Source organism: Homalodisca vitripennis, chromosome 8, assembly GCF_021130785.1.
Source record: "Homalodisca vitripennis isolate AUS2020 chromosome 8, UT_GWSS_2.1, whole genome shotgun sequence".
Taxonomy (NCBI): Eukaryota; Metazoa; Arthropoda; class Insecta; order Hemiptera; family Cicadellidae; genus Homalodisca; species Homalodisca vitripennis.
The window spans coordinates 15,768,285-16,056,642 of record NC_060214.1 but is presented as its reverse complement, the minus strand read 5'-3'; the positions used below and the strand labels follow the sequence as shown (position 1 = coordinate 16,056,642).

General features: G+C 35.5%; 9 protein-coding genes across 9 annotated transcripts; 5 read left to right on the top strand and 4 right to left on the bottom strand.

Annotated features, from left to right (window-relative positions):
* The first annotated feature begins 78,560 nt into the window (after window positions 1-78,560).
* LOC124368034 (beta-glucuronidase) lies at window positions 78,561-155,888 on the top strand. The gene is made up of 14 exons (XM_046825307.1): window positions 78,561-78,718; window positions 85,654-86,149; window positions 135,972-136,196; window positions 136,523-136,705; window positions 138,048-138,214; window positions 140,247-140,389; window positions 141,551-141,771; window positions 143,913-144,059; window positions 145,673-145,845; window positions 146,407-146,550; window positions 149,856-149,940; window positions 153,227-153,403; window positions 154,289-154,427; window positions 154,846-155,888. The coding sequence occupies exons 1-14, from the start codon at window positions 78,561-78,563 to the stop codon at window positions 155,025-155,027; spliced, it is 2,640 nt and encodes an 879-aa protein (XP_046681263.1). The 3' UTR covers window positions 155,028-155,888.
* A 1,472-nt stretch (window positions 155,889-157,360) lies between these two features.
* LOC124367357 (mediator of RNA polymerase II transcription subunit 8-like) lies at window positions 157,361-158,444 on the bottom strand. The gene has a single exon (XM_046824109.1). It carries the CDS (start codon window positions 158,442-158,444, stop codon window positions 157,683-157,685), a length of 762 nt encoding a protein of 253 aa, XP_046680065.1. The 3' UTR covers window positions 157,361-157,682.
* Window positions 158,445-158,499: 55 nt separating this feature from the next.
* On the bottom strand, window positions 158,500-166,632 carry LOC124367358 (zinc finger HIT domain-containing protein 3). The gene is made up of 3 exons (XM_046824110.1): window positions 166,388-166,632; window positions 159,403-159,545; window positions 158,500-158,678 (listed from the first exon to the last, which is right to left on the bottom strand). Exons 1-3 carry the CDS (start codon window positions 166,453-166,455, stop codon window positions 158,500-158,502), a joined length of 390 nt encoding a protein of 129 aa, XP_046680066.1. The 5' UTR covers window positions 166,456-166,632.
* A 5,314-nt stretch (window positions 166,633-171,946) lies between these two features.
* On the top strand, window positions 171,947-190,636 carry LOC124367356 (vesicular glutamate transporter 2-like). Its single transcript, XM_046824108.1, has 9 exons — window positions 171,947-172,038; window positions 174,429-174,559; window positions 176,601-176,831; window positions 178,123-178,210; window positions 181,332-181,555; window positions 182,524-182,673; window positions 186,228-186,360; window positions 187,428-187,666; window positions 190,381-190,636. Exons 1-9 carry the CDS (start codon window positions 171,969-171,971, stop codon window positions 190,567-190,569), a joined length of 1,455 nt encoding a protein of 484 aa, XP_046680064.1. The 5' UTR covers window positions 171,947-171,968; the 3' UTR covers window positions 190,570-190,636.
* Window positions 190,637-194,986: 4,350 nt separating this feature from the next.
* On the top strand, window positions 194,987-208,064 carry LOC124368033 (putative inorganic phosphate cotransporter). The gene is made up of 7 exons (XM_046825305.1): window positions 194,987-195,022; window positions 197,463-197,693; window positions 199,793-199,907; window positions 203,570-203,793; window positions 205,141-205,290; window positions 206,474-206,606; window positions 207,817-208,064. The coding sequence occupies exons 1-7, from the start codon at window positions 194,987-194,989 to the stop codon at window positions 208,062-208,064; spliced, it is 1,137 nt and encodes a 378-aa protein (XP_046681261.1).
* Window positions 208,065-232,010: 23,946 nt separating this feature from the next.
* LOC124368032 (putative inorganic phosphate cotransporter) lies at window positions 232,011-239,266 on the top strand. The gene is made up of 6 exons (XM_046825304.1): window positions 232,011-232,074; window positions 233,219-233,349; window positions 234,110-234,340; window positions 235,323-235,410; window positions 236,246-236,469; window positions 239,096-239,266. Exons 1-6 carry the CDS (start codon window positions 232,011-232,013, stop codon window positions 239,264-239,266), a joined length of 909 nt encoding a protein of 302 aa, XP_046681260.1.
* An 11,679-nt stretch (window positions 239,267-250,945) lies between these two features.
* LOC124367104 (putative inorganic phosphate cotransporter) lies at window positions 250,946-269,785 on the bottom strand. Its single transcript, XM_046823759.1, has 9 exons — window positions 269,693-269,785; window positions 262,977-263,107; window positions 261,906-262,136; window positions 260,879-260,966; window positions 259,807-260,030; window positions 258,661-258,810; window positions 252,737-252,869; window positions 251,572-251,810; window positions 250,946-251,239 (listed from the first exon to the last, which is right to left on the bottom strand). Exons 1-9 carry the CDS (start codon window positions 269,757-269,759, stop codon window positions 251,036-251,038), a joined length of 1,467 nt encoding a protein of 488 aa, XP_046679715.1. The 5' UTR covers window positions 269,760-269,785; the 3' UTR covers window positions 250,946-251,035.
* A 1,876-nt stretch (window positions 269,786-271,661) lies between these two features.
* LOC124368031 (putative inorganic phosphate cotransporter) lies at window positions 271,662-280,825 on the bottom strand. Its single transcript, XM_046825303.1, has 3 exons — window positions 280,801-280,825; window positions 273,992-274,230; window positions 271,662-271,850 (listed from the first exon to the last, which is right to left on the bottom strand). The coding sequence occupies exons 1-3, from the start codon at window positions 280,823-280,825 to the stop codon at window positions 271,662-271,664; spliced, it is 453 nt and encodes a 150-aa protein (XP_046681259.1).
* LOC124368030 lies at window positions 278,967-287,432 on the top strand. The gene is made up of 6 exons (XM_046825302.1): window positions 278,967-279,118; window positions 281,423-281,538; window positions 282,117-282,252; window positions 283,443-283,528; window positions 285,506-285,662; window positions 287,203-287,432. The coding sequence occupies exons 2-6, from the start codon at window positions 281,461-281,463 to the stop codon at window positions 287,430-287,432; spliced, it is 687 nt and encodes a 228-aa protein (XP_046681258.1). The 5' UTR covers window positions 278,967-279,118; window positions 281,423-281,460.
* Window positions 287,433-288,358: the final 926 nt, after the last annotated feature.

Genomic DNA, 288,358 nt, shown 5'->3' with positions numbered 1-288,358 from the left:
CCAGGCAGTTAAAAGGGCATTAGATTGGTTTGAGGCTAATAAACTTATGGTAAACAACAGCAAAACTGAAAAAATCATTTTCTCTTTGAATCACACAATATATAAAGACATTAAGCCTGTAAAGCTTTTGGGAATGTATCTAGATAGTAGGTTAAGCTGGGATTATCACATTGAAGAACTGTGTAAAAAACTGGCAAGGGTAACCTATCTTTTGAGAAGGTTAAAAAACTGTATATCAAGAAATATGCTAATTATGGCCTACTATGCATTTTTTCAATCTCATTTGCGTTATGGCATAACCCTATGGGGTAACTCTTGTAATTCCGAAAAAGTTTTTGTATGGCAAAAAAAAGCCCTTAGGATAATAAAAAATGTTCAACCTAGGGCGTCGTGTGTAGAAAGTTTTAAAGAACTAGAAGTAATGACCCTTTATAATTTATATATATATTGCTGTTTAATTAGTGTTAAAGAGAGTCTTGAGTTGTTTAAAGTACGGCAGGAAGTACATAGATATCCAACTAGATCAAATTATTTTTTAGAATTGCCTCAAATAAAATTAGAGAAAACCAATAGAAGTCACATTAAAATGAAACTTAAATTTTTTAACAAATTACCTGAAAAGGCATGGACTGTACCCCTGCAAAGTTTTAAAAAAATAACAGAAAGGTGGTTTAAACAAAATGTTTTTTATTCAGTGAATGATTTTTTGAACTGTGATATTAGTAGCCTAAGATTTTAAATTATTTATTCATTTATTTATGATATTTTTAACTGTGTGTAGATTCAACTTTTAAACCTTACATTAACTTTAGTAAATAATTTATGTACTTAGTTTATATTATTTATTGACTGTCATATTTATTCAATTGACTTACATGAAAAATATGTGCCTAATATGTATTTTTTAAGATTTATATGCTATGATCATTGTAGATAATTAGCTATGACTTTGTCAATTGCATTTCTATGGATTGCCTAACGACAATAAAAACCTTGAATCTTGAAACAGTTCGTGACAAAAACGCCCACACAAAAAGATCTATAATTATTGTGCTCTATTCTTTGGTCACGTGCAAGCCTTCATAGGGATTAAATTCTTATTAAGGTATATGAACATTGAAAGGAACGATTCGTTGAAACGTTGTATAGTTCTTTTGTCAGAAGCAGGTTAGAGTACTGTTCTGTAGTTTTGGATCCATCTATAATTGGCAGATTTTCAGCACTTGAACAAGTCCAAACCAAAATTCCTTCGATATTTATATTACAAGCAATTTAACTTTCCTTGTGACCGAGACCTTTCAAGCTATTCTTAGACGATTTTTTTCATTTGATACATTTACATCCGAAGGAGCAAATCTGTTCTTACGTTTTATTTACAACATTATTCATGGTAAATTGCGTTCTACTAAGTCAAATCCAGTTGTTTGTTCCTAAAAACAACTTGCGTCCATCAATAGTTTTTTTGTCCCCAGATGTAACACAGTCCAACACTATAATTCTTCATGTTTAAAGCCTTAAGACTTTTAAATTTATTTAAGCAGGAGATAGATGTTTTCAATAACATAGTTGGTGAGTTCAAATCCCAAATTGACAAAGATTGTTGAGTAATATATCAAGCAAACAATTCAATTTTGTATTGTTACAAAAATTATTCTTGTTTAGTTAGGTATACCAAGTGTCCGAACTTGTACAGAGCATCATTTTAATTTATTAATATTTTCTTAGCCTAATATTATCGTTTAAAGTTTTTTCCCTTTGTACTGAAATTTATAGTATTTGGTTTAGTTTTCTAAAATGTCAAAAAAGCTATAAGGATATTGCGTCTGTGGCTATTGTATATATAATTTAAATTAATTAATAAATAATTTCTGATTTAAAAGATTCACCAAAACTTTATTGTTTGTTAGATAAAATACTGGATAAAAAGAGTATATTGTTGTGGTTTGATGATAAAAATGAACAAGAATGGAGATAAGATGCGGTACTACCAGTCATATGGTCAACGACGTCAATTTATGGACTAATTTCATTTGCGCAGAGGAATTTTCCCGAGAGGAAGCTGCGAATTATGCTTATGACTTAGTCAACAGAGATATTGGTTAGATGCTGGAGGAGATAAGATCTCCGACCATTATCCATCAAGAGCCTTCAGGAAGATTCACTTTGGCTTGTTGTTACTTTGTCCAGCAGGAGTAGATCCTATGCTGGGTTCATCAAAAACTAGTGGCACACTACGCACCCCAGTGAAAGTCCAGGGCTTAGGAGTAGTTCGTCATCACGATCAGTAAATGCAGAGGTAGATAGTTGAAGTGGGTGATGATCACTGTTTTAAAATGCTTAGATCCTGTTCATGTTCTGCCACGGGCATTGAGCAGTGGGTCTTCCCGTTTTTGTAATTAGAAATAGATACAATTACCTTACAGCCCTCCAGGGTCTATTATTCATGGGATCTCGGAAGCAACCCAAAATCTGACCTGATCATCTAACCCCAAAATCAACTCAAAACCCTGATTAAATGGATGGAGGCTTTTGATGACTCACAACACAATGACCTATCCGGCTATTGGCCTTGGATGTTGAATACTCGTGGTATGAGAAGAATGGCTCTCTTGCATTGTGTAGACATCCGTGTATCATTCTGGTTAACCAGGACACAACTGCCAGAGAAATCTTAGTTACGGGTATGGGTACTCTATTAGCCGTGTTCTAAAATGAATTAACCAAAGATTCCACTAGTTTTCCATATTGATTTGCCAAACTCCTAGATCAGCATTGAATTTTTAACAATGTCAATTATGTTTTCCAACCAGCAGGGTATGGAGGTGAAGCAAAGAAGTTCCAGAATTTTAATCGAGAATCAGCATATATAATCAGATTGATACTTAAATGGTTTAGGTTTCACGTTAAACTGAAGAACCCTTAATTTCTCAGGTCAGTGGGATTTTAATTAATTACTTTATCTAAGGATCATTCACCATTAGGCATTAGAAGACTAAAGGAGCCTATCATTCATTCTGTTCATATGTAATCCTATAATTCTCATAGAAAAACTTTAAGCGTTCAAAAAGTTTTAAAATCCCTGTAATTTATTTTAATTTACACCAAACCCTCGCAAGCAGTACAAGCCTCACAAGCGTGGTAGGGGGCGGGGGGAGGCGAGCCCACCCTGGACAAAATTAGAGACTATTAGTGCCTAATAAAGTCAGTTGATTAGGGCCCCTAATGTATGAGAGAAGGGTGCTCGCTTCTGTCAGCTGATAAAACAGTGTGCGCTTGTACCGGTTAAAGTAAATCTTTTTCCGGAAACGTCAATCTTTTCATCGTCACTTTTTGTCGCTTCAGTAACTCATGCTTTTTTAGTTTCTTAACACTTTCTCCAAAGTTAATCCCGATGACCATTCAATTTCGGAACCATTTCTGACGTTTTTTATCCTAAGTATTGTGATGAAATACCCAACACAAATTATATAACCATCTGAGAGGCCGTTATGAGCACAAAGACTTCATTAACTGTTGATGAAATCAATTACTAAGTCAATTAGATCAAGTAATGTGACTTCATTGATCAGAGCTCAATTAAGAAACAATTGTAATGTTCGGAGCTGTCTGAAAACCGCGTCATACAATTGTCTCCACTAAATACGTTTATTCATCTCCTTAAGGAAGATTTCATAGATATCTTCAGACATATGCCAAGGAAGAGGCGGGACTTGAATATTGTGATATAACGAAAAAAAGAAGATGGATAGGTTGTAAGGCAATGGCCTTAGGAATTAGAAGAGGAATTTAATAAAGGATAATTATGTTTTTATAAGGTAAAGGAGTACATGGACGAAGTGTAAGAGATTACGGAAGAGGTATACAAAAGGAACTATGAACCGAAAAGAAGTAGGGATGTATGGCAAAAATGCGTAGAAGAGGCATGGTTGTGCAAGGAACAGAAAAAAAACGAATTTTTACACAGTTTAGAAGGTATAAAAGAGACATTATCCTTTACGAAGGTAAACATGGCCACACAATGTTTTTTTTTTTTCAATTGAATTTCTATACAAATGAACTTTTTGTTAATGTTGTTATACCTTCTATTACAAAAATCTAATGTTATTAATAATACAGCTAGATATCTAAAACATATCAATTCGATTAGGCTTTAAAAGGTGTAACAATAAATCATTATGACCACGAAGTGGAATCTGTACACTTTGTACCAAATAGGATAGATGTAACACTAGAAGAGTAGAACAGAGAATGTTAATTCCCACATTCTAGTATCTTTATTGAGTGATAAGTTGAACATTGAATTTTAAGGACCGCCAGCAATGGTTTGGTAGAACAGCTACTATCCTGTAACAATATCCTTCTTGCCTCGTAGGGTAAAATATCTTACAACTTAGGTTTAAATCAAAAGAGGAAATTTAAAGTTCTGCGAGCAATGATTAACGACAACGACTACTATGTCACTATTCCTTCTTGCCTCGTAGGAATAAAATTCTTACAACTTAGGTTTAAATCAAAAGAGGAAATTTTTAAAGTTCTGCGAGCAAAGATTAACGACAACGACACTATGTCACTATTCTTCTTGCCTCGTAGGGTAAAATATCTTACAACTTAGGGTTTAAATCAAAAGAGGAAATTTAAAGTTCTGCGAGCAATGATTAACGACAACGACACTATGTCACTATTCTTCTTGCCTCGTAGGGTAAAATATCTTACAACTTAGGTTTAAATCAAAAGAGGAAATTTAAAGTTCTGCGAGCAATGATTAACGACAACGAAAACTATGTCACTATTCTTCTTGCCTCGTAGGGTAAAATATCTTACAACTTAGGTTTAAATCAAAAGAGGAAATTTAAAGTTCTGCGAGCAATGATTAACGACAACGACACTATGTCACTATTCTTCTTGCTCGTAGGATAAAAATATCTTACAACTTAGGTTTAAATCAAAAGAGGAAATTTAAAGTTCTGCGAGCAATGATTAACGACAACGACACTATGTCATATTCCTTCTTGCCTCGTAGGATAAAATATCTTACAACTTAGGTTTAAATCAAAAGAGGGAAATTTAAAGTTCTGCGAGCAAAGATTAACGACAACGAAACTATGTCACTATTCTTCTTGCCTCGTAGGGTAAAATAATCTTACAACTTAGGTTTAAATCAAAAGAGGAAATTTAAAGTTCTGCGAGCAAAGATTAACGACAACGAACACTATGTCACTATTCTTCTTGCCTCGTAGGGTAAAATATCTTACAACTTAGGTTTAAATCAAAAGAGGAAATTTAAAGTTCTGCGAGCAAAGATTAACGACAACGACACTATGTCACTATTCTTCTTGCCTCGTAGGATAAAATATCTTACAACTTAGGTTTAAATCAAAAAGAGGAAATTTAAAGTTCTGCGAGCAATGATTAACGACAACGAAACACTATGTCTACTATTCTTCTTGCCTCGTAGGATAAAATATCTTACAAACTTAGGTTTAAATCAAAAGAGGAAATTTTAAAGTTTTCTGCGAGCAAAGATTAACGACAACGACACTATGTCACTGTCCTTCTTGCCCTCGTAGGATAAAAATATCTTACAACTTAGGTTTAAATCAAAAGAGGAAATTTAAAGTTCTGCGAGCAAAAGATTAACGACAACGACACTATGTCACTATTTTTCTTGCCTCGTAGGGTAAAATATCTTACAACTTAGGTTTAAATCAAAAGAGGAAATTTAAAGTTCTGCGAGCAAAGATTAACGACAACGACACTATGTCACTATTCTTCTTGCCTCGTAGGGTAAAATTATCTTACAACTTAGGTTTAAATCAAAAGAGGAAATTTAAAGTTCTGCGAGCAATGATTAACGACAACGACACTATGTCACTATTCTTCTTGCCTCGTAGGGTAAAATATCTTACAACTTAGGTTTAAATCAAAAGAGGAAATTTAAAGTTCTGCGAGCAATGATTAACGACAACGACACTATGTCACTGTCCTTCTTGCCTCGTAGGGTAAAATATCTTACAACTTAGGTTTAAATCAAAAGAGGAAATTTAAAGTTCTGCGAGCAAAGATTAACGACAACGACACTATGTCACTATTCCTTCTTGCCTCGTAGGGTAAAATATCTTACAACTTAGGTTTAAATCAAAAGAGGAAATTTAAAGTTCTGCGAGCAAAGATTAACGACAACGACACTATGTCACTATTCCTTCTTGCCTCGTAGGGTAAAAATATCTTACAACTTAGGTTTAAATCAAAAGAGGAAATTTAAAGTTCTGCGTGCAAAGATTAACGACAACGACACTATGTCACTATTCTTCTTTGCCTCGTAGGATAAAAATATCTTACAACTTAGGTTTAAATCAAAAGAGGAAAATTTAAAGTTCTGCGAGCAAAGATTAACGACAACGACACTATGTCACTATTCTTCTTGCCTCGTAGGGTAAAATATCTTACAACTTAGGTTTAAATCAAAAGAGGAAATTTAAAGTTCTGCGAGCAAAGATTAACGACAACGACACTATGTCACTATTCTTCTTGCCTCGTAGGGTAAAATATCTTACAACTTAGGTTTAAATCAAAAGAGGAAATTTAAAGTTCTGCGAGCAAAGATTAACGACAACGACACTATGTCACTGTCCTTCTTGCCTCGTAGGGTAAAATATCTTACAACTTAGGTTTAAATCAAAAGAGGAAATTTAAAGTTCTGCGAGCAAAGATTAACGACAACGACACTATGTCACTGTCCTTCTTGCCTCGTAGGGTAAAATATCTTACAACTTAGGTTTAAATCAAAAGAGGAAATTTAAAGTTCTGCGAGCAAAGATTAACGACAACGACACTATGTCACTGTCCTTCTTGCCTCGTAGGGTAAAATATCTTACAACTTAGGTTTAAATCAAAAGAGGAAATTTAAAGTTCTGCGAGCAAAGATTAACGACAACGACACTATGTCACTGTCCTTCTTGCCTCGTAGGGTAAAATATCTTACAACTTAGGTTTAAATCAAAAGAGGAAATTTAAAGTTCTGCGAGCAAAGATTAACGACAACGACACTATGTCACTATTCTTCTTGCCTAGTGGGGTGATAATTTATGTATATCATTACTACCGCATTTAAGCTTTAACCCAAATTCAAGATTTAGAGCACACTTAGGTACTTCTTACTACTAAGTAGTGATAAGCTTGTAGCTCTACCTGTACGTAGTAGGCCTACTGTGTTGACGCTCTGTTCTTGGCCCTGGGCCAGGCGCCCCCTGCAGGGCAATGAGCACTATTATAGCTGTCTAGACTAGACCTACACTGGACTTGGGCAGGCTTACTGTGTCACCACAGTAACATCAGCATAACACATTAAATCCGTTGATTTCATCCTCTTTAGGTTAGTTCTTTTTGAAAATCCACAAATTATAATGCTCTCATAAAATTATTACCACAACGTTATTATGTATATGAAAAAATGAGTCAAAAAGTTCATGTGAACATAGTGTGTCTACCGACCCATCTTGCACGTTTCTTATCTTTGTGTGTCTTTGCTATAAACATCATAACTGTGCATATAAGGACCTTATTGTATAACGATTACTACAAGTATTTTATTTGTAAAAATAAAGGATTTGGCCAGTTTTTAAGTCGTGTGGTTTTTTACTAATGATTTATTTGGATGAGGAATTCCACGACAGTGATAGTTTGGTTACAAGCCGACTGTGGCATAACTAGGTTGGATACAAGCCGACTGTGGAAAAAAACATCTTGACTGCATTCCAATAAAAACTTGCACATAATTCATGTTATGTCCTTACTTTTGGTCATATTTAAACGACGTAATGTATCATAATAGTAGGAGATGTCTTGTTTTAAAGATTTGATTAGTACACATAAACCGGTTTTAGTAAATTAGGTTTGAGTGGTATTTATTGCAATCGAGATTAACGGAGATTTTGCCAGAAAGTGATATTTTTGTGTACTGATTTCTGTCAGCCTTAGCACCAGAACCAGAAATATGGAAGTAAAGAGAGATTAGTTGACTTATGATCCTCCACAGGGCTTAATCCTTGGGGCTCAAATTATTTTTTGTTATTATGAAAACACTGTGTTATTTGATCCTAATATACAGACAGTTTTCTACGCGGACGACAATATCCTCAGTATCAAATCAAATATTTTACATTTTATCGTTTCCGTTTACGTTAATGGCAACGCAAAAAATCACTTTTTTGCAAAGTCATATATAACGTTTTTAAATACACACCAATGGAAACCATACCAATGAATGCTAGCACTCGGTCCAAAAACCCGAAACGAACTACACAAAATCACACTTTAATGTAAACAACTGATGCAAATAAGCAAACATGAAAATTATTGCTTTTATGACCCCAAGAAAAATGTACTGGACAATCCCAGAGCAGCCATTCCCCTATTCTTCATCGTATTGGGAAAAGTCGTAGAATTATTAATTAATTGCATTCTTCAATGTTTCTATCGTCCAGGAAATACTGTCTGTCCTATAACGTACTGTGGTGAAGGAAACAGGATTTTCAGTGATACAAAAATAAGTAACGTTTCGAGATCTGCAATCTAATCTCTTCTTCAGGTAAATAAATAACCTAATATATAATTACAAACTAGGTCAAAATAAACAAATCATACTAGAGCCAATAATGTGGTACCGCCATTTGTAAAAAAACTGGGGTTATCGCTCACCCCACAACTCCCCTTGTAGGAGCGCTCCCTTGTCAGGTTTCTATTTTGGCGGTAACTGAACAGAGCATCAGTGAGCTATATGTGATCCAACAATGGCAGTTTGTAAGGACTTTCAGTCCCTTTATCCCTTTGGATGACCCTGATACAACTATTATACGCACATCTGACAGCTGTTTTTAAGTATTTAAAAAATAGTTTTGATATTTTAACCCTAACGCAAATCTCCCATTTCGACCCAACAACGCTGAGTACGGATTCTTTCTTGACGGAAATTAGTGTCCACGTTAAACATTAAATAATTTTCATTACATAAATCCACAAGTCAAACCATTTACTTTCATAATTTAGTATAATGGAAAAAATAGTTACAAAAGATAGAAAAACTTAAAACATCGTGGCTGTCGAAGTTTTTATATCAGGTAGTAACAGAATAACAGAACAAGTTATCAATTCTAAGGTTACGGACATCACAACACCCTCATGGGAGACCTACTACTGCCCGTCACGCGAGGTCACAGATTACAATATTTCACTATTCATGTACCATTCTATGGTTACGGACATCGCAACACAGACGACCTCACGGGAGACCATCTATCACGTCAGCGCTACTGCCCGTCACGCGAGGTCACAGATTACAATATTTCACTATTCATGTACCACTATATGGTTACAGGCATCGTAACTCAGACGACCTCACGGGAGACCATCTATCCATCACGCGCTACTACGTCACATATTCAATATTTATTCATGTACCATTCTATGGTTACGACCTCACAACGACTCACGGGAGACATCACTCTATCACGTCAGCGCTACTGCCCGTCACGCGAGGTCACAGATTACAATATTTCACTATTCATGTACCATTCTATGGTTACGGACATCGCAACTCAGACGACCTCACGGGAGACCATCTATCACGTCAGCGCTACTGCCCGTCACGCGAGGTCACAGATTACAATATTTCACTATTCATGTACCATTCTATGGTTACGGACATCGCAACACAGACGACCTCACGGGAGACCATCTATCACGTCAGCGCTACTGCCCGTCACGCGAGGTCACAGATTACAATATTTCACTATTCATGTACCATTCTATGGTTACGGACATCGCAACACAGACGACCTCACGGGAGACCATCTATCACGTCAGCGCTACTGCCCGTCACTCGAGATCACAGATCACAATATTTCACTATTCATGTACCATTCTATGGTTACGGACATCGCAACACAGACGACCTCACGGGAGACCATCTATCACGTCAGCGCTACTGCCCGTCACGCGAGGTCACAGATTACAATATTTCACTATTCATGTACCATTCTATGGTTACGGACATCGCAACACAGACGACCTCACGGGAGACCATCTATCACGTCAGCGCTACTGCCCGTCACGCGAGGTCACAGATTACAATATTTCACTATTCATGTACCATTCTATGGTTACGTACATCGCAACACAGACGTACTCACGGGAGACCATCTATCACGTCAGCGCTACTGCCCGTCACGCGAGGTCACAGATTACAATATTTCACTATTCATGTACCATTCTATGGTTACGAACATCGCAACACAGACGACCTCACGGGAGACCATCTATCACGTCAGCGCTACTGCCCGTCACGCGAGGTCACAGATTACAATATTTCACTATTCATGTATGAAGCTCGACTACTCGTCCAAGGTGCTTTCAACAGTACAACAGTAAATCACCTGGTTTCCATCCAAATTCAAACACATATATAAAAAGTATTTCACTCCAGCTATAGGCATTCCATTTTCAATACATCCATATTCATCTCCAAATAGACCAGTCTGCCTGATTCATTTCAAATACATTTATCAATTATTCTGTTCCAAATACTCTGTTACAAATGGAAACTTATCCTTAAATACTCCCATATGTTTGTTCAACTTCAAATATATTCAACAATTGCATACAGCTCTTAATGAACTGTATTCAATGTATTCAACTCCTAATTCACCATCAGCATAGTCAACTCGTAATGCCCCATCAGCATAGTCAACTCGTAATGCCCCATCAACATACTCAACTCCTAATGCACCCTAACGCCCTCAACCATGATTCACCATCAGCACACTCAACTCCTAATGTACCCTTAGCATACTCAACTCATAATGCACCATTAGTATGCTCAACTCCTAATGCACCCTAACGCCCTCAACCCCTGATGCACCATCAGCACACTCAACTCCTAATGCACCATCAGTATACTCAACTCCTAATGCACCCTAACGCCCTCAACCCCTGATGCAACATCAGCACACACAACTCCTCATGCACCATCAGCATACTCAACTCGTAATGCACCATCAACATACTCAACTCCTAATGCACCCTAACACCCTCAACCCCTGATGCATGCACCATCAGCACACTCAACTCCTAATTCACCTTCAGCATACTCAACTCCCAATGCACCATCAACATACTCAACTCCTAATGCACCCTAACACCCTTAACCCCTGATGCATCATCAGCACACTCAACTCCTAATGTACCCTCAGCATACTCAACTCCTGATGCACCCTAACGCCCTCAACCCCTGATTCACCATCAGCACACTCAACTCCTAATGTACCCTCAGCATACTCAACTCCCAATGCACCATCAGTATACTCAACTCCTAATGCACCCTAACGCCCTCAACCCCTGATGTAACTTCAGCACACTCAACTCCTAATGCACCCTCAGTATACCCAACTCCTAATGCACAATTAGTACACTCAACTCCTAATGCACCCTAACGCCCTCAACCCCTGATTTACCATCAGCACACTCAACTCCTAATGTACCCTAACGCCCTCAACTCCTAATGCACCATCAGCATACTCAACTCCTAATGCACTCTCAGTATACCCAACTCCTAATGCACTCTCAGTATACCCAACTCCTTTTACAGCTGCCAATTTATTGACTCCCAAGACATTTTAACGCTCATTTTCGGCGCTATAACCCTGTTTTAATTTTAATTATTGAAAAAAAGAATAACCATGCACCTTTCAAAAGTTTTGAAGTACAATACATGTTTTAAGGTTCCTGTATAAATTTTTAATCAACTTTGTAATTGTATTATTATACTGGTTCGAGACGTTTACACAATTAATTAATAACACAAGGTGGTAGCGTGTCAAAACATACATTATGAATGATTAAAAATGGATTTAAAAGGATAAAATGTTCAATACAGGTAGACATTAGAACTTTCTTAAATAAAAGTAGTTTTGCCTCAATATCAAAATACTAATGGTATTAGTTCACGCTATATTATATTAGGAAATTTGCCACCTCAATTCCGGTAACGAGAGGCGGTGCTCTGAGGTCAAAGGCCGGTCGGGCGGGGTCACCGGTATATGGCTACTCATTGTCCGACAAATGGAATTAACAAACTTACTCCATTTAGGCGCTTTTAGCAGCAGCTTCGTGCCGTAGCCCGCCTTGCTACTGTCTCGTACTGCCTCATTACTTACTCTAGCTCCACTACTGGGCACAGCACACCTCATGGAATTAGTCTCTCCAGGTAATTACAGGAATAAATGATTTACACAAATATTAGTACCAAGACAAAATCATATGAGTATTACAAATGTATACTAACATGAAATAACATTCTGTTGACAAATCAAATATAATTTTAATAGGAAAGTAGGGTCCCAAAGGCAAAGCCTGATGAGAGATTCCATCAGATAAGTTCATTCAAATAAAGAGTTCATTTGCAGTTGCAGACAATATAAGTATTTATAACTACTAATCCCATACATTCATTTATTGTTACACTCTTTATGGCGTACCAAACAGAATTGACGAAACTTAAACTTACCTTCGTGAATTTAAAAATAAACAGACTACACTTAATTTATAGATAATATATGTTTTAATCATTACCACAGACCGCCAAACCAAAATGGTAAATATTAAAGGTTTTCCTTTATACACTGAAGCACGCTTTTTGAAGAAACTAATACACTACCATATTACATACCACAGTAACATACATTATAAGAGAAAACAAATTACTTATTAAATAATACTTGAAAGGTACTCCACGCTGCTGCTTCCATACTTAAAAGCCAGGCTTTAACACTTCTAAGGAATTGATTTAATGTTGTAATATTTTTTATATTTTGCGGCAACCTATTAAAGTGTCTTGGTCCTGTATAGTTAAATGTTTTTGTATAAAAAGTTACATTAGGTTTAGGAACTCTAAAATTACAAGAATTTCTAAGATCTTGTCTAAAAAAAGTCAACATTGATATTTTCAAGGTGGTAAATTTCCACTAGTTAAATAATAAGCTTTTAAAACCTTAAATGTATAAATACAACGTAACGGCAAAATTGTCATACAAACAAAACATGGATGAGATGGTTCTATTAATCTAATTGCTATCTAACTTAATGTCCCTTACTTAATTGTATACACATTGATATGTTTAATATTAATACACTCGGTATTCCTTTCGTAATATATAGATGGAATTTACAGTTGTGCATTTCTTGTATATTTAATCATATGTTTAAACACATCCAAAATTATAGTTTTAGAGAAGCTAAAAGAAATGCACGTTCTTGAAAGTATAATAATTCTAAGTGTTTCCAAATTACTCTAAAGTAATTCGTAGAAAACAATGCAGGTATACGTCAGTTTAATAGATATTCTTAGTTGAGTTTGGTAGTGATTTTTTTGTTTGAGGGTGAACCAAAATTCAATATGAAGGCAAAATCATTTGTTGTAAACCACTCTTTAATGTAAACCAGCTAAATTTGATGTGAAAAATTATTGTTAAATCGGTACAATATTTATTTGTCATATTATTTTGTTATATAAATGTTAAAAAATGTTGTTGTTAGTCTTTTTGTTAAGTTCTCTGTAGTTATTTATTTATTATTGTTACACCGTTATGGAATCAGAAGTATTTTATATTTGTTATTATTTAAATATGTTATTGTATATTAATATTGCATTATTTAATTTGGCGCTTGGTATTTATAAACAGTGTTGCATGGAGATAGACAACAGGATAAACACTACTTTGACTGAAAATAGTTGATAAATTATGGACTAACTGCCGACTGTAGGATAGCCTCGTAATTAATGTATTGAATAAAATATATTTCAACTTTCTCCACGTGTGCTTTGCCAAGCACTTGAAAATGTACATTTTTTGTCAATTTATGGGAAATAAAGGATTTTTAAACTGTGTTACAGACATAATGTTAAATACGAAATTTAGAATTCTCTGTAGAAAAAAATTATTATGTTGTATTGGTTTATAATACCCAACTGTTATGCTATTCAGATTCATCAGAGAACCGTTTAAATTTAGGCCATCAGTAACACAACGTTTCGAGATCTGCAATCTGATCTCTTCTTCAGGTAAATAGCTAACCTAATCTGATTGCATACACAACTCTCTGTATTACATGCAAGTTCGCAATTGCCGTAGCACTGCCGCTAGATACACGTGCGCTGTTACAATATTGTACTTCCGTCTGGCCAGAGCCCAAGAGGAGACACGGTCTTCACTTTATTACATAGATTGTATACACCGCTTCCGTACAACGTGCAAGTGCACTGAACATACACCGCTCACTCGGATATTTGCTCCTAGTTGGCGAAATCGTGTACCCAGTAACCGGCAAGTGGTGTCTATAGCTCTACAAAGTTCAGTTGACCATTTACCCCTTTATTTCTAAGATACGTCTAATGCGAATGTCGAATGCATTTCCGTCTTTGGCCTCTATTTCATAAAATAAAATTTGAAAAATATTGACATAAAGTAAAAAATATATAAAAATTTGTAGTTTTGCAGTCTAAAGCCTACTATGCGAGACTTCGTCTCCGTGTGTAACTACGTGTGTTTGTTGTGTGTGTGTGTGTGTGTGTGTGTGTGTGTGTGTGTGCGTGCGTGTGTGTGTTGGGGCGCGAGGTTCAGCTAATCCCCTGGTACTCTTGATGTTCTGGGTAAACTATACATTCATGTCATACCTCTTCTTCAAAATAACGATGTACAAATAATTCTGTTTATATTTTATTATTTTTTTAAATGTATAAGTCGAACTCTTAGATGTATTATACTTTAAAAGTGAGTGTTTATGTACGTAACAAAATTGTGATGAGCCAAACTCTAAGCTTTGTAAAGAATAAGAAGACCATGCCTTAGAAACTAATATTATGCGAAAAATATGTTGAACTTGCCATATGAGAGAAAGATCACGTGAATAAACATAAAGATGTAAAATAAGATAGATTGATGACGTCATTGTTGTTTTCTTTAGAACTGAGTACACAAATTTCGTGGCATTCAAAATTTAATAAATAAAAAAGGAATATTCTGCACCAGAAACAAATTTATTGTACATAAAATAAAGATGTTTTGTTTTGAAATCCATTTCAACTAGATTGAAAATCACGTAAGGAAACATCTTTTGTGATGGTATAAGTTCCATACTACAACTTCAAGAACGGAGTAGCAGATGTGTGACAGCGATAAAGCAACAGGCGTTCTTGGAAAATGGGGTAGTCATGGGCACGACGCTGAATTGCTACAATAAAGATGTTTGCAAGCAGTTTAATGAGGTTGGGGCGTCCCGGCGACGGTTGACGATGGCTGGGCGCCGCGACGCACAGGATCGTGCCTTTACCATCGATGTCCATTTAAACTCTTTAGCATCCTGCTGGTTAAGTATGGTATTGAAATTAATCCAGAATTTCAGATTCTCTCGGGTTCAGAGTAGAGTTATATTTTTTTCTAAAAGAAAAAACTCTTATAAATAACAGATAAAAGGCATTAAATAAGGCTATCTTCTGATCAATAACTTGTTGTTGCTGATGGATTTATTTCCAAATGACCCAACAGAATAAGGGTTTTATTATTTATTTAATAAGAACCACAAGGAAAGTATAAAGTTGGCGTTTTTGAAACTAATACAAAATCAAATTTCTTTTAATTAAATAAAAAATGGCTCTTGGCTTTAAAAAAATTACTCGAACCTTACACCCCGTGCTTGCTGATCTTAAAAAAAATTTCATGATAGTATTTGAAAACTAGAAGAAATTTCACGCAGATTTCATACAAAGAAATTAAAATATAGGTACAAATAAGAGAGCTGTAACAATTTAAATATTTTGGCCAAAAACGTATAATTAACTAATAACTAACCTCTAACCACATAGGTTTGTTGGTCTTATTACGCATAATTTTGTCCATCTAATCTTTGCTGTATCCCTTATGGTTTCTAAGATCCCTTCAGTGTGCATATAATTTGGAACACACGGTATAGTTTTCTACATGAGGTTTTATATCTAAATAAGCAATGAAGGTATATTTTAATCGAAGAAGTTATTAATGAAACGGTTATTTGTTTAATGTTTATAGTAATGAGTCCAAATTCGATGCGGGTTAGGAATATTTCACAATAGCTTCATTTAAAAAACCCACTTTTACGTCTTACTCTAAATCTGTGACATGGATATTTATACGTGTTCCACCACACGCCCCACATTTTGGGTTAAATGACTAACAGTTCTGCGAAAAGTTTATTTTACTTCCAAAACTAATTTATACATCTAGATTCACGTAAATTAGAAAAACAAGTTATCATCATAAATTAAAGAATATCATAAATAACAGATAAGAGACATTAAATGCGAGATCTAGGACTATCTGCTGATAAGCCGTATCAATAACATGTTGTTGCCGATAGATATAAAGACCGCCTGGAGTAAACGAAGAGCCTGAAGCTAAAACTAGATCTGTCTCACAGCTTCTAAAACAACGCGGAGAAGTTGAAAATCCCATAGAAATATTTATAAACCCGCGGAACCAAGATGGAGTGAGGAAGGAGGGCTGTCCACTGTATTTCTAACCATAAATAGATTTTTATATTTGCTGGTAAACTATTAAAATTACTTAAATAAAAAAAACTTATCAAGAAACATCTAGGTATCTAAAATCGTTGATAAATGTTGAAACTTGCATTACTTGGCAGCCACCGTGTTGAAGTGGGCTAAAATGTTAGAGTATATATTTAGTTTTGATGACGTGCACAGAAAAAGTGAAGAAAATAGACGACGCGTTTCACCCCATTGTAAGGCAATTAAATTGCAAACAGACGAAATTTCAAACGATCGAATGTTGCAGAGATTCGCACAAATTGTGCTTCACTCGTATACGTTAAAATGCTGCATTTTTCTCTACATCATGGAATTGGGGGGATGGCTCAGTACTACTTCTACTTGGAGGTGAAACTTTGAAGATGAGTTCGCTGCAGGCTGTACTAACCCGCCTCTCGTAGTATCCCCTCGGGTCCCTTTGTGGGACAGGTAAGGAATGGAATGTGACGTTGAAAACAGCTAGATTTCAGCAGCCGACGAAAATATTCTGGGAAAATTTGAAAAGATGTAGACTACGTATAACCATGGAGATTATTGTTTGTTATTAGTCATTGTATTTGGCTGAGCGTTAGCGGCAGCCTATCACTCGAGGGGATGGAGAAATTCATTTATGCCTGTCGGGCACAAAACTGATGCTCAAGTGTGCACCTGATGAGAAATGCCAAAATTACATGTTTGAATCCTCAGTTTCTTGCAACTGGAAAGTAAGAATGATCCCATTCATAGCTTCATCTCGAGTAGGATCCTCAAAAAAGTCAAATTTCCAAAAAGCCCTAAGGCCTGAGCATGCAACAATTCTGATTGTGAGATGTTACTAAAAAATCTAAGCGTGATGGTATTTAAACCTTCATAACTCATATCTCAAGTTCCGTCTCTAGGAATTTGCCAAACTGTATTTCAAACATCAATTTCCTAAAATATGTATGCGATCCCAGTGCACTTAATTGTTGGATTACATACTCTAAAATGAATAGTAAAAATGAACTACTCAAACGAAATGTATACCTATAATTACTTTTCCCTGAAAGGTAACGACTATACTGGAACTTTGGTTGCAAATAAAAATCTGCCACTGTATGAAGAGCTGAAAATCCAGAAACTTGAGAAAACTCAGGAATCTTCTAGACCATCCATGAAAGGAACCTCTACTGTACAACCTTGACTGTTATGCCTGTGTTCCTATTCCAGAAAAGGATTGCATATTTAAGATGCCTTCGGGCGAAGGACGAGATTGCTTGTTTTTAACAAATCTGGCGATCCAATTTTCTCATAACTTTGTTTGAATAACACTGCTTAAGTGTTCAGAGAAAAACAAACGGGAATATAACACAAAGATCCTGCACGATGGGCTTTTTCTCATTTCTACTGTATATGTGAATATTAACACACGTATATTATGGTAAATAATATTAAATTATTAATTTATCTGCTTACGAATGGAAGGAAGAATGAGTGAGCGTCCCAATTGCCCACTCCTGACAATTCTCAAAGTTGCGTACATACCTGTAAAAAACAGAAATCAGTTAAAAGTGGCAAAACCATTTAAAATTTAATTCATACATTACGTCACATTATAATCCTAATATTCACACTGTAAATAAATATAAACATAATAAATTGAAGTATAAACTTCTATAGCGACTTTGGGCTGCTATGTACAGAATTGCAGCACCTTCAGGTTAAATACCAGATTTTAACGTATTTCATATGAGTGAAGCACAATTTGTGCAAATCCCTGCAACATTCGATCGTTTGGAATTTCGTCTGATTTGCAATTCACCTACCTTACAAGACGGCCATATTACAACATCTATATCTATAGTTAGGAAACAGAGTGAATAGCACTTCTTCCTTACTCGATCTTGGTACCGCGGGCTTGTAAATATGACTATGGGGATTTTCCACTTCTCCGTGTCGTTTAAAAGCTGTGAGACAGATCTATTTTTAGCTTTGTTGTTTAGAAGCTGTGAGACAGATCTAGTTTTAGCTTTGTTGTTTAGAAGCTGTGAGACAGATCTAGTTTTGACTTCAGGCTCTTCGTTTACTCCATGCGGTCTTTTATATCTATCGGCAACAACAAGTTATTGACACGGCTTATCAGCAGATAGTCCTAGATCTCGCATTTAATGTCTCTTATCTGTTATTTATGAGATTCTTTAATTTATGATGATAACTTGTTTTTCTAATTTACGTGAATCTAGATGTATAAATTAGTTTTGGAAGTAAAATACCCTTTTTGCTGAACTATTAGTCATTGAACCCTTAATGTGAGGAGTTGTGGTGGAACACGCAGAAACATTTACTTCACAGATTTAGATTAAGACGTAAAAGGTGGTTGTAATAAAGACAATATTGTAAAAAATTCAAAATCTGCATCGAATTTGGTGTTATTACTTCAAAAATTAAACAAATAATCTATTCACTAAGAACTTCTTCAATTAAAATATACCTTAGTTTATTACTTATTTAGTTATAAAACCTTCTTTAGAAAACAGAATAGTGTTTTCCCAATTTTGTGCATACTGAAGGGATCTTGGAAACATAAGAGATACAGCAAAGATTAAATGGACAAAGTTGTGTGTAATAACTAGAGCAACAAATTGATTTGGTTGAGTTAATTATTGGTTGCGTCGTTTACTCTCTGCGCTCCAAAATCTACAAACTGTCACAGCTCTCTTATTAGTACCTATATTTTAACGTTTTTTACATGAAATCTGCATGAAACTTCTTCTAGTTTTTAAATATTATAATGTAGGGTTCAAGTAAATTCTTTATTTAATTAAAAGAAAGTAGTTTTGTACTGGTTTTAAAAATACCATAGGCTATATATGTTTTAATTTCCTTGTGGTTTTTATCAAATAAATAATAAAAACCCAATTTTTGTATTGTTATTTTAGAGAAATGTTCTTTTAGTTGGATGGTTGGTCAACCTGACTGATCACCTGATATTTATACATTGTTAAACAGCTGATCGTAAACCTACAATTTTACCAACCCTACAATTATTGGAATGAAAGAATATCTTTTATTAATAAAAATGAATGGAGTATTTTGTAACAACTGATCCCAACAATAAGTGCAGTGAACACATTCATGCAAAATTTACACTCTGCATATGGAATCCTAATGTAGCTGTTGGCATAATCAGGCTACATGCGTTAATATGCCACATGTTTGAATCTCTTATGGGTTTATTGATTTTATTTACAAATGTATTTATCATGCTGTTTTCTTGTTGCCCTCATTGTTGCCGATTAGACCGATGTAAAAATGTGCGCTCAGCCAAATCCCATGGAGTGACATGCACCATCATCGAATTCGGTTTTCCTCATATAGAGATGAAGCCTATATAACTTAATTTAACCTAACCTAACCTAACCTAACCTAACCTTACGTAACCTAACCTAACCTAAACTAACCTAACCTTACGTAACCTAACCTAACCTAGCCTAACCTAACCTTACGTAACCTAACCTAACCTAACCTAACCTAAACTAACCTAACCTAACTATAGGTCAGTTCGTTTTCGAGATATCGTGCGGACAGACAGACAGGAATGAAATTTGTCCAGTTTCTCGAGTAATAAGCTTCGCTAAAGCTCAGCCAGTAAAAGCTAAACACTTTAGTGATCATATTTTCAAACGCCTCAGCCTATGACTCACGAAAAAAACAGATAGACAAAAACATACAGGGGCTGTCAAATGGGTGTGATATGACCGCATCTCCTATTGACATGTTTTGGCTGAGAGGTCAGTGATCTGATAGCTGGAACCGACATCTGGAGTCAGGCTTCAAGCTGTTTTGCATACAAAAACACCGGCTTCTAAATCATTCTTTTTCTATGCTTATTTGTCATTTGCTTGTTCATATTGGTGTTGTTAGTCTCGTATCTCCTTGTTATTATGTCATCATTACAATATTATGTCACCATGGCAGCATTATGTCAAATAAAATTCTTTGTTTGAGGTTGTTTTTGATGATGTGAAGGAAACAGGATTTTTCCGAACATTTGCCATCGTTCAGAGATACAGAAATCAATAACACTACGTCTCAAGATCTGCAATCTGATCTCTTCTTCAGGTAATAACTAACCTAATACATAATTACAAACTAGATTGAAATAAACAAATCGTACCAAAGCGTTGTGACACGCCTAAGTCAGGAATCACACCAACCATGTTGTGTGTTAACTTCACACACACATGTTCTTAATAAAAAACTAAACACAGCACTAATTATTAAAACTGAACCATAGAATACAATGATTTGTTGTAACATTACAAGAAATTGCAATCTCGAAACGTAGTCTTACTGATTTTTTTGTATCAGGGAATGATGGCAGATGTCCGGAAAAATCCTGTTTCCTTCAAATGAAATGATCTACCGGAATGAAAGTGACCAAGTTAAAACATTCCAACGGACGCTTTTGAAGGAAACACTGAACTGGAAATTTCCAGTTTTTATTAGCTAATGTTAATATTAACATCATGCCGACCGTTTCTGCGAATAATTTAACAAAATAAGCTGCAACAATTAATAACGTGCCGATATATTTGAAATAACGTTTATCAAAGGAGCGTTAACGTGCCTTAACCTTATTTCAACCTCCCTCTAGCGTAATCAATCAAAGTGGCAAAAACTGCGAAATTGTGATAGCCTAGTAAGTAAAGAGTATATCCGACGTCCTGGAAATTCAATATTTACTCAGATGTCGCGACTTTTTAAAACTGTCCTTGGTGATATCGCACAACAATATTAAGATTTTTTTAGTGTTTGTACGTTTGGTAAAAAATTAAAGTCGGTCAGTTTGCTAATTTTTTTTAAATATTGTGTATTGTGTAAATGGACTACAGGTACGTTTTTGTATGAAAAAAGTGTTTAGTTTTCCTTTCAATGTTTTTATTCCTATAGTTCAGTGGCGTAACTATAACTTGGGTTTGGGGGATGTGAATCAGATTGAAAAGCTTACCACATCGGGTAGGGTGGTTTAAATATGAATGCATCTAGACTCTATTAATTACATAAGCCTAATTCGAGATAAAGCATTAACCGGAGAATTTCTGACAAGCTGTCAAGTTGGTTTGATGCTAGGCAAATTATTTATTTTTAGTGTTTCTTTTTTTGCGGGGGGGGGGGTGGGTTATATCACCCTAATCTCCTCCATATGTTACGCCACTGAGAAAAAAAAATTAAAAATTAAAAATTGAATTAAAACTTGATAGTGTATGCAATATTAAAAATCGTAAGTAAAACGTTACGTTTGTAAGCACTTAGGTGTACCTAATCCGAGCTAAACGTCTTTGGACGATTTGACTTATCTATGTGGAAATTTAGAAGATGCTCACAATTAATTATATTAAAAAAAGAAACTGATTTAAAACTTTAGACCTTTGACAAAGAGTGGTAACGTTTTTGCTCAAAGGTTTGCCACAGTCAGAAATAACTCTATCTTTTAAATTACAATAACATTTAAATAACTAATTATTGTGTGTTGTGATTTTGACTCAAAATCTGTTCTCGTTGTTCAGCAGTTCAGAGGGTCACGAATATAACTATTTGGCTTTTAAATAAGATTATTGAGTTCAGTGTGACCCCAAATTTTCAAATTAATAGACTCTAACCTAACTATGCATAGACATTAAAAAAATTGATTTAATGTATTTCTAATGAATAGCATATTTTTGCACTCAAATAGAAGAATGGTGATAGGAAAGAAAGACTCGTGCATGGAAAAGAAGATAGCTGTGTTAGTAGTTGAGCAAGACTACATCAAACAATGAACAAGGATACCCAGAAACGTTTATTATACTTACATCCACTCTAACATTGTAATCACTCTACGTAAACATGGAAATGACGTAGGTTATCTTGGAACAAAAGATTTCTTATAATTGACAGTTCTTTTATTATATCTACCAGTTGCAGCTCTAATTCTCAGTAATAAAAGCAATTTCTTTGTTTTAACTAACTAGAACCAACTATTGACATTTTTTGTGGACCTACGTCGTCGTGTTAATAACGTTGTAATTAAGTAACTTCAATCCGGCAAAATATGTTGAATGCTGGCCAATAACGGAAAGAAATTAGGAAATGGAACATAGCGAAAGAAGAGAGGAGGAATATGATGAGAACTGGTTCAAACAATAAGTCTTTTTGATTTTGACACGTAATCTTATTGGACGGACGAATAAGGTTATGCACAATCAGTCCGCTAGATCGCAGGAGTGTCACCGTTTCCTGTTTTTTCGGTTGACTTTTTTTACTTTCAGAAGTCAAACATTACCTGAAGAGAGTACAAATTCAACAAATTTTCAGTTTTAGAATATACACATTTAAAGAAATAATGGTACTTTGATATTGTAAGTAGACCACTCTGTCCCTATCTACTACCCGTTTTAGATAGGTTATCATAAACATGTTATTAGTTGTACCACAGTTAAAGTTAATCTTTACGAGTACACACGTGATCTAAGCTTGGATTTGGGTAATATCTCGAGGGGTGTTTTTTTCCTGCCAAAAGTGCGGGATGGCGCCGAAGGCGACTTGAAGTCCACATTGATGGACAGAAGCATTAACGTGATCTGACGTCGGAAAGGTTGCATGATCTGGGACGTGACTTGAGGTCGGGAAAGTACCGATCGGACATGCCCCTGATCACCAATAGGGCTTCGGCGGCGTCTTTGAATTAACTCCACACTTGTATCAGAAGAAAGAAAAACATCCCTCGAAATGGTACCTAAATTCAAGCTCAGATCACGTGAGCACTCGTAAATGTTAACGTTAACTGTTTCTATTTATAATACGTACTTACGTATTTACCTATTTATATAGTCTAATAAATAGTAGATAGGGACAGATGGCCTCGGGATAATACCACAGTACCGGAATAGTTTGGGCCTCCTGCGAATGGTAATACAGTATTTCATAAACTAATTTCTCTTTCAAAAAATGTAAGTTTCCCAGTTCAACAGTAATAATAAAATAAATCATTAAATTTAATTCACCTGATGAAGAGTACGGATTTCAATACTCGAAACGTTGTATGCATTTTGTAACACAAAAGCGATGGCAAATGACCGAAATTATATTATCCTCTCCACCCTTCCAACGTCTATAACAAACTTAAAATAAAGAATTCATTACTCCGTCTGTCTACATGCTGACAGACAGTTTGATAGCCTCATCGCCTCACTCTAAGCCCGACTACGACACGTGTACACAGAGATCAGATCTCGGCCGTCACTCAGAGAGTATGCTGATGACGCCTGAATAACTCAGAGATGTTTTGTGAAGGTCAAATATCATCTCTTGTTCCATCCACAAGCTCTTTGTTATTCTTGCCTATTGTGCAGGACTTTAAGATCCGTACATGAAGTTTAAGAACTCTAAATTGACGATCATGTTAGCTATACAGGACTACTAAGATCAATACATGAAGTTTAAGAACTCTAAATTGGTGATTATGTTAGCTATACAGGACTACTAAGATCATCAATACATGAAACTTAAGAACTCTAAATTGGTGATTATGTTAGCTATACAGGACTTCTAAGATCAATACATGACGTTTAAGACCTCTAAATTGGTGATCATGTTAGCTATGCAGGGGTTCTAACATGAATACATGACGTTTAAGAACTCTAAATTGGTGATCATGTTAGCTATGCAGGGGTTCTAACATGAATACATGACGTTTAAGAACTCTAAATTGGTGATCATGTTAGCTATGCAGGGGTTCTAACATGAATACATAACGTTTCAACACACTAAACTGTTGTTTATTTTTGATGTACATTTTTATGTACAGGAATTCTGAGATCAAGGCATAACGTTTAAACCACCCAATTGTATATAACAAGACATGAACTCGTAATTTATATGAAACTGAATTTGGTTACTTAATGTGCGAATAATCCAACCATGTAGAATAAATATTTTGTTGCACATTTAAATCACATAAACAAAAATAAGTTTAATGACATTCTTCACATTTAAAAATCCTTTTTAGTTTATTATACATATGATATATTATGTATAAATATTGTATTAAAGTCTTTTAAGTCTAAAGTATCGTCTAAAAATTGAAAAGATATACAGACAGCTACATAGAAAAGACATGTTACATACCCAGACAAACAAAGGAGAAATGTATTGTGCCATGATTCAAAGACGTCCAACCGAATCGCATAGGGAACATAACATGCATCGTCATCGAACTCATTCTTGTCTTTGTAGAAATGAGGTTTCGTGCAAAATGTAAAGGTAAAGATGATGTCTTTCTCTAATAGTTGGGCTATATGTATTAATATGTCACATATTAAAATTATATAAGAGTGTACACACAGTCTGTTCACAAAGTTTGTGTATTCAATTACTCGTATGTTCTCGGTACCATCATGGTTACCCATAAGACCAATGTAAAAATATTCACTAACGCTCAGCCAAATCCCACTGATTGAAATTCACCATTTATTCTCGTGATATCGTAGGGTCAAAATTTTCCAGCCCCTCCTCCCCCCCCCCCCCCCCGAGTGATAAGATTCGCTAACGCTCAGCCAACAAAAATATCAATTTCAACAACAATAAAATTACAAGCCAACTATTCTAATTTACTCATTACAAGAAAATGACATTTAAAACCAAGTGTAAAATGTCAGTCATGAGTAAAACGCATAACTGTTGTCCTTTCAGAAGCACTTACTTGTGCTTGCGACATCGCTGATTCAGGGTTGTACTCACTGTTTATAGATAAATCATTCGTAATGAAGTCCTTACATGTGATGTACAATGATATTGTCTAGTAAGACGGATCTATCTTTGCACATAATGAATGACCTCAGCCGCGAAGTAACTGTCATGAATGTTGTCATTCTTAGGGATCAGATGATCAATTGAAACACATTACTACTGCATTTGTTTTTATTCTGAGTCATCAGCAAGGCATATTTACAATTATCGACCAATATCATTCCTCACTGTTCACTGAAAATTTTAGAAAAAATGCTAAAATCGAACAGTTACCTTATGAGTTTGCTGTAGTGAAAAGGACTTAGAATGAGTTTTACCTATAACCAGAATGTTAAACCTCATGTACTTTTGTCCTTTATTTTTTACAGTATCGTTATCGGGAGACATATCATTTTAAAACATTAATACGAATCCAAAAGCGTTTGATTTTGAATGTTTAAGGACGAAATACGTGCAAGTTTTTCTGAGTTACCTATAACAATATCGAATTAACGTAAATTACCCATAATTCTACGGCTAAAATAAGGATGTAAAAGTGCATGAGATTTAATACCGTTCTTACTTTGCTGAAACCAAGATGGCTGCTAGTACAGCCGACTCTTAACTTATGTATTTAAAAATCGCTAACATTCCTATGAAATTTTTAAGTTGCTAAAGGTGCTGATGGATTTGATAAAAGGATTTGAAATACCCGAATCTTTTTTACTCCGGCATTTGGAACTTTTTAATAAATCCCTCTTGGAAAAGTCTCAAAATAGCAGAATCTGTTCATTAGATAATTATTTTTCAGTTCTTTTTTCTTGTTTCCGACGTCATGAATGCTGTTCTTCGTAGTGTACACTCGTGGGTTCTTACGAGGGATTTGGAGTCAATCCTACAAAGACAGTTGTAGTTCTCTTCACCAGGAAAAAGAATCTTGACTCTCTTGCCCGATGAAGCTGGGTGTTTCTCAGAGAGGAAGCCACGGCCAAATACAAGATAACCAGCTTACAAATAATGGCTTGCTTGTTAATAACAGGATCTTGTTGAAGCAGCCATGCAGCTGCATTTAAAGCTCTTCTAGGACTTCTACAACTGGACCTACAAGTCATCGCGGAAACATTCAAATCCGCGTATCCAATAAAAGCTGCGAACCACTGGAGGGCAAGCTCGATTAGTATTGGTGCCAAAGTGGTATGAGATCCAATATTACGTATATCACACATTGTGGCAAAAGAGTTTCTATTTAACAAAACCTTCTATCGTAACCATCGCATCCCGGGAAGACTCAAGAAGGAAAGAGAAGGAGAAGGAAAATATTGTTTCATATTTTCAATCCTTTCGACACGCTCCTATTTCGATTTTCACCAAAAATAGCGCAGCTGGCGATCGATTTGCCACATAGGATGCTCCATCTTTAAAAAAGAAAAAACGAAATTGTGTTCTTATACTCGTACAGTGCAAAATTGGCTTTCAGGTCTTGGACTAAAACGGAATTTGATTAACTGCAATCACTTTCGTTCTGCATCGATATCTAGGACCGTACACGGAGATCTATGTTGTATATAGTAGAGCATACCTGTTTTCTATGTTTAGAAACTGTATCCTTCATACCACGCAGCTAGATTATGTAACACTGACAACAATCAAATCCTTGAGTAGACAACACTGACACCATCGTACTAACAACTTAAGAGTGGTGCAACGCCGCTTCCTTGGCCACCTGATATTAAATACGAAATGTTACTTCTTCTTGCAAGTCTACCTTGCGCAGCTTTTATGGGCAAATAATAATAATATATTTATTTTCTCAATCAAGCATTACAAGAGTCACATAACAATTAAAATAGTACAGACTTAACTTAATCTAACTGCCAAGTCTGACCAGCACAATGCAGCCGAATGTAACAATGATATAAAAACAAATAAAAAGCTTGAAGAGAAAATAAAGGTGAACGTCAAGGTCAAGCCTGTGTGGAAGGTAATTAAAATGTAAAAAGGGTTAAACAGTAACACACTTATAAATTAATTTTATTATGAAAACAAAAGAAAAACTCCCAAACATTAAACCAGTATATTCAAATTTATATTGCATTACTCATTATTTTGTTTGTCATTAACAAAGAGCCACTAGGCCTACATACAAAGTGTCATAAAACAATCAATACAATCAGAATTAAAAAAAAAACAAATACAAGTAAGAATACACTGCAAGCAAAGCTTAAAGGTTCCATACCATGTTTGTTTACTAATTAATCATTCAAGAAATCTTCTACACTGCCCTTAGAATATAAGAAACTTCTAAATAGTTTACTAAAATATGAACATTTTTACAGCGTCTGATTTTGAAAAGAATTTTATTGAATAGATATTGTGTTAAGTAATAATACAACTTTTTAAAAGCAGTAGGCCTACTTATTGGTCTAGGTACATTAATGTTTCCGGCATTCCTTAGTTTAGATTTATATCCATAACTGTAATTGCAGCCCTGACTTCTTAAGAAAGGAACTTTTAATACCTTGTATATGTACAAATGTCTGAGTGGAAGAATCTTCTAGCAATCGAAGAGAGGAAAAGATGCTTTATACCTATATTTTAAAATATGTTTAGAAAGTTTTAATATGTCAACCAGTGCAGTGACCAGTCGATTAGAATCTAGTCTCCTGCGTAGATGACTCGAATCATATTTACATCTGACCTCAATCCTTATCTCCTTATCTGACCTTAATTTACGGCCAGGTACCAGCAGGTAGACAACTGTTGTTTTTTTACTGCTCTATGTTTTTAATGATTCACAGTTTTGATTCCTTGTTTCTGTAAATAGCAATTAATCATTTGTATCAATGCGATTCAGTGATCAAAACATTATTGAGAAGTTTGGTTAACTCATAATGTATTTTCGGTAAGTTATACAGTAGGTTTAGTTCTTTATCATGAGTTAACAAGCAAGTTTTGTTAATAATAATAAATGATTCATTGTATAAAACATAAGAAACAATGTTATAGCTATCGTTAAAGTTGTTTAGCTAGTTTTTTCTGTTCGTTCTAGCAACAAAGTCTCTTTGAAACGTAACATTTTTGCATTAATTCGAATTTATTCACCACTTCCCCGGTCCGTCAACCAATTGAGAGGTCTCCCAATTGAGTGCCATAAACTCGTCTATACTGTAGAACGCGATGTGGTCAATGTTGTTTTACACGAGTTTTAAATGCCTTCAGCATGGGTACACTTTTAATCGAATTCGGCAAGTTGTTGACAATTCGAACTTCTGCCTAAGAAGGTAAACGCTTATGGGCTACCGTCCTGTGTCTCCCAGTTCGTCTCTGCCTCAAGTTGCTTAGGAGTGTTCTTATTTGAATAAAAAACACATTATCCAAAGGTGTAGAGGCAAGGTAATGTCAAAGTTTCCGATTTTTGAAAGCTGGCCTGCACGACTTGCCATTGCAGTTTTGAAATTGTTCGAACTGCTTTTTTGTGATGGAAATTCTGGAAAAGTTTGCGCTTGTGCGACCTCCCCCCACGTTATATACGTTGTCTGCAAAGAATGGCGAAATACATTTGATCCTGTTTGCCTTTGTTGACAAAATCAACGTCATTTTTAATACAAATACATAATATTCCACGGTGTTATCGCTTTGACATGCAGAATATCACGATCTTGTTCTACCCTTCTGTATACCATAACTGAAGTGGTTACTATAAATCACAAGCACAGAGTGACAGTTTCCATGTAAACACGTTTATTGTCGTTCCCTGACCACACAAGGAAGAATATTCGACTCTGGCCTGTCGCCAGACAGAGGAACATCATTGCCACACCACACGTGTCTGTCGGCGGACCTTTGGCAACAGCTGATCTGTCCCTTTGCCCAGCGACGTAACTAGGGGGGGGCACGCGGGGCATGTGCCCCGGGCGCAAGTTGTTGGGGGGGCGCCAACACGGCCACAGATTTTTCTAATAAAAATTGTTGAAAATATTTTTTAATGCGAGGTGTGTGTGTTGCAAAAGAAAATCATTATATTTATTATTTTTATTTGATTTAAGTCTAAGAAAATGCAAAGTGAAATGATGAATGCTATCTGACTATTTACGAATCATGTTTACGGTCTGCATGAACTTGTACAGAACGAGTATGGGCACACTGTGTTATCTGTGGAATGACTCACTAGGACGGCGCGGGCGTCAGACACTTCCTTCCCCTCCCGGCTCCCACCCGCAGCTCCCCCATCCCTCTCACCGCACCACACATGCCACATTGCCACAAACACAACACATCGATGCTCGCTGGCCTGACCTTGACTAACAGACTAACTGCGTATGTTGTGCAGTTGTGCACTACTATTGTTGACAATAGTTCATACTTCTACTTCATTATATACATCATCAGTGGTTCGGTTCACGTAAAAGTGGTTTGCGGAGCTGTTTCTTTGAGTGTTACTAGCAATATTATTTTCGTGTTTGTGAATATTAGTCATGTCGAAAAAAACTGTCTGGTGCGGAAAATCGCAAAAGAGCTAAAGAGAGAAAAAAAGAAGCACATCAATCCTCGTCTCTTCTATCATCATGGCTAAATGAAACAAACAGTAAAGGTAGGTAAGATAGATATACAGTACTTTGTTACTTTGTATTTATTAACTAATACAGATTAATGATTAACTTATTGAAACCTTAAAAATATATCATAATTAACTTTTCTGTAACTGTAGCAGCGTACTATTGATATGAATCTGTGTTTAAAAAATATATAATTGAACACAGGGTTTAAGCTTTCTTCTTCTTAAGCTATTTCTTAGAAACGCTAACAAGCAGCAAATCTAGTCATCGTCACACTTGAAGACGACATTTCGCTTTAACCAAGAACTAAGAACGTCATAATTTATTTAAAAAAAATAGTATAGTAGGAGATGCTTTGTCGGCAGTATTGTTTAATTTAGCGTTAAAACTATGCTTTTAGATAAATACGGCACAATTTAAACAGCTAAGTTCTACCACAAATTGACAAATATACCAATAATATTATTTTATCGAATGAAGGTAACTCGATATTTTTTATTTTTTCAGATGAAATCAGCTGTAGTACAAGTACGACTTTTGAAGATGGAGGGTCATCAGCTGATGCAGTCCAAGACGTGTTTTCAACTAATGCTAATCTTGGTACGGAAAATCTTCAGCTGGAAGAACTTCCAGTTGTACCAACGGTCACCCAGGATGACGTCGAGGGTGAAGAGATCGAGATGTTTCAACCGGAGCAAAAGTTATAATAATGGTACGTCTACGAGTTTGACAACTGATCCAACCCATGGTGAGTCTACTAAATCTATTGATCTAAAAGATCCGGGGGAAGTGGCCTAATACCATTTCGGATGCAGACAGATGTTTTCTCGTATCGAGATTATTGAATGAAGGGAAAATAGAACCTGATCTTAACAATACTTTAAGAGATGGGAGACAGTTGACTAAAAGAGTGGTTTACAAAAATTATGCCTAATGGCTTAAAAGTACATCGAACATGGCTAGTCTATAGCAAATCAAACAATTCCTTGTATTGTATCCCATGCAAACTTTTTTCGCACACTGAACATCAACATCCACATAAGATTTCTGCTTTAGCCAAAGATGAAGGGTTCACTCAGTGGAAGAAATTGAGGTGAACGGATTCCTGAGCATGAGAACTCCTTAAATCACAAACAGTGCTTTTGTGCTTGGAAAAATTTAGAATCTAGTTTAAGTAAACGTTTTCTGGCATTGACAAAGAACTACAAGACATGATTGCACTTGAAGAGGCACACTGGAAGGGTGTTTTGTATGCTATCATTGATGTAATCTTACACCTAGCAAAAGATGGCAGCCCCATTACGAGGCTCCAATGAAAACCTGGATTTCAGTGACCCTAGATGCGGTAGGTTTTTGAACACTATTGAAACTAGTATCTCATTACCATGCACCTCTGAAAGAGCACATTCTTCGCCATAAAAAAGGCCAAGTCAGTTACTTTTCGCCGCTCATCCAGAATGAATTTTTAGACATTATTGCAGGAAAAGTCAGAGAAAACATATTTTTGTGACATCAAGGCTTCAAAATACTTTTCAATTATGTTTGACTGTACTCCCGACGTAAGTCATTTGGAGCAAATGTCTCAAGTCCTTCGTTATGTGAAAATCACCGAACAGGGTCGGAGGTAGTGGAGAGTTTTTATTGATTTTTGTAAAAGTTGGTGAAAAAAACTGGATTGGGTCTTTCGCAAGAAATTTCAGAGAAAATCAAAAAAGATGGCTTAGATTTGAAGAACTGCCGGGGCCAGTGCTATGACAATGGTTCGAATATGGCTGGCAAATACAAAGGCGTCCAATCTAGGATTCTTGCCGAAACAACCTGGCTTATTTTGTGCCTTGCGCGGCTCATTTCCTTAAATTTAGTAGGTGCAAATGCTGCTAGTATGTCAGGGGAGGTACAGTCATACTTTGGAACTCTTAAACTGCTTGTACAATTTTTTTGCTTCCTCGACCAATAGATGGGAGGTTTTATTAAAAACATGTCCCTCTATCTCTAAAACTACAAAGTAACACCAGATGGTCGACTAAGAGGGAAGCTGTACAAGTTATATACAAGCATCTAGGTAAAATTATAAATGCTTTAAATGACCTCAGAACCAGCCTAACTACCTCAGATGAAACAAAAAACTGAAGCAGCTAATCTTTTGAAAAATGTCAAGCAGTTTGAGTTTATAGTTCTCTCCTGTTTTTGGTTACAAGCAATTGACCCGCATTGACATTTGTGAAACAAGCTCCTACAAGTGGAGGAATATCACATACATAGATCGGCCAAACACATCAGTCGATTGATCTCTGAACTAGACTCGGAAAGGGCAAACTATTCAAACGCTGCAATGAAAGAAGCCAAAGAAATGGCAACAAATCTTGGCCTTGATCCTCATTTCAAAGTAGTTCGAAAGAGAAGAAAAAAGCGCATGTTTGATGAGAATGCCGAAGATGAAGCACCTGAATTCTCAGAAGAGAAGAAATTTCAACAGCAGCTATTAGAAATCGTCGATCGCATTCTTTGTGAACTCAGAGAAAGATTCAACTCTATTCAAAACATAAATCATTTGTTTGGTTTTCTCAACGGAGCTAGCTTTGGAACAATGAGTGGGGATGACCTAAAGGCTAAAGCAATTGAATTAGCCTCCAAATATAAAGAAGACTTGGACAAAGACGAATTGGCAACTGAAGTGGGAAAGTTTCAAATACCATGGTTTGGATTTAGTACCAAATATCCAAACAGCCAATTCGATTGATCTTCTGAAATTTTTGTGTGTGAACAAAATGGAGGATGTATATCCAAACATAATGACTGCCTTACGGATCTTCTTGACAATTCCGGTTTCAGTGGGCTTCGAATGAAAGAAGTTTTAGTAAACTTAAAATAATAAAAATTATTTACGGAATTTGACAGGGCAACAGAGGCTGACAAACCTAGGGATTATTTCCATTGAGCACCAGGTAGCCTCAAAACTATGCTTCAGTGAGATTGTCAGTACATTTGCTGCAAGAAAAGCCCGAAAAGTTAAATTCTAAGAACAATTAAATGTTTAAATCAATATTTTACATAATTTACTATCATAAGTGTTTTAGTATAAATGGTGTTGTTTTTGAAATAAACTATTTGTTTTTGAAAATACGTATTCTATTATTTACCAAATATATTTAGGCCTATATACTTTGAACTTGAGGTTGAGTATTTTAAGATCAAAGATTCAAGATAGTATTAATGTAGCGTACCCGGTACCGATGGGACACACCACACTTTTTAAGAGGAGTTATAAGGAATTAGTTTCAGTTTCAATTGGTGGGGGGGAGGGGCGCCAAAATAGGTGTTTGCCCCGGGGTGCTGAATAACCTAGTTACGTCGCTGCCTTTGCCAGCGTCCATGTTGGTATGTGCCTCGGTCCTGATCTATGCCCTGAATGTGAGTCTATAATGAGTTGCATGGCCTAGAATCACAAGAAGGAAACCGTTCATTTTATACAAAATAGTTCAGGAGGAAATGAATGAAACGGGGAAATCTCTATTTTAGGTTACCGCGAGACCCGGCAATTCATCATCAATCATAACTGTTGACATGAATTCGAGGAATGTGTACGTGTAAACTCAGCCATCAGTGTGGAGTAACCCGAAACGTGGATAGATGTGGATATCGATCACGTAACACGAAACTGTATGACTAGGGTAGGTTACCGCGAGACACGGCAATTCATCAATCATTACTGTTGACATGAATTCGAGGAATGTGTACGTGTAAACTCAGCCATCAGTGTGGAGTAACCCGAAACGTGGATAGATGTGGATATCGATCACGTAACACGAAACTGTATGACTAGGGTAGGTTACCGCGAGACACGGCAATTCATCAATCATTACTGTTGACATGAATTCGAGGAATGTGTACGTGTAAACTCAGCCATCAGTGTGGAGTAACCCGAAACGTGGATAGATGTGGATATCGATCACGTAACACGAAACTGTATGACTAGGGTAGGCTACCGCGAGTCTCAACAATTGATCAATCATTACTGTTGACATGAATTCGAGGAATGTTTACGTGTAAACTCAGCCATTAGTGTGGAGTAACCCGAAACGTGGATAGATGTGGATATCGATCACGTAACACGAGACTGTGTGTATAGGGTAGGCTACCGCGAGTCTCAACAATTGATCAATCATTACTGTTGACATGAATTCGAGGAATGTGTACGTGTAAACTCAGCCATCAGTGTGGAGTAACCCGAAACGTGGATAGATGTGTATATCGATCACGTAACACGCAACTGTATGACTAGGGTAGGCTACCGCGAGACTCAACAATTGATCAATCATTACTGTTGATATGAATTCGAGGAATGTTTACGTGTAAACTCAGCCATTAGTGTGGAGTAACCCGAAACGTGGATAGATGTGGATATCGATCACGTAACACGAGACTGTGTGTATAGGGTAGGCTACCGCGAGACACTGCAATACATCAATCATTACTGTTGACATGAATTCGAGTAATGTTTACGTGTAAACTCAGCCATCATTGTGGAGTAACCCGAAACGTGGATAGATGTGGATATCGATCAAGTAACACGAGACTGTATGTATAGGGTAGGCTACCGCGAGACCTAACAATTTATCAATCATTACTGTCGACATGAATTCGATAAATGTTTACGTGTAAACTCAGCCATCAGTGTGGAGTAACCTAAAACGTGGATAAATGTGGATATCGATCACGTAACACGAGACTGTATGTATAGGGTAGGCTACCGCGATACACGGCAATTCATCAATCATAACTGTTGACATGAATTCGAGGAATGTTTACATGTATACTCAGCTATCAGTGTGGAGTAACCTAAAACGTGGATAAATGTGGATATCGATCACGTAACACGAGACTGTATGTATAGGGTAGGCTACCGCGATACACGGCAATTCATCAATCATAACTGTGGACACGAAATGTACGTACGTTTACGTGGAATCGCGGCCACTGTTAAGTACACGTTTCCTTATAACCTAACCTTCTGCAAGTCCTTTGGTAGCACAATGTTTAATAATTCTAAATTATTGGATTGAATTATAGTTTGAGTTTGTGCTATAGTAAAATTTATGCATAGTCCACGAAATTTATTTTACAACATAATTGAACAATTGCGTAATTGAATGGCTATGTTTGTTGTAGTATTGGCGTCTTTGTTTATAATTAAATAATATCTACTCATAGCTCAGTAAAAAGTAACGTGGAGGAATCAGTTGGACGAACCCTGATTACTTTGGTTTAATTTATATTATTTTCTTGCACACAAACAAGGAAATCGTCAAGTTTATACTTTAAATTTTAGGGGCAGAGTTGTATATTTTCTCCTCTCATTGAAACACCGCCTAAGGGCCAAAATTTTAAATTAATCTGTTTTGGTTGTTTTATTTAGTGATAAACTACGAGTGTTAAAAATGTCACTTTATTGTGTTAATCGTAAATTTATTTCTGTAATTAAATGCATGATTTCCTTAGTTACAAATGGTAAGGCTCTGTATGACTTTGACCTTGGGTATTTCGGGAGCGTTTAAGAGACCATCGAATTCGTTCAGTCCAACGAATATGTTACACCGATACTACCAATAATATTTATACGCCTGTACCTGAGCTGAAGTAGGTGGAGGTGACTGGTTGAAACTTAACCGACCAATAACCAATATGAATACCAATGCTTAATATGATTACAGTATCACAGGCCACCAGCTTTTTGATAATTTGATGCTAATTCTTGTTTTATTTATTTCCTTCTTTATGTTTTGATTTATTTTTTGTAAATACACGGCAGAGTTGACGATAATTATAAAAAGGTGAAAGGATACAACAACTCACTTTTATGTGATTCTATTCATAAATAACCTACCTAATCAGATCTATCATCAAAAGTGGATTTTGATGCATGATACTGTGAATGCCTTTACGAGACATTAACTATAGTTATTGACGGAATTAAAAATTTGATGAAATGATTTTAAAATCTCTGAATACTTGTCACATTCACACTAATTTTGTAGAGCCGGTACTATGAACTCGGAGATATATACATTACAGCAGTGAGGGATTAAAAAAACGGATTCCACGTTCCACAAAATTTTTAACAAAAAAAGACTACGTTTATCCTCATCTGTGACAAGTGTATACTTTACTTTAGAGTCTCCACTTCTTAGATGTTACTTTCGACTTTTACTATCCTAAATTCAGTTGTAGAAGAATTTTTGAAAAACTGTGTAATGAACATTACGAAGGTAGTTGTAACCGTAAATTAAAACTCTTAACAATTGCATTACTATTTTTTCGTATGAAAATATTTAATTTACATCGCATAATACCTCACGTGTGATTCTTTATCCTTATTCCTTAAAGAACTTCACGTACTCCTTGAGTTTCAAATCAAATTTTAAGTACATTTGCTTCCCCCAATTGGTGTGTTACATTCGGACAATAACATAGAGTAATTTATAGAATTTTGGCATTCTATCAGTAATTATTGTTGCCGTAATAAATAAGGCATTCAAGATTGCAGCCTTATATATTCGCTGACTTATACAATTTGTTTGAAAACGTATACATAAGAAATTAACTCCTCAATATCCCGATTAAAACTATGAGCTGGATTGCTTATTATTCAGCTCTCAAAATATAAAATAAAATCACCTCCAAACCTAAAGAATGAGAATACCAAAAATACATTTAATACTTTAGTATATAGTATATTCATTTGATGGACACAATTAAATGATAAACAATAATTATTTTTTATTTTTTTTTTAGACTATGCTCACTAAGCTTTACAAAATAATGAAACCATTCATTTATAGGTTATTAGTTTAGTTTCAAATATTTACAGCTCAAATATTTATCTTTAGGCATGCTGAAATTATAAAACTAAGCCAAGCTGTGACAATAAATAAAATAAGTAATTACTAGTAAAAGTCGTATAAAACACTATAAAATTTGAAATTCGAAAATAAAGTTTAAAATTAACAGAATATATATACATATACATATATATATATATATATATATATATATATATATATATATATATATATATATATATTTATTTATTTATTTATTCGTTAGAAGAATTAGGAACCATTACAAAAAGTACTGTGAAAAATATAACATTTCCAAAGAACATTTAGTCATTCCCACACTTGACTTTTATCTCTTTGTTTTTTTTCTCTCTCTTTGCAAATCTTGTAGAGACTAAACTGTGTGGACTGCTAACGACATAGAGGAAGCAACAGGCTCTTGTCGACGACAGAGAGGCGGTCGCAGAGACGTCATGAGTTACTGCCCCCCAGCAAAGCTGTATGCACGCAGTTTAACAAAGAATTCGAGCGTCGCGACGGCTGGCGGCGGGCTGGGACGGCGGCGCGGCGCCGTCATGTGGCGATCGATGTCAAGTGATGCCCTTTTGGGGTCCACGAGCGAGGGTTGGGGTCGTTCTCGCACAGCACGCACCTTGGTGGATACAACTGATGCAGAAATTCTAAGCGAAACACAAAAAAAGGCTTTTGTTCATCTCACAATTTTGAAAAATTGTCACTTCACCTGTTTTACCCTAATATTTGTCGTAATAACACAGGCCGATAAGTTAGTTTAAATATAGGGGGAAATTACATACATATTTTACGAGGCAGAAAGGAATAAGACACACCTTTAGAATGGTAACATATTTCGCTGAGGTTGCATGCAAAATTCCAATCTATAGCCCATTTCATAAGGTAATTGTGTTGTAATGACACAAGATAAACATCATATGTTTCTTTCCAGTTAAAAAAAAAACAAATGTATTTATTCTACGATTTGTTCGCTAACGCGCAGCATATTCCCGTGAAGTGACATGCACCATCATCAAAACTTCTATAGATTGGTATGATCACGAGAAAACGTCAAGCAGGCAGACAGACATATATACAATCTTCCGGTCCCTCAAGTGGGTATACTGGGAGAACCGGAAGCAATGAAAAAGAGAAATGCAATGAGAAAGAGAAATGTTTTCACCCACCGGATCTACATGAAGTACCAAAGGCAATGAGAGTGTGAGGAATATGTCACCCATTGAATCTACCGGGGGTACCAGAGGCAGTGGGAGAGAGTAATATTGTTGCGATATTGGATCCAAAGGGAGTACCAGAGGCAATGAGAAAGAGAAATGTTTTCACCCAGTGGATCTACATGAAGTGCCAAAGGCAATGAGAGTGTGAGGAATATGTCGCCCATTGAATCTACCGAGGGTTCCAGAGGCAGTGGGAAGGGAGTAATATTGTTGCGATATTGGATCTACATGAAGTACCAAAGACAATGAGAGTGTGAGGAATATGTCACCCATTGAATCTACAGATAGTACCAAAGCCAATGGGAGTTTGAGGAATTGGTCGCCAATTGGATCTTCAGGGAATATCTGAGGCAATATAAGTGTGAGAAAGGAAAAGCTCAGCCTGAGAGAATGCTGAGGAAACTCCAAAGTCGGCGCACACTAGATGAAAGAAATACACTTGTGGATGTTAAATTTTTAACTACACACTGGACGTCTTCTGTAACAGTATTTTATGTACTAGATACTTTATAAAGGAAGTACTCTCAACAGACATTGGAAGGAAAAGTGGATGCCTTGTCTGTGAATTAAGTCTGTGGTTGAAAGTATGTTACCAGGAAAAAGAAATTCAGGTCTTCTGGCAAAATTGATCTAAGTTAGACGCTCGAGTGCAGGGTCCTTGAATTTTCTGGTAGAGGATATAAATTAAAGTAGCCCTTTGTAAGTATAAATACATATTTATTTTACTTTAATGAAACACTTCATCTACTTCTACCCTTGATTTTGTCCTCTATAGTACTTCTCTCAAGGACTTAAAAAGGGGTATAGATAAAAATTACTTTTGCAATAATGAAAACACACTCCTGAATGTGATAATTGATAACGCTGTATAATTCACATTTAAGAGGTTTTTATACATTAAACCATCGATAATTCAAATTACCAACCTTGGTTTGTTATTTTGGTAAAGTAAACCAAGATTTGCCATATCGTAAGCAACACATTGGCTCATATGCAGCGTCCTATCTGGTGGTCGAATCCTTTCACTGCTTCGCTGATGACCTTGAAACTAAGGATATGAAAAGCATACCTCGCCAAGTCCTGATTTGATACCGTTGATGCATGCTCAGTGACATAAAGCCCGAGTTCGACTGGCTAATGATAAGTTTATCATCAACAAACAAAATGTAAATGTTATAGAGTGCTGTACATTAAAAAGTATTTCAGCTACACCCGAGATCTTTCTAGGCCAGTTGCCGGTATGTGAAGGTCTAAAAGAACTCCAAAAGCAGGAAGCTGAACTTTTGGTATGTGGTTAGGAAATATTAGAGTAGTATTAAACCAAGTTTGCATCTTCAAAATCTTTTAGCTTAATTTTTAGGAGCCAATAAACCTTAAAATTGTCTGACTATTTTCTGTTTTGGGCTTATAACTCGTGAAGGGTAGGATAGTTACTGATATCTTCCTTAAGGAATGTAAAATAAGCAAAAATTTTAAGCCCAACCACAGTTTTGTGGGCCCAACAGTTCCCACGATATTCGGACTTGAAATTCTTATTTTTCCAAAAAAGTTTAAAGTTGATATTTTTGTAATATTTCACCTAGAATATTGGCTCTCATGATCATTTCACGGGGAAGGTCATAAGACAAACAGCTAAAGACGGATAATTATTTAGATTTAATCTAAGTACAGAACGAAGTCTGAAGGTCAAATAGGTCTCTAGTTACCTACAACAAAATCAAAGTTAGGAAAATACAGCGACTGGCCTATTCATGGAAATTGGAAAGATCTACGTACTAACTATTTCGTATCTATTTGACAGCCCCGTTGGAAAACCAAATATTTAGGTTTTTATGTTATGTTAGGTTTGTTTCGTAAACTGAGGGATTTTGGGAATTTCGTGGACTGCCACCTGATTTGGGAAAACAATTGTTACCAAGATTCAACATGCAACACGTTTAGAAAATAAATCTTAAAATCCCATAATGTGAATAAGATATGCTGGACTGAACAGAAACATATAGGAGGGGGAGGCAATAGGGGTAAAATTGAGAGATCCGTTTACTGATGTGTATAAAAAGGCACAGGCCACCCCCGCAGAGCACCCCCTGCCGGCGTAGACACAGAACGCAACTTAGGGGAAATAGCTGAACTTGACATAATGCCCATCACTCTTTAAAAGCTCGGTTTTATTGATTTTTGCCACTTTATACATGGAGTGGAACCCTGAATATTTTGAACCACATCAAAACTTTGAATTAACCTAGTAAAAACTCTGTAAATATTACAAATAAATAGTAAAACTTGCAAAACTTAGTAAAATTGTACTGATGTAAATCAATCCTTTAATTTTGAAGATGGAGCTTACATTGGTTATTTAATTTTTAAATATTACTTTATTTAAAATAACCAAAAATAAACAATTAGACTTCGTATTTCGTGAGGCGTTCCAACAGCAAGGATATCTTCATTAGACCATTCACAACTTTACACTTCAAAATTAATTACAACAATTACATTTGCTTATGCATTTACAAATCAATTGTTTCCAGATTCCAGACTCCAGGGAGGTTGACGGGGATGTTTATCCCCCTTTCGGGCAGTTTCTGGGAAATAATCCCCATGGCTGCAGGAAAGATAGTACTGGTAGCTAGCTACCTATGTAGCTATCGTGGAGTAAAGTAGTTGCAAGAAGTGTTCTACAACAACTCGAACATTACACTTTAAAACAGTGACAACAAACAACCTTTACATTCAAGAGGGTTTAAATAACCGTAATGTCAGTGATTGTAATTGTGATAAATTCCAAACTTTCACCTTTACATTCAAGAGGGTTTGAGTAACCGTAACGTCAGTAATTGTAATTAATTGTGATAAATACCAAACTTTCACCTTCACATTCAAGAGGGTTTGATTAACCGTAACGTCAGTGATTGTAATTGTGATAAATACCAAACTTTCACCTTCACATTCAAGAGGGTCTGAGTAACCGTAACGTCGGTGATTGTAATTGTGATAAATACCAAACTTTCACCTTTACATTCAAGAGGGTTTGAGTAACCGTAACGTCAGTGATTGTAATTGTGATAAATTCCAAACTTTCACCTTCACATTCAAGAGGGTTTGAGTAACCGTAACGTCAGTATTTGTAATTGTGCTAAATACCAAACTTTCACCTTCACATTCAAGAGGGTTTGAGTAACCGTAACGTCAGTAATTGTAATTAATTGTGATAAATACCAAACTTTCACCTTTACATTCAAGAGGGTTTGAGTAACCGTAACGTCAGTAATTGTAATTAATTGTGATAAATACCAAACTTTCACCTTTACATTAAAGAGGGTCTGAGTAACCAGATCGTATATGGTTGTAATTTCATAAATTCCCAATTTCGTAAATACAAACAAAAACAATAATCGATTCAAGGTTAATTAAATAAGCTCGTCCGAAGGAAAGGGAGAGATTTAGGGACTTGAAATGTGCACGTGAAATAAAATCCCACCCTCTAACAAATGTATTATTAAATGTGAGTTCAAGGTAAAAGGTAACTATGCATTTATTATACAGAAATGCCGGGAACTAAAGTAGGCTACGGAAACGAAAAGACTTTGTATTTGTTTTAGTTATTGAAACAAAAAGCTTGCGCCTAAATTCAAAACCTACACAAAGTAGTACAAACCATCTTTAAATCAAACATATGTAGGTTAGAATTCGGAGGGGGGGGGGGGGAAACACGTACCCCAAGATTCCTTGAAGTTAAAATACTGTTTTTGAGGTCTATGAGACATCATCATTTAGCTCTACCGAAAATTGTTAAGACCGTAGGTTTTCTAAAGTAAAAAACCCATAAACGTAAATTTTACATTGTTGCCAATGCTACAGGGTTGTCCAGACGTTATATTTTTTATAAATATTTCGTATCGTTAAAATACACATACATACAACTTGATCAATAATTATTTTTAAGATTGTCAATGTAATCCTGTCCAGCCATATCTTCCACATCGTACCGGAAATGAAACTCCAGGCACTAAATCCATCTGCTGAGTTTCATTTTTATAGCTAACAATAGAATCTCATTAAAATTTATTACATTTTTTCCATTAAGATAACATCCCTGAATACAAAAGAGTACAAACCCATTTTGATCACTCTACAGGCATTTAAAGAAAAAATTTAAGCAATTTTGTATCCTGAAAAAATTAAAAAGTGCTGGAGAAAAAATAGTTAAATTTTACAGTATGGTCATGAATTTTAGTTTCATGAAGTGAAATGTTTTTCTTCATTTGACTTAATAAAATTATACTTTTAGTTAAATGTAATTTTAAGAAAATTACATGTTTTGAAATACTGTTTATCTTAACGAATTAAAATTTTAAAGAATTTCCTACGTACAAACACTGCACTGCCTTAATTTATTGTGCTAATTTAAAGTTTGATAGATAAAATACTCAAAATTTGCCAAGGCCACTGCAACTGCTGATATAATGCCAAGCTTTCTCTACCATACTATAAGGTTTGTTGAGGAGGTCACGGCTACGGGCGTTTCTCTGAACCATTACCGATGTACCAGAACAATCAAAGAACGGTTTTTCAATTCCGTTATCAAAAAGCAATGTCTGTGTGCACTTCATTAGATATAATTAGTTACTAATCAGGAGCATATTTATTTTTGGACCTCTTTATTAGATTATACTGAAACTGCACTGTCTTCACAAAGAGAAAACAAAGTACTTGACTATGATTTATTTTTAGTCGTCAAAAATAAAAGTTTGCTTTTAAATTTCAGATTTATAAGATCATAAATAATGACATTTCAAAGTTTTCACGTTGAAGTCAGATTTATTTTGTTTCTATAGTATTCTAATTCGGTTGTTATGGTAGACCTAACAAAGTACTTTCATTTTTAAGTTCCATTCCATTACACCTTCTCCTTAGTGCAGTTCCTGAAATCTGACACTATAGAAGGACTTGACTCCTGGAATCTGGAGTCCACGTCCTTCTGAAGAGGTCCAATAAAAGACGCCCACGAAGAAGGCTAAAAAATACGCCTATGCATTAGGTGTAGTTGCCTCATGCACAGCTGAACAGTCGACTGCACTACGATGTTTATTGTGTTTACTAATCATGTGATATTTTATAACCTAACACTACCTCTGGACAATGCAGGCATAGGGCCACATAGGGATCATGTAACACAGAAGGGTGGCCAACGGAAGGGTCTGCGATAGGCCGCCCTTCCACGTGACACTCCCTCCACTTCCTCCCGATAATAGCGCCATGTGCTCGGTCCCATCACATTAGGCGTCGATTAATTGCAGCATCCACCATTGATAATAACCGCGATATCGAATAAATTGGCGGGAACAGATGATTGAGTACGTTGAGGCCATTTCACTGCGCACGTGGCTAGCGTGGTTGGACGTACGCTATACTGGCCACTCCAGGTTAAGTTAGGCTAGGTAGGTTAGGTTAGGTTAGGTTAGGTTAAGCTAGGTTGGGTTAGGTTAGGTTAGTTTATATTAGGTTAGGTTAGGTTAGGTTAGGTTAGGTTAGGTTAAGCTAGGTTGGGTTAGGCTAGGTTAGGTTATATTAGGTTAGGTTAGGTTACGTTAGAGTAGGTTATGTTATGTTAGGTTAGGTTAGGTTAGGTCAAGTTAGGTTAGGTTGTGTTATGTTAGGTCAAGTTAGGCCAGATTAGAAAAGTTAAGGGTAAGTTTACTACCTACCCGCCATTTCACGCAGCAAAGACGAGCGTTATTATATCGGCCGTGTTTGTTTTTTATTGACGTTATAGGAAAATGTGTTACTTCTAGTCCGGAATCATTGTACGTGTATGTACTTCCTCAATTAGTCACAGGAGGGGATTTACGCACACTTAACCAACAGTTCGTTTTGTCAACAAGTTGCCAAATCTAATAAAGAGAGTCTTAATCCAATTAAATAAAAATTCTTTTTAGCAACACAAGCATTTTATAGTGTTGACGACTTTATCGCATATGAGTGGGTGACCGCACAATCAGTAGACTTTACATCCGACGCTAAATGTGAGAATGTTGGCAGGAATGAATGTGCTTTAATGTTGAACATTTGTAAAAATTTTGAAACAAATAATTTAAACTATTGCTTACACATTATGTAATTTCTGCGGCAATAAAGGAATTTCAGTTTGAATTTGAAGTGCTGGGTATTTGTAGTTGGGTATTGACTCGATCTACGCATGCGCAACTTAAAACTTGTCCGTCACGTTTCTAAAAGATCTGCTCCAAGAGTGACCACGACCACTTGGCTAGTATAGGAAGAATGACACGTGGCCTAGGCCCTACAGTGTGGACAGTCCTAACTGATAAGCGAGGAAGCTCCATTTTGAAATGGCTAGCGTACATCCACCCAGACTAACTACGTGCGATATGGAATGGCCTTAACACTTCTGGTTGGTTGTCATTGCCAAGCAACTCGCACAAAGTACAGAGGCTATGTTCAATTTGTGTCAACAAAGACGTGTCTGAAAAGAGGAAAACGCGCTCAGGAATTTCAGTTGCAAAAACGTCCGATCGTGAGTCACTGTTCGGTCAACAAAGACCGAGCGGTGTTCCATTGTTTCAGGGACTGCACGGCACCGCCTACGGAGCGGCAAACACTGGGCCTTGCCTTCGCTTACTCTGGGGCTTGACACTGTTGATCTTTGGAGACAATGGATTTTATTGGTAAACCTTTTCCATTCTTCACTCAACAGGCCGATATTACCTCCCTCTGAGGTCTGGAGGACACGGTTGAATCACTGAGGATTTTGAAAGCACTTAACTCAAAATAATTACATTTGAAAGGCTAATATGATTTTGGACATTTACAATCGGTATTTGTTACAAAAGTAGAACACTACGTTTCGGCGATTGAAATCTACCCTCTTCCTCAGTTGTCAAAATACCTTCCCTAGTGCGAGTGGCTGAACCAACAAAGATATTGAAAACACCCACATTAAAATATTGTACATTTGAAAAAAGCTATAGGATTTTATATAACTAATCATTATTTGGAAAAAAATAAAACGCTACGTTTCTGCGATTGAAATCTACCTTTTTTCTCAGGTGTCAAAAATCTTAGTACGTGCGGCTGAATCGCCAAATCAGTTGAAACCACTTACCTTAAAATATCGTATATTTTACAAAATAATAAGATTTTCGACATTTACAATCGTTATTTGGAAAAAATAGGTACTACGTTTCGGCGATTGAAATCTACTCTCTTCCTCAGGTGTCGTAACCATTCCTAGTGCAAGCGGCCGAATAACCAAAGATGTTGGAAGCACTTATCTTAAAACGTCGAATATTTAAAAGGATAATTTTACTTTGGAATTAAGCTATCGTTATTTGGAACAAAGATAGAACACTACGTTTCGCGATTGAAATCTGCTCTCTTCCTCAGTTGTCAAAACCCCTCCATAGCGCATGCTGTATGCGTTGTATTATTGTTCTTGGAGTGGCATCATTTTGTGTTCATCCTCACCGATTTGGACTACATGCTGTTGCTGCCAATCAGGTAAATTCTAGATCTTTTGACATACAATATATTCTGTTTTCAAGTTTAGTTTAGTTTTTAGCAAGTTCATCGTCACATTTAATAGTTTTACATTCTTGTGCGTATACGCAAATGTTTAAAGGTTAGTGGTATCAGACGAAGAGGGTAGATTTCAATCCATGAAACGCAGTGACATGAATTCTCGTACAGTGATAAAATAAAATAATATATTCACAAATTAGTACAAACGTAGGCCGTGTATTTATATTCAATAACGAATTATTAATTTTTAACTAATAGGACTCGTACTTGTATTTTTAAATAATTTACTTACGTATGTAAATGTACTTAATTAGGGGGTGAGGGAGAAATCTGTACGGAAGAAACATTGCTTATACCGAAATAACAGAACTGATAGAGCCTGTTCAACTTTCATACAAAAACTTACTAAAAATAGACTTGTTGAACACATTAGGTACTTCTTGTTTTACAACTAACATAGCACCGTAGTAGTTTGTGTATGTTGATTTTGAAATGATATGTTGCATTACAAATTCTTCTCATTATTGTTAATTATTAGAATATATTATTCGTGTTTTGCAATGGGTTAACACAAATTCTCCATTTTCATTCTTTCTTTAGAGCCTTCAGCGCTATGAATCTTAATTTTTTTAGTTTTAAACGTGCTTTTAGGGATTCATGCCGAAGAGGAGAGAAGATCCAAGTTCACGAAACGTTATTATTTACTTATTTGTTTATTAATTAATTACCTTTTAAAATCGCTCATTTAGGCTGTAAAATCGTTACTCAATTGCTGATACATACAACAAATAATGTTGCTGAAATCAGCTACATCCCAAGTTTAGAATGAATATTAACCCAATGGTGGAGTAAATGGCAAGAAAACGTTGCCGTTAGCAAAATATTATCCACACGATTGCTTCCTGCGGTTTATGCCAACACCGAAGTCGTTGGGCACGTCATCGTTTTGTGGCAGGGGAACGGGCCAATCGCGTGGTGTGGCATCGTTTGGTCCGGGCTCGTTATAGACCAAACATTCTCCTCCCCTGGTGGAAGTGAAGGCTATAAATAATATATTAGGCGAGCGTCTGTTTATTTAGCATATGTCACCCCTAATTGGACAAATAATCCGACGCTTCCCAGAGGCGGAAGGGTGGATGGCTCTGAAGACTTTTTGTGATGATGGTCTACTCGCCACATCGATGCTGCCGGTCTTCAGCAAAACCTTCGAGAAGCTCTTTCTTTCCCGTTGTGTGAATTTTCTGGACAAACACCATCTGCTGTCTCTAATCCAGTTTGGTTGTGAAGTGGTAAATCGACACAGTCGATGCGATAGTAGAGGGAATTGAAGGTCGAGGAGGTAGGCTACTTTGAGTATTTTCCTTGAATTATCAAAAGCGTTTGACTGCGTCGACCATCAAATCCTCATTCGCAAACTGGAGTATTACGGGATGCGAGGAGTGTCACTCAAGTGGCTCAAATCGTATCTCAGTGATCGAACACAATTTGTAGGCATTTCAGGCGTCAAATCGGGACAGTTGGGTCTGAGCTGTGGTGTTCCTCAGGTCTCCGTACTTAGCCCTTTACTCTTCTTGATATACGTAAATGATGTTGGTTCATCGGTACAACAAGGGCGACTCGCCCAATACGCAGATGACACGACTCTCTGTCTCAACTCAAAATCACAAGAAGAACTTGAAAAAATGATTTTCATTGAGCTCAACAGTGCTGTTCAACATTTCAATGAGCTCAACCTCAAAACAAATAATTTGAAATCGAAATTCATTCAATTTAGTTTGCGACAAACAGATTCAGATTGTAGTCGAACAGTCGTGTTAGATGAAACCGAAATCACTGAAGTATACTCAATTAAATTCCTTGGAATACACCTAGACCGAGGTTTGACTTGGGATTGTCATGTGGACTATGCTTTTTCTCAAATTTATCCTCAGGCATTTATGTCTTGAGGAAACTGCCCGAATACTGCCCAACTCAGGTACTGATGACGGCATATTATGGACTGATCTACCCACACCTTTCTGTAAATGAATTTCAAATTTACAGCTCAATTCATGCTCCAGACAACACTTTTAGAATTAGGCTTCGCTAACGCTCAGCCAAAACTCACGGAGTGACATGCACCCTCATAAAACTCGATGTTGTCAAAGGTTCATGCAAAATTCCAAGTCTATAACTGTCCTATCTATCATTCTCGAGATATTGTACGAACAGAGACAGATATTAAAATTTGTCAGCCCCTCGAGTTGTTTTTGGTCCTTTGCTAACGCTCATCTATTTAAAATCGGTGTCAAAATTTGAGTAGAGACGCTGTAAGTGATGAAAATTCGCATCTGTGATCATCGCCTGAACACCCCTCTTAAAAGGAGGCCTTTTCCAAATTTCGAGAGAAGTAACGCATATAATCTGTTGCCCTTAAAATACAGATTTAGAGAGGTAATGATATTTGGTAATGGCATACGTCAAAACTGTAAAGTTCACCTAAATGAACGAAGAAATCAGAATTGGATAATATAAAATGATGAAGCTCAAGTTAGTGATAGCGTATAAAGCACGTGCTGTTAAATACTTTAAAAGTAAAGTTAAATTCACACTTGTTTAAAATAGAACTAAAAAAAAACTTCGAAAGGAGTTAATATCATAGTAAAACAGCAGCAGTAAATAATTAAAATTAATGGTATGATAAGACTCGTATTTTTAATATTAGAAGATAATAAAACTTGTTAAAACCCCAATAAAAGACCAACTTGAACTGCTTTAGAAGGTCACTGGGATCCAACACACTTTACTCCTGGTCAAGGTTATCATCTCCATGAAGCGTAGAAACACTCGTTAGAGCTTGTCCGAGTTGTTTATGCCACTACAACTAATTCCTTAAGAGGCTGGAGTCACGTGACACCAAATCGAGGCGGAAGTGAAAAAATTTGACAGCAGAATGAGGTCGTAAGCCATTTCCGGTGTTGCCTTGACGGCAGTTCAAGGTCAGGTCAGCTGTCGGGTCCAGTGGAGTCCACCAGATGTTTATATAGCCGTGCGTCCCAGCTGGCAGTGGAGGGTCCATAACCTCAAATTGATCTGAAGTTTTGTAATACCGCACTTGTAAAGTCTCCAAGTATCCAATCAATCGCAACGATCTTGATCGATGATGCTGAGTAGAGTCTACTAGAAATGTCAGTTCCGGAGCAGTTAATGAGTCGTCCAGTTCCATTGGTGGGGTCTAAATATAGACCCCAATTAATGAGATGACCCTCGAGGCGCCTTCGCCGGCCGGTTACAAAACGCCGTCATTATCAATATCTTATCAGAGCTTCCTGACGGCATTGTTCCATTCATTTCATTATCTCATTCACAATGATTGAAATACAACCACGACGTTCATTGTTGCTTTGTTCTCTGCTCCAGCATTACGACCTGAGTCCGAGTTGGATTTACTTGCTGCCAACGTTGAATAATAAATAACCCTACATCCCTTGCTGAGGTGACATGCCAAATTTCAAGTCTACGGCTCACTTCATTCTTTAAATTTCTTGCGGACAGACAGACAGACAGAAATCATGCAGATAACAAAGTTTTACATCTGCAAAAAAGAGGAATTTTGCCACTCTACCGAGTGATAAGCTTCAATGACGCTCAGTCAAATCCCATAGGACATGCACCATCATAGATATCATTTTTGAAGGAAACAGATTTTTTCCGGAAAATTGCCATTGTTCAGTGATACAATACAATCAGTATCACTATTGCCAGGAATAATCCTGTTTCCCTCACAATCCTTCCATCGTCACACACAAAGAAAAAAAAATAATTCTCGTAGAAATGAAGTTTCTTGCTTAATTTTACGTCCACGATTTAAATATTTCTCGAGACATCTTTCCACACGATACATTCAAATGTTTGTTAATCACCTTGAATTGTATTGCAGTGTTAAATAATAAACGCATCAAGTTACCAAAATATGTTGGGGGTACATATGTTACTTTGTTTGTTATGTTAAAATCCAATGTGACTGTACCCATTTAAAAAAATGTATTTATTTTGCGATTCTTTCGATGCGATTACGCTTAGCGACTAGACCAATTTTAAAATATTCGCTAACGCTCAACCAAATCCCATGGGGTGACATGCACCACCAGCGAAAATTAAAGTCTATAGACCGTTTGTTCTCGACAATCATGCAGACAGATAGGGAATCATGAAATTTCCCAGCCATCTAGTAATAGGCTTCGCTAACGCTCAGCCAAAAAGTGTAATAATCATCATCACCAAGGAAACGGAGTAATAATTAGGCGGAAATGGGAAGGTAAAAGATGATTTAACCAAATCCATTGATGATGGATGACCGTGATGGCCGACAAATCTGGCGACCAGTCGTGACGGCTAAAATATATGAAGGAACTTCTAGAAACCCTTGATAAACCCTTACTGTCTTCTATAGAAGGTTATTGCTTAATTACATAAACCGATGTGAAGGAAACAGGATTTTTCCGGACATTTGCCATCGTTAAGTGAAACAAGAAAACAGTAACACTACGTTTCGAGATCTGCAATCTGATCTCTTCTTCAGGTAAAGAACTAACCTAATACATAATTACAAACTAGGTTAAAATAAACAATCTTACTAAAGCGTTGTGGCACGCCTGAGTCAGGAATCACAACCTACATGTTGTATGTCAACTTCACTAACACTAAAGACATGCACTTAATAAAAAACTATACAAAACACCAATCATTAAACTAAACTACGGAATACAGGTCACAATATGTCTTCACTCGTCCTACTAACCATTTACGACTGACCAGAGGGGGTAGCCAATGGTAATCGTGACGGCCGGCTAAAACAAGATGGCGGAAATACAAGGGAAGGGGAACAGGAATGGGGCCCTTTCGTTATTATTGGTTCATGCGAGATGAACTTCTTAAAACCATATTGTGACTCCGCATTGGTTTATTGCAAATATCCGATCCGTTTGATACTTTTGGTATTCTCTTAGTTCATTTTTTAGAATTGGCAACCAAAGCGGCCTAATCTCGACTGATGGTTTGACTGATTGGTTGGTCTGCCAATTTAATGTATGTTGCCTCAATTAATTTCCTTTTGAAGAAATGTGGTTCCCGATGTATTATGTGGGCTTCATCCCATTCATATGATGGTCTTCGGACCAACAATGGTGTGCAATTTTTGACTTTTCTGTGAAACCCTTTCTCGTGTTTTCTTTGTGTTCTTTTATCCTTATGTTTAGTGGTCTTTTTGTCTCGCCTATGTATTCCCTATTGCAGCTACATTTTATACTGTAAACACAGTTTTTGGAATCCTGTGTGCCATTTTTTGGTTTTGTTTTTTACGAGACTTTGTCTAAGAGTGTTGTGTGTTTTAAACGCGGTTCTAATGTTGTACTTTCTACCTACTCTTCTAATTTTCTCCGATAATCCCGGCACATAAGGGATTGACATAAAACGCAAATTTATCACAATTCTGTTTTTTCTGACTCAGGAATGATTCTTCTGGTTCGTTTGCACTTATTAATTACTAATTGAGGGTATCCATTGCTTCTGAGATCCGATTCAATTTTCTTAAATTCTTCTTTTAGTCCATCTTTATCTGAGCACAAGCTCTTTGCTCTATCAAACAACGAGTAGGCTACTCCTTCTTTGACAGATTTTTGATGGTTGGATTGATAATTTAAATATTTTCCTGTGTGTGTTATCTTTCGAAAAAACAGTTGTCTTAAGGACATCCCTATCTCTTAATACACACACATCCAAAAAGGAAGCTTGTTTTGGACTTCCACTTCCATTGTGAGGCGGATGGAAGGAGAAATACTATTAATGTGATTCAAAAAATTATTTAATTCAATGTCTCCCATGAGAAAAAATAACAAAGGTATCATCCACATACCTCCACCAAATCTTCGGTTTGAACTGAGCTGAAGCCAAAGCTTTTCGCTCGAATTCCTCCATAAAGATATTGGCGAAAATAGGAGACAGTGGAGAACCCATTGCCATCCCCTCATCTTGACGGTAAAATTTTACCCTCTAACTCAAAATAATTGCATTGAGTGCATAGTTCTAACAGTTCCATAATTACTGGCACGGGAAGTTTTAGTTCTATCCTTTAATGTTTGGTCTTCTTTGAGACGTGATTTAATAATTCCGAGAGTTTCTGGAACTGGTACATTTGTAAATAGACTTTCGACATCAAAACTTACCAGTTTGTCAGTTTCAGTCAACTTTAGGGATTTTGACTTCTCTACGAAATCCCTGGAATTTTTGATGAAAGAGTCAGTTTTTCCTACCAATGGTGTTAAGATGTCCAAGAGGACTTTAGACAATTCCTGCAAGGTGAATCACGAGAACTAATGATGGGCCGGAGAGGGATGGTAGGTTTGTGGATTTTGGGAAGGCCATACATATGGGGGATTTGGAGTGGTGAGGAGTTAATTTAGATCTAAATTTATCTGAAAAAAATTCTTTATTGTTTTCTTAAGGTGTTTGCTACTTTGCGTTCAAATGAATCAGTCGGGTCTTTATTTAAAACTGTATATTTGCCAGTATTTAAAGTTTCCGCAATCTTTTCTTTATACGCTACTGAGTCAAGTACCACAGTAGCGTTGCCTTTGTCGGCAGGGTAAGATTTTGACCGTGTCATCTTTCCCAAGGATCGACCTGGCCTTTTTCTCCTCTATTGTTAAATTGGGTTTTGTGGAGGAATTTTTCTGAGTAAAAGACTGGCCTCGCAGCGGAAGCGGTCACCCTGTTCCTCAGGTAACTGTGAAACAGCCGACTCAATTCCAGTTACGAAATCCAGTGCCTTTACCGATTTTTGTGCCACAGAAAAGTTTTAAAACCCTTGGATAATACTGATATTTCCGCTTCATTCAGGATTTTCGAAGAGAGATTGATTACGTTTTTATTATTTGCATCCGTATTCACGTTGCCATCCTTAGGCAAATCACATTTTTTTAGGCCTAAATTTTTCCAGTTTGGAGATTTTCTTTTTCTTATCTGTTTCAGAAACTTTTATACATCTATTTTGGATGCTTTCGAGAATGTTGTTGAATTCTGTACCGATCAGTGTTTTTAATTCAGTTTTTTTACACTCAATACTATTTTGGAGGAGGTATTTTTCACGATGATGATATGCAATTCTTTCTTTAAGTAAAGATTTAGAAGCAGAAGACAAAAATTTTACTGGCTTTCCTACTATGAAAAGGAGTTTTTTAGAGTTAACCCTATAGGCATAAGGTCTTCAACCTTACATTTATGCAAGAAAGTTAAATGATTAATGTGTTTAGTTAATTTAAGATGCAAGCTCTCAAGGTCTTTGATTTGTTTACTGGTTCCGGGTCCGTACCGAGAATCAATTCTTTGTTTGAAGGTTATTTTTGACGATGGAAGGATTGTGAAGGAAACAGGATTTTTCCGGACATTTGCCATCGTTTAAGTGAAACAAGAAAACAGTAACACTACGTTTCGAGATCTGCAATCTGATCTCTTCTTCAGGTAAAGAACTAACCTAATACATAATTACAAACTAGGTTTAAAATAAACAAATCTTACTAAGCCGTTGTGGCACGCCTGAGTCAGGAATCACAACCTACATGTTGTATGTCAACTTCAACTAATACTAAAGACATGCACTTAATAAAAAACTATACAAAACACCAATCATTAAACTAAACTACGGAATACAGGTCACAATATGTCTTCACTCGTCTACTAACCATTTTACGACTGACCAGAGGGGGTAGCCAATGGTAATCGTGACGGCCGGCTAAAACAAGATGGCGGAAATACAAGGGAAGGGGAACAGGAATGGGCCCTTTCGTTATTATTGGTTCATGCGAGATGAACTTCTTAAAACCATATTGGTGACTCCGCATTGGTTTATTGCAAATATCCGATCCGTTTTGATACTTTTGGTATTCTCTTTAGTTCATTTTTTAGAATTGGCAACCAAAGCGGCCTAATCTCGACTGATGGTTGACTGATTGGTTGGTCTGCCAATTTAATGTATGTTGCCTCAATTAATTTCCTTTTGAAGAAATGTGGTTCCCGATGTATTATGTGGGCTTCATCCCAATTCATATGATGGTCTTCGGACCAACAATGGTGTGCAATTTTTGACTTTTCTGTGAAACCCTTTCTCGTGTTTTCTTTGTGTTCTTTTATCCTTATGTTTAGTGGTCTTTTTTGTCTCGCCTATGTATTCCCTATTGCAAGCTACATTTTATACTGTAAACACAGTTTTTTGGAATCCTGTGTGCCATTTTTTGGTTTTGTTTTTACGAGACTTTGTCTAAGAGTGTTTGTGTGTTTTAAACGCGTTCTAATGTTGTACTTTTCTACCTACTCTTCTAATTTTCTCCGATAATCCCGGCACATAAGGGATTGACATAAACGCAAATTTATCACAATTCTGTTTTTCTGACTCAGGAATGATTCTTCTGGTTCGTTTGCACTTATTAATTACTAATTGAGGGTATCCATTGCTTCTGAGATCCGATTCAATTTTCTTATTTTTTTTTTTTTTTTTTTCTTATTTTTTCAATTTTCTTCGTAGTTTAGTTTAATGATTGGTGTTTTGTATAGTTTTTTTATTAAGTGCATGTCTTTAGTGTTAGTGAAGTTGACATACAACATGTAGGTTGTGATTCCTGACTCAGGCGTGCCACAACGCTTTAGTAAGATTTGTTTATTTTAACCTAGTTTGTAATTATGTATTAGGTTAGTTTCTTTACCTGAAGAAGAGATCAGATTGCAGATCTCGAAACGTAGTGTTACTGTTTTCTTGTTTCACTTAACGATGGCAAATGTCCGGAAAAATCCTGTTTCCTTCACAATCCTTCCATCGTCAAAAATAACCTTTAAACCGATGTAATTTTGTAAACTAATAGTCAAAGCATAATGGATACAGAATATACACGAGGGTGTTCACCTTTTTAAAGTAAACTGAGTAAACTATTGTCTACAACAAAGGCTTGTTCTATTTTGTGATCGAGGAATCTCCAACTTCCCAAAATGCAATAGACGCGACATACAACATATAGTCTGTTGCAGTAAACTGACATAGACCGGAGTTTTTCTAATTTTCCATTAAAAGTCGGTAAATCATCTATCCTTGAGTGACGCTAGTAATGTGTGGTAATCACGGCTCCATTGTCTCAGGTATAGTACTTCCTCACTGCCTCAGATGTAAAGTCCAAGGTCAGCCATTCTCTTCTTTATGTCAACTTGAGGTTACCAGTAACGAGGGCTGAAGAACTGTCTGGCCTTTGAAGAATTTGCTGTCACGGATTTCTTGTTTGGTTGGTTTCCCGACAAAGAGAAGCTGTATGTGACCAATTGTCTCTACCCCCATCAGTGGCGTACATTGAAAATTATTTAGGAGGGGGCCCATTGGGTAGTTTAGGAAGTACAAAATACCCTCCGGACACAGGGTCTGAGGAATCTTCCCCCGGGAAATTTATGATCTTTAAGACCTCATAAATAAGTTATAGCTTAAAACAAAGTACTGCGTGCAATTTTAATCCTTGTCCCAAAATTTTGGGGGGCCCCTGGGCCCCCTGAGCCCCCCTTATATACAGTCATGTCCTCTATGAACTGTGTGGAGTGATTATGTAATCTGGGTATTTGCAGATCGGATTTTGAGTCGTAGGAATTTAGTTTGTAACAGGTGCGTACATAAAAGGGGGGTCAAGCAACCCCCCCCCGGAATTTCCGACGATACACTTAAAACTGCACTCGGAACCTTCTACTGTCAATCAGTAAGGTCGTTGCTCGTTTATATATAATTATAATTTTGATGGGATCCACATTAATAAACATAATAACTTACAAATAATAATGGAGAACCTGACCTTCTTCCAACACAGTGTCAACTAAACTATAAATGACACGTAATAACAATAACAATATATCTAAAAATAACAATAGTCGATAACACAACTACACAAGCATCAATTAAAAAACACTTTTGGTAGCATAAATCTGTTGGTAAAACACTTTAAATTTAATAACCAGACAAAAAAAGAACATTTTATAAATAAAAAATAAATACTTTTATAACTTACATAAGACTAATAATTGACAATTAACTGGTGGGTTGAATACAACCGGATTAGTTTCGAGAGTCGATTGTGAGTATCGATACACCACTATCGATGCCTGGGACCGGACACATGTGACGGGCAATTACCAGACATTATAGGCCCACTCTGGAGGGTCCGTGGGGGAACCTACCATTGTGTACCCTATAATGGGTCGCCATTGATGAAAAATAATTACAGAAGTGTCAATGCTTTCACACCTCCTCCTCCGCCTCCTCACTCCTCTTGGAGTTGTGTCGTAAGAGAACGATTTACACCCACTTTGAATTAGCACTAAAGCAAAACGCTTCTGTTAAAAATTAACATAAGATAGTTGGGTAATACAAATGATAATTTCAATCTGTAACACAATTTTTAGGTAAACTGTTGGGAAATATTAAACAGATATTTTCCTTTAGAGAAAAGTTGTGATAATTTGATCCAAGATACATTTAAAAATAGTAAAAGATTAGTTATAACCTTGGTTTACACTAATCTTCAAATACATATGTATATAAAAAGACCCTATTCCGATTTTCTGTTCATAAAATTCAAACTATTATACTACATTACTACAATTCAGACGGAATAAATTAGTTATAGATCCAACCAATTCGATTTCCAACAATATTTTATCAAAATCTGTTCTGTTACGATAAAAATTAAGAACGAGGAAAACACTGTTTTCTTCTTTCTTCCTCCACTTTTTATTCGTTTGTTCATTGTTAAATAAACAATGTCTTCATTCTCTGAGCTAGACCGCACACCTATTCAATACTGACCACTTAGCGGACATATTTAGAACTTGAAGTCAGTCCAAATTTGTTCCTTCGATGCACCTGCTTAACAGAGATGGAGAATATAACCTGTTACCAACACAACAACATTGCAAATACCTCGCGCAAGTACGGTAAAGTCTGCGTGACCAGTTCCGTAAAAGGAAAGAGCAAAAGAAGACTTGCAATTTTCCCCCATTCCCACGAAGGTGTATAATGAAGGTTAGCAATCGACGCAATGGCGGCGGCGGGTCAAAGCAGAACAGCTGTTTAAAACAACGCACCAGTCGTTGGTTAATCTTAATCAGCTGATTCTTTCACCGCGAATCTCACTGATAGTCGAACATAACCTAGAAATGTGCGTAACTGAGCGACAGACAGTCCGTGACTGAACGGCGACCGTATTGCCACCAAGGGAGTTGTTTTAAACTTTCTCTCCTAAATTTGTGTGCGTAATTAAATACGTCAACCTTTCAAGGAGTTGCAGCAAATTATTACGCAAGTTTGATTGAAGTAAGTACACTAACTGGTAGAGATTATATTAATAGTCCTTTACTCGTTTGTGACGCATATTTCGTACGTCAGCCTTCGTTGTTTATCTTTATTATAAATGTATTTTATTAATACATATATTATTTTGTGTCAGTGATTTGTAAAATATTAGTAATACTTAGGTAATAATCTTCATAGTCAAAACGTTAACAATTTCTATGAAAGTACTTGTACATGTCTTTCACGACCAAATACTGTGTTACTAGACGGAAGGAGATGACTAACATAAGACTGTATTTAGAAGCAAGGAGATTTTTAAAATTTGCTGTACTTTGAGTTTGATGATATTTATGTTTTCACCAAAGTACGTGTGGCATGCCAAAAAGGATATCCGGTAAGGAGGTTATAGGAATCGTGCGCCAAAATTTAAATATTTATTTCATAAATCCTGTATTCATTTATTACCAGGCCAAAAAACTTTTATGAACCCAAAAAGAGAAGGTTCACTACATCATAGCGTATGTCAAAAACAGCACCGCGATTGATTAGTGATAATTGTTTTATTTCGGTGACTCCATTCGGTTCTCGAATGTCGACATCGTATTCCCTAAATCCCAATCTAGTATTCTTGGTTTATGTAAGTTAATAATGTTTATAAACTAAATTGGTGAGAACTGTGTAACAATGGGTTACATAGCGTTGTGCAGCATCTGTCGAAAATAATACAATTTTTTAACCTAACTACCGATAATTTTATATATCTTATCTTATTGTTGTGATAACTTTTGAGTATTATCACCAAACAGGAACATAGCGTTGTTTATCGGTATTTCATCGGATAAGTTAGACACTAATGTGAAAAAAATAACAAAAAAACGGTCGATTTTCAGTTTTGGTGGTTCAGGCCTATCGGCGAAACTCAATATCCCCCGGTAAACTACTGAGTCAGTAACCTCTAATACCAGAAAGACGTTATGAGAACGCCAAATCATTCAGGCTACCTGTTACTGAAATAACAGGGTGTTACTGGTAACACGTTATCCTGGTAATAGGTTACCATAGAATAACGATGTTACCGACACTAATACGTTATATACCGCTGAACTCTAGTGCAACAGCTGACCACTGGTAAAGTCCATCTCGCCAATGAGGCAAGTGAAGATTATTTATTTTTTATTTTATTTTTTTAATAAAAGGAGAAGCCGATCCCCTTTTAAGCCTTATTCTGCCCGTCCTCATGGGTTATCAAACAGAATAAGGGGGAGAGTCGATATAGTACAAGGTCGATGGTACTGATAAAAAGTGCAAGGGTCACAGACAGAATTCGAACCTGCGCTATCTCTAACTCAGACCCACTCGGCCAAGATATCAGAAAACATAGACTGGAGACATCGTTGGTTCACAGTCCACGCGAGTTCTTGAGCCTACTTTCTCCGGACAGGAGACAGGACACCGCGTCGGGAAGGGCGGAAATGGCGGTACGCGTCTGGCATGTTGTGGGCGTCTCTCTGCCCGTCTGTCTGTCTGCTCGTATGGTAATGCAGTGTCATTGTTGGGGACAAAAACAGTGGCAGAGCAGACGCTCGGCTGGGGAGTCGTGTCCGTTACGGGGTCTGGTGTCGTAACATCACTGCGAACGAGACCGATCATTTCAGGGTCTGCGGATTCTGCATTCGGTGTCAACTTTTAATAATTTAAATGCTCTATGTTTGATTGGAGGATAAACTCGTTCGGTAGTAATCTTTTCGAAAGTACTTTTGTTTCGTTGCTCTATTGGACGTTTGGATTTGTAACTGTGATCTTTAACGAATGATTTTTTTCTGCGTTATTTTGTGTTGAGTGTCTATTATGTTTAAATACTAACCGTTATGTATCACCCGAGAGTCACAACTACGCGTAGAATTTCGAAGACTTTCAGGCGAACACAGTGGAATTGAGTCTTTTACTTGTTTCCACAAAATAATACGTTGATTGTAAATGTGACTTTCTTATCGGACATACTTCTTGCACAAATTTACAAAATTAGACAATCCAGTAACTTTATATGGTCCATTTGTGAGGACATATTTTGAAGGAAACATCTTCAGGCGCACATGACTGAAATAAAACAGGTTTTTTTACAGAAAAATAGGAAATTACATAACACATGTCATTTCAAAACACAAGAATTACTACAATGTCCTGAAAGTCCAAAATTAGAAGAGTTTCTGCAAAATGTATAATGTAATAAGCCTTCGAGCAGCTTCTATACAATTTTGATAAGTAGGCCTACTTCTTTTTAATACTATGGGAATTTTATCAGTCTTTCCTTGAACGTAAAGGGGGGTGCACCAGTTTTAGACATTCTTCAGTTTAATTTAAATAAAATTGTGACACATTCTGGCAAATAACTGTTATAATAAAAAAATATATAGTTGTAGTATACATACCCATTATTCTGTAATATCATGTATAATGTTATATTCTATAGATTACAGTCACCCTTCGGCAAGATGCATGCAGAAAGATTATTTAAAACATTTAATACTCCGAATTTCCAGCCTGAATGTTGATGCTCCTGTATACGTCAGTTCCTGTATAACTTATCCTACATTTTCGCCCCATTTCCTTATTTACATCACCTCCAAAGCTCAGGGCCGTATCTTGAGTTGGCGGCACCCAGGGCAATCATAACCTCGACGCCACCGATCTAATAAAAATTACAAGTTAAATTCACATGGATATCTGGAAGACATTGAATCCTAACCACAGCACAGGACCAGCTTACGACTCTGGTTGTGCTTGTTGTTGAATTTATAGCATGTATGTGTTGTAAGAATTTTAACTACGGTATCCTTACAGAGTGACCAACCTGCCGTATATTGAATAGAGCTCAGGCGAAGAAGAAGATCGTGTATTGGAGTAAGTGTAAAATACACGACAATTTCTTGTAAAAGGCTTTTTACAAGCGCGCGTTTACAATTCAGCAAGTACTCGTGTAAAAGGCACTATAATGAGAAGAAATGTCCACTACTAAGGTGTAGGTAGGAGGCACCAGCTTCTGAGGTAGTTGGTGCCCCCGCCCATGTGACCTGAGGGACAGGCAAGTGTCGGAGTTTGCCGGATCGGTCCTCCCAATGATTCTGCACCGGCGCGGCGCCGCTATATATTCTGGCTTTACACGCCACCGCTCCACCGAGAACTGCAAACTTTGATTTGGCACAACTTCAAACTGGATTGCCTTAGAGCTTTGAAACTTATTAAACCCTTATCACAATACACATGGAATTATTATCTTTGTGTTTTGTGGTGTTTAACTAATTTATTAAAATACCTCTTTATCATAAATGGTGGCCAGACAAAAAAATAAAACGTGCATTTTTTTCTTACATCAGTAGTTTTTTTGTGAAATTCGACGTCAATATTTTTACTAAAACAACTAAACCGTGTTTAATTACTATTTTTCTTGTCAAACTCACATATTATAGCCTTTGAAATAACATAAAAAACGCCTTTATTAGAGACCTAAAGTTAGGCTACTAAGCGCTCTCTGCCACACAACCTCATACCATATACAGAAAACTTTACATAATTATTATACCTATAATGTAAAACAAAATTACTTTATTGATCAAACTTAATTTATGAATATAATGATATAGGCTAATCACACGCTGGAAGCTCCACCGTCCCAGTCATCTCCACAGGCTCCCCTGTAGCAAGTCAAAAACTTCAAAAAGCCTACAATTTTGAGAGGTAACGGGGTATCCTCAAAAGATATGGTTACCGGGGTTTGTGTAATGGTACAGCCCCACCAAAACTCCATCATTGTGAGTTATGGCAAGAATAAATCAGCTGAGCAAATATTACTTGGCTGTACCATGGATTAATATTCGTAATAATGTTTCTTCAACTACACGTAATTAATTATATAAATATTAAAGTTAATTTGTTTGCAGGCAAAAAGTAAAAAAATCGCGAAAACTGATTGAACAATTTATTTTATTAACAAGTTTTCATTTACATTACATAAATTAAAACGACCAATATAAAGGCTTGATATGAGCGCTGATTAAAACAGCTGATTGTTGCAACAATAAAAAGACAGCTTGTTTGTTATAAGGTTATGTTTTATCTTGGCTGCCTGGTTGACTAACGCTAAACTGTTTTAAATGTTGCGTTGCAAGACCTTTGGATACATTTTTGGCGGTCATATTAATCATTTTTGGTGCATATTAAATTTGTTGTAAACTACATTACAATTTATATATCAGTAAACAAATTTATCTTATTTGCACAGCTTCACGTTTCACAACCTTGTTTTTGTCAGACGACAAACGTGATAACAGACTACAAAGCAACAACGGTAACTAAGGCTGGGAGACAACAGGTAGACAACACCCAACAATCGATAGTCAGTCTGACCTGTGACTAACACTCACGTTAGATGGTAATCAGATAACAAACGTGATAACAGACTACAAAGCAACAACAGTAACTAAGGCTGGGACACAACAGGTAGACAACAGACCCAACAATCGATAGTCAGTCTGACCTGTGACTAACACTCACGTTAGATTGTAATCAGACGACAAACGTGATAACAGACTACAAAGCAACAACGGTAACTTAGGCTGGGAGACAACAGGTAGACAACAGACCCAACAATCGATAGTCAGTCTGACCTGTGACTAACACTCACGTTAGATTGTAATCAGACGACAAACGTGATAACAGACTACAAAGCAACAACGGTAACTTAGGCTGGGAGACAACAGGTAGACAACAGACCCAACAATCGATAGTCAGTCTGACCTGTGACTAACACTCACGCTACACTGTAATCGGCTTAGCTGTTTACCCTTACCTTACACAACTCTGTCTAGCCATTTTCATTGTGTAGTTCTTTTTATGGAGTACAACACTACGGGGTTTTAAGTTTAACTTGTTGTATGGACGACTGAGATATTGTAAACTAAGATACTGAGTAAAGGGAGTATAAATTGGGAAGAAGGGCAAAGTAATCTCATATAATCATATCAACCCGGAGTAACTAAGTAAGAACTACTTTGTTATTCCTATAAAGTAAAGCTGTCTCGTCTAGAACCAAGAACTTAGCTAGAGAAAAATTTTTGGGGGATATGGGGAGGTGAGGGTTAAGACGACTGATATTTTCCCGTAGTAAGGCAAGTGCCATTTTGTTTTTGAAAAGTTTTTGACCCGTTTAAATGTTGATAAGGATATTTCAGCAGCACATGTCTGTAATATGAATTATTTAAATAACAATAATCGTTTACCAAAAAAGTAATTTAAAAAATTAAAAATTTGAGGGGCCAGACCCCTTGGATCCTCTTGCTGGGTACGTCCTTGTTTAGAACGGAACCTAGTATCTGTGTATACCAATCACACTTGGATAACGTTACAAATATGAAAAATCTGGGTTTTATTGGGGAAGTGCATTAGGTAGCTAATAGCGCGGAATTGTGGCCGCTTCTAATTCCCTCCACAGCCGCAGTCACTATTTGCTAATACTATAGTCAGAGTATATAGTCCATATTAAATGACCCGATTGTTAAGGGCCGTGCCTGCGCGTGCGGGAGCGTTGGGTTCGCCGAGGATCTCTATTAATTCAGGTGCTACGGATTTCTGGGCAGAGGGCTGAAATTCTATTGTTAGACTACACCGGCTTCTTTTGCTCACTTGGGACCTAGCTCAACACAAATATGAGTTTTCGAAAGCTAACAATACATTCCAATTCACTAATAAAATAACTCAGATAAGATATCCACTCGACTATATTCAGTATATTACAATTCGTGTACATTCAAATCGTAGTTGCAAAATACGCATTGTACCGAAATCATTTATGAACAGTGGACCCAATAAAAGGGTTGACTGGAAGCCATCTTGATTATAGTCCCACAAGAACAAAGTTAAAAATCAAATAATTTAAAATAGAATAGATAGATTAAGAATAGATTAGCTTTATTTCTCTCAAAACATCACTAATTACATTTTGTGAATATGTAAAATAAATGAACTTAAAATATAACACAAATATTTTCTAAGTTATGTGAAGAGAGAGAGCCCTCACATGGGCTAAGCCTGTGTGTGAGGGCTGAGTTGAAATCAAAACTGAAATTTGTTTTTAAAAGCGTATAACATTAGTTGTTTTACATAAAGTTGTCTGACATCAAGCACTTTAAACTCAGAGTACAACAAATCTGAAGGATATCGGATTGGTTTCTTTAACGCGGCTTTAATTATAGATTTTTGAGTTATTTGAATTGGTTGAATTTTTGAAAGAAAGGCTCCTCCCCAAGAAATTATTCCGTATTGTATAATTGATTGAACGTAAGCATAATAAACAGTTTTAATTTGGGAAAAATTTAGAATACGAGATAAGTTAGAAAACATAAAAATACACTTGCGCAACCTGCTATTAATATATTGAACATGTCTCCTCCAACTTAGCCTATTGTAAAAAATAACCCTTAAATATTTATATTCCCTCACCTCTTCTAAGGGCTTGCATCTACATGGAACTCCAGTGCCCTGAACACATGTATGTAATGTTAAAACCATATCCACTGGGTCACTGATAGCCCGAAGTGAAACAGCCATGTGTTTAGTTTTTGAACACAGTTTTTGAAAAAATCTTATTTTTAATCCTAGAATCTCGGATGATGTTTTAAAGATCCAAATCCTTTTTTTTTACATATTTTCGTAATTTTATTGGCAGTTTAGTAAAAGAATCTCGAACATTTTTGCATTTCATCGTTTCAATAGTCAGTCAGTATTCGATTCACAAGCAAAACTAAATAAAATCGTTGTGCCTTTAAAATGACAAATCTGGCATGAAGCTTTGATTAAAAAGGGGCGTAAAAGTGTGTGAGGTTCAACATTGTTGATATTCTAAGTGGTTTCTCTACGGCAGACTCATAATTGGGCAATACTGTACCCGAGTTCTCTCCGTGGTTCGAGCGAAAGATCCATAGCAAAACCGTTAAAAGTGACTAAAACTTTGAAATTAGTCGCATCGTTCATCCATATTATGGAATTAAAGAGAACAAAACATGTAATTTAGTTCGGATCAGGAAACTAGAAAGTAGTTATTGATATAATAAGTTGATTGTGAGGATAACAGGACTTCAGACATTTGCCATTGTTATAAGTTGCAAAAGGTGTAACACGACGTTTCGAGGATTGAAATCTATCCTCTTCGTCAGGTGGGGTTGATATTAATACATACAAAAATAAAGAACAGAATAAATTAAAGAAGGAAAAGAAAGGGTTCAAACATACCCACGGTACCTGCCGATGAAAGAGCCGATATCGACATTCTTGTTACTATCCCACTGTAGCCTGTGCTGGTGTGATTTGTGATTGTGATTCTCGTACTTGTGATTTGTGCTCGGGACTTTAATCCTGTGCAGTGACAACGCCTGGACTAAATTGGGTATTTTTATACCCTTTTCTTTCCCTTCTTTACCTCATTCTGTTCTTTATTTTTGTATGTATTAATACCTCCCCCACCTGACGAAGAGGATAGATTCCAATTTTCGAAACGTTGTGTTATACCTTTTGTAACCTATAAGGATGGCAAATGTCCGAAATCCTGTTATCCTTTCAAACCTTCCATCGTCAATAACAAACTTTAATACAGATATTGGTTCTCGTAGAAAAGCTAGCTGACCTGCTCACACTACTTCGGTAAATATCTAGGCGAAGTAAATAAACTGAGGGTAATCTGAGAGGCACGTTCTCTCACACGTGAGAACAGCTGATCAGTTCTCTGTTGGGTCCTACACGCGTGTTGAATTTACCCGAATCTACCCGCTAGAGTAGGTCGCACCAAAGTTGTCCGATGACATTTGAAGCGGAGTTGCCATATTGCAACTGACCACCTGGCAACAGTGTTAGGTGAGGGGTGTAGAGGGGAGATTAAAATGGAACAGCCCCATAAAAGACGTCCGGCTTAGGAGGACTTTTAATGTTTGTCCTCCTGCCCTCCCGGCTTTTGAATACTATTGTCGAATGTCCGGCTTTTTGGCGAACGTTTGAATGTTCAAAAATAGTATCATCACGTTAAAAAAGTCTTCTGATTTCTGAAGTCACGAAGATAGACCATTGAAAATTATTGCAGCGCACGCGTAATGCCATGGCATGTGAACTGCTGTTAGATTCGGTTGTATGTTGAGTGTTGTCTATACAGGTAGTGTTACTGACTCACTGTTTCTATCCGCTCAGCTGCACTAGCACTACTACCCCTTGATTTCCTATTTATGTTTTATATATGTTGTTGGTTAATTTTGTTATACAGTAATAAGTTACATGTTTCTGTTGTGGTGATAATTTCTGATACAGCCTATCCCTAGTACATCTTACTAATAATGTAAGAATCAATGCAATGAATTAATTTGAATTATTTCACAAATCCTTCTAAAATATAATTTTATACAGTTTTGTTGAAATCAGTTACAATTTTTAAGGAAAAAGAATCGAATAATAATTAATTGAATCTTATGCCTCATACAAAATGATAGCTTCAAATAATATTTTTAACCATCAATATACACTTTAATAATATGAATTCCTTTTATTTTTCAATTGATATACCAAAACAAACCTAATTTGATTTTTTTATTTCCATTACAAGCAATTCAGTATTATTTTGTAATGTGCGTTTTTCTAATAATGTATAATAAAATGTGTTTCGCAAAATGTATAAGAATATTTAATACCGTCCTCCTTTTTGCTATAATGTCCTCTCTTTTCACCTTTATGAGTTTGAGTCTACTACCCCTATTTAGGTATAACTGAATAGAATCTATAGTAATTGTAAGGCCCTTAAATCACGGGTACCAGAAAAGTCAAATCTTTTTCGTTAGCCCACACAAAAACACTAACATGTTCTGTAGGTTTTTTATACATTCTAGTGTTGGATTGCTCTGTAAGCCAATCCGACATTAATCCTATCCAATTTGTAATCAGTCGTTGAACAAATTCCCACTTCTAAAAAAAAAAAAAAAACAATCTTAGGAATTTGGCATGTTGACTAGGTTTAATATTTATTTCTTTGTAGAGGAGAAAGGGACTTTTTATTTTTTTTTTTTTTACATGACACGTAAAATTTTGGGCGGTAACACCGACTAATGAGTAAATTTACATTCAACTTTACCGGAAGCATAAAACACTCGTAAAAGGTATCGTTTCAGAAATAATTACTGCACCACCTTTCATGGCACACGTGGGGACCACTGGCGCGCGCCGAAAATTGGCAAGCTCCAGACAAAGTAGTCTGCTGGACCCGAGCGGGGCCGAAAATACCCGAAGCGTCGCGACGCTACTCGGCGTGTGCGGCTCGCCGGGCAGAACGAGGGGAATAATCGATTTCGTCGCTTCTAGCGGGAGGCGAATTTGGCAGCTCTGGCGGAGGCCGTGGCGGAAATAGAACGGAGTGCACGAACCGGCCTATTCGAGCTCCAGGCTGGAGATAGAACCGATGACTGGAATTGCGGCTTTGCTGGAAGAAGCTTACGTTAGAGATAGCCCCACAAGTAAGACGGTTCCATTGAAAGGTATCTGTTCCGGCAAATATTTGAAGAGCCGCGTTACCCCAAGATCGATGCCGAACGAACTCGCTGGAAGCACTTCCACCATTTGTATTTATAAACCGTAAAAATTTCTTTACGACTGTCCTCTTATCACTGCCCCACTGGGAATAAAAGATGCTAAACGGTACTTCCTATTCAATTGTCATGTTTTATAACCATTAAAGTTTTTAAAACGTTATCAACGTTTGTCACGATATGACTATTAATTATGAGCTACAGGCAGGTCAGCCTATTAAAACAAAAATAAAAAAATATTTTGGATTCAATACTACGAACTTCTAAACTCAAAAAAGGACAGACCGACCAAACGAGGATTGAGTGTGTAATTTGGAATTTTGAAAAAATATTTAACTTTTCAATAATAAACAGGATTTTCCGGAAATTTGCCATTGTTCAGTGACACAAAACAGCAGTAACACTACGTTTCGAGATCTGCAATCTGATCTCTTGTTCAGGTAAGTAACCGAACACCTAATTAAAAAACTAGGTTAAAATAAATAAATCATACCAGAGCGTTGTGACACTCCAAATTTTCAATAATATTCAAAAATTTTAAGTCCAACGATACGTTGATCAAATTAATTTACTATAACATATAAATAATAAAATTTTCAACGTTTTGGTATCATAAATTATTTTTCCTCTTTAGAAGGAGATATATAAAAAAATAAATGTTTCTACATTAAAAAATATCAAATTTTTAGGTATAAGGTATCTAAAACAAGACACAAGTAATCTATACTGTGCTATCTATACCTGTATTGTGTTCTTGTGCTGTATTTGCCTTTGCTGTAGGCATGTATCTATTTCATACTTATATACGTGATATTTAAAACAAGAAAATATCAACGTTTTGGAATTTGACATCTACTATCTTCTTCAGGTAGCAATTAGTAATTACCGTTGTTTTGGTATCAGTAGTGAATGTATCAGTTTGTTTCTTCAATTGGAAATTATCTGGGGAATAAAATGTTAAAAGTCGTGTTATATGATATATTTTACTAGTTTGGATAAGAATGATTAAAACAAGAAATTGCCAAGATTTAGGACTTTGATATCTTTATCCTTCTTTACGTAAATGGTGTTTAAAAAACTAACGTTTGGTAGTTCAAATGTGTAGATATATCCTGTTCGAGAAGAAATTGTTCTGAACATGATATTGTCACCGTCAAGTTATATTCCCTTTTTGTGTACATAATATTAAAAAAGGAAATTGCACACGTTTGTCATCATACTCTCATTCTCTGTTTTCTAACTCAGGTAGGAGATATTTAAAACATCAAACGGCAATGGTGTTAGCCATCTCACATTATTCCCATCTTTGTTTAGATATAACATTACTAACCCTTTGGTACCTCCTTATCCTTAATAGCATGGATACATCTAAAACATAGCCGAGGAGTTTGTGGAAGAATGGAGAATTGCGTATATATGTACACGCATTATCTATGAAACAGATTAGGTTACGTAAACAAACATATCTAAATTTGAAAATTATATATATAACGGGTATGTATGTACGTTTGTGGTTATTCAAAACAAAATTGAATCGAAATTTTGTAAAACAATTTTGTCTGAACTGCTTCCCTTAAGCATAAGGTAGGGATTCTTACAGTGTTTTATATTCTTAACAAGAAAGGCCTGTGAATGTTGAAATGCTTTTAGAACAAAGAATGCACCACGAATCCGTAGAAGCGGGCACCCAGTAGAGTGTCTCTTGGCTCGGAGATAAACAAAGCATCTGATTGGTTATTGGACAACAATGGGCTATAAACTACAGACTAACAGCTGATGTATGTTTGTGGTCTTTCTGCATCTTCTCTGAGAATGACATCGTTGTTATCGAATTGGGTGACACAGTAGCTCGGAGATAAACAAAGCATCTGATTGGTTATTGGACAACAATGGGCTATAAACTACAGACTAACAGCTGATGTATGTTTGTGGTCTTTCTGCATCTTCTCTGAGAATGACATCGTTGTTATCGAATTGGGTGACACAGTAGCTCGGAGATAAACAAAGCATCTGATTGGTTATTGGACAACAATGGGCTATAAACTACAGACTAACAGCTGATGTATGTTTGTGGTCTTTCTGCATCTTCTCTGAGAATGACATCGTTGTTATCGAATTGGGTGACACAGTGTCGTAGCTCGGAGATAAACAAAGCATCTGATTGGTTATTGGACAACAATGTGTTATAACTATAAACAGCTGATGAATGTTGTAGTCTTTCTGCATCTTCTCTGAGAATGACATTGTTGTAATCGAATTGGGTGACACAGTGTCGTAGCTGGGAGATAAACAAAGCATCTGATTGGATATTGGACAACAATGGGCTATAAACTACAGACTAACAGCTGATGTATGTTTGTGGTCTTTCTGCATCTTCTCTGAGAATGACATCGTTGTTATCGAATTGGGTGACACAGTGTCGTAGCTGGGAGATAAACAAAGCATCTGATTGGATATTGGACAACAATGGGCTATAAACTACAGACTAACAGCTGATGTATGTTTGTGGTCTTTCTGCATCTTCTCTGAGAATGACATCGTTGTTATCGAATTGGGTGACACAGTGTCGTAGCTGGGAGATAAACAAAGCATCTGATTGTTTATTGGACAACAATGGGCTATAAACTACAGACTAACAGCTGATGTATGTTTGTGGTCTTTCTGCATCTTCTCTGAGAATGACATCGTTGTTATCGAATTGGGTGACACAGTGTCGTAGCTGGGAGATAAACAAAGCATCTGATTGTTTATTGGACAACAATGGGCTATAACTACAGACTAACAGCTGATGTACGTTTGTAGTCTCTTCTTTGGGGTTTTCCTGGGAGTGGTATTTAATAGGCTGATAAAACTGACTATAATTTTTATAACAGTCTGAAATAGGCTGACCTTATAGCCTTACATTCTAATAGGCTGAAGAATATATCTATGGTATAATTATAATACTTTTATTAAAATTAAAATGCTTAGCAACCAGTACGCAAAAATTAATTATTTTAACGAGAAAACTGAAAGAAAAGCTTGAAGTGTTTAATATAGTAACTATAAAAAAAATATAAAAAGGTTTAAAACCTTTGCATTCAATTTTTTTTCCGGTGTGCTCAGAACAAAAGTAAATATTTTAAAATGACATAAATAAAAATACAAAATTTGTAAGCGAGTGTACCTGTAATTATGATGCATGCAGTTTGTTTCGCAACAAGAAATAATAAAGTTGATTAAAAACAAAAGTTGTAAACCCGTCTAACTTTACAAAACATAATTCGTCGCTCATATGTATTTTAATGAAAGTAAACAACGGAAATCACCCCAGTCATTGGGAAGTTACAGTTCCTACCAGAACGTCAATTCGATAATTTCGATGTTTTACAATACAATGTTGTATCTTCTATTTTGTCCATATTTTGAGTTTACTTTCTTTACAATTTTATATATTCTGCTTTATTCTCGTTGCCACCTCTGTTAACCATAAGATCAATGTAACAATAACGCTCAGCCCAATGGCATGAATTGGTATGCACCATGACCAAACTTCGCTGAGGTTGAATGCAACATTTCACATATACAGCTCGTTTCGTTCTCTAGATTTCTGCGGACCGATAAACTGACGGAAAATCATGAAAATTAAGTCCAAATTTTGAAATTAAGAAATTACACCAAACAATCAGCACAGTTCACAGTGTCATGTGTGTTCCTTTGCAGCAGACTTTTCAGTGTTTTAAACACGAAAATTATTTTTATTCGCAACCAGAAGACGGATTTGTTTCACAGTACAGATTACGAGGGTAGCCCTCGAGAGGTTAAGGACATTGTGGGGTTTCTTTAAATTGAATTCCGGTCGACTTCAAGCTTACACAAGCTTGCATTGGCAACGCGGGACTAAAAATTGAATTTTTTTAAAAATTAATGTTTCCTTACCGTGGTATCCGTGTAGGGTAACCTCCTGCCTGGGGGCGCCGCAACCACCACAACCACCACACTCACGCACAGAACCACCACTATCCTCCACATGTCCTCGCTCTATGCCTCCTGGCACTACACTGTCATCGCGGAACTCCGGAAGTACCGTCAACGACTCCTGCACGATTCCGCTTCGCCGAGGTCGGGGAAGCCCATGACTTCGGTCGCATACGAGGGAAGCGGTTGCGGTCGGGTCAACCCCCGAGGAAGCTAAAGAAGGAATGAATTGAAGTTTATTAATCTTTACTGATCATTGTTTTTCAAAAGTCTCTCTAGTGATTTTCCAACAATGGGAGAACCACGGCGGGATCGCATGGGTAGAGTGTCTCGGAGAGAACAAGCGTGCCCCCCCTCCGACTGCCCGCGAGTGACTGATCGCACCGCCGCAGTGTTGTCAACACACCGTACGAAATTTCCCTCCCACTCCCGATCGCTCACCCTATCACACCCATTCACCTCAATTCTCATTACATCAGCGTCGGAGTCAGTGTACGATCGCACAATAGACCAGGGGCGTAGCCAGAATTTTATATTTGGGTTCATAACAATGTTAGAATTGTATTATAATTTTTTTTCGAAACTAAACTGTAAAATTCGGTTTAATTAAATTAAATTTATATCGAACCATGAGTACGCCACACCACATGTTGCGCTGCAGGTTTTGTTATGGACAACCTCACAGAAGAGTAATTTTTACGTTAATTTTTTTATCGGAAAATACGTTTTTGCCTAATGAGTGATGAGTGACAAACGCCCAGCGAAATACCATGATTAGACATGCACCACCTTCAACTGCATGCACCAACCCATTCTTGTCTATGTAGAAATGAAGTTTGATGCAAAATTTCTATTCAAAGTCATAGGTGAAGTCTTGGGTCTCTTTCGTTTAAGGGCCAGCACAAAAGACCCTAGCTTGCCTATTCAAAACTCAGATCACGCGATGCTTGCCCGCTGCGCAGCGCTTTGCGCTGCTTGCTCTTTTAGAAAAAAAAAATTAACTCGAGCTTGCAAAGTCCAAGCCCAGATCAACTCACCACGCTTTATTGAACAAGAAAAACTAAGTATAACTCACAGAACTAACGCAGGTTTCATTACAGGCAAAAGATAAGCGGCGCGCGTTTATCACTGATAAGATAAGACGAGTTTATACTAGAAGTAGTACCTGGACTACTGCCCTAAGAAATAATAACACCAAAAAAACGATTAAATGCACTGTCAGTCAGGTATAGTATGTTTGTAAGGTGCTGGCCCTTAAACGAAAAAGACCCGAAGTCTTTCTCTGCATATCTTTCCAAATGGTACATTTAAATATTCATGTATTAAGTTACTTTGAATAATAAATGTTCCAGCGAGGAGGAAGAATACAACGAAGGAGTGCGTTGAAATCAAATCTTTCCACCTACTTTTAACAATCTGATTGATTCTCCACTCTATTAGACTATATTACTCTGTGAATAAAAGTCATACGTTCCATATTAAAATCTCATATTGCTGTCCTCACTTTGTTTACAATATAATTTATTGTACTTTATTCTCGTTGCCATCACGGTTAACCATAACAATAATTAAAAAATAACTCTCAACCAAATTCCATGGAGTAGTAAGCTTCGCTGAGGTTGTTTGTGTAATTCTCGAGATGCTCTACAGAAAGAAGTTCAAAGTCAAAGTCAAAATATCTATTACACCACTGAACATAGTTTTTGGCGTTAGTCAAAACATGAAATAACCAATTTAAACAAACAATAGTTTGGAATTTATACACATATATTATGTATATGGTGTAGCATTGACAAAACCGCACAGTGCAATAACTGTCAAGATCTTTATTAATAATATATACAGGACCTTAAGCTGTAGAAAGCCCTCTCGGACAGATAGACCTTAATTTTTTCTTAAAAATTGGTATATGGGGGGCGTGTTTTATTTCAGGTGGAATACTATTGTACAACTGAGGCTCTTGATAAAAAAATTGAGTTAATAGAAAGAGAAGGTTTAAATGGTCAGGAACAAAATTATGTTTGTATCTCGTGTTAAAGTGTTATGAGTCAGAGTTCTCAAATAATAAAAATGACTGCATGATGTATTAATAGTGAAGGTAGCGGTAAGGCACCATCCGTCCGAGAACCTTTTCTACAGGTGACAATTCTCAACGCCCCTTTTTGGAGAGCGTAAATGATTTTGAGTGGTAAGCCCCAAAATATTAAGGTCAGAAGGTGCTTGAGGACTTCGTGGTAAGCGAGCAGAAGGGCATCCTGTGAACCAATTGAAGCCAGACATCTCAAGGCATAAATAGATGAGTTTATTTTTTTACATAGATAATCCATGTGGACATACAATTTCAGATAACTTTCAATATAGATACCAAAAAGGTTTACAACAGATGAAGCCCCGAGTATTTCATTATTCAGATGGAGGTTTAGAGGAAGATTAAAAAGACGGTTTTTTGACAAAATGGCCGATTCACTTTTGGACGTATTTAGGAAGAGTTTATTAGAGAGTTAAACGTGAAGAATATTCGTCAAACCGAGTTTGCATCGCCCCTAAAGAAAAGCTTAGTATCGTCAGCATTCAAAATTATTTTTGGATTTTTAGGAGAAATGACACGAAAATAAGCCATTACAGAATTCACCCTTGTAAAAATTTCAAGCCAAATTTCAGTTGATGTCAACACATGACATCTTTGTGATGTTCGTGTTGGGATCGTTAGCCTACATGTGTTTGTATGGCTTGGGAATGAACTATGCTAATTTTTTGTTGCCACCATGGTTACTTACAATACCAATGTAAAAATATTCGCTAACGCTCTGCCAAATTTCATGAATTGATGTGTATCATAACTCAGTGCAGCCTATATAAAGAATAATTTATGCAATATTTTAAGCCTATAGGATAGTACGTTTTCGAGATAGCGTAAGGAAAGATACACATACATGAATGAAATTTTCCAGTCCTACGAATGATAGGCTTCGCTAACGCTTAGCAAATTAATTCTCCAATGCTATTAAGTTTTTAAAAAATAGGCAGGAAATAGCTCCATTAGCGTTGCAACTGACCGTCGACTATTTACTGTTTTTCCGCTGTATCACAGCTTATTCTGAACTGATGATTCAGGGTGCTGATGATACACATGTGATGCACATAATTTATTTTAAGTCGGTACTTTTGGATTCGTAAGAAGAATTAATTATTCTGTGGGCCTACTGGTGCTAGGATTCGGTACCTACTACGACAAAATTCTGTGTACTCAAATTTCAAAATTTCGGCGGTCTGTCCCTCCCTCCCCCCATATTTGGCCTGCTCTCTATCTGGCATGTCTTAGGTCGAAATCCCCAGGGTTATTCTCTGTGTTTCCAATGAATCACACATTATTTCGATCCAGCCCCAGGTTACTTGATAAAGAATGCTTAGAACGTTGCCTTTCGCCACTTGAATGATGACTAAGCACACGGCTAATATTACAAGCGGACACACACAGTATACAGATTGTTGTGAGTATGCCAGCCTATTTCTGTGTGTAACATCATTGATGGAACATGCTGAGGGTTAATATTACAACCGGACACACACAGTATACAGATTGTTGTGAGTATGCCAGCCTATTTCTGTGTGTAACATCATTGATGGAACATGCTTAGGGTTAATATTACAACCGGACACACACAGTATACAGATTGTTGTGAGTATGCCAGCCTATTTCTGTGTGTAACATCATTGATGGAACATGCTGAGGGTTAATATTACAACCGGACACACACAGTATACAGATTGTTGTGAGTATGCCAGCCTATTTCTGTGTGTAACATCATTGATGGAACATGCTGAGGGTTAATATTACAACCGGACACACACAGTATACAGATTGTTGTGAGTATGCCAGCCTATTTCTGTGTGTAACATCATTGATGGAACATGCTGAGGGTTAATATTACAACCGGACACACACAGTATACAGATTGTTGTGAGTATGCCAGCCTATTTCTGTGTGTAACATCATTGATGGAACATGCTGAGGGTTAATATTACAACCGGGACACACACAGTATACAGATTGTTGTGAGTATGCCAGCCTATTTCTGTGTGTAACATCATTGATGGAACATGCTTAGGGTTAATATTACAACCGGACACACACAGTATACAGATTGTTGTGAGTGTGCCAGCCTATTTCTGTGTGTAACATCATTGATGGAACATGCTGAGGGTTAATATTACAACCGGACACACACAGTATACAGATTGTTGTGAGTGTGCCAGCCTATTTCTGTGTGTAACATCATTGATGGAACATGCTGAGGGTTAATATTACAACCGGACACACACAGTATACAGATTGTTGTGAGTATGCCAGCCTATTTCTGTGTGTAACATCATTGATGGAACATGCTGAGGGTTAATATTACAACCGGACACACACAGTATACAGATTGTTGTGAGTATGCCAGCCTATTTCTGTGTGTAACATCATTGATGGAACATGCTGAGGGTTAATATTACAACCGGACACACACAGTATACAGATTGTTGTGAGTATGCCAGCCTATTTCTGTGTGTAACATCATTGATGGAACATGCTGAGGGTTAATATTACAACCGGACACACACAGTATACAGATTGTTGTGAGTATGCCAGCCTATTTCTGTGTGTAACATCATTGATGGAACATGCCGAGGGTTAATATTACAACCGGACACACACAGTATACAGATTGTTGTGAGTATGCCAGCCTATTTCTGTGTGTAACATCATTGATGGAACATGCTGAGGGTTAATATTACAACCGGACACACACAGTATACAGATTGTTGTGAGTATGCCAGCCTATTTCTGTGTGTAACATCATTGATGGAACATGCTGAGGGTTAATATTACAACCGGACACACACAGTATACAGATTGTTGTGAGTATGCCAGCCTATTTCTGTGTGTAACATCATTGATGGAACATGCTGAGGGTTAATATTACAACCGGACACACACAGTATACAGATTGTTGTGAGTATGCCAGCCTATTGTATGTCATGATTGTCTGAATTGATGGAACATGCTGAGGGTTAATATTACAGTGGCAAGTAACATCACTGATGATATTAATATTACAACCGGACACACACAGTATACAGATTGTTGTGAGTATGCCAGCCTATTTCTGTGTGTAACATCATTGATGGAACATGCTGAGGGTTAATATTACAACCGGACACACACAGTATACAGATTGTTGTGAGTATGCCAGCCTATTTCTGTGTGTAACATCATTGATGGAACATGCTGAGGGTTAATATTACAACCGGACACACACAGTATACAGATTGTTGTGAGTATGCCAGCCTATTTCTGTGTGTAACATCATTGATGGAACATGCTGAGGGTTAATATTACAACCGGACACACACAGTATACAGATTGTTGTGAGTATGCCAGCCTATTTCTGTGTGTAACATCATTGATGGAACATGCTGAGGGTTAATATTACAAGCGGACACACACAGTATACAGATTGTTGTGAGTATGCCAGCCTATTTCTGTGTGTAACATCATTGATGGAACATGCTGAGGGTTAATATTACAAGCGGACACACACAGTATACAGATTGTTGTGAGTGTGCCAGCCTATTTCTGTGTGTAACATCATTGATGGAACATGCTGAGGGTTAATATTACAAGCGGACACACACAGTATACAGATTGTTGTGAGTATGCCAGCCTATTTCTGTGTGTAACATCATTGATGGAACATGCTGAGGGTTAATATTACAAGCGGACACACACAGTATACAGATTGTTGTGAGTGTGCCAGCCTATTTCTGTGTGTAACATCATTGATGGAACATGCTGAGGGTTAATATTACAACCGGACACACACAGTATACAGATTGTTGTGAGTATGCCAGCCTATTTCTGTGTGTAACATCACTGATGGAACATGCTGAGGGTTAATATTACAACCGGACACACACAGTATACAGATTGTTGTGAGTGTGCCAGCCTATTTCTGTGTGTAACATCATTGATGGAACATGCTGAGGGTTAATATTACAACCGGACACACACAGTATACAGATTGTTGTGAGTATGCCAGCCTATTTCTGTGTGTAACATCATTGATGGAACATGCTGAGGGTTAATATTACAACCGGACACACACAGTATACAGATTGTTGTGAGTATGCCAGCCTATTTCTGTGTGTAACATCATTGATGGAACATGCTGAGGGTTAATATTACAACCGGACACACACAGTATACAGATTGTTGTGAGTATGCCAGCCTATTTCTGTGTGTAACATCATTGATGGAACATGCTGAGGGTTAATATTACAACCGGACACACACAGTATACAGATTGTTGTGAGTATGCCAGCCTATTTCTGTGTGTAACATCATTGATGGAACATGCTGAGGGTTAATATTACAACCGGACACACACAGTATACAGATTGTTGTGAGTATGCCAGCCTATTTCTGTGTGTAACATCATTGATGGAACATGCTGAGGGTTAATATTACAACCGGACACACACAGTATACAGATTGTTGTGAGTATGCCAGCCTATTTCTGTGTGTAACATCATTGATGGAACATGCTGAGGGTTAATATTACAACCGGACACACACAGTATACAGATTGTTGTGAGTATGCCAGCCTATTTCTGTGTGTAACATCATTGATGGAACATGCTGAGGGTTAATATTACAACCGGACACACACACAGTATACAGATTGTTGTGAGTACGCCAGCCTATTTCTGTGTGTAACATCATTGATGGAACATGCTGAGGGTTAATATTACAACCGGACACACACAGTATACAGATTGTTGTGAGTATGCCAGCCTATTTCTGTGTGTAACATCATTGATGGAACATGCTTAGGGTTAATATTACAACCGGACACACACAGTATACAGATTGTTGTGAGTATGCCAGCCTATTTCTGTGTGTAACATCATTGATGGAACATGCTTAGGGTTAATATTACAACCGGACACACACAGTATACAGATTGTTGTGAGTATGCCAGCCTATTTCTGTGTGTAACATCATTGATGGAACATGCTTAGGGTTAATATTACAACCGGACACACACAGTATACAGATTGTTGTGAGTATGCCAGCCTATTTCTGTGTGTAACATCACTGATGGAACATGCTGAGGGTTAATATTACAACCGGACACACACAGTATACAGATTGTTGTGAGTATGCCAGCCTATTTCTGTGTGTAACATCATTGATGGAACATGCTTAGGGTTAATATTACAACCGGACACACACAGTATACAGATTGTTGTGAGTATGCCAGCCTATTTCTGTGTGTAACATCACTGATGGAACATGCTGAGGGTTAATATTACAACCGGACACACACAGTATACAGATTGTTGTGAGTGTGCCAGCCTATTTCTGTGTGTAACATCATTGATGGAACATGCTGAGAGTTAATATTACAACCGGACACACACAGTATACAGATTGTTGTGAGTATGCCAGCCTATTTCTGTGTGTAACATCATTGATGGAACATGCTGAGGGTTAGAGCTATCCACACTGCAGTCAAGTTGTGACATTCTTAAAACTTTCCACTTCCAAAACCCTGCGGTGCTTTTGATCTTGTGGTCATCAAAAATCATAAATCATATTGACATTGCTGTAAGGTAGGAGTACACCTCACCACGTGACTTCCCTGAAGTTGCTTGCAAAATTTCAAGACTGTAGCTCATTTTTTTCTCCTGTGTGAGGACTCTGCCTGTGTCAAATAAATGTTCATAAATCACCGTTCTGTGTATCCCGTATAGTAGTCCTCTCTCCCTCTCTCTCCTCTCCCCCTATCCCTCTCACTACCAGCTCTCTCTCTGTGTATCTTTTTCTCTCTCTCACCCTCTCCCTCTCTCTCCTCCCTCCCTCTCTCTCTGTGTATCCCCCCTCCCCCCTCTCTCTCCCCCCTTTCTCTCGCCTCATATTCTTCATGTATGACTAGTCGCTAAGGCACATCGAAATACGAGACGTAGGATCTCTGAAGTCTCTGTAAAAATCTTGTTCTAAAACACTTGTTTCTAGAATTCTAGTACGGAGATATTTCAGCCCAATACGGTAAGTATGCATGTTCCGCCGCCTAGCCCTGTCTCGTTTACAAGCAAGCCTCGTCAAGCGCAGGTCAGTGACAGTGGCGATGTCAAGCCTGCTGTGAGTCATCTCCATTATCCAATCAACTCCTGGCAGTTACCAGCTGTTCTTGTCCATCACAGTCACGCAAGGTAGACCAAGCGCCAAATAGAGAGGTCTCTGTTCGTTGCTAAGAACACAGTCATATTAACCAATCAACTCCTAGCAGTAACTGCTTATAAATCCAGTATCCGACACAATGCTTGTATGGATGCAAAGAATACACTGTTTAAAGGTCAGAAGTGAAACTATGTCGAAAAAGTTCCAATCCAACTATTGCGCATTGAAAATGTTAGGATACATGCGCCTGTTGCCTTGAAGCATTCATAACGAGTTTGCCTAATACACCCGAAATGATCAATGAAGTAGTAGGACAGGCAAAATGGAGGTTAAAACAAAAAAAAAAAAAAAAAAAAAAAAAAACTGGTATGGATCTTTTAGTGTTCTAAAATTAACTGTGTAGACAGTGTATAATTGCACGCACAGCACCCAACTTCAGACTTATTGTGTGACTGATACAGAAAGGTTACGTTATCACTTGAGGGAAAGTTTACGATAAAAATAAAATAAATTTATTAACATGTTAAACAATTTTTGAAAAACTACTGGAAGACCTTTAGTTCTTTTGCCGTGAGATTTAGGAGCATACAACTTCTCAAATTTTGCTTCTCACCGATAGTATTTCGGACGAGCCTCAATTTTTGTTGAAGTCTTGAAGAAAGAAATTTGTCTTTGAGTTAGTTAGCAGCTCGTAATGATAGGCAATAGTAATCCAACCGCTCCACCCTTCTATCAAACCTATTTATGTGACATACCTACTGGACTACAACAAGAACAAGAAATTGGTATAATGGAGTATCGAAGGACCTGACATAACGCAAAAAAGAGATATCGAAAGAGAGGCACACTGCATCTGACTTTTTGACCCCAAAATCAATGTTTTTGGTACTTTGATCAAGAGAAAGGAACTTACGTACAAGTTTCAAGTCTCTAGGACTATATAAAAAGTTATTGGACAAAATGACGGGCTGTCCCACTGAATCTTGACCTTTTGACCCCAAACTCATTAGCGTTCTTCATTAACCAAGAGGGATCCATGTGCACAGGACGGACAACGATTTCAAATTCTTATTCATCCGCTTGTTCAAAGGGATGAATCCGTACCAAATGAAAAACGGATGGGCAACGATACGAGAGTAAGAAGGCATTGTCGGATTCTGAATAGTGAGGTTCGCTAATAGTAATGGAAAACTCCATGAGTTCCAATCGTATGGTCCGCGCTGACAGTTAAAAATCAGTTCGTGATCCCCTTCTGACTGATTACCTGGAACCTTCACTCAGTCTGCGATAACTGGCCATCTTCCTTACTTATCTGACTGGGCTTCTAAACCCAGAATGTGGGCTATCTGGCCAGTGTCAACAAAGGGCATCTTATCGCCGACTGACAGCCTCTTAGCAGGTGCCTCTTATCAGTTTCCTTTATCAGGTCAAACACTGGAATAGCCCGAGCCCCGACCGCCTTCCGCCCAATCTCAGGGAGCTATCGCTCCACTTTAAAGCGTGTCAGGCTTCTTTCTGATTCTGACACATTCTTCCTAAACCGAGCGCTGACTTAAAATATGTTTTGAGGCAAAACTCAATATATGTTTGTTCAGTACATACCTCACTTTGCCACTTCAGCAAGAGCACTTATTTAAAGGACCTGAAAGAAAGGAATACTTACAGTAGCAATACACTTGTAACGTGCATACATTCAATTCGCACATGCCTTTGCATTGAATCTGCAGTGATTTGTTTTACGTTCGTGAATTGTCACAGCTATTGTTATTATTTCAGGTAAAATTACTGTATTAATAAAGTTAGTTCTGCTGTTTTTCTTGTGACTTTCTATTGTTTCCTTATTCACGATTGCAGGATGTGGCTCTCGCACAGATAGTTGATAAGATATTGGTAACAGTGACAGAAGAAACTGTCCAACCACTCGTCCAGGCGTCTGACCAGTTTCTCTCTCACCATGAGTATGGAATTAAAATACAAGTTTTTTATTGTAAGTGTTTTGCTATGCGTAAATTGTCGAAATGGAACATCGAACCTGGAAAGATGATTCAAACACAAACTAAACAAACACATCTTTGAAATCAATGATGATAAAACGTGGGATGTTAATTTGAAGTCTGTCTAAAAGCTATTTCTAGTTCCCAAAAGATACCTGCAGACAGTCACAATATTTTATAAATCCAAGCCAAAAGTAGCTTTTCTTGTTTACTGTAACACCGTTTTGTTCACGTCACGTAGCTATTGTGGTGAGAAGGGTTTATTACATTGTGCACCTGATGGGATAACAACATCTTCACATAGATTACACTATAATTTGTAGTTCAGTGTTTTTGATGTCGAAACGATATAAAAAAATTAATTCGACTTCTTCGTCGCCGACTTTTTTGGATCTCTCCAGACGAACATGACTCCAGATTCCTGGAGTCAAGTCTGTGAAAATGTTCCAGATGCTGCACTAAGAGGAAGGTGAAATTGAGCTAAACTCAACATCCACGTGGGTTTTCTTGTTTTCTGGTAATTTTTCTTATAAACTCATTAATTCAGGTTTAAATAGATGGGTGTCGGGGAAGAGATAGTATTATTAATAAAAAAGTGATCTACAGTAAAACGGTAATAACATTAAGATATCAGATAGATATAGATTATTTGTTGACTACAATTTACCGAAAATGGTGGATCCCAATATTTATTTAAATTAAATTTGTGCACTCAATCTGTTCAACCTTTTAAATCTGGTAGTCAGTCTAGTAATTAAGAATTCAATGTGGTAATATAGTAGTTAGTCCGGCAATCAGGTAGGTAATCTAGCAATCTGGCAGAGATTACCACCTGTAATCAGTATATAACCAGTAATGTAGTATATTTAGTAATCTGGTAGACAGTCTGGTAACCGGGTAGTCAGTCTGGTAATTACGTAGTCAGTCAGTGGTAATATGATTGTCAGTCGGCCAATCAGATAGTACATCAGACAATCAGGTAAAGTAATGTAATCAAGTGGTAAGTCAGGTAATCAACATCTAACAAGAAAAATATCAGATGTATATATTACTTTATTTAAGAAATAAATTGCTTTCTTTCTTTTTTTTAATCATTTAGTATATCTGGTAAACTGATAGATTGTGTGGAAGTCAGGAATCAATAAGGTGGAAATTAATAAGGTAATCAGTTATCAGCCAATTATCTTATTTTGTTAACATTTAATTGTCCCAGATGAGTGACTGTGACTGAAGGGCCAGGTAGTCGACTTTATAATTGTCCATTCATTCTTCTCAGATAATTATTTTGGGTGACAAATGAATAGGGTAAATCTATTTGGCTAACCATTGAAAGGCAATCCATATATTGATTGTGTTATAACCTAAAGGTTTCAGGAATAGGGTCATAAATATAACGGGTATGAAATAATATAACAATTAATTGAGTTTTCAATTACCTAACGTTAAAAATATTTCTAAAATTGACTAATATAAATATAAGGTAATATAATCAATTTTGGGTTGTGAACATATTTTTTATGTAAAATGTACTGTACTTTTAAATAATTTTCCTGAATATAAAACCAATATTATAAACAGCTGAAGATAAAAATTTATAAAAAATTACATTTATAAATGAGGTGTATAGATTTAGGGATCCGGGAGTTTTATTTATTTAGGACTTAACAGCATTGTTTTTTAATTAATACACGTTTTTAAAGCCACGTGTTTTTTTATGTTTTCTTACAAAATTAAAATGGTACAAAGAACAATATGTCACTTTCTGAGGCTATGTCACTCATATACACATAATAAAATTTCACATTTTTATCTTCAGGGGTTATATTGCATGCCTAGAGTATCCTAAATTACCTAATTTAAATGTCTGCAATTGCACGCAAAATGGTAAAAAATGTATTACTTGTTTGGTATTCACGGAACTCATTTTTAAAAGGCTACAAATTTGAACATACAAAAATATTTTCCAGATCGAAAACCGATTTCACCACACATCACTGTGGGCAACTTGAGATGTTTAAGAATGAATCATTACACGTGTAAGTAAGTGCAAGTGGAATTCCTGTGCAGGAGCCTTGTAATTTGTTGAATGAATGAGCATCATCATAGTTAGATACTATCTAACTTCCCAGTAAAGTGCAGAACGCCTGGTCAACGTCATAGTGGTATACTGTTCTCACCGCAATGGATCTGCTATGCGAGATTCTCTATATCTACGGTCAATGGAAAAAACCATCATCGTACCTTCTGAGGAGCTGGCCTACTTTTGAAGCACAAATTGACAATTGGAGGACAGCATATTGGCAAGTGAACACATGGAAAATCCCTATTCTATGAGTGCTTTTGCCTCCAACTGGAATTATAACACTCCATATTCTGGGAACTAGTAAATCTTTTACGCGTTAGTCAAAATTGAGAAGAATCTGCTGAGTGGAAATTAATGAAAGTACTGGATAATATGCATTATATCGTGAAGAGCCACCAAATCTCTGATAGTTCATTATTATTGTTACAAAAACCTGCAACAAAAGTATAAAAGTGTTAATACGATAAAAAGAAAATGTACATTTTTGTCTTATTTTGATAACTTGTACTTCGTGGAGTACTATAATATACTGCATTAACGATCGGAAGGCTAGAATGGTTTTTTTACATGACTTCAGACTAGATTATTTTTTATCCGTGTGAGAAGGTTTCCTGCCCAAAACGAATTTGTTTAAATTTTTTAAAGGAGAGATCGAACCTCTTTTATGCCTTATTCTGTCCGTCCACATGGGCCACTGGCATGTGTGAGGATCTTATCAAACAGAATAAAGGGGAGTGGATAAAGACGACAGGATTTAAACCTGCGCCATCTCTACTGAGACCCAAAGTCCAACATTGGCACTCCCGACCCCAGGCTCCTTCAAACCCAGGCTCCTTCAAACCCAGGCGCTTTCGAACCCAGGCCCCTTCGAACCCAGGATCCTTAAAACCCAGGTCCCTGCGGCGGTGTCAGAACGTTAACAAGGGATCCATTTTGTTTATGAAGTTCAACTTGAGAGTCGTCAAAAACTTTTAAATTTCTTTAAGAAAGGTTTTCACCTTTGCCTCGGCAGGATTACATTTGTTTGACAAAACTGTAAAGCCTGACCCTTGTTTCAGAACTTTCAATTTCAACTCATATTGTCTTCGGACGAATAGGTGCAAAACTATCGAGGAGCCCTTCCGTATCCTCTTCTAAAAATGCAATATACTGCCTTTAGCCTTTGTCTTCTGTACGTAGTTCCAATACTGGCCGCACCTATGGAGCGGGTCAGTCGAAAACGAAATCTTTGCTGAATGGAGCGCCCCCTTAATTGCACATTCCATTTCATATCTTCATGTAGCTTGGATTCTAAGGGCAGTTGGACTCTATCCATTTGCGCCTCTGTGAAAAAAGGTGTACAGATACTAGAGACTTGAAACTGAGTACACAGGTTCCTTTTCGTGCCTGAAAATATCCTATTCATTTTGAGGGCAAAAAGGGTAAAGGGCACTCCGTATGTCAGAATTTCCATCTGTGAGATGATTCAATTGAAAGCTCCCTCTTGAGCTAAGGAAGATCTCTATTTCTTAGCAGCACTTTTTAGATATCAGTCAAAAACGAATTTTTAACCCGTTAGAAATTAAAGAACAAAGAAGAGTGTACTGAATGAATTTCTGGAAAAGCCATTCAAATAATTTTCCGAGGAACTGGCAACTTTGTAGAGATCAGTAAATAATATGATAAGATTAGGTAGATAAAGGGTGAGTGTATAAAGACGCCATAGAGAGCTGAATGACTAATGGGAAATCCAGTAGACGTTCATCTGCGGAAGTAATTTTCCGAACAATGTCACACGCTTTGGAGGAAACTGGATTTGATTGACTCAGTCTCAGAACAAAGGATGTGGGAGCGGGCATTGCTGGACAGTTCCTCACCTCTTGAAGCCCATCCTGTAGCAGTAATACTTCATCAAAACCCAACGGAGTAAATGATAAAGCAAGATAAAATTGTGTAATAAATCGTCAAGTGCAGTGAAGATTACGTGATTACAACAGGAAACCGCCTCGGAGGGGTTTCCTAACGGAAATTATTGTTACTCATGAGGTATGCCAGAGAGAGAAAGGAGTGAGCGTTGTAAAGCTCATTTCCGTTGTGACAAAGCATAAAGTTGCCTTTGGCCAGTGAGGTGAGAAATCAGTAGAAAATGTTGATCTTCTGGTAAAATTACTTAGTAATAGGAGTAAGTAACAGGTCAAACAACTTTGATTACAAAATGTGTAGCTTAAAGTTACATTTTGAGTAAATATGTTTTATTTACGATCACATCTGAAATTAAAGAACAACTTGAAATTGTTGCTTAAATCATGCAAAACGAGTGTGCGTAGTCGCATGTATATTTTATAGAAATACATATAAACGAGTGAGATATAATATTTATCATAGTATTACATGTATCTTCGTTGTATTAGTGTGTATTTCGTTGTATTAGTATGTATTTCGTTGTATTAATGTGTATTTCGTTGTATTAGTATGTATTTCGTTGTATTAGGGTGTATTTCGTTGTATTAGTGTGTATTTCGTTGTATTAGTGTGTATTTCGTTGTATTAGTGTGTATTTCGTTGTATTAGTGTGTATTTCGTTGTATTAGTATGTATTTCGTTGTATTAGGGTGTATTTCGTTGTATTAGTGTGTATTTCGTTGTATTAGTGTGTATTTCGTTGTATTAGTGTGTATTTCGTTGTATTAGTGTGTGTTTCGTTGTATTAGTATGTATTATCAGTTGTTACTTGATTTGTTGTTTACACTCAATCACTGTTCAATACTAAACCTGTATGTTTACAATTTACTTTAGGAATCTTTAGATTCTCTACTTGTTTCATTCCTGGTGTCAATTTATTAGGGCCAGTTTAAAAAATTGATAAACTGTTAAAACCAAATTGTTTTTATGTGGGCCTGGATGACGTCAGTGCCGACAACAGTGGGTACATTGATACCAGACACAGTGCAGAGGAACAGTGGGTACATTGGTATCAGGCAGAGTGCAGAAGAACTGTGGGTACATTGGTACCAGACACAGTGCAGAAGAACTGTGGGTACATTGGTACGAGACAGAGTGCAGAAGAACTGTGGGTACATTGGTACCAGGCAGAGTGCAAAAGAACTGTGGGTACATTAATACCAGACAAAGTGCAGAAGAACTGTGGGTACATTGGTACCAGGCAGAGTGCAGAAGAACTGTGGGTACATTGGTACCAGACACAGTGCAGAAGAACTGTGGATACATTGGTACGAGGCAGAGTGCAGAAGAACTGTGGGTACATTGGTACCAGGCAGAGTGCAAAAGAACTGTGGGTACATTGGTACCAGGCAGAATGCAGAAGAACTGTGGGTACATTGGTACCAGACTCAGTGCAGAGGAACTGTGTGTACATTGGTACCAGACACAGTGCAGAAGAACTGTGGGTACATTGGTACCAGACACAGTGCAGCTTCTGGAGGGATATGCTTTGTTAAAGTTCACGAATATTACTTGAATTTATGTTTAGACTCATCAATTCATAAAATGCAGCGCCGAGTACAAAGTGGGTTGGTTATCTTCATCACTAAGCGATAAGATTAGGTTTGCAAGCATCCTAAAGGAACAACAATGGCCGGAATGAACTGGAGATGGAAAATACCATTATTTGTCAATAATCTATTACCAAAATAACGTGGTTACTTGGTATTACGTTCCAGTAACCTGTTACCAGCTGACCCACGCTCAGTATTAGCACCATGTTGTTACTGAACTGACGTTATTAAGTTGCAAGTAAACTGAGTCAGACTAAATCTACATGTGTGGGGCTATTTAGACCTAGTGTACGGATTTAATATTTATTCCGTATCCCTCCTGCACCATCCAGCTCACTCCACAACGTTAAAAGCGTTACCACAACTGGTCCGTTCCTAGCCTCATATCTTGTACAATACCTAATACCTAATAACCTAATACCAGAAAGACGTTATGAGAACTCCAAATCATTCAGCCCACACGTTACTGAAATAACAGGGTGTTACTGGTAACACGTTATCCTGGTAATAGGTTACCACTGAATAACGCTGTTACCGACACTAATACGTTAAATACCGCCCATCTCTATAATGAACATTTCAAAGTGCGTTGAACATTTACCCAGCGGTATTTAACATGTTAGTGGTGGAATAAACGGAAACCCAACAAAAGCAGTGGTGGTGAATTTACGGAAAAGGACATTTCTTTGAACTTTGCCAGTTCAGTTGCTTGTATCATTGCACTGACAGGTACAGTAAGGTATGAAGGTTTCTCCGGATGTCAAGGTCGGAGTGACAGCTGGTTGGCGCAATGTAGGAAAAGGACAATCAGCTGACTAAAACAGCTGTTTCTACGTCGTGCACTGCCATTTGCGTAATCTGGAAGTCTAGCAGTTCTAGGTTAGGTTGACGGTGTACTGACCTAACCTCACTTCAAGGCCTCTTCATTTATCACTCGAGGCGTGTTTATATCCGTGTATTTGCACGTAACTGTTTACATCCGGGTACATTAATAATGTTGGGATTATAAGTGAAATGGATTTTAACTTTATTTATTTACAATCTGTTAAATGTGAGAAGAACAATAAGTAAATATTATACACAGAAACAACATTAGCAATTAAAATTGAGTTAGATGTTAACCATTGTTAACACCTACGTAGTTAATTCGAGACCTAAAAGGTAGTTCCAGGATAGCAGGTAGGTGGAGGCTTTATACATTTTTAGAATTATCAAGTAGATTTACCTCAAGGTGGTTTGGATGATCTTCTAATCTTGAAAGATAATTGCGACTGAATTTGGTAATTTCTTCTTCGACTTGTTCGATAATGGTAACGTTTTATTGGATACATACCATGGTGCTTTGGCAATCTTTCTTAACAATTTTGGTTGATACCGTTAAAGTATCTTATGTTTCAAATTTAGAAGAAATGTAAAGCTTTCCCTTAGCCTACCATTGTTAAGGATTGTTTCTTTATTGCCGTAATATTGGATCCTTGACATGATTTATTCTAAACATTTTTTATTGTTTCATAAGACGACTTCATGTTACTAAAACATTCTGTATATGGATTCTTGAGCTGTTAGAAGATTTACTCCTACATTTTAAGTGTACCTTGACTGATTTAAATCATTACCAAAAATCATTCTAACATGAAATGGACTGCTTTTAAGAATAAATATAAAGATACGTGTTAAATTTTCTGAAGGGACAGTGCGAATTGAATCCCTTATAGTTTTATCAAAAATTTATAAAAAAAGGCCTATAGCTAATTTCTTTAGGCTACATTCTTTACTAAGTTAAATACCAAAATGTCCTTTGATTTCACTTAGTTTATTTCAATTTTTCATTCTGCAATTTTCTCGTCACGTTGAAGGCTACTTGGTAAGATACAAAAATGTTTCCTTAACGCTCAGCCAAATCACATGGAGTGACATACACCATCATGGAACATGAAATGACGCTTGTATGGAAATGAAGTTTTATGCAAAATTTCAAGTCATTGGTTAGTGCGTCATAATTTTTCATCCTCTCGAATAATATGGTTCGCTAACGCTCAACCAATCATCTAAAAACAAATTAACACTAATTAATTATATTAAAATACGTTGTCATTATAAAAACTAATTGTCATGTAAAACGACGTGTTTACTACACTAGGATAACTAGATATGGTATATTAAATTTCATCAAAATTGGGAAGTGGTTGAAAGGTAAGAGGCATGAAACTGCAATACTGTATGTAAAACATTTTCATTAATTTAAGCCGATTAATGATCTGAATTGTTTTGATTACTCGATGCAAATAATTGAAACACATTTTTATTACACCTAAGTGTAACGTACGATAGAGAGTATTTTGAAATGCCCAAAGTCTCAGTCAGTCTGCACCTCCAGGTAGGAGGGCGCCCATACGACAATGTTACGTACCGCTGTTTGTAATTTACTCGTCTCGATTTCACTCGGCAATCCAGGACTCCGTTAACCGCGAGGATCCCCGGGGAAACCGAGGGAGAGGGAGGAATGTCATAGATGTCCTGCAGCGAAGGCTAAGTAGACGTCGAGCTTCATCCCCTGTCTGTCTGTCTGTCAATGGCTTTGATTAAGGACTCCTACTGCGACCACCCGGAGCTCCCTAAGTCTCCTGACAGCATTGTCAGGGTTGTCTTCGCGTGCGCTGACAGGCAGTGGTTGTAACAATCGCTCCAAGATTGTAACAATCTCTCCAAGGTTGTAACAATCGCTCCGAGGTTGTAACAATCGCTCCAAGGTTGTAACAATCGCTCCAAGGTTGTAACAATCTCTCCAAGGTTGTAACAATCGCTCCAAGGTTTTAACAATCGCTCCGAGGTTGTAAACATCGCCCCAAGGTTGTAACAATCGCTCCGAGGTTGTAACATCACCCCAAGGTTGTAACAATCGCTCCGAGGTTGTAAACATCGCCCCAAGGTTGTAACAATCGCTCCAAGGTTGTAAACATCGCCCCAAGGTTGTAACAATCGCTCCAAGGTTGTAACAATCGCTCCAAGGTTTTAACAATCGCTCCAAGGTTGTAACAATCGCTCCAAGATTGTAACAATCGCTCCAAGGTTGTAACAATCGCTCCAAGGTTGTAACAATCGCTCCAAGGTTGTAACAATCGCTCCAAGGTTTTAACAATCGCTCCAAGGTTTTAACAATCGCTCCAAGGTTTTTACCAATCGCTCCGAGGTTGTAAAAATCGCCCCAAGATTGTAACAGTCGCTCCGAGGTTGTAAAAATCGCCCCAAGGTTGTAACAGTCGCTCCGAGGTTGTAACAATCGCCCCAAGGTTGTAACAATAGATCCAAGGTTGTAACAATCGTTCCAAGGTTTTGTAACAATCGCTCCGAGGTTGTAACAGTCGCTCCGAGGTTGTAACAATCGCCCCAAGGTTTGTAACAATAGATCCAATATTGTAACAATCGCCCTCCAAGGTTGTAACAGTCGCTCCGAGGTTGTAATAGTCGCTCCGAGGTTGTAACAATCGCCCCAAGGTTGTAACAATCGCCCCAAGGTTGTAACAGTCGCTCCGAGGTTGTACTGTGGAAACTGAGGTAGTACAGAGAGCAATCCTGGGATTGTTGAGAAACTTTAGCAAAGCAACTGTGTAGAATTTGTTGTTTTTAATGATGCTGAATTTTATAAAGTTTTAAAATATTCCTGTTGATAAAAAAAATCAGTCATGCCGGAAAACATTTTCCAATAACTGTTTTAATATGCCTCCCATGGCATCAAGTGTGTGTTTCAGCAGTGTAACGATGGCTTCAAAGGAAAACACCTTATTAAATTGTATCCATGTATTCCTAAAATGCGTAAACGGAGATATAAACATATCTATGAGAAGTGGAGAAATCTAATGGACCTAATTTCACTTGATCAAATGAAGAGCTGATTCATTCACATCCAAATCACTTTTTGGACCTATGCTTAAGAGCCGATCAAGCGTATCCTTGGAGTTGGAAGTAAAACTGGTGATGCCCCACACCACCACTTTACTATTTACAATCGGTACAACACTCATCCATGAAAATTTGCAGAATGGTAACATGAGTTCGAATGGTATTCCTCATCCCGGGATTCTGTAAACAAGGAAGCAAAACGCTTGATTGTGCGAGATCCTGCCTGGTCCCGTTGTGTTATCACTTGCAGCGGCCTTATCACCAGCGTAGGACTGCTTCCTAGTCCGGTGCATGTGTGTGGGGATACTGAGCATCCGCGGATAAGGCTTTAATTGATCCTCAAACTTATCATTTAATCAGCCTCATTTAAGTAATTGTTAAACAGTCGAAGAGAAACTCCAACAAGAAGCCCAGAAAGAATACAATTCCTTAAAGTACCTTAAAGAATTAACTTACATAATCTCGTCCAAAACTGACCTATCTCACATCTAAAAGATGACTGACCAAAAAAGAGCTAGAAGGATACACAAAATATAAACTATGTCCAAGGCGGCTTAAACATTGAAGAGCTGTTTGAGACCAGAAAAGGACACGCCTGGAGGCTACGGAACTCCAGTGTGTGTCTGACTCTACTTTGGAGAAACAAAACATTCAATATCTACACATCAGGCACACAAAACATCAGGATACGGAAACATCAGGAAAAGCAGTACATAGTCACATAATTAAACATGCAATAGACTTCGAAAATAGTATCCAAGTATAATGAGAGATGTTAGAAATAATTTAATAAGGAAAATAACTTAAACAAGAACGACAGCATCAAGGTATCGAAAACCTGGCAGACTGTGATAAAGAAGCCATCCTTATTGATCGCGGTTGGTCAGATGAGCGGTAATTGGTTAAGCTTAAGCCAAACACTATGAAGCTCCATGCATATGATGAATAAGCAAATCCATAGAACTAGTTCCACTGCGAATCCTGAAGTTGGCCAGGACAAGGAGTTCAGAGCCGTTGATAAGACCTCTCATTTTAAGAGAAAAGCAAGATCGGCTATATCTCTTCTCAAGCGAAGCTGACGAAGTCCTAGAATCTCCTGAAAATCATCCAGGAGAAACCAAAATCGCTTATGCCCTTCCCAAATCTCACACTCCGTACAAACCTGAGTTAAATTCTTGAAGCTGAAAAATCTAAAATCTAGTGCAAATTTTGCTAATAAGGTGTTTGAGGAAAGGTCAGTATTCATAGATATTATTAGGTCCACTATATCTTCACAGTTGGTTTATGAAGTATTGTGATATCGGTTTTTTTTTTTAAATAACGTAATATTTTCTTGTAAAATAGTGACTCTGCATTTAGATGGGTTTAGAGCCATTGCATTCGAATCGTACTACCCAACAATCCAATCATAGAGCTTTGTTGAGTAACTCCAGCAGCAATATCGCGAATAGATATAAATAGCCTCATATTAGCAGCAAAAAGGGTGTATCTGAATTCAATGACGACAGCTTTAGCTCTGATAAATAAATAAAAATAATTTATTAATATGGACTAGCAAATATCTAGTAAACTTTTTGTATTATAAGGGCCATGGCTACCATACAAGAAAAATCAGAAACGTGAGTAAATATATTTGGAGACGTTTAAAACTTTGTATGTCACTATTTTATATCTTAATTCTCACATAACATTGGTGTTAAGCATTATTTAACGTTTCCTCGTGGTATGAAGTGTTAAAACTATGGATTACAGTGAACAGTTCCGGAAACAGTATTATCACTTCCTACCATCCGAGTTGGAGCTACTTCTACCCTCTATACCTTGTATACATGGCAGATAGATCAGGAGCTAAGAGTACTGCGTGAACAGTTCCAGAAGCAGTAGTCCCACGATTCTTTGCCACCCAGGTTGGAGCAAACTCTACCCTATGAACCCTTTACACAACAAAGATATACCAGGAACTAAGAGCACTGATTACCGTGAACAGTTCCGGTACCAGTAGTACAACGATTCCTTGCCTCCCAAGTTGGAGCAACCTCTACCCTATAAACCCTGTACACATCACAGATAGCCCAGAAGCTAAGAGCACTGATTACCGTGAACAGTTCCGGTACCAGTAGTACAACGATTCCTTGCCACCCAAATTGGAGCAACCTCTACCCTATAAACCCTGTACACATCACAGATAGCCCAGAAGCTAAGAGCACTGATTACCATGAACAGTTCCGGTACCAGTAGTACAACGATTCCTTGCCACCCAAATTTGAGCAACCTCTACCCTATGAACCCCGTACACAGCACAGATAGCCCAGGAGCTAAGAGCACTGATTACCATGAACAGTTCCGGTACCAGTAGTACAACGATTCCTTGCCACCCAAATTTGAGCAACCTCTACCCTATGAACCCCGTACACAGCACAGATAGCCCAGGAGCTAAGAGCACTGATTACCGGGAACAGTTCCGGTACCAGTAGTACAACGATTCCTTGCCACCCAAGTTGGAGCAACCTCTACCCTATGATTCCTGTACACATCACAGATAACCCAGGAGCTAAGAGCACTGATTACCGTGAACAGTTCCGGTACCAGTAGTGCCACTTCCTGTTCACAAATAACGCATCTGTTTATAGCAGGGCTCCCTCCACAACAAACACTATTCTCTCCTCTTCTCATCTCAATTGTTGACTTCTATCCTCTCCCCTCCCCCTCCTGTGACGAGATTAAAGATAATCCTCTTATACTGAAGTCACGGACACGGTTGTTCACTTTGTTTATTTGTGACCTCAATTTTAAATTTTTCAAAATATTGTCAACAGGAATATGAAAACGTATCGCTCTATTTTATTGTATTTGACGGAAAATCCATTTTTACAACATGCAAATATAATAAGATTAGGTACATACAGTCTTAAAAGATAAAGTAAAAACATGTCAAGGAAATTTATAGTAATTGGGTACAAAATTAAGGCGCCAAGATATTACAGGCAGAACAAAATTTCATATATATATATATATATATATATATATATATATATATATAATATATATATATATATATATAAAATGCATTCAATTTATTTTCCAACGATTTTCCAAAAACCTAATTTAACTCCAATAAACCAAAAGTACACCCAGAAGCAAAAATTAAGAAACCTAACAACAAGGGTGTTTAGATGTAGGTTAACGTTCGGTACGGTACATATCAAATCAGTGTCTTCAGTTAAGTTCAAAAGTTAAACTAAGATGTTCTACAAAAAATCAAAACAAATTTTACTTTCCACAACAATCGGTTTGATCGTATTCGGGCAAGAGAGTGTGAAGGGTGTCCCCTAAAATACGACCGCGTCTCTCTCACTCCCTCTCACTCTCTCTCTCTCTCCCCCCCCCCCCCGTCAAACACAGGAAACTGTTCTCTCACACGTGACTCACCTCACAAAACAGTGTTATTGATATATACGCGAGGCTAGGCCATTAATTTACTTAGTTATAGCATCCTGTGAGTCTTTCATGAAGCGAATTAAACAAAGCCCATCCCCACAAAAACCATCGTATACGTTTTACGCCGCCGTATAAAATATAAACAAATGTATTTATTCTGTAAGTATTAAATGATTAAATGTAGTTTATTATCTTTGTACCAGCTCATTGCCTTTAAATTGACTTTGTTTAAAAAAATCAAATAGTCCTTTCTGATAAGTCGGAAAAAAGTTGGTGTTTTGTTATAACTGTAATATTAATATGGTTAAAAAAAAATTCCAAGTACCAACAATATTTCTACAAAAGCAATCTCTAGGCCATTGATATCAAATACAATTTGTACATTTTTACGGCTTAAAGAGTATTTTGAATAATTGAACGGACTGTTTTATTCGCCACAGTACTTTTTTTAGTTTTTTAATAAAAAAATATGAAATAATTCAAATAAAAATAAATTGGTACACAACCATTTAAAGATTTTTCAAGAGCAGCGTCTTGAACGCCTTCAAAATAAAAGCATGCAGTTACAATACACGTCTGTAGTACGGCGGTGTGCGGACAGTATGTGTACAGAGTGTTTATGAACTCCCTGTATATAATTTCTCTGGAAGTATTTAGGGGTTTTGTTCTTTATCAGAAATGCTTAGCTTATCGTCTGTCTGTACGTATGTGTTTTTAATATTTATGTTTTATTTCAGAACCCGTAAAGATGAATCCGAAGAGTATTTTTATTGCAGTCCCAGATCAAGAGAAAAATTATATTATATTATAATATTCCAATGGCAGGTATTTGAAAATGTTAAAGCTTAATACCGTAAAAATTAACAACTATTATGGATCTTTTTAGAAAAATATTAAAAATTGCTAAATTTAGACAAAAACTTGGACACCTAAAACGTAAAAATCGGTCAAGAAATAATGGACATGTGCTTTTAACTGTTGTAATGACGGAAAAGTTTTTATTGTTTACTCTTTTACGATATCATTAACCGTGCATTACAACTTTTAAAAGCACATATCCACATTACTTACTGGCTCAGTAAATATTTCTTTTTTGACGTTTTTTATGATCCAGGTGTTGAAACGTTTGTAATTAGTTTTAGTAACTATTCTTTATTAGTCTTTGCAAATGTAATTATTTTCACGAGAATCAAATTCCCAAAATATTCTCGGATAGTCCGTAATTACCTTGTATATTATTACTAGCAGTTATCCGCGGCTTCGCACGCAATTTCGCAGGTTTCGCACCTGTATGAGTACTTCTGTTTGAGTAAATAATATTTTCGACGCCAATGTTGTTTGCCTTCTTTCCATGGTCAAGAAAATAAGTAAAGTAGTGTATCTTTATGGCCACTGTAATTCACATTTGATCTTAATATGCTCCACACTTTATTTTGCCTTGTTTCCCGATCAAGAAAGTATATATCACAGATCAGAGGAGCCTACATCTGTCAAAAGTGGACTAAGATAGGTTTTATATCAGTCTGTAAATTTATAGTAACAGTTAGATTGTAACATTGTCTTTTAGATATAATACATAATATTTGATAAAAATGTGCAGCTAAAAGTATATTAAATATGACACTACGCGTTTGTTTCTTTATAAACTGAAAAATATTGTTAATATTTTAGAACATTTAGAGTTGGAATTGGTACATTAGTTGAAAAGCAGAGTCCAGCGAACTTACATCTAGTATAGTTCTTGTCGACTGCTTCAAAAGAAGTCTTCGTAGACAAATTCTGATCATCTTATGTTTTATGAAATTTTCTATGGTAGATGATTACTTACCTAATCGCTGAAATCTTAGATAATATACTCACTATGAATATAAAAAACTGAAAAAATAAACAATGTTTACAAAGTAAAGTTGATCACATTAGATATGCTCTTTTAATTAACATTTCACAACTTTAGAGACCAAGATTGCATTTTCGTTACTTTGAAGACCAGTGGGGTGTAGCTTGGAGGGATTTTCGAAATAAGAATAGGCCTAACCGTCACAAGAACCATAACAATTTCCATGTTACATTACATTTCAGTACAACTGATTGAATAGTGCTAAATATTAATAAAACAATACTTTTCCAAATGGTTTATTTTTTTGACGAGGCCTTTCGAAACCAAAGGTTTCATCATCAGGCGACTCCACACCTTAAAAAAATAAACCATTTGGAAAAGTATTGTTTTATTAAAATGTAGTACTATTTAAAACTTTTTTTCAAATTGCTCCAAAACTTCAATCGGTTGAATAGTTTACGCGTGAGAGAAAAACAAAACAAACGAAGGCATTTTCCTGTTCTAGTACTGTTACATTCTGAATCCTATGTTTTCCTCTACAAGGTTGGTATAGGCCCCGCACTGTACAGGCGGATTGCTGAAGACCTTAGACTCCGGACGGTCGTCTCAGCCCGGGCACCTGCGTCTGCACTTTTAATACATTCAGGTCCACACCTCTGCCGCCCATTGTTGGCTGGTTTTACAATTTCCGGGGCCCGGGCGCGAGAGGGGGTCACGACCGAGGAGGGAGCGGGTGTTGTGAGGACAGCAGAGATCCGGTTGCTCGAGATCACTTAGCCTATAGTATCATCAAATCGAGATTGCGGCAGGGCTCAAGGGTTTCGTACCCAAGCACACAAGTGCAGAGGGGTTTTCTCACCCACATTCTAGTTAGTTACCATTGCACTTCCCTAGTCAAAACTACAGGTAAAGTAATAAACTCGGTAACCTATAAATCTACTTTTTGAAGTAACTACCATTTTTTGTCATGTCAAGAAGGATGGCCCGCGAGGAGTCAGAAGGAAATCTTAAATGAGAGCATAGGTCGAGTAGTACATCAAATTAAAGGTCTTTATTAGTAGAGTACAATGCCGCAAATCCGACCCCAAAGGGTTCACTCTTTAAAAAGTTACGCTGATTTAAAGTTTGAAACATTTACAATGGAGGTCCTGTTCTGAATGGTTTACTATTCTTGTCTTAGCTCAAGTTGTGAAAGTTAAATTTAGTAATTGAATACTGGACTTAAGAAATTGTTTTTAAAGTTAGTGACTCTTCACATCCAATGGACGATGGTCTACAAGGAGTTCGGCAAAAACTTTTACGGAAGCATAACTCAAGATGTACATTGTTTTAAAGTGTGATGTAAGATGTACATCAAGTGAAGTCCAAAGCCCAACCTAAAAATAAGGATGTTCTGTTATAATAACTCATACCAGGTTTTTCCCTTTAGTATTCATCTCTGATAAATAACGCTTTATAATGATTATTTATAATTTATTATTTATATACATCTTGAACTAAGCTTACTGTAAAACTCCTTGCATACCATTCTCCATTGGATGTCTACTACCTTAAAATCGATATCTTAAGTACAGTATTCACTTACTAAGTTTAACTTTCACAACTTAAGTCAAGACAAGAATATTAAACCATCTAGAACAGAACCTATATTGTAAATGTTTCAAACTTTAAACCAGCGTAACTTTCTAAAGAGTGAACCCTTTGAGGTGGGATTTGCAGCATTGTACTCTACTAATAAAGACCTTTAATTTGATGTACTACTAGACCTATGTTTTTAATTTAAGATTTTCTTCTGACTCCTTGCGGTCCATCCCCTTAACATGATAAAAAATGATAGTTACTTCCAAAAGTAGATTTATAGATGCAGTAATGATGTACTACCAAGTTTTATTGCTTTACCTGTAATAGTTCGGGAGTTACCAATCAAGTGATGGACTTTTTTACACCCTGTACTATTGTAAACTACTTAGTCGTGAGGCTAAGGCGTTACTGCATAACCCGGGATGGAATACAGTAGGTGCCGGACTGCTCGGTAATGTAGAGTTGCGACTACCTGGCACTTCAGCTGCAACCCCTATTTGGTAGTACTATAGCAACCGTGTCATTCGAGAATTATAGCTATAAGACGGTAGTGAGGATGGCCATTTATGGGGAGCATGAACGAATGCTCACCATTTAAACATACTTATTGATTAAAAGTAATAGAAGGTGCCTCTTGTTAGGAAACTGGATAACAACGAAATCTCTTATTTCTATTGGATATAAATGGGCTAATTTGGCATTTCCTCAGGGTTTAGGAGTTAATGATTCAAAACAGACTACAAGTTGAAACGTTTTACTGTAAAAGAATTGAAATTTAGGGTGTCAGCGCATTTAACTGAGACACTGGATAAGGTCGCCCTACGCAAGGAGAACAAAAGAGGGCAAAACGTCGAGCCTTAAGGTATCCCTATTGGAATTGAAAAGCCTACAATCAAACTTACCTGATTTAATGCAGTTTCCAATAAACTACCCTGCATAATAAGAAGGATACCACTTGGGTGGAAATCAGTACCGTATATAGAAAATAATTTCGGAGGGGCAAAAACACATGAGTTAGGTTAGGAGGTATAAAAAAAAAACAGGGGCTCGATAATCTTCTTTCGGAAAAAATTGTTCAGTTTCGATGGTCACATGAATGAGCTCTGGCCAAATTACTGGGTGCAGTTTTAATGTTTGCCTTTTCTAATTTTTTTTGGGGGGGGGGGCTTTAGTCCCCTAGGATCTCATATGTATGCCCATTGGTAGAATGCCTTTGGCTTAGTAGCCTACATTTCCGTCTTGTCTAGACGTTGGAGGCGAACCGGATCAAAAGCAGCAAGGTTGAGTATAAAATCAATCCAGCAATATAATCGCTCTTAGACGAACGATAAGGATGCAGTTTAAGAGAGTTATTTATTGCAGAAGTAAATTTAACAGGATCAAATAACTCAATCGGAATCAATTCCAACATTGAGAAAATTTCCATTCTATCCATGTTTAAGAAGGCTACATTGGGGGAAATGTAGCTTAGATTCTACAAAACATGTTTATGCAGTCAAAGAAGATGGTTACTTCGTAATGAAATAATCGTTAAAATGTTTTTCAAATCCTTTGAAATAGTGAAATAGGTCGAAATCGTATTGGGGAAAGTATAGCTTAGATTCTACAAAACATGTTTATACAGTCAAAGAAGATGGTTACTTCGTAATGAAATAATCGTTCAAATGTTTTTCAAATCCTTTGAAATAGTGAAATAGGTCGAAATCGTATTGGGGAAAGTATAGCTTAGATTCTACAAAACATGTTTATACAGTCAAAGAAGATGGTTACTCCGTTATGAATAATGGTTCAAATGTTTTTCAAATCCTTTGAAATAGTGAAATAGGTCGAAATCGTATTGGGGAAAGTATAGCTTTAATTCTACAAAACATATTTATACAGTCAAAGAAGATGGTTACTCCGTTATGAATAATGGTTCAAATGTTTTTTAAATCCTTTGAAATAGTGAAATAGGTCGAAATCGTATTGGGGAAAGTATAGCTTTAATTCTACAAAACATATTTATACAGTCAAAGAAGATGGTTACTCCGTTATGAATAATGGTTCAAATGTTTTTCAAAACCTTTGAAATAGTGAAATAGGTCGAAATCGTTTAATACACCATGTCTTTTATAAAGATAGAAATTACACTAACGTTCTGGCATGGTATTATGGCACATAGTAGTTGACTGTCGACGCGTCAGAGTACGTACGACTGTATTCAGAGTCCGCGCGTCATAAAACTGAACGTGACTTTGTTGTAAACAGATATGTTAGCGTAGTTTTGTGTGTATGCTTATTTTAAATTCACGTCGACCCAGCAATTCTTATAGGTCTTGAAGTTTGTCCAATATAAGTTTTTATTTCCCCCCATAGTCAATTTATAAATTACATTTTTTGTTTCCTGTTTGGTTTCAATTTGCTTAAGTAGCTTCTTATATTGTTGTATAAGTTAACAATACTAGGGATGTTAAATTACGAATTTGTATACGACTTTTTCTGATATTCATTTTTTATATAGAATAGTATCTGTAGTGAGATAATTAGAATTGTCTTTTTTATTCATTTGCTTGTAACTGTTAACTTATATTTAGTTTAGCTCATGTAATTGATCTAGGACAATTATTTTTAATAAAACATTAGTAGCTCTTTTTGTTTTAATGGTTTATCTTCGTCATCAGTCCTTAATTTACCAATCCTCTGGAACAAAATTTGTACTAATCCAATTTTTTCATGTTGAGGATGATTTATGGATGAATTATATTTAGGTACTGTCCGCTAAAAGTCTACTTGTACAATAATGATGTTTTAATATTGATTTCGTTATTAAAATGTCGAGAAATTGAATTTCACCATTGACCTCATTTTCGGTGGTACATTTATTGATGGTCTAATTGTATTGATGTGATTTACAAATTAATTTTGAATGTTAACTTTATTTTTACATACACAAATCGTTGAATTATCTTAACAAAATTTTAGGTTTATTACTCCAATTTTTAAAGGCAAGGTCTTCAAAGTGGTCTATAAGTGTGTTACTAATTGTTGGACTGAGAACATCGCCCATAGGTAAACTGGACAATATATCGGAAAATCAGCATCTGGAGGTAATTGTGGCTAACACATACAGTAAGTAGTTCCATCGCACTGTTAATAGATAAGGTTGTTCTCATACTGAATCTGTTATCATTAGTAAGTAGATGTTTAATCAAACATAAGGCTTCAGAGACAGGTACATTAGTACCACTCTGTCAGTGTACAGGTAGAGTAGATGTACATGGCGTTGTCAACTGAAAGGAAAACAGCACCATAGGTTTGTATTGCAGTTTAGATATACAGAGTGTGCCGCAACTCTCTGGACAAAGGTATACCACGTTATTGCTCAAGTCAAGACAGACATATTTCACCATATGGACATGGATCTCCGATGCTTAATTTCTCATCTGTCTGTCTGTATGTGTTTTTTATAAAAAATTAATATCTTAAAAACTAATAAATTAAATTATACCAAATTCGGCTAAAATGTTTATAATAACAAGACCAGTTACTGAAAAATATGATGAGATTTTTTATTATTTCAAAATGGCGGCCATTAATATTTTTAAACTTTGAATATCTTAAAAACTAGAATGTTTTTCAAGAATTGCAAGAGTAATAGTTTTAGAGGATTTTATCACAAATCTAACGACACCAACATTATTTAAATCGAATACTAAAAGACTTATTTAGAGCAATTTTGCTGTGACAAGACATGGTCCACATTGAGGTTCTCAGCGAGTAGCCAATAATACAAAAACTGAATAAACGGCAGCTCTTAACGCTTGCACAAGCCGGGAGATAGAAACGACTGCTAACTCTCAAGTGTGACATGTTTGTTGCTCCAGATTGTGCAAACGTATCTTTAAGTGATCGTGTTTGCTTATGCGTTGATGGATGTCGATGAGATAACTACCGTTCGAATTTTGATAAAATTCTCCAAATAGTTTGGTACGTTGTAAATTCTTTATAACTGATGTAATACAGCAGAAGATAAAATGTGTGTTGCTTCTGGCTTGTGCAAGCGTACCTTTAAAGTGGTCGTGGTCATTTATGCGTTGACGGATTTCTTTGAAACTAGTACCGTTGGAACATAGTTCTTTGAAACATATTAGTTTGACGTTTTAAACGATTTAAAAATAGTAACCAGATTTAAGTTGATTCATTATTTTGCTATGAGTTATTTATTTATTAGCTAAGGTTAAATGTAAGAATGGTCCATGTGGCCCTATTTTCGGCGCTGTACTTATGTAGAAATAAGAAATTACTCATTCAGTTAAGCTGGTCTACAAGCAACGTCCATGACGTCATCATGCCGTGTCTGTGAATGTCAGTTGTAAACCGGCAGGATAATTACACACGAGTACAATATGACTTACAATGTCACTCTGGCGTGCACGCGCATGCGGGTGTACCTGACAGTCAAAGGATGCAGCAGATTTTACTGATACCCACTAGCCTCCTTGTCGCCTTCTGTGGACCCACGCAGACAGACAGACAGACAGACAGGATCTGTGTTAGATGGGAGATCACTGAACAGATAAATGAGCAAGTAGGCACAGATTTCAAGTATGTTACATAATTATTGAATAATTTACATAAGGAACCCTGTCTCAAAGGACATAGCATCTGCTGCTCTACGTTCACCGGGAACCTCCTCTCTCTTGGTCCAAAGGTCCAGATAACATTCGCGTACGCTGAGCCAAAAATCTCATTTACAGTTCGATTTCATTTTTCGAATACATATTTAATAAATTATATAATTCTTAAAATATTCCTAACGAATACAAAACCAACACGTGTGTCGCAAAGGTTTCAAAGATTCCGTAACCAATGACTAAGGGATTTTGTTTGTCCAGAAACGATAAAAGGATGACAATAGAATATAGGATGGGGGCAGCGAAGATATAAGGCGGCAGAAAACACCTGGGTCCAGACTCGGAGATGCGGTTGTGTTTTTAGCATTTAACTGGGAGACCGCCCAATAACACGACGGATTCTGCTGTTTAAAGACGGATGTATTGGCGAAGGATGAAAGGTACATAAGTGTAAAATTGTATGTGTGAATGAGAATTTTTTAGCATGAATGTAAGAAATTTTACATTAAAATCTGTGACGTTTGCTATACATTGTAATATTGTCGCTGCAATAAAGCTGATTTAATTTGATTTGATTTGTTATTGTGAACAGCTTTTAGATGTCAGATAACGCGGTAGTAGATTTGGAAATTGAATAAAACCCCACTTTTTTATTAAAATTTTGTAAATTTATAGTTTATTGGTGTATTTATACATTTCTCTTGACATCTTCAAATTACTTATGAATGTGTTGCACTTCATAATTACATTCAAAATTCCTAAAAGAGATAAACATTGAAACATAATTTCAGTACGAAATCATGTATTTAATAAATGTTATTTCAAAAACTCAATTAGAATATAACTATTGATTTAGGAGTGATCAAGCTGTGACGTAATAGAAGAGAGAAGGTTTAGGGGATGGAATCCTTCCCCCCCAAAAATTTTTAAAAAATTAAAAAATACTCTGAAAAACGTATAACATTTATTTCGGAAGAAGTTCAACAAAAAATGTTCATTGAAATCTGTAGTAATAAAAGTAAACGAGGATTTTAATCTACTGTTATTACCGACTTGGCTATATCTTGCAGGGTTTAAAGGCATTTCATTATGACTAGCACCCCCATTCGGGGTTATTCTCCATGAACACCGTGAATCCTAATATTAGGAAAAGTATAAATGCCGGTTAGCAAATGTCAGCCATCATACTATAGTAGAAACAGACATCCAGCCATGCGCTTATAACTGTGTAGAGGAAATATTCGAGTATTAGAAGAAGAAATAATTTTGTTTAATCTTATCAATTTAACCACTGTTTAAGTGTTTGGTAAGCGTTCTCTATGGTTCGTTTATCGAGTGTTGAGAGTGAGGTGCCGCCCCCCCCCACTCCCGTGACGTACGAAAGGCCGGTTCACATGCGGACTACTGTAGCGCCAACTCACTGGAGCGTAAAAGACACGCTTGTGAACTGTACGCGCCGAAATTTCACGGTCCACGTGGACTTTTCCTGGGTTCATCTTTCGGATTAGTCACAAACCCAGGGCCTCTCCGACCTATAGGTGAGGCTTCTCCTTTAACACTCAATAAATGAACCTGAAGTGACCTGTGCATTCTTTGAACAATGAATTAATAACCCTTCAATTTGATTGTATAATATTCAAGAAATAAAACTTTTATCTATTCTCCCCCTGAAATATGAAATGTCGGGTTAGGCCGTAAAAAACTTAAATGCTCCCGAAGTCACTGTTCACTTTTATACGGTTTATTTAGGGTCCAATTTCCAAATAAATTTAAAAAAAGGAGCAAACGTTCATATGAAGATATAACTTAAAAAACCTTTAGTTTGCCGTCTATGTGTATATGGTTTTTATAAAAAATTATATGTTTTGAACCAGTTAACGTAACTTTATGAAAATTAAGACCTTTTTGAAAATAAAATATTAACAACATCCTTTTACCCGTTTCAAAAGTTTAAACTTTAAAAAGTCAAATAACAAAAAACTGGCATGGTTATAAAAAATGCATAGGATACCAACTATTTAATATTTTTATACCAATTCTAACGGTAGGCTACTTTTTCCAACGAAATCCGTCAACGTATAAGCGGCGAGCACTGAGGAATATTCTCTTCTATTCTTTTATGTTATTATCTTGTATATAATAGAAAAGAATAACACGCATAATTATACAGAAGCAATATTAGTTTTACAATGAAAGAAGCCACATTTAAACTTGTATTGACGTAAATTTCAATTCAACCTTAAGTCAATAAATCGTAGATCGTAGCTGACTAAACTACACTGACGCCTGCGTATTCGTATCCGCTATTTGCTTACAGTTGTGTATGAAATTAGTATTTAATTATATTCAGGCGATAATAACAAGTCATGAATATTTCGGCGATTGTACATTAAAGTTAAAAATCAAAATAGGTCGTACTATCCTATTAATACTATAAATGGAGAATTTTGGATGGATACCACAATGGTTGGATGGATGGATGGATGATTCCATCACACAAAATTTACTGGACTGATGGAGTTAAAATCCAGGAGCCGTTCGTTACCTTTGGGTGTCAAAAAGGTTAAAAATAAAACGGTAATTTTTTTCTCAAATCATATTTATCTTAGCTTGATACACAGAAAACTAACAGTTTGACACTTAAATCAATGCTAGATAAATGTCAGCTAATCATATACAAGCCTTTACAGAATTTCGACTTACAGTCTCTTTGTCTAGTTGTCTGACGGTGGTATAACCATTATTTATGTGTCTGACTGTGGTATAACCATTATTTATGTGTCTGACGGTGGTATAACCATTATTTATGAGTCTGACAGTGGTATAACCATTATTTATGTGTCTGACAGTGGTATAACCATTATTTATGTGTCTGACGGTGGTATAACCATTATTTATGTGTCTGACAGTGGTATAACCATTATTTATGTGTCTGACAGTGGTATAACCATTATTTATGTGTCTGACGGTGGTATAACCATTATTTATGTGTCTGACAGTGGTATAACCATTATTTATGTGTCTGACGGTGGTATAACCATTATTTATGTGTCTGACAGTGGTATAACCATTATTTATGTGTCTGACTGTGGTATAACCATTATTTATGTGTCTGACGGTGGTATAACCATTATTTATGTGTCTGACAGTGGTATAACCATTATTTATGTGTCTGACAGTGGTATAACCATTATTTATGTGTCTGACAGTGGTATAACCATTATTTATGTGTTTGACGGCCAAGCTTGAATGTGTCAAGGTAAGAACAATAGAATTTTAGAAAAAATATTATCGTTTGATATTGTCAGCCCTTTTGATACCTCTCATTTCAACCCTCAACAAAACTAGCGTCTTTTTTGGGGAAACCGACTTCTTTCCTAGAAGAAATTTATCCATATATTTTAAGAAAATATAGGTTATGTGCATAATACAGCTTGGCTCTAGGCTCTTATACTAAAACATTGTATAGGCTTAGAAGAGCTATTAAATATCATATTGGCTGCGTTTCAACATTAATAGAGGCCCTTGAATTTTGAGTTTAGCTCCAGTTCACCTTCTTTTTATTACAGCGTCTGGTATCTTACACTGTCTCAGATTTAACTCCTGGAATCTGGAATCACGTTCATCTGAAGAGATCCAAAGAAAGTCGTCGACAAAGATACGTTATGTGTAGTAAAGTCGGTTGCTCCACCGTGCTTAGAGATCGTGTCTATCACATCGTTGTGCACTCAATTGTGCACCTGATGAGACAATGAGGCTACCACTTCACCTATTTATAAGCGTCTCTGTTGTGGAAACGATGTAAATACTTCGTTTTGAGCTTCTTCGTCGTCGTCTTTCTTTGGATCTCTTCAGACGAACATGACTGCAGATTCCAGGAGTCAAGTCTGAGACAGCAGACGCTGCAATAAAAGGAAGGTAAACTAGAGCTAAATTCAAAATTCAATTGAATCAACCCTGCCTACCATTGCTACGTTATGTGTAATAGAGTTCCGTCGTAAAAATAATGATACATTTTGAAACATTCGGTTACATTAGAGTCCTGGTAGTAATAATCCCATTATATAATCGTTGCCATTGTAGTAAGATGTTTCTTGCTACACTTCTGCCTTTACTTTTGCTGACAAGTCTTCGAATGCACGTGTTACTAAGCGATCAACAATTACACAACACATCTTTGATCTAAAAGAGTAAAATCCTTTAATCTGTACACATTTTCAAAATTCGCTGTCAATAAACAAGATAACCACCATACACACAAGTACAGTGTGACAGGTATGGGCTGCAGTTTTGATATGCTTTTAAGCCAGATTTTAAGGTGAACCCCCCTTTTTAGGTTAATATTGTTGCTAGTATAGCAGTTCGTGTAAGTCACAGGTTTTTAGAGTGCTACACGTTTCTAATTCATCGTGGAGGAATTTAACGAATTCCTTAGCAGTTGGAACATCATCAGGAGTTCTACCCGTACTTGCAAACCGAGTTTGGATACTAACGTCAATTCCTGGAATTGTCTTTCGGAATTTCTGAAATGTCGGCACTTGCCATTCAATTTGCAGGCTCTCACGGTAAAATTCATAAGTATAAAGTGTTATACATCAATATTTGAGGAGCAAACATTCAAAAGGTGATTTCTCACTCTGATGCAATTTTACAGGAAACCAAAAAAACCTATAGAAACTCAGAAACACATGATTTAACCTTAATTTTTTTTTATTTATTAGTATAGATGGTCCGTAGATAATCAATAGACATGTGGCAGATGTTAGCCTCAAAACAAACTAGTTAAATGCATTTTAATTTTGGATAAACCCCCTTTTGACCGAAACTCAAGGAGAAAACACGTTTTGATTGAATATCAATGGGATAAAACACTTTTTGAATGGTATTGATTGAAACTCAGACAAATGATACAAAATCAATGGTTTATTTGAAATTGATACATGAACAGGTTTAGGTCGATTGAAAAGTAAAATAGTAGCCTACATTGTTGTCTACAGTTTGTTCTGGAACCTGCATCATCAGATCCTTAGCCCAATATCATTGTCCAGACAGTCACACACTTCTTCCTCTTCGTCATTGCCGTCTGGTAAATCGTACAGGATTGTCTTGTACCATTTAAAAGCGTTTTCAGGTTCATTTTGCCAATCTTCCCCATACAAAAGTTTCAGCAGTTTCTCCACATCTTTTTTCTTTTCAGCTGAAATATGATGACTGAGTGGTAAAGGTTCCAAGACCGTTTTCTTGATATTAGAAAGTTTGACACCTTTTTTCAGAAGTTTAACCCCAAGTTGTTCACTTTCATCCTCAAACCTATAGTTTTTGAAGCCATTGACCTTGACACTTCCTTGGGATTTCTCAAAAGCATTCCGCTTCAATTCTGAAATGTATGGGAGATTTTTGAAGAGCGCGGTAAGTGATTTTGTTTTTAAAAGTTCCCAATCAACACCCAAAACTTTCACATCCCCAATAATCTTGTATATTTCATAATATTGCTCCTTGGATATTAATGTAACATTTTTTCTCAGGACTTTTTCAACCCTACCGAAAACACGGTCTGCTGGTAGAAAACTGTGTCCTCTCACTGGGAAGTAAAACTTAATCTCATCAACACTTGAACTGGACGTATACAAAAATGCAAAAGCATGTGAAGGTTGATGTTATTTTTATTCTGGGAGATGCAGCCATCACAAAATAATCTCAAAGTTTTTATACCTTCTAAGTTCATTGTTTTGAGGTGGCTATAGAGAGCTGATGAAATTTCAGTACTACCTTTCCCTGCCTGTTCTTCAGACCAAGTGTAAAAAGTTGAATTTTTACCATCTAACTTGTTACACATAAGCTATAAAAGTTCAACTGCCTTAGATAATATGCATCTTGGATGTTTGTTTTTGGAAGTTGTTGGATTTGTTGCAAATCAAAACATAAATTCATAACTGATTCATCAAAAATGAGTTCGCCCTTAGCTTATGGATTCTTTTTTCAGTCATACGGTTTACACGTTCGGCATATCCCATTGGTAAAATTTTATTTTCTGATCAAGTAGTGCACAAGTGCTACACACATCACTTGATGGAGATTTAAAGCCAATGTTGAATTCATTGACGAATAATCTCTTAAACATAGCAAAACCGACTTTGTACTGGTCATTGTTAACTACTTGGTCACTATACATTTGGTGCAACTTCTTTATACTTAATCTACAATTTAAGTACAGTCGTTTAGACTTTTTTCTTCCATAGTGACTTTCACATGCCCTCAAGTTATAAATAAAATCTCTTAATTTATTATTCTTTTCGATACTCCTGTTACTTTTCCTATCACCACCTCGCTTATCCTCAATAGGCTCTCCAGAATAAACTTTTGCGACTAAATTGGCTAGCCTTTTTCTCCCTACTTTGGTGATAGCAAGAACATTTTTCTTGCAAACAGGAATTCTTTTTTCATTGCTTTGAATATAGTAATTAGCTGAAAAGGCATGCTGTGAGCCTGCTGAAAGAGACTTGTTTTGGTTCGGCATGTTAGGCCTACGTCGTTTAACGTTCTTTGTAACGACTAATGAAGAAAGTATAGAATCTTGGCGAAGTTTTTCTGGTACTTTATAAAGTTTGTCCCGCAGTTTCTTTACATCATTTGGTCTAATATCAGAGCATGATAAAGTCTTAGTGGAGTGTTTGCATGGGATGTAAACATTACTACCTGATGGTGCAGAGTACCGCTTACGTTTGGCTTCTTTCCTTTTCCCACCGCTTGCCTGTCTCTTGCGTGTCCCACTATTTCCAATGCTCACTAACACACCATCCACTACTTCTTCCATTATTTTCAAAATTATAATAAAACAACATTAACTTAATCCATAAACTTATGAAAACAGTCTAACATGACTTTAAACATTCACTATAACCTCAAATATCTGCTGGAAATAATAACAGATGACAACTGGTCATGTGACACAAGTGAGCAGCTGTGATTGGTCCACTGGAGAAACCACTAATTGAATGAACATAGGCTTTGGAGGAAACACTTTTTGATTGAGATGTCAGTTTTCTACGTTTATTTTTAATAGGAGAAAGCATTTTTTGACTGAAACTAATTATTGAATCTCGTGAGATTAAACTTAGAGAATAGCAATCAGCCAAAAACTCACTTTTCAATTTTTTGTGAGAAATCACCTTTTGAATGTTTGCTCCTCATTTTTGTTATAAAACAGAGAATAAAAAACTAAAAAAAGTTTTAATAGGAAATTTTTAAAAATTATGCCATATATCATGAGTATAATTTTATGTGTTAAAAAATCATGTTACATAAAACTAACCTCATCTTAAAAAAATTTTAAGATGAATAAAACATTTAGGATAGCCAAATTGTAGCAAATTTAGTTATAAACACAAAAATATATAGTTTTATTGGTTAAAAAATACAAAAAGTGACAACAATTATTATGTTTATACAGAAAAGTGCAAATTTTCCATTTTTCAGTTGCCAGGCAACACAATGAAATAAGTACTATCAAACAAATATTCAACATGTTTCTTACTTTTTTTATGTTTGATGATATAGAGCAATATATAAAACAGATTTTAACATTTTAGAATTGAAGAAAAAAAAACAAAATATATTTACACTATTTGCACAGACGATTTTTGGAAGTACTTGCGACATTTTCCACTTCGGATTCAACGTAATCACTCACATGATATTCCATGAGAATATTATAAATATCACTAGATCCACATGGATCAGCCATTACTAGTTTTAAAATGAAACTAATTATACTAAAACTGGACACAAATCACGTATACGCACTCCCGAACAAACAAGAAATGATTTGTTTACAACCGGCAATCTCCGGTACACAGATGCGATCGAGCACAATGACAGCTTATAAAGTTAAGCCGGTTGCCATCTAGACACAGCACAACAGATAATCAAAGACCACTAAACATTAAAAGCAACTCATAAGAAATAGATTGATATATAATTTAAAGGTCTGTGACCGGCAATATGAATTTTATCGGTATATTATGAATCGACCCCGTTAGTGTCGATTGCACTTTAGAAGTGACCTCATGGGTCGACCGACACTTCCAGAGGGAAATTAGGGGCATAAGAACATAATTATTTTCTTCAGTGCTCATATCGGTTTAATAATGCTGAATTGTGCTTATTAAACTGGAAACAGTAAAAAATACATCGATTATTAAAACTAACAAGTTAATTAGATAATTCAGGAGCAAAAATTTCAGTATTCTCAGTACGATATACGTGTCTAGAACATCGTAATGCACTCAATTGTGCACCTGATGAGACAATGATAATACCTCTTCATCTAGATTACACAGGATTCCTGCTGGGTAAACAAAACGAAGCTCTTTTTGTAGCTTAGGTGTGTCTCTGAATTCCAAACGAGTGTTAAGTCACTCTCAACATTCGTGTAGGAAATGAACAATCACATAAGTTTTAACTCTGTTAATTCATTTATAATAAAATAGATAAATCAATTGGTGGTTGTTAATTTTTCTCTGACTATTGATCACAATGTTGAGTGATCACTTATCAAAACCGTTGTTGTTAACACTGTATGTAGTATATGCTTGAGTATTGTCACTTCAGTTGCTCGTCTAAATAATGAAATTATTGAAAATTTTGCGAAGAGTGAAACGTAACAGTCCAGGCAGACAATACAAATATATTTTATTTCTTATCTTCGCGCCTGCAGTTACTGTGCGGTAATTTACAAACAGGACAGAGTTGAAATCGTACGCTACATAAATGAAGACACTAATTCGCATTTTTTCTGCAATACTTTGAATTTTATTTATAATTATTAACTGAAACTCCGATATGGAATCTGTTACCACGACGGCAGATCCACATTGCTACTGGTCGCAGTGTGAAATTCAACAAGTTTGATTTGACGAGTTTATTTCTAGATTGAGGCTGTTGAATACAATTGCTGGGATCAACAAAGTTTTGTTGCTCCAAACATTGTTGTGATTCATCTCTGATACAGAAGTCGTATCATCAGCATACTGCACGGTCACCGTGCTGAAGCGATGAATTTACGTCGTTGACATATATCAGAAAAAGATTGGGCTAAGTATAGAGCCTTGAGGAACTCTACAGCTCAGTTGAATTGACTTAGATAATTAATTTGAGATCTGGACCACTTGATTTCTTTGGTTTTAAAATAATCTAAGCCATAAGAGCGGCACTCTTCGGATGCCATGATAATCTACTTTTTAATGAAGTATTCCATTGTCAACGTAGTCGAATGCTTTAGAGAGGTCGAAGAACACCCTTAATGCGTGATCCTGACGTTCTAACCCCTCTACAACTATATCGACCAGACTCACCATTCCGTCTATCGTCGATTTACTTTTCCAACATTCCAAACATTTCAAAATTCGTGTTCAAAAAGTAAAGCATTCTTTTAAAAAAAAGTGTTTTGAATATTTTGCTCGAAACTGGCAAAATTTTGCCTGGAAGATAATTATTGATGGAACAAAGATCTTCTTTTTTAAAAATTGGATGCACTTTTGCAGTGTTTTGGAGAGAGGGAAAAACTCCTCAGGTTTAGGAACTAATGCCATGGTAGCAGGGATGTTTCCACCGCCTATAGCCATACCGAAGGAGGGCCCATAGGGCTCATGTCCTCCTCCCAGAAATTTTGGAAGACAAACATTAATTGCATCCAGTAGTTTATTTTTAGCTACAATACTGTGCTTCGCCACAGTGAGAGCAACTGTGCTTCGTCCCATTGCAATTCTTTGCCATGGATCCGATTGCCCAGTTGTATTAGTACGAGTAATATTTTATTGTATTCTATTGTAATTAGTATTCATGAATGACGTAGACTAATTTAAAAGGCTAACCGAACACATTCTAAACACTCTAAAATCCAAAATTTCATTTATTTTTGTCAATAATTCGTTTTTAAATGTTATCAAAAAGTACTTTGATCCTGTACGGTTAAACTTCAGTGTGTTCCATACAAACTAAAATGCGGAAAAAGTCAGGTGTCTATCATCAATTTATTAATTTTATTATAAATGAATTAACAGAGTTAAAACTTATGTGATTGTAAATTTTCTATACGAATGTTGAGAGTGACTTAACACTCGTTTGGATTTCAAAGACACCTAAGCTAGAAAAGAGCTTCGTGTGGTTTACCCATCATAAATCCAGTGTATCAAGATTATAGATGTTCTCATTGTCTCATCAGGTGCACAGTTGAGTGCATTACAATGTGATAGACACGATCTCTAAGCACGGTGGAGCAACCGAGTTTTCTACACATAACGTAGCTGTGGTAGGCAGGGGTGATTCAATTACATTTTGAGTTTAGCTCCAGTTCATCTTCCTTTTATTGCAGCTTCTGGTGTGTGACACTGTCTCAGACTTGACTCCTAGAGGGAGCTAAACTTAACATTCGCATTGAATCAACCCTTCCCACCACAGCTGTACTGTGTACAGTACAGTAACTGTTACACTTAGTGGTGAACATAATGCTCATCTCATTTTGTAATCACAGTTGACTCTATGTTCCCAAATACTATTTGTAAATCTCAGATCTTGGTCAAAAACGTTCAGACCGGCGTTTATGAACTGACTCGTTCAGATTGTTATAGTTTTTTTTACATCGGACAGACACACAAGTTTAGTCAAAGATTTAAAGAGCATTTGCCCGAAATCTAAGTTTAAAAAAGCAGACTTCATCGTTCTCTCAACGTTCGATGGATGAGAACCATACAATAAACGGAATATATTTTTAAAGGCATTATTAGGATATGATGCCGCAAACCAAACTTCGTAAGCTTGATTTAGTAGAAAAGGGCGGCTATTGTGGTAAGATTAATATTCCACCTTTAAAGGGCCGCCAATTTGTACAAGACAAATATTTTTGGAATTGCTTATCAGGAAATAGAGCACTTAGTATTTAAAGTATTGAATTTTATAAAAGTATTAAAACATTGAAATAGCAAATCGCCAATTAAAAGGAATATTCCTTTGAATAACCTAAATGTAATCTTCTTTCTCACAGGCAATATGCAATTCACTGATAGTGTGCGCCCCCCTGTGAGATGTCCCTTCTCTGGCCACCGTCCTTTTTAATACTTTTTGGTTGTACTAAGGGTAAGTTTTTCGGACAATGGGGAAGGAACGTTCCCCGCAAGGATGTTATGAAAAAGAACCTGGAAACTGCAAAATCCGTCATACACCCTTGGTCTGGGATACTCCTACCTTGTCGATAAGATAATAATAATAATCTCTTTGTTGCATTATTTTAACAATTTTTACATCGTATCGCAATCGTCAATAGTTTAAGTCAATTTACACGATTTCATCTACACATTCACACAACCTCATACTCACAATTCTTGCAATCATTCAAGACACAATCGCATTGACCTCAGATCCAGCACTCTCAAATATCCCAGCGGCTTATCATAAATTCATCAACAGAGTAGAAAGCCTTGGAAACCAAAGGGAGTTTGAGACGCATTTTAAATTGATATTTTGATTATTAGAAATTTGTATTTCTTCAGGGAGCCTGTTGATTAATTTGACGCCAACTTCTTGCGGTAGATGTTGCGCTAATGTCAGTCTGCGTTGATGAGTTCTAAAGTTGTCCCTGCATCTAGTTTCATATTGATGAACGTTCCTGCCACGAATCAAGGCGCACCTTGATCTGCAGTACATGATCACCTCAAAAATATAGAGGCAGGGCAAAGTCAGCAATCTCAACTCCTCGAAAGATTCCCTACACGACTCTTTGCAATTCAAATTTCCTGGACAACTTTTTTGGAGTTTAAAGACACGCTCAATATTTTTGCACAACCTCCCCAAGAGTAGTGGAATAAGTAGAGATTTAATTTGCCTCAGAATTTTTAGCGTGAAACTAAAAACAACAAGTGAATGAGAAGATTACTACACGAATTTCAAACCGCCACGATAGCTTTTATTTTGTGAAAGAAAATATTGTTCTATAGTCAACACTCGATGAAGTATACTAACTCGCATCGTGTGCTAATCGATTGTTAGAGTACTAATCGACTTATCACAACTTGAGAACCGACAAAGCAATCATTTAAGCGAGATATCGTTCGACAATTTCTCCTTGCGTAGTGTACACGCATACAATTTAAAAAATTTTTTTTTCCCCCCCTTTTTAAAAAGGGGCCTTTTTTTAAATTTAAAAAACCCGGGGGGAAAAAAATTTAACTTTTTTTTTTTTTTAAAAAAATTTTAAAAATTTAAAAATTTTTTTTTAAAAAAGGGGGTTTGGGTTTTTTTTGGTTTTAAAAAAAAAAATTTTTTTAAAAAAACCTTTTTTTTAAAAAAAAATTTTTTTAAAGGAAAGGCCCGGGGGAAAAAAAAATTGTTTTAAATTTTTAAAAAATTTTTTTTTTTAAAAAATTTTTTTTTTTTTGGGGGGGAAAAAAAATTTAAAAAAAGGAAAAAAACCCCCTAAAAAATTTTAAAAAATTTTAAAAAAAACCCCAAAAATTTTTTGGGGAAAAAAGAAATTTTTTTTAATTTGGGGGAAGGGAAAAAAATTTTTTTTTTTTAAAAAAATTTTAAAAAAAAAAAAAAAAAAAAAAAAAAAAAAAAAAATTTTGGGAAAATTTTTGGGGAAAAAATTTTTTTTTAAAAAAAAAAATTTTTTTTTTTTCCCTTTTAAAATTTTAAAAAAAAAAGGGGGAAAAAAAAATTTTTTAAAAAAATTTTTAAAAAATTTTTCCCTTTTTCCCCTTTTTTCTTTTTAAAACCGGGCCGGGGCCCAAAAAAGGGGGGGGCCCCCAAAAAAAAAGGGGAAATTAAAAAATTTTTTTTTTTTTTTTTTTGGGGGGGGGGTTTTTTTTTTTAAAAAAAATTAAAAATTTTTTTTTTTTTTAAAAATTTTTTTTTTAAAAAAAAAATTTAAAAAAAAAATTTTTTTTTAAAAAAAATTAAAAATTAAAAATTTTTTTTTAAAAAAAAAAACCCAAAAAAAAAAAAAAGGCCCTTTTAATTTTAAAAATTTTAAAAAAATTTTTTTCCCCAAAAAAAAAACCCCCCTTTAAAACCCAAAACCCCCCCCTTTTTTTTTTTTTTTGGAAATTTTTTTTTTTTTTTTTCCCCCCAAGGTTGGAAAAAAAATTTTTCCAAATTTTATTAAAAACCCAACCAAAAAAAAAAATTTTTGGCCCCTTTTTTTTTTGGGGGGGAAAAACCCGAAAAAAAAAAATTTTTAAAATTTTAAATTTTTTAAAAAAAAAAATTTAAAAAAAACCCAAAAAAAAAAAAAAACCTTTAAAAAAAACCTTTTTAAAAAACCCCCCCAAAAAAACCGGAAAAAATTTAATTTTTAAAAAATTTTTTTAAAAAAAAAAAAACAAAAAAAAATTTTGGGGGGGGGTTTTTTAAAAAGGGGTTTTTGGTTTTTTTTTTGGGTTTCCACCCCCTTTTTTTTTTTTTTTAAATTTAAAAAACCCCCCCTTTTTTTTTTTTTTAAAAAAAAAAATTTTTAATTAAAAAAAGGGAATTGGGAAAAAGGGGGGTTTTTTTTAAAAAATTTTTTTAAAATTAATTTAAAAAAATTTCCGGGGGGGGGGGTTTTTTTAATTTTTTTAATTTTTAAAAAAATTTTTTTTAAAAAAATTTTTTTTTTTTTAAAAAAAAAAAAATTTTTTAATTTTTTTAAAAAAAAAAATTTTAAAAAAAACCCCCCTTTTGTTTCCCCTTAAAAATTTTTTTTTTTTGGGGGGGGGAAAAAAAATTTTTAAAAAAATTTTTTTTTTTTTTTTAAAAAAATTTTTGAAAAACCCAAATTTTTTAAAAAAAATTTTTTAAAAAAAAATTTTTCTTAAAATTTTAAAAAATTTTTTTTCCTTTTTTTGTTTTTAAAAAAAAAAATTTTTTTTTAAAAAAAAAAAAAAATTTTTTTAATTTTTTTTTTTTAAAAAAAGGTTTTTAAAAAACCCTTTTAAAAAAAAATTTTTCCAAAAAAAAAAAAGAAAATAGGGGAAAAAAAGTTTTTTTAAATTTATTTTTTTTTAAAAAAAACCCCCCCAAATTTTTTTAAAAAAAAAAATTTTTTAAAAAAATTTCTTTTATTTTAAAATGGTTTTTTTAAGGGGTTTGGGTTTTTTTTTAATTTTTTTTTTTTTTTTTTTTAAAAATTTTTTTTTTTAAAAACCTTTTTTTAAAAATTTTAAAAAATTTAAAAATTTTGGTTTTAAAAAAATTTTTTGGGTTTTTTTTAAAAAAAATTTTTTTTTTTGGGGGGGGGAAAAAAAAAAAAATTAAAAATTTTTTTTGTTTTTTTTAAAAAGCCTTTTTAAATTTTTTTTAAAAAAAAAAATTTTTTTGGGGGGGGTTTTTTCCAAAAAAAAATTTTTTTTGGGGAAAAAATTAAAAAAAAATTTTCCCCGGTTTTTTTTTTTTTCCCCCAACCCAAAAAATTTTTTTTTTTTTTTAAAAAAAAAATTTTAAAAAAAATTTTTTTTTTTAAAAAAAATTTTTTTTTTTTAAAAAAAAATTTTTTTTTTTTTTTAATTTCTTTTTTTAAAAAAAATTTTTAAAATTTTTTTTTTTTTTTAAAAAAATTTTTTTTTTTAAAAAAAAAAAAAAATTTTTTTTTTTTGGGGGGAAAATTGAATTTTTGGGAAAAAAAAAATTTTTTTTTTAAAAAATTTATTTTTTTTTTTTAAAAAAAAAAGGGAAAAAAAAAAAAAAATTTTTTTTTACCTTTAAAAATTTTTTTTTTTTTTTAAAAAATTTTTTTTTTAAAAAAAATTTTTTTTTTTTAAAAATTTTTAAAAATTTTTTTTAAAAAAACCAAAAAAAAAGGGTTTTTTTTTTTTTGGGTTTTAAAAAAATTTTAAAAACCTTTTTTTAAATTTTTTAAAAAATTTTTTTAAAAAAATTTTTTGGGGGGCCCAAAAAAAAAAAAAAAATTTTTTTTAAAAAAAAGGTTTTTTTTCCCCAAAAAAAAAAGGGGGGGGAAAAAAAATGTTTTTTTAAATTTTTAAAAAAAAAAAATTTTTTTTCCCCCCCGGTTTTTTAAAATTTTTTTCCCGGGAATTTTTAAAAAAAAAAAAAAAAAAAATTTTAAAAAAATTTTTTTTTTAAAACCCTTTTTTTTTAAAATTTTTTTTTTTTTGGGGTTTTTAAAAAAAAAAAATTTTTTTTTTTTTTTTAAAAAACCCGGGGTTTTTTTTTTAAAAAAAAACCCAAAAATTACCAAAAAAGGGGGGGGAAAAAAAAAAAATTTTTTTTTTTAAAAAATTTTAAAACAAAAAAATTTTTTTTCCCAAAAAAAAAAGGGGTTTTTTTTTAAAAAAAAAGGGGGGTTTTTTAAAAAAAGGGGAAACCCCAAATTTTTCCCCTTTTTAAAAAAAAATTTTTAATTTAACCAAAAAAAAAAAAATTTAACCAAAAAAAAAATTTTTTTGGGGGTTTTTTGGGGAAAAAACTTTTTTTAAAAAAAAAACTTTTTGGAAAGGTTTCCAAAAAAAAAACCCAAAAAAATTTTTTAAACCAAAAATTTTTTTTTTTTAAAAAAAAAACCCCCCCTTTTTTTTAAAAATTGGGAAAAAAATTTTAAATTTTGGGTTAAAAAAAACCTTAAAAAAAATTTTTTTTTTTTCCCCCCGGCCCCTTTAAAAGGTTGGGGGAAAAAAAATTTTTTTTTTTTTCCCTTTTTAAACCAAGTTTTTTTCCCCTTTAAAAAAAAAAAATTTTTCTTTAAATTTTTTTAAATTTTTTTTTTAAAATTTTTTCCGGTTTTGGGTTTTAAAAAAACCCCCCCCCAAAAAAAAAATTTTAAAAAATTTTTCCAGGTTTTTTAACCATTTTCCCCTTTTCCTTTTTTTTTTTTTCCTTTTTTTTTTTTTTAAAAAAAATTAATTTTTTTTTTTTTTTTTTAAAAAAATTTTTTTAAAAAAAAGGGGGTTTGTTTTTTTTTTTTTAAAAAAAATTTAAAAAATTTTTTAAAAAGGGGGGGAAAATTCCTTTTTTTTCCCCTTTTTTAAAAAAAAATTTTTTAAAAAAAAAATTTTTTAAAAAAAAATTTTTTTTGTTTTTTTTTTTTAAAAAAAAAAAATTTTTTTTAAATAAAAAAATAGTTAAATTAAAATTAAAAAAGGTTTAAAAAAATTTTTTTAAAAAAAAAATTTTAAAAAAAATTTTTTTTTTTAAAAAATTTTGGGTTTCCCAAAAAAAAAAAGGGGGGGAAAAAAATTCCCCCTTTTAAGGGGGCCGGGGAATTTTTAAAATTTTGGGCCCTTTTAAAACCCCCTTTTTTTTTTTTTTTTCCCCCCCCCAAGGGGAACCCTTTTTTTTTTTTCCCAAAAATTTCCCAAAAAAAAAAATTTTTTTTTTTGGGGCCCTTTTTTATTAAAAGGTATTTTTTTTTTCCCCCGGGGGGAAAAAAAAAAAAAAGGCCCGATTTTTTTTAAAAAAAAAAATTTTTTTTTTTTTTGGGAAAAATTTTTTGGACCCCCCCTTTTCCCTTTTTTTTCCCCTTTCCCCTTTTTTTAAAATTTTTTTTAAAAAAAAGGGGTTTTTTTTTTGGGGGTTTTTTTTTTAAAAAAGGTTTTTTTTTTTTTTTTTAAAAAAAATTTTTAAAAAAAAAATTTTTTAAAAAATTTTTTTTTTTAAAAAATTTTCCCGGAAAGGGGTTTTTCCAAAAAAGGGGGAAAAAAAAATTTTAAAAAAAAATTAAAAATTTCAATTTTATTAAAAAAACAAAAAAAAAAAAAACCCCCCAAAAAAAAAACCCTTTGAGGAAAATTTAATAAAAACCCAAAAACCCCCCTTTTAAAAAAAAAAACCCAAATTTTTTTTTTAAAAAAATTTTTTCCTTTTTTTAAAAAAAAAACCCCTTTGAAAAAAAAAAATTTTTAAAAAACCGTTTTTTTTCCCAAAATTTTTTGGTTTTTATTTTAAAAAAAAACCCCCCAAAAAAATTTATTTTTTTCCCCCCCCCTTTTTTTTTTTAAATTTTTAAAGGTTTTTTTTTTTTTTCCCCCTTGGGAAAATTTTTAAAAATTTTAAAAAAGGGTTGTTTCCCCCTTTTTTTTTTCCCCCTTTTTTTTCCCTTTTTTTTTTTCCCGGGGAAAAAATTTGGAAAAAAACCCCCCCCCCCCAAAAAAAAAAAATTTTTTTTTTTTTTAAAAACCCCCCCCTTTTTTTAAACTTTTTTTTTAAAAAAAATTTTTAAAAAAAAAAGGGAAAAATTTTTCCCGGGAAAAAATTTTTTTTTTTTTTTAAAAAAATTAAAAAAAAGGGGGGTTTTTTTTTTTTTTTAAAATTAAATTTGGGGAAAAAAAAAGGGGGGGGAAAAAAAAAACCCCCTTTAAAAATTGGGGTTTTTTTTCCCCCTTTTTTTAAATTTTGGAAAAAAAATTTTTAACCCCCTTTTAAAAAAAAAAAAAATTTTTTGGGGGGGGAAAAAAATTTTTTCCCCCCTTGCGGGGAAAAAAAAATTTTAAAAAATGTTTAAAAAAAAGGGCCTTTTTTTTTAAAAAAAATTTTTTTTAATTTAAATTTTAAAAAAAATTTTTTATTTTTTTTTTTTTTTTTCCCCCTTTTTTTTTTTCTTTTTTTTTTTTGGTTTAAAAAAAATTTTAAAAAAAATTTTTAAAACCCCAATTTTTTTTTTTAAAAAAACCCCCCCCCCCTTTTCAAAAGGGGTTTTTTTCCCCCAAAAAGGGGGGGGGCCCCCCCCCGGTTTTTGGTTTTGGGTTTTTTAAATTTTTTTCCGGGCCCCAAAAAAAATTTTAAATTTTTTTTTTAAAAAAAAAAAAAATTTTTTTTAAAATTTAAAAAAAAATTTTTTTTAAAAAAAAAAAATTTAAAAAAAATTTAATTTTTTTTTGGGGGTTTTAAAAAATTTAAAAACCCCTTTTCCCCAAAAATTTTTTTGGGTTCCCTTTTTTTAAAATTTTTTAAAAAAAAAATTTCGGAAAAAAAAAAAAACCCCCCAAAAAAAAAATTTATAAAAAAAAATTTTTTTTAAAAAAATTTTTTTTAAAAATTTTTTTTTTGGGGGCCCGGGAAAAAAAGGGGGGGGGGAAAAAAAAACCCCCAAAATTAAATTAATTAAAAAAACCCCCAAAAAAAAATTTCCCTTTTTTTTTCCCTTAATAAAAACTTGGGAAATTTTCCCTTTTTTTTTAAAAAAAAAAAAAAAAAAAATTTTTTTTTAAAATTTAATTTTTTAAAACAAATTTTTTTTTTAAAAAAAAAAAATTTTTTAAAAAAAAACCCTTTTTTTGGGTTTTTTTTTTTAAAAAAGGGGGCCCCCAAAAAAATTTTTAAAAGGGAAAAAAAAAAATTTTTAAAAAAATTTAATTAAAAATTTAAAAGGGTTTGAAAAAAAAGGGGTTTTTTTTTTTTAAAAACCCAAAAAAGGGGGGGGGTTTTAAAAAATTTTAAAAAAAAAAAAAAATAAAACAATTTTTTAATTTTGGGGGGGGAAAAAGGGTTTTTAAAAATTTTGGGGAAGGAAAAAAAAAAAAGGAAGGGGGGGGGGGGGGTTTTTTTTTTCCCCAAAAAAAAAAGGGGGGGTTTTTTTTTTTGGGGGGGAAAAAAAAAAAAAAAACCCCCCAAAAAAAACCCCCCCAAAAAAAAAATTTTTTTTTTTTTAAAAATTTTTTTTTTAAAAATTTCCTTTTTTTAAAAAAAATTTTTGGGGAAAAAAAACCCAAAATTTTTGGGGGTTTTTTAAAAAAAATTTTTTTTTTAAAAAAAGGGAAAAAGGTTTTAAAAATTTAAAACCCTTTTGAAAAAGTTTTTAAAATAAAAAAAAAAATTTTCCCCATGGAAAAAACCCCTTTAAAAAAAAATTTTTAAAGGGTTTTAAAAAAAAAAAAAACCCCAAAAAAAAAAAATTTTTTTTTAAAAATTTTTAAAAAAAGGGGAAAAAATTTTTTTAAAATTTTTGGGAAAAAAAAAAATTTAATTGGGGGAAAAAAAAAGGGGGGTTTAAAAAAATTTAAAAAAAATTTTTTTTTTAAAAAAAAAAAGGGGGGGGTTAAACCCTTTCAAAATTTTTTTTTTTGGGGGGGGGAAAAATTTTTTTCCCCCCCTTTTTTTTAAAAAAGGGGGTTTTTAAAAATAAAATTTTTTTTCCCCCCTTTCCCCCCCCAAAAAGGGGGGAAAAACCCCCCTTTTTTAATTGGAAAATTTTTGGGGGGTTTTTTTTTTAAAAAAAAATTTTTAAAAAATTCCCAGGGGGGGTTTAAAAAAATTTTTTTTGGGTTTTTAAAAAAATTTTTTTAAAAAAAAATTTTTTAAAAATTTTTTTTTTCCTTTTTTTTTTTTTTTTAAATTTTTAAAAAAAATTTTTTTTTAAATTAAAAATTTTAAAATTAAAATTTTAAAAAAAAAAATTTTTAAAAATAAAATTTTCCCCCTTTTTTTAAAATTTTTCCCTTTTTTTTAAAAATTTTTTTAAAATTTTTATTTTTTAAACCCAATTTTTTTTTTTTTTTTTTCCTTTTTTTTTTCCCTTTTTTTCCCCGGGTTTTTTAAAAAAAAAAAATTTTTTTTGGGGGGGTTTTTTTTAAAATTTAAAAAAAAATTTTAAAAAAATTTAATTTAAAAAAAAAAAAAAAAAATTTTTTTTTAAAAAAATTTTTTCTTGAACAAACAAAACCCAAAAAAAAAAAATTTTTTTGGGTTTTTTTTTTTTAAAATTCCAAAATTTTTTTTAATTTTTTTCCAAAAATTTTTTTTTTCCCGCCCCCCCCCCTTTTTTTAAAAAAAAAAAAAAAAGGGGGGGGGCGGGTTTTTTTTTTTTTTTTTTCCAAAAAGCTTTTGGGGTAAAAAAAAACCCTTTGGGGGTTTTTTACTGGTATTTTTAAAAATTTCCCCTTTTTTAAAAATTTTTTTTTTTCCCCTTTTTCCCTTAAAATTAAAAACTTTTTAAAAAAAAAGGGGGAAAAATTTTTAAAAATTTTTTAATTTAAATTTTTTTAACCCTTTTTTCCCCCCAAAAACCCCCCCAAAAAAAAGGGGCCCATTTAAAAAAAAAAACCCCCCAATGAAAAAAAAAAAAAATTTTTTTTTTTTTTAATTTTTTTTTTAAAAAAAACCCAAAAAAAATTTTTTTAAACCATTTTTTGGGGCCCAAATTCCAAAAAAAATTTTTTTTAAAAAAAAAAAAAATTTTTTTTTTTAAAAAAAAATTTTTTAAAAAAAAACTTTTTTAAAAAAATTTTTTTTTTTTTAAAAAACAAATTTTTTTTTAAAAATTTTTAAAAAAAAAAAAAAAAAAAATTTTTTTAAATTTTAAAAAAAAATTTTTATTTCCCCCGGAAAAAAGGGGGGTTTTTTTTAAACCCCCCTTTTAAAATTTTTTTCCCCCCCCCCCCCTTTTTTTTTTTTTTCCCCGGGGGTTTTTCCCCAAAACCCGGGGGGGTTTTTTAAAAAAAACCACCCCCAAAAAATTTTTTTTTAAAAAATTTTTTTTTTTTTTTTTAAAAAAAAAAATTTTTTAAAAAATTTTTTAAAAAATTAACCAAAACTTTCTTTTTTAAAGGGAAAATTTTTTTTTTAAAAATTTTTTTTTTAAAATTTTTGGTTTTTTTTTTTTTCAAAAAAAATTTGGGGGGGAAAAAAATTTCCCTTGGGGGGGGGGCCCCCCGGGGGTTTTAAAAAATTTTTTTTGGAAAAAAAAAAAAAAAAAATTTTTTTTTTTTTAATTTTTTTTAAAAAAAAAAATTTTTAAAAAAAAAAAAACCCCCCCCTTTTTTAAAAAATTTTTTTTTTTTTCCCCCCCAAAAATTTTGGGGAAAAAAAAAAAAAATTTTTATTAAATTTTTAAAAAAAAAAAACCCCCCCCAAAAAAAAAAATTTTTTTCCCCCCTTTTTTTTAAAAAAGGTTTTTCCCCCGGGACTTTCCCCTTTTTCCCAAAAAAAAAAAAAAAAAATTTTTTTTTAATTTTTCCCCAAAAAAAAGGGGGGAAAAAGGGCCCAAAAAATTTTGGGAACTTTTTTTTAAAAGGGGGGTTTTTTTAATTTTTTGTTAAAAATTTTTTTTTTTTGAACCCCTTTTTTTTAAAAAAAAGGGGAAAAAAAAAAAGGGGTTTTTGGGCCTTTTAAAAATTTTTGGGGAAATTTTTTTTTTTTTTTTTCCCCTTTTTTTTTTTTTAAAAAATTTTTTTTCCCCTTTTTAAAAAAAAAAAAATTTTTTAAAAAAAGGGTTTTTTTTTTTTTTGGGGGGGGAAAAAAATTTTTTTAAAAAAAAAATTAAAATTTTCCCCCCCCAAAAAAAAATTTTAAAAAAAAAACCCCCCTTTTTTTTTTTTTTTTTAAAAAAAAAAAAAAAAACCCATTTAGTTTTTAAAGGGGTTTTTAAAATTTTAAAAATTAATTTTTTGGGTTTTTTTTAAAAAATTTTTAAAAAATTTTTTTTTTTTTAATATTTTTTTTTCAAAAAAATTTTTTAAAAAAAAAACCCCAATTTTTTAAAAAAATTTTTTAAAAAAAAAAAAAAAAAAAACCCCCCCTTTTTTTTGGGGAAAATTTTTTTTTTTTTTTCCCCCAAAAAAAACCAAAAATTTTTTTTTAAAAAATTTTAAAATTTTTTAAACCCCCAAAAAATTTTTTTTTAAAAAAACCCACTTTTTTTAAAAAATTTTTTTGGCCCCCCTTTAAATTTTAAAAATTTTTAAACCCAAAAAAATGGGGGTTTTTTTTTAAAAAAAACCCCTTTTTTCCCCCTTTTAAAAAAAACCCCCCCCTTTTTAAATTTTTTAAATTTTTTTTAAAATTTTTAACCCTTTTTTTTTTTCCCAAATTTTTTTTAAAGGGGTTTTTAAAAAAAGGGGTTTTTTTTTTTTTTTAAAATTTTTTCCCCCCTTTCCCCCAAAAAATTTGGGGAAAAGGGGGCCTTTTTTTTTTTGGGGGTTTTTTTTTAAACCCCAAATTTTTTTTAAAAATTTGGGTTTTTTTAAATTTTTTTTTTTTAAAACCAAAACCCCCTTTTTTTAAAAAAAAAACCCCCCAAAAAAAAAAAAAAAACCCCCCCCAAATTTTTTTAAAAAAAAAAATTTTGAAAAAAACTTTTTTTAAAAAGGAAAAAACTCTTTTGGAAAACCCCAAAATTCCCCCCATTGGGGCCCAAAAAATCGTGAGAATCTTTAGTGTGTTTCTGTCACTGTATTGTACATAAAGTACTACAACAAGTTTACAATCCAAACGTTACAATTATTAGTGACAATTTATAGTACAAATTATACGAATGTTTTTAAAATTTAATTTTGTCCGTTTGAATGTTTTAAAAATGAGCAATAAAGATAAACACGTTTCCTTATCCAAAAAGTTTGGCTTTATAGTACATTTTTTACATATAATAAAACATACGTTGTCACAAAAAATGTAAAAGTAGTTTCTGTTTGTAAAATTTATTTTTAAAAATAGAGAAGTTGCCCGTAACTATATCAACTATAACACTTTTCAATATGCAAAAATTTTTGGGTGGACCGTTCTGATCTTGAAATTATTTCGTAATATATTTTTTTTAATCTGTTTAAAAAATTTTTGCGATTTCTGAAATGAACAGACATATTTGCGATTGCAGCCATTTTTCCTAGTTTACATTTTGAACAAGTAGAAAAATTCCATACATTATTTAAAATTATAAAATAACATAAATAGGCTGCCTAAATAACAGCATCGATTTTTTTGTATCTTGGCCTCAAAGCCCAAATATACATTGTATACACACAGCCCAGTTTTCTTGAAATCGATATAAAAAATTTTTGCTCAAAAGGAAAAGAATTCCAACTCTTCAGCTGCACAGTTTTTGAATGGGGAAAAACAAAAAATGAAGGGTATAAAAAGAGTTAAATAATGTTAAAATGATGACTTTTTTATGACTGTCTCGTATCATATTTATTTTAGCTTGCCAAATATAAACTAACCGTGAAACATGGTGAATAAATACTAAATCAACTTCACCTGGCTAACCATATACAAGTTCCTTAAAATGGCGATTTTCCTGTCTCTTCCTAATAATAGTTGCTTGACGATTGTATTTTTATTATTTGTGTGTGTAAAATTGTCTTTTTTAATTAAAGTTTTAGTGAAGATATCTCCTATCTAGTGAAGATATAGTCGTTTTAAAATTTTTTAAAAACCCCCTTTTTCAAATAGCACTACATTATCCGAAAACCTCCGGCCAAAAATTAGCGTGGCTGGTAGTATCAACGGCTGATAGGAAAAATTTGTCTATCGGATTTCTAGAAAAAACCAAATTTTTTGTACAGAATAATGTAACTCATTTAGGGCTTTGGGGGAACTAGAATAACGGCTATCATATCTCAACTGATTGCAAGAACGTAAGGGGGTCAGGAAAAATGTTATTGGGGGTTCCAGACAACTGATGATATTTTCCTAGTAGCAGACCATAGAGTAAGGGCCCCCATTTATTTTTCTTAAGAAATTCTTGACCCGTTTCTTTGGTTTGATAATGGATTCTTTCTAGTATTAGTTTTCAAAGCCCTCAGTAAAAATACATGTCTCAATACCTGAATTATAGAAATGATAATAATCGTTTTCACTAAAAAAATTCTTAAATTGAAAAAAATATTGAAAATTTTGGGAGGAGGGTTGCCACCCTTGCTGGCTATAATCCTTGTGATTAGAATAAGTTGAGTGCAATTCTCTTTGAGACAGCTATCTACATGAAAGATGGAAAAAGATCACCAGTACTTTCATGTCCTGCTCTAGATTACAGGTTATTAGAATTCTGTGTGAGGCAATCAGAACTAGTTGAAGGTTACTCTGTTGTTAAAGCCAGTATTTAATGTTGCTCCCTAACAATTTAAAATTTCCTTGTCTCTATTTCCATCTTTCCATCCTAAATTTTACTCCTATCAATATTGTCGTCGAGGGCGAAGCAGAACAATCCCTATCTGAGGTGTCTAATCAATAATGTATTCCGATTCAGGTAACGGGAAGTGTATCCCATGGGGACAAAATTCGTAGTAAGTGTCTTCAGAAGTTTACCTTTTTATTTCATATGGTTCCTAAAACCCCGAGAAGCCAATTCGTATTTTAAATAGGCTCACAAACCTAGTATTTTTCTGAAAGTCGATAGAGAATGTTTCCCGGAAGAAATTGATACTTCACCGCACTAACTTTTGGTGGAGTTTTTCTAAAAGGGAGGCTATAAAAAGAGTAAACGTTTGAGATAATTTTTTCTGCGCATCATATTATTTCCTATCTTTGGCCACAACACTTAAACCCAAAGCTGTAAATCACGTAAATAAATGTCAAATCAACGACGAGCTAACCGTATACAGACCCTAAGTGTAGCTTATTTTTCACACCCTTCGTGTATCTGAGAGTCCCTATAACTATTTGTATTTAAAGCATGGAACCTGAGATACAGGAAAATACAAACTGAGAAAAATATAGTTTTTATATTTTTAAACACCTCTTTTGGTACCCCCTGCAAAATTTCGTGTACGAACCCCACCCAAAACTTCAGAGGGTAACGAATTTTCTTAAAGGAAAATATTCCCCCTGCTTTAAAAAGTAGCTTATGCAATGCCAAAATTGCCTTTTCGTCTCTAGAATAGTTTTAGGCTAATATTAATTTGTTACAACAACTTTGGACTGATTTATTCTGGACTGTAGTGCTTAACGTGCCATACCATTTATTTTCCCAAAAAGAAGTACTTGTTTCCAGGATTATGTAGTCGATAAAAATTACTAATTTTGTGTTTATAATTTTAAATATTCTTAGTAAACCAAATGCAATTTAAACTATAAACTTTACTTTGCTTTGGACGTTTTTTTTCCCCCCGTGATGGTATTTGGTATATATCTATGGCAATCAAACAAATTGACTTCCCTTTCGACTATGTACTGAAAGCAGAGAGATATAATTAGGGTTATGTTTCAGCACGGAGACTCGTGAGAGTCAGCTGATTTCAAGGTCAGAAAATAAAGCGGCGGTCGTGATTTATTACCGTTTTCATACAGCCTAATAATAGTCTAACCCTTAAGGGCAACATCCCTGGAGGAGAATCAACCTCTACATCCTCGTGACCGTTGAATATGGGTTTTCAGATTTAAATTGGAGTTCGCTATATTCAGAAGTCACGTTACTGCCGCGTTGGAATTACCCCAACAAGCAATGGAATCACGATAAAAAACTGTGGACAAAGTATTTCAGTCAGGACATACGGTATAAGATGAAATAATAACAATGTTAGTGCTAGTAATTCGACTACATAGAGCTCCGGTAATTGCCTACTTTACTAAGAGATTAAAAATAAAATTTGGAAATTTTACTGCTGTAAACTCTCCATTTTAACGACCTTTTTCCAAAATTACAACTACAATGATTCCCACCTACAACTTTAAAAAAAAATTATGAAAACAAGGCCTTGGATAAAAAATGTAATTTTTTCTAATCATTTTCTATTTTTAAACTTAAAAATGGCACAACGCATCAAATCATCAACTTCCAAATCGTAGTTAACAATCCTAGTTAAATATACTGAGTAAATCATGATTTTGCAATATAAAAGAACATACATATAAATAGGAAATCACATATAATATAGCCCGACACTGGAATGGATTTTACAGACATATTCTAGTAATAGGAAGCCCACCTTCTAGAATAGTATCTCTCTCATGACCCAAAAAGAATACTTCAACCTACGGTACAAATTAGTATTAAATTAAGACCAGCTCAAAGAAAAACGGATGATAATTTGTGATCAGAGGTATCAGAGGTAGAATGTGCAATGTGATGTGTTTGTTTTCGTTTAAAACAAGATTTTCAGTTGTTTCTTTGAGAACAGCGTTGGGGGTTTAACATCTTTATCATAAAAATTTAACAAAACAAAAATTCCCTTTTTCCCCTTGAAAAGGATTTTCTATGACGCGGGGTTATTTAAAAGCTTCCGAATATTGCTGTTAGCCGTTAAGGGAAAGGTTTATCAAGAAAGGGTTATCTCTCTGAGGGTGTCATGTCCTTGGAAGGCGTTTTTTGAGGTCTTGATAGTGCTGAATAGTCGATTCCAGATCTCGGGAAAGGTTTGGTATCTCTCTGAGAGTGTCATGTCCTTGAAGGAGTGTTTGGAGGTCCCTGTTATGCTGCTGGGTACGATTCTAAGATCTCAGGACATGTTTGTGTTATCTCTTCTGCAGGATGAACATGTCCTTCTAAAGGCCTTTTTTGGAGGTCCTGGATTAATATCTACTTGGGAGAAGACTTTGGAGATAGAGGAACTCTCTAAACACAAAACTTCTATGTCTGTCCAAGGAAAAGGGCCTGTTTAGTCTTTTAAAAATCGGTCAGCGGTCATGATTTCAGATTATAACTATTTCCAAGGAGTTTTAAAAATACTAAATAAACGTTCCTTAACAGCGTATTCGTTGTTTTAGAAATTCATGCAAATTTTAGTCAGCAGTAGGACGTGTTTAATTCAAACCCCAGTAGTTCAATCTTTTTGAGGCTTAGCGCATGAAAGAAAATACGAAAAAAGCACCAGACTTTCAATTCCAAATTACAGTGTTTAACTCCAAGATACAAAGTAGTATTTATTTTCAAAGAGAGAGTGGAAAAAAATGGAAATGAAAGCCTCAATAGTCCTAAGTGAGTGTTATACTGTAATTTGGTCCGAGTTTTTGTTTATTTTAGAGAGAAAACGTAAGTTTTCCCATTGCATATGTTGACGTAGAATCCAAGACCTACAGTTTCCTACAGGCAGTCCCCATGGTGGTTTCAATAGCCTACATTTTATTTTTCCTATGTTTTGATAAACTATTTCAAGTACTTCCCGAGATAACGGTTTTTTTTGGCTTCCCCAACTCGAATAAACTTTATCGTCTTTACTTTGCCAGTTAGAATTATCTACACTAGCAAGATAAATAGCACTACTGGGATAAACGCCTGACTATGATAAGAATATTATTTTTATCTTTTTTTTATTTGGCGGTTAAAAGAATATTTTGGCTACAAGAAAATAGTTTTGAGTAACTAAAATAAGCATCTCAAACCTGCACTCCTGAATTGTGGCGAGGGGGGAGGAAGTTTCCATAATCCCAGTTCCTTGCAAATCGGTTGTTAAGATTTAGAGGTTATGTTAATGTTTTGATTGTGTCTCATCTGACGTAACCAATAATGTTTTAGTTATTGGTCTGTTGAAGAGTTGTCAAGATGTTTTAGATTACTTTTTTGAAAAATGCTAATCAAATAAAGTTTTTCCCAAAAGCAATGATTCGTAATTCACGAAAACTGTATTTCCTTGGTTTCCCATTGATTGAATTGGTATCAAAAAATAAATCAGTTAATGGAAAACACTGTGTAAGGTAAGAAACATTAAATACTATTTAAGTATAAAAGACAAAACATTTTCTTCACGTTAGTCCCTACGCGTCATCTTTACCCCCTTATGAGTAAGGAGGCGCTTTTTAAAAAGTTATTACTGTAGTTAACCCTTTTTAATTCATTATTACATCCTCGTGATAGCCTACGATACAGATTTCTTCACCAACCATTTTCCCTTTGCAGAACTCTTCTCCAGCAAACGTAACAATCGGAAAAGGCAGTTGGAATAGCACAGAGTGTCCCGAACATCTCTAGACAAAGGTAATAACCACGTTATTGCTCGAGGTCAATACAGACATAATTTCACCAAAAATGAACAACGGGATCATCCCGATGCTTAATTATCCAAATGTCTGTGTCTGTCTGTACTGTTTTTTTTATTAAAAAAATAATATCTCAAAACCCAAATAAATATTAAAATTATACCAAATTTAGGTTGAAAATGTTTATGATAAAGAGGCCAACTTACTGAAGGAAATATCACGAAGAAAATATCTTTAGTACTCCGTATTTTCAAAATGGCGGCCATATTGAAACTTTTTAAAACTAGAAATACTCTAAAAAAACCCAGTAGTTTTTCTCAGAACTACAAGAATAATAGTTTTTAAGAGGATATTTTAAAATACTAAAATCTTAGGGCACGAAACCAATTATTTTAATAGAGTAATAAAAAAAAAAATAACAGTTGTTTTAAGAGCAGAGCATTTTACTGTGAACAAGACATGGCCTATATTGAGAGCTGCCGTTAATTACAGATTTTATTGGGTATTCGCTGAGAACTGAAGACGTAAGAATAGTTGCCAAAAATTTATGGGGGTCTAGATAACTGAATGTGACACAATTCCTGACTCTCTCGTCCCCGTAGAGTCCCCGTAAACCGGAACGGAGTTTCTGCACTAAGTAAACGGGAGTACGGGGTGCGAGAAATGTTTAAGTGACACCGGTCGATGAGGCGACCGGTTAGAGACAGGTTAGATCCTGAGCCGAGAATAATAGGCACAGTGCGGACTCCAGGACATGGGCCATCATTCTGCAATGGCCTAATGGTTTCCTTTCACTGAATGTTGTCCCTGAAACCAACCTGAGGTTTCCGGTGTACTCGTTGCAGAACTAAAACAGCTGATAGCTGGTGTTTGGTGCTTGATTCTGGGTTTACACTTTCACAAAATTCAAATGTCATAACCCGAACCCTGAAGTACTGTAGACTCAGTAAGGGAAAGAGTCCATCAATCAGTCTTATTCTTGATTTACATTTTTGTAGTACAGTTTTTACATTAAAACGTACAAAAGATTTGTAAACCTTGTACATGTGGTTGGGTTGGAAAATTTTCACAAAAGATTTAAAAAGAAATGAAACCGAATCCTGAAAGTACTGTTCGGCGTATCATTCTACAGCCAATTGGGTTTGACAACAACTACTACAATTTAATGAGAACATCGCTACAGGCTGGTTAAAATTACGAAAGTTGTACCCTTTCTCTATGATTTGTTTGTTTATCTGATTTACATTTCCCTGTACCTTACCATTAAATTTGGGGAAATCGCAGAAACAGATGGCAACTAAGCAAGAACGTAGCATGGGAAAAAATTTGGAGGGGGTCAAGAGACACTGATTATTTGTCCCAAAGTGGGCAGAAAGTAAAGACACCATTACACCTGTGTTTACGAGAACGATCTTTCGGAAGCAGTAACTTAAACAATTCAAAAGAGGGGGGGTTCCCTTGGACCTCCCCTCTTGCTGGCTACGTCCTTTGTAACCAAGGAAGTTCCCAGTTTCCCCAACACATGGAGTATATGAACCAATGAGATTCTGCCAATCTGTGTGGAAGCTACTGAAATCCCCCCTTCCAATGCCAAATTGCATCCTCTCGCCATCCAAAAGTGGCTTGAGCACATTCACAAAACGCCATTTCTTTGTCCATTAATAATAGGCTTCACTAAAGAGTAATCCAATTGGATTGGATTAGATTTTTTGCTGCAAAGGGGTGAGCTGCCTGCTTTGGTTGTTCAGCCTTATGGGTCCGCTTTGCTGACAAGGTAACTCTTCGGATTACTACTACTTGGATTTCTCTATAGGTTTATTTGGAATAAATCCAAACCAAATTTCAACGGGAGAATATTTATATTTGCACCACTCTAGGTATATGTTGCCAATTTATTTTTTTTTTCCCCCAATTTAATGTTTCTGACAGTTTCTCAAATAACATAATGGCTCAAAATGTCTATTGCAAGTCGTGTCAGTGATATAGATGGACGAGGGAGAAGAGAATTACCCAAATTATAATGACCAAAAAAATTAACGATATTTAAATAAAATTTTTTGTAAATTTTTTTTTCTTCAAAGTGTCACAAAAGCCCCACATCATATGCAGAAAAACGCCTTTTCAATTACTCAATGAACCTAAAATGTAAGGATAACTGCAACTTTAATAGCGTAATGTAATTAAATGCAGTAAAGAATGCAATTATCGTGATGTTTGTGCAATAAAACTGGGTCATGTATGGATGAACTGAAGAACGCTCAGCTGCTGCTCTGCATGCAGGACTGACCAAACCTGGATTCTGTTCACAGAAGTACAAGTCAAGGTCATTCTGTTTCAATGCTTGAATAAAGTTTGCTAAGGAGCTACCCATCAGTCAATTTTTACATACTAGTGGGTACATCGGTAGATTCTTTTTCACAAACTCAGAGGCCAGTTTGCAATGTTCTCTCACGGTAGCAATCAGGGAAAATGTTCCACATATTATATCATCAAACATGGACCCTACAAAACCTAAACCATCCATGGTCCCAAAGTCTACTTGTTATATAACAAGGGGGTGTTGTGAAAAACAATAATTGATCGAAAAAAAAGCTCAAACTTATTGGAACTTTGGGTATAAAAAGTTGAATTAATTGTAAAACCACTAGCTGTTTCCCCGCGGCTTCGCACGCTTTTTTGTAAGCTTTGCCCGTGTATGAGCACTTCTGGTTTCAAGTGAATATTGTCAATGCCGATGTAGAGTTTACCTTGTTTGAACATCTATCAAGAAAATCTGCCCAAAATGTGTTCATGTTTATCAGCCATTGTACAATGTACATGTACTTTTTAAAAAATTAAAAATTGGCTCCAACATTCCAAGCTATAAGGCCAAACAGAAATTCATTTGAAAGACAATATCCCATTAAAACTTTAGCACCTTCACATCAGTGTGTGGTTATTATACACAACTATCTCGTAATTGGGTGTGTTTACAATGTGCAGGGCACATTTGATAACTTATATATTTTTTGCAGCGCCTCCTGGTGGTGATTTACAATTCAATGGGCATAGCATATATAACCTTCTATGTGGAAAAATACATATACATACAAATTTTCATAATGATCGGTCCCCAAATAGTTTCTCTGAGTCTATAAAGTGAACAAACACACAAGAAACAATTCATTTTTATTATATATAGATTAATTGTCGGCCAGGCGCGCTTAGCCTGCTGGTCATTTTAATAATTTTATAAATACTCCCGCCGGCTTTATTTCCCGTTTTTAAAACAGTACCCCATAATTCACTTAAACATTTTCCTATCACATTCTAACATAGCTGAATAATTTTTACCGATGACTTACATCAAGTAAGCCTCTTGAGTGCCAGTATATTATGGAAGGCGAACCATAATCCTGCCCTTTATATAATAACCCACGGATAACAAACGCAAAATATTTAACTTAAGAACCGAAAGTCCTTATATAAATACTTAGTAAATGATTTTTTTTTACTATATCTCCTATGCATAGTGAAATCTCGTTGAAGCACTTTGTGTGTTGCTTTCGGAATAGGGTACTCGATCGAGAGAAATATGCACCTTATTTCAAAACCCTACTTTGGGTCAAAAAATCTTTTAATTCTGATTTTTAAAATATACTTTATATTTGCACAACTAATTTCACATTATAAATGCTATTAAATTAAACTCTTCTAAGAAATACATGAGCATGGTTTTTATATTAAACTAAGGAAAATATTCATAAAATTTGACATCTTTTGAGTGAACAGTCACTCTTTTTTAATTTGGTATTATCTGGAATAAAAACTTATTTAGGTTTTAACAGTGTTGTGGTTTTCGGAATGGGTATTTTCAAAATAGCCCCTTTAGTCAACAAAATATGATTTGGTTGCTTTATCCTTAGAATACCATAATTAATATATACATATTTGCACAACTAAATATCTTAAAAATTAAAAAATCATCCCAAAAAATACTGCTAATTTAAACTAAGCGAAATGATCATAAATTGTACATATTGTTTGAGTGAACAGTCCACCTTTTATTTAGAATAAAAAACTTATTAAGGTTTTTAAGAACCTTCTCGTGTTGGGTTGGGTTTTCTTATTTCTCAAAACGTTAGTCTTATAAGCCCCCTCCCCCCAATTTATGATGGCTGTTAACATTTTTTTATCCACAATTCTTATTTATGAACCCTAAATGAAATAGATAGTGTTCTGGAAACATCCTAAAAATTTTGTAATTGACAATTTTTTGTATCTAATCAGTTTTTGAGATACTGGTTTACATTTAAATCCCATAAGAAATAAATTATTAATATTTCTTTCGTCGTCACCAAATTTACCTGCTTCTTCCGACTGATTCAGAAAGATTGCTTTACTTTACAAATTTAATTGGATGTAATGTAGCCATGAAAAATTGAATGTTATGATGTGAAACAGCCAAAATTAAAGCAGAGTTTAACTTACTAAACTATCGTTAGTTACAGAATTCCACGCAATTGTAAGTTAGAACTAGACACTCAATGCATCTATTGGACAAAGGGCTTCTGTATTGTCCAATATTGGCAATATCTTTATGTCGGAAGAATTTAAGCAAAATATTTGAGCAAACTCCCCTGGCTTCAATTCAATTCAAACTAAGATAAATGGATGATACTTGTTTTTTTTTTACTCTTGGAGACAATAAACTGAATTAATTTTTTCACATGAAAAGAAATTCTCCCTCCATTTGACTAAAAACCAAGATAGAAGTCCAAAATAACCTTTCAATTTTTGTCTGTATTAATAATGATAAATATGTACATTGTCAGACAACAGTTTACCCGAAGATAACAGTGGCCACAGACACGAATACATATCTAAAATTCTCAATTAAACTGTCTCTCAAATCGAAGTCAAGGAAGATGTATCTCATTGTCTAAAAGTCAGCTAATTTTTAAAAAAATATTGAATAAGCAAATAATATTCAATAATAATTATACCATAATAATAATTGTACTATACCATAAGAAGTGAACTACTCATAAACTGTATTATATTATTTAAAATAGGTACAACCAAGTTAACGAGCTTCGTATATTGTACCAACTTCTTTCTTATTGGAATATATTACTTAATTAGAAACAAACACTCGAGAAAAGTGCCGTTTCGTAACACGTCTAGGTATTTAACACCAGTTAAGTTTGCATAGAAGAATTACCAGAAAAGATTTACATCCTAGAGTGAGTCCTATATGTGTTGCTTTGGTCATTTCCATATGTCATCATAATATATGACCATGTGTGGTCATCATAGATTATGACATAAATTAATCTGATAGAGGAATTCTGCCTGCTCAAGTATTACGAGCTGGCTATAGTGAAATGACCTTCAGTATTAGTCAACCTCATAACAATAGTGATAAATTTTCATAACAACTTTTAAAGTCATTTTTGTTCTAGATTTATGGGAGATGTCTCAATTTAAAGATACAATAAATTTTCATCCAAACACATTTTGGTTTTTTTAAGATTTTACTTTTTCAGTATTTATATGGTAAAAAAAAAGTTTTACCAATTTTATGCATAAAATTTAAAATTAAGACGTCTAACGACTTTGCAATCAATACGGCCATAAAAGTGTTTTAGGCTTAAAATTGTTCCCATGAGGCTAAAATCAGGATTGCCGACAGTACAGTTCTTAAATCTGATTTCTCAGTGTATCCTAAATATACTACATAGCTGAGAAATTAATAAAGTTTGAGAAGCAAATGATTGTGTTAGTCTCCTTCTGGATTCTGTTACTAAATGAATAGTAGTTTAGTAGTTGATAATTACTAAAATTAATAGTATAAATATTGATGTAAAGAATTTTATTTCTATCAGTTATTGGATTTTTTTTATTTATTTATATACTATTTTGGGAAAAATTGTTTTCAAATTTACAAATGCCTTTTACCTGCAATTGGTCACTCACTTTAACTTAAGGGAAGGACCGAATGGTCCCTAACACCACATCTGGTAAAGATGAAGGAGATTGAAACATTAGTTCACTACTCTGTAAGATTTCTACACTCTAGTCCTATTTTCTAAAGTCATGTACCGACTTTAGAACAGCCAGAGAAGTAGTAATGTATAACCACCTCACATAATGTGTTAAACTAAGATACAACTCTACCTATAGAATTTGTAGTAAATCTATGATACATCCTCTAGCTACGGTACACATTGTCAAACTGTGATCACAGTTTTTAATTTTCTGCAGCTAGAGACGTAATCAATACGTCTCTAGCTGCAGAAAATTAAAAACTATAATACATTTCTAGTTTACAGTATACATTTTAAAACTATAATACTATGTCCTTTATCTAAGGTATACGTTTGTTAATACTGTGATACGTTTCCAGCTACAGAAACTTTTAAACTATGGTACGTCTCTAGCTAGAGAATAGTTGTTAAACAAAAATCACAGTAACAGAAGCATTGCATCTCAATCAAAAATTGGAAAAGCTACTTGTTCAAACTTATAGCTTAACCCCACTGTTCCACTGTTTAATAAATGGAACCTCATGTCGCGATAGTCCACCTCTGGTAGGAGCCAACTATTATCATGGCTTGACATTGGATACTAGTTTTAATATCCGTAACCTTCAAGAGAGGCCATTGGTAGGTCCAAACTGTCTTAAGAGTAAAGGAAGGAGGTATAATAATATAATAATTATCTCATCAATACTAACTGCACATTCCCTCTGTAGGTCCAACGATGTGTTCCCCTGGCAGCACTGTTGCTTGTATGTCTGCTATTGGGAGATCCCACGGGAGCAGATGTGGGACTTCACCTGCCACAGGGAGGAGTGCTGTACCCTCGGGCCTCGGAGATCAGGGAGGTACAGAGTCTAGACGGTATATGGAACTTCAAACTGGACTCTCCCGAGCAGAATGGCATACGGAACCAGTGGTTCGGGAAGGATATCAGTAAGGTTGGTGTTTTTATTTGGAAATCGTGAGAAGTCTAAAATGGTTACCACACAAAGATGTTAAATCTGTCCTTTCTAACATTTTCATTTCCAACTCTGGATAGGAAAATGTTTCCAGTACCTTCTGTGAATTACAATTAACTGTTTAATTTTTTAAATGTGTTGTTTAAAATTTCTGTTTTTTTCCTCATAACTTGAAAGATCTTATGGTTTTCATTCATAAAATCTCTTTAGAATTTCCTTGAATTTCTCTCTAATAATTAATTAAAGTATTGTTCACTCTTCAGGATTGTTTCAACGTAAAGTGCCCGGTGATTTACATTTTACAGATGGACGGAACGATTCCGATGCCAGTACCGAGCAGCTACAATGACATCACAGCATCGGCAGAAGTGCGAGACCACATCGGCTTGGTCTGGTACGATCGTGGGTTCTTCGTGCCGAACTCATGGAAGAGCCAGGGCTTCAGAGTTTGGCTGAGGTTTGGCAGTGTCAATTACTTCGCCCAAGTTGTAAGTAAAACTTTTGAGATTCGTGTAAAATTGTAATCTCACTTCGGCCAAAATATATTTATTAGTTTGAGTCTTGTTTCTTACATTTAAAAATTCTAGTATTAAAATCAATTGGGCTGTGATTATTTCAACCATCAATTAATTACATCTGCTACATCGAATCTACTCCACCAGTTCCGCATTCTTAGCATGCTACATTCTATTTTGTATAACGAATATTCCCCTTATTTGTCTGAACAGTTTTCTTTCATTTCTGAAACAAGCAATTGGAATACTCACTTGGAGCCTCTTTGTTGTCTATTTTTGTTCATAGATCTTCTATTTACAGTAAATCATTCACAGTCTCTGCCTGTCGACTCTGGAATAATCTCCCGGATCATGTCAGAGGTATTCGTAGTCGGGAATGGGTGTACTTTGTATTCTATATATGGTTTCTAAAAAACTAAATTTCTTATTGTTATATCCGATAGTATTTTTGCTCTATTTATTATAGAATCATGACTATAATAATAGCTATTAAGAGTTAAAAACCACTTATACTACAATAAAACCCAAATTGTAATATGCATAAGTCCGTACTCACTGCGGAAAAATGAGACGTAAATTATGACTACCAGTTATTATTAAATGTTATGGTAATGAATTATATGAGATTTAAATCAAGTGACCATTTGGACAGATTGTCTCGAAACTGAAGTCAGCTAAAATAACATTTTGTTATACTTTAAAATAATGTAATATGGATTAAATAGAATTCAGTGCCACGTGTTAGATGACAGAAAATAGGACCGACAATTTCCACTGACCTAAGGAAGTTACTAGATGCGTGATAATCAAATATAGGAATGACTTTGAACATTTTCTTTCTACTCTGTATTTTTATTCTTTGCTCTATGATAAATACCATTCAAAACTGTGTTGTCCAAACGAGCTTTCTCATAGTTGTAAGTAAAACCTCTACAGGTTTTATTAAGAATGTATAATGGGTGTACATAAGGGGCTCAGGCCCCCTCAAAGTTAAAAAAAAATTTAGATTGCACCCAGAAGTTCGTTTTAAGCTAAAACAGATTTATCAGGTCCTAAAGGTGAACAATTTCCCAGGAAGATTTTCAAGCCCCTGTTTTTGGTGAGAATGTTTTACTTCCTAAACCACCCACAATAATTTTCTTTATATATCACTCATATGTATATACTTGTTTTTATTTCAGTTTACGTTGTTACCGATGTGAACAAAACTATTGCTAGATTACTAAATAATGGCCAATAATTAAGATCGTACAAAATACTATACATAAATTTATTATTTGTAAACTATTAATTTCTCTCTACAATAATTTTGCAGTGGGTGAACGGGAAAAAAGTAACGGAGCACGAAATTGGACACCTGCCTTTTACAATAGAAATCACCGATGTTGTGACGTACGGGAGGGAAAACAAGCTAACAGTAGCAGTGGACAACACCCTCGGGTCAGAGACAATTCCGCAAGGCAGTCTACATCAAGTTCCAACGTAAGATTCTACAGGATTTTCTATACGGTATAGAGGGGTAATGGTACAAGTGCATTTGACAGGTAACGGATTTAAAAGGAACCTGTCCTGATGTATGGAGAACTCTGAGAGAAAACGGTTTTGATCAACCAGATAGGGGTTGCAATCGCGGACCATTTTTGTAATCCCGGAATTTCAGGATTTGAAAAACTCAATCCCAGGATTTAAAACAATTATTTACACTTTAAATTATTAATTTATGATGTAAAATTGCTTAAAACCTTTGTGAAAAAAACTGGTACTAGTTAAAATTATTAATTGTCAAATTAATTATAATCACGATGCAAATACAAAATCACTAAATTGAATTTAAATGACTATCGTAATTCTATTTACTTACACTTCAGTTTTATTTTAAATACAAATTGTTTATCTTTTACGAGTTTTATTATTTTTATTGCAAGTGGGTAAATTGAACAAGTTAAACTAAGTTCAAATATCTTTGAAAAAAAAATATCAAATACAAATATCAAATACAACAAACCAATTTGTAAAATAAAAGTTTCTTAACAAAATGTATAGTTTAAATTGAATGAAATCATATATTTGTAATACTTCTTGATATTAGATTGAATAAATTCAATCTGTTTGATTTGCTTGCTGGTGTGCAATAATCGTGTTCCTAAATGTTTTCTGCGCTCAATGATTCCCATGCATATAAAAAAGATAAATTTAATGATTTGACTGATAATTTAAATATGAAATTTAACAAGATACAATTACCTGTAAAAATGATAACACACTATTTTTGTATTAAATTTACTGCCATTTTATCTAAACAATGAAACACAATGTAGATTATTTTTATTTAATGTATGAGGATTGTACTTCTTTGCTACAAACATTCTCAATAGTGACTTATTTTTAGTAAAATCTTGGGATTGCCATGTTGAGATCCCAGGATTGGTAAGATGGATAACCCATCTGGGATACCGGGATCCTTGGATCCCGAATCCTGGGATTGCAATCCCTATGTCACAAGAGTGGATGAAATAGCAACACAGAGAGGTAAATTTTTAACTTCACTTAGTTCCTTACCAAGAAGGAAATTCCCTTAAGCTTCCTTAATAAAGCTCTTTAGGCGTACTAACTTGCCATGATGGTGATATTGTAGGTTAAGCTAAAACCCAGATGGAATTTTAGCTCCAGATTTTAGGAGTCAAGGAGTTGAATTTAACATTCACATCCAACTCCTCACGTTGTCTTACTGCAAATAAAAATAATTTGGTCGAATTTGCAAAGTACATTTCATAATGATGGCCATTTAAAATGTTTAAAGTAAAATATTTAGAAAATTATATATTAATTCTATATGAAAGTTACTACAATATGTAGAGCATTTATTAAAATATAAAATAACACTTTAAATGTTGAGATCAGATAAACAACAGCTGACTTATTGTAAGTTTAGCCCGACCATGCATATCCAGTTTTAAGTTTCTTAACAATTACAGGTAACATTAATTTATACAATAAAGTAGCGTTATTACATTAAATTATACAAAAAATAAGATTAAATTTAATTTGTTGTTAGTTTTTGTTATATTCACTTTTTTATTCATAAATCCTGTTGATATAAAAATTTTATTAAAGTTTGGTTTAAATTGGTTGATTCATTCTAATTTTTTTTTTTTAAATATAGAGCATATACAGACAGAGATGGTAAAAAAGGGATAAAGCATAATATTCATCATTTAGTTTTTGGATCCTTTTGGTACATGGATAAATACCCTAAACTATGTAGTGTGAATTTTAAAACATTCCGAATAATAGTAGAAAGAGATATTCTGCTGTTTTAGCTGTACTTCTAAAGGGCATCGTTGTACTTTTAAACTTTTGAAACTGACAATAATTAATTGTTTTGCTCATGAAGCCATTTAGGTAAAAAATATAGTTAAGAGCCATTTTATTATTGTTCGGTTACAAACTAAATGTTTTACTCTAATTCTAACATGATAAATTTCCTTTTTTGTTTCTCTTTCTGGATTTACAGAATGCAAGGTCCGAAGACGATACAACGCTACACTTTTGACTTCTACAACTACGCAGGCATACATCGGCCAGTCTATCTGTACACAACGCCGAAGGTGTACATCGACGACATAGAGCTCACGACAGACGTCAGCGGTGCACGAGGTTGGTACTACTGTTGTCTGACATTTGCCATTGTTAGGTCCAAAATCTTTTTAAAATTGTTCATGTGTATAATGATCTTCAAACTAATTACTGTTATCTGAAATATGTCTTCATGAATATTTCATTGTAAAAAGCAGTTTATTTTGTCCAAACAAAACATAAATAATTTATTCCATATTTTAGGTGGTCAATTATTGTTATACAACTCCCTGACAATTTTACTGTGTAGTAAATGTGACACGTCACCCTTTCCAGATTGTCATCTAGGGTTCAAAAGGATAATAATTCATATCTAGTCAGGTATTGTTATACAGCTCTCTGACAATTTTACTGCATATTTATGTCACCTACTTCAGATTATTATCTAAGGCTCAAAGTATTAATATTTTTCATTTAGATAAATATTGTTATACAACCCTCTGGACCACCAGCTACAATTTTACTGTATAAAGATTTAGATGTCTCGTGTTATTCAGATCATTGCTAGAGGGTCGGAGGTTTAACATTCTATAATTCAGCTAGCCATTTATTGTAATATAACATTCTTAACCTTGAAAATAAATCTTTCTTAGTTTTGTATTAATATGTCTATGCACTAGTTGTTGAGTTTATACAGGTGCTTTCCTTCAAATTTATCTTGGAGTAAAAGTATATAAAATATTACAAACTTTATTTAAAGCTTGTATAAAATGAAATATTTGTTTATATTTATTTTATTTTTTACAAGCTTTTGATAATGTTACTGAAAAGTGACGAAATATTAAGCATTTCAAGTTGAAGAAACATGTTTTGTTTTCTTTTATACCTATAAGAGTCCATTGACATTTTCAGATCTGTGAGATATATCGCGAGAAACTTTATTTAAAGTTATGTTTACTTTGAAATATTAAAAGTCACAAAAACAGTGTAAATAAAACTGTTCAAATTATAATTAACTTTATGCTAAAATAAAATATTTCTGATAGGAAAAGAATAACACATTTAATAAATAACTGTAAAAGCCTTAGAAGTTACAAACAATTAAGTCTAGCACTGCACACGTATGTTCAAGAGACTGGATTATGGAAGTCCGGAACTGATTAGAAGCTGTAGTGAAGGGGTTTACTAATTAGATCAAAATCCCATTTAGAATACAAAACTGTGTTTTTTTTTTCATTGCAGTCTACTTGAACTACAACTTGTTCTACAAGGGCTACTCCTCCATTGACAACACCATCAACAGCACAGTGTCTGTGGTGGACAAGGACCTGGTGGTGTGTTTCGAGACCTGCATAGTGGAGAACGGCATGGGTAACATCTCCGGCAGGATAGAGGTCACCAACCCCAAGTTGTGGTGGCCCTACCTCATGTCCCCCGACCCTGGCTATCTCTACACAATCGAGGTGAGGAGCACTCTGGGCTTATGGTGGGCCTGTTGTCAATGTTTTACAAAGTCAGCGTTTCACATAACACTTCATACCTCACTTCTTTAGCAGTTTGGGTACTAACATCCGGATATCCTGATGTGTTGGGAAATACTAATGTCCGGATTTCCAGATGTGTCAGGAAATACTAACGTCCGAATATCCTGATGTTTCGGGAAATACTAACGTCGGGATATCCAGATGTGTTGGGAAATAGTAACTTCCGGATATCCAGATGTGTCGGGAAATACTAACGTCCAGATATCCAGATGTGTTGAGAAATAGTAACGTCTGGATATCCTAATGTGTTGGGAAATACTAATGTCCAGATATCCAGATGTGTTGAGAAATAGTAACTTCCGGATATCGAGATGTGTCAGGAAATACTAACGTCCGGATATCCTGATAATAATAATAATAATAATAATTCCTTTATTGCATTTTGACAATAAGACAATGCATTGCAAAAGTCAGGTTTATGTTATTAGGTCTGATGTGTCGGGAAATACTAACGTTCGGATATCCAGATATGTCGGGAAGCCTGTGCAGGACTTTTTTACACCCTGTATATATCATATCTGTACAATATCAATGATACAATACATTGATGCGTGGTGTTTTTTTTTTTTTCCTTCTGAGGGAAGAGGACACTTTTGTCCCCGCACTTAGTCCTAAAAGGACCTTTGCGCCTCCCTTACTTTAATTTGTGCCCTCAAAAACCGAGGCTTTTGCAAAAACCAATCAGATTTAAGGGCTCCTGTTTTTCTGATGTCCTTGGGGCTGAGGAGATATGCTCCCAAGTATCTTTTCCTAGTCTCTACGATGGCAGTACAATCCAACCAAATGTGCTCTGCTGACTCCTCCTCTTCTCCACAGAGTCTACATTCGCTGCTCTGACTAAGGCCTACCTTCAAAAGGTGCTTCCTCAGAGGGCCATGTCCTGTCAACATTCCTAATATCAGTCTTATATCCTCCTTATTCTGGTCTAGGAGAGCTGTCCACCCTTTTGCATAAGGAGAGATAAACATTTTGGATATTCTTAAACCCGAGGCTCTACTCCAATTCTTGTATCTTGTCCTCTTTTCTCAATCTTTAACCAGAGCTTTAATGTTGGAGAAGGATATTCCACAACCTGGCTCAGGCCCCACCAATGTGGATTCTGCTCCCTTTTTTTGGCGGGGATGTCCGCTTTTTCGTTCCCATGAATTCCTTCATGACCCGGCACCCAGCCGAGTGTTACTCTGTTGTTTGTTGCTAGAGCATTCCTGCATTCCCAGACCGCTTTCGAATCAATCGAACAGGTATCCAGTGCCTTCAGTGCAGCCTGACTATCAGAGAGTATTAGGTATGATAATCCTTTTGTCCCCAACTGTGAGAGTCTTCTAGAACATGAATCTATTGCCATGACCTCCGCCTGAAAAACTGAGGCATGTCTTCCTAGGGGCACAGCCATGTCAACTCCAGGTCCATGTATTCCATATCCTGCCCTAGAGTCTAGGAGTGAACCATCGGTGTAAAACTTCAGGACTCCTTTTTTAGGGTAGGCCTCCCTTTTAATCCATTCCTCCCTACTTCCGATAGAGACCGTATATGGTTTTTCAAAGGAGTATTTCTTAACCATAGTATCAGATACTTTGTTTAGCATTTCAGCCTCAGGAAAATTTTCCAATATCTTCATGTGGCCTTCTAGGGAGGTAGCATTTATTACCTTTGTTCCTAGTAGCTTCATTGCGCTCATCGCAGCTGTTCTCATCACTTCCTGGCCAAGAGGAGTATAACCCAGAACCGCTTCCATTGCTAGTGTTGGGCAGGAGCTCATTGTTCCCGTGATGCTTAAGCAAGCTAACCTCTGAAGACTCTGTAGCCTTCTTGCAGCTGTTGTTTGTTCGACCTTCGGCCACCACACTAGAGCAGCATATGTGACCATAGGTTTTTACTATGGTTTCATAAATCCAATATATCATTTTGGGTTTAAGTCCCCATTTAAATCCAAAGAGTCTCTTACAGGCCCCAAGGGCCATTATTGCTTTGGATGTCTTGTTTCTAATATGGGAGTTCCAAGTGAGCTTCTCATCCAGGATTAAACCCAGATGCTTCACTTCTTTTGTTGTGTGTTGCAGATCACTCTCCACACTTCAGAGACCGGAGTGATGGACGTTTACCGGATGCCATTTGGATTGCGATCGGTGACGTGGGACAACAATACAGTGTATATCAACGACAGGCCTATCTACATCAGAGGCTTTGGCAGACATGAGGATTCTGATGTACGTAATAAGTTTAGTCTTGTACTATCCTATATCCTTGTAACATCTCTCAACATTGTAAAGTTTCTCTGAAGGATGTTCAAGATTAAAAAATTAGCATCTTCGGAGAGCATCCAAATGTTAGATCATTGCCATTACAGTCAAAACTTGATTAAAAATAATTCTATAAATAAACTAAATTTCTTTCTTAACCTAATCGAGTCTAAGCAACATTTTATGTTAATTTTGAGTTTTTATATGTTTTACTTAGTACATAAATAAATATATAATTAACAAAGCTGTTCTACATACTTATCAGTGTGGTTTACGGTATAGATTAATTTACTACCAGCAGGCGCATTCCATGCATAATATGTTTGTTGATATATGAGGTATGTTCAAAAGTACTGGGAAGTTTAATTTTTTGAAGAAATATTTAATTATTCATCTACATTAATGTTGTCACCTTCAAAATAGTCTTCATTAGATATTATGCACTTGTGCCAGCGCTTCTTCCAACCCTCGAAACACTTCTCAAACTTGATCTTTGGGATAGCCTGTAGCTCTTTCAGTGATGTTCTTTTAATGCCATCTATGCTTGTAAAACAACAAATATTGGAAATTAAAAAAGTTATATGGATCCATTTCTGGAAAATATGGAGACTGGGGCATCGTTACAATACTGTTTTTGGCCAAAATTTCATTAACAAGCAATAAAGTACGAGCACGTGCAAAAGCCATGAATTGTTTGTCCCAAATCCGGGTGTTTTTTCAGATCGCTCCACACAAACTTCTTTGGACGTGCAGGTTTGACCGTTTGACCTTGTGACAAGAATTCATGATGCATTATGTCAGTAAAATCCAAGAACACAATGAGCATAACTTTATGTTCAACTGCACTTGTCAAGTCTATTTTTGATCTATTTTTGGCGAATCAGAATACTTCCACTGGGATGATTGAACCTTAGAATTCAACAATTTTGAAACAAATTTTGCTGCCAAGTATTTCATACCCAATACATTCGGAAAAATGTCGTGGCATGAGCCAATTGATATACCATCATCAGTGACTTCTGTGATTGTAATGACCATCACGATCGTTCATAACCATTTCTTGCACTTTTTTCATGTTTTCGTAGGTTGTTGATGTACTGGGGTGTCCGGAGCGTTTGTCATCTTCAATGTCTTCACAGCCATCTTTGACACATTTATACTAGTACTTGTAAATCTATGTTTTACTTATAACAGACTCACTGTAGGCCTTTTGTTTTTTTCCCACACTTTATTTAATTTTTCACACAAATTTCAATACAAACGAAAATCGCTGAGTTCATAATGTCTAACCTTAGCAACCACTGAAAAAGTAAATAATGAAATCAGCTGGAAATGCTATTATACTTCAGTAGCATGAATACCAACACAATAAAAAACCTTGACAATCGGACTTTCAAAACCAGCTAAACTTAAAAACTCTTGTTACTTCTTGAACACGTGTTGTGAAAAGAACAATTTTTTATATTATTTTATAATAACTAATTTTTTGAATTTTTGAACTACTGTTACTCAAAAATAACTTTGATTTATCTCGGACTGAACTGTGTTGCCGTCACATTGACAATCTTGATGTTGTGTAGATACGAGGGAAAGGCCTGGACTTGCCGACGTCCGTGAAGGACCACAACCTGCTGAGGTGGATCGGAGCCAACGCTTACCGCACGTCTCACTACCCTTACGCCGAGGAGATCATGGATCTGGCAGAGTCCCAAGGGTTCATGATCATCGATGAGAGTCCCAGTGTCAATACTGAGTGAGTACTGCTCAGTGGCGTAACTACAGGGGAAGGATGGGGGGGGTTAAACCCCCAAATTTACAACATCCTATCCAGTGCTGTGTGCCCTTCAATCTGATCCATCCCCCCTAAAGTCAAGATCTGATTACGCCACTGGCATTGGTAGAGAATTAGACAATTCATCCACACTGCAGAGTTCTGCTGATTCTAGCTTTTAAAAGTTAAAAAAGTCAGACTCTTAGTCGCCTTACATATATTACATACTGTACAAATATCATATCCTTATCTCCAACTGTTTTCTGTGGATCTGATTACAAGGTATCCAGAAATATTACTTTAAATGCTTACAGTTCCTCATGACTGAAAAAACAATTTTTCTCTTTCACTTGTCTTCCGATAAGGTATATTGAACTGTGAATACATTTTTTTTACATCAACCCAATCACACAACAACTAATTAATAACAATTATAATAACAATAAATAAACAATAACAACTAATCTTAAAAAAATACACTGTTATTAATTTTAACGTTGAATCAAACCATCAGCAAGATCCGCTTTGTTTTCCTCAAAACAGGAACTTCACGCAGATTCTGTTGGAGAAACACAAGATCTCGATAGCAGAAATGATCAACAGAGACAAGAACCGCGCCTGCGTGATCATGTGGTCAGTGGCCAACGAACCCAGGACTGCTGATAGAGGCGCTGGACCTTACTTCGGGTGAGTCACAAACCATAGTGTGTTATTTGTTGTAAATTATGTTAATAGACCCATATATTGAGCTCAGAAGTATTAAAATATCTAGGAAGAGACCAGATCTGGACAGTTTCCACAAAGCCTTTGGCAGTTCTTGTTAACTAAAATGTACTTGATTAAGGCCCCATTTTGTACCTTAAACAGTTCTTGACCCGTTTTTTTTTTTTTTTTTTTTTTTTTTTTTTTTTTTTTTTTTTTTTTTTTTTTTTTTTTTTTTTTTTTTTTAGAACGATCTTTCAGAAGTACATGTCAGTAATACTGAATTATTTAATTAATAATAATCGTTTACTAAAAAAGTTATTTGAAAATTGAAAATTTGGGGGGTTCAGACCCCTTGGACCCCCCTCGCTGGCTATGTCCTTGCACCCTATCTCATTTAGAAAATTCTACCTAATTATAGAAGAAGACGGATTTCAAGATGGTGTAACTTTTAATAAGGGTGTATTCAGAATTTTGCCCTCGTCCTGTGTAATTTATAATTGTATACAGCTGTGATACAACATTAAAACACAAAAATTTGAGCACCTGTAGTTTGGTTCTTATCAGGGATTTTATAATTATCCCAGAATTAATGTACACAAGGACATAGCCAGTGGGGGTCCAAGGGGTCCAGACACCCCACAAATTTTCAATTACTTTTTTAGTAAACGATTATTATTATTTAAATAATTCAGTATTACTGACATGTACTGCTGAAAGATCGTTCTCAACAATGAAAGGGGTCAAGGAATTTTTTAAGGAACAAAATGGGGCCTTACTCTCAGTCTGCTACGGTAAAATATCAGTTGTCTGGATCTCCCAATTTTTTCCTGGCTACGTTCTTGAATATACATTTAAAATTTAGGTCAACTATCACTGAAACAGTTTGGTTAGCCTTGTGTGCTTCTCCCATATAACTCAAACCAACTTTAAAAGAAGTTTCCTCAAAGAATAGTTTAAATGTGTAATCCAAAGTTCTATAAAATATAAATGGCTGATGACAATATATAGTTTACTCCTTGTCTAATGTTGACATTTCAGTGTACTCTGGAAACTTCTTGGGGGAATTTAGGATAATCTTTGGTTTCTTGGCAGTACAATTTTTAACTGGAAGAAACACTAGAAATGCTTAATTTTCTGGACTTCCTATCTTTGTTTATCTAGAAGACATTTTTACACATTATGCCATGTTGTTTGAAGACTTTTCTCAATGGTACCAACCAAAGTAATGATGAAGCTTGCACAAATGCTGTTATTCATGTATTTGTGCGGCCATTCTAGTCATATTTAGACAATCTTTCACCCCATGGTAAAAAACTCAAAATCAGTAAAAAATGCTAGAAAAGATTATTTTAAAGTGATATTAGTCTTTTTAGTTAGTAGAAATATACATCATCTTGTATTTGGATGTATAAAGTACTTCTATCATTGCAGTGATACTATTTAATGTCAGCTGTACAGTAATAAAACTCTATATTGTAAGAGTAATGCATTTTATTTTAGGCCAAACACTAATAAAAGAATTTGAATGGCATTTTTTTGGCTTGCTTTAATTTAGAAATATTCTCTACTAACCATTGACCTAGACATTTTTATTTTCCTAATTGCTCAAGTTGTATTCTGTTTGTTTAAAAATTGATTTATTCTGCGATTTTGTAGTTGCCATCATCGTTACCCATAAGACCAGTGTGAAAATGTTTGCTTACGCTCAGCCAAACCCCAGTGACTGACATGCACCATCGTCAAACTCAGTGTGTGCACATAGAAATTAAACTTCATGCAAATTCAGTTCTCAGATATCGTTTGGACTGACAAACAGAAATTTAATTTTTCCAGCCCCTTGAGTGAATGGCTTCGCTGATGCTCAGCCAATTAGTTATGTCCATGATGCAATATCTTTCACCATGATTGTGCATTTGAACACACTGCTTCTTAGTGTAATATGGACTCTAAAGTATGTACGAGTGTGGTCTGAAAAGTTTCCGACCTCAACGTGAAGATGGCAGCACTCGTAAATAAAAGCTACTGAATTTCGTTGTTCATCTGTTGACAGTTACTCATTAAAGTTTCAGCCATTTTGGACGTGCAGTTTTAATGTAACAGTTGTTTGAGTGAGTTGATGAGGATTTTGAAAGGCAATACACCTTCACAACTCAAAGTTGATTTGGATTCTGTGTACGGGGACTCTGCACTATCATTTACCACAGTGAAATTTTGGGCTGCTGAATTTAAATGTGGCCGTAATAGCTCGGGAAACGATGAACGTTCAAGACGTCCAGAACTGCAACTACCGACAAAAACATTACCAAAGTTTACCAAATGGTGCTGCTAGACAACCGCTGAATTAAAATGAGAGAGATAGCAGAGATTATAACATGTCAAAAGTACATGTGTGTTTGTCACATGTTAAATCAACATTTAGGCATGAGAAAGCTGTCCACATGTTGGGTGCCGCATTTGCTTACATTAAAAAACCTGTTTGTATGAACATTTTCAACGCTCTTTTGTCGCAGTTTAGGTAAAATAAATCCGAGTTTTGGTGCTGATTAATTACTGTACATGAAACTTGGATACACCATTATAGGCCTGAAACAAAAATACAGTCCAAACAGTGGACTCAAAAGGGAGAACCGGCTCCAAAAAAGCAAAAACTGTTTTTGTGATCGTTATGAGTTATTTTAATTGATTATCTTCACAAAGGTAAAACCATTACAGGAGCATAATATGCATCATTACTTGACAAGCTGAAAAACGGCCACATTTGCAGAAAAAAACCTGTTTCACCAAGACAACGCACCATCTCACACCTCAGCGGTTGCCATGGCGAAAATCCACGAATTACGGTTTGAACTGCTTAACCATCTGCCTTACTCACCAGATCTAGCCCCAAGTGACTCTTTTTTCCCCCATCTAAAAATTGCGTTCGGAGGACAAAGACATTTGTCAAATAAAGAGGCGATCACCTTCGTGAACAATTATTTTGTAGAGAAAAACACTGAGTACTATTTGGATGGAATAAAGAGATAGAAGCATCGAGACTTTGTTGGTAAATAAAAATTGTGTTGTATCTTGTCAGGTCAGAAACTTTTCAGAACACCCTTGTAAGTTCCTACAAGCCCCTTCCCTACCTCTGTATTTTTCCCCATTGCCAATTTACCTGTGCATTATATTGTATAATATGTTTTGTGTGACAGTTTTTACTTGCAAATCGTGTGTATATATGTCGTGAGCTAACTGCATTACCGTTTGTACTAACGCCAGGTGTGTGGATGGGCTTGCTTGTTGTGTAGGTCAGTTGTGGGATATACACGCTCTCTAGACTCAACTCGTCCCATAACTGCTGTGCTTAACCGTTGGTACACCGTAGACCAAGCAGTGAGTACTAACATCTACCTCATATTCATCCATAATCCATAGTCCGATGTGAAACGTCCATGCATTTTGTAAAAACCACGGCTGGTTTGTGCAGTTTTGCAAAATACACAAGGTTGCTGACTTTTACACTTTTGTAAATAGACGTGATTGGTTTGTGCACTTTTGAAGCGAGAAACGCGATGGTTTGGACTAATCAAAACTAACGAGGAAGTCGGACAGAGACCGATCATTGTTGAAATTTTAGATCAGTGGTGGAATTTACAAGAAGCCTGGAGAAGCTTCGACCCATTACAGCCGTTATAGCAACTCCGTATAACCTAGACCAAGCTGTGAGTATTGGAGTTGTAAATAGGAGATGAGGTAAGGTAATTTTTAAGTTCTCCCAGTCAGTAGTACCAGCTTGTAATAAACTGCCTACGAGGTGTATTTACACTTTCAGGTACCTATTATTATTTTTCAACCACAAAATTGAAATACAAATGTAGCTAGGTATGTATTTTAAGACAAACATACAATTATGATTGAATAAGGTGAACCTTAATATTAGCTAAGATCAACTGGTTCTTGTTTTAATTACTTTCAGTAGCAAGCGTTTGCAGTAAGTGTAAATATGATTAGTGTATATCTTGATGTGAGGCTGAGAGTGTAAATGGTAGCTAAGATCAAGTAGATCTTGCTTGATCATAGCTAAAATAAAACTGGTTCTTATTGATAACAGCTAAGATCAATTGGTTCTTAATGAATTGTATCTAAGATCAACTAGTTCTTGCTTGATCATAGCTAAGATCAACTGTTTCTTAATTAATTGTAGCTAAAATCAACTAGATCTTGCTTTATCACAGCCAAGATCAACTGGTTGTCATTTGATAACAGCCAAGATCAACTGGTTCTTATTTAATATGCAATGACTCATTTCATACACCCATCTCACATTCATTTCAATACTTAATTTAATTTAGAAATTTATTAGTAATAATACTTAAATAATTAAGGAATAATGAATTATAAATTGTCTCAAATTTTAATACAAACAATAATAAATACCTACAAAATTAAATATATCAAAATTAATCAAAATTCACCTTATGGTATATAAAACTCAAAAGTTATAAAGTAAACTAAAGTCAGTGATACAGTGTGCAGGGATGATTGTTGAGTGAAGAGAGCAGAGTTTTAAAAGTTTAGAGGAGAAAGGGATATAGAAGAAGTGAAGCAAGATTATTATATTAAATCAATAAACTGATTACATTTTATTCAGCAGTATTTGATTCAAAAGAAAGGTTAATTTATTAAATTCATATATTATCACTGAAGTACAGAGAAGCAGAAGACAGACATTGGGTGAGAAAATTCTTTTTAAGTTTAACAGTAATCCATTGGAAGAATATAAAACCCAGGAACATTCAATTTGGCTAACAATTCAAAATTAATATAATTAAAATTTAACAAAATTACTTTTCAAAATTACAATATCTTTGATTAAAAACAATACCTAATATTTCTATTTCATTAAGCCAGCACGACCACCCTCCCCTAAAATTTAAGAACTGTATTTAAAAAATTTACCATTATTGTATCCTCCATCTGGTTTAAAAATTCAAACCTGTATGTCAATTTATCATCATTAAAGTTCACATTTGTATCATACTGTGTTATTTGTTATTTCTAGCTAATCATCAGAATACAAATTAAGTTTAACCATTTATTTAAAGTGTATAGTAGTAGTAAATATTACAAATAGCAGCTAAGAACAATTGATTCTTGCTTGATGGTAGCTAATATCAACTGGTTCTGATTTGATTTTAGACACGACCATATGATTTTTGGTTTCTTTTAAGTACTAATTATTAGCTCAGAGGCAATCAAGCAAGTTGTGCAGTTTTACATGGAGTCTTAACAAAACAGATGTTAGCTATATTGGTACGATGGTAAAATTTAATTTCTGTTGCTCAATTATATCAACCAGTGGTGAAGTAGACATCATTACACAACGACACAATTTTGTTTAAAGAAGAAGTTGACCCTCTTTTGACATTCTGTTCTCCCTCAAGTATTACTGACCTGTGTAAGGATCTTGTCAAACAAAATAAGACAGAGAGTCAATACAGTACATTGAAATAATTGTTGAATGACCTTAGAAGGAGAGTACTTTGAAAGTTTATTACAGAATTTGAAAGATGAATGTACTTGGATTTTTTTGTTATTACCTTAGCCCCTTTACTTTTTGTTATGCCCTTGTAAATATGAAAATAGCGTTGGTATTCATAAGTTTAAGCAATTTTATATTATTCAATAACATGAAGGAAATCGATTTTTGAGCAACCAGTAAAAACTGATGATAAGTACAATACATGCGTTATATTTTTGGTACAATAGTGTACCTTTGGCCACTCAAAACCCAGTTGGGCTTTTGGCTCACCAACAATGTGACTCCATGCTCTTATATCTTGGCTCATTCCAAAATCTTTTCCATTCTTTCTCAGGTCTGCTCTTGTCTGAACTTCCCATCTCATTCTTGGTCCTGTTCCTTCTTGTCTTCCTACAATCAATCTTTGAATGACAAGATTCCTCCTCCCTGCTCGTAGCCCAGCCCTCTTAATCTTCAGCATCTCATAAGAGCAACCACATCTGGTTCCAGTTACAGGTCTCTTAGTTTCACACCATCCTTCTTTCTCTTGGATATGGCCATATTCCTACTACAAGTCTCTTAGTAACTATTCCTAATTCTCCATCCTCCTGGATAGGGAATATTCCATACGATATTCTTGCTACAAGTCTCTTAGTTTCAAACTTTTCCTAATTCTCTATCCTCCTCCCTCTTGGATAGGGAATATTCCATACGACATTCCTGCTACAAGTCTCTTAGTTTCAAGCCTTCTCTAATTCTCCATCCTCCTTCCTCTTGGATAGGGCCATATTTTCATGCCTAGTAAGTACTTTTTTATTCTGTGTCATCAATAGTTACAATCATGTTCCAAAAATCAAATATGTAAAAGTTAGAGATGCATTTTAAATGCATTTATACAGTTAGGATAAACACAGTCTTAAACATTACTATACGTTATAGCTCTATAAAAATGTTTTAAAAATGTTCAGATACAAGAATCACAAATTGAAAAATTATGGTGGGTAATAGGTACTTATTCATACCTAGTTATATGCAGCACCAATTTTCTAGATTACAACCCTGTAGCATAACAGGAGGAGTCCAACATTTTTTTAATCCATAGTTAGTAAAAACATAATGTGAAGAAACAAAGTTAACACTGTCGTCCGACTGTGACAGGGCCAATTCATGGATGTGATCTGTTTCAACCGCTACAACGGGTGGTACACGGAGGCGGGGCAGCTGGAGTCCATCCAACTGGCGGTGGAGTCGGAGGCACAGAACTGGCGAGAGAAACACCTCAAGCCTGTCATCATGTCGGAGTATGGCTCTGATACTTACGAGGGACTCCACAACGTGAGTGGTTACGAGTCAAAACTCGCTGAAAATAGTTTTACATCAGGAGGAATATCTTGTAGGTTTTAGCAGAGATTCGAGTTTAACATTTTGGTAATGAATTCCCACAACCCAGGAAGGATCACTTCAGGCTGGTTTATACCTTCCAGTTGAACCTACCACTGGGCACAACAAAACCCGATGTGTCACTTAAATCTGGGCAACCTTATGGATGTCCAGTAGCGGCACATCACTAACCGCAAATGTCGAGATTCTGGGGTTCATGGGCAATTCAATAGGTCTAGTCTTCTGTGATAGATGACTGTTGGAGTTTGTGTGGTTTTTTCCCTAAACCTCAGAGGTTCTTGTTAACCTCAACAAGGGTGTGCCACCCCCTGCCTGCTTTGACCGGAGAGGCTGGTACAGAGCTGGCCTCTCCTTCTTCCGGGGGGACATGACTTTGAGATTAGTGCCCTAATTCTTCCTCATGGATCTCGATAGGAGGCGGTCCCTACTCCCTAACATTACCATCCTGAATATCCTGTCACTTCAGAAGCAGCACTGTTTCTTACAGGACTAAGTGCAATTTATAAGCTTCTTGTCTTAAGAGAACAAATAAAAATGAGTTCCCACATTTAAAATGTTTAATGTATTTTACAATAATATCCATGGAATAAATCTAAAAAATAACTAAATTTTAATATAAATACTTTTTAGTTACAAAATACAAAAGTACAAAATAAAATCTATCAAAAAGTGTTAAGCGCGGTTTATTATTGTACATTAAAATAGGTTTTCATAACATAAACTATCATGGAATTTACTAACGTACAGTAACCCTGCCGAACATAAATGCTGGTATTTTTATCATTTTGAGGAGTGAAGACAAATGGTGGATGTTTTCAGTTGCCTCATTACATCTGGACGGAGGAGTACCAACAGCAGTTGCTGGCTGAACACTTCAAGGCCTTCGACAATCTGCGGAAGAAAGGCTGGTTCATCGGTGAGATGATATGGAACTTTGCCGACTTCAAGACTGACCAATGTGAGTACAGCATTTTCCTTTAACTCCTCTATTTAATTTATGTTAAAAGTAAAGCCTCCACTTGGAATATGGTGGTTTTGGGTTCTGGAGAGAACATTTTTTTTAATCTGAAAATTTCATTTATGATGGCGATTGACAGAGGTAATAGATTTCTATGGAATCTACCTAACAAGTCTTTGCTCTATACAGCAATATGGATAAAAGTATGGATTATTTTATAGCATTTCTTAAACATTACATTTTAAAGCTGTTTTTCAAAATTTCTTTTAATGCTTTACTTCTTAGATTTTACATGTTTTGCGTATTTTCTTAGATTTTGATTTAATTCGTCTTCAAAACCTATAATCTTCTGATATAAAAATTCAGCCAAACTAAAATAAACAAGAACGAGTATAATTAACTATTTCAACTTTTTCAGCGATAACCAGAGTCGGAGGGAATAAAAAAGGGATATTTACAAGGCAGCGGCAACCAAAAACATCTGCCTTTCTGGTGCGGAGGAGGAACTTTCAACTGGCTTCGATGCTAGACGGTGTGAAGCCTCCAGCTGATCTCTTCATTTACACTGCCTCCGCAAATGGTTACAGAGATGAATTCTAGAGGCTGTGACCCATAACTACAAAACAACTAGGGAAGTTAACTTGTTTAGAGTGTAGTTCATTCTATTCTATATTTACAGGCTGTTTATAAGAATAATTAAAAGAATGAAATTGTTCACTAGGTTACAATAAAGATAGTGCAATATCAAAATAAGTGCTACATAATTTAATGTATTGATCTATTTTTGTTTTACTTAAAAATGTATAAGTAATTCAGAGTTTAAATTGCAGCACATTAATTTTTCATGGTTATTTATCTTAATTAGATCTAGGTTTGTGTAAAGAATTAAGAGTGTATTCAAAGTGGTATTTGTTTATAGATATTTTCACAGCAAAGAAATCAACAGACATAAAAAATGGTTAAAAAACTGCAAAACAACTGTGATGAATATTACAATGGATACTAGTGTATCATCAGTGTTAAATTGATAATTGAATTGTACTATTTTATTGTCTGCTCAAAAGTGAAGAAAAGTAGTGGTAAATATTTATTTTTCACCACAACTAATGTGGTACCCAATTATTTTGAAACATGTTAAAGATAGGTTTAGTATTTATTATTATATATTTATTATTTGTATAACCAAAACAATTTACTTATAAAAAAAATGTTAATGAACCTTCCTTTTCTATATTCATCTTAATTACAAAATATTATGGTGTAAATACACATTTTACTATGCTATTTATATTTATTTAAAACTTATTTTAATTTTAGAATAATTTTTAAAGTAATACTTTAAATTTATATAGCAACAAATGAACTAGATCTAATATGTATTACATGTAATATGGCGTTTTCTGTGAAAACACTAATTATGCTACTTTGTTATAATTTTGTAATATAAGATCTCAATATTTATGTGTGTTATTAAACTTTTACTTTTAAAATATTTCTTACTTTATTCCCAAAAATGATTTTGATGTTATCATGACATTACATGCCCTGCAATAATTTGCTCCATCTTGTATAAACAGCTACACAAACAATAAAAATTAAATAAACCTTCCAAAACGTGGGCAAGTTAGTTCATTACCTTTAACAGGTTTTTAGATAAAAATAATTTTTCTGAATAAAAAAAAACACATTTTGTACTGTACTACTGCAACTAAATACATTTTGTACAGTTTGCTGTTGACTTATTCTACTGCCACTATAACACAAAATTGAACAAGAAGGATAAACAGAATTCAGGTAAAGAATAATAAAGGAAATATACGCCTATTAGCAAATTACCACATCAGTCAAACATGGCAGTCCACCATCACAGGTTCTTTAGCAAAATTGTCACACTTATACTTAAAACTCGATCAGTACTACACCAAAGACCGCTGCAGACTGGTTTTCCAAAATTAGGTAGTGGAGTTAGAGAATGAGGATAACATTGATGTTCCACCCCACCCCTAACTTTCTCAAACAGATAATTTTAATAAAAATTTGTGTTTGTGATATTTTGCTGCTGGGGCATGCAACTACGTACTACGTTAAATAACTTTCCCCTTTTTGTCAGATTAACTTTTTTGCACTGATGTCGAGACTAGAGTACTGCTTAAATCTTGAATGTTTCATACTCTCAAATGCGGTAGAACAAATCTCCTAGCATCAATAACAATATTCCAGTCAACACTGGAAAATCCGCAGAACTATGGTCACTTATTAAAAATAATTTCAATGAGTGTTCTTTGTAAGGGAAATCTTTTCATCTTTATTTAATCCATGTATTAACTCTCTAATACAAGTTAAAAAGTTGGTTTGTCCACTGAGAAGTAAAATAGTCTATGGCTGAACATCTTAAACTATGACTTGCCTTAATTTTAAATGGAAACAAGATAGCAATCTTTAGTTTTAATCTTGATATTCTTTTGAAGCTCTATATCAAGTTTTTACAGAAGGATTGGAACAAAACAGTTTTTTTTACAGAAACACTTCTTTGATACATTTGGGTATAAAACTTAGTGTGCATCGTAACATTGTTTACAAAATTAAATTCTTGAAATATTTTAGTCTTGTTGTGGAGAGTTGTCTACAGTCAACACATGTTGAGGTGAATGCTCTCCATAGCAAAGCTGACATATTCCAAGAATTTAATTACATAAACAATGTTACAACACACTGTAACGACCAAGATTACTGCTATATCGTTAGTTGGCCTTATTAGCCACAAATAAAAAATTTTAAAATTTCACTAGGCAATACAAACAAGATTTAAAAAGAACATTGAAACTCATTCAGGAACAGAACTTAAATTTATTATATTCCGTGCTGAGAAATAATATTCATAACTTTTCATTCCAATAAAATATTACATGGAGGAAAATCATTACAAGACAGCATAGTTATTTATGTATTTTATTGTATACAAACTGCAAAGTACTTTTGAGGAACAGGCAGACAGATGTATCTAAAACACAATTCTAAAAATTTAACATTTGTTGCTCTTGTAATGATATAACTTTCAATAACAGACCTGATGAAAACATGTAAAATTTTAACCAAGATATTTTTTACAAAAAGAATATTACAGGTAATATTAACTAAACAAGTATTATTGAGAGCTTTGTTAAAAATAACGTAAAAGTCAACAGAATATTGAAGATCATCATTTTTATCCAATACTTGAATTGAAAAGTTTTACTGTTCCTATGTATGATTATTTTATCTGGCATACGGATGTATCTGATTGGCAGCTTTGATATTTGTCTTGATGCTACTCGGGGCCTTCCCCATGGGGCCCATGCCGGGTTGGTTAGGGTTCATAGGGCCACCAGGGGGTCCTACAGGAGCCACCATCATCCCCCCGGGGACGTTGGGCTGCACACCCTGCGGTACCAGAGGCTTGAGGCCCTTTCCCATGGCGACTGCGGCGACAAGCATGTGCGTGTCCGCTACAGACGAGGTCTGAGCCGCTCCCCCCCTCGCACTCCCCTCACTCTCCCACTCCTCCCTCATCTTGCTGACCACCTCCCACACGTGGCTCACCACCTTGGTGTAGGTGGCCACCTGTTTCTGGTACTGCTCCATAGTCATGGACACGGCCTTCTGCTCCAGCACGTGTATCTTGTGCTCGATCTCGGGTTCCAGCTTGGTGCGCAGGTAGTCCGGCACGATGGCGTGGGAAAAGGCCGGAATCCGGTGTTCCGTAAGGCGCACCAACTCCTCGTCTCGCTCAGGCGTCAGGTGCAGTGGGAGGACGGTCAGGTTCCTCAAGGGTGGAGACTTGTCGTGAGCCAGCATCTTGGACAGAGCGGTCAGTTGGCCGGAGATCAGAGCGAAGTTGTCCAAGAACTGAGGCCAGTTTATGGTCTCGTACTCGTTCTCGATTTTGGCCACCATAGACCCTATCGAATACTTCAGATCGTTCACTCTGAGGATGATCGCGTCCAAGGCGACCTCCAGCTGTTTCTCCTCCCTTTGCATTGTCACAAGTCACAAAATCTACTAAAGTCTTGATCAACACAAGAATTTTTCACTTCTATTGGGACTCTTCTGCAGGTTCCACCACTTTAAGACACTCGTCAGCAAACTCCACGAAGATGGGCTCCAGCATAGCCTGCTGCATGGCTGCCATCGGGTTGGGTGACTTGTCCAAGGCTATCAGCAGATCTCTCAGGTGCCGGTTGCACAACAGGTTCTTCAGCTCTTGATTGTGCTCTACAACATAGGCTAAGATTAGTGAACAATAATTGTTTCTATACAGTAGGAAAATAAAGTAAATTTAGCCATGCACATATAAGACACAGCTTTTAAAAGTTGTAAAAGAACAGTAAAGGAAGTTCAGGGCAAATTGAAACTGGTTCAGAAGTATTGAATATGTAGTTCATAAAATGCCTGACTATCTTATAACTAACCAAGACACAAACAAGAGATTGCTTCCCAATGGATTTGAAGAAAAAAATAATGAAGTTACACGGGGGGGGGGGGGGGAATCAAAGACTAGTAAAAGCCAGCAAAATGTTTCTCTATTGTGGCTGTTCCTTTGAGTAGTTAATTCTAAGCACTGGCTTTTGTGGACACCAGCTCTTGGCTGGATAAGAACTGTAACTGAGTACTTAAGCTAACCCATTTTGTAACTTAAGTCAGTTAGATTATGACCATTGAACTAATATATTGCATATTACTTTTTACTAATTGGAATTCTTCCGGGCCTACACCCTATGATAAAATTTCCACCTGTTATACAAGACTATTCCTGGCATTAGCCAAGTGCTGAACAAGTTGGATTAATGCATGTCTACTGTATCCTCATTTAATAAGTATCCACGTTAAAATATGTGTATTTCAATAACTTCATTGAACTAAAACATTGAGTCAGAGTTATATTAACATTAGCCACTATTAGACACGTGTTAAATATACGAACTAGGACAACATTTACCCAAAAGTTTTAATTTCTCCAAAGGCACTGTCTCTTCAGTTGGAAAGTTGTACAGATTGGATGTTTCAGAGGTTGGTATCACTGATTCAACGACGGGGGAACAGTTGGTACCTTTGTGCTGCTTCCAGCAGGTCAAAGAGCAGCTGGAATTAAAATAGCAATATTAATTTTTACTACTAGAAGAAAACAACATATTATAACAAGTTGCTGTATGAGTATTAATATAGAGTAGAAACATGTGATTGTGAATTATCAATTTATTAGTTATTCTTTAATTAAAACATTGCTACAGATTAAAAAAAAACACAAGGTCCTTTTCAGATCTTACAACATGTCAAATGCCTTGACACTATAGCGTCTATGGCATTTTGATTGGCAAGCTGTCTTTTATAACTAATACAACACTGTTGTAGAATGTTTTCGTACTTATATAACAAAGATATGATAACTTGTGCCTCAAGGCTCTATTTTGACACCACTCTTTTTACACTTTATAAAAAACACTTACCTGGTAATTAAAATTGTTGTAATGTAAAATGTTTTCTTATTTGCAGATGCATTATTCTGAAAATGCAGATTTGCAGGTGGAAAGGGTTGAATCAATTATAATATTGAGTTTAGCTCTAGTTCCCCTTACTCTTAATGCAGTGTCTGAATTCTGACGCTGTCACAGATTAGATTCCAGTGAAACAATGTAAGGAGATCATTTTGAGCTTCTTCATCTCTGACTTTCTTTTTATCTCTTTAGATGAACATGACTCCAAATTCTGTGGCAATTTTGAGTCAAGTCTGTGGCAATGTCAGATTTCGGACGCTGCACTAAGAGGAAGGTGAACTGCAGCTAAACTCAACATTCACTTTTAATCAACCCTTCCCACCATAGCTACAAGATTCGTTTGATTTTATGAAAGTAACAGCAAAAGTGTATTTTGGAATTAAAAACATAATTGTAGATCTATTTTCGTTTTATTTCTTGTATTTTTAAATATAAAGTACTCCAAGCATCTGACTATAAACTATCAATGTACCCGTTACCGAATGTGAACTAATATAATTATTGATGTATCATTTAGAGGCACCTTATTGGAACAAAGGTCCCAGTTGGATAATAGACCTGTTGAAATTTATTAATCGGACTGCAGTATAATAAGCGGCCACCAACACAAACAAATCAACACTTGAAAGGACCAATCTATACATTAGAACGATATAAATACTGTCGGACTTGTTTACCCTGTAAAGTACTAATAAAGTACTATGCTGCTTAAGTTTATAACGTAATTCAGTTACACATTATTGTTCCAAATTAATTGAAACCAAGTTAAATCATGTGAATGGGATTTGAGTAATGGTCGCTAGAGATAGGATACAATGTTGTTTGTCAATAACCTATAACAAACTCACTTGTTGAGTATTACGTTCCAGTAACCTGTACGTAGTAACATGATCTGTTGTCAGAAAAGTTGAATAATATCTGGCCTGATTTGAGGTCAGGAAAGTACCGAATGGAAATGCCCCTGACCATCAGTGTGGGCATAAAAGAGAAAATCATCCCTTAAGATGTACCCTAATTCAAGCTCAGATCACATGAGCGCTTGTTTAGGTTATCTTTCAAGTTTGGTACTACTGGTAACATATTAACAATAACATAATCTAAACCTACTTATATCGCATAATAACATTCCACAGTGTAATACTTCCATTCCTAGCCTCATTGCTTGTACGAAATGGCCTCGGCTGTTACTGGTTACTCAGTAACCTAGAACCAGAAAGTCGTTTTGAGAACATCAAATTATTTCATTCAGCCCAGCTGTTACTGAAATAACAATATCTTGGTAATAAGTTCCCACTAAATAACCTGTTACTGGTCGACACTAATACTGCCTATCTGTAATGGAACTATATTGTTATTTTTAAGATATAAGATATTTAGTGCCGTTGATCATATATACAATGAAATAGGCATTGTCAATACACTTTTACTATAAAACATACTAATATAGAAACATCATTGAAAACCACAAAACAGATTTTACATAATAAAATGCTCAGAACTGAACTATGGGTTAACCTACAGACAAGTTCGACAGCTTGCACATGATTATGCAAAAAACCTTGGATCAAAAATCCCAAATAGTTGGGAGGAAAACCGCATTGCTGGAACTGACTGGTTAAAGAGTTTTCATGAAACGCTAACCAACTCTTACATTGAGAAAACCCAAAATACTAGTTTGGCAAGAGCCACAGCTTTTAACAAAGAAAATGTACTGAGTTTTTCAACAATTATGAGCAAGCCCTCAAGTCTGGACAATTTACCGCAGACAAAATCTATAATGTCGACGAGACAGGAGTATCAACAGTTGTCCAAGCTCCAAATGTTGTTGCTAAGCTAGGAGCTCGCCAAGTGGGCCAAGCGGTGGTTTCAGGCGAGCGTGGTACTATGATTACTATGTGTATGATAATTAATGCTGTAGGAAATACAGTCCCACCAGTTTTTGTTTTCCCAAGAGCTAAATTTCATAACTCAATGCTGTTTGGTGCACCACCTGGAAGTTTAGGCTTGGCTAACAGTCCAAAAAGTGGATGGATGATTGGTCCTTTGTTTTTGGAAGTCCTCAAACACATCAAAAAGCATACTAACTGTTCTACAGACAACAAAAATCATTGTAGTAATGGACAATCATGAAAGCCACTGTACACTTGATGCTGTGGTATATGCAAAGGATAATGGTATGGTGTTAGTGACATTCCCTCCTCACTGTTCTCACCGGCTTCAGCCTTTGGATGTTGGAGTCTTGGGACCATTCAAATCTAAGTTGAAAGTAGCACAGAATGATTGGATGGTATCCAACGAACTATACTACTGGAACGCGCACTGCCCATAAGCCACATGTTGTGTTTTCCGGTCGCACACAGCTGTGCGTTATTGGTGTATCCATGGATTTGCAGGCGCTTAAAGTGGGCAAGAACTCACTGAGTTCTGTACTCCATACCAATGATGCTGATCTTAGAACACATTAACTTTTTATTGATTTTAAATCTAAGGGTAAATTAAGTAGATCAAGTGATGATGTACGGTATTAAAAATTGTAAAATATTCTTATTTGCTCTAGTTATCTCAAACAAATGCGACCACTTCTAAGTTGACGAATTCACTGAAAGCCACGAGTTATTTTTTAATTAAAACTGTGACTAAACTATTATTTTAAATAATATCTCATCACATCCAAAAAACAGAAAACTTTTTGACATTATAAGAAATCCAACTTAGAAATAAAGCAAAAAATTGGTCAAAATAATTTTATTTTCTAACACGTAGATTAAGTGTGTCATGTTTGTAAATTTTATGTAGTTTACTTTGAAATAAAATACTGTGAATAAAAAAGTTGTTTTTTTTTTTCATCTGGGAAATATTTTAATGCCTGTAATCTTTGTTTCCGACTTTGTAAGAAAAATAAAAGTCAAAATCTCAGTTATTTTAATATTGTACAAAAGTCCGTTTTTTTTTAACTAAAAATAAAAATCCACGGTGAAAAGCAGCTACTAACATTTGTAATATAACTAAATTGTAGTATCTAAACAATTGTATTAAGTATAGAAGGCGTTTTAAAGTGATGTTTAGATCATTACTATAATGCCTGCCATATGGGCGGAGTTAGTTCTTGCCCATTTCCAGCGCCTGCAGACTCGGAACGCAGCCCAGGATTTCGGCTCGGTTTCTCCGGCCCAGAGCGCGTTCCATTATTATAATTCGATGATGGTATCAAACCCAGGTAAGACCATCAGCATTTCATATCCTAGCTGCATTGGCAAACACTGCATACGCTGCTTCATTTTCAAATAAAAACATAACTGCAGCCTTTGCAAAAACTGGTGTCTGGCCATTTAAACCGTCTAGTTTTTAATGATGAAGATATGTAGCATCCTCTGTCAATCACGTTCCTGAGAAAGGCGTTGATCAATCTCCTCCTCATATCGGGATCTGCACATTGGAAAGTCTCCCAAGCACGGCCAAGGAATACCACCAACCCAAGCACAAGCAAGATAAATCAACAACCAAGTATGAGTAAGATCTGTACACAACAAAAGGTAGACAAAGAAATGTCTAAAGGAGGACTAACGCCTGAGGATGTAAGACCGTACCCGAAGGCACCAGTTGTAGAACAAAAAAATAAGAGTGGGAGGAAAAAAAGGTAAGTCAGTGGTACTGGACAGAAACACCGGAAAAAAATAGAATTGAAGAAGAAACCCTCAAAAGATTGGAAAAGAAAATTAAATTAGAAACTCTGAAAAGATTAGCAAAGAAAAGAAAACCAGCTCCGATTGTAGGGAAACTGAAAGCTAAACATAAGAAAAATTTATTTTTTGATTCATCAGACAGTGAAGACGTAGATGATGTTCCATTAAATGATGATTCGGAATGTGAAGACCTAGCACAACTTTTAAAAAACACAACTGATGAAATTGAGGAACAAATTGATTTTGAAAGGTGCCTAAGTGAGGAAACAGTGTGCTAGAAGTTAATGACTTCGTCCTCGTTCAATTTGCTACAAAGAAGAAAGTGGTTATGTACGTGGGGCAAATTGAAGGAATAGAAGAGGAAGGAATGACTTACATGGTCAAGTTTCTAAGAAAAAAAGAAGATTCGTGGAAATTTTACTTCCCTGAAAAAGAGGACACGAGTAGCATTGATAGAAACGACATCAAAAATGAAACTACCACAGCCAAACTCAGTGGAGGAAACTGCTCGAGCTGTATCCGCGCTGACATTTTCAATAAATTTGTCTTCTATCAAAGAAAAGATTATGTAGGAAATGTAAAAATCTAATTAAATGTGTTTTTTAGGGCTCTTAAGTTTTTATAAACCTTTTATTATGAAGTATCATAGAGATATGTTAATTTTCTCTTATCTTAGTTTGTAAAATAAAGTTTATTTAAATAATATGTTTGAAATTTCTTAAATTTTTTTCATTTGTTGAAATGTACCCCACGCTCTGTTGAAAACTGCCCTACCGGTGGGGTACATTTCAACACAGTGCAAGGTTCACTAAAAATTTTAAATTGAACCCTTTGTAAACTATTTATAGCTCTGGTAAAAATTGTGAGGATGCTTCTAATGTAGGTTTAGCCACAGGTGCTTGAAAAGTTTAATTTTTTATGGTAGTGTGGCTTTACAAAAAATTGAAAAGTGAAAAATGTTGAAAGGTGCCCCCCTCTCCCCTATTGGGTTTACGGACAGCCACCGTCATGACTAAAAACAACTTAAAAATATTCCTGCCAATGTAAACTTCATTACCACGAATTTTAACAAGGAACGTACTCAAAAGTAACCAATAATTAATAATAATAACCCAAATTTAACCTCATACCCACTTAACAGTAGGCCAACCACAAACGGGGGAACGGAAGAGATTCGGGTTCTGTGTGGGGAATAACTTACAAATAATTAATGTAAATAAAAAAAAAACTTACCTAAAACCTAACTTCCAAATCGTTACCCAATAATGTTAACATTAACAACTCTACTTTTTTTATTAAAAATGCTTGAAAAATATGAAAACCTTGTAAAAGAAACAATTAGATGAATAGGCTAAGAGTAACAGATCTTCAGCCATCAGTGCATGTCATAACTAACTCCTTGATATAACTACTGAAACAAAATTATGTTATAGTATTGTATTTCAAATTACAGGATAGTGCTAGGCTGCAGTATAATAAGAGGCCACCAGCACAATAGAATCATATTTATGATTATCTAAACTATAGAAACAAAAATGTTGACATGAATTACATTATAGATATTTAAAATTATAATCAAATTCAGCTGTTTTTAAATCTAAAATCTATTAATAATTTATTGATTGAATGAAAAACTGATAAACATTAATTGTAAATAAAATGTCTGGTAATTTCTGATTAAACAGAAGCCACCTATTTGAAACACGCTGCGGCTGATGTGGTTAAGCGATTTAGGTTTACTAACCTAACCTAACCTTACCGTTAGTATTTATTGTGTAACTGCCCACCCAAAGTTGCTAAATCCCGTTTATTATCGGTTGCCTCTCTGTTTAATTAGAAGTACCAAATGTTTTTGTATTTGGTAGGAATAGTTTAAGTATTTCTAATTGATAATTTGGTACTGATTTCATACCATAAAAAGTAATAACTTAATGATGAATAAAAAACTATATTGGCTAGGCCTATGTATATTTATAAAATGCAACAAACAAAACAGTGTAACATTTAGTCACTTTTTACCATTTTGAAGAAAAACATGTTTGACACCTTGTGACACACATAACACATGTAGCATTGTCATTGTAGTCTACTTGTGGCCAATCTATTATTTAACTGAACTACTATAGAAATTATGATTTTACTTTGTTTGAATTAATTTTGAACAATAATGTTGAATACTTATACTTAAGAAGTGAATAGGATAGAAAATAAATGAGGAAGATCTAAAACTAAAAAATTACCCAAAAAGTGAAATCTGTCAATGTGTCCTACCCATACATCCTTCACATTGTTTTGTGTAATGTAATTTTACTAAAGAATATATCTAACCATAACAGTTAAAATAACCAGTATCCTTCCTTCTTTGTTTTGTTTCCTCACACTAAATAATTCATTTCAACATCTCACACTAGAGGAGGGAGGAATTCTGAACAGTTTTTAGCAAGTGCAAATTGGTCTCTAAGCCGAAAAAATATCAACAATAAATTTTGTTTGAAGCCCATAAAAAATTGTTTAATTGTTTATACTCCTAACACCACAGAACCTCATAGTGACCTGGTCATGTTATTGATATAAATAACAGTAGGAACATTTTTCAACTAACTCTCCAAATTTGAAGATATGACACTGATGGATAGAGATATATGTACAAACAGACCAGCTAAAATAGGGAACCTGTTTCTCTGATCGTACAATCTCAAACACGATTTATACAATAATGAATAATTGATGACAAAATTTAACTTACTAAGGTATCCTACAAGTTGGACACTTGTACTTCGCTGTGTTATTTTGAGTACATACTTTACAATTCATATTAAAATATTCCCATTTTTATAATTTGTAAACTCTTAAAATTATTTGATTGTCTTGACACAAAAACTAATAGGATGAGTAATATATCATTTGCATCGCACTTAGTTCATAACCTATATATTCCAACACCACTTCACTAAACAAAACAAACTGACGACAAAGACCAATACCAGGCAACCGATTTCCCGTTCCTAAAATGTTGGTATTTCCTATAACCGAAGCGAGTGTATGTAGACAGACCAAAATACAACAGGCGAAAAGAAAGACTGACCTCTTATTATATTATGCAAGTACATATAATTATTCTCAGAATGTGGAACCTTAAAAGCATTTAGTCCCGTACTACGGATTCATATTTTTATGTTCATATATCTAATGCCCTTTCAAAATATGTGCAATACGTTAGATCAATATTGAGTTAACCGTATGCCACTTAAATGATACCGTATTTCAAAATTCACTTCTTAATGAGTTTAATAGACAATTTAAAGTAACATGTGATTTTTGTTACTGTGTGACTTACTGTTTTTTCAATCAGTTATAGGAATAATATGTCGCAAATATGTTAAGCACTCACTAAGTATTTAGAAAATATTTTTAGGAGACAATTAGTTGGTGCAAATTTTCTGACCACACATCGGAGAGCTTCTAAAGTACGTATATGACGCCTCAGACGATACAAAATTATACCACACATCTCTTCTACATTATCTGCACTGCAAAGTGTATATCAGAATATTGAGTTATACCTTCATAGACTCGTCATCGTGAATAGTGGGAGTGTTTTTGTTCCTTGGATGTATGAAGAGGACAAACATACGGACATATTTAACATATACAAAACCTGATGATAAACACGTTCAAGTGAAGTACAACAGGTAAATTTATTGTACCATCTCAATCTAATCACTAAGCAAAATGCATAGCATAAGTGCCAAAAATAAATAAATACAATAACAAGACGTAACAACGAATGGTTACTAAAGCCACGTTGCAATGTGAATAATCTCTATTTGTCAGAAGGAAAATTAAGTTTTTGAATAATAAAGGTGCGTTTCTTGCAATTTCGAAACAAAATTTTGTTCTCCTTTACAAGTCCCTGGTCCTGCAGTTCCTTGAGTATGAATCCGTGATGTGGTCACCGCAGCAAGTGGGTTTTATTAATAGACTTCAATCTGTCCAGAGGAGATTTGTCCGATTCTTGGATCTGAGAGAGGTAGCCAGAAACCCCGACTCTTACTCTGGTCAGCACGAATGTCTACGGACTCCATTCGCTCGAGGATAGAAACCAAGTACTCTAAAAAGTTCTAAATTCTGTAGTGACCTGCCCTCCTCTGTTAGAGCCAATCAGATTTCGTGCCCCCTTGCCACTGGATCTCACCACTTATTTGCACTGGGACGTGATAACCGCAACTATCTCCAGCTCAGCTCTGTTTCGAGAATTTTTCGACTAGGTCAGTAGCGCTAGACTTTTTTTTATGGACTCATTGTTGTAATGAATGCCAACCTGACATCTAGATTACAGCCTCAGCGTGATGTGAATCAATCAATACTCCTAGCTCTCAACTCTTCGACCTAGCAAAAATGTCAACTTCATTGCATGAACTATTTTATTACAGTAGCGTCGTTTATTTTAGATCTCATCCACTTTAATGTTATCTCGTTAAAATATTGGTTTCTTTTAGATATTAAATTTATTTGTTGTTACATTTATATTTGTACTAATTAGCTCATTATTTGTTTTCAATTGTTTTTTAATGTTTATTTGAACATTATCAATATGGTATTATCGTGGAAATGTAAAATAGTAACATAACCAGCAAAATACTAAATCACTTCCTGTGTTAATGGGCTTCATTAATTTAGACGGAAGACCTCCTAAATAATTTAATTAGTGGGAAAATAGCTTCACTTATCATACCTGCTTATCTTAAACAATATATTTCAGAACTGGGTTGAAATAATTGGGCCGCTAACATATCTAGAAACGTTTTATTTCCAAATTAGCATTTTGTGATACGGTACACAAAGTTTATGATAATATTATACACATCGTAAACTAAGACACGCCTGAATAAGTTAAGCAAAAAGTTTACCAAATGAGTTATATTTATTATCGTCACATATACTGCTCTAATGCTAGGTACCTAAAACCTATGTATTAAATACTCCATAATAAAAATAAGTACTTTGGTTCTGATTGATATAAAAATACGACATGATACGCAATTTTTAAGGTACCTCCTCTACTATATTACGATAAAATAAAAGCTGTTATATATGTGTAGTATTCTGTAACAACTTAAACACAACATTGAAAATTGTCAGACATTGAAAAGATTAAACTAAACATATACTATATTTTTGTAATAGTATACATATACTGCCATTAGGCTATACCTGTTTCTCATGTTACTACTTAAAAAAACTAATATGGTTTTACATAAGAATTAGATTTCCTAAACTCTCTGTTAGCTGTGCACAGAAATACTCGTAATTGTACTAATGACTCGTATTCAGGTAAAATGAGTTGTTATAGATGTTTAGGGATATTGAACAGTATGAGTAGATTTTATATACCGTTCTATATGAACTTTAGGGATATATTACCTATAATGTGGTAATGGGCAACAAACAAAACTTATTTTGTCGATTTATTGGCGTTAATCATTTACAGTAAAATTTTTGTACTGAGCCTAGTTTATAATTTATCAACAGCGAACTCTTAATGTACTTTTCTTCACCATATATCCCTTAATTCCATATAAGAAGGACGAGAGTGGTATTAATTCTGCATATAATATCAACTTTGAAGGGTTTGCTACGTTTAAAAAGCTATCTAGTTGATTTCAGCTCATGTTAGAGAAGAATCATTGGACGATTGCAGAGCCAAATCAAGGTCATACTATAGTATAGGTTGGAGTCCTGGAACTAACGTCACGAGATCCGTCCTCACAATTGTTAATATTTTATAGTTTTTCTTTTCCAATAGGAGATAATTAGACACCTACCACGAACGTTTTGCCCTTTTTAAGGTAGTTCCTTATTAATATACTGTACGTTATATTTTCTTTTAACATTAGATTTTAAAGTGACATGTATTTTGTATAATCCTTTATACAGCAAAATAGTTTGTAGCCGAGAGGCGTTAGGGTAGGGCGCGGTTGGGCGACCGCTCAGGGGCGCCGGACGAAGAGGGGCGCCATTGCCTTTTTTCGTATGTAATTGAATTGCAGTTAGGGGGCGCTGAAGATATCTCGCCCAGGGCGCTAGTAGTGCTAAAACCGGCACTGTTTGTAGCAGACAACTAATAGCAGACGATTAGGGCGTTTATAATCAATCAGCTGTGATAAATACATAATGAGAGTATGGCCGGTATGACGGTTAATGTGACGTGAGACTGGTGGTAGAGGGCAGAACTTCTGCCTGGTCTGGGCTGTGTCCAATAATCCATGGAGATCAAAGAGTTCCTATCATCACCATATATGAAAATGTCACAGATCAGGTTATACAAAATACGTTTACCAATCACCTAGAGGAAGAAAAATAGTAGACCCAAATCGGAAAACATATCATGCGGCGAGTGCCGCTACAGTTTTGAATTTGGCGCGCGTTATCCGTCTGTTGCCGCGAACGCTATAGCCAGCTGCGCCGACCTCTAGCCTTTAGCTCAAACAATAGGAGCCTCCTACCATCCGGAATTCTTCCGGACAGGTTCTGGTAGGATGGTTCCTGCTAGGTTTTCAGGCTGTGACCGGAGGTTGTGGACACAGGGGTCGTTGTGCAGCTTTCGAGCAGGGTGGACCGGGAGAAGTTAGCGTGGGTGGTCTAGATTTTAGTAGTATTTTGTTAGGGAACCTTTCGGAACTATACCCAAATTATTAGTATTTATTTAGTCATCAAAGCTGGTTAGGTTTTGGAATAGACGGAATCTAGTGGCGGATCCACGGATTATTCCTCTATAAGGTCCCACCTTCCGGTCGCGACGCCACGAGGTCGCAATCAGACTACTTTACGTCAATCAAAATTTTAAGAATAATCCCTCTTCCTGTTCAAAGACGTCAACCCCAAACAGAGGAGGGACGTATATATTACAGGGGAGGGAGTGTTCTGTGCTAGCAAATCGGTCAGCTGTTTAACTTCTATTTCTCAACCATATGATGTTTTTTATGTATTAATGTAATGGTTACTGTTATAGTTGGCTTTAGAGAATAAATCTTGTTCCTTAATTATATAACACTATACTATAAACAATGTAGTGGTGTACTCGTATATACACTGCCTTCTCATCGTTATAAGAAATGCCATGTGTGCTTTTGAACTAATACATCCATCGCTCTTCAAAGTCCTAACAACGTGACATAGCAGGCTATATTTTAAATAGTAAAGTACGTGATAGTTATGTAATAATATAATAAATCAAAATTAACAAAACAGCAAAACATTAGTTTGATAGATTACAACAGAAAAAATATCTTCGCACAAAAATATCTCAAACAGTATATCAAATCAAATCAAATCATATTTTACTGCATTTTTACAATTTTACATTGCATTGCAAATGTCAGTAAATCATTGTAAATCATTTTGTAAATAGTTTCACACATGCCAAAGTTAAGGCATTCACACATGCATCCAAACCAGCACTTCCACACATTCACCCAAGCACACTCTCACTGACTCCAGATCCTATGCCTCTCATAAATCCCAGCGGCTCATCATGAATTCATCGACAGAGTAGAACGCTCTAGACACCAATAGGCGTTTTATACGAGTTTTGAATTGGTTTTTTATTGTTGGAGTTCTTTATATATTAGTTTGAAAGACACTTATTACCAGTATGGCGTTATTTATATCGGGGAGTGCAACCGGGTAGGGTACGATAAGCGGACCCGGTTATTTATATCGAAGAATGTAATCATCGATACCTAATATTCGAATCTCAAATCCTAGACTATCAATCGATATAAAAGTAACTATAGTCCTCAATAACAATCATATGTTTTAAATTAATAAGTGAATTTAATATTTACAGTGATCAAACAAATTATTATAACCAAAATTAGGAAAACTGAAGACGACCATATTTGCTCCCCTCGCAGTTACAGTTGTTTCTTTCCCACAAATTTCACATAATGGTTTTTTTGGTACTAGTCCAACATGTTGAAGCCACGAAAAACGTGTCTTATCATCTTTAAAAAAACAATGTCGTGTAGTTTGACTGCCATTTTTAATAATCAAATGTTACTTATGTAAAATTCGAATATTACCTTACGTGTACTACAGCTGTTGATTTGGATTATTTAAGTTAATTGTTCAAAATAATTAATCAGTATCGATTGATTATATCGATGGTTATGATTAAGTAATATCGTTTGCCAATTTCGATATAAAAAACCGGGCCCGCTTATCGTACCCTACCCGTGCGACCAATTATAAATATTGGCGTGATAATGTTTCCTTGTTCTATCAACCCGCGTTAGTATTGCCGAACAAATGTCCTCTGTAACACCATGGACACCTCGCGGACACCTTCCTCTGTCCCCGAACACGAGTCTGCCCCTCGGTTGATCAGCCCTCCAGGTAATTTTTTTCCGGAAACTGGCATTTTCTAACTTTCATTAACTAAGGAGTTCCTGACCAACTAATTTGATAATGCATTAATGCCTAGAGTTACTATGATCAACACGTCTCATTACTTTGTTGCTATTATTTTTTAAATTAAGGGTGTAAATATTTTGGAACATTGACCAATATTAATCAGTGGGTATTTAAAATAATTTTTGGCAATGAGATCGTTTATGTCAGAACATAAAATTGATTTCTCATAAATATGTTTGGGACAATTTAGTTCCAGGATGAGACATATTTAAATTTGGAATTATTAAGAAAATAATTAATAATTGTTATTTGTAACGTGCATGTGCAGCCACAGGTCTTAAGGTATTTTGGGTTTACACAGTTGGGTTATATAACTTTACACTCACAGCTCTTTAGTATAATGCCTTGTGAAATTATTATTATTATTTCTTTTATTTATCGTAATCAAGCCAAAATAAAAACGGCTGACGATAAAAAATGAAATTTGTACAGTGCCTATATAAATGAGTTGTAGCTTTTGGAACTAACATGTTTTTATTTATAAAAAATGTATTTGGCAAGAAAAATATTTTAAAAAACACCCAACTCCCTGAAGCACTGATCCACTTGGAAGAATATATATTTCCAAAAAGAGAAAGTACGCTAAAAATATTTTAGCTTCATGATATGCAATGTTTCACTATTTCCAATAAATTATTTTAGTAATATATTATTAAGTACGAAATATATTAAATCATATGCTCAATCTTCCGATGTCATCATTAGAAAAGATTATTTAGTTCCTATTTGTGATAAAAAATAATTTTTAACATTACTGCTTTATCACATTTTTCGTTGTTTATTATTCTATGATGAAAATCACTTATGTACCAATATTAGTTATATTATGTATTTTTAAATTGTAATTTATTGACTAGGTATGTAAGGAACTATGTCCCATTTTCTCTCCTTGTCAACAAAACGTCTCACCACGGACTCCAGTCAGAGCACTATTAAATTCTTCTCGTGCGTATTACGAAAGAATGAATTATCCCCACCTAAAGAAATGTTTAAGCACTTGCAACTCAACGTTTCATATCTAAAGAAGCTAAAAAGATTCATTTCGTAAGAAATACTTTACATATTGTTCTTTGTTTAACGTTTGTTATTGGCGATGAAAGGACTAAAGGATAATATACTTTCAGATATTTGCCATAGTTATATGCTGCAAAGTGTATAACGCAGCGTTTCGAGGATTAGAAATCTAACCTCTTCACCAGGTGAGAAGATAGTACATTACGAAAGAAAGAAAAAAGGAGAGAAATAAAATGAGTCAAACATACCCGAAACTGTATCGAGTTCAGAGAGAAAAAAATTAACCAATACAATGATACAATTTTAAAAATTTAAATAAAAAAAATTGGTAAGTAGGTCCCTCTTTGTCCAAGGGTGAACTCTATTGATTGTGGGGTCAAAAGATCAAACGGCATTTTCTCCTCTGTTTGTCCGTCAGTGCCATAACACTTGATGGAAAGATCCTAGAGACTTGAGAATTGGTTCCTCTTGGTCCAAGGATGAACTCTATGGATTGCGGAGTCAAAATGTGAAGTAGTAGTCCGTCGATCTTCTGTCTGTCTGTCTGTGCAATAACTCTTGATGGAAAGGTCTTAGTTTTGAAAATTGATTCCTCTTGGTCCAAGGATGAACTCTATGGATTGTGGAGTCAAAAGGTAAAAGGGTTGTCCGGCCACTGATTGTCCGTCTGTGCGGTAACTCTTGATGAAAAGGTCTTAGAGATTTGAAAATTGGTTCCTCTTAATCCAAGGATGAACTCTATGGATTTTGGAGTCAAAAGGTAAAAGGATAGTCCGGCTTTTGATTGTCCGTCTGTGCGCTAACTCTTGATGAAAAGGTCTTAGAGATTTGAAAATTGGTTCCTCTTAATCCAAGGATGAACTCTATGGATTTTGGAGTCAAAAGGTAAAAGGGTAGTCCGGCTTTTGATTGTCCGTCTGTGCGCTAACTCTTGATGAAAAGGTCTTAGAGATTTGAAAATTGGTTCCTCTTAATCCAAGGATGAACTCTGTTGATTGTTGAGCCAAAACGTGAATGGATAGTCCGTACTCTGTCTGACCGTCTATGAGATATATCTTGATGGAAAGGCCCTGGAGACTTGAAAATTGGCCCCTCTTGGTCCAAGGATAAACACATCTATGAATTGTGGAGTCACAAAGTGAGAGGGTAGACCTTACTTTGTCTGTCCTTCCGTCCAATAACTCCTTCGTTATGTTCTGTTAAAGTCTTTCGATACTCTATTGTATCGGTTTACATTTAATTAAAAACGTAAAGCTACAGATAGTGGTAAGACGCATGTAAACACTTGTCTGTTGAAGGGGTTGGGGCGAGGCACTGGCAGGCGGTGATGACATTCTTTTGTCTTCTGTTGTCCTACTGCCTGAGGGTGAACTTGTCCGTGGCCATCGTAGCTATGACAGACACCAGAGATCCTCGACCCGACGTCACGGTATTGTACTGAACGGATACTGTACTTTTTGGTGCAATAATATTGAAAATAAGCCTCTTCAATTTAAGCTAAGTTATATCACAGGATTATTAAGGGACTTCGTTATACTCAGTCCTTTAATTCATAGAGATAACAATGTTGTGTTATGAATGTTTATGTGTACTATAATGTAGATTGTTACTACGATTATGAAGGAAATACGAAAAAACAAAGCCTAATAAGAGCTTTATTGTATTGTAGCTAAGGAGATATTTTTCCCATTGGTGTTTAGTTCTTTTGTCGTGTACGATTTCAAATTTCAATTGTTTAATAATTTTTACTATTACAGACGCTATACAACGCTCTTGGTACTAAAACTCTTGTGTTCTTTTTAATGTTTTGACCATTTTCTAATTTTTTTTAATTGAGGTGAAATGCTGGATAATTTGATTTCGAAAGATGTTCAATAAAATTTAATCTACGTCGTTGGAGTTCTGGTATTTAATTATTTAATGTATTTCAATTATGAATATTCGTTCACATGTGATATTTGTTTTTAAAACGAAAATATATTTTGTATTCAAAATGAACACGGGTAGAATCACTATCTGTAAATTTCATGAGAGTAGTTTAACGCAACTCTCTAGTTTGTAATTTGCTCTTTCTTCTGTGAAACTAATAATTCCCGAAATTCATTATTAGTCCGATTTCCCCATAGGCGTATTCTATAAGTGGGGGTATAGTAGCCCTAACTATTTGTAAAACACCTATTTGTGTTTAAAATGTATAACGGAGTAAACTATCGAGGAAAACTGTTGTTCTTTGTATATTCAAAAGTGCACAAAAAATATTTCACACGTCTACAACTTCCTTATCACGAATAAATGTTATCGATTCAAAACAAGCTTGTTTGTAGTAATTACGAGTCATATACTCGTATATTCATTTAAAATTTTCCTTAAACCGTTGGCCCTAAGACAAAGGTCGTTTAGAACTTTACCAGGATGTGGGACAAATTTTGAATTTGGGAACCCACAATTGCAACACTCTCACTCCAAAAGCCCTCCAACTTATCCACTCCCTTTCTTTTGTTTTCTATAGGTCTCATGTTTAGCTAAGTGTTATTGAAGTCTATATATCGAGAAATTGGACAAAATTCATTTTCATTTCACTGTCCACACGATATCTCGTAAACCAACTGACCTTTAGTCTTGAAGTGTTGCATGAATATTCATTTGTACATAGGCAACACCGCGTTGCATGATGATGCGTGTCACTCCATGGGATTTGGCTGAACACTGACGCATATTTTTACATTGGCCTAAAGGGCAACTCGTATAATAGCAACGAAAAACTAGCAGACTAAATAAATATGTAAACAAACTGAGTAAAATTAGTTGATATTTTAACATGTGATTCTGTGTGGACTTAAATGCATAGAGTAAAAAGAAAAAAAACAATACAGTGGAAAGTCAATGTTTAAAGTACTAAGAATCTGTCATGGAACCTTATAGCGAACTTGTGGAGTAATGTACTCCTATCCTCTTTATTAGAAGAAAGGAAAAATAACAAGCACATTCCTTTTTTATAGGATTGGCATTCCACCGTAGGGCAATTACAAGACCTTCTAATAGTCCTAGTGGGCGTTTACTTTACTCGCGAGATATCCTCACCCTAGATCCCTTTGACAACAAATCGTGCTCCCTTCTCTTCCTTAATTTTACCATTATTAAAACGTTCCAAAAGTTCAATAGCACCATTTGGAGTTTTAAAATACTACAAATATATGTATACGTATTCGTTTAACTTTTAAACATATTTTGTTCAAACTAACAACAAATATTTCTCGGAATAGCCAACACGTTTATCACACTTATAGCATTTCTGGATTTTAACTACCTATTTCAGGAGTAAAATACTCAAATATGGGAAAGCCACATTGGCTGATGGAAGTCAATTAACAACTAAGTGCACACACAAGGATGAAGAAGCTGACAGCGCCTTAATCGACTAATCTGTAGACGAGACCTGGATTATACTCATTCAACAATCCTGTTTGTAGATTCTGCCTTGGGATATTGCCCAGAAAGGTGTCATCCTCAGCTCCATGTTTTGGGGATACTGCATACTGCAGATTCCCGCGGGGCACCTGTCCCGCATCATTGGCCCAAAGTATCTACTCTTCTGGGCGATGGTGGTCTGCTCCTCGGCGACCATCCTCGGTCCCTTCATAGCCCTTCATTGTGACTGGCTCGGCTTCTGTGTCAGCAGACTTGTCGTGGGCTTAGCGCAGGTTAGCAGGATAACAAATCTTATACCATATTTTACTATCACTAGTTCTACATCCACCCAGAGAGGTTTTTACATTTATGTATGGTTTTGAGCTAACAGACTCATAAACATGAAATCATATAGCTCTTTGAATGTTGGCGTACTAATTATAAAAGGTGTTCCGTAACTCTATGGACAAAAGTATACCAAGTTATTGCTCAGGTCAAGACAAACATATTTCACCATATGAACATGGGTGTCTGATGCTTAGTTTCCCATCTGTCTGTCTGTATGTGTTTTTTATAAAGATTGAGTTTCTCAGCGAATAGTCAAGAATACAAAAACTTATTAAACGGCAGCTTTTAATATGGGCCTTGTCTTGTCACAACAAAACTGCTCTGAACGACTTCTTTATTATTCAATTTAAATGATTTAGTGTCAATAGATTTTTGAAAACCCCCTCTAAAACTGTTATTCTTGCAATTCTTGAAAAAATGCTAGTTTTTAAGATATTTAAAGTTTAAAAGTTTTAATGGCCACTATTTTAAAAACACTAAAGATAATTTCATGATATTCTTTTCAGTAACTGACCTTGTTATCAAGATATCATTTTGAACCAATGCGTCTACTGATGTGTGTCAAAATTTGCAAAATATCTTTTCGATTGATCATTTTTATTTTGCTTATATTTTTTAAATATAATTTAGTTTCAAAACCTGTGGTTATGCGGTTTGTTTAAGGTTTATATTGGACTGCAAATCCTATCATACCTTTAATTATATACCTAAGGATTTATTTTTCAACAATTTCTAAGCAGATTTTAAGAAGAAATTAAAATTTCATTTTTTCGAGTGATATGTGCGCTTATTTCCTGGTTCTCGCTATAAAAAGTTTACCTTCAGGTGATGTTTTAGATTGCTAATATTGTTAATATGACTGATATATGATTGTAAACAGAATACCACAACACAGTTTTTAGTGGAAAGTGAGCTAACAATAATTTTAATATTTTAAAACACATTTCTAAATGTACTACACATATTTTAGATGTTTACATTTTTGGAAGCATTTTATACAAACAGCTGTAAAGATAAATGAGCCAGAATTTGCATTTAATGTAATGTATGTATATGTCGACCCAATGAATTATTAACTCACAAACATTTCTATAATGAGTATATTTCTATAAAGAGTTATATATCACATTCTCCTTCTACAGCTTGATTTAAAAATGTCATGAAGTTTAATTTGTTCTAACTTGTTATTACATATTTCAGTATCGATTTTGATCCAAAGCAATTGTCACATTTCAGGGATTTTTCTTCCCTTGCGTGAACTCACACATTGCCAAGTGGGCACCACCCCTGGAGAGGAACCGGATGTTTTCATTCGTTTTTGTTGGTAAGCTTGATTATATCAGTAGTAATATCACATGGTATAATGTTTGTAATGTGTTAGTTATGTGACTGACGTTTATGTGGCTGTCCTCGAAGTTTGAACCAACGACGTTTAAAACGTCTCCGGATGCCTCTGTAGGAAATCACACAAATTATAAGGATAAGGAAACAAGGACAATCAACAGACATAACAGAGGCTCTGACAGAACGTGACGCAAGAGATAGTGCATGTACAGACAAACAGACTGATCTTTGACTTTTTTATCTTTATCTTATTTCTTATCTTTGACCCTAGAATCAAAAGAGCTCTTCCTTGGATCAACAGGAACATACGTACCAAATTTGAAGTTTCTATGGGCTATATTTTAATCGTTTCGGAACAGAAGGGCAGACAGACTGACTGCCCTTTGACCTTTTGACCCCCAAATAAATAGGGTCCTGCCTTAGACCACGAGGACCCTAAGTACCAAGTTTAATATCTTTAAGACTTTGCTATCAAGAGTTAACGTACAATAACACGATTCTAACAAGTGTGGTTTCTTAATAAGGTATGTACGTTGGTTACGATAAAGCAATTGCCAATGAAACAGAGACACGGCTTTATTTAGAGATTTTTAACGTACATGAGTCTCTAAAGGGGCAATGTTTAGCACACCCAGACTGTACCACTGGATTCTTCCACCACTGATGCCTTGGTGAAGTGTATGTACATAAAGTTTGCTGTATCTGTATCAGTTCTTCGGCTTATTCGCTTCCCAGGCTCTCCATGCAGTTACGTTGACTTTAAAGAATTGGATAGAGTAAGAAAATTGCTCTGTCATACTCGCACTTGTAATGAAATAATAGCGCCTAATTTGTTTCATCATTATCTAAGCCAATCCAAAATAAAGCCTTCCTAAAAAAGTGTGTGTTTATATATTTATAAGAGGAAATTGAAAAGACTGTTACATTCACAAAAAATATTGAAATAGCCCACTCTGGCTCTTAACGTGGGGACCAACGGCTTAAGGTGACTACCGAACCACCACCAATGGGCGGGCAGGCGAGCTGCTTGCAAGGACAGGATCGCTCAGCGGTCACCCATCCAAGAAGCAGCCACGGTCGACGTTGCTTATTCCGGTTAACTTGCGCTAACAGCCGTAATCGCTTCACTGTGCAACTGGCAAACTAACGTAACCTAACATTGAAATAATTAAGTTGGCATTGAAAGAGACTAAACATTCTAGTGGAAGTGTCACTTATATAGATGATGGCCAACAAACTCCACAGAAGTGAAATACTTGTAAGTAATTCGGATGCCGCGAATGAGATGGCGGAAAACTGTGAAGCCATGGTGGATGTGTTGGCCCGGATACATGATTACTAACCGAGAACCCCAAAATCGTCTCTCTCAGTTGGCGGAGGATATCACCTTTTTTTAAGGAGAGGCCGATCCCCTTTTATGCCTCATTCTGTCCGCCCTCATGGGCCACCGGCCTGTGCGAGGATCTTATCAAACAGAATAAGGGGGAGAGTCGATACAGTACAAGGTCATTGGTACTGATAAAAAGTGGTCACAGACAGGATTAGAACCTGCGCTATCTCTAACTCAGACCCAAAGTCCAACGACTTAAACCACTCGGCCATCGGCACTCCCATTCAGGTTCAGTAAGACCAGATCGATATTAGATCAAGAGCACCGTTACGTATCTGTTAATGAGGCTATTATCGTGATTATGCACAAGACCAATGTACAAATATTCGCTTACGCTCAGCTAAATCACATGGAGTGACTAGCACCATCACCAAACTCAGTGTTCCTCATTTAGAAAAGAAGCTTCATTTACAAATTCAAAGCCTATAGTTCAGTTCGTTTCAAGACACCATGAGGATAGAGATGCAGAAATAGATATACCGTTAACAGTGGTATTGTGTCAGTACAAATAAAATTAGTGACAGTTTTATAAACAATTACTTTATTTAAAACCAGTCTAGTTTTATGTTAGTAGATATTACATTTAGATTTATTTATAAGATAAATAAATATCTAGTGAGTTCAATATTCGCCCAGTGACAATATATTCCACCAGGCTCCACACAAATGTAGATTGCTGAATAATTTATTTCCTCCAATTTGACCAAATCATTCTCGTTTTTCAGATCTCCGTTAATCTATTTTTAAGATAACATATGAATAATTTTCTAATATAATCTGCGACACGAGGCAAAATCTTTGGTTAGATGCGATTATCGTATGTATATGACACACGGGTGGTAAATTGAATTTCTGTGTGAAGTCTTTTGCTCGGTACGAAAGCGGCCAAGGATTGAGATGAACAATTATTAAGAATGGCTTCGTCTCAAAGGTATAATTTTTAGATTATTAACACCCTAATCTTGACACTCTCAATCAATTAGTTCACAATATCAACATATCTCAGAGCACAGCGTTCTTAAGTATTCATACATTTTGGCTTTCTAGGGGAATCACAACTAGAACTATTTGGAATTATTATCAAATTACTTATTTCATTAGGTGGAACAATATGGCAAATTAAAGCTGTGCCGAGTTTATTGCACCAGTGAGATTTTTATCTCCGTTTTTTTTCACATACACAATCCGTGGTGCATGATATCATTAGATCTCGGTGCATAGCGTTTCTAAGAATTTAAACTGTGAATATTGGCTTCTTATAAGGATTGCGACTGTGATTAGTTGAAATTATGACAAAATGAAATTCATTAATTAGATGGAATAATACAGAAACCAAAGCGGGATCTGTATTTTGTACAATTCGCTCTTTTGTGTGAGTCTGATGAATAAGATAGACCCTCACCATAGCCTTGGGGTAAGGATGCGCTTCTCTACCGAGAGGAAACGAGCTCAATTTCCGAGAGCCAATAAATTTTGGAAATTTTCCCTTAAACACTTTTACACCCTATTATAAATTTCATTGACATTGAAACCTGATAAAGAGAAGGGTTATGTTCGGCATTGAGTAGCAACGTCCAATCGTTAATTACGTTTATACTCCTCATTACATAATTTTTTCCCTTTGTTTGTCAAGGTAAAAGTGCCTTCAATAGTCACTAGACCGGATAAGAGAAACATAAGAGGACCGAAATGTAAATAAATTCTGTTTTAGGTACCCAAGTGGGTGCGACCCTGACCATGTTCGTGGCAGGATACCTGGCAGCAAGTTCCTGGGGATGGCCTAGTATCTTCTACGTGACCGGAGGCTGTGGACTCCTCTGGGCTCTGATGTGGCTGTACGTGGGTGCCGACGATCCTGACTCGCACTCCACAATCAGTGATGGCGAGAGGGCTTACATCAAGTCTTCACTCGTCAATTCCTCAGACCAGAGCAAGGTATATTTGTACAGAAGTGATAATGATTGTAGTATTGGTGCTGACGATCCGGACTCTCACTCCACAATCAGTGATGGCGAGAGGGCTTACATCAAGTCTTCACTCGTCAATTTCTCCGACCAGAGCAAGGTGCACATTGTTATTATACGATTCCCATGCATTTAAAACGTAAATGACAGGTATAGTAGTAAAAGGGGACTAAATTATAATCTTTTAACCGTGACTCCGGTTAAGGGGATTAAATTAAATTATAATAACTTTGACCAAGTCCTTGTCTTGACATAGCTTAAATGTGTATTTGTGTAGCTGATGAAGACTCCATGGAGAGATATACTCACGTCAGCACCAGTGTGGGCCATACTTATCGCCAACCTCTGTCAACTTTGGAGTTACTGGACTCTTAACACCATGCTACCCAACTACTTTGACCAAGTCCTTGTCTTCACATAGCTTAAACGTGTATTTGTGTAGCTGATGAAGACCCCATTGAGAGATATACTCACGTCAGCACCGGTGTGGGCCATACTTATCGCCAACCTCTGTCAACTTTGGAGTTACTGGACTCTTAACACCATGCTACCCAACTACTTTGACCAAGTCCTTGTCTTCACATAGCTTAAACGTGTATTTGTGTAGCTGATGAAGACCCCATTGAGAGATATATTCACGTCAGCACCGGTGTGGGCCATACTTATCGCCAACCTCTGTCAACTTTGGAGTTACTGGACTCTTAACACCATGCTACCCAACTACTTTGACCGCGTGCTTGTCCTGACATAGCTTAAAGTGTGTATTTTCGTAGCTGATGAAGACCCCATGGAGATATATTCTCACGTCAGCACCAGTGTGGGCCATACTTATCGCCAACCTCTGTCAACTTTGGAGTTACTGGACTCTTAACACCATGCTACCCAACTACTGTGACCAAGTCCTTGTCCTGACATTGCTTAAAGTGTGTATTTGTGTAGCTGATGAAGACCCCATGGAGAGATATACTCACGTCAGCACCAGTGTGGGCCATACTTATCGCCAACCTCTGCCACCTTTGGAGTTACTGGACTCTTAACACCATGCTACCCAACTACTTTGGTCGCGTGCTTGGCTTCGACATTAAAAATGTAAGTTAATTATCTCCGCTTGCCTCTCTAGACTTAGACGTCATAATACTGATGACTAACGCTTGGATTTAAAACCCGTATAGCCTAAGCATGGCCTTGAATCCTGGCGAGAGAGCTTTTTTTATCTGGAGGTGGTGAGAGAAGATGTTGTTTACCACAGGAGGATATTCAAATTCTAAAATAAAATCTGTTGGGATCGTTCCTGGCTGTTCCTTGTCCAACTGAAAGCTAATCTTCTCTCTCATTGTTGAATGGCTTTAGGAATACACCCTCGGTGAGATCTTCTCTTTGATGTCCCTTCCATACATCATCTCCATCTACTTCACATGAGTGAGAAGCTCAAATATTGCTCGATTATCGGATTTTGTTACCGGTTTATCCATAATTTCGAGTTATCCATAGTTGGTACACTAATTTCCTTTCTTAATTAGGTAGCATTTTCTTGGAGGAGGGATAGTGACAGACTGGATTCACTAAATTTTTCTACTGGACTGTGCCACTTTTTTCCAGTGATGCGTTGTATGGAGATGATGGACATAACTCCAAGAGAGGCACTTGATGATATAATTACAAACAAATAAATCGTTCAAGTGATAGTGAAACATTGGGGTCTCTTTGTTGGCTAATTGTCTTGCCCAGTTCGTGAAGTATTAGTGGAGGCTTGGTGTCATGGAGCATTAGTTTGTCATTACACTGGGGTTGGGTTACCTTGGGGTCCGAAGATTATATCCGCAAAATTCTCTCTTTTGTTGTCTCCACCCGGACTATGCTTTATGAATATCGTTGTCACAAGGCAAAGGAATGTAGTTCCAGCATCTTCTGTAGTGTAGTCTCACTACTTAACTTAATGGCTCTGACGGCTTCCCAGACAATTTGTTGGCTATTTGTCTAACAGACCTCGTTTTACTGTTTAACTTTCCTATTATTTTCAGCCAGCCGACGCGACGTTTTACTCATCAGTACAACCGCAAGCATCTCTGTACGGTATCGTCAACCTTAGCATCCATGAAAAGTAAAAACAGCGTTGATTTAAGAATGCTCACATAGAAAATGCCTCAGTTCTAAATATTGCTTTGGCGCTACCTATTTTAATGTCAGATAATGCTATGCAGTAGTAACATTTTGGCAGAATTAGAAGAGCCATTGGCTTTCTTGTCTTGAGTATATGAGTGGAACTCGACGATATTTGTAGTTGCACGCGAGAAGCCGAAACTTTAAGTGTTGGCCATAGAGTACGGCAGAGAGACTCTAGGGATTTTATTCTGAGAGTCGTGCCCCTAGATTTGGATTTTGAAACTAGTCAGTAATTTTTGGCTATCACTGATGATCTTCTTTCCTTTCGAATCAAACTGTTGTCTTCAGACAATTATAAATCAGGTGAAGTAGTTTGTGAAGCAGGTATATCGGAAAAGGCAGCCAGCAGGGACATTCACTTATATTTTGACCGTATGGCGAACTCTTCTTCTAAGACTCAGCAGCGCTTAATGGAAGGGCTCACTTCATCAGCAGAGCATAGCAGAATATGCTTTTTCAATAACTTACAATGCTCTCAGTAGTTCTGTAGCCAGTCTCCTTGTTAGCCTCATTTTGTTGTATCAGTGGGCTACTAGCCTGTACTAAAAGCTTTGGAAAAAAATCGGAGAACGATGTCGATTTAATACGAGATGGTCAGTATTGAATCTCTGACTCTCTCAGCCATAAATAAGACTTGCACTTTGTACTATCTAAAACCTAAACCAAAGCCCTATTTAGAATCTTGCAGCCTATACAGAACTTTGCTGCATTTGTATTGGAATTGTAGTTTGTCTTAATATTTAAATTGACTAAACGTTGTGTTGTGTACAGGTCGTGACGACATCTAATGGATAATAAGAATTTTCTCGAACCATATCTAATCACTTCAGTTGATTGATTGGTCATTCAACTCTTTCAAAAACATTACTTCTGTTCTCAGCTGGTGCAGCCAACAATGTCACAATTATCGCCAAGGTTTGTTATAAAATGAAGACGTTCCTTTTTTTAATTGGTGTTCTGTACAAGGATAGCACAATCTGGTTGAAGGTTGACGGCCTCACTTATACCACCAATTATCTCCCCTACCATGGGCGTTATCTTCATAGCGTTTTCATTCACATCACATTTGCTAGAAAAAGTTATCTTTACTATTAATTGTATATACTTCTAATTGTGTCTGTCTGTGTATTGGTGTGTGTTTTACAATCACGTGAAAACTACTGGATAGATTGTACAGAAATTGTACATGGACATGTTTAGTGTCACTGGTTAACATAGGTCTATTCTTATTTCATAACTACCCCTCGAAACAGTTGCGAAAATTTACATATTGGTCAAAGTTGCATTGCAGGAAACATATATCAATTGAAAGAGCCTATTAAACGCAATCAACTGTTCTGTATAAAGCTCGTTTCATGACAGCACAGCTATATTTTTAATTAATTAATCACTATTTTCAACTTGTTTACTTTTGTAGTCTTGAAAGCGTAAAGTAAGATTTTCTGCAACCGCTGTTGAGCACAGATAAATAAAATTAAAAGTAGAAGTAAACGAAAATTATGAAAATTAGATCAAAGTAATAGTATGAAATACAACGTTCATCAAAGTTTTACTACAATTAATTTAAAGACTATTATGAAACCTTTCTTAGTTGTCTTTTGACAGAAGTAAGCTTCTCAGACCTGTGTGGGTTCATGTATTTTCTTGAATGGGAAATAAGGCAAAATCAACGATGGCGCAAAAAATACTAAGGCCGGAGTAAACTACAATGGCCATAAATATACACTCTTTAAATAGTTTCTTAATCGTGGCAACAGTTGAAACTTAGCATTGGCATCGGAAGTATATTTCACTCGAACCAGTAGTGCTCATACTCTTGCAAAGCGCGGGTAACTGCTATAGATGAGCCGCTTTGAAAGCGACCTGCGCGAAGGTTTCTTGCGCATAGGGGGCGGGAGGAGCAAAATGTCGACCACGCCTAACGCCACCCCCTCTTTCACTGCTCGATCTATTTCCTTTCCACAAGACACAAGTGGGAACCGAATGCTTTGCTTCCCTGTGTTGTTGTTTTGGAGCATCACGCTATGTTTTGTTATTTCCGTTGTCATGGAATTAACAAATATTGTTATTTATGTTAAGAATAGTCCATTGCATCCATTTAATGTGTTAGTATAGTCAAAAAGTGTGTTAACAAATGTTTATTGTTAACAGCTGTTGTTATTATTACTGGGTTTGTAAAATAGCTGTTATGTAACACATACCCTACGACCGGTAAAGTGGCGACTGGGGAGTGGTTGGTAAGGAATGTGGAGGGGGAAGTGAGTCTGAGCTTCTTCTCTCTTTCTACATATTATCTCTCTCTCTCTCTCTCTCTCTCTCTCTCTCTCTCACTCCCCCCCCCGCACTGTTCACTTAACAGGCACTTTCAAAGCAGCTCATCTATAGTTTTTAATATTTAGGCTTCTGTCGTAGACAAGACTGGTCGATTGACTCACATGGTTTCCTTTTTGTTTTTAATGAATTAACCTGTTTGCCTACAGAATGGACTTATATCTTCTCTGCCATTCTTGACGAAATGTATTTTGATAGTGGTTTTCGGCTGGGTAGCAGACTACATCAACGAACAAGGACTTTTCTCCTTGACGACATCCAGGAAATTGTGGAATACCATTGGCAAGTGATCAATGAGAATTTTAGTTGCTAGTGATGTGACCTGCACGAAAGTAGTCCGATGACATTTGAAGCGATGTTGCCATATCTCTGCTGACCATCCGTAATGCTACTCCTGTAATGACATGGCTATGGTCATTAGCAGACATGCTATCTGCTTGATAGACACGTTGGATGAAATCGAACGTACACATATTTGTTTACAATAGCAAAGTGTGTTGTTTGTTTGTAACAAAAGATATTGAGAAGGATGAGTAATTTTCAATACACGCAAAAATGGCAACGGTGCTGGATTCAGTGCGTAGAGGGGGTTCAGACGCACTAGCCACCAAAGGACTATTTTCGTGCGGCCTACTATAGTAATAACTCACCACTAATATATTTTACGAACTTACCATCCCACATAGTTATATACAAGTTAGAGATGGTTCGTTACAAAACAAAACACATCTTTATTGTACAATTTTAAAGGTAAAGCCATTTTTCAAATTAAAAATAGTTAAATAACTATTATAGGTACGTTAAAAATTGAAGTTTTCACTATTTGATTTCAAAAACTAGATAGCATGTAAGTTAAATTATGCTTTAGATTTCCATACTTTTTGAAATGTTAATAGTTTAAGAGACACCCCCATGACCAGAAAATAAACTTTGGCTTTTGATAAGTCCCTATTTGAAACTTAAGTAACTTTTGGTTAAATTATATCACATTTGGCTCAAATGTTTATGACAATAAGGCTAGTTACCAGAAAATATATCGTGAAATTATCTTTAGTATTTTCAAGATGGCGGCCATTAAAACTATTAAACTTTTAACATAATAAAAGAAGTTTTTCTCAAGAATGAGATATTATCACAAATCTAGTGACAACAATATTATTTAAATCGAATAATAAATAACTGATTTAGAGCAGATTTACTGTGACAAGGTCTACATTGAGGTTTTCAGCGAATAGCCAATAATACAAATACTGAATAAACGGCAGCACTCACTGTGGACCATGTCAACGGCCGCTTATTATACTGCAGCCACTGGCTTCTACGTATGACTTTCCTGTATGACTGTCCAGGTATGTGGGGAGGAGCCGTTACCCTACTGGGCCTCGCATTTGTCCAGAGTGCCTCAGGCGCCGTGGTTCTCCTGACCCTCTGCATGGGTTCTGGGGCAGGGATCTTCACCGGCTACCTGACCAACCTACTGGACCTGTCGCCTAACCACGCAGGGCTGTTGATGGGTATCATAAACGGCATCGGCAGCATCAGTGCCATCTTGGGTCCTATGGCCACGGGCTTCATCATCCAAGATGAGGTCAGTAGGGTCCATATTTTCGAATAACACAGATTGGGATTTTGTCCATTGCGATTCAGCAATCACTCCCATTCTAACATAATTCATCTCATATAACAATTGAAACAATGTTTTCTCTATTAACTCATCGGTGTCTGTATGCTTAACGGAAAAATTCACCTCCTGTGATGCACGTACTCAAGATCCATATCTTAAGATAGATTTCTAATATGGATATTGCACTGATTCAATGTACACAAATCTCTATCCGGTATCATCAAACCGGATCGTGAAAATAATAGTATGATGGAAAGTTAAAATGCTTTGTACGGAGTTTCTTATGAAGGGGTTGAAATCTGTTCAGAGGGTGGGAACATATACTGGTTGGTTCCACTAGAGGATGGAAGCTTTTAGAAGCAAAAGTTTTTATAATACCTTAAACCTTAAAAACGAACAAGATTCCTTATGCCAAGAAAGTTTTATTGATTGAAATCCATGAGAAAGCGCAGACTTCCAGAAATCGGGAACTGGTATACGCCTAAAACTTGGAGATAATGGAAACTTCCAGAGAGTGGAATATCGCAGAGGTCAAGAGCACACAGAAGCTACTCATAGAGGTCATAGAGATAGAATCCTCTAGAGTCGTAGAGATCAGAAACTTTAAGGAACTAGCTACAATCCAGATACCATCCAACAGGCTATATTTTTGGTGGAGTAGTTTACGAGTAGCATTGTTATCACGTAGGTAGTATTGGGTAACTACAGAGGTACCCAAAATACAGAGGTGATACAGCGTTCCACACTCAGAAACTTTCTGTGGCCAAGTGTTTTTTATTTTTTAAATGTCCTGATCCCTTATAAACTAAAAAGCACGGAACTTTACTTTTAGAGTAAAAGATGTGTTTAACTTGTATATTTCAATAAAACCGTAATTACATGACTGCACTTAGACTATGAAAGCAGCAATTACTAAATATATGGTAATTGGTTAATCATGCTGGAACTTAAGATGTACTTGACATTGTCAACAGGAAATAAGAATGTAGAAGAATTAAAGATGAAGTTAATTCGCTACAAGTGTAATTCAAAACTTATTATGGAGAGTGGCAATATTGTAAATGAGTTGTTGGTACATATGTTCGAAATCCCTATATAATATTTACCATGCTAATAATGTTGTATTTCATGAGACAAGATAGTGTCTAATAATATTTCCCCTTCAGACTCCTTCACCCATGCTTCACGCCTATTTACCTATTTGCTACACACTCCTTCGCCTATTTGCTACACGCTCCTTCACCTATTTGCTCCACGCGCCTTCGCCTATTTGCTCCACGCTCCTTCGCCTATTTGCTCCACACTCATTCGCCTATTTTCTACACGCTCCCTTACACATTTGCTCCACACTCTTTCACCTATTTGCTCCAATTTCCTTCACCTATTTGCTCTACGCTCCTTCACCTATTTCCTCCACGTTCCTTCGCCTATTTGCTCCACAATCATTCACCTATTTTCTATACGCTCCCTTACACATTTGCTCCACGCTCCTTCGCCTATTTGCTCCAAAATCATTCACCTATTTTCTATACGCTCCCTTACACATTTGCTCCACACTCTTTCACCTATTTGCTCCACTTTCCTTCACCTATTTGCTCTACGCTCCTTCACCTATTTCCTCCACGCTCCTTCGCCTATTTGCTCCACAATCATTCACCTATTTTCTATACGCTCCCTTACACATTTGCTCCACGCTCCTTCGCCTATTTGCTCCAAAATCATTCACCTATTTTCTATACGCTCCCTTACACATTTGCTCCACACTCTTTCACCTATTTGCTCCACTTTCCTTCACCTATTTGCTCTACGCTCCTTCACCTATTTCCTCCACGCTCCTTTGCCTATTTGCTCCACAATCATACACTTATTTTCTATACGCTCCCTTACACATTTGCTCCACGCTCCTTCGCCTATTTGCTCCACAATCATTCACCTATTTTCTATACGCTCCCTTACACATTTGCTCCACGCTCCTTCGCCTATTTGCTCCACAATCATTCACCTATTTTCTTTACGCTCCCTTACACATTTGCTCCACACTCTTTCACCTATTTGCTCCACACTCTTTCACCTATTTGCTCCACTTTCCTTCACCTATTTGCTCTACGCTCCTTCACCTATTTCCTCCACGCTCCTTCGCCTATTTGCTCCACAATCATTCACCTATTTTCTATACGCTCCCTTACACATTTGCTCCACGGTCCTTCGCCTATTTGCTCCACTCTCCTTCAAATTCTTTGTTTGAAGGTTATTTTTTACAATGGAAGGATTGTGAAGGAAACAGAATTTTCAGGTACACGAAGAAGAGATCAGTTTGCAGATTTCGAAACGTAGTGTTACTGATTTCTTGTTTCACTGAACGATGGCAAATGGCCGGAGAAATCCTGTTTCCTTCTCCTTCACATAATTGCTCCACGCCCCTTCGCCTATTTGTTCCACGTGCCTTCACCTAAATGCTGCACGCTCCTTCACTGACTTGCTCCTCGCTCCTTCGCCTATTTGTTCGTCAGAATAACTAACTAAACGATCAAGTGATTTTTATATTCTCCGTTGATGTACAAAGTTATACCTTATCTATACCTTAAACAAAGGTTCCATCTAAAGGCAACTCTGTATTTTCTTATTGCATTGATTTCGCCCGAGAGCTGTATTCCCAGTGGGATTATTTGTTGTTTCAGACAAGTAGGGAACAGTGGATGTCCGCCTTCTATGTGTGTGCGGCCACTCTCTTCCTCGGGAACCTGGTCTTTCTCATCTTCAGCACAGCCGTTGTTCAGCCTTGGAACGATCCATTGAAAAGCGAAGAGCAAAACACTCTGAATGCATTAAAAAACTTGAGATCACAGGACTTGGAAAAAAATTCATAACACATTAAAATTGTAAAACTTGAAGATAATAAACCTACGTCAAAATGTACAAAAGTTGAGTAAAAAAGTGTTTCTTTTTCACTTCTTAGAAACCCATAGCTCCTTGTGATTTTGATAAATTCTGTGTTCGGTTCTGTGTACCTGTATACCTGATTAGACTATAGGAACCATACACCGCTTAGTGTTACGTTTATTTATCAATATATTATCACGTAGCAGTGTTATCACTTAGAAACAGATATTTTAATATAACTTTATCTTCTGAAACTCTTAAAGAAGTATTTTGTTGAAATTAGTAGTCAAATTAAAAGTTAATAATAATATGTTAAAATTCCTCCCACCCGTCTCCTCTCTCTCTCTCTCTCCTCTCTCTCTCTCTCTCTCTCTCTCTCTCTCTCTCTCTCTCTCTCTCTCTCTCTCTCTCTCTCTCTCTCTCTCCTCTCTCTCTCTCTCTCTCTCTCTCTCTCTCTCTCTCTCTCTCTCTCTCTCTCTCTCTCTCTCTCTCTCTCTCTCTCTCTTTCTCCGCAGATGGTGATGGAAGTGTGGGTAGACCAAAACAGAGGTCCCAAGTTAAAAGTTAAAAAAGTAACAAACCTATTCCCCATTTTCTGTCTGCCATTTTTGAGGTGGATGAAAGAAACAAGTCTTGGTTAAATTAAGCCAAATTTAATAAAGTGAGGCTATTACACAGTTACCCCCTCCCATCCAACTTCAGCACAAAATTTCTCCAAAACATTATATAAAAAACAATTTGACTACAGATTTTTAAACAGACTATTCTAGGGAAAATGCAGAGGTTGTTCATGCCAATTTTGTTTACAAAGTTAATATAATAGACAATTGAATACAGTGAAGCAATTACATAATTCCCCCTCCCCCTTTTTTATGTTGCACAAAAGTTTCATCACAGCAGTGCAAAGCTATTTGCACTAACAAATTGTATTAACATTTTTGAAACCATTAGACCTTAAAATAACCGTGACAGACTTTATTACAAAGTTAGTTAAATGCAAAGAATCACATTTTGAATTAGCCAACAAAAAAATGCATCTTGTGTAAAAAGAAATTAAAAAGAATATAAGCTACAACTTTATGGTTTATTTAAAACGCAATTTATGAAACAATACAACTAAACAAATTAAACAGTACTGTTTGTATGGGTAATAACCCCATAAGTGGCAACAGACAAAATGTAACTTTTATGCAAGACGGTTATCATTAATTTTCTTTAAACATACATTTTGCCATTATTAAATGTATAACAAATAAAAATACCTTAAACTAACAAAAATACAGATAAATAAACCCACTCAAGCCTGGACCTACACTTAGGCTACAAATAAACTTCAAGATTGAGAGGAAGTGAGAGGACAAGGTAAAAATCACAAATTTGGTGGTTTACGCTTTTCACTTTCATGGGTACCGAACATAAGGACACAGATAACCGGAAAGGAAACTAATTTGCCCTAGATGTGATCTGGACAGCTCCTAATTGGAAGTTAAGACTAAAGAAGTGACAAGATTGCTTCCATACCTTCACAAAACGAACAAACAACATATTATAATAAGACCTGTATTATTATATGGTAACTCTGTACAGTACTTGCTGTCAGTTTATCACTTACTAGGCTAATACTATATTTCAAAGTCCCACTTTTTAGCTGCTTTTCCAAAAAGTTCAAACGAAAATTTGGGTCCAAACCTGTCTCTGTTTTATCTTACCGTCCATGGAAGCGGAAGTCCATCTTTAGGGAGCCAAAAGTCGTTCAGAACGGTGGCCTAGGCGTCGTTAGGGTTCGGCTCCGTGGATCGGAGACACTATAACAGTTTTGGATTTTGGAAATTTGCAAGTGGCTCACACTCCGTGGTGTAGGCATAGTAGGGTGTCTGGAGGTACAGTCCTGAGGGCATCAGCCACGAACCCGAGATCGGTAAGTTGAATCAGGAACATATCAGATTAGATGAAACGGTCCACAACTTGCTTCATTTATGCTTCAAGCTCCTTCAATCGTTCTCCTGCAATTAATTTGAATTACGAATGGAGGAAGCAGTCACGGATACTGTTAATGTGTGGTATACACATGCAAGATAGCGTCGACAGTAGATGGGGGCGTGGAGAAGCGGTAAGCGAAGCAAGCAGTTGAGACGATGTGGACTCTGTAACAGATGATCCCCAGGGAGGTGTTAGCGAGTTCAAAGTCACAGGAGGTGAGCCAGAGTGTCTACTATTGCATACAGCGATGTTTATTTTCCTGGATTGATTTTTACATAGCCCCCACAGCATTTTCCTAATCATCGCCGGACGATTTATCCATTCCACAGAGATGAGCTTTCTGTATATATGTAATTAAGAATAAAATATTTTCTTACTATTTTTTGTAATTTCTATTTCAAAATTTACTAGCAGTAATGTTTTGAGTTCATATTTAAAATTATTTAAAATGTAGATAATGTAAAGGAAATACATATGAATAAAAAACAAAAGGCAGAATAACAGACTATTTTGAATTGTTCAGTATTTTTTACTAATAGGTAAAAACTTCTTTGTGTTCAAAATCGACCTCACGCACTGACAAACATTTTAATCTCACGGTATTAGCCTCAATGTTTAAAAAACTGACCGTGTACCGTACTACAATATTGTAATATTCCTGAGGTTATGTTATTTACACACTTAACCTCAGTTAAGAAATTATTATTTACAAACTTAGAACTTAATAATTATTTACCAACATATAAATGTGCCATTACTGCAGCTGTGCAATACCACGCCTTAGGACCATTAACATTTTGTGTATCCATTGGGGTGCATTGCATTTCCCTAAGGAACGGGTTTCTAATCGCATACATATAAATTCTTTTGGTGAACGTTGTTTGCATGGACGAATTTTAATGGAGCAACCAACATTTTCAATTAAATTAGTACGTGTTAAAATAAAAAATAAGAAACATAAACGCATCTTTTGCTCTAGAATCCTTTAATGAAGAAGATGACAGAACAATAAATAACCATGGCATTTATAGTTTTATCGTTTGCGGTCAAGTATATCATAAAATTAATCTCAAAACACAATTTACCCGTAAAATACCAAGCAAAGTAGGTTTCTTGATATTTACAATTAAAATTGTAAAAACAACTTTCTTGACACAGATTCGATTGACGGAAAGGTGTTTTAAAATGAAGATAATAAATAAGAAAAGAAAATATTTCACGGTTATATTCTGCATCCCCCAAAGTGTCTACATATGACATCGTCCTCGAGATATCTTGTGGATAGCTAGGCTTTGTAAAGGCGCAGCCAATTTGCACAGAGGGTCGTAACCATCATCAAACACATAGACAGGTCAATAGACAGAAGAGGAAATGAGCCAGAACTCTAGAATTCTATTGTTAAATAAAAGCACACAAATTTCAAGTTTGTAGCTCTATCCATACTCGAGACCCGTAGTGTTAGATTTTGATAAGGCTCAGCCAAATCCTATGTACTTACATGCACTATAATCTAAATCTATCTTGTCTCTCTGCAAGTAAACTGAAAGTAATATTGAAGAACCTAAAATAAAATATATCGTGTTTCCTAAAAGTCCCAAACCCCCCCCCCTCCCCTAATTAACTTTCTTATAAATAGAGATGGAGTGATTCACTTTGGAGGATGTTTCTATGACCGAATGAGGAGGTTTTCGACGATAAATAAAGATAATTTTTGATTCCTCCCAATGGGGTAACACATATTTCAGTCAAATGATCTGTGGTAGTAGTATAAGTACAGATATATTAATATTCATAACAATCATACGTGTGAAAGCATAGGCAGGGGAGTTTCATTTGTACCTTTTAATTGAAACGGAGATTTTAGAGCGGATACATATAATTGGTTTCTGGACGATTTTCTAGTAGCTAGAAGAGGAGTGTGGTTACACCAGTGCCTAAATCTTCTCATCATATGTTATTATCCCAGTTTCGTCCAATATCTATCCTTCCAGTGATTTCTAAACTATTGTAAAAGGTAGTAGCTCAAGCAGGTAGCTTGTTTTGTGAAGTATAAGAATTTATTCACAGAGAACGAATATGGATTTAGACAGGTATTCAGCACGGTTACAACGGTCTTCAGTCTGGCTGATAAGTTGTACTGTGGTAAAGATATGTGATTAGACTATTCACAGGCTTTTGATTCCGTGAACTATGAACTGCTCTTGGACAATTGAAGGTTTAAAAAATTTGATATGTAATTCTCTCAGTGGAATGGCGTTCTATACATCCCTACGTTAGAACTCAAATGTCAAAGGTTTATCGAAAATAATCTTTGGTCTCCCCTAGACGTGTGGGAGTCTCTCAAGGTAGTTGTTTGGGACCGATGCTTTTCGCTGATCTTGGAGAGCGCTTGAATTATTGAATCTATCGGTGGCAATTGTGGCCATGACGGACAAGAAATTTGCTGATTCTGGTTTCAAGGTAAAAAAAAAACTGTATTATAGTAGCCCACACGAAAACAGTCCTATGGTGGTGGCTGGTGCGTCATAGCCCCCTCTACACTCTATGCCCAACAGTGTTGCCAGTTTTACGAGTAAGGGGGGTCTCAATACGTACTCAATAAATAAAATAAATATAATTAGTTGTTCCTGTATAAAAATATACGTACATTTGATTTTATTCTGTTTTGGGTCTCAAAAAAAAAACATGTCTGTTTTGGTTTAATGTCTATTGTATAAGTAGCCACGTCATAGCGGTAACAGCTGATGGTGAGCAGAGAGTTGGCAACACTGCCTCAACGTCATCGGACTATTTTCGTATGGGTTACAATAGTATTGTCATTTGTTGTTTTAATTTTCTTTTTGAGTGCTTGAAAATAAAAAAAAAAATATGGTCAAGTAAGATTTATGACAATTAGATAATAAATAATATAGATATTTTCTTCAAAAATTAAATGTCAAATATTACTGCTGTTGATTAAATAAATAGATAACTTTCACTAAAAAAATTATATACTCTTTTTAGAGTAGTGTACCTAATATAACGCTTTTCTCTTAAGTGCTTATTTGTTCTCTTGCAAGAGTTTCCTCAACTGTGAAAATAACATTCTTTTCTTAGCCAAACTTTTCTGTTCTCTCCAAAAAATGACACCTTTTTTCCAACACTTCTCCGGTGTAGCTGCAAACGTTACCACTTCTTACTTAATATAGTAAAAGTAAAGTAAAGAATATCTTAATTTAATCCTCTTATCGTCGCCTAGAGACGAATGTCTTAAAGGTAACTTCCGAACCACCACTAACGGCCGGACACGCGGGCTGCTTGCAAGGACAGGATCGCTCAGCGTCATATAGTCTGAACGAAATAATTCCTAAATCGTTTTAATTCAAATAAAGGTTTCAGTATATTAGCAGTGTATTATTATTTGTGGTATCTGGTCAATATAGATTATCGTTATTTTCCATATAATGTAATTACATTATTTAAAATACACGGTGTTTATCTGTATACAGAATTTCTATATATTTCATGGTACCTTATTGAGACAAATTAAGCGTCTCAAAAATTCCTAATGCTAAGAAACTACTTATATGTCTAGTGCCTGTCTATCTTTTCTTATACGAATTTTTTATTGATTGAGTATCTACTATTAGACTACACATTTACACCTAAACTAGAGGTTATATTATCCAAATCATCCAATCTCAAAGTCAAATTTTTTTCCAAATCATTTATCATAAAACCTTAAAAGAAGAACGAACTTTATGAAATACTTGTGTTTTGCCAAATTCTAGTATATTTTTGGTTTGTAACTAACAGCATTCCGCTATCATAAATTTTGATTTATCCTAATTTTTGTGTTGTGTCTTGTAAATATCAATTTTCTTTATAATTTTAACTTTAACTCCATTTACATTGTGAATTGCAGAAGTAAATCATTCCAAGCAAGATTATACAGTATCATAACACAGTGCAACAGGTAATAATAATAATCTGTATTGCATCAACAATTCAATTGTATAACAGAACTGGGGTTTTATTTTATTTTCTTGTTTTCAGTAATTTTCATCCCAGCAACTCAACATGAACTCTTCAACGGAGTAAAGCGCCTTTGACACCAGGAGGTGTTTTAATCGAGATTTGAATTGTTTAGAATCACTGAGATGTTTAATTCCTTCAGGCAGCTTGTTTATCGGTTTCACACTAACTTGGGATGGCAAGTGTTCAAATGCAGTCGTTCTATGCTGTGCAATTCGAAAGTTGTCCCTGCCTCTTGTCTCGTATTGGTGGACGTCACTACCTTGGACCAACTCGCATTTGAGTCGACAATATATAATAGAATATAGAGACAGGGTTAACATTCCAAGTTCCCTGATCACATCTTTGCACGACTCTCTGAGATTCAATTTGTAAATAATTCTTACAGCTTTCTTTTGAGCTCTAAATACTCCTTAGAATTTGTATTAAGAACAGCTGCCTCACAGTCTCAAACCGTAAAACAAATGTGTCTGTATCAGGCCAAAGTAGGCCCTTTTTTAATACATCAATAGAACAGGATTTTGCAAGTTTACGCAAAATATGCTGTTAATTTGAAAGTCCCTTGATCAAGGTACATTCCAAGGAACTTAACGGATTCGGAATATATAAGGAAGAGTCCAACAGAACATCGTCCATCATTACCACGAGACGATTCTCTTGTTCTTGTCTATACCAAAGCAAAAATTTGTAAGTAAGGTAAGATTATTTACAAGTAATAGTTATTTCGCCACCATACAGCCAAAAAAAGATAACTGGAGTGTTGACAAAGTAAGATTTCAAAGGATGCAGAGTAGCATATAATAAATTTTATCAAACTTCCCTAACAATGAAACCATTGTTAATTAAATTGACGATTAATGGTTTTATAACAGCAGTTATTTTTCAGGTTCTGCCTTGGGATATTTCTCAGAAAGGGATCATCTTGAGCTCCATGTTCTGGGGTTATGTCATCCCGCAGATACCCGCGGGGCATCTATCCCGCATCATTGGGACCAAATATTTTTTGTTTTGGGCAATGATGCACTGCTCCATCACAACCATTCTCGGGCCTTACACAGCCGTCAACTTCAACTGGTTGGTATTCTGCTTCTGCCGATCCCTGCAAGGACTCGGTCAGGTACATAATAATAAACCTTTCTCAAATAGCAAAGTGTAACATAGTATATAGTTTAAAATTAAAGAAAAATGTGTGGAAAACCAAAATGAGGGCTATCCAGAAAGTAACGAACGTTTTTGGGTAGTGCAGCAGTGGGCGTGGCTACATTCGCCATCTTGGTGTCAAAACACTCTGGCGTTCAGTACGCATCGAGCTGTAGCCGCGCGCGGTCTGTGTCTCTTTTACTTTTTTCATTGTGATTAATTAAAATTTGTGCTGTAATTGAAAATTCAGCCATTTGTGAAGTGCGTTCAGTGATAAGTTTATGTCGGCAAACAACCATAAACGAATGGAAATCTATCGCCAACTGAAGTTTAGTGTGAAGTTTATGGAAATGGAATAATGAGTGAAAGCAGGATAAGGCAGTGGTGCGTTGACTTTAAAAATTGACGCACCAATGTTCATGACGATAGTCGTAACGGTCGGCCTAGCCTAGTGTCTGAAGATTTGATGTTGAAAATCAAATTGCCTGAACTTTCGGAACATTTTGCACTAATTTCACTGTTTCTATTTCGGTTGGTTAATTTTTTATTTGAAAATGTCTCTTATTTTCTGGATTAGATTCTTTTTCTACACCAATATTTCGTAAATTTAATTATATAAATATCTTACGTCATCGTATTCCACGACTCGGCCTTTTATATCACGTTTAAATCGGCCGAAGGAAGCCGTTTTGTTATAACTATAAGGTTTACAACGAAAATATATTTCATGCTCTAACACCTTTATTCAATAAAAAGAATTATCAAAGGTTCTTTTCTATGTTTCAAATAGAAAAAGGACACAATAACAACATTTCCCAAAATATAATGTTATTTGACAATAGGGAATATATTAGTTTGTAGGTTATTTGAGACGGTCATTATACGCAGTTGTCAGAATCCTAATAGATCAGGAGCTAGTTAAAATTAAACAACAAAAAAACTAATATAGTAAGTCACAACTTGGTGTTTTTGGATTTGATAACGAAAACTTTCGATAACTATGAGAGAGAAAAAGCAGTGCTAGTTTTGATGAAGATTGAAATTATAGGAAATGTTATCAAAAGGGTTAAAAAATAAGAAAGTTTTTTTTTTCTCGTATTGTATTTTTATTGGACAAATTTAAAACCAAGTGACAGACAGACAAATAAATGTTGACATTAGCTAATATACAGACCCTCAAAGCGGTGACTTTCAGACTCTTTTTTCGTTGTCTGACGGTGATTTAATTGTTATTTACGAGTCTATGTTTGGATTAAGTGTATCAAGCTTTAAAAAATACAGTTTCCTACTTTTCATCCTTAAATCTTTTTGGCGATGGCAGGATTGTGAAGGAAACAGGATTCTTCCGGATATTTGCCATCGTTCAATGATACAAAACATCATAATGGTGGCGAATGTTCGGAAAAAAAATCCAGTTCTCTTCATAACCCTTTTGATAGCTTCAATCATGGATAATGACAAATCTGTTTTGAACAGTTTAATAATTGTTGGTAAAGTAGATATTGGCCGCTAGTTTGACGAAAAATATGAACTACTCTTTTAAGCCTGGATTTATAATTTTTTTTAAGCCTTAAGAAAGTACGATAAATGGATTAGTAGATTTAATGACAAATACTGTTGAGGAAACCCTATTGATTTCAAATAATATACGTAGATTATTTCAAATTCGAGTCCCTTGGTTCTTTTCTGTTCTTCTCAACGTGGAGCATGCAGTATACACATATGTTATCGTATTTTCATTATTAACTCTGATAATCCTATTCAAAATGTTTAATGTCAAAGTTACTCTAACTAAAATATGATAACATTATCATTTATTTCAATCCTCAATTGCATCGATTAAATAGTAGACAAGATTTTTTAAAGACCAAGACATTCCTGTTCCTCTGAGACATTTATAAACTAAACAAATGTCGCGAATTTAATAAAATTATATTAAAACTGTATACAATTTAATGTTTTATTTCATAAGTACTGTTACTTTTGAAAGTATGGCAATTTTTAAATTTACAGCCTGTGGAGGCTTTAATTGTGACTTAATAATAACTAATTATTATTTTTACATATTTATTTCAGGGATTTTTCTATCCCTGTGTCAACGCACATATTTCTAAATGGGCTCCGCCATCTGAGAGGAATAGAATGCTTGGATGTGTTTACGGAGGGACGTATTATACATATATAAAAGAACGTACAGCCAGAAACTTGGAATCTAACATTTTATTGTGTTTTATAAATATTATATATAATATACTAGCGTTACATGTGGCTTCCTACGCAGTTTCGTAGGCTTTGCACCTGGTATGAACACTTCTGGTTTGAGTGAATTATATTTCCGACACCAATGTTGAGTTTGTCTTGTTGTCACGATGAAGAAAATGTACATTTTTGAGAAGCCTACTTCTATTTTCCAATTTATAGTAAAGGTTAGACAGACAGACTATAAAACTTTGTCATTTATATTTGCATTACAGTACTCCTTTGGTTAGAACATGTATCAGGTTAGTTCTTTACCTGAAGAAGAGATCAGATTGCAGATCTCGAAACATAGTGTTACTGATTTCTTGTTTCGCTGAACGATGGCAAATGTCCGGAAAAATCCTGTTTCCTTCACATTACAGTACTGATCAAGCACTGTATACATTTGATAAAATGTAAAATTAAAAGTATATTCTTACTACAATGCTTAATATTCTTACCTGTTCTTTGTTTGAAGGTTATTTTTTGACGATGGAAGGATTGTGAAGGAAACAGGATTTTCTTACCTGGATATTTACATAGTCTGTACTTATCAGTGGTTGCAGAAAAGGTTGAAGTGTTATTACTATCAAGCTTAGTCTATGCTTTCACACTACAAATGTAAACAAATTGAAAACAGTAGTTTAATTAATTAAACACATAGTTGTGCTGCCATAAAACAATATTTATTCAGAACAGTTAATTACATTACATTACGGTACAAGAAACAATTACAGAACAGTACAATTATAACCCGGAGGGATTTTCGAAATAAGAATAGGACTGTATGTCACCCAGGGATCCTGTACGGTCCAGTACTTTGTTAACCAAGTGAGAGTCAATTGTACATGTATAATGTTAGTTAGTACTGTGTTTTATAAATATTATCACTTATGTATTGATAATATGTACTTAACAAGGGTTAGTTTATTAATACGTGTACATTTATATTTGAAGTAATAAGTACGATTCTGGTTTGCTGCTGGTTTGGTTTCATTGACATTATCGGATAATCGACAATTATCCGGACAAGACGCCAACGTGATTAGACGGTCTATTAGTAGACCCGTAACTAACTAAACTTATAGGCAGTTTTGTACATAGAATTTTATCGTGCGATTACATACGAAACAAGGATCTGGTATCTTACTCGAAAATCTGCTTAATTATTGTCAGCGGGAACGCTACTAGCTTGCCTAGTAACAATCTGACAATGTTTTTATACGCACTTCTAGCCATTGTTAAAGTTTGTTATTGGCGATGGAAGGTGTGAAACGATAATAGGATTTCAGACATTTGCCATAATAAAATGTCATGAAAAAGTATAACACTAAGTTTCGAGGATTAAAATCTAACCTCTTCTTCAGGTGAGAAAACCCCAAATACATTAGGAAAAACAAAAAAATGTGGCCACTCTAAAGTAATTAAGAGATAGTAAGTTGACGAACTGCATGAAATCTAGACTCTGGGTCCATTCTCTACAGTCTGAGGGGCAGAACCTTGCTACATTTCTTCTTTTTTCTAATGCTTCAGGACTTTTTTAACTGAAAAAGAGGGTAGATATCGATCTTCGAAACGTAATGATATACTTTTTTGTAACATTTAACGATGTCAAATGTCCAAAATCCTATTATGCATTTCTAACCACTTTTAATTGAGACAATCCGTTTTCAATTTTGCTCCATGAAACAATATAAATATACCTAAATATAAATTTGTAATGAGTTTGGATTCAAAACAGTTCTATTTTCTAAATTACATAGATACATATGTTATTGAAAATTAAAAATTAAAAACTAAAATCAATATCAATAATATTTACATATTTCAATACTTACATATTATGACACTTGCCATCCGTACGTAAAGATGAAACATGTACGTAAAGTACATGTTCTTGCTTCCCAATATTGTACCATTGTTTATAACATTGTTCGTAATATCATACTATTTCCTCGGTTCAGCCTAGGAATAATATCAGTATTTATATACCTAATCAGTGACGTAAACCTCTTCATAGAGAAATGGATGCGATGTCACCTCGACGATGTTCTGTCATAAAAATTACATTGTTGTCTCGTGACTCTACTCGCTATAACCATGGACTCACTGCGTTCGCTTGATTCCTCGGATTGTCATCACGGAGATGCAAGTACAAGGTACGATCAATCATACTAAATAAATTAATTTGGCAGATTTAAGTGGACTAATGCAGTAGTATAAAATACAAATAATTGAGATAAATACATGCAATATGATACAATACACATAATATAGTGGAGTAACTAGTATACAAGAGGTTTAAGTAAGTTAAACGATTACAAGGTAGGGACTAAGCGATGCAAAATATGAAAAAAGAGAGAAAACGGCTCTCTATTTTCGAACACACAACAAAAAAGTAAACAAGCAAACACAGAGTAAGTTAACTAGTACCGACCCGATCACATGCTAGTTACGAGATCAAGACTTTAACTAAATAATTTATAATTATATATATAGTGCAGCCAGAAAGATAACACTAATTTGCGTACAATAGTGAACAGTGACTGTAGTTCTACAATGAGAAAGTTGGTAGGTGTAGGTATTATAAAATTTAACTTTAACAACATATAATAGGCAATACAATACCTGGATTTATAAGAGATGCAATATATATATATATATATATATATATATATATATATATATATATATATATATATATATATAAATGAACAACAAGAAAAATTAACGGCTGAATGTACTAGACTTGAGGAATACCACACAGGTCGTGGGAGTTCCTGTGGCGATCATGACCACAGTTTTCAGTGAAATATCACTCGGCGAGTTGGTCCTACCAATGGAAGGGGTTTTCACAGTATCAAACATTTCATGCATCGATATGTAAAAATATACAGTTGAAAATATTTAAATTCTTATCGAAACTAATCAGTACCGTACGCCTTGATAACCCATAATTGCCCTAATTAGCATAATTTTTCGAATGTCACGAGTTTAGTTAAGACTATATGTTGATATTGATGATAAACAAGTTTTTTTTAATTGAATACAATATAATGAGACCATTTAGGAAAGATATTCACTAAGCAAGTCTTTAAAGTTAGGAAATAAAGTTTCTTTAGTGTCTTTGATTCAATTACAAGCGAGGCATCAACTAAATAGACAGTTAAAAATGAAATTTCTGGTTTAGATAGCCTGTATATGTGACACTAATGCCCGCTCATTTATTTTCACATACAATTTCCAAAAAAAGAATCACTGGACATCTTGTGTTACGAGTACTATACCTGACTCAGAATTAGGCTACGGAATTTAAGAGCTAAACGTGTGTCCTGCGAATTAATTGTTAGTAATTGTATAGGTTGATGTAGTTTTTTAAACCATTAAGTATACTACTTGCCCTCTTTGGCGGAATTTTATATGCAAGAATTCGCTCTTTTAGTAAGCATGGGTACAAATCTTTTCTACATCTGAACTGGATGTCGGATGGATCTGAACCTTTGTCTTACGTGAATTGCCTTTTTCTTTCACTTAAATTTTAGCTCGAAATTTTCAAATAATATTTTTACCTACAAAAAACCATTTAAGTCTGTAATGTATTGCTTGATCTCTCAGGAGGCCAGTTAGGGTCCACCCTGACCGTGTTCTTGGCCGGTTACCTCTCAGCAAGTCCCTGGGGATGGCCTAGTATCTTCTATGTGACCGGGGCTTGCGGAGTCTTCTGGTCTCTGACATGGCTGTACGTGGGCGCTGACTGTCCAAACTCTCACTCCACTATCGGTGACAACGAGAGGGCCTACATCAAGTCCACCATCAAGAACTGCTCTGACCGCAGCAAGGTAGAATCACAACACCGGTGGTTTCTATTCTTGATGACACACCAAGATTACTCTATATACTATACTATAACCCACATATATCTATAAAGATATGTTTGTAAAGTCAAAGTCAAAATGCTTCCAATCACTTCAATTGATAAAAAACTCAATTATTTAGTTAAAAATTTGGTAATAACTTTTCCAAGGTATGAATATGTTATTTAATAAGTTTGCTTCTCAGTCGCAATATGTTTACAATTTGATTAGTGCTAAATTAAACTCTTTTTTACTTATCCTATAAATAAAAACTACCAAGTGTTGAGTATGCGCTAAATAAAACACACCATATGCCTAACGCGGTGTTATGTGTTCTTGTGGAAAGATAAGTGGATAGCAAGGAATTGTGGATTACAAGAATTTTTGTATTATAGGGATTTGTGGATTACAGGGATTTTCGGAATATAGGAATTTGTGGATTACAAGGATTTGTATATTACAGGGATTTATAGATTATAATGATTTGTGGATTATAGGGATTTGAGAATACAATGAATTGTGTATTACAAAGATTTTTGGATTACAAGGATTTGCGGATTACACGGATTTATAGATTATAATGATTTGTGGATTATAGGGATTTGTGGATTACAAAGATTTGTGGTTACACAGATCCTTGTCGTCCACTTCCAATGGTAATTAGAATCTCTCACCTACTAGAATCATTGAGGTTGCTTGAATCTGCAACCAATAAACTACGAAATCAGAGATTTGGTTCAGAATTGTGTATGTATTGACTTGACATATAATATAATTGTTATGTCGCTTTCTAAATTCGAAAAGAGAGCCCACCAAATTTATGTTTTTAACAAAGGAAAAATACTAATTTAATTCTATCCTTGTCCCAGGTAGCAAGAACGTGGTGACCATGGTGACGTCTATCTAAGCCTGAAGAGTCTACACAAAGTCGAGACAACAGTAGCATACTTATATTCCTGAAAGAATAGTCGTAATTTATCAACTCAGACCGAGCTGATTGTATTAAACATCGTTATCCCTGATTCCCAGTTCTTACCTTCATTTGGAAAATTTTAAGTCGCGATCTAACAAAATTGGCATAGAGATAGTCTACAGTGATTTATGTCTTCATTGGAAAGAAGAACTTCCCGTACTTACATGAAAGTCTTCTTTACATGTCCCATACTTATTTGGGTTAGCGGTATTAAATATTTTACCTTATTTTACAGATAACATGACTAACATCCGTACATGGTTCAACCCTGCTGGAAGAGAAAGCACTGCAGCACACCTGCTGAGCATTTCTAGAAGGCTGTCAACCATAAATGTAACAAAAGTTGTTTGTTGAAACAGGAAATGAGAACACCATGGAGGCAGATCATTACGTCATTACCGGTGCTGCCTCTACTCCTCTGTAACTTTGGTCAACTCTGGTGCTACTCTACCATGGTGACAATGCTGCCTCTGTACTACAGGCACGTTCTTCACTACGATATAGAGGAAGTAAGTTATCCTTTGTAAAACCGTGTTGTGACATGCTGCTAGATCAAGAAATTGGGGTACGCGAAACTCCCTAATAACTCCTTAACTAAGGAGCTTCAGCGTAAAGTATAAAACATAGATGTGGATAATTAATATTTAACTTTATTATACAAACGTTATCGATAATCCGTTAACAAGTAAGAACTTTTTTATTTTTCACATTACAACTGTAAAACACCATTGGATTTCCTCAAAGAATCACAAGATAAATCAATCATTCAACCTTAGGAAAAAACTGGATTTTGAATATACAATAGTTCAAGTGTTAAACTGATGCAATATTGCAGCTGTGCAACATCACGCCTTACGACCATTTGAAATTTTGCGCATCCAATCCGCTACATTGCATATCCGTAAGGAACTGATTTCTAATCGTATAAATATATATTCTTTTGGTGATTGTTGTTTGTATGGAAAAATTTTAATGGAGTAAGCAAAATTTTCAAAATTTCAAAGTGTGTCTTTTTTAAACCGACACCCACATTCGGAAGAGTTTCATAAAAAAAAAAACATACACGCATCTTTTTCCTTAGCATCATTAATGCAGAAGATGGCAGAACAATAAATAGCAATTGCATTTTTAGTTTTATCTTTTGCGAACAAGTACATCATAAAATGAATTCCAAAACATGATTAGTAAATCATGTTGTTAATGACAATGACAATGACATGTAAATCATTGTTCTAGTAAGAAACAATTCTGAGCAAAGCTCGGTTTCCTGATATTTTGTATTACATACATATGTTTTTCTTTGGAAGTGTTGATTTTAGATCCAATTCATCTTTCGCAGCGTCTAAAATAAGAGGTATGTCTGGTTAATACAAAAGGGCGCCGTTTTGAAGAGGTGTTTTCTCATTGTCTCATCGGGTGCACAATTGCGCTTTTGGCTCTTGAACAATGAGACCATCTCTTGTCTAGATTAATTGGAATGGCTGTTGGGTAAACCAGACAAACGAGGTTTTGAACGCCTTCGTTACGTACTCTTTTGTCTCTTCAGTCTGACGTGGACTCCAGATTCCGGGAGTTATGTGTTTTGGACTAAGCGGAAGGTAAAATGAGCTAAACTCGACATTCGCACTGAATCGACCCTTCCTAAGCTATGTATGTGTTCTAACTCCTTCAATATGTTGCGGCTGCTTACAGAACGGCCTGATATCGTCTCTTCCATTCCTGACAAAGACTCTTCTGGCATTAGTGTTTTCCTGCGTTGCAGACTTTCTGATTTCAAGAGGATTTTTGTCCGTTGTAGCCTCTGAGAAAATGTGGAATACTATAGGTAAGTAGTACACTGGTCGCTTTTTTTTGGTGAGCCATTGTATTGTACCAGAGTGTACACATGTGCGGGCCGAGACTAAATTTGACTAATAAAAGTTTGAGGTAAATTTTTTATACAAAATCGACCTAATGCAATGGTTCTCATGGTAAGCATTTGCCGACAAATGTCTGCATAACTTCACCAAACATGAGCCCCAGAGCCCAAAACCACCCCGTTCAGAATGTTATATATTTATAACTTTCTTGAAACATATATATGCTTGGTTTTTTTAAACAAAAAGTGTCCCAAAAAGTCCAAACAAGTTTAATTTGGGAAATTTTATCTTATAAATGTATCGGCTAAGTTCGTTGGCCAGCTTGATATACTTTTAAAAACTTCACAACTATGAATCTAGACAACAAAACTAGTTCTTTAATGATTATAACATTTAATAACACTTTGTTTAAAGATTGTTATTGACAATGGAAGGTTTGAAAGTGTAACAGGATTTCGGACATTTGCCATCGGTATAGATTACACAAGGTATAACACAACGTTTCGAGGATTGGAATCTAACCTCTTCGTCAGGTGGGGGAGGTATCAATATATATCAAAATAAAGAACGGAAAGAAGTACAGAAGGGAAAGAAAAGGGTTTAAACATACAAAAAAGCTGCTTGTAGTCCAGTCCAGGCGTTGTAATTGCACAGGATACAAGTCCCAAACACAAATCACAAGGACATATATCACATTCACACATCACACTAGCCAGGCTACAGCGGGATAGAGACGAAAAGGATAGATTCCAATCCTCGAAACTTTGTGTTATACCTTTTGTGACATATAACGATGGCTAATGTCCGAAATCCTGTTTACCTTATATTTAACAATTTTTGTACCTCGCATCGGTTTTCGAGATATCGGTAAATCCCAAAAGAATTTTTCCATCACCAAGAACAAACTATGGGAAGGCTGAAACAAGTACATACTTAATCAAAAATTAATTGTATAAATATGTGATATTGGATGGCTTTCGGAGTATTGAGTACATGTAAATCCTTTGATAATATATAAATAATAATAAAGTTGTCACAAAAACCTATTTACTTTATCCATCTGAGCAGAATAGTCATGATTGACCAAATTTAAAAATAAGAACGTACTCAAATGTATCACTGTATAAGTCCATGTGTGTTGGAACACTAAAGGTTATTATTCAAAATTGATTACAGCTTTTTGGGGAGCAGCTGCGGCTTTAACGTCGCTGTCCTTCGTCAGCAGTGCTGCCGGACCTGTGGTTCTGCTGACCTCCACCGTGGGCTTGAGTGCGGGAATCATACCAGGCTACATCAGCAACCATCTGGACCTCGCGCCCAACTTCACCGGTCTTCTCCTGGGCATTACCAACGGTCTCGGCAGCATAGGTTCCATCCTGACCACTCTGTTCGCCGGATTTATCGTCACAGATGAGGTCAAATAACATTTATTGATATTTAATAACATTTTATTGCTACCGTTATACACCAAAAAAGCCGATACTGGCAAGTGTATATGAATCTTCCTCCACACCCCGCGCCAACACTGTTGCCAGTTTTACGCGTACGGAAAATTACTGGACTCTCTCAACATCTTTTGCAATTAAAAATATCACTAGCGGTTACAGTAGACGAATATACGTTCATTTGAGTTCATTCATCTATTTTACTAAGATGAAAAACAATGTCAAAGCGGAAACAGCTGATATGCTCGGCAGCGATGTGGCAACGCCGCATCGACGTCATCGGACTATTATGGTGCTGGCTACTCTAGTAGAAATTCAGATAGTAACCGTTCCAAAAAAACACGTAAATTATTTTTATTAGTTATTATATTTGTTAGTTAACACAGTGGATTTATCAATGACTATACTATTATCAAACATACTCTAAAAGTCAAGAACTATTGTATTCGTTTCCTACTTATGTTGCATTGCCAGGAACATTTTATGCCAGAACTGAATTTTCTTAAACAGTAAAACGAAAGCCTTTTACGCACTGTTACTTCATAACATCATATCTGGAAGGTTGGACTTACTCAATGTCCAAGGACATGAATTTTTGAGTACGTGGTTGAGAGTGGCTCAAGATTTATACTCGATATGATTAATCTACTCCGAGAGCAAATTTGCATTTTATAAGCACACACCCTCGTTTTACATGAAATTGATAGAGAAATTTAGCCTGAGAAAGGGATTGATTCTGAAATAATATTTTTTTCCAGATATATTTATAAATCCTCCACCAAAACTAGCGTGGCTAACTGATGACAGATTTCTTTCTTATGGAAATTTCTCAATCAATTACAAAAAAAACAGTTTGTGTGCCTGTACATTGCAAATTGGCTGGACTATACATATCATTCACCATAGGTAACAATTTCTGGAGCAATTTCGAGACACCATAAAGTATCTCAATGTTATGCGCGGGAATGTCATTTTCACCTGGAACAGTCACGCTGTACATTACAAGACTTTTTTGGTTTGTAGTGGTAACAGTTTTGTATGGTTAATTTTTTACTTGTAATGATCATTAAATGGGACTGCAGATATATTTTATTTGTTTTCTTTTAAAATATTGAATATATTCAATTATGTTTATAATAAAAGCAAATTTGTTTAAAATGTCTAGGAGATGAGGTTCCGTTTTCTTTTTTATGATTTGTTTTACATAACAAGAATGTATAACTAAAGAGTGTGTTCTCGACTAATTTAATATGATTGTATAACTAAAGACACACTTTTTTGCACTTTTTATCAAGTACCATCGACCTTGTACTGTATCGACTCTCCCCCTTATTCTGTTTGATAAGATCCTTGCACAGGCCAGTGGCCCATGAGGACGGACAGAGTAAGGCTTAAAAGGGGATCAGCCTCTCCTTTTTTTTAAAAAAAAAGAAAAACAAGAAAAGAAAGAGTGTGTTCTCGTATAATTTAACTTGAATGTATAACTAAAGAGTGTGTTCTCGTCTAATTTCCACAATTAATTAAGCACAATTCAAATGTTTTCAGTCAAATGCGGATCAGTGGATGCTCGTCTTCTACGTCTGTGCAGCTACATTTTTCTTCAGCAATTTGATCTTCTTGGCCTTTGGAACATCCGACGTACAGCCTTGGAATGATACGATACAAAGAGACACAAACGAGAATCTGTTAAATCAGGATGTAGAGAAGTAGGGGGAAAAAGACTTAAAAAAGTGACCTGACCTCACACAGTTTGATATGTTATTATATGGTTTATGTACTAATAAATGTATTGCTATTTTGGATTATAACTGTGCCTTAAGTAATATGGATTAGTATTGTTGCATTTTAAACATCCTGGCACTCTGTCACTTTAAACATGGTGGTACTCTGTTATTTTAACTCATAGTTCCATTCTTCCAATAAAATGGAGCAGCAGGGAACTCCAGAAAGTTGCCGTAACATTCTCTAGGTCTTGGGTTTGTATGGGATAAACATACTAGTACTGTGTCACTTTAAACATACATGGTGGTACTCTGTTATTTTAACTCATAGTTCCATTCTTCCAATAAAATGGAGCAGCAGGGAACTCCAGAAAGTTGCCGTAACATTCTCTAGGTCTTGGGTTTGTATGGGATAAACATACTAGTACTGTGTCACTTTAAACATTCTGGCACTGTGTCACTTTAAACATTCTGGTACTGTGTCACTTTAAACATTCTGGTACTGTGTCACTTTAAACATTCTGGTACTGTGTCACTTTAAACATTCTGGTACTGTGTCACTTTAAACATTCTGGTACTGTGTCACTTTAAACATTCTGGCACTGTGTCACTTTAAACATTCTGGTACTGTGTCACTTTAAACATTCTGGTACTGTGTCACTTTAAACATTCTGGTACTGTGTCACTTTAAACATTCTGGTACTGTGTCACTTTAAACATTCTGGTACTGTGTCACTTTAAACACTTTAAACATTCTGGTACTGTGTCACTTTAAACATTCTGGTACTGTGTCACTTTAAACATTCTGGTACTGTGTCACTTTAAACATTCTGGTACTGTGTCACTTTAAACATTCTGGTACATGTTTTTCAAACACCCAATATTCTGTTATTTTAAACATTCTAGAATTACGTCACATTAAACGTGTCAGTACTGTGTGTGTGTGTGTGTGTGTGTGTGTGTGTGTGTGTGTGTGTGTGTGTGTGTGTGTGTTGCATGCAAGTTGAATGAATGCGAGTGTGTGTCTTGCGATATTATTGTAAATTCGTATATAGTTACACTAATTATTGATGATTGTTTTTATTTTAAGATTAATTTAATATAAAGTATAAATAAATGGACTAAGTTTTAGTAATAAATGTATACATATATATGTTAGTTTAATTTTTATGAGGTTAAGTGGTAGAGAGGACTTTATAGTCCTAACTTCGCCTCTAATAAAGTCATTTTTCATTTCATTTTATTCTGTTATTTTTAACATGCTGGTGCTTTCTTATTTTAAACATTCTAGAATTATGTCACATTAAACGTGCTAGTACTGTATCACTTTAAACAATCCGGCACTATGTTATTTTCAACATTCTTGTAATATGTCACTTTATATATGCTAGTACTGTGCCACTTTAAATATTCTGGCACTGTGTCACATTAAACATTCTGGTACTATAACGCTTTAAACATGCTGGTACTCTGTTATTTTAAACATTCTTGTATTCTGTCACTTTAACTCATAATTCCAATACTGGGGCAGTTGAATTTATGAATTTATTTCATAGAAAGCTTTTTTGGATAATCCTTTATTGCTCGAGGAGCTGGAAACCTTTTTTGGATAATCCCTTATCACTCGTGGAGCTGGAAACATTTTTTGGATAATCCCTTATCATTCGTGGAGCTGGAAACCTTTTTTCTGTTTGCCTGTCCGCACGAGAACTGACCTAAAGACATGAAATGTTTCACGAAACTTAATTTCTGTGCGCGCACTATTGAATTTCATTGTAGTGCAAATCGCTCCATGGAAATTTGCTGAGCGTCGGCGAACGTTTTTACCAATATGAGATATAAACACAATATGTAGCCTAATTACCTTAAAACATATATCTTTATTTTGGTCACTAGGTGTGTAATTTTTATCATATACGAGACCAAATCTAATGACTAGAACTAATTATACAACTGTTGGTTAACATTCATTTCTACATAGAACAGTTCTAAGATGGCGTGTCCAACCATGGAATTTGGCTGAGCGTAACTGAAGCCTTTCACTCAGTTTTTTTGTCTGCCGCAGAGGATGTATAAAATGTCTTTTTCGTCTCAGTGTCTGTCAGTCTGTCGTCTCGAGAATGGGGTGAGCTATAGACATGACATTGTGCATGCAACCTGTTCCACGACACTAGATCTGGCTCACTCTTACCTCTTCTTGTATATATACAAAAGTCGTTTATGTACTCAACATTCAGTATTGTTTTGGGTTCTCTTTTGATCAACTAACTTAATCTTTCCCACAGCTAAAGTCGGATGAAGCGCTTAAAGCAGCAATATACTCAATAAACATAACTCTATATAGCGATCTTCCATGAATGGGTCACCACTAACAACACTAAAGATTTTAGCATAAAATTGAAAAAAAAAACAAAGATGTCAGATTCTCATTCACCCACCTACTAGACACTTTTGTTTTAAGGTTCGGTTCATCCAAAACACAAATTCTTAATGCTGTAAAAAATATTTAGGTAAGGTTTCTTCTCGTATTTAAAGTCGTATTCAATAAATTGCTTTTGGCACATGTATTATTTATAGTTTCCAAAAACTGAAATGTGTTGAAAGTGTGTGAGCTCACATATTATTTGCGTCTTTACCTAACAATAACTAAAAACTTAATTAGCGTGAAATAACTGATAACAACTAATTGTTTGAGGCATATGTGGCCTCATGTATTATAATAGCGACAGTGCAGCCATGAAGAACTCTGGTGTACAGCTCGAGAATCAGCCAAATTCCGTACCTCAGCTGGCTAGACCTCCTGGTAAAACAGTATTTTTTAAGCTAGATATGGCTCGATTTATAGTTTGTAGTAAGGAGTAGCTTTTAGCTAGATTGAACTAGTTATGAAGTAGATTGATATACACGTTTGAACTAGTTATTAGGTTTTCAACATGAGAGTTCCTATGAATTATTTTTAACCCCAAACAGATTAAAAAAAAAACACACACACACACACACAGTTTATATCAGAATTGAAATCGTTCAGTGATACAAAAAAGTTACACTACGTTTCGTAAGTAAACTTACCTGAAAAATAGATCAGATTGCAGATCTCGAATAGTAGTGTTACTTATGTTTTGTATCACTGAACAATGGAGAATGTCCGGAAAACTTCCGTTTCCTTCACAATCCTTCCATCTTAAAAAAACAAACTTCAAACAAAGAAAAGAATTGAAATCTTCTGATAATTATATTACGTCAACATGACTTCACCATTTAAAAACATTTGACAAAAATCTTATCAAGAACGATTATTTCCTTTAAATTAGTCTGTTTTAAAATAATTAGTTACTAGCAGGTAAGTTATAAGCTGTATTGTTAGTTCAGTTTATACTGTAATCCGCATTGGTTTTTAAGAACATGTTTTAGCTATAACTTATGCGTGTCACAACGCTTTTTTAAGATTTGTTTATGTTAACCAAGATTGTCGTTATGTATAGGTTAGTTATCCCTTGAAGAAGTGATAAGATTACAGATAAAGAACTAGACAGCGACAATGGATAGACAATTATGCAATGAATAAGAACACAAATAACTATACTAGTATAGCAACCAATATACAGGGTGTAAATTAAGTCCATATATGCCTGGATATATTCCAAACGGATTTATATACCAGTACAACCTTCACCATACTTACTAAAATCCTTTTTTTGGATTTTTTGGAGAATGAAAAATTTCCATCCCCTTTTCAAAGTGGGTAGAAGGAGTTAACTTAATTTTTTTAATTGCAACCCCCATCTTGTGACGTTTAATTTTAAAGATATATTCAATAGGAACACATAGACGCATAGAAAACATTTCTACGACGTTGTTCGCAAACGTTATGGACAAATAACGCTTAAAGGGACGATGCCGATGTCTTGTGCATATCAACAAAATGTATGCATGGTATCAACACAATGTATGCATGGCATCAACAATGATGCATAATATCTTTCAGTAAGACTTTGAGGTCCACAGCCTATCCCTTTACGTAAGTTTTGTGTGCATAGTTTAGCAAGAAGTGACAGACATTTATTCTAAGTGCCATTACAATGTAGTATGTTATTTGCCCATCACATTTGTTAATAACATTTAAATATAAATAACAAGCAATAAGCAAACTTCGGGTGCTGAATAAGAAAATAAATAAATAAAACAAGCAACAAATAGATCATAAATAAGTAGTTATAAAGTGTAGGTTCTGGGACAGGACCTTTGACCCCTGTTATCTCTCTGCGGGGGGTCCTTATCAGTGATAAACCTTTGACATTTCCGCATATTTTAAGATAAGCACGTGCCAGATAACCTTGACCCCAATTAAAAAGCAATTGACCTCAATTAAATAACAATTAGATAAGCCCGCAAGGTCGCTACTATTGTTTACGTTTCGTTATCGGCACGCGCCGGTTCGTATCGCGAATTCTTTACCTCTAGGGTCATGGACCTGATATCACTGTCAGGCGTCTGCCAACCAGTCCATCAGACCAATAAGGTTTTTTCTCTTTAAAACTAGGTGATGAATAATATAATGCAACGTTATCCAAAAAAAAAAAAAAAACAATTCTTCTAACTATAGTACGATTGACTCGAGAGTGTTTCGAGTTATATTTTTCTGCTTAATATGCATTTTGTAAGAATATAAATGAATTGACTCGCTATTGATTTATTATTATTATTATGTGTGTTAATCATGTCGGTAACAATGCCATATGTAATCTTCCTTTATGTTTTGAGTGTTGTGTACAGTCAACAAAAATTTCTCTTCACAACACTGGGGTAATGGAAGTACACTTGTAGCTCACGCAATATCAAACAGAAACAAGGATAGATTTACATTACTCACCTAAATCTCCCCATCAAGCGTTGTTCACTTTGAAACTATTTCAATGTTAGTAGCCAAGAGACAACTAGTGGATCTGATGGAGAAGAATCGTTGTCATTTTTTAATGAAGAGACTATGAATGATGCTCCGTCAGAACAAGGTGATGAAACGTTTTCTTTTTGACGAAAACGACTCTACATTTAATGAAGACAACTATAGTGATGACACGACCACACTTGAAATTTTAAATGAAAACAAATGGACTGTTGTCTGCAAACTGATGATTGCGCATATGTTAAAGAATCTTTACAAAAAGACATTGAGGAATACATCGATAGAATAGGACAGTTAAATAATGAAATCTCAAGATTGAATACAACAATTCGTGTCCTAGAATATGATGCTGAATTAAGAAACAAGGAATTGTACGAAGTGAAGTCACCCAAATATAGAAGTCGAAGATGTTACTGTCGGAGAAGAAAAGGAATTTTAAGACGTGGTGTCTAAGTCTTAATAAAGTTAGAAGAGCAGAAATAATCAACAGTTCAGAAGATTTACTAGAAAAAACAATTTTTTATGTATATATGGTTAATATAAATATAACTTTTTACTGAGGTATTAATTTTTATTTGTATTAACGTCCCAATAAAGACAGAAGATGATTGGTATAATATTCATTATACTAAGCTTTGATATCAATTGACCTGACCTCTGATAATAAATGTTTTATCTAACAACCAATTTAATTTTAAAATGAAGCGCTATTTGTCCTTTATTTACCCTTGTTTACTACATTTTGTCGACACGTGGTCACCTTAAACCTTTAGAATGTTTAAAAAAACTGCAACTTTCTATCAACACGTGTTCGCCTTTAACCTCAAACGTCAGTTCTGGATGAGTATATAGCGTTCTCCTCCTCCGAGAGAGTTGATCAAGTTCAATTTTCGACTTCTACTCGTCCGCTTCTCACTTAACAAGTAAGTAGTAATCTTTCACTTTATAGTCAGTGTGATAGAAAATGGAAACCTTGCGGTGTTAACACAAGTTTTCTATTACACTTTAAAGAATTACAAGTCTGTAAATAATATACTTAGTGCTGTTGAGCAGAGAACGGAAACCTTGCGGTGTTAACGTAAGTTCTCTGTTTAATAGTTGTTTTATTTTAAATATTGAAAAAAAAAAAACGTTTAAAGATGTAAAATAACAATTGTTTACAATCTTACGCTTTCTAAAAGTATAAAAGATTAAAAATCAACTTTACTTAGAATAATATTTAGTGTAACACTTATTTGTTATTAATTATTTCTTTTTTTTTATTAGAGAAAAATGGATTCCGACAAATGGTGTGAAGCAGTCTATTGACGTCAGAGAACCCCGTGATTTTACAGCTCATCACTAGAAGAAGAAGAAGAAGATGGAGTTCATAATAGATTTTCAAGGGTTTAAAAATAGTAACAATGAATTTATAGTAAAAGAACTTGCTCTTATTTCAACTGATGCACAAATATTGAGCTCCATTTATTTCAGCCACCGTGTAATTTTCATGAACTCACACCACAAATACAAAAACAGGTGCTGTGGTTGGAGAGAGACAATACCATGGACTGTATTGGGGATCTGGTTTTACAGAGTATAATTCAATGAAAGATATATTTTCAAATGTTAAAATAAACGGAAATGTGTATGTGAAGGGAAACGAAAAACAAAAGTTTATAACTAGTTTACTGTCAGATTTTTGTGTTAATGTTATTAATATAGAAGATCTCGGTTGTCCCAATTTGTCTATTTTGAGATCTCAATTTGTACAACCGAGTTCGATGAAAGAATGTAGTTTTAATCACAGTCCACACAATTGTGCTTATATTAATGTACATGTATTTGTTGCAATGGTTCAATGCACAAAAGCTTGTGGAGAAACAAATGGAAAATGTCAATTTAGCCTTTAAGGAGTGTTTTCAAAAAGGATACAAACATATGTCGGCTGGTATGGTCAAGTTTATCCTAAAAAATTTCATTGTAAATCATTCTGAGGATGTGGAAAATATATATGATAAACTACCCAGCAATTGAAATGTGATATGGACATTGTCTTAAGCATGACATGTAAAGAACACTACCCGCATAACGTTAAGAAAAGACATTGTACGTACTGTTTAAATAAAGTTATGACATCATTATCTGTTCAAAGTTCATAGATAACAAATGTATTTTTTAATAATTGTTCTTTTGTAATAGTCTTTAGTACGTGCGCTGTTCTAACAACAACAACAATGTCAGTAGATACCGTTAATGGGTGTTGTAAACATTTTCAACTGTACTAAAAAAAGGACTTAACAAACTCTGGATTTTATCGGACAAAGTATTTTGAGAATGTTATTTGCTGCGGATGCGTGATGGCAGTCAGACAGCACCAGACTAACTATTAGGACATTTAAATTTCGTTCATAAAATCAACAATCCAGATTGTGACCTGAGTAAATTTATAAAGGAGGATTATAACAAACTATTGCAAGTACAAAAGGTCTGTTGCTGAAACTGAGAAGGTTATGAAAGAGACTTTTATGATGTGGCCTAAATTCATATCCTGCAATAGAAGAAATGGTGAGCACCGGGTTTTACTACATTGGAACTGGTGATTCGACTACCTGCGTTAGCTGCGGTGTTACTTTGGATCAGTGGAGTCCAGAAGACAATCCGCAAGAAGAACACAAGAGAGCATCACCTTTCTGTGAACTTGTCAAATAAAATACTATATCATGATATATTGTTGTTTTTTATTTTTCACTACCAGAGTATAAACTCATGATGAATACATTAGCTGTTAGAGCTGGTATTGCAAGAGAATTGCATAAACAAGCACGTAGGAATTTCCATACTCGTTCATGTTGAACTTAAGGGTATTAATGATCTATATCAAGCAGATTTAGTGGAAATGATTCCATTTCAAAAAGAAAATAAGGGTTTTTAAATATATAATGACAATTATTAATTGTTTCAGTAAATTTGCAATTGCTATACCGTGAAGTCTAAAAGTGGGCTTGAAATTGAGAAAGTTCTAAAACCAATATTATTAAAATATCCTATGAAACATTTTCAGACTGACCAGGGAACTGAATGGTTCAATTCTAGAGTTAAATCGTTACTAAATAAGTACAATATAAATCATTATCATACATTCTCAGATAAAAAAAGCGGTAATCGTTGAAAGGTTTTAACCGCACACTGAAAAGTAAAATGTGGAGAGCGTTTAGTGAACAAGGTAGTTACCGCTGGCTCGGTTTATTACCAAAGCTTGTAAACGTATATAACAATACTGTTCACAGAACTATAGGAGTCAAACCTGTTGATGTACCAAATCTAAATGAGAGAGATATTTTATTAAGGATTGTTAAAACCCGTAAAAACTCCTCAGTTAAAACAAAGATTCAAAGTTGGTGATCCAGTTAGAGTAAGCAAAAAATCTAAAGTGTTTACTAAAGGTTATTTTCCTCAATGGAGCAATGAAATATATACTGTATATAAAGTACAGTTAACGAAACCTATTACATATATATTAAGAGATGATAAAGGAAATGTCATTAAAGGAGGATTCTTCAAGAGGAACTAAGCAAAACCAATTACAAAGACACGTATTTAGGTAGAAAAGATTGTTAGGAAAAAAGGTGATAAAGTTTTAGTGCGTTGGTTAGGATTTGATAAATCACATGACAGTTGGATTGATAAAGTAGATCTTCTATAATGAAGTTTGAAAAACAAAAAAAATAATTTTTCTGTTATAAATTTAGATATGATAATAAAGGAGAAGAATTCAGAATACAAAAAACATCATGGTAAATTATTACCTAATTCTATAAGATGTATAATTTGCGGTCCTTCCAACTGCGGAAAAAACGAACTTAATGTTAAATTTATTATTTTCTCCGCAAGGTCTGTTTTTTGAGAATATTTTATATATTCTCGAAATCATTGTATCAATCAAAGTATGAGTTTTTGGAATGTGTGTTAAAAAAACTTCCTGAAATTGGATACTTTTCGTTTTCCAGACAACGATGAAGTCCCACACCCAAGTGAAGTGAAACCGAATTCCATAATGATTTTTTGATGATGTAGCTTGTGGTAAACAAACTAAATATAAAAAATTACTTCTCCATGGGAAGACATAATGATGTTGACAACGTTTTATATTTGTCAAACGTACAGTTACATTCCAAAACAGTTGGTACGTGATAATGCTAATTTTTATAGTTGTTTTCAAACAAGATGATCGTAACTTGCAACATATCTACCATGATCATGTAAACCCTGACATGAGTTTCGATACATTTAAAACTATTTGCTTTAGGGTATGGGATCAAGGAAACAATAAATTTATTGTTATCGATAGAGAAAGTCAAGTTAATAAAGGACGTTATCGATCAGGATTTGATACGTTTGTAACCCACTATAAAGGGAGAGGTTACAAATCGTTTTGCATTTCATTTACTCCTTCAGTCGATGTTTGACGATCAAGGAGTAAAGATGGAGAGTAAAGCAGCAGAGGACGATCAATGCGAACCAATTGAGAATGAAAAAATTTAACAAAACAAAAGAAGATATTATCAAAGAAATTACAGAACTCCGGAAAAATATAAAACGAAAACATAGAACACTTAAACGTGACCTTATAGAAACTGAAGATATGTGGAAAAAACAAATTAAAACCAATATCAGAACCGTTACAAAACTAGTTGAGGAGGGTGAACAGCTTCAACAACAACAACAACAACAAGAAGTTAAGAAAGAACTTAAGAGGAAAAGTTTAGAAGACCATGAAGAAACACCTGCGAAACGTTACTTACCTCAACATCCTCAAGGAGTTAAGAGAAAGCCTCGCCTAAATCTTCCAACTCAACCTGATTATGAGAGTGATTATGAATATGATGATGGTAATAGTGAAGAGCTTCCTTCTGCAAAAACGATTAGCAAGTCATGATTCTTATATGGAAACTGAATTAACAAATGATAATAACGGTATTGAAATGAATACACCACCGCCGCCAAAGCAATTTGACGAGGAAATGGTATACGAGTCAACAACTGGACAGGAATTATTAAAAACACCCCAAGGAAAAAAAACTTGCAAAGGAATTTGTTAGAACGTGAGTTTAAGGGGAAAATTGCTAGAGATTATTTTTCTAAAACTTATACAAGGAGGTAAAACTCTAGACCATAATTATGGTATTCGAATCGATGGTGATTCTTGGATGATAGGAGACAAACGAATAGATATTCATGTTGATGATATTTTAATAGATGGAAAAAAGATATAAAGGTACACCCGGTCTTTATGAATTAATAGTTATGAACATTCCAAACGATTATATTTATACTGAAGAGGATTTAAATGCATATGCTGACATTTTGAGAGAAACTAACGTTTTATAGAGTGAATTATTCAGCAACAGGAAAAAATTAGATCTAACAGAGGAAGTAAATATAAAAATATAATTGCTCCTCTGATTAATCGAGTACCAAACACTTGAAGAGCATCACATGTCAAACATATTCTGATTTGGTAAATAAAGAAGCTACCGGTGAGCGGTATTAATTTAACAAACACGCACCTAATTATGTCTATTTTGACGATCCAAATGAACTTGTAGATCGATTGAGGTTATTATTAGCATCTCAACAAGCAGGGAACACAGGTCATTCAAATGAAATCAACTCAATAATTGAAGAACTACTTGAATTAGAACCTGTATTGTCAAAAAAAAAACGTTGTAGTGAAAAAATAAATAAATATTGTTATCAAGTTGAATATTGCTCATTTTATTTCTATTCCTCACATGATATACATGTATCATGAGTGTTGATAAATTTGGTCACCATTCACGATCGACTAAGGTTCTTAGAGGTCCAAAAGGAGAAGGGTTCGAACTTACTACCGAAGGCAATTATGATATGCAAAATAAGAAACTGTGTAATGTCAGAGAACCTACCGAGAAGAACGATGTTGTAAATTTAAACTATATCAAAACAATAGTCTGTTAAGGACCAAAGATGGGAGTTTGTTTTAATGCAGAAAATCTAAAAATATCAAATGTTGGAAAAACCTTCAAATTTACAAGATGTAGTTAACGTGCAATATTTAAAAGATTCCATCGAAGACTGTTTAAGGATTGAAAATGGAAAGTTTGATGCGAAAAAATAAAGTTATATGCAGTGCTAGTGAACCGGTTGAGGAGTATGACATTGTAAATTTAAAATACTTCAATAAACATGCTGTTAATGTGCAATATTTAAGAGATAACACATTAATACTTAATAAAATACAACTAAAGAAACTTGATGCAAAGAGTGCTACCATATCAAATCTGTCTAAACCTAAGTTTCTGTACGATGCTGTGAACAAATTATATTTTCTAGAAAATATTGCCGACATAACCTACGCAATTTATTATCAAATTTCACAAAAGGAGTAAGAAAAAGATGACTAAATCCGAATGGATAAATAAAGTTATAAAATATAAAAACATAAATTGGCTTGATCTTTTTTCAGTTAAAGTAGAGTCCCAGTAAGTGAAGACGTCTCTTAGATGTATTTAAGTAATGGCTGTGCGAAACAACCGCTTCAGTCGTTATTGTGGCTCCGGACTGTTAAGTACAATTGGAAAAACTGCAAGTGCTATTATAAATCGAGGGAATTGGACATTTACCTTTTGAATTACATTTACCTGGAGGTTATCAGTACTGCGGTCCTGGTACAGATTTACAAAAGAGATTAAGTAGAAACGATCCAGGAATTAACGGTTTAGACGCAGCTTGTAAGGAACATGATATAGCGTACTTAAAATATCAAGATACTAATAACAGAGCATACGCTGACAGAATCTTAGCTGAAAAGGCTTGGAATAGATTTAAAGCATCAGATTCAAGTGTAGGTGAAAAAGAAAAAAGCCGCAGCGTGGGCAGTTTACAAATATATGAAAGCGAAATCTAAATTAAGTGGTGGATCAATAAGGAAGAAGAAGAAAGCAGGACAGAAGAGGAAACAGATGAAAACAAATAAAAATATAAAAAACCAATAAGAAAACAAAGACAAACAAGAACAAAACAAAGCAAAATGAAAAAAAACCTTAAAGGGAAAGGGGTTATATTTAAAACCGTATTCCGGATCAGGATTAAAAAAAAAAAAAATATATTCATCGAAAATAATAGATGAGCTTCCAAGTAAACCGCTATCACAGTTTGACATTTTAAAATGTGCTAAGCTTCTAAAGTTACCATACTTTAGAGGAGTATTTATGAGAGACCTGTTACCGCCTAAAATTAACGATAATGAATCTGCAGTTGTTAATTTAGATAGTATAAATGGAAAAGGTACACATTGGGTATGTTATGTGAAACGTGGATATAACGTAGAATACTTTGACAGTTTTGGTAATTTAAGACCGCCGACCGAGTTAGAGGATTATTTTAACAGTGGACCCCATCACGTTACAATCAAATACAATTACTTTCCGAGGCAGAAGGAAAATACTTTTAACTGCGGTCATTTGTGTTTAGACTTTTTGTTCGTGAAGAAATGATTTGTGTTACAGGAAGATCGTCTGATCTCAAGTGTACGTTGTTTCCTCCTTTAGATTTATCAAGATCTAATGACTGGGAAATGGGTTTTTTTGGATTTAATGACTTACAATTCAATTCCCAATATTGAAGAAAATATCAATAACGTACTTTACATCGGCTCCAATACAATATCTCTTCCAACAGGATATTATGAAATAGAAGACATTCATAAGTATATTAACAATAAATTGAAAGAAATAGATCCGACTACAACATTCAAGTTAAAAGCAAACAACAATACACTTAAAAGTGAAATATGATGTTCTAAGAGAATAGACGTTTCGAAACCTCACAATTTAGGTTCGTTTACTTGGGTTTATAGATAAAGATATCAAGATATTGGATGCAAATAAATGGCATGTATCATCAAGTCAAGTGGCCATTAACAAAGTTGATATCATACGAATCACTTGTTAATATTGTAGGAGGTTCATATAGAGACGGAATCGAAGGACACGTATTACATGAATTTTATCCAGTGGTTGGACCTGGATTTAAAATTGTTTTGAAAGACCTGAATCAGTACAATATCTTCCAATTTACAAACAAAATAATTTATCAGAATTTAACATAAAAACTAGAAGATCAGAACGGAGATTTAATTAATTTCAGAGGTGAAAACATTAATTTACGCGTTCACATTAGAGAGAAAGCAGGAAAATAACTATGGGCTGGTGTTTAACTCAACCTCTGCATCTTCTAAAAAAAAAAGTTAGTTAAAACCTTTCATACTACACCAAATGTCAGTATTCCTCGAACAGTGAAGCCGTTAACATTGAGGAACCGCATATTTCTTAACTCACTAGGAATATTTAATCACTTTATCATCATGAACGGGATACTGGATATTGGTGAAAATGTAATTTGATGATTCAGTAATTAATATTGAATGGCATTCTCACAATCCATACTCTTCGAATTCATTAAAGAATAGTGATGAAATTAGAATTCCAGTTCACCAACAAGATGTATACACATTACCAAGTCGAAGTTTCCTTCTGATTGAGGGAAAAAAATTATAAAGGTTGCGGACAATTCTGATGATATAACTACGGAGTTGGTAAATAATGCTATGTCATTTTTGTTTGATGAAATACGATACGAACCTGTGTGGTACAGAAAATTGATAGAGTTAAAAATGTTGGTATTACGACTACAATGAAAAATATACTTACATCTCGCCCAAGTGATGTCAACTGGATGGAAAATGCTGGTTGGAAAATTACATCAGTAGAAAATTTAAGTGATAGAACTAACTTTTCTTTTGTGTACCACTTAAATTGCTTCTTGGATTTGTAGAAGATTATAATCATATTTTATTAAATGTTTAAACAGGAATTGGTACTTTTGAGAGCATCAAGTGATAAGAATGAATGCCATCATTCAGAGTGGAGCTGCTTTACATGATTTTAAAATAAAATTTGGCAAAAGTTATTTGGAAAGTACCTTACGTACAAGTTGAAGACAATATAAAATTATCTCTTTTAAAAGTTGTAGATAAAGATCAACCCATTTCTATTCCTTTTAGAAGATGGCAGTTAAACGAATATCCATCTTTACCAGCCTCGCAGTTTCAAAACATGGACAGTTAAAACTAGTTCAGTTATGGAAAAGCCACGCTACGTCATACTAGGTTTTCAAACAAATCGTAAAGATAACGCTGCTAAAAATGCATCTCATTTTGATTTTTGTCATCTAGAAAATGTGAAACTTTACCTCAACAGCAAGTACTATCCATATGATAACTTGAACAGCAACAAATCATTAATGTATGACTTTGTATACAAGATTTCAATCTTCTTATTATTCAGGATGTTGATGATCAACCTTGTCTCGATAAAACAACATATTTAGCTAAAACTCCTTTATTTGTTATTGACTGTTCTAAGCAAGTGGAAACGTTAAAATCAGGATCACTGGATATACGACTGGAAATTTAAACGTCTGCTGCAATACCTGCTAATACGGCAGCCTACTGTTTGATCATTCATGATGCTTTAATTCAATATTTACCATTGTTCTGGTATTGTTAAAAAAATTATGTAGATTTCTGTATTTATCAATAAAGGAACATGTTACTCTATTTCGATTTTTTCTTCTTTCCTTTTTCTAATCACCTTGAAAGAAACATACAAGCGTATGTCATATATGAAAAGGTTGTGAATTAAAAACAAAGTTTTTGATTAAAAAGCTGTTTATTCTCACAATAACAAGCACAAAATGACAAGTCAAGAACTTACAAGCTATAATGACCATATGCTAGGTGTTGATGTTGTTTGGACAAACATATCTCTTATCATCCTTATTACTTAAAGCTAACTTGTTAATTACTACAGTTTTTACATTGTGCTTCTTTGATTGAAAAGTTCTTACATCTCTTCTCATATTTTCATTTTTAAACAAACAATCTAAATAGTTTTGAAAAAACTATAGTCTTATCCACTACAGCCTTTGAAATTCCTTTAGCTTTTTTCAATCTTAGATTATTGGATTCTTGTAAATAATCATCATTTGTTGTGCGGTAGGCATAAAGTTTAGGTCGTAAAAACCTACAAACTCTACAATTGGAATCCCTGTCATTCGTCTTTAAATTTGCCTAATGCTTTTTTTGTTAGATGCATCAAAACACTTATGATCAAAAAGGATAGTTGGATAAGTCGAGGTGGTTGCTTTAGAATAGGATTCTCAAAGTCTTCATACAAGTCCTCAGTAAATACTTCATACAAAAAAGAATCTGTATCAAGATATAAAAATGTTGATTTGTTTGTTACCATAAAAAGGTTTTACAATGTTGTAGTGAAAGTTATACATGTGAAGTTTGGACAACTCCAAGACAGTGAATCCTACATAAATTGGTTTGTTAAAACAAATCTTATCTTTGGATAGCTCAATAGCTGCAATATTTTCACCATATATTATTCTATTCTTAAAATTAGGCTTTGAAACTAACTTATCTACTCTTTTTGCTATTAGTAACTAGTTCTAAATCAATTCTTTTCCTAATGTTTTCAATTGTTTTTCCAAACATTGCATTGTTTAGTAATTTGTAAAATTCTTTCTCAAAATCGTTTTTTGATTCTTTTCGTTTTTTAGTATTAAAATCTATGTAAGGTTTTAACCAACAACTCTGGGAAAACTTTAGAATTCTATATGAATCTTTTTCAACACAAGACCGTTTTGCAAAGCTTGTTTTTAAGTTTAAATAATGACAAACATATTTTTTTTTTTATCCGTTAATGTTGTTAACAGCTTGATCTGTTTTGATCCTGGGAGGACGTTTGTTTTCAGGAGAAAAGGTAAATCATTATGTTCCTCATGAAGATGTTGTGGATAAGATAGATCACACTCTAGAATGTAACCGTTTTCTCCTTCATCAGGCTTTGTCATAACATCAAAATGTTATTATCGCTCCCTTTTTTAACCATCTAAAGTTTTCTTTCGGTATTGGTTGAGACATTGAAAAACCATACAAATTATTTGCATCAATGTAAGTAAGAAAACTAACATCTTTACCAGCATCAAAAGATGATCCTAAATAACTATTGTTAGCTTTTGCATAGCGTTTAAACACATTGGGTAATTCCTCCTCTTATTCCCTTTTCGATAAACATATACATATCATAATCATGAATCAGCTCAAGTTCAACTTTAGTATACTTTAGCATAGCATCAAAGGTAAGACTAGGTAAGGTAAAATAATGTGCTGGATCTAATTCATAATTATTTATACAAACTAATCTAAAGTTTTCAAATACATCACAGAGTAACAACACATCGGTTTTCAGATACAAATCGCTATAATCACCGAGGGTTTGACAGTTAAATGTATTCCATACTTTTTCAGCATGTTCATAGTCCGTGTCCGATAATTCGCTTAAACCCATACTATTATAAAATTGCGCTTTAGCAGGGAGTTGAGTTACATCAAGTTTCTCCCAACTATCGGTAAACTCATATGGATACACTCCTTTTCTCGTTACAAGACACAAGTCTTCATCACGAAAAAACATTTTTGTGTGTGAATAAATTGATCATTTTTCAAATTTTTTTAACCAAAGAACTTAGACTACTTGCCATGAACCTAAAGCTATCTATGAACCTTAATTTAATACCGCTATCTGTGTGTTTTAACATAAGAAATGTATTTCTCTTTGGTGTTAGGAACAACATCAACTTTATTTTGATCAAGTCCTAAATGTTTAATAATAAAAATGGGTATCATAATTAGAACTACCGTGAATTATAACGGGAAGAGATTTTTGATCTTGTCTTTTTAAATTACAAGAACCGCATAACACTGCTCTGAATTTACCAGTTACGTGACAATGGTCTCTACAAGGAGCATTAAGAGCCTCACTAAATTCTGTGTTACAACATTCACAGTGGGTGGCTGACTTAAATCTATCACTTTCTCCCTAGTAAGAGGTAACATGGGTACGTTTTACATTTAACAAATCACCAATCAGATTTTGCTATAGATTTAAATGTACTCTACAAATTTTAAACCGGCATTAGGACCTCGATAGAGATAGGGCTCATTAGGCAAACTGTTTACAATTTCTAGTGGTAACATATTTCGTTGATAGCAAAATATGCACAGAAGCTCATTGGTTCATGTATTTCTTTTACTGTTACATGTTGAGATTGTTTGTTACATTCTTCAGAGCTAGGTTTTTTTAGAATAGACTCAAAATCACAATAACATACTATAGGTACTTTATACTTAAAATGAAAGTTATTAAAAGATAAATAAGTAGGATCATCCTCATTATCTGTAAGATGAGGCATAACAACCTTTACGGGTTTGTTAGGAACACAGTCTTTTCTATGTTTTTTTAACAGTTTTTTAGCACGTAAGCCTTGAAAATGTTTTAAACAACTTTTACAAAAAGCTGCCTTTACTTCATGTTTTGTCATTTGTACACGTACTAATCTAGAAAAAAAATTATTAATATAACAATAGTGGCTTACTCCTACATTGTTAGAAAATAACAACAAATCTATGTGATCTTTCTTCTCAGTCTTAACCACTTTCAGAGGATACACCTCATTATTCTTGTTAAGTCCATATACGGTTTATATACTAACAGTCGGATTGTTTTTTTCAAATTTACCGACTTGATTTAGAGGTGTTGGAAACTGAATACCGTTAAAATTAAATTTATGTTGTAAATCAAAGTATCTGTTGTTTACGCGCTCCCTGTGCACACCTTTAACATAATGACATAAAATTGCCCACTTAAAGCACTCGTTATCATGTAAGTTTCATGTAAGTTCATCGGATTGATTACTGCTTTTTTAAGCACTATTGCTGATGGTAAAGGTATGAAAGTACTACCTCTAAGCGGTTTGTACCTGCTGAATTCGTACTAAAAATCCCATCAATATGTAGAAGAGTCCACCCACTCCCTTTGCTTAACTGTTCACTCTCTTCTCTACAAATTTTTCTAAACATTTTTTGTACAAACTCTGGAAATGGAAGTTTCTTCCAAAACCTTCTTGTTTCTGGTTTTGAATGCGCGAGGTTGTTACCTCTTGGCTAAGAGGTTTTTACATAAGTACACTCAAGCACAATATTAAACTTAATAGCATCACTTTCGGCTATGACCCTGTTAATTAAACGTTCGAGTTTATCCTCATGTTGTTGGAGAAAATCACAAATATTTAATAAATTCAAATCACTGTTTTTAAGGAAAAAAGTTTTAAGTATTCCCTTGAAAGCGGTTTTTTATCTCGATAAACTCATCAACACGAGTAACAACTTCAAGACGTCTCCGCTTAGTCAATCTTGTAGGTAGAGCATCTACTTCCATAGCCTGTTCATCACCGGCTAAACTGGAGTGTGATCTCTTAGCCATTGTAAAAAAATTTGAATGTAAACTAATCTGAAAAAAAAAAATTTCTAAAGTGGTTAAGATAGAAGAAAGAAATATCACTTAACTAACCCTATTTACGTAATATGTTTACTTCTTTACTTTCTGATCAATCACCGTTAATTTTTGTATTTTCAATGTTTTTAACCTTCTTACCAAAAATAGTTAAAATAGAAGACAGTTTTTTTAGAGCTTCCTTTTCATCACCTTTAGTGGAATCAATCAAAAACAAGCCTTTTTTTGATACCATCTGCCAATACATGCTACTTGAACTGCAATACTTTAGGTCTTTTGTTTTAGTAATTTCGATTTTTATTAAATGCGTACCCTGCTCTCCTGGAGATGTAAAACCTTAATCTTTTCTTATTTTTAAACATTGAAATTGTTGACTTAAGACTATTGGACCCTTCCCTTTCCTACTTCTAAAAAGGACTATCAAAGTCTGATTCAGATTCCGTGTCTTCACTGCAAGAAGATGAGTCTGATGAAGGACGATGAACTAGAAGAAGATGAAAAGAAGAAGACGAGGAGGTTGAGGCTGATCGAGATTTCTTAAGTTTTTTAACAGATTTTTGTTTTAAACTGTTTTGATCTACCTCTCTTGCTACTTTTCTTTTCTTCTTCTCATTTTTAGATGAGCCCGAAAGAATATAATTTAAAACATTGAATTACAGCATTAAAACTATTTCAGGTGTGTATTTTTTCCCTTTCAACGGTTTTTTACTTTAAAATTGGTTTAAAAAAAGACATTACTTCATCGTATGTTTTAACTTCTGCAGTGAGCAACGGGACCTTTTCTTGACTAAGATCTACTGGGTTAATATGTACATTGGAATAAAAAACGTTCATAAGTTGTGTTAAGTCAAACACTAGGGCCATAGCGTCAAAGTTGTTTTTCAAAGTTTCGCATTTTTTTAGTCCGTTTTGACTGCCTTCTCCCACATATCCAAAGAATTTAACCCAATCGTTATACAAATTTTGAATCAAAACTATCAAGCTGATCAACGCACCCTCTACTTTTGAAGAAGAAGAAGTGCTTTTCTTTGGTTGGTCAACCACGGCATCAGATCTCATGGATTCATTGTCAGAATCCACGGTTTCCACGACACATGATGGGCTTGCTCCATTTTCTGCATTAAAAGAAAAAAAGAAAATTAGTTAACCTGTTAAACGCTTGCAAAAGTTAACAAAAATATAATATTTTATTTTAACTTAAATAAATCTTAAAAGTTTATAATTATTTTAATACTACACACCACTAGACCCAAACCCATGTGATCCTCTCACGGTCTCTCCCACGTCAGAAAGCTCACATAACTTAGGATACAGTATTAATTCACAAATTAGTTGTGCTATCCTGTCTCCTTTTTTAATAACAAAGTCTTGATTTGAATGATTAAATAGTACAACACCTACATTCCCGTATAGTCCCTGTCAACTACACCTGCTCCAACATCAATGAAATGATGTAGAGCCAAACCGGATCTAGGTGCTAATTCTACCATAACAGTTTTCAGGTAGTTTAATTGCTATATCTGTCTTAATTAATTGTCTGCCAAATTTCTGTACTACATAATCATAGGCACTACATAAATCAAAACCAGCAGCTGAAGGTGAGCTTCTATGTGGAGGAAAAAGCGTTTTTCAGTTAGACGCACGAACCCTAGTTGAGACTTCGACACTAAAAAATAATAAGTTTTACATTAATTAAAGCTGTTTATGATAATAATTATGTATTGTCTAGCTAAACAGAGAACTTACGTTAACACCGCAAGGTTTCCATTCTCTGCTCCATAAAACTAAGTATTTATTATTATTTTAAAAGTGCGATAGAAAACTTGTGTTAACACCGCAAGGTTTCCATTTTCTATCACACTGGTCTAAAATAAATAAATTACTAATAACAGAGAACTTACGTTAACACCGCAGGTTTCCATTCTCTGCTCCATAAAACTAAGTACTTATTATTATTTTTAAAGTGTGATAGAAAACTTGTGTTAACACCGCAAGGTTTCCATTTTCTATCACACACTATTTTATAGTTGTACTTACTTGTTAGTGAGAAGCGGACGAGTAGAAGTCGAAAATTGAACTTGATCAACTCTCTGAAGAGGAGAACGCTATATACCCATCCAGAACTGACGTTTGAGGTTAAAGGCGAACACGTGTTGATAGAAATTTACAGTTTTAATCATTCTAAAGGTTTAAGGTGACCACGTGTCGACAAAATGTAGTAAACAAGGGTAAATAAAGGACAAATAAAAATGTGATATTATCAGGAGAGAGCAGACGTTGCAAGCATGTTTCGGTGCATAATCACTGTTAGCGGTGGATCAAACAATACCGCTTACTTTAAAATTAAATTGGTTGTTAGATAAAACATTTATCAGAGGTCAGGTCAATTGATATCAAAGCTTAGTATAGTGAATATTATACCAATCATCTTCTGAGCTGTTGAATCTTTCCACTTCTATCTTTATTGGGATGTTTAACACAAATTTAAAATTAATACCTCAGAAAAAAGTTATATTTATATTAAACATATATATATATACATAAAATTGTTTAACTAGTAAATCTTCAACAATCTTTTTTTCTTTCTCTGCAATTTGAAGTTTACGAATGAATTGTACCAATCATCTTCTGAAACTCTCTTCTAACTTTATTAAGACATCAAACAAAATTATAAAATTATTTTTTTTTTACTAGTAAATCTTTCACAAAATTTTTATTACTCTCCAATTATAAGTTTTATGAAAGTTTGTAACCGGTCTCAAATCTTCATCCTTAGAGCTAGCTGCCACTACTTGAAACTTGAGAGTTCTTGTACGCAGTTGTTTGTATCCGTTGGACGTGAAACCTGTGCTTTGTAATATTTTGAATCACCCCACGTCCAAGTCGAAGATGAAACGAAAGAGCTCTGAATTCGTTCACCTTCACGTCTCTCGTAGAATATTTGATACCTATTTCTCAAAACTCTTAAATTGTAAGCTTTTTCTTTGTTCTTCTGACATTTTAATGTTTTTTTTCTCCGCCAAAGTGGGATGAAAGTAAACAATAATATCAACTTCAATGACCTAGAGGTGAAGAATTCGCGATACGAACCGGCGCGTGCCGATAACGAAACGTAAACAATAGTAGCGACCTCGCGGGCTTATCTAATTGTTATTTAATTGAGGTCAATTGCTTTTTAATTGGGTCAAGGTTATCTGGCACGTGCTTATCTTAAAATATGCGGAAATGTCAAAGGTTATCACTGATAAGGGACCCCCCGCAGAGAGATAACAGGGGTCAAAGGTCCTGTCCCAGAACCTACACTTTATAACTACTTAAATAACAAGCAATGAATACGCTATCAAAGTTAACGTACAAATAAACATGCAAAGGCTATAATATTCAACACCAATAACAATAACAACATATTCAACAGATTTGGTAAACAAACTAAGTAACAGACAACTTGATGGTATTATTAATACTGTTACTATAATTCAGTCAACCGACGTCAAACTGAAACTGCCAATAATACTCAGTCGTCTGTAAACGCGGAAATGTATAACATTTCCTTCCAATTATTAGATTTTCATTAAACTACTCCAGTAAGTTTGGATGTATTATAACTCAACCTAACGTTAAAGTGTAATATTGTAACATTGTCAAACTGTTTTGTGACAATAAAGAATAATTATTGCTTATGGTTTTGAAGCTGAGAGCCAATTTTCATTATAAGAAAGCATACGACCTGGTTTTTCTTAAAGTCAATAATGCAATTTTCCTAACTAAGGAGTTAATCGTTAAAAATATTAAAAGGTAATGTTTTCTTAATTGTATTTTTCCTAGTTTGATATACTTAAAACCGACCTTCAGGCACATGAATAATAGCCACATCGCCCTCAGACAACAAGACAAGAGACTAAAAGTGGCCACTTCAGGGGGTCTGTATGTGGTTACTCAATGCTGATTTAACATCAATTAACGAGTCTTTACGTTAGTTTTAAACGTGCCAAGCTTTAAAAGAAACATATGATCTGAGAAAAGTTGTCATTTTGTAACCCTTTTGTAACCTTCCCATTTCGACTACCTCCGAAACTAGCGTTGCTGACAATCGATTTCTTTCTTAGAAAGGATTCCTGAATTGATTTTCAGAAAAACCAGATTGTCTACAGCTCGAAATTGCTTGGAATACACCTTGATCGAGGGTTGACATGGAACGATCACATTGACCATGTTTGCGCCAAACTATCCTCAGGCATTTATGTTTTGAGGTCTCTAGCCAAATATTGCCCTACTCAGGTTCTGATGACGGCATATTATGGCTTGATTTACCCCCATCGCTGCTACGGATTGGTATTGTGGGGTGCTTGTGCAAACAAACAGTTGAAGATAGTGTTTAAATTGCAAAAACAAGCGATTTGACATTTGCATTTCAGAGAGTCTTGCAGAAAAACCTTCAAAAAATTGCAGCTGTTGACTCTGCCGGGTCTCTAGATTTTTGAAACAACTCTGTTTTGTATGTCTAAATGTATCAAGACAAGTGGCCGAGACATACATTCGTATGAGACCAGAGGCAGAGATAACTACGGAACTGGTAAACACATAACAGTGGTTTATGAACATCTGCCCTCACAGGCATGTATCCTAATACGTTAGTATAACCAGCTGTTTAATAATATGTTTATTGTTAACAGCTGTTGTTGTTATTACTCGGTTTGTAAAACAGCTCTTATGTAATACATACCCTACGAGTGGTAAATTGGCGACTGAGGAGTGGTTGGTAAGTAAGGAATGTGAAGGGGGAAGTGAGTCCGCGTTTCCTCTCCCACTTCGCATCTCTCTCTCTCTCTCTCTCTCTCTCTCTCTCCTCTCCCTCTCTCACTCCCTCACCCTCCCTCACTCTCTCCCACCCTATCTCTCTCTTCTCATCTCTTTCTCCCTCTCGTCCTCTCACTCTTTCTCACCCTACCTCCCTCCATCTTCCTCGCCTCTCTCTCACACCCCCTCACTTAACAGGCCGCTTTCATAGCGGCTCATCTATAGTTTAACCGTTATAAAACCTAACCTAGAATGTCATTATTTCAGGGTTTGGCGTGCGTCACTTTCAGACGATCATGTGTTTCACATGTCTGGTGTTCGCTTACGGTCTGAGGGTGAATCTGTCAGTGGCAATCGTGGCTATGACTGATAAGAAGACAGCAGATTCTGGCATAAAGGTAGAGCTGGTGTTTTGTACAAACAAACAAACAAACAAAGGGAATAAGTATTGTGGCAGTGCTTTAATGCTACTTTGCTACGTTTCGAAGTCTTTGAGTCATATTAATCAAATCATTGAATCCTAATTCTATTGTTAAGATGAAAATACTGTGATTCGTAGTTAAATCTATTTCCAAAAGTTTATTTTAATGAGTAAGAAAACACACACTAGTGACGAAAATTCTTCTATCCCATCTAGCCAACATACTAGCTTTGTAGTTGTTGATTTGATAGAGGACAAGCAACCCTTGCTGAGTTTCCATGGAAAGAAGAATACAAAACTTTGACTGTACTACTCATCTCTCAGCTCACGCGGTGATGCCTGTTGTTGAGATTCCCAGAACTGTAATGTTCCAGCCCACATTCTATCATGTAAGAGGTTCCCCACGTGAAAAGTAAGGGCACTACGAGCCAATTATTTTTCTTCTCAAACTTTTCGTTACGACCAAAACGATGTCTTATGTAGCTATTAGCAAAATTTTTGACAAATCACAATCATAATGAAACCTAAGAATAAACAAATTTAAAAGCAACTTGTGCTCTTGTATGACACTTTGATATGTGACATACATACCATGTAAACTAATGAAAATGAGCTATATATATGAAATTTTGCATGCATGCTAAGCGAATTGTGTTAGACACGTAGTGTGGCGTACTCCTTATTAGATGTTAGAAGTATTCTTAAATTTTGTTATTATGATACAAACTGTTTTCCAGGTTCTGCCTTGGGATATTGCCCAGAAAGGTGTGATCCTCAGCTCCATGTTCTGGGGCTATGTTATACTACAGATACCCGCGGGGCACCTGTCTCGAATCATCGGGTCGAAAACTATGCTATTTTGGTCGATGGTGTTTTGCTCCATCGTCACAATTTTTACACCCTTTATATCACTCAACTGCGACTGGTTGGTGTTCTGCTTCAGTAGATTCCTCCAAGGCCTTGGCCAGGTACGGGTTTGTAGTAAACAGATCCTTTGTCGTAGTGACTATATGCAGCTAAGTAGGGTAAGGATCCACCAGCCGAGAGCCAGTTAGCACTGTGGAAGCATACAACTTCACCCAGCAGGGATCACTTCTGGCTGGTTTATACCTTCCAGTTGAAAACAACAAGCGATTATAAAATAAAAATTATGAATGATGTAACTAAGTTGTCAGGCAGAAGAACCAGATTTTCAAGAACAGCAAGAAATTGGGATTAGATATGGAAATAATAATAAAAAAATTCATGGTAATACATTAAAAAATTAAATGAAGGAAAATGGAAATAAATTTTAATAAAAGTATACCAGTGATATAAACAGTACAATAGTGTCTAATGTTAGTGAAATGGCTTTAACTCAAGAAAAATATAATTATGATTTGAGTATTAGAGTATATTTTTAGCAGTATCAGCTATAGTCTTTGAGTTCGTACTTATGATGTGCACTTACTAAAAGGTTCCACTGTACATATTAAGTAGGATTGAATCTACCTATTAACTACGATAGTGTAAACAAATGTTTTCTCTATGAATCATGACTACGACGATTATAATTTCAACTAAAATTTACATAGACATTTTATAAGTATTTTGAAGCTCATTTACAAAACTTTCTTTTCTACCCGTATGTCCTTTTTGGTTGTTTTGATTTTAATACAAATTGGCATGGTGAGCATTTTATGGATTAAATTTCAACCAAACAGTTATAAAGCAGTGGTTATTCTGCTTCGCCTTGGTAGATGTTACATAAACACGTACAAAGGTTTTCAAGGCTTTTTATTTCCAAGGTACGGTGGAATTCCATCATTACTGGTATCTTAGAGCCAGTGTTTACTTCTTCAAGAAACCCCTGTATATTTCTTTTAAACTATGTATGTCCTTTGCATTCTATTTGCAGTATGTCAATGGCTTTATTCTGACTAAATATTTGACTAGTTCCACTTATTTCAGGGTTTTTTCTTTCCCTGTCTCAACACACACATTTCGAAGTGGGCCACTTCCCAGGAGCGCAACAGAGTGGTCGGATTTGTTTACGTAGGTAGGTGGTCACATCTGAGATTTGATAGCAATGATAACACATGGTACTACAGGTAACGCTGTTTTGCATCGTTTTTTTATTTGAAACATGATAGTATAACATTACAATACGTATATCTTCATTCGGAATGTAATTAAATAAGTGTGCTCAACACAATCAAGACTCAGTGGGATTGTCTGTAAAACTATTTGTTTGGTTGTGATAGAGCCGAGAACCGAGATGTCAAGTGTAGAGCGAAGGAAGAGAGGATCTTATTGAGTGGCTGGAGGGGTAAGGTAGGGTAAGGAGACTGCCGTTGGTGGGGGAAGGGTGAGTGGGCTCCTGCACGTGCACCCACGAGCTGCGCGGCCGGAAGCAGACTGAAAATCCGAAGGCGCGCTATCTTTTTAAGAATCAACTCAAATTCAATATTTATGCCTTTTTTTAATAATTTAAATACTCCAAATGTTATATATCATTCTCCCAGAGGAAGTAACAAATTTTTAATTCCAAAATACATAAAATTAATATTTTATATATAGCAAAGTATATAGTCCAAGTAATGGTACGATGTTTATGCTAGAGTCTCCATCGGTTTCCATCCTTTTCTCTCTTGAACTTCCATGAGAGTTCTGAGTTCCAGTTGGTCCTCTGGGATTATCACAATCAGACATCAGAGTATTGGCACCAGGGCAGGATTTATCTTCTCCTCTAAAGTCTCTCTGGGTTCCTTAAAATTGTTCTAGACCTTTTATGGAGAAAACGAAAAAAAATGGGATTAATGGATTAACTATTTATAAATGTATCTACTTCCAAATCTTGCACAATCCAAAAGCCGATAATCTGACGTCTGCAGGAGGCCAAGTAGGTGCGACCCTGACCATGTTCGTGGCAGGGTACCTGGCAGCAAGTTCCTGGAGATGGCCCAGTATCTTCTACGTGACCGGAAGCTGTGGACTCCTCTGGGCTCTGATGTGGCTGTACGTGGGTGCCGACGATCCTGACTCTCACTCCACAATCAGTGATGGCGAGAGGGCTTACATCAAGTCTTCACTCGTCAATTCCTCCGACCAGAGCAAGGTATATTTATACAGAAATGTATAATAATAATTTTGCAGTATTGATACTAATGCCATTGGAATTAATTCTATAGAATAATAATGTTTAAGTGTTCATGATTCAAAGTTAAGAGATTTAAACTCCAGTATAACATTTGGCTTAAGTAAGAAAGCGTGTCCCTCGTTATTTATTGCCGTTTTACAGAACAATTTGAATTGTTTTGTTTCATCTTTAACGTCATGAAATTGCTGGCGAAAACCAATAAAGTCATTCTAACTTGGGTGCCTGGACATAGAGGAATCACAGGAAATGAAGGGGCAGACAGTTGCGCTAACTTGGGAGCCAACTGTCCTCTTACCGGTCCTGAACCAACGTGTGGGGTCTCATATAACTTATCACGTAGATCAGTTACCAAGTGGATGGTTAACAAACACCTACAACATTGGAGAAATACTGAGAGGAATGTACAAGCAAAGCGGATGCTCAAGGGACCATCAAGGAACATTGCAGCAGATGCCCTTAGAATGAGTAGAACGGAGATCCGAAAGGTGACTGATTTTATTACAGGTCATTGGATATTCCGAAGTCACCTGAACAGAATAGGTATTCCAGTTCAGGAAACACTGTGCAGGAAATGTGGCGAGGCTAACGAAACACCCTAGCACGTCATATTTGAATGTCCGGCATTACAGAGCAAACGCTCAAGATCTCTAGGCGTTCTTATGCATACGGAAGAGGGGTTGGAACAGGAAAGCATTGTTCAGAAGATCTCATGGTTTTGTAAAGGCCTGGGATTTGATACAGCTTAAACCTGGGAGAGGGTGCACAATAAGCCGGATGGCTGAGAGGCAACTACCAGGCCTAGGAAACCTGGCCCTCTGTTACAAAAAAAAAAGAAAAAAAGTCTTCCATCGTCAATTCCTTAGACCTGAGCAAGGTATATTTACACAGAAGAGATAATGATTGTAGTATTGGTGCTGACAATCCTGCCTCTCACTCCACAATCAGTGATGGTGAGAGGGCGTACATCAAGTCTTCCCTCGTCAATTCCTCCGACCAGAGCAAGGTATGTTTATACAGAAGTGATAATGATTGTAGTATTGGTGCTGACGATCCTGACCCTCACTCCACAATCAGTGACGGCGAGAGGGCTTACATCAAGTCTTCCCTCGTCAATTCCTCCGACCAGAGCAAGGTATATTTATACAGAAATGTATAATAATAATTGTAGTATTGGTACTAATGCCATTGGAATTAATTCTATAGAATAATAATGTTTCAGTGTTCACGATCCTGATAACTCCAGGATAAAATTTTGCTTAGGTAAGAAAGCGTGTCTCTCGATATTTATTGCCGTTTTACAGAACAATTTGAATAGTTTTGTTTCATCTTTAACGTCAATTCTCTTTTATACGCCGTTTTCAGGTGATCATACCAGAACGAACAAAAACGGACGTTTCAATTATTCCATAAAACAAGTAAAAACCAACAAAAACCCGCACTTTGGTGCGGAAAGGTGAAAGGATATTGTTAATATTTTATTTTCAAAAGGTTAGTACAATTCTCACGTTTCATAATTGTATCTTAATTGGTGCAAAAGATACAATTTTGTCTATAACATACATATCAGACGGAAAACTAGGTTTTAGGACATACCTTTATATGGACTGTTTTGCTCATGTTTATGTGTAGAACAAAATCCCAAAGTATTGGAACACTCTGTAGAAACCAGATACTAACATCTAACATCCCGTTTCCGGTGAGTTAGGATCACTACAACGCAAAATTACACTGAAAACAAATCTTATCACCGACTTTTTACATTGGCATTCTACTCTTTTATTCCCTGTTCCAGTTCCGCCGTCTCCTGTCCAAACAGCTGCTCTCTTGATCAGCTGGCCACGGCCTGCCAATCGGTCGTCGCTGATCGCAGCCACTGCCAGCCGTAGCATCTGTCACTTCTTCGCCGAGCCATTTGCGTAGTTTTATCAAGCGCCAAAATTTGCTTTGTCACAAAGTTTACAGGGCTTAGTCTGCTTTCTACAGAGAGAATATTATAGGAGGATTGTGAAGGAAGCAGGATTTTCCCTAACATATGCCATCACTGAACATATGATAAATCAATAACACTACGTTTCAAGATCTGTAAATCTGATCTCTTCTTCAGGTAAATTCCTAACACACAATTAGCCTAAAATTGGATTTTAACTATTTACAGTCCGAGGTGGTTGGTCGACGAATGTAGACCTATTGTCACCTGTACTCTGTAGTTCAGTTCTAATAGTGTTGTGTTTAGATTTTTATCAACTGCATGTTTTAGAATTATTGAAGGTGACACACACCATGCTGGTTGCGTTTCCTGACTTACGCATGTCACAACGCTCTGGTATGATTTGTATATTTGAACCTAGTTTGTAATTATGTGTTAGGTTAGTTATTTACCTGCAGAAGAGATCAGATTGCAGGTATCGAAAACTGATTTTATGTATCACTGAACGATGGCAGATATCCGGAAAAAGCCTCCCGGAAAAAGTTTCTTCCAGGCTATAATAGTTCATATGAGATAACTATATAGTTTCACCTTGAATGAGTTGTGCTAAATGGTTCCTGATCTCAGAACGCTGTAAAGCAACATTTTGTGAAACAGAAAATGAAGACGCCATGGAAGCAGATCATGACATCAGCTCCAGTCCTGGCTCTCGTGGCCTGCGGCATCGGCCAGCTCTGGAGCTACTGGACTCTGGTCACCATGCTTCCTCTCTACTTTGGGCACGTTCTTGGCTTCGACATCAAAAATGCAAGTCAAACCTTACGCTAAACACTGTTTGATTTTCATACATATTAGAGGTTTGTACAATGCTTGGTCAGTACTGTTATACAGTAATGAAAGAAAGTCAAAATCTAACTTTCACCCTACAATAAACTTCGACAAAAAACGTCCGCTTCCTGCTCTTGACGTAACTTATGATATTTCCAGTACCAGTTGAGTCTGTCTTGTCCCGACGAAGAAAATGTACATACGGTGGACTGACAAGGCTGTTACGGACTAGGGGAGTTCATTATTTACTTTCGGTATAAGGAGGAATCCTTATTAAGGTCATACATTACAAAATAATCGTTTATATGTGTTGCGTTATAGAACTCTTGTTTTCCTGTCTGTTTTTCCCTAAAACACTGTTAAAATGCCATACCACAACCCAAAAGAAGCCCACCATTTTCGAGTGGGCTACCGTTTAAAAAAATCGACAGCTTCATTCATTAAAGTTGGTTTCGTAACCTAAACACGGTTAGTATGTACAATTTATTACATGATGTTAACTCGTCACTGGCGCAATCTGGAGTAAAAGTTAGATATTAAGTTACTTTATATTTCAAGTGAATGTTCATTTTTATATATGCAACCTCAAGTTTGATGATGGTGCATTTCCTTCCAAAGGATTTGGCTAAGCTTTGACGAATTCTAACTATCTAGAAGATATTTCTAGAACAAATTGAGTTTGAAGAGTTACAAATATTGGTTTTACTCTGAAGGTTGGAAAACTTCCTAAGATGAAAGGGCCAAATTTGGGCAATCACTACAGGTCCTCTTTCTGCTTATCAGTCTATCTATTTCTTCCCCAAGGTACATATATAACGAATTGAGACAAAGACCTTAAGTTTTGCACGAAATTTCATTTCTGCGAGTGTATTCTTAGATAAGACCATGCTACACGTTCCGTTTTGGGATATGGCTGATTATCAGCGGAACGTAACTGTCCGCGAGTTTCTCATGAACAAATTGAGTCACAGACTTTGCGTAGAGATATGCACGAAATTTCATTTCTGCGAGTGCATTCTTAGATAAGACTATGCTACACGTTCCGTTTTGGGATATGGCTGATTATCAGCGGAACGTAACTGTCCGCGAGTTTCTCATGAACAAATTGAGTCATAGACTTTGCGTAGAGATTTGCACGAAATTTCATTTCTGCGAGTGCATTCTTAGATAAGACCATGCTACATGTTCCGTTATGGAATATGGCTGATTAACAGCCGAACGTAACTGTCTGCGGGGTTCTCATGAACAAATTGAAGTCATAGACTTTTCGTAGAGTTTAGCTCTAAATTTCATTTCTGCGAGTGCATTCTTAGATAAGACCATGCTACATGTTCCGTTATGGGATACGGCTGATTAACAGCCGAACGTAACTGTCTGCGGGATTCTCATGAACAAATTGAAGTCATAGACTTTTCGTAGAGTTTAGCTCTAAATTTCATTTCTGCGAGTGCATTCTTAGATAAGACCATGCTACATGTTCCGTTATGGGATATGGCTGATTAACAGCCGAACGTAACTGTCTGCGGGATTCTCATGAACAAATTGAAGTCATAGACTTTTCGTAGAGTTTAGCTCTAAATTTCATTTCTGCGAGTGGATTCTTAGATAAGACCAGGCTACATGTTCCGTTATGGGATATGGCTAATTAACAGCCGAACGTAACTGTCTGCGGGATTCTCATGAACAAATTGAAGTCATAGACTTTTCGTAGAGTTTAGCTCTAAATTTCATTTATGCGAGTGCATTCTTTGATAAGACCATGATACATGTTCCGTTATGGGATATGGCTGATTAACAGCCGAACGTAACTGTCTGCGGGGTTCTCATGAACAAATTGAAGTCATAAACTTTTCGTAGAGTTTAGCTCTAAATTTAATTTCTGCGAGTGCATTATTAGATAAGACCGTGCTACATGTTCCGTTAAAGTATACGGCTGATTATCAGCGGAACGTGACTGTCCTCGGTATTCTCATGAACAAATTGAGTCATAGACTTTGCGTAGAGTTTTGCACGAAATTTAATTTCTGCGAGTGCATTCTTTGATAAGACCATGATACGTGTTCCGTTTTGGGATATGGCTGATTATCAGCGGAACGTAACTGTCCGCGAGTTTCTCATGAACAAATTGAGTCATAGACTTTGCGTAGAGATTTGCAAGAAATTTCATTCCTGCGAGTGAATGCTTAGATAAGACCATGCTACATGTTCCGTTAAAGTATACGGCTGATTATCAGCGGAACGTGACTGTCCTCGGTATTCTCATGAACAAATTGAGTCATAGACTTTGCGTAGAGTTTTGCACGAAATTTAATTTCTGCGAGTGCATTCTTTGATAAGACCATGATACATGTTCCGTTTTGGGATATGGCTGATTATCAGCTGTGGGCAGACAGAAGCCTCTAGCTGGGAGTGATGTAGGAAACTGTTGACTCTAGTAGGTGTGCCAGGTGAAGTTGCCATAGTAGCTGTGGCCAGACAGAAGCCTCTAGCTGGGAGTGATGTGTCAAACTGTTGACTGTAGTAGGTGTGCTAGGCCAAGTTGCCATAGTAGCTGTGGCCAGACAGAAGCCTCTAGCTGGGAGTGATGTAGGAAACTGTTGACTCTAGTAGGTGTGCCAGGCCAAGTTGCCATCGTAGCTGTGGCCAGACAGAAGCCTCTAGCTGGGAGTGATGTAGGAAACTGTTGACTCTAGTAGGTGGGCCAGGCTATGTTTCCATAGTAACTGTGGGCAGCTGGAAGCCTCTAGCTGGGAGTTATGTAGGAAACTGTTGACTCTAGTAGGTGGGCCAGGCCAAGTTGCCATAGTAGCTGTGGGCAGACAGAAGCCTCTAGCTGGGAGTGATGTAGGAAACTGTTGACTCTAGTAGGTGTGCCAGGCCAAGTTGCCATAGTAGCTGTGGCCAGACAGAAGCCTCTAGCTGGGAGTGATGTGTCAAACTGTTGACTCTAGTAGGTGTGCCAGGTCAAGTTGCCATAGTAGCTGTGGCCAGACAGAAGCCTCTAGCTGGGAGTGATGTGTCAAACTGTTGACTCTAGTAGGTGTGCCAGGTCAAGTTGCCATAGTAGCTGTGGCCAGACAGAAGCCTCAAGCTGGGAGTGATGTGTCAAACTGTTGACTCTAGTAGGTGGGCCAGGCCAAGTTTCCATAGTAGCTGTGGCCAGACAGAAGCCTCTAGCTGGGAGTGATGTAGGAAACTGTTGACTCTAGTAGGTGGGCCAGGCTATGTTTCCATAGTAGCTGTGGGCAGCTGGAAGCCTCTAGCTGGGAGTTATGTAGGAAACTGTTGACTCTAGTAGGTGGGCCAGGTGAAGTTGCCATAGTAGCTGTGGCCAGACAGAAGCCTCTAGCTGGGAGTGATGTAGGAAACTGTTGACTCTAGTAGGTGTGCCAGGTGAAGTTGCCATAGTAGCTGTGGCCAGACAGAAGCCTCTAGCTGGGAGTGATGTGTCAAACTGTTGACTGTAGTAGGTGTGCTAGGCCAAGTTGCCATAGTAGCTGTGGCCAGACAGAAGCCTCTAGCTGGGAGTGATGTAGGAAACTGTTGACTCTAGTAGGTGTGCCAGGCCAAGTTGCCATCGTAGCTGTGGCCAGACAGAAGCCTCTAGCTGGGAGTGATGTAGGAAACTGTTGACTCTAGTAGGTGGGCCAGGCTATGTTTCCATAGTAACTGTGGGCAGCTGGAAGCCTCTAGCTGGGAGTTATGTAGGAAACTGTTGACTCTAGTAGGTGTGCCAGGTCAAGTTGCCATAGTAGCTGTGGCCAGACAGAAGCCTCTAGCTGGGAGTGATGTGTCAAACTGTTGACTCTAGTAGGTGTGCCAGGTCAAGTTGCCATAGTAGCTGTGGCCAGACAGAAGCCTCTAGCTGGGAGTGATGTGTCAAACTGTTGACTCTAGTAGGTGTGCCAGGTCAAGTTGCCATAGTAGCTGTGGCCAGACAGAAGCCTCAAGCTGGGAGTGATGTGTCAAACTGTTGACTCTAGTAGGTGGGCCAGGCCAAGTTTCCATAGTAGCTGTGGCCAGACAGAAGCCTCTAGCTGGGAGTGATGTAGGAAACTGTTGACTCTAGTAGGTGTGCCAGGCTATGTTTCCATAGTAGCTGTGGGCAGACAGAAGCCTCTAGCTGGGAGTGATGTGTCAAACTGTTGACTCTAGTAGGTGTGCCAGGCCAAGTTGCCATAGTAGCTGTGGCCAGACAGAAGCCTCTAGCTAGGAGTGATGTAGGAAACTGTTGACTCTAGTAGGTGGGCCAGGCCAAGTTGCCATAGTAGCTGTGGGCAGACAGAAGCCTCTAGCTAGGAGTGATGTAGGAAACTGTTGACTCTAGTAGGTGGGCCAGGCCAAGTTGCCATAGTAGCTGTGGGCAGACAGAAGCCTCTAGCTGGGAGTGATGTAGGAAACTGTTGACTCTAGTAGGTGGGCCAGGCCAAGTTGCCATAGTAGCTGTGGGCAGACAGAAGCCTCTAGCTAGGAGTGATGTAGGAAACTGTTGACTCTAGTAGGTGGGCCAGGCCAAGTTGCCATAGTAGCTGTGGGCAGACAGAAGCCTCTAGCTAGGAGTGATGTAGGAAACTGTTGACTCTAGTAGGTGGGCCAGGCCAAGTTGCCATAGTAGCTGTGGGCAGACAGAAGCCTCTAGCTGGGAGTGATGTAGGAAACTGTTGACTCTAGTAGGTGGGCCAGGCCAAGTTGCCATAGTAGCTGTGGGCAGACAGAAGCCTCTAGCTGGGAGTGATGTAGGAAACTGTTGACTCTAGTAGGTGGGCCAAGCCAAGTTGCCATAGTAGCTGTGGGCAGACAGAAGCCTCTAGCTGGGAGTGATGTAGGAAACTGTTGACTCTAGTAGGTGTGCCAGGACAAGTTGCCATAGTAGCTGTGGGCAGACAGAAGCCTCTAGCTGGGAGTGATGTAGGAAACTGTTGACTCTAGTAGGTGGGCCAGGCCAAGTTGCCATAGTAGCTGTGGCCAGACAGAAGCCTCTAGCTGGGAGTGATGTAGGAAACTGTTGACTCTAGTAGGTGGGCCAGGCCAAGTTGCCATAGTAGCTGTGGGCAGACAGAAGCCTCTAGCTGGGAGTGATGTAGGAAACTGTTGACTCTAGTAGGTGGGCCAGGCTATGTTTCCACAGTAGCTGTGGGCAGACAGAAGCCTCTAGCTGGGAGTGATGTGTCAAACTGTTGACTCTAGTAGGTGTGCCAGGCCAAGTTGCCATAGTAGCTGTGGCCAGACAGAAGCCTCTAGCTGGGAGTGATGTAGGAAACTGTTGACTCTAGTAGGTGGGCCAGGCTATGTTTCCATAGTAGCTGTGGGCAGCTGGAAGCCTCTAGTTGGGAGTTATGTAGGAAACTGTTCACTCTAGTAGGTGTGCCAAGCCAAGTTGCCATAGTAGCTGTGAGCAGCTGGAAGCCTCTAGCTGGGAGTGATGTAGGAAACTGTTGACTCTAGTAGGTGGGCCAGGCCAAGTTGCTATAGTTGTCATGTGCTGCTGGAAGCCTCCTACTAGGAGTGATGTAGTGAATTAACTATTTATTTGTTAGTTTAGAAAATACTTACAGTTCTAAATGAATATAACAAAAAATCCAATTATACAATTTCTTGTTCCATTATACGGTTAATATTTGTTTTACTTTAGTTAGTAGGAAACCTAAATACACATTTAACTTATCAAAAATTTAATTATGAAACTTTAACAATAACACACGTCACGTTATTATATTTGATCCATTTAAATCATAATCCAACTTATTACTTAATGTTAAAAAATATTATACTACGGAATGAAGTATTAATTTGTAAAAGCTGCATCAAAGCATCCTCATTGGGTTGATAAATTCTACAATTTAAATGGTTTTAATTTGTAAATAGTTTTATGTTAGTAAATAAAATAGTAGTTCGGTTATATGCGTTTTAATCATATAGGCATAAGAGAAATTTTAACCTATTTTCATAAAAAGATGTAACAAGACAAAAATAATTTCATTTTTGATAAAAACATTAAAGATGAGGCAATGCCTCTATTTATTTTTTAGTATTGTTACAGTACCAACTATAGTGTTTTAATAAAATAAAAATTTACTAATTTGACTCTTACTCACTTTACTGTTAAATTTATTATTAAGCTATTATCTTTCGCCTTATTAAAGATTTATTTTTTTATAGATAATTAACAAGGACAACTGGTATCGAATTAGTTAGATGATCCTATTGCTGGTAGGAGTAAGACAATCATATCATTATTATTAAAAGTGAAATGGATATATCAGATTAAAACTTTGAAAAGTTCAGTAATGTATCACAGATACGCATTATTAACCCCTTAGCAATTTTATTTTTGAGCTTAAAATTGTGATGATTTGCTGAATCTTTGTGTTGTTTTGTACAGAAACAGGTCTTTAGAGTTTAGATATACATTTTTTAATCAAAAAATATTATTTTTAGTGCTTTTAAAATTTTGTTTTTTTATTTATTGGTACATTAAGTCATTTTCACTATTCTAACTGTGCCATAATCACACAAAGAAGTCAATTAGTAATTTGTGAATCAGATAGGCCCGTATCCATGGTACAATAAATACTACAAATAAAACTATAAAATACTCCAGGACGGATGACGTATTGATGACGTACAACATGCTAGCTGTCTGCACTGTGCAACTGCAGAGAACTAACCAAGGTGCAAACACTCATGACAGAGAACAGAGAACCAAGGAAGTGCTGACACCTAGTAGAAAACGGCAGAACTACTTGCACAACGCAGGGTTGCCATAGAAGTGCTTCTTGCCCATAATACGGCAGACAACAGAATGAAACAGGAACAATATAACGAAGCGTAATTGTAAGTCAATATCACACTTTTACGAACTCATAATGAACATAATATTACGTAAAAACCGTAAAGGGGTTATAAACAAGTTTGCTAATTGTGTGGTTCTTACCTTGAGTGCAGCATATATCAGCAAAACGCAGGTGCAGAAGTGAAACATGATAAACACAATCACTGACTTCAGATAACCTGCTATATCTGAAACAAAGAGTATTATTTCAATCAACTTCTGTATTATATTCATTATTTTGTGTTCATAATTATTAAATGTTTAGTAAATTAAAAGGTTTATACTGATTTAAAGACAGTAAAGTTGCTGAAACTAGTGAAAGCTTAGAAAATATGTGTAATTTGTACATTTTGCAATTCCAAAAACATTTATTACAGAGCAACTCCCAATGCAACATTGATACAACCAACTGAAATGTAATTCGTTATGAATACAGGGACTACTTCATTATTTTAAGCTTTAGCAATTGTTACAAGTACTGGAATCGAAGGTATGTGATCACCAAATATTTTGAACTAATCACATTTTATTTGACTAACATAAACTTTGATTGGGAAAAAACTAGTTCTCTGAAACCCTAACAAGGACACCCTCAGCTTACATACATATACAAACTTAACAACATATAAAACTTAATAATAATATTAATTCACCTATAAGAAGCAAATTCCACATTTGAGGAACAAACATATCCAAAGTCTTATTGGTTATAAGTAAGTTTACAAATTACTCGTAGAAAATAAATAAATAACGACATATTGCACCAACAATTATTGTTGTGTTAATGCATAGCTGTATATACAGGGTGTCCAAAAAGTCCTGGGATGGTTAAATGTTTTCGAAACGATTTAAGATAGAGCTAGAAAACTTCGTACAGACTTACTAGATACAAAAATTGAATTTAACGCATATCTAGTGACTCACTACCTACTTCCTCAGGGTACGGCCCACAAGTTAAAGATGCACATCAAATTAAAGATCTTTATCAGTAGATGCCTTGAGTTTTCAATTAAGCACTATAAATAATAAACTATTAATGCTTAATACATTGTCATTTCATCCCTAAACTATGCTATTGTAATGGGTTCAGCAATCATAAATGATCTAGTTTTGCCTGTGAATAAATTAATAAAACTAACATGAACTTGGTTATGATTACCTAATACTCGTAAATTCAAGCCATTTTTGAACAGCTGCCATTTCTGGATTGGTTTTCTGTTTGATCTCAGGTTTGCGATCTCCTCTACTAAGACAATGTTTGGTTCTTTTTGTAAATTGAATTCGTATCAGCTTTATTTTTTTAAACGTTTATTATGATAATAAAGTATTGTTACATTTCTGGAAGGTATCTAGCACAAGTTACATTAAATTTGAATAGATTAATCTAGAATTTGCTTCATATTCGTAAAAGCGTAACCAAAGGTAAAGCTCCTTGGAGAAATGACATCATAATAAAACACACCAAATTAAAGAATAAGTTGCGAAACAAATATTGGAAAACCAAGGACAGTGATGATTGGAAAGATTACAAAGAGAGCTCGCAATAACCTGGATAAATTGGTGTGGAGGACTAAGAAAGCCTTTTTTGCAGAATAGTTGTCATCTAATAAAAATCCAAAAGAATTTTGAACGTGCCTAAAGAAATGTAATGTTGTTGGAAATAACAAAAGTAAAAGTTTCCCACTTCAATTAAATATTGATGATAAAAATAAGTATTTTATTGAAATGGGGTGTGGAAAAGAAGTAAGTACCAAAAAAGTGCCTTCTTTAAGGAAAACAGGCGAGAGGAAGTGGTAAATGATTTCATCTTTTCAACAGTAACAAGTGACGAAGTAAAATCAGCAATGAATGAAATCAAATCAAAAGCAGTCGGGAGTGATGAAATTTCAATAGGTATGATCAAGGCTGTGAGTCCGTATGCCATAGAGGCCATTACACATTTGATAAATGAGTCATTAATAAATGAGATTTTTCCTCAAAACTGGAAAATTAGTCTTGTACACCCTTTGCCAAAGGTGGCAGCCCCTAAATGTGTCGAACAGTTAAGGCCCATATCGATATTACCCGCAATATCCAAGATTCTCGAGAAAATTGTAACAAGACAAATTGTTAATTATATGGAAAGAGAAAACATTTTGCCAAAAACACAATCTGGTTTTAGGAAAAGCCACAGCACATGCACTGCCCTGGTAAACTTATTAAGTGATCTGATCGATGAAAGAGAACAAGGAAGATATAGCTCAGTTGTAATGCTTGATTATTCACAAGCGTTTGATTCAATAAATCATGAACTGCTGGTGGCGAAGATGCATTATTATGGATTTGGCAAAAGTGTAATAGATTGGGTCAAATCATATCTAGATGATAGGAGCCAGATTACAAAGTTGGGAGTTGAGGCATCCGCTGTCTTGTTTAAACGTAGAGGTGTACCTCAGGGAAGTTGTCTGGGCCCAATTCTTTTCAACCTATCAGATTTTCCTTCATGTGTGCAAAACAGTGGAGCACACCTATATGCAGACGACTCACAATTGCACTTGTCATATGCGCCTGGCAACATCGAAGAGGCGTTTCTGAGGATTAACTCTGATCTAGAGTTAATCCTGGCTAATCCTAGAGAATCAGCCAGTGGTCGCATGATAATGGCTTCAAACTCAATGTTAGCAAGTGCACTGTGATTCATCTTGCCCCACACAACCTTGTAGAGGACCTAAGTGACAGGGGTCTGAGAGTCACGATCGGTGGCGAGAGTTTGGCTGTTTGTGACAGCGTGAAGACTCTCGGCGTAGTGCTGGATAGGGACCTTACGTTCTCTAACCATGTCACTTATACCATGCAGCGTGCCATTGGCAGGTTAAGGGGTCTCTACAGGTTTAGGGATCTGCTGCCGGAGTCTGCAAGGCTGCAGTTAATGCAGGCTTTCGTGTTCTCTGTATTTTACTATTGTTATCCTGCTTATGGCAACAGTATCTCGAAGGGAGACCAGGAGCGAATCCATAAGCTTCAAAATTCCGCAATTCGTTTTGTTTTCAAATTGAAACGCTTTGATCGTGTTTCTCCTTATCGAGATGCTGTTGGCCTATTGTCGATGGAAACTGTGTACTTGATAGTAAGTACGCAGAACCTGCTAAGCTATTAGGAATATTCATGGATAATCTATTAAATTGGGATGCTCATGTACGTTTCCTATGTAAAACATTAGCTAGGGTTACATACCTTATCAGGAAACTAAAGTATAGTATCAGCAGTGAAATGTTAATCACAGTGTATTATGCCTTTCCATTCTCAGCTAAAGTATGTTATAACACTCCCAAATTTTAAACTTTTTTCAATTACTTTTTAGTAAACGATTATTATTATTTAAATCATTCAGCATTACTAACATGTACTGCAGAAAGATCATTCCTAACAAAAAACAAGTTAAGAACTTTTTAAGGAACAAAATGGGGCCTTACTCTCTGTCCACTACGGGAAAATATCAGTTTTCTGGACCCTCAAATATTCTATCCTGGCTACGTTCTTGATCCAAACGTCTTATATTTTTATATGTAGCATCTACAAAAGATGAAGTCGATCTTATCAACTCAGAATATGGGATTATCGGTTTGTAAACAACGGCATGTGCCACTGATTACAATATTACACTAGTGGTAGCTGTTGTAAGGTTATCAAAAGTGTAATATTACATAGAAATTGTCTGATTTAGACCAGATATGGTGTTAATTTTATAACAAATTTTCTACTCTTTTAATATATTCACAATGACCACTAATTTGTCGACTTTTGATTTGCCATTGAATTTTTCAATAATAATAGTAAAAAGCTGTAATCTTTTTTACGTTAAAAGAAAACATATGCAGAATTCACAAGTTTGTAAAAAAATGTTAATGTTTATTTTTGTACCCAAAGAGGTACCTGAAAAATTAAGCAATCGTGCTTCATGTGGTACATAAAAGTCTGAGGTATTTATTTATAAGACAGGCAAACAATTAAAACGCAATAAGGTAATGCTAAAGCAATTAGTACCCCAGCGGGTCCACGGGGTGCTTTACGAAAGTTTGGTATGTACCCGATTGGGTACACGACAGCAGTTGCGAAAGATCGTGTGTACCCCATGGGGTACTTGTCGTTGTGAACGTGTTAAATAGAATTTTCCATTATGGTTCAGATGCTTCCAAAATTGAAGGAGCTAATCCTAATCAATTTTAATATTTCATGTTGTCTATCAAAGCAAGAAAATATGAAATAAACTGATATGAACAAACTAAAAATTCTAAGAAGAGCCACAAATGTGGGGAGATGGTTTCCTATTTGAACTGGAAATTATTTCAAGAAACTAGTAGCAGCTATAGGACTATATATTCCTCATCATTCTGAGGATCAAATTTGATGTTTTACTTAGTGGTGATACTCATTTGTGCTAAAATTCTGTTCTGTATCCTATGAATACATAATATTTTTCCAATATTCAAAAATAATATTAACACAATAATGTCATTCTGTATGTTTTTCCAATCTGCTACTGCCTAAAATATGCCCAGACTTCCACAATACTTGGATATAAAAAATGTGTCCCCCCCATTATATTTATTTATAGTATCTATCCCACCAATGTTTGTGCAACCTGAGGAGTAATAACAACAGTACCTTACTATTGAATTGTTATTGTAGCTGAACCGATTTAAAAGATACACTTTTAATATAATTCCATTTAACTTAGTTGTGAGCACTAAACAATTTTTTCAACTTTAACTTGGGTTATTTTCTATAATACATGTGGTATTTAAGACATAACTGGGTAGCTCAATAATTAAAATACAGAAATATATATTTATTATTTGTACCAACGTTTGTTATTTGTAAACAATAACACCTATAAGTAGAAAAATTAACAATAAAGTCCATAAATCAACAAAATAAAATCTCAGATTGAAGTAAAGTCACATGACTTTTGCAAGTCTTCTGTCTCTGATATCGTCATCTTGAGTTGATAAATTCTCCTCATCTGGTGATTTGTCGATTTCTTCCAATGTATTGTTCCATGGTTGAACCTCTGCGGAGCCAAACATTAAGAATGCCAAATTGCCGAAGAAAAACGTGGCTGCACAGATGTAGAATATAACCATCCACTGTTCTTTACTTGTCTGTAAAAAAATATTTTGTTAAATAATAAATAAATTTGTTAATCACAAAATATACTTTAGAACTTTTATTTAAAGATCAGTAGCAGTCAAATCAATGTTAATGAAAGGAATGGTCATAAACTTGTTGTCGATGAATTCAAACCAAGTATTTCGAGTCAGCAATAGGTAGTGCAGAATGATATAAATTGGTACGTCCGTACTTCTGCAGTTACTACAGAATAATAATATTCTTTTAGAAAGGTCTAGCTACGAATACTCAAAATATAACTAAAAATATACAACTTGTATTGATAAATAAACTTGAAACAACTTGAATGGTGTTATTTATCTACCTCATCAGTGACGACAAATCCTGCAACCAGAGGAGCCAGAATAGAGCTGATGTTACCGAGGCCGTTAGTGATACCCAGGAGCAGACCAGCAAAGTTGGGCGCGAGGTCCAGATGGTTGCTAACATACCCAGGGTAGATACCCGCACCACAGCCCAAAGAGGAGACCAGAAGAACCACAGCGCCGGCGTTACTGTGGACGAAAGGAAGTCCCATCAGAGTGGCAGCTCCTCCCCAGAGAGCTGTAATACGTTTCGAACGATTTCCTTATCTTGTTGACATGAATCTCTTAAAGTACGTTTTGAAATGTTTAAACCGTATATAAATTATGCACTTTATTCTTAAACTTCAACTAGCAAAGTCAAATAAAGTCTCGGAGCTGTCCATAAGCTGCATACACTCTCCCAAGGAAACCTCTCTCTCTCTCTCTCTCTCTCTCTCTCTCTCTCTCTCTCTCTCTTCCTCCCTCCCTCCCTCCCTCTCTCTTGCTAACAGATTCATAGACTGTCCAGGTCTACTAGCCAAAATTAACCTCAGGATTCCAAGGTTTACCAGATCCACTGAACTATATATCCTGACAACTACCACAGGACAAATTGCCCAAAAGCTAAACCCATCATTAGATTACAAAGGCTTGGTAATAGTGTTCCAGGTGAAGTGGACTTCTTCCAGGATAAACTGAAAATATTTAAGTTGAAGGACATATCTTACCTCTCTATATTCTCTATATAACAGTCATGTCTGTTGCCCATAAAAAGCCTCTATGTTCCATGCCTGTTGGCCTTGCTATCTTTGTCCATTTCAATTAGTTGTTTCTTTATTATTTATTGTATATTGTGAAGGATGACTTTGATTGTGAAGGAGAGGGTGGAAATTCCTTTACGTTAAAACGTTTTTGAAGACCAGCATGAGAGAGTATCTTCCCCTACTCGTTTTGACTTTGACAGGGCTAATCTTTCCGTCTTCCAAGGTGACATGACAGATAATGCCCGTTATCCCACCTCGTGGAATCTCTGCCAGAAGTGGGCCACCTCAACCTCACCCATTCCAAATATCCTGTCACTCCGGACAGCGGCAAAGGTTCTCTTAGTACTAAGTGCTATAAAGGATTTTCTGGTTCTAAGTGAAATTTTGTACACACTTTACCAGTGAAAAGATCTCATCATACCTATGGAGTTCCAAATCCTCTGAGAGGTCCAAACTGACAAAAACTCTCTTGAAATGACAAAGTCTGCCGCGCAGCAGAAGACGATAGTCAATAAAGTCTTCATAAAAAAAGGTAGAGAAGATATCAGACCGTTCTGTAAGCAGAAGTCGTAATTAACACACAAAGAATCAAATAAGATTTAAAAAAATTTCCTAGGTATATTTGACTGCTGTAATGAAATAGTTTCATAATCTAGGATTTCTAATTCAACATAGAGTGATGTTGAAAATGTGTTGTGAGTTTCTGTTAGTTGATGTAATGATACCAGTGAGGAAAACTGAAATGTGGTGTAGTGCAATAGGGTCAAATACATTTTCGTCTCCAACGAATAGGGAATGAGCTTGGCAATTAAGTCAAGTAGGTGTGGATAAATTTGTGAATGATACGTGAAGTCTTTGGAGTGTGCTGCAATGGATGTAACTAGAAAACGTTAATAAAAAAAGTAAAACTACACCACGTCACAGTCACGAAACAAATTTCAACGAAACATCATACACAATTTATTCATGAGAATCCCGCGGACTGTTACGTTCAGTTGATAATCAGCCATATCCCATAACGGAACATGTAGCATGGTCTTATCTAAGAATGCACTCGCAGAAATGAAATTTCGTGCAAATCTCTACGCAAAGTCTATGACTCAATTTGTTCATGAGAATTACGCGGACAGTTATACGTTCCGCTGATAATCAGCCATATCCCATAACGGAACATGTAGCATGGTCTTATCTAAGAATGCACTCGCAGAAATGAAATTTCGTGCAAAATCTCTACGCAAAGTCTATGACTCAATTTGTTCATGAGAATTACGCGGACAGTTACGTTCCGTGATAATCAGCCATATCCCATAACGGAACATGTAGCATGGTCTTATCTAAGAATGCACTCGCAGAAATGAAATTTCGTGCAAATCTCTACGCAAAGTCTATGACTCAATTTATTCATGAGAATCACGCGGACAGTTTACGTTCCGCTGATAATCAGCCATATCCCATAACGGAACATGTAGCATGGTCTTATCTAAGAATGCACTCGCAGAAATGAAATTTCGTGCAAATCTCTACGCAAAGTCTATGACTCAATTTGTTCATGAGAATCACGTGGACAGTTACGTTTTCGCTGATAATCAGCCATATCCCATAACGGAAACATGTAGCATGGTCTTATCTAAGAATGCACTCGCAGAAATGAAATTTCGTGCAAATCTCTACGCAAAGTCTATGGCTCAATTTGTTCATGAGAATCACGCGGACAGTTTACGTTCCGCTGATAATCAGCCATATCCCATAACGGAACATATAGCATGGTCTTATCTAAGAATGCACTCGCAGAAATGAAATTTTCGTGCAAATCTCTACGCAAAGTCTATGACTCAATTTGTTCATGAGAATCACGCGGACAGTTACGTTCCGCTGATAATCAGCCATATCCCATAACGGAACATGTAGCATGGTCTTATCTAAGAATGCACTCGCAGAAATGAAATTTTCGTGCAAATCTCTACGCAAAGTCTATGAGTCAATTTGTTCATGAGAAACTCACGGACAGTTACGTTCCGCTGATAATCAGCCATATCCCATAACGGAACATGTAGCATGGTCTTATCTAAGAATGCACTCGCAGAAATGAAATTTCGTGCAAATCTCTACGCAAAGTCTATGACTCAATTTGTTCATGAGAATCACGCGGACAGTTACGTTCCGCTGATAATCAGCCATATCCCATAACGGAACATGTAGCATGGTCTATCTAAGAATGCACTCGCAGAAATGAAATTTCGTGCAAATCTCTACGCAAAGTCTATGAGTCAATTTGTTCATGAGAATCACGCGGACAGTTACGTTCCGCTGATAATCAGCCATATCCCATAACGGAACATGTAGCATGGTCTTATCTAAGAATGCACTCGCAGAAATGAAATTTCGTGCAAATCTCTACGCAAAGTCTATGACTCAATTTGTTCATGAGAATTACGCGGACAGTTACGTTCCGCTGATAATCAGTCATATCCCATAACGGAACATGTAGCATGGTCTTATCTAAGAATGCACTCGCAGAAAATGAAATTTCGTGCAAATCTCTACGCAAAGTCTATGACTCAATTTGTTCAAGAGAATCACGCGGACAGTTACGTTCCGCTGATAATCAGCCATATCCCATAACGGAACATGTAGCATGGTCTTATCTAAGAATGCACTCGCAGAAATGAAATTTCGTGCAAATCTCTACGCAAACAGTCTATGACTCAATTTGTTCATGAGAATCACGCGGACAGTTACGTTCCGCTGATAATCAGCCATATCCCATAACGGAACATGTAGCATGGTCTTATCTAAGAATGCACTCGCAGAAATGAAATTTCGTGCAAATCTCTACGCAAAGTCTATGACTCAATTTGTTCATGAGAATCACGCGGGACAGTTACGTTCCGCTGATAATCAGCCATATCCCATAACGGAACATGTAGCATGGTCTTATCTAAGAATGCACTCGCAGAAATGAAATTTCGTGCAAATCTCTCTACGCAAAGTCTATGACTCAATTTGTTCATGAGAATCACGCGGACAGTTACGTTCCGCTGATAATCAGCCATATCCCATAACGGAACATGTAGCATGGTCTTATCTAAGAATGCACTCGCAGAAATGAAATTTCGTGCAAATCTCTATGCAAAGTCTATGACTCAATTTGTTCATGAGAATTACGCGGGACAGTTTACGTTCCGCTGATAATCAGCCATATCCCATAACGGAACATGTAGCATGGTCTTATCTAAGAATGCACTCGCAGAAATGAAATTTCGTGCAAATCTCTACGCAAAGTCTATGACTCAATTTGTTCAAGAGAATCACGCGGACAGTTACGTTCCGCTGATAATCAGCCATATCCCATAACGGAACATGTAGCATGGTCCTTATCTAAGAATGCACTCGCAGAAATGAAATTTCGTGCAAATCTCTACGCAAAGTCTATGACTCAATTTGTTTCATGAGAATCACGCGGACAGTTACGTTCCGCTGATAATCAGCCATATCCCATAACGGAACATGTAGCATGGTCTTATCTAAGAATGCACTCGCAGAAATGAAAATTTCGTGCAAAATCTCTACGCAAAGTCTATGACTCAATTTGTTCATGAGAATCACGCGGACAGTTACGTTCCGCTGATAAATCAGCCATATCCCATAACGGAACATGTAGCATGGTCTTATCTAAGAATGCACTCGCAGAAATGAAATTTCGTGCAAATCTCTACGCAAAGTCTATGACTCAATTTGTTCATGAGAATCACGCGGACAGTTACGTTCCGCTGATAATCAGCCATATCCCATAACGGAACATGTAGCATGGTCTTATCCTAAGAATGCACTCGCAGAAATGAAATTTCGTGCAAATCTCTACGCAAAGTCTATGACTCAATTGTTCATGAGAATCACGCGGACAGTTACGTTCCGCTGATAATCAGCCATATCCCTTAACGGAACATGTAGCATGGTCTTATCTAAGAATGCACTCGCAGAAATGAAATTTCGTGCAAATCTCTACGCAAAGTCTATGACTCAATTTGTTCATGAGAATCACGCGGACAGTTACGTTCCGCTGATAATCAGCCATATCCCATAACGGAACATGTAGCATGGTCTTATCTAAGAATGCACTCGCAGAAATGAAATTTCGTGCAAAACTCAAGGTCTTTGGCTCAATTCGTTAGATATGTACCTTGCGGAAGAAGTAGATAGACTGATAAGCAGACAGAGGACCTGTAGTGATTGCCCAAATTTGACCGTTTCAACTTTAGAAGTTTTCCAACCTCAGAGTAAAAACAATATTTGTAAAACTTCAAACTTCAATTTGTTCTTGAAATATCTTCTAGATACTTAGAATTCGCCTAAAGTTCAGCCAAATCCTTTGGAAGGAAATGCACCATCATCAAACTTGAGGTTGCATATATAAAAATGAACATTCACTTGAAATTATAAAGTATAATTCAATATTCTTGTGATATCTTGCGGACACACAGGTATACAAACAGAAGAGAACTTTTGATAGTCCAAATTATAGGCTTCCTAATGCTGAGCGAATTAATGCAGAAAATAAGAATATTTATGATATTGGCCAGATCGTTGTAACGGTTGGTGGTAGTTAAGCAGCCTCTCGGACGCTTTCAGACTTTGTTAGCAACGTCATTGGTTGAGGGGCAATTCACTATAAGTGAGTTGAGTAACTCTTTACGTCACTGTGAAACAAAGAGTGCTCTCCTCGGTCTGGGTTAGCTGATCTGAGCTGCTCCTGCTGCAGTTCTAGCAACTGTTCAAAATCCATTTCAGCCGATTAAAAATAGTTACTGATGTAAGATTCTACATAATTGACAGTTATAAAATGATTTGAATCTTTATGATAATAACGTGTCACTAAATAGCTAACTAAGGGCTGATCTCAAAAATGGCTTCCATAACAAAAACATCCTTAGAGTCCGAGAAAGGATTTTTCCCGGGATATTTGAAATTTGGGGAAAAAACAATGGATATACTATTTAAAACACTGTTATAAAACCCAGCTTAATGAACAAAGATGTGAATGTTGCACATAAGGCACTCGAGATTAGTTCGGATTCTTGACACCGTGATATCGCACTTTTAAGTGGTTCAAGGAAACACGGGGAATAAAGAATGTGACTCAACGAGCCATTCTGTCTGATACCACAGTCCGAGAAATGGCAAGACTTAGGCCTATATCATGCAAGCCATATTATAGACGATTATTTGAAAACATTGTGTGGACTAGTAAGGAATTTTCTTCCGAAAAAGGCATAAATAATATTGGGGTATAGGCGACCGGGAAGTGACGCCGAGTCAGAACGATTTCACCAATATGCAGTGGGGGGAGGGGGAGAATGCGTGAGTCATCTACATAACCGAGCATCACTATTTCACTACTATGCGTTATTACAGTATAAAAATAATATTCACACTTCATAATGTTTATGTGGTTCAGTTCATTTAATAAAAATGAATCACATAATGTGCTGTTATGTACTTGTACTAATCTGGAGGACGGCTAAACCAATTCGACTATTTCTTTTTCTAAAATATTTGTTGAAATCAGAGGAAGGTTTATTTGGAAAGAAACATCTGAAAAGTTACCTGGAATGTTTTTATGCGAGAAAATGTGAATATGTGCGATTCATAATCCAGATTTAACTGATAATAAACATTTGTTGAAGTTCGTCAAAAAGACATTACAATTTGTTTACAATTTAAATTTTAGAACAGTGCTTTATCAGTAGTGATGCTGATAGCAAATACAAAGTTAATATCTAACTTTTACTCCAGATTGCGGCAGTGACGAGTTGACATCATGTAATAAATTGTAGATACTATTTAAACACTGTTATGAAACCAACCTTAATGAACGAAGTTGTGGATTTTTTCATAAGGTAGCCCACTCGAAACTGGTGGACTTCTATTGGGTTGTGGTATGGCATTTTAACAGTGCCTAAGGGAAAACAGACCGGAAAACAAGAGTTCTATAACGCAACACATATAAACGATTATTTTGTAATGTATGACCTTAATAAGGATTCCTCCTTATACCGGAAGTAAATAATGAACTCCCCTAGACCGTAACCGTCTCGTCAGTCCGCCGTATGTACATTTCCTTCATCGGGACAAGACAAACTCAACTGGAACTGGCAATATCTTAAGTTACGTCAAGAGCAGGAAGCGAACGTTTTTTGTCGAAGTTTATTTCAGAGAGCTGTACGTAGGGTAAAAGTTAGATTGTGAATTTCTTTCATTACTGTATAAAACAGTACTGACGAAGCACTGTACAAACCTCTAATATGTATGAAAATCAAACAGTGTTTAGCGTAAAGTTTGACTTGCATTTTTGATGTCGAAGCCGAGGACGTGCCCAAAGTAGAGAGGAAGCATGGTGACCAGAGTCCAGTAGCTCCAGAGTTGGCCGAAGCTGGAGGCCAGGAGAGCCAGGACTGGAACCGATGTCATGATCTGCCTCCATGGCGTCTTCATTTTCTGTTTCACAAAATGTTGCTTTACAGCGTTCTGAGATCAGTAACCATTTAGCACAACTCATTTAAGGTAAAACTATGTAGTTATCTCATATGAACTATTATAGCCTGGAGGAAACTTTTTCCGGGAGGCTTTTTCCGGATATCTGCCATCGTTCAGTGATACATAAAGTCAGTTTCGATACCTGCAATCTGATCTCTTCTGCAGGTAAATAACTAACTTAACACATAATTACAAATCTTACCTGAGCGTTGTGACACGCGTAAGTCAGGAAACACAACCACCATGTTGTCTGTCACCTTCACAAACTCTAAAACATGCAGTTAATAAAAAAACTAAACACAACACTATTAGAACTGAACTACATAGTACAGGTGACAATAGGTCTGCATTCGTCGACCAACCACCTCGGACTCTAAATAGTTAAAATCCCATTTTAATTGTGTGTTAGGAAAGTTATTTACCTGAAGAAGAGATCGGATTTACAGATCTCGAAACGTAGTGTTACTGATTTTTCGTATCACTGAACGAAGGCAAATGTCAAGGAAAATCCTGTTTCCTCCACAATCATCCTATAATAGGCTGTAGAAAGTAGACTAAACCCTATCAATTTTGTGACAAAGAAAATTTTGGCGCTGGATAAAACTACGCATAATATGCAAATGACAGATGCTACGGCAGGCAGTGGCAGTGCAAGCAGCAGTGGCTGTGGCTGCGATCAGCGACGACCGATTGGCAGGCCGTGGCCAGCTGATCAAGAGACCAGCTGTTTGGACAGGAGACGGCGGAACTGGAACTGGGAATAAAATAGTGGAATGCCAATGTAAATAGTCGGTGACAAAATTTTATTTCATTGTAATTTTGCGTTGTAGTGATCCTAGCTCAGCGGAAACGGGATGTTAGATGTTAGTATCTGGTTCACTGGTCACTGATTGTGGAGTGAGAGTCAGGATCATCAGCACCAATACTACAATCATTATCACTTCTGTGTAAATATACCTTGCTCTGGTCGGAGGAATTGACGAGGGAAGACTTGATGTAAGCCCTCTCGCCATCACTGATTGTGGAGTGAGAGTCCGGATCGTCGGCACCCACGTACAGCCACATCAGAGCCCAGAGGAGTCCACAGCTTCCGGTCACGTAGAAGATACTGGGCCATCTCCAGGAACTTGCTGCCAGGTACCCGGCCACGAACATGGTCAGGGTCGCACCTACTTGGCCTCCTGCAGACGTCAGATTATTGGCTGTTAGATTGTGCAAGATTTGGAAGTGGACTCATTTATCCATAGTTAATCCATTAATTCCATTTTATTTTTCAATTTCTCCATAAGAGGTCTAGAGCAATTTAAGGAACCCAGAGAGACTTTGGAGGAGAAGATAAATCCTGCCCTGGTGCCAATACTCTATTCTCTGATTGTGATAATCCCAGAGGACCAACTTATACTTGGGACTTAGAGAGGTTAAAGAGAGAAAAGGATGGCAATGGATGCTACCGATGGAAACTCTAGCAAAACATCGTACCATTACTTGGACTATATACTTTGCTATATATAAAATATTAATTTTATATATTTTGGAATTAAAAATATGTAACTCCCTCTGGGAGAATGATATCTAACATTTGGAGTATTTAAATTATTGAAAAACGCATAAATATGGAATCTGTGTTGATGCTTAAAAAGACACCGCGCGCCTTTAAATTTTCAGTCTGCTTCCTGTCGCGCTGCTCGTGGGTGCACGAGCAGGAGCGCACTCACCCTTCCCCCACCAACAGCAGTCTCCTTATCCTACCTTACCCCTCCAGCCACTCAATAAGATCCTCTCTTCCATCGCTCTACACTTGACATCTCGGTTCTCGGCTCTATCATAACCAAACAAATATTTTTACAGACAATCTCACTGAGTCTTGCTTGTGTTAAGCTGAGCACACTTATTTAATTACATTCCGAATGAAGATATACGTATTATAATGTTATACTATTACGTTTCAAATAAGTAAACAATGCAAAACAGCGTTACCTGTAGTATCATGTGTTATCATTGCTATCAAGTCTCAGATGTGACCACCTACCTACGTAAACAAATCCGACCACTCTGTTGCGCTCCTGGGGAGTGGCCCACTTCGAAATGTGTGTGTTGAGACAGGGAAATAAAAAGCCCTGAAATAAGTGGAACTTGTCAAATATTTATTCAGAATTAAGCCATTGACATGCTGTAAATAGAATGCACAGGACATACAACATTCTTAGGATTAAAAGAAAATGTACTGGGGTTTCTTGAAGAAGTAACCACTGGCTCGAAGATACCAGTAATGATGGAATTCCACCGTACCTTGGAAATAAAAAGCCTTGAAAACCTTTGTACATGTTTATGCAACATCTACCAAGGCGAAGCAGAATAACCACTACTTTATAACTGTTTGGTTGAAATTTGATCCATAAAATGCTCACCATGCCAATTTGGATTAAAATCAAAACAACCAAAAAGGACATACGGGTAGAAAAGAAAGTTTTGTAAATGAGCTTCGAAATACTTATAATTTCGATGTAAATTTTCGTTGAAATTGTAATCGTCGTAGTCATGATACATAGAGAAGACATTTGTTTACACTATTGTAGTTAATAGGTAGATTCAAAACCTACTTAATATGTACAGTGGAACCTTTTAGTAATACTCTAATACTCAAATCATAATTATATTTTTCTTGAGTTAATGCCATTTAGTTAACAATAGACACTATTGTACTGTTGATATCACTGGTACACTTTTATTAAATTTATTTCCATTTTCCTTCATTTAATTTTTTTTAATGTATTGCCATGAATTTTTTGATTATTATTTCCATATCTAATCCCAATTTCTTGCTGTTCTTGAAAATCTGGTTCTTCTGCCTGACAACTTAGTTACATCATTCATAATTGTTATTTTATAATCGCTTGATGTTTACAACTGGAAGGTATAAACCAGCCAGAAGTGATCCCTGCTGGGTAAAGTTGTATGCTTCCACAATGCTAAATGACTCTCGGCTGGTGGATACTTACCCTACTTAGCTGCATATAGTCACTACGACAAAGGATCTGTTTACTACAAAACCGTACCTGGCCAAGGCCTTGAAGGAATCTACTGAAGCAGAACACCAACCAGTCGTAGTTGAGTGATATAAATGGTGTAAAAATGGTGACGATGGAGCAAAACACCATCGACCAAAATATCATAGTTTTCGACCCGATGATTCGAGACATGTGCCCCGCGGGTATCTGTAGTATAACATAGCCCCAGAACATGGAGCTGAGGATGACACCTTTCTGGGCAATATCCCAAGGCAGAACCTGGAAAACAGTTTGTATCATAATAACAAAATTTAAGAATACTTCTAACATCTAATATGGAGTACGCCACACTACGTGTCTAACACAATTCGCTTAGCTTGCATGCAAAATTTCATATATATATATATATATATATATATATATATATATATATATATATATATATATATACCTCATTTTCATTAGGTTACATGGTTAGTATGTCACATATCAAGTGTCATACAAGAGCACAAGTTGCTTTTAAATTTGTTTATTCTAAGGTTTCATTATGATTGTGATTTATAAAAATGTTTGCTATAAGCTACATAAGACATCGTTTTAATCGTAACGAAAAGGTTGAGAAGAAATATACTTGGCTTGTAGTGCCCTTAATTTTTACGTGGACAACTTCTTACATGATAGAATGTAGGCTGGAACATTACAGTTCTGGGAATCTCAACAACAGGCATCACCGCGGTACAATCTCAACAACAGGCATCACCGCGTGAGCCGAGAGATGCGTAGTACAGTCAAAGTTTTGTATTCTTCTTTCCATGGAAACTCAGCAAGGGTTGCTCGTCCTCTTTCAAATCAACAACAAAGCTGGTAGCTTAATCTATGTTGGCTAGATGGGATATAAGGATTTTCGTCACTAGTGTGTGTTTTCTTACTCATTAAAATAAACTTTTGGAAATAGATTTAAACTAAGAATCACAGTATTTTCATCTAAACAACAGAATTTGGATTCAATGATTTAATTAGTATGACTCAAAGACTTCAAAACGTAGCAAAGTAGCATTAAAGCACTGCCACAATACTTATTCCCTTTGTTTGTTTGTTTGTACAAAACACCAGCTCTACCTTTATGCCAGAATCTGCTGTCTTCTTATCAGTCATAGCCACGATTGCCACTGACAGATTCACCCTCAGGCCGTATGCGAACACCAGACATGTGAAACACATGATCGACTGAAAGTGACGCACGCCAAACCCTGCAATAAAGACATTCTAGGTTAGGTTTTATAACGGTTAAACTATAGATGAGCCGCGTTGAAAGCGACCTGTGAAGTGAGGGGGTGAGAGAGAGAGAGAGAGAGAGAGAGAGAGAGAGAGAGAGAGAGAGAGAGAGAGAGATGCGAAGTGGGAGAGGAAACGCGGACTCGCTTCCTCCTTCACATTCCTTACCACACTCCTCAGTCGCCAATTTACCACTCATAGGGTATGTATTACATAAGAGCTGTTTTACAAACTGAGTAATAATATCAACAGCTGTTAACAATAAACATATTATTAAACAGCTTGTTATACTAACGTATTAAATAGATGCAATGGACTATTCTTAACATAAATAATAATATTTGTTATTCGATAACAACGAGAATAAGAAAACATAGCGTGATGCTGCTAAACACCAACACAGGGAAGCAAAGCATTCGGTTCCTACTTGTGTCTTGTTAAGGAAATAGATCGAGCAGTGAAAGAGGGGTGGCGGTAAGCGTGGTCGAGCTTCTGCTCCTCCCTCCCTCTATGCGCAAAAACTCTTCGCGCATGTCGCTTTCAAAGTGGCTCCCGGAACTACCCGGAAGTTCCCGGACTACTGAGTGTTAATACAACTGTTTTGGAACATGAGATACCTTAACTCTTTACTTTAACTCTCTTTAACTTTAACTCTGTTCTTGGCAGTGTATACTAGTGAGTGTGTGACATTACTGAGAGTATACACAGCCAGGGTGGTGTATATAAGTGGATACAGGAAGTCCAGGAGCCAGCAGCCAATTTGCAGTCACAATCAATCAATCAAATCTTTATTGCAAAGGCATGGTTTTACATGTATAGCAAACGTCAGTTTTTTATAACTAATTTTTTTTTTCATTTACACTACATAAAATCCCACTCAGACATACAATTCAGCATTCATTCATTTTCCATGCAATCGCCAATTTTCCCACCTCCGGCGACGTAATCAATCTTCTGATTCTGCGGTTTCCTAGCCTTTTAACAGCCATGTTTTATATCTACTGGTGATACCCACAGGCCGGGGTTTTTTTAGCAAAATGTCATCAAAAACTAATTTTTTCTCATGGTTTCATAAAATTATATATTTACCTTGTATGCTTTAAGGTGTTCACTAGGACTAAATATAATAAAAAATGAGTTTTTTTATTTTATTTATTTATTTTTACATTGTAATACATTTTATTTTACATGGAAATTGTAACCTAACATTGATCAAAGTAAGCAAATTTAGGCAAACCTAAGAAATCTTTGTAATCTAAAATTAAAAAGACAAATTAAACCTATTGATGAATTAGGTCAAAATGAAATAGGTTCGGAGAGAAATTGTTATCATGTTCCCATGGAAACACAATCTTTTGTTTAGGCCTAGTTCTGTTAGTTTGTTCCGTTGAGGCCTAGGTAATTGACGAGTTTGTGTTAGGTTATGTTCATCAGGTCTAACTGTTTCAAGGGCCGGACAGGTGTTTTCATCAATACATATGTTATTTTTAATTAAATTGACATTATTACTTTCATATAACCTAGGTTCATTTGTAATGGATCTGTCGCCGCTTGGCCCTGGAATGATGTCAAAGTCGCTCGCCTCACTTACATTAGGTAAACTATCTGACTCTATTTCACCATCACTGTCACTCTCTCCATCATCTTCTGACAATTCACTTTAGTTATCACGACTAAAGTATTCATTTATGTCGTCTTATTTCAGTTTTCGTGAAGACATTTTACTTTGTTTACAAACAAACTTATCAATCCACAGCAAACTATGCAACAGCAGTTGTGACAGCTGGTGGACCACAAGAAAATTGATACTTGCAGTGATGCAACCATCTTGAGACAATAACAAAATATTTCACGAGAATCGCCGAAATGTCCCGAAAATTTCCGTACCAAACACGAAGTATTTCCGATCGTCTATGACGGAGTAAGGCGCGAAATTCAAAACCCTTACACTCGCTCGCATATATGCGAGCGTGGCCCGCGGGAAGGACAAGCTGCCGCTCGCATATATGCGAGCGTGGCTGTTAAAAGGCTAGTTACATGCCAAAAACCTGTTGACATCATAAAACGATTGTGATGCCAAAAAGCGCTATAAACGAGTTTTGAGCGCCTTGGCCGTTTTAGCACGTTTGATCCAATTCGGCAGCTTGTTAATGAAATGGACACCTGCCTGTGAGGGCAGATGTTCATAAACCACTGTTCTGTGTTTACCAGTTCCGTAGCTATCTCTGCCTCTGGTCTCATACGAATGTATGTCTCGGCCACTTGTCTTGATACATTTAGACATACAAAACAGAGTTGTTCGAAAATATAGAGACCCGGCAGAGTCAACAGCTGCAATTTTTGAAGGTTTCTCTGCAAGACTCTGAAATGCAAATGTGCGATTAGTCAAATCGCTTGTTTTTGCAATTTAAACACTATCTTCAACTGGTTGTTTGCACAAGCAACACACAATACCAATCCGTAGCAGAGGTGGGGGTAAATCAAGCCATAATAAGCCGTCATCAGAACCTGAGTAGAGCAATATTTGGCTAGAGACCTCAAAACATAAATGCCTGAGGATAGTTTGGCGCAAACGTGGTCAATGTGATCGTTCCATGTCAACCCTCGATCAAGGTGTATTCCAAGGAATTTTGAGCTGTAGACAATCTGGTTTTCTGAAAATCAATACAGGAATGCTTTCTAAGAAAGAAATCGATTGTCAGCATCGCTAGTTTCGGAGGTAGTCGAAATGGGAAGGTTACAAAAGGGTTAAAATTATGAAATGATAACTTTTCTCAGATCATATGTTTCAAGCTTGGCACGTTTAAAACTAACGTAAAGACTCGTTAATTGATCAGCGTTGGGTAACCACACACAGACCCCCTAAAGTGGCCACTTTTAGTATCTTTGTCTTAATGTCTGAGGGCGATGTGGCTATTATTTATGTGCCTGAAGGTCGGTTTTAAGTATATCAAGCTAGGAAAAATACAATTGAGAAAACATTATCTTTTAATATTTGTAACGATATTTTGAGGATTAACTCCTTAGTTAGGAAAAAATTGCATTATTGATTTCAAGAAAAACCAGGTTGTATGCTTTCTTATAATGAAAATTGGCTCCCAGCTTCGAAACCATAAGCAATAATTATTCTTTATTGTCACAAAACAGTTTGACAATGTTACAATATTACACTTTAACGTTAGGTTGAGTGTAATATGGTTGAGTCAAATACATCCAAACTTACTGAAGTAGTGTAATGAAAATCTAATAATTGGAAGGAAATGTTATTCCTTTTAAGTGGACCCTAGTAACACCAGAAACTTTATCTAAATAAATACATTTAACATTTGATAGCTAAATTAACAAATCAATTAAAATTTAAAGACTAGGATTAAAGTAATAGACTGATAAAATGTAATAGATTTGTAATTTACTATCCGTTTTTTCATGTTCGTCCAAATTTCATTAAGTAAGTAAAATACAATAATTATTAATTGAGAATATATATATATATATATATATATATATATATATATATATATATATAATATATAATATATAATAATAATAATAATATTATGAAGTAGCAAATCCAAAATAATAAAAAATTGTTAAAACTTATACCAATAAAAGCGCTCGTTTACAATTATTGCAAACTTAGGCTATTATAGCCTAAACCCTTACTAGGTTCTTTAGTACCGTTTCATAATCGACAACATGCCTGTACTTCGTTAAAATTATCTTCAAGAAGTTTTCATGTAACTTGATTTCTACACAGGCAACGTATTTGATAATGATGAAGTATGGGTGAGCATTATCGTCACGGGAATACATATCTCCGTACAAGGTTTGTTTGAACATGAGTGTAGCCTAACTATCCGCAACATATCTTTGGCACGATTAAATCTGTAGACTTTAACTGTGGCACTTCTTCATTTTAACTTAATTTTAAACTCTTTTAAACTTAAAAACTTTAACCTTTTTAATCTTTTTAACTTATTTTTAACTTTTAAAACTTCATTTAAACCTAATTTAAACTTCATTTCTTCATATACAAGATTGAATTCGATGATGGTGAATGACAAGGGCAGGTTTCTCTTGTCTGTCTCGCAAAATATCTCGAGAATAAAATTAGATGGACTTGATATGTTCCATGCAACTTCAGTAAAGCCTATATAATACACGTAGTCTGCCAGGCTTCTTGCCTTGTCTGTCTAAAATACTGCCTATTTACTGATCACACATAACATAGTTATGGTTGGAGGGGTTGGTTCAATGCCATTATTTAGTTAAACTCTATTTCTCTTTACGTGCATTACAGCGTCTGTAATCTCTAGAAGGTCGGTCAAGTCTCTAAGAGTTTGTTATGAACGTCGTCTTCGGCTTTTTTTCTCTCCATACGGAACGCCCAGATTCCATGAGTAAAGTCTATGAAAGTGTCAAATTTCAGACGCTGCTGCACGGTGAACATCTTCGTCACCGACTTTTTTGGATCTCTCCAGTTGGACATGGACTCCAGATACCATGATTCAAATCTGTGACAGTGTCAAATTCCAGACGCTGCTGCACGGTGAACATTTTCGTCACCGACTTTTTTAGATCTCTCCAGTTGGACATGGACTCCAGATACCATGATTCAAGTCTGTGACAGTGTCAAATTCCAGACGCTGCTGCACGGCGAACATCTTCGTTACTGAATTTTTTGGATCTCTCCAGTTGGACATGGATTCCAGATTTCAGGAGTCAAGTCTGTGACAGCGTCATATTTTATTCGTTTCACTAAGCGGGAGGTGAAATGGAGCTGAATTCAACACCATAGAGTTTGAAGATGCCCAGCTCCTCCGTAATCGGCTAAAAATTAATTTTAGAAATTATCAAGAACAATGGAGACTGAGTGAAACTGCCAAAAAGTTAGCAACCGGTGATAAAGAAGCCGCATTGATCATACCTGGTTGGTGATTGGTTATGCTTCAGCCAATCACGAGGTAGCTTCAACTCGCGTATACAACCGACTGTATATTATTGGCAGTTTCAATTTGACATTGGTTAACTGAAGTGAAGATAGTAATAGTAATAATAATACTATCAAGTTAACTGTTACTTGGTTTGTTTATCATATCTGTTGAATGTGTTATTATTATTATTATTATTGTTGATTTTGAATATTATAGTGATTTCACAGTTATTTTACGTTACCTTTATAGCTTATTCATTGTTTGTTATTTATGGTCTATTTGTTGCTTGTTTTGTTTATTTATTTTCTTATTCAGCACTCGAAGTTTACTTATTGCTTGTTATTTATATTTAAATGTTATTAACAAATGTGATGGGCAAATAACATACTACATTGTAATGGCACTTAGAATAAGTGTTTAAGACACACAAAACTTAGCAACTACGTAAAGGGATAAGCTGTGGACCTCAAAGTCTTACTGAAAGATGTCATGCATACATTGTGTTGATGCCATGCATACATTGCGTTGATACCATGCATACATTTTGTTGATATGCGCAAGACATCGGCATCGTCCCTATAAGCGTTATTTGTCCGTAACTTTTGCTAACAATGTCGTATAAATGTTTTCTATGTGTCTGTGTGTTTCTATTGAATATATCTTTAAAATGTCACATCACAAGATAGGGGTTGCGATTAAGAAAAGTTATAACCCCTTCTACCCACTTTGAAAAGAGGATGGAAATTGTTCATCCTCCAAAAAAGTATTTTAATAAGTATGGTGAAGGTTTTACTGGTATATAAATCCGTTTGGAATATATCCAGACATATCTGGACTTAATTTACACCCTGTATATTGGTTGCTATACTAGTAGGTCTATAGTTATTTGTGTTCTTATTCATTGCATAATTGTCTATCCATTGTCGCTGTCTAGTTCTTTATCTGTAATCGTATCTCTTCTTCAAGGGATAACTAACCTATACATAACGACAATCTTGGTTAAAATAAACAAATCTTAAAAAAGCGTTGTGACACGCAAAAGTTATAGCTAAAACATGCCCTTAAAAACCAATGCGGATTACAGTATAAACTGAACTAAAAATACAGCTTATAACGTATCTGCTAGTAACTATTTTAAAACAGACTAATTTAAGGAAATAATCGTTCTTCATAAGATTTTTATGTAAAAAGTTTTTAAATAATGAAGTCATGTTGACGTAATATAATGATCAGAAGATTTCAATTATTCTTTTCTTTGTTTGAAGTTTGTTTTTTTAAGATGGAAGGATTGTGAATATAAATTTACCTGAAAAAGATATCAGATTGCAGATCTCGAAACGTAGTTTTACTTATTTTTTGTATCACTAAACGATTTCAATTCTGATATAGACAGACATATATATATATAGGCTATGTTTATTGAAATTATATATGTGTGTGTGTGTGTGTGTGTGTGTGTGTGTATTTTTAATCTGTTTTAAAACTGTTAAAAATAATTTATGGGAACTCTCATGTTGAAAGCGTAATAAATTGTTCAAACGTGTATATCCTATATCTAGCTAAAAAGTACTCCTTACTTCAAACTAAAAATCGAGCCATATCTAGCTTAAAAAAGTACTGTTTTACCAGGAGGTCTAGCCAGCTGAGGTACACAATTTGGCTGATTCTCGAGCTGTACACCAGAGTTCTTCATGGCTGCACTATGGCTATTATAATACATTAACTACAATCAAGTGTGGCTACATATTGCACAAATATCACGTGCCTCAACCAATTAGTTGTTATCAGTTATTTCACGCTAATTAAGTTTTTAGTTATTGTTAGGTAAAGACGCAAATAGTAGACTATATCAGCTATCAATACATTTCAGTGCATAATTTAAAACGCTAAGTTATCGCAGTAATCCCTGAATTAAATATGAATTTGTGCTTTGTGTTTTGTTATTTGTAGTTATTGAAAACTATAAATAATACATGTGCCGAAAGCAATTTATTGGAGATGACTTTAAATACGAGAAGACACATTACTCAACTTTGTTTTACATAATTAAGAATTTGTGTTTTGGATGAACCGAACCTTAAAACAAAAGTGTCTTAGTAGGAGGGTAAATGAGAATCTGGAATCTTTGTTCTTTTTCAATTTTATGCTAAAATCTTTAGTGTTGTTAGTGGTGACCCATTCATGGAAGATCGCTATATAGAGTTATGTTTATTTTGTATAATGCTGCTTTAAGCGCTTCATCTGGCTTTAGCTGTGGGAAATATTAACTTAGTTGATCAAAAGAGAGCCCAAAACAATATTGAATGTTGAGTACATAAAGGACTTTTGTATACATACAAGAAAAGGTAAGAGTGTGCCAGATCTAGTGTCGTGGAACAGGTTGCATGCACAATTTCATGTTTATAGCTCACCCCATTTTTAAGACGACAGATTGACAGACACTGGGACGAAAAAGACATTTTTTACATCCTCTTCAGCAGACAAAAGAAACTGAGTGAAAGGCTTCAGTTACGCTCAGCCAAATTCCATGGTTGGACACGCCATCTTAGAACTGTTCTATGTAGAAATGAATGTTAACCAACAGTTGTATAATTAGTTCTAGTCATTAGATTTGGTCTCGTATATGATAAAAATTACACACCTAGTGACCAAAAAAAGATATATGTTTTAAGGTAATTAGGCTACATGTGTCAATATCTCATATTGGTAAAAACGTTCGCCAACGCTCAGCAAAGTTCCATGGAGCGATTTGCACTATAATGCAATTCAATATTGCGCGCACAGAAATTAAGTTTCGTGAAACATTTCATGTCTTTAGGTCAGTTCGTGTTCAAGATCTTGTAAGGACAGGCAGACAGAAAAAAGGTTTCCAGCTCCAAAGGTGATAAGGGATTACCCAAAAAAACTTTCAATGAAATAAATTGATAATCTCAACTGCCCCAGTATTGGAATTATGAGTTAAAGTGACAGAATGCAAGAATGTTTAAAATAACAGAGTACCAGCATGTTTAAAGCGGCAATAGTGCCAGAATGTTTAAAGTGACACAGTTGCCAAAATGTTTTAAAGTGACACAGTACCAGAATGTTTAAAGTGTCACAGTACTAGCATGTATAAAGTGACAGATTACAAGAATGTTTAAAATATCATAGTGCCGGATTGTTTAAAGTGACAAAGTGCCGGATTGTTTAAAGTGACACAGTGCCAGAATGTTTAAAGTGACACAGTACTAGCACGTTTAATGTGACAGAATTCTAGAATGTTTAAAATAACAGAATATTGAGATGTTTGAAAAACATATGCCAGAATGTTTAAAGTGACACAATACTAGTATGTTTATCCCATACATACCCAAGACCTAGAGGATGTTACGGTAACTTTCTGGAGTTCCCTGCTACTCCAATATAGGAATAATGAAACTACGAGTTAAAATAACAGAGTACTACCATGTATAAAGTGGCAGAGTGCCAGGATGTTTAAAATGCAACAACACTAATCCATATTACTGAAGACACAGTTATAATCCAAAATAGGAATACATTTATCATTACATAAACCATACAATAACATATCAAACCGTGTAAGGTCAGGTACGGGTCACTGTTTTAAGTCTTCTTTCCCCCACTTCTCTACATCCTGATTTAACAGATTCTCGTTTGTGTCTCTTTGTATCGTATCATTCCAAGGTAGAACGTCGGATGTTCCAAAGGCCAAGAAGATCAAATTGCTGAAGAAAAATATAGCTGCACAGACGTAGAAGACGAGCATCCACTGATCTGCATTTGACTGAAAACATTTGGATTGTGCTTAATTAATTGTGGAAATTAGACGAGAACACACTCTTTAATTAGGCCTATACAGTCATGTTATGTAAAACAAATCATAAAAAAGAAAACGGAATTTCAACCCCTAGACATCTTAAACAAATTTGCTTTTTTTATGAACATAATTGAATATATTCCACATTTTAAAAGAAAACAAATATAATATATCTTTAGTCCCGTTTAATGATCATTACAAGTAAAGTAATTAACTATACAAAACTGTTACCACTACAAACCAAAAAAGTCTTGTAATGTACAGCGTGACTGTTCCAGGTGAAAATGACATTCCCGCGCAAAAACATTGAGTCTCGAAATTGCTCCAGAAATTGTTACCTATGGTGAATGATATGTATGGTCCAGCTAATTTGCAATGTAGGTACAGGCACACAAACTGTTTTTGTTTAATTGATTGAGAAATTTCCATAAGAAAGAAATCTGTCATCAGTCAGCCACGCTAGTTTTGGTGGAGGATTTATAAATATATCTAGAACAAAATATTATTTCAGAATCAATCCCTTTCTCAGGCTAAATTTCTCTATCAATTTCATGTAAAACGAGGGTGTGTGCTTATAAAATGCAAATTTGCTATCGGAGTAGATTAATCATATCGAGTATAAATCTTGAGCCACTCTCAACCACGTACTCAAAAATTCATGTCCTTGGACATTGAGTAAGTCCAACCTTCCAGATATGATGTTATGAAGTAACTGCGTAAAAGGCTTTCGTTTTACTGTTTAAGAAAATTCAGTTCTGGTGTAAAATGTTCCTGCCAAAGCAATATAAGTAGGAAACGAATACAATAGTTCTTGATTTTTAGAGTATATTTGATAATAGTATAGTCATTGACAAATTTACTGTAGTAACTAACAAATATAATAACTAATAAAAATAATTTACGCGTTTTTATGTAACGATTACTATCTTAATTTCTACTAGAGTAGCCAGCACCAAAATAGTCCGATGACGTCGAGGCGGCGTTGCCACATCGATGCGGACCATATCAGCTGCTTCCGCTTTGACATTGTTTTTCATCTTTGTAAAGTAGATGAATGAACTCAAATCAAATCAAATCAGTTTTTTATTGCCGGAACATTATACAACGCATGGCAAATGTCATATGTTTACTGGCTAAAAATTTTTGTCAATCACACCACAAGAAATCTCATTCAAACATACAATTTTGCAAACGTACCTACATCCATTCATTCACCAATTATTCCCACTTCCAGCGACGAATTTTGTCAGTCTTTTTAATTGGTGGTCTCCCAATCATAAGCAAAAAACTCGTCAACATTATAAAATGTTTTTGACACTAAAAAGCGTTTCAAACGAGTTTTTAACACTTTGAGTGTTGAAGTGTTTTTAATTGAATCTGGTAACTTATTGACGAATTGAACACCTGCCTGTGAAGGCAAGCGTTCATAAACCACCGTTCTGTGTCTACCAGTTCGGTAGTTATCTCTGCCTCTAGTCTCATACATATGTATGTCTCGGCCATTCGTCATGGCACATTTAGACATACAAAACAGAGTTGTTTCCAAGATGTAGAGACTGGGCAGCGTCAACAGTTGCAAATTTTTGAAGGCTTCCTTGCACGTCTCTCTAAATTTCAACTTAGCGATAATGCGGATCGCTTGTTTTTGCAGCTTGAACACTCTCAGGAATTGATTGTTTGCACAAGCTCCCCACAACACCAGCCCGTAAGTGAGGTGGGGGTAAATCAAGCCATAATACGCCATCATCAGAACTTGAGTCGGGCAGTATTTGGCTAGAGACCTCAAAACATAAATGCCTGAGGCCAATTTGGAGCAAACGTGGTCGATGTGATCGTTCCAAGTCAACCCTCGATCTAGGTAGGTATATTCCCAGGAATTTCGAACTCAAAACTCAAATGAACGTATATTCGTCTACTGTAACCGCTGGTGATATTTTTAATTGCAAAAGATGTTGAGAGAGACCAGTAATTTTCCATACGCGTAAAACTGGCAACAGTGTTGGCGCGGGGTGTGGAGGAAGATTCATGTACACTTGCCAGTATCGGCGTTTTCCGTGTATAAACGGTAGCAATCAAGTGTTATTAAATATCAATAAATGTTATTTGACCTCATCTGTGACGATAAATCCGGCGAACAGAGTGGCCAGGATGGAACCTATGCTACCGAGACCGTTGGTAATGCCCAGGAGAAGACCGGTGAAGTTGGGCGCGAGGTCCAGATGGTTGCTGATGTAGCCTGGTATGATTCCCGCACTCAACCCCACGGTGTAGGTCAGCAGAACCACAGCTCCGGCAGCACTGCTGACGAAGGACAGCGACGTTAAAGCCGCAGCTGCTCCCCAAAAAGCTGTAATCAATTTTGAATAATGACCTTTAATGTTCCAACACACTCGTACTTATACGGTTATACATTTGAGTACGTTCATATTTTTAAATTTGGTCAATCATGACTTTTCTGTTCAGATGGATAAAGTAAATAGGTTTTTGTGACAACTTTATTATTATTTATATGTTATCAAAGGATTTGCATGTACCCAATACTCCGAAAGCCATCCAATGTAACATAGAGTAGAAATTTGTTATAAAATTAATGTCGCATAAGACTAAAAAATGCTTAATTTTCAAAAGTGAAATTCTAATCCCAACTCAAGAATCCATTTAAAGCTTTCTGGACAATATAAAAAATATATAAAATCACTGCTTCACTGCTTAATTGAGTTTACATTTTTGCCTGAAATAAATGGCCGTGGTATTAAATCAAAGACAGTTTAAAAGACTGTGAAGACGTTTATGAACATCAATACAACAAGGACAAATTTTAATTTTAATTATGTTTTAAAATAACTACTTTTGAACTGGATATTTTCTTATTTAAAATTTTAAAAGCCAATCCTCCATATCTGGTCTAAATCAGACAATTTCTATGTAATATTACACTTTTGATAACCTTACAACAGCTACCATACAAGGTGTTTGAAAAGTATGGATACGGCTTAATGTTTAACAAACCATAGCAGATAACATCTTTAAACTTTTCACAGTGTCATATGGCTATGTAAAACTATTTTTTTTTTTTTTTTTTTTTTTTTTTTTTTTTTTTTTTTTTTTTTTTTCCCCTTTACCAGGAGGCGACAGATGGAGGGCATTGGTCCTTTTCTATTTAAAGGCTCACCCGTTGAGCGGAAGCCTGAGGTCAAGTACCTGGGCGTGATCCTAGATAGGGTTCTAAACTGGGGACCTCATCTAGAAAGGGTCATTGCCAGGGGTAAGTGGTCTCTAATGCAATGCAGACGTGTGATAGGTGGGCCCTGGGGACTGAAGCCGAGGCTCTTGTACTGGCTTTATGTTTCCGTGGTCAGACCTGCACTAATGTACGGAGCTGTCGTATGGCGGCCAAAAATGGAAGCCAAAACGGTGGTAGCACGTCTGGCAGGTATCCAAAGGATGGCCTGCCTCGCTATTACAGGGGCCTTTCCTAGTGCGCCAGGCGCGGCTCTGGACTGTTGTCTTAATCTCGCCCCCCTGGACATTGTCATTCGAGCTATGGCCAGGAAGAGTGCCTACTGTCTACAGCAGACGGGATTCTGGTCGGGCTGCAGCGGTGGGCACTGCAGAATTAGCACTCTGATACAGGAGGATGTTTTGCATATGATCTCTGATCAGATGCCACAAAAGTTTTCCTTTGACAAACCCTTTAGGATTATTTTGCCCTCAAGGGATGATTGGTCAGAGGGGAAGCAACCTCTTCCACCAGCGGAGCTCGAATGGTACACAGACGGCTCTAAAACAAAAAGCGGCACAGGTGCTGGAATTCTGGGAGTGAGACCATGTAGGGAGCTGGTGGTTCCTATGGGTCCGTATCCGACAGTCTTTCAAGCGGAGGTCGCAGCCATTATGGAATGTGCTCGTGAGAATCTTCGTCTGCGATATAGGGGCAAGACGATTATTTCACGGACAGTCAGGCAGCGCTGATGGCGCTGGATTCTTGCGCAATCAAATCCAAACTGGTTTGGGATTGCTATCAGACCGTTTCCTCCCTTGCCAGAATCAACAATGTAACCGTTTGTTGGGTTCCTGGTCATAAGGGGATTTCTGGGAACGAAAGAGCTGATGCCCTGGCCAACCAGGGCTCAGCAACAATTATGACGGGCCCTCAACCATTCTGCGGTGTTCCAAGGTGTGAATCCTCTAGGGGTTGTCTCGAAATGGATTCGCGCGGAGCATGGGAGAAGGTGGAGGTTGCATCCGGGTTTGAGAGTGAGTAGAATGGTATTACAGTCACCTTCCTCCAAGGTGGCCTCGGACCTTCTCTCATTAAACAGATCAATGTCTTCCAAGGTCATTGGTCTCATTACGGGGCATGGTCACCTGAAGAAGCATCTACACAGAGTTGGTATCCTTCAGGAGGATCCGCTCTGTGGAAGGTGTAATGAGCAGGAGGAGACTGCTGAGCACCTGCTCTTTGATTGCCCAGCAATAGCAAGAGAGCGGTATGCCATTTTTGGTAGCTTGAACAGGGGTGGCGAGTTTTCCCAGGAGGACTTGATAGGTTGTTTTCGGCGGTTTGTTGAACTGCTGAAGTTGTAGACTGGTAGTCCTCATGGTGTTTTCGGGGTGCGCAAAAGGCCCTTGAGGCTTAAAGGCATGGCAGTAGGCCGCCCCAAGGAAGAAAAAAAAAAAAAAAAAAAAATCTATTTTTCCTTGCTATTACCATGACATGCCAACCATGGGGGGACGGCCTACAGAGAAAAACATGGAAATCTTAAATGAAAGCATGGGTCGAGTGATATTTCATTTGAAAGAGCTCACTTAGTAGAGTTTAATGACGTAAACCGCATCTCAAAAGGTTTATCCAATCAGAAATGGCGGGTTGTTTTAGGTACACATTGTGAAGTACATTATTGCGCTGCCATTTCTGACTGGATCGTCGTATTCTGATGCGGTAGGCGGCCTTTCACTCTACTAACCGATGTGTTTTTACTGACTTTTTTTTAATTAGCAAGTTATGTCATAAATTTATAACCAATAAATAAAACTAAAATGAATTCGTCGTCTTTATGTTTATGAATTAATTAAGTTCTACCATTGTTCTTTGTTGGTGAAGTAGTTAACTTACCACTTAATTTTTTAATTAAATTTTTTTGTTATTTTTTATAAATACTAATTAGTGAAACCATTAGTTAGTAGAGTGAAACGCCGTGTAACTTGCAGTGTTAATTTATTGTCATAATTATTTTATTATTATTGTTATTAGTATTATTATTGTTATTACTATTACCGTTGTTGTTATTATAATTTATTTCTTATTTTTTAGTTTTGTTGCAACTTATTGTGTAATCTAGTTTTGTAATCTATTTAGTAATTTCAAGTAGTAATCCATTTACTTGTATGTAAGTAGCATTACTTCAGATTAATCGCTTCATTATTGATGTGCATGATGTTACCAAATATCTTTATATATTTATTAACGTATTTAGTTACCTACTTATTTTTGTATACTAGTGTAGTTCAGTATCACTTCATCACTGTGATTTTTCAACAACTGTACCTGTCTCTTTTACATCTAGTCACTATCTAGTAATTACCATTTCTCAATCCATATTTTTGAGGCCTACTTTGCTTGCCTGAGCTTCAAATCATTGTATAATGCCATCTGTTCACATATTGTATATATCTACTGTAAAATGGTGTAATCCGTTGGGAAATAAATAAATATACTTTTTATTAATTTAAAATAAAAATCTAATGATGTATATTTTGTATCTTAAATGAATGAAACACCTTAAATAAGTTTGTAGTACAGATAATAAATTACAATTATCCTGATCTCGTAGTTCGTTGTATTCCACCTTGAAGCAGGGAAGTATTTCAGAGGATTTCGTCCTGGTCTTGGAATTGGATGGACTGTTACAGAATAATCGCTCGTCTTAAAACTTTAAGTAATTAATTAAAGGACTATTACTTTCTGGAATGATTTAAGTTCCCCTCCCCCCTCCTAAAATATTTCCTGTTAAGAACTGTCTAGTAATACATGGTAGGAATGTGCCACATACCGCGTAAAGGCTTCACTGAGGTTGTATGCAACATTTCAAGCTTATAGCTCACTTCATTACATACATGTGTTACTAATCCATCAGCTAAAGTGTCATAGCATTGTACTTAGTTTGTTTACAAATTTGTGTATTCTGTGTTTTTCTCATTGCCATCATGTTAACCTACAAGGCCAATGTAACAGTTTTCACTAATGCTCAGCCAAATCCAATGGAGTCACATTCAATATCATAGAACTCGATATTGCCTTCAGACAAATGAATCTTATTTATAGGTCAGTTCAATACAGACAGAAAAAACTACATTTTTCAGACCCTCGAGTGACAAACTCTGCTAATGCTCAGCCAATAACATTTATAGTGTTATTGTTACAAATTATTTGATGGGTTCAAAAGAGACTGGACTTTCCTGTTTTAGTACAAGTTTAAACTATAAACATCTATTTATTTGTTTCCTGAATTGTTTAATGGGTTGTATTTTCAAATTTTTGCTTAATTTAGAGTAAAAAATTTGAAATACGTTTAGGGTTGGGAGTCTACAGAGTTTGTATTTAAATTTGTTAATATGTACCTTTTAAAGCTTGTGAACGATTTGACCTATAACATTGTAATTTTGTGTGGGTTTTGTTCATTAAAATGTAATATATTTTAATATAATAAAATGTCCTTCGTTCGAAAAACGTAACCAACACTATTCCTGACTGTCAAATTACACAGAATCTGACACAAAAAACATTAACAAAATAGCAAAGTACTTGGAAATAAAGTACTTTTTACCTAATTTATTTATGTGACTGTTTTCTTTTATTTACATTATGCTCAACCGCTTTAGCTCATGTAAAATGTAAACAATCACAGTCGATTTGATTTTCAACCATAACTGTACTAATTTGTTTGTCCATGACATAGAGCGATGATATCAGAAAATATGAACTGATAAAATCAAAGGGTGTCAGAATGGTGTGGAACATGCGATCCTCTGTCAATTGTCAATATCCGTTCATTGTTCATTACGCAACCAGTCAGATCTAGTTCTGTCATAACATGATTCATTTCTTTACTTAAATATCGTTCGTTAAAACTGCAATGTATTTATTTTATAAAACTGTGCTACTTTTATATAACAACTTTTGCTAATTATATAACAATGTAAGAGGTGTATATAGTTATTTATTTCATTTTATGGTAAGTACTATGACAGTATAAATATAAGTTATTTGGTTTATTATTGATGTTAGTATTAGGAACACTTTTTTATGTAACTCAGAGCTTTTCATATTGAAGAAATGTGAGTGATCTTGTTTTAATAAATGAGGACATTTCCGACATTGTAATTTACCAATGTAAATTAATCACCTCAAAATTTTTTTTTTAATTATCAAAATATATAATTTTTTATTTTATTAATCAAAGTTAAAAGTCTTTATTCATGGTTAAAAGCAGTTATTTTTTACACATGTATATATTGAAGAAGAAACTTTTAAAATTAAATTAGCAAATTGTAATTAGTAATTTTATTAGTATTCCAACTCTTGGAATTCTACATTTATAAACAGAATTTTAAGACGTGTCCTTTTACTACACTATGTATGAGGCTCTTGTTTTTAGCCGAACTCTTAGTAGTGGATTTAGAAATATATTTATATTTAATGAGATACTGCTAACATACAACATATCTAAAACATTATATAAAGTATAAATTACATCGTAAATAAATAACAATAAATAGATGACAATACAACAACAAATAAGTTAAATAAATAGATAACAATGCAACAAATAAAAAATAACAATAAAATAAATGTAACAACAATAAATAAACAACGGAAGATATAGCTATTAACGAAATCTTAATTATGAAAAGAATTACAGTACTTATATCAAAAGTTAAGTAGTCATTTAAAGAATAAAATGTATTATCAACAAGCCAAGTACTTATATTTTTTAACCTACTAATAGACTCATGCCGTGCTTTTTCAGGAAGTTTATTAAAAAGTTAAACTTAAACATTAATCTCTTCAAGCATATATTTTTTTCTAGCACAGTAGTAGTAGTGTATTTCTTGTCTACTAATAGAACTATCTAATTTTATTTTATACTAAGTAAAATAAAATAAATATACAGGAATGGATAGGTCATAATTCTAAATAGTTTACAAATTGGGAAGAAACTCTATTGCCAACATTTGCAATAATTCTAATTCCCTTCTTTTGCCAAATGAAAGCAGTTTTAGCACTATACTGTTTCCCCAGTTTTATACCATACCTTAACTATGAATTGAAAAAAGCATAATATTCTGTGATTAACATTTCATTGCTGATACTATACTTTAATTTCCTGATAAGTTGACAATAGACAATAATCTTTATTTACATATTCATTAATAACATGCATCAGAATAATAACTAAAATTTGAGGATTTGATGTGTTGTTAAAGCTGGTTGTCGAGGAATTCTCTTTCTGAGTAGAATGGCCTTTCTTGCAGCCATATTGTTAATTGGTTCTTGAAGCGGTGAGTTGGTTCTTTTCTAAGTTGTTCTGGTAGGTCGTTGAAATATAGGGCCCCTTTATAGGATGGCTTCTTTTCAAAGAGACTTAGATGGTGGGGTGGTATTGCAAAGCTTGAGGCGTTCCGCGTATTGTGATGGTGAATGTCTCTGTTTCTTGTTTGATTTGTGGAGATGGCATGAAAAATTGCCTCACGGATGTAGAGTGATGTCAGTGTGAGGATTTTTAGCTCCTTAAATGCACCACGGCAGCTTTCTTGATATTTGAGGTCTGCTAAACATCCTATAGCTCTCTTTTTGTGGATAAGGACTCTTTTTAGATAGTTGTTGGATATACTTCCCCAGACCACTAGACCATACCTGAGGTGTGACTCGACCAGGGCATGGTAAGCTGTTTTTGCGGTGTCTAAACCACTAACTTGCTTCACTCGCCTAATGACATAAATGCCAGAGCATAGCTTCTTGCAGAGTTGATCAATGTGCTCTCCATGTCAGTTTTGAATCCATGATAATGCCAAGATATTTGGTACTATTTTGTGCCTCTATCCCAAAGATTAATATGTTGGTGTTTTTATTTCTAGTGAAGTAGTTCAGCTGGACAGTGTTCTTTTCATTTAGAGCCGGTTCGTTTACTGTGCAGTATTGTTTAGTCTTGTTGAAGGTTATATTGATGTTTCGGTTTAGAGTTCCTATTGATTTATCTGTTAGTGTGATGACAGTGTCGTCTGCAGTGTTGTATAACCCTACCTAGTTTTTTACAAAGGAAACTTACATTAGCATCCCAATTTAATCGATAATCCATGTATATTCCTAATAGCTTATCAGGTTATGTGTTCTTACTATCAAGGACACAGTTTCCACCAAGAATTAAAGTTAAAATTTCTGTTTTACTATTATTTACCACCAAAAGGTTGGCTTTAACATAGTTGAAATGTAACATACAACTAGCTAACTGCACTTAATACATTACATGATGTTACAGTGATGTTGCAGTGATGTTGTATTACACTACAGTGTGCAATGATGGCAGTGATGTACACCTTCTGCAGATATTTCTCTGTTCGTCTCGGCACGATCTTGGTGGCTGTGTCGTCAATGGTGATCTTACTTTATTTTATAAACATTGCACTAGATTAAAGCCTAATATAGAGATAACAATTATGTTCACATCAGTTTTGAGTCATTTACAAAATTGTGAAAACATTGTTTTGGAAGCCAAACTGGCTAGGTGAAAATATATTAAACTGTTCGGAAAAGTTTAACAATCTGATCAGAAACAATTTTTCAAAAACTGGCAAGATTGAAATTGGTCGATAATTGTTGGTCATGCAAGGATCTCCCCTTTTGAGGACTGGAATAACCTTTGAGAGTGTTAGATCTGTCGAGAAAATTCCCATCTCAAAGGATAAATTAATCAATTTTGTTAGTGGTTCTAAATTAATGTCACATGACTTCTTGGGTTTGCACTCCAGAAGTTATTATTTATTATTGATTGTGTTGTACATTCAGAATATGAGTCTGATCAAAAAATAATTTTAGGCTGCTCAAAATGAAAATTAATAAATATTTATAACTAGTATATTGCATAATAACTGCAGCCTTTTTGTAATATGTAACAATAACTTGCTTGGATACTAAACGAATATTATAACATTAAAATACATTTTTGTCATCAGATCCAATCGTTCATTCTTGGAGCCATTTTCCTAGTTTTGCTCAACAATGCTGGACAAATGACGGAGGACTTTGAGGACTGGAGAACAGACAACAAGCTGATCTATACCACTGAACTGTTCGAGCACATACAGTACAGTAAGTTTATGTAAACTATCATATTACTAGATTGGCTCAATGTTGGACAAATGAAGTCTGTGATAGTGTCATAATCCAGATGCTGCTGTGTTAATTGGAAGGTGAACTAGAGCTGAACTCAACATTCCCATTGAATCAACCCTTCCAACAATAAGAGTAGTAACGTTCTATGTAGAAAAGCAAAGAAGATAAACCAAAATCTGAACAATTTACAATGTGTTTATAAAGTATGGAATTCATGAAAATCTTAATAGTGATTTAAATTTGCCCATTAATTTTTAGTACGTGTTCATAAAATAAAACTTACGTTTTGAGTTTTGGCGGCCATTTCGGATCTGCCATCATTGAAAGTTTAATAATTCAAATATGAGAGGTTATTTGACAATCATATGATCTAAAATTCTTTTTAGTCAGAGTTCAATGGTGAAACCCATTTGTGACATCTTAATCATTGCAAAATGCAACTTACTACTGTAATTGTTAATACATTTTTAATATTCATAGATGGTTATCATGCCTCATTGCTTCTTGGGGAACATGATTTCATTAAATAGCTAACAATTGCATAAAATCCGTGAACAAATCTTTTAGAAAATTTAGTTCTGAGAAAATTGATGTAAATAAAGTCAATATCAAATAAATTATAAATTATTCAAATAAAATTTAATGTAACTTGTACTATCTTCCAAAAATGTAACAATACTGTACTATCGTAATAAACGTTTCTAAAATTAAGCTGATGAAAATTTAATTTACAAAAAGAACCAAACATCGTCTTAGTAGAGAGCAATATTGCAAACCCGAGCTCAAACGGAAAACCGACCCAGAAAAAAGTTTGGTTAGCCGTGTAAGATGTATTTAGTCCAAAATATTTGGTGATCACATACCTTGGATTCCAAGTACTTGTAACAATGGCGAAAGCTTAAAATAATGAAGTAGTCCCTGTATTCATAACGAATTACATTTCAGTTGGTTGTATCAATGTTGCCTTTGGAGTTGCTCTGTAATAAATGTTTTTGGAATTGAAAAATGTACAAAATACACGTATTTTATAAGCTTTCACTAGTTTCAGCAACTTGACTGACTTTAAATCAGTATAAACCTATTAATTTACTAAACATTTAATAATTATGAACATAAAATAATGAATATAATACAGAAGTTGACTGAAATAATACTCTTTGTTTCAGATATAGCAGGTTATCTAAAGTCAGTGATTGTGTTTATCATGTTTCACTTCTGCACCTGCGTTTTGCTGATATATGCTGCACTCAAGGTAAGAACCACACAATTAGCAAACTTGTTTATGACCCCTTTACGGATTTTACATAATATTATGTTCATTATGAGTTCGTAAAAGTGTAATATTGACTTACTGTTAGTCTATTACGCTTTGTTATATTGTTCCTGTTTCATTCTGTTGAATGCTGTAATATGGGCAAGAAGCACTTCTACGACAACCCTGCGTTGTGCAAGTAGTTCCGCCGTTTTCTACTAGGTGTCAGCACTTCCTTGGTTCTCTGTTCTCTGTCGTGAGTGTTTGCACCTTGGCAGTCGCACAGTATAGACAGCTATTGTGTCCCGTCCTGGAGCACCTATTTTATAGTTTCATTTTTAGTATTTATTGTACCATGGATATAGGCCTATCTGATTCACAAATTATTAATTGACTTCTTTGTGTGATTATGGCACAGATAGAATAGTGAAAATGACTTAGTGGACAATATATTAAAAAAACCAAATTTTAAAGGCACTAAAAATGATATTATTTGATAGAAAAATGTATATCTAAACTCTAAAGACCTGTTTCTGTACAAAACAACACAAATATTCAGCAAAACATCACAATTTTAGGCACAAAAATAAAATTGCTAAGGGGTTAATAATGCTCATGTATCTGTGATACATTACTGAACTTTTCAAAGTTTTAATCTGATATATCCATTTCATTTTTAATAAGAATGATATGATTGTCTTACTTACACCAGCAATAGGATCAACTAACTAATTATCAACTATATAACTAACTAATCACCTATTCGATACCAGTTGTCCTTGTTATTTATCTATAACAAATAAATATTTAATAAGGCGAAAGATAATAATAATAAATTTAACAGTAAACTGAGTAAGAGTCAAATTAGTACATTTTTATTTTATTAAAACACTATAGTTGGTACTGTAACAATACTAAAAAATAAATAGAGGCATTGCCTCATCTTTAGTGTTTTCAACAATATTGAAATTATTTTTGAACAATTATCATGTCATTTGTTTAAAGTTTGTTATTGACTATGGAGGGTTTGAAAGGATAATAGGATTTCAGACATTTGCCATAATTATAGGTTATAAAAGGTATAAGAGAACGTTTTGAAGATTATGTTTAACACAACGCTAAGAGGATAGATTGCAATCTTCGAAACATTTTTTTATACTTTTTGTAACCATAACAATGGCAAATGTCTGTAATCCTGATATCCTTTCAACTGTCAAGTGTGTTTTAGAAACTCGGAAGGTAACGTCCCTGTTAAAGAAGTTTTCCCTCTTAATTAATATTTTATAGATATAAGTAGTTCTCAGAACACACCATTATTTTAATGCCATTTAATATAACCTTTATACCAGCAAGTTCGTGTCTATAAGTAAATACAAAGACATTTCTATTTTTCAAATTATGATAAACTATTGCTTATTTGTGCATAAATCTGCGTATTACATTTAAATTTAATTAAGTCAGTCATTACATCAATGATTAAAAATGTAGTGAATTGCTGATAAACACAACATAAATTTGACTTTTGTCATAAAAACAACAGAGCTTCTGACATTCAAATTTAATTTATTACTTAATAAAATTTGTTACTAAAAGTATTACACTTCAAGAAATTTAAACTCCTGAACCAGTAAAATTATTAGTTTTCCTGAAAAATTACAAGGAAGAACTTTACTAGTCAATTCATGGAAGTGCAAAACAAGTCACACAGTTTTATTACTCCTCTCCAGTCAAAGACTTCTTTTATAAGCATAATTTAATGTTCCATTGGCACGATTATTTTGAAACACGATAAAAAATGCCAACATTATGTAATCAATAAAGAAGAGCATTTAAAATTAATATTTATTCTTTAAAGATTTAGCGTGTGGTGGTGGGAGACATTAGGGGCATTTGTTATTAAATTTAAACTGTGAGAAATACTTATCAGGCAGGTATTTCCAATTTTTCTAAAGATATGATGTTCTTCTATGCCTACAGTGCAACGTACCCTTGACTTGGCCATTCCTGGTGGTAGAGTTTGTCCGTCTGGCCACTTTCGCCTTCGTCCACTTCACAGCCATGATGCTGGTCAAAGAGAACATCCTAGACCTTGGCCTGCTCATCGCTCTCAGCATCTCCGGAGGCTTTCTGTTGTGTGAGTAAATTCAGTGACAGTTTCGTCTGGTTGATTGAAAATGGACTTTACACCAAGAACATTGGTACTGTAAGTCCAAATAATTTACCTTTGCTCCTGCCATTTATGCCTTTATGAGTCATATTGGATTACTTTGGGACATTGTCGGTTATCAACATTTTTTTAAATTTATTTTTCAGTGGCACTCCCTGATTCTCTCTAAGGCTAAGGGCAACCAGCAGTTTTTTGTGAAAATAAAAAATTCAAAACAGCTCTAAGTCTGCAAACATGCAACACTTAACAAAATTGATGCCTTAAAAACAGAGCAACTGAATGAATACATCATACTTCCATAACTCAAATGTAATATTTGCAACAAAATCTTACCAAAATGATTACCAAACAAATTTAAACCATTAAAAAGTGTTTGCAATACCATCAAATCTAACTACCAAAGTTGCATACCTTTTTCTTGGACAGACAAATGGTTCTCTAGTGTGGAAGTTGCGTCCTGGAATTGGTTCTCATATATTTACATAGCCGAAAGAGAAGAAGTCTAAATTCCTTTTAAGCACCATCTCCAAACAGCTCAAAAACCATTCAGACCATTCACAAAAAAGTTGTCATGGTACAGAATTGATTGCTTCAACCTTTTAACCTCTATGCTTGCTCCAGACAACCTTTACATACTTGAGTGCGTTCATACCTAAGGTCATTAAAGCAAAGAACATTTCTGTTTAAAATTGTTTAAGTCCACATAGTCAACAGAATTTCCTTCTAGCTTTCGAAACAACACTGGTTATGTGTTTAGAGAAGAAGCTTTGAAATTAAGAGAATCCAGAGACTCTGTATGGTAGTGCTCTTAATCTCATAAATAGAGAACAAAAGTTTCTCCAAGTTCCCCAAGAAGGTGTAATTTCCACTTTTAGATCAAGCTCAAGATGTTTGATTAATCTCAGCCCGAACATCAGGGAGATAAATGATCTACCACACTGATGATTTGTAGACAGATCATAAAGTATGATGTCATATTAGGATAGATGTTATTCTTGATTTAAAAATTACAGAGGTCTCTCAAAACGTGTTGATGGAGGTTATTGTCACACCCGTTTTGAAGCCAACTGATATAGCACCTAATCACTGTAAAAAACAAAACAATTAAAACATTTGAGGTAGTGAAATGGTTCTCATACAGCCAATCTGATGAGGAAATGTAAGATAGCTAACTTAATCTTGAAAAAATTTCATATTTTCTTCAATATCTTTATCAAAGCACCTGCAACAAATTTTGGAATTGGCGGGACAAATGCAGTTTTCTAATCTGTTTATAGACTCCACCTGGAAAATGTTCTTACTGTACATATAAACTTGCAAGATGCTTTGAGATGAAGAATTTTACTTAAAATGACAAGTTTATAGTCGTCTATTTTTAATCTTAGGAGAGATAGGGTTTTCCCTGAATTTTGATTTAAAAATGTAAAAAAATCATGGTGTCCTAAATTTCTGTGGTTGAATTTTAGAGAAATCTCACTTAATAAAAGAATGTCTTAATGGGTTCCAGTGGGGCTCTACTACAGTTGGTTCTGCGTGGTGAGTCTGTGTCAGTGTCTGCGTGAGCTGAGAGCAGAACAGAAGCCAGGATCTGCGCAGGTTAACCTTCTGGTAAATGAGTTCCGTCACCTTGCCAAGGCTACAGCTCTGTCACGTCAACAGTTTCCACCAGTCACTCCCAGCTGGAGGCTTCCGGCTGCACATGACAACTACGGAAACTTGGCCTGGCCCACCTACTAGAGTCAACGGTTTCCCACATCACTCCCAGCTGGAGGCTTCCGGCTGCACGTGACAACTACAGAAACTTGGCCTGGCCCACCTACTAGAGTCAACGGTTTCCCACATCACTCCCAGCTGGAGGCTTCCGGCTGCACATGACAACTACGGAAACTTGGGCAGGCCCACCTCCTAGAGTCAACAGTTTCTCCCGGTCACACCCAGCTGGAAGCTTCTGGCTGCACATGACAACTACGGAAACTTGGCCTGGCCCACCTACTAGAGTCAACAGTTTACCACATCACTTCCAGCTGGAGGCTTCCGGCTGCACATGACAACTACGGCAACTTGGCCTGGCCCACCTACAGTTGTCTGCCAGCTGGTGTAGTGGAAGGTTGTTTTCCTTGTAGCTACTGCACTGTGTTTCGTTATGAGTGATAGCTGTATTATTTGTAGTGATCCAGTTCCATCTGATGATGAATTTGCGCTTTGCCCCATCAATAAATGTAAGCTACACTTTGATTGTGCTGGCATATCAGAAAATACATGGGTTACTATGGGAACTGCTAGACAAAAAAGCTGAAAATGTAAAGTTTGCAGAAGTAACCTGTGGCTTCTGAAGCAATGAGTAAAATGCATGAGGAATTTTTACAAAAAATGCAAGAAACAATTAAGGAACAATTCAGTATCCACAGTGAAAAATTTAATGAAAAGATAAATGAACTTACTAAATCTGTTGAATTTGTTTCTGAGAAAATTCATGAATTTGAACAACGCATCTTTGTTTATGATAGTAGAGTAAAAGATTTAGAAAAATCAAATAAATCTCTTATTGCTCAAAATCGGGAACTGCAAAATAAATTTACATTGTTGCAAGAGCAGTTTGATGGTATTGATCAGTATAATCGTAACCGAAACATTCAGATTGACGGTGTGCCTTATGATGACAG

Bases quoted from the DNA above. Each gene is read 5' to 3' on its own strand.
- LOC124368034 (XM_046825307.1), top strand. From the start codon at position 78,561: ATGCATGTTCCGCCGCCTAGCCCTGTCTCGTTTACAAGCAAGCCTCGT. The intron at 149,941-153,226 runs GTGAGTACTAAC...CGACTGTGACAG, and splicing joins GGTACACCGTAGACCAAGCA to GGCCAATTCATGGATGTGAT. The intron at 153,404-154,288 runs GTGAGTGGTTAC...GGATGTTTTCAG, and splicing joins CTTACGAGGGACTCCACAAC to TTGCCTCATTACATCTGGAC.
- LOC124367358 (XM_046824110.1), bottom strand. From the start codon at position 166,455: ATGAATTGTAAAGTATGTACTCAAAATAACACAGCGAAGTACAAGTGT. The intron at 159,546-166,387 runs GTAAGTTAAATT...TTTTAATTCCAG, and splicing joins CCAACTTGTAGGATACCTTA to CTGCTCTTTGACCTGCTGGA. The intron at 158,679-159,402 runs GTAAATGTTGTC...CCTATGTTGTAG, and splicing joins GGAGAAATTAAAACTTTTGG to AGCACAATCAAGAGCTGAAG.
- LOC124367104 (XM_046823759.1), bottom strand. From the start codon at position 269,759: ATGAAGAACTCTGGTGTACAGCTCGAGAATCAGCCAAATTGTGTACCT. The intron at 263,108-269,692 runs GTAAAACAGTAC...TCTTTATTGCAG, and splicing joins TCAGCTGGCTAGACCTCCTG to GGTTTGGCGTGCGTCACTTT. The intron at 262,137-262,976 runs GTAGAGCTGGTG...ACTGTTTTCCAG, and splicing joins CAGCAGATTCTGGCATAAAG to GTTCTGCCTTGGGATATTGC.
- LOC124368033 (XM_046825305.1), top strand. From the start codon at position 194,987: ATGACGGACAAGAAATTTGCTGATTCTGGTTTCAAG. The intron at 195,023-197,462 runs GTAAAAAAAAAA...GTTATTTTTCAG, and splicing joins TTGCTGATTCTGGTTTCAAG to GTTCTGCCTTGGGATATTTC. The intron at 199,908-203,569 runs GTACAGCCAGAA...TTGATCTCTCAG, and splicing joins TTATACATATATAAAAGAAC to GAGGCCAGTTAGGGTCCACC.
- LOC124368030 (XM_046825302.1), top strand. From the start codon at position 281,461: ATGATGGCAGTGATGTACACCTTCTGCAGATATTTCTCTGTTCGTCTC. The intron at 282,253-283,442 runs GTAAGTTTATGT...TCTTTGTTTCAG, and splicing joins GTTCGAGCACATACAGTACA to ATATAGCAGGTTATCTAAAG. The intron at 285,663-287,202 runs GTGAGTAAATTC...AATGGGTTCCAG, and splicing joins CTCCGGAGGCTTTCTGTTGT to TGGGGCTCTACTACAGTTGG.
- LOC124368031 (XM_046825303.1), bottom strand. From the start codon at position 280,825: ATGCCCTGGTCGAGTCACACCTCAG. The intron at 274,231-280,800 runs GTATGGTCTAGT...AATTGATTACAG, and splicing joins CTGGTCGAGTCACACCTCAG to CTTTTTGGGGAGCAGCTGCG. The intron at 271,851-273,991 runs GTCAAATAACAT...AAATGTTTTCAG, and splicing joins GATTTATCGTCACAGATGAG to TCAAATGCAGATCAGTGGAT.
- LOC124367356 (XM_046824108.1), top strand. From the start codon at position 171,969: ATGGACACCTCGCGGACACCTTCCTCTGTCCCCGAACACGAGTCTGCC. The intron at 186,361-187,427 runs GCAAGTGATCAA...ATGACTGTCCAG, and splicing joins GAAATTGTGGAATACCATTG to GTATGTGGGGAGGAGCCGTT. The intron at 187,667-190,380 runs GTCAGTAGGGTC...TTGTTGTTTCAG, and splicing joins GCTTCATCATCCAAGATGAG to ACAAGTAGGGAACAGTGGAT.
- LOC124367357 (XM_046824109.1), bottom strand. From the start codon at position 158,444: ATGCAAAGGGAGGAGAAACAGCTGGAGGTCGCCTTGGACGCGATCATC.
- LOC124368032 (XM_046825304.1), top strand. From the start codon at position 232,011: ATGAATAATAGCCACATCGCCCTCAGACAACAAGACAAGAGACTAAAA. The intron at 234,341-235,322 runs GTACGGGTTTGT...CACTTATTTCAG, and splicing joins TCCTCCAAGGCCTTGGCCAG to GGTTTTTTCTTTCCCTGTCT. The intron at 235,411-236,245 runs GTAGGTGGTCAC...TGACGTCTGCAG, and splicing joins GGTCGGATTTGTTTACGTAG to GAGGCCAAGTAGGTGCGACC.